A 226,816-nucleotide genomic window follows, 5' to 3' on the forward strand; every position below is an offset into this window, starting at 1 on the left:
ATTGTATGTGATCATATTATTTCTGCAAGTATTATGACAAAGCCACCTCTGTAAGGTAGGGAGTGAGTGCTTTCAGAGATCTAATCTTTCTTGAGCTATAAAGGAATAAAGAAGCTATTTCAACACCTGACTTGCAGAATGTTTTGTGTTGCTTCTTGCCTATTGAAATGCTGCTGCCATTGAAATGCTGTGATCCTATCAGGATGTAGAACTGGTTATTTTTTAGAGTGCTTTCAAGCTTATAAAAAAAATGAAATAAATCAAGACTGGCTGGCAATTCTAATCAGCATTCTAAAGCCATCAAATTACAAAACAGTTCAGTGCTTCATGGCCCCTGAACAGTACAGTTTCACAAAAATAAAAGAGAATTACAAGAGTGTTCCATTTAAAGATGCCGGGCACTTACAAAGCTTGCATCAGAAGGAAATTAAGATATAAATAAGTAACCTAAAAGGATATTTTTGCATTAAATTACTTGTGTCTCTGGACACTTCATTAAACAGTCTGGATATGATGGTAGCTGGGGACCTGGGAGCCATTTTAACACATGCAGCACATACAAGGAACATTCTGATTATAAGTGATGGAGTATAAAACGTTGCAGCCAGAAACCGATGACAAATATCAAATGGAATGAGTTCAGCTTACAAATGAGAGCAGTGTCTTCCCACTGGTGCGATGCGACACGAGACCGGGACTTTGTTTTGCCCTTGACATTGCTGCCACTGCTCTCAATCCTGCAGTTAAGGATTTGCATCGTGATTTATTGTTTGACAGGACAGTGGGGAGTGCCCCAGCTGGTCCCCCGAGTCCTGGGTTGCAGCCGAGTGGGCCCGAAGGCGACGGGTGGGTGAAGGCTGAGCAGCTCCAGCAGCTCGCAGTTGCTAAGCAGCTGCACAGCCTCTGCCTGTGCTGGGCGAGGGGAGAAGCACGGCTCCCCCTTGATCGCTGCAGAGGAGCCGGCAGCATGGAAACGGGAGCCGTGGCCATGGCAAAACTGCTCCGTTCCTGGCTGGCAAAAACGCTGGAGAGAAGGGACACTCGGTGGAGCAGGGGGTGGCAGGAGGGTTGGGAAGAGGCAGCATATGTGCACAGCAGAGGTTACAAAGGCAGCAGATCCTGGCAGAGTGGGGGGCACACACCGAGGAGAAAGGAATGGGAGAGAGGCCAAAGGCACAGTTCAGAATAAAAATTAAAAAAAAACCCCAAAAAAACAGGAGGAGAGTGTGGCATATGGAGAGGGGAAATAAAGCAGAACTTGCACAGCCTGCAAATAATTGAATAGAAAATACAGGAAGAGGGAAGGAGCTTGATTCAGTACTGCCCTTCATCTTGTGGAGACAGCTACACCCAGGAAGAGGAGGTGTGGAATACAACAGCATCCTTCATGTTTCACAGTGAACTGTGGGTTTTACATTTCAACCCCTGCCATTTGTGGTTTTCTCCTTTCGTAGCCCATGCCTTTTGTTCAGACTTGACTCCTGCAGGCTCTGTTCTTATCTTTGTCTACTTTCTGAGTTATTTCTGAACTTGTTTTAGCTTTTTTTTTTCTTTCTTTTTTTTAGGTAAGTTTTAAATTAAAATACCTTTTCCAGATACTTTAGTTGGTCTAACCTTCAAGAGGGCAGGCCATTGCTACTTCCTAACTGAAGTTAGTTTCCACTAAACCCTCGCAGTTGTTGCTGCATTTCTGCCTGTCTCTCTCCTGGGAGTTGCTGATCCAGGACAGGGCTCTCTTTGCTTCCTGACACCTTCCCCTGCACATTGTCTTTCCCTCTCCCTGGGCAGTGCCTGGCAGCAGTCCGGAAGGACTCGCAGTTAGCAGCGTGCAGGAAGAGGCTCCTGTGGCAGTGAATTATCACAAGCGCCTGGCGCGTTGCGTAAAGGGGAGTGAAAAAAGTGTCAGGAACATTTGCAGGGGGTTCTGGCCACAAGGGACCCTTAGTTCCACCAGCACTGCCCACATGAAAAAGCACTTCATGTTGTCAGTGCCTAACCTGCAATTGGCTGTGGGATAGGAAATGCCAGTGGAGCTGGCAGGGAAGCAGGAAAGCTGGACATTCCTCTCCTCCAGGCCCAGGACTGAGGGGCACGGCTTGTACAGCAGGGTGGGGAGAGGAATTTAAGCTTGTGCAGCTGTTGCTCTGCTGTGACCAGCCCAGGCTTGCTTGGAGGCCTTTCGACTGAGAACACTTTTTCCCAGGTCCAAAATTGAGTCCTAAAAGGAAAATGGAGGTGCCCACTCATACTTACAGTGGAAATTATTTGCTGTGGGTGCTGTGTGTGTAGTTTAAGCCAAGAACATACTTGACAAATACACAGCCAGATGTGTTCTGTACTTAGAAATTTTTTGTCTAAGATGTCTGATTCCTGGGTACGCTGTATTTGCTTCCTTCTTCCATTTGCCTGGATCCCTTATCTTTGAGCAGGCACTGTCTGTACTATTGTTAGACTCCCAAGACCATTAAAGGTCTTGGGGCACTGACATTTTACAAGCAGATCCAGCTGCCATTCACACAGGGGCGTTTTTAGCCTTATGAGAGATCTAAGTTTAATTAGAACAGTTTTAACCAGGAAATCTCCCCAACTCAAGAAATCAGAACTACTATGTTAATCCCAGTAAGCAATGAGAAACTTGACAATGTTCCTGTTGTTACAGGAGATTCAGGAAGGGTGAGATGTGTGTAGGAAGGGTGAAACACACAGGAAATGTGCCATCAAGGACAGAGGTGTGGAGCAGGGCAGGGCAGTGGTGTGGAGCAGGGCAGGGCAGTGTGCCAGACCCAGCACTGAGACCTTGTTGCTCTCTGTTCCTGCCCTCACCACCCCACAGCACTGCTTGAACACCTTCCTGACCTGCTCTGGTGACTCTCAGCGAGGACATCCAGCCAGGCCACTCTGCACTGTCAGCCCAACCAGCTCCCACAAACCAGGCACAGGCCAAGAATCACAACTCTAAAGCAAACATCACTCGATTACAACCCGGTTTTATTTCCAGCGCCTCAAGTTATTAATTAACCTGCTTGGAGCATCACTGTTCCTGTCAGGGTTTGCTCTGGCCAGGTTATGGCTGCTCTCAGGTCTGAGAAATGTTCAGTCTGGGCCTGTGCTCTGCCTGGCCATGCTCTGACAAGCCACAAGCTCCTCTGGCTCCTGCCAAACCTCCACCTCTATGAATGAGCATCTTGCCAGCCAGACAATGACAGAGCAAGTGCTTCCTGCTTAGCTTTACCCATACATCCAGCACTCCACAAGAAACAGGCAGAAATTTTTGTGTCCCCCGTATAAATAGAAGATTTTATCATTTCTTCAGTCTGCCATTGCTGCCTTCCTGTGGGAAGTTTGCACAGATATCAGAAGGGAGGATGCAAACTTCATGGTAATGTCAGTGCTATGCATTACTCAGCAGAAACATGGCCCTATTTCACCCACAGCCCATTCTCTTATAGCCTACTTCACCATCTTTTATTCTCCCTCTATGAACATTCCCAGTTTCCCCACATCCTTGTCCAAAAGGTTTGAGAGCTTCCTGCCTGGGTCAGGTGCGAGAGTGCAGGAATGAGGTGTTGATCAAGGCCTGACTCATGGCTCTGTAAAACACACACTTGTTCAGGACACACTGTAGCTCACATAGTGAAAAGCATATTTAGGAAGCCAAACCTGGGTTCATTTAAACTTGATATTCTGTACAGCCACACAAAAAAAGTACTACTCCACATATTTCAGGTTTAGAGAAGTCTTCCAACAGAATTTTGGGGAGTGTAACCCAGATTTGGTAATCCACAGTTGACTCACCCACTCCATATTAATCCCTCCTGTGTAAGCTAAAGCAGCTGAATGCAACTCCTCCCCTGGTGCTGTGGTCATCTTAATTAACACACACTCCTCTTGAGTTCTGAACTAGCAAGTACATTAAAAGAAAATATCTCTATCCACAAGGAAATTACATAATTTGGGAATGAGAGAAGGGAAAAGAGATCTGAAGGAAGCAGATACTGCAGAGAGTGCTCCAATTTTGAAAAAAATAATATCTTCATGCTTTCTGGGTTAGGTGGAATGTTGGGTAATGAAAACACAGGAAGGCCTAAGCCAAAGGGATTTTAGAGGTTATACTAAAGGGATTGGTTGGATACTGGCTAAGAACACATTGTGTTGCAAGCAAAGCTGTTTGTAGCCCTTTTCCCTAAATTTCCCCAAATTACTTCCTGATGGGATGTGCTCTCTGCCGCAGATCTGGATGTAGAAGATCATCAGATGGTGACTAATTTCACACAGATCTGTAGCAGAGCCCTGATCTCTGTCAGCCATGAGCAAGGCTGTGCCTCACTCCTGAACCCTCTGCTTCTGCCTGTTCCCATGGCAAACACAACTGCAGATCTCACCTGAAAGGAGGTGTTCTGGATCCCTCTCTCTACACCAAACCCCCAGAATGCCTTCCCAGCACAGAGACAGGGGATGAGATCCAGCATTGCTGGGGTGACAAATTCCTGCCCGTGGCTCAGCACATCTGGAGACATCCCCAGATCCATGGGGGCAGAGCTGTGGAGGTGTTGGCAGACACTCACCGGTTCATTTCATGTTTTTCAGAGATCACTCATTGTGTTTGATGTTCCAGAAAAGCATAGGATGATCCTAACCTTTTGCTACCCATTTTTCACAACAGAATTTGGCTTGAGAGTTCACGCTTTAGTGAGCAACAGAAACTTGAAACTGCCTCTAAGCACCTACTGTATCAGGATGAGATGTCACCACGTTGATTTACTTCAGGTTTGTAAAATGGGGTGGTTTTCCTCCACAGCTGCAAAGCCAAGAACTCAATTTCTAATGAAAGATGAAATTCAAAACACAGCACGTTGGCCATGCATGTATCAGGGTGGCCATATTTGGCCCACACAGTTGGCACCCCTGATTTAAAGAATACCAGAGAAAAGAGCCAAGATATAGTTTGTGTTTCCTATAAATAGCTGCTCACCAGGTAGTCATGAGTGTGTGGTTTATGAATAAAGTTTGTCCAAACTACATTAGATTGACTGAATATTCTCTGCCTGATTTTGATGAGTTGTGTGTCTTAATTTGTCTCACACCTCCCCTTGCAGACCCTTGTCCTGATTTCTTTCCCAACCCTCTGAACTCCCTGGTAGCATTTGGACAGATTTTACTTAAGAGTTTATCCAAAGATTTCTGCACTGATTTAGTGCAGGGGCTACTTGAGCCAAGTGAAACAGGAACTATTTCTAAGGCATGAAAAGGCAGAAAGGAAATTTTCTTACTGAAATATAATTTTTCCATATTACTTAATAGTCTGGAAAGTTAATGCCTTTCTGGCAGCACTTCCCACTGGGAAAAAAAATATGGTTCCTACTCAGCCAAACAACAATGTAATAATGTTTTAGGCTGGGTTAAACGTCTCAGAGATTGGCAGGTGTTACAGCCACCTTGCCTTCAGTGAAAAGGGCAATTGAGAGCCCTTATGGAACAAGGGATTGACATCAGTAGGAGCTACCACACAAAAAACCAGGCACATGGCAAGGTTTGAATAGATGGTGAATCATGTGGCCCAAGGGATTTTTCAGGGTGGGGGCATGTGTGTAAAATATCAGGCCATGAGGAGCAGATGGTTGAGCTCTGCATGTGTGAGAGGAACAGCGAGAAACACTGCAGAAATGGAGACTGAGAAGCAGCTGAAAGTCAAGGACACTGGGGAGCTTTGATTCTGGAAATTGTGTGGAGGGTTTAGTGAGGGTCAGAGCAGTGTTGGCACTGTGAGCAAAAGCACAACTGAAAAACAATTTTGTTCATTTGTTCTGTAAACAGGAGGAATCACCTTGAGCAGTATACACCTGCTTTGTCATAGGCTTCTCCTCTCACAATGATTCTGTCACCAGAACTTTGTGCTGTGTGCAGGGATAGTTCCGCTCTCCCCCATCATAATTCCCCCTTCCTTCTGTGCCCTGCCCATAATAAATTCCATGGGACAGAGACTCCCTCAGTAAGAATCTGTGTGCACATGACAAGCAATTGCTGGCCTTGTACAACATCTGAAATTTATCAGAGATTCACTTGACTTACTTGGTAAATCCCATTTCTTAGGGTCTGTCTTTTGTATAGTGAATTTTTCAAGGCATTGCTCTTGCTCAGTACATGCTGGAGTGGGACTTCATAGCTGAAAGCACAAATAATTAATGTCACTGGTAATGTTAAAAAATAAATATTTAAGGCTCTGTCTTGTTATGCACTTTCTTAACTAAGTTTATGAATATTCCCTTGGACATAAAGGGGGTTTGTTATTATGTTGAAGTCTTTGTAAACTGGGAAGGAAAAAATGAAGTGTATTTCAGGAACATAGTTCTGATGACAATAAGGAAGAACAGGTCCCCATTCTTGTCCAGTGTGTGTTACCAAATAAACTAACAATAGGAGTATGCAGCAGATGGTGTGTGCAAACAATATTGAACCTAATCTGTGAGTCTTTTTGGGGGTGTTTTCATAACTAACCTGAATTACCCATCAATACCATCCAGAGTGTTAAAGCATCTTTTAAAAATCACAAAGTCCCAGCAGTTTTCCTAAGCAGTGTGCCAACCTTTCACTCCTTCCTAACTTTTTCCTTGGTGATCATGAAGCAACAAATTGGCACTAGGATTGGAGCACAGATATTTTCCATACCCCACAAATGCCCTGGCTTGGTTGTGCTCACTGAGAATCTCCACAAACACACATTGACCCCTGAGCTGCAGATGTGTAAGCTTTTGATGAAAGAACTTGTGCCAAAATCAATGTACGGGCCAAAACTGAACTAGAGAAGGACACTTGCAATTAGTAATGATCATATTTGAATTTCAGTAATAGAGGGTTGAATCTTCTTCCATTTAAATCAGTGGCACAATTCCATTTTAGATGTTGCTTTTTTTGGAGTCAGCAAAATAGGCTCAGCTTTTGCCCAAACCCAAATGATATGTCTAAAGCACTGCATAGCTGCTAATTAAAATTAAGTACCTGAGACACTGAAATGTTGTATTTCATCCATAATAAGTTGACTCATTACAAGTAGAACATCCATTACTGTAAACACTTTGGAGTGTTTACAGTTGTATTTGTAATCTGCTTATTTTTTGTTGTTTCATGCCAAATCTAAAGGTGTACAAATCTAGAAGTTTCTTTAAGTATAGAATGTACAAGGAGACAGAGCTGTGAGAAATGTAAAGATTGTTTTGTGAAACTTGGAAAAAAAACCCCAAAAACAAAAAGAAAAAGCAAAACTTCACAAATTAATAATGAACGACAAAATACTTTTATCCCCCCGAAAATCACCTTTTTATGGAAATAATTGACTTGAAAAAATCCCCCTGAATTCTTCAGTTACAGGATGACTGTTAACTCTAGCTGCTGATTGTGTCATACATAGTGTGATACTGGGTTTGAGCCAGGTCCAAATAAACCACTTCAGGATAAAACAAATTCTTTCCTGGCCCATCCATTCCTGTGCCATTGGAACGCTCTCAGCCATTACACTGGACAGGAGCTGATGGCTTTTCCTGTATTCCAGATAAGATTTATAAGCCTATGGCTCATAAAGCATTTTTTGTCAAATTCTATGTGCTTGCATCAACTTTTTCCATAGGAAAATGGTGAATTTTAAATAGATGTGAATTTGAACGCTTTTTTATTGTTGTAATTTGAGTTATATGATACTGTGTTAAGTATTACAGATCCTTCTTCTTGTCTATTGCAGAAATATCCTTTCCTAGCTTTTTGTTTGCCCTGTGCACAAAGCACGATCCTCCTTGCCCGAGTGCAGCGGTGTTTGTATCGGGTCTGGAAGGCCATCTAGTGACACAACTGCGCAGGGGAAAATGAAAAGCCTTGCTCGAATTGTGGTTTGGGTTTTTTTTTTTTTTCCTACTTGAATTAAACGGTCTTGCTACACCCTAGCGTGTCCTTAGGGGTTTGTTGCTATTTCCACAAGTGGTATTTAAAAAAAAAAAAAGTTGAGGGAATTTTTATTTCTTATAAACAAACTTACTTAAGATAGAGTACACTGCTAATTCCTGCCAGGAAAGAAACGTGGGGTTTTTTTGTGCTGAATGGTGATGGATTTGCACCTGAGCAGGTCTGTCCAAAACTCAGTGTCACTCCCCTGACCTGTGCATTGGAACCAAACATAATTTAGCAGTTATGATCCCCATCATAAGAGCCAAACATACCCAGTGGTTGTGATCCCCTGCGATCCATGGTACCAAAAACGCCACATGGAAGCCTGGGGCCATCGCATCCCTGCAATTAAAATGAGAAATTCCAGTTATTTTCATTGCAGCTCACCTTGGATGGTGAGCAGATGACGAGCAGAGCTGTCGGTTCTTTCCCAAGCAATAAATCGGTGGCAAACAAGCCGTGAGTCACTGGCAGTGCCAGCACCAAGGTGCCTTTCGGGGGTGCCTCGGGGGTCTCTCGCTGCCCTCGCCGCGCCTGGCCCCACTCGGCCCTCAGGACTGGTCACACACGGGCGCTGAGCTGCAGCGTTCCCTCAGCGCCGGCCGCTTGGCGGGACCCAGCGCGGCGCTGGAGGGGCTCCCTGTGGGAACAAATGGAACGGGAATTAATAAATAAATGGGGATAGCGTGTGCGGGTGGAAAGGCAAAGGGATGGTCCCGGGGATGGAGCCTCGAGGGCTGCCCGGCGGGACGGGCGGGCAGAGCAGCCCCGGCGGGGCTGAGGGGCCTTCGCGCCGTGACCCCGAGCAGCCGCAGCCTGCGGGCGGCCGCGGGCCGGCGATGAGGCCGCGGCTCCGGGAGAGGCTCCCCCAGAGTCCGGGGGGGCCCGGGCGGGGCCCTGCGGCACCTGAGGCGGCGGCGCGGCCAATCCGCGGCGGGGCGCGGGCGGCTCTGCCCGCCCCGGGCGCGCAGGGCGAGCGGAGGCGCGTCCCGGCCGCGCTGCGCCCTCAGCGGGCCCGCTCCGCTCCCGCTCCATGGAGGCGGCCAACGGGGCCGTGCCCGAGGGTGCGGCGGAGCAGCCCCGCGGCCCCGCGGCCGCCCCGTCGGGCAGGAAGGAGGTGAAGGTGGTGATCGTGGGCGACGGAGGCTGTGGGAAGACGTCGCTGCTGATGGTGTACGCCAAGGGCTCCTTCCCCGAGGTGAGGGGCTGCCACCCCCGCGGGGCTGGGGGCCGCAGCCGGGGCCGGCCCCAGCGCTTGGGCCCCGCCAACGCCGCTTCTCACAATCACTGAGTCCATTGAGGCTGGAAAAGGCTCTGAGATCATCGGGATCCTTCTCCCTTTGCAGCAATACGCGCCCTCTGTTTTTGAGAAGTACACAACGAGTGTGACGGTGGGGAAGAAGGAGGTCACCCTGAACCTGTACGACACCGCAGGTAAGGGGCTCCACTTTCCTGCGAGGGCGGCTGCGTGTGCGGCCACTGCCAGGGCAGCACTTGGGGACATTGGCCTGGGACTGAGCCCAAACCCGGCCCAGCCTTTCGTAACTTCAGGCAAATAAGCAGAAACTGTAAAGTGTTTCTCCTGTGAGCGCACGCACCCCCAGTTTCTGTTCCAGCAGATTTTTCAGTGTCAGCTTAAATCAGCCCAGTATTTGAAGGCTGTAAAGTTGGACAGGTTTTCAAATTTCTTCTCTACCAGCATAGTTTAACCATAGCATTGCAGGTAAGACTGCCAGAGAGGAAAGTACAAACAAACCAACCACCACGACCTGTTGCATATCAACGTGCCTTCCAGAAAAAAAAGAATTGATCGTCTAATGGCAGTTCTGGTCATCAACTCGTTCATTATCTTAACAACCTAATTAATTCAGAAACATCAAATAGCAACCATATCTGGAAGTATTAAAACCCAATTCCCAGATGCAAAGCATAATACAATCAGCCAGGAAAACATTTTAATCTGCTGCCATGTGTGATTGAATAGGGAAGGAGAAAAAGGCTGGTTTGTGCTCAAAATCAAAAGGCCGTGGCAGTAAAAGTTATTTGAAAATGCTGATAGGTGTTCAGGTTCATTTGAAGAACTTGTGAAATGGTTTGTGTTCAACTTCACTCAAAGTTCCCAGACTGTTATCCAGCTGCTTTCCTAAATGAACCCTAAAATTGACACGTGCTGGGTTTCAGCTCAGTGTAAATCATCTGTTTCAGTTCAAGCCTGTGGAGTTGTTCCAAATTTACACCAAGACAAATAAGAACCAAATGCAGTCCAGTCATTTTTAATAGTAATAAAACACACTTACCTTCTTGTATACTGCAAGTGATAGCTGAAAACATAATTTAAAAGGCTTTTAATCTAAAAGTGAATTTCACTGCTAATTTTTATTACAGTGTACTAAGATCCTGGGCACCCAATTTGTCGATGTGTCTTCTTGAGTCAGTGTTACTGCTCTAAGTCCATTTAGTTGGGATAACATACCTTTTACTGGATGGCAAGGGGTTTGGGTCTAAGCCTTAGAGGAAAAGAGAAGGACTGGAATCTGCTGTGAGCAACCAAAGGGGAATTTCCTTAATACAGGGTGTTGGCACCAAGAACCTGCCACTGCACTCATGATTTTTATATTTGTTTGCTGTCAGTGTGGATTTTTTGCCTGCCACATAGTTCTGGGCTCTCATTTAAAATCCCCGTGCCACACATTCCAGCATTTGCCTTTGGAGTCTGTTCCAGGCTGTAAGGAGCAGGGGCTGGCTCCAGAGGTGGCAGTGGGCTGGGCAGGTGCAGCCTTGCAACACTGAGCTCTCCTGAGCCTGGCAGGGGTGCACAGCTCCTCGTGTCTCAGAGCTCAGCTCTGCACCAGCCCTGCAGCCCCCAGCAGCCCAGGGACTGCTCACTGAGCTCATGGCTCATTGCAGCATCAGGACACTTTGGGTGGGAAGGGACCTTTAAAATTAGCAAGGACATCTTTAACTAGATCAGGTTGCTCAGGGCCTTTTCCAAGCTGACCTTGGATGTTCTCGTGGATAGAGCAGCCACAGCTTCTCTGGTCAGCCTGTGCCTCATTGTGAAAAAATTTCTCCTTTGTCTCTATTGCAAATGTGCCCTCTGATAGTTTAAAACCATTACCCCATGTCCTGTAATTTCCCTGTTTATGCATATAACTCCTAGTGTGTCCCTTCCACATTGAATTCACAGCTGTAAAAACTGTTTTGGACTAAAGCACTGCTCCACTGGAGAACAGTGGGTGTTGTATTTTATGTCTTGTGGGACACTTTGGGAAGTGGAGCTGCCATGGTTGGTGTGAAAGAACAACTGCTTTCCATGTCTCATCTGGAAACCTTGAAACCCAACATTTTTCACCTCCCAAAACAGCACCATGGCCACAAGGCTACAAGTTTCTTGAATCTATTGACACTTGTCTCCTCCCTTCCCGTTAAATTTCTTCTGCTTTCCATAAGACACAGCAAGAAAGAAAGCAGGGAGATTGTCACCTGGATGAAGACATTTAATTGGGAGGAGGAAAAACCTTAATTTTGGTTCTGGTTCAAAGCTGCTTACATAGTTTTATGTTACATATCTATAAACTCTGTCAAACTAATTCAAGCAGCTTTTCAGCCTCTTTCTGTAACTGGAAGTTTTGCTAGCGGAAGGACTCACTAGAAGTTTTGCTAGAGGAAGGACTCACTTGAGTACACATTTTAGTCTCATCCTGTTTTTAATATTACAAAACTGATTTTGAGTTCCTTAAGGGCTAGACTAGCACCAAGAGTTGTGTATTTTTAGGATCTTGCTTGGAGCAACGGTAAATAGAGCTGGGTGTACTTCAGCATCATGGAAAGGTAAAGGACAGGTTCAGCTCCATGGGCTGTTTGAAGTTGGAAGGATTCTTTGTATTGTCAAGTCCTGTGCTGCTCAAACATTTGATCTTGTCCTACTTACTGAGGGAGGAGGACACAAACAAAAAGCTTAAGAAACAAATGTTTCAAGATATAAAAGGTATTCTTTTCTTGACAAGAATTTTGGTAAGAAATTAACTTAATGGATTAATCTAACATGTACCAGAAAAATAATTTCTGGTGAGCGTTTTGTACTGTGGTACTGTGTCTTCCTCCTCAAACACTTCTTGCTGTTGCAGGAAGTTGGTGGTACACATACGCAATGTGTAAAGGCTTTGTCACGTCACTTGTCTGGTCTGCAAGCTGCCTTTGCAGCTGCTTTTTCAATTAAAAGTTTCCACTTCCAGCTGTGCTTGGCAGAGGCAAAGGCACTGAGAGGTAAATGAACTCTGTAGTTTTTCCATGCCAAGGGGGCAGTGTTGATGCCCGAGGTGCAGTTACACGAGGCTCAATTCCTGGTGCAGGAGTTTCTCAGAGCAGAGAGCAGAGCACTGCTGGGCTGGGCTGGGGAGGAAGTAATGCCTCATCATTGTGGGTACTTGCTCTGCCTGACAGGAAGCACATGCAAGGCCTCCAGAGAGGTTTTTCAGGTCTCTGATGACAGAAGCACAAGGTCTTCAGAGAAATTTTAAAAGCCAGAATTCTTGAATGCAAGAATAATTTCTCATAACTTTGACAGGAAGTCATACCTGAGTAAGACAAAAATCCCAATTTTTTAATTGATGTGTGCCCCTCCTCTTGCCCCAAGTGTCCTCTCCTACCAGTTTTCTTCCTGCCAAGAATGTCCATTTCCCAATTTGTTTTAAACTGACTGGGGAAAAAACATAACTGGCAAGCAGCTCACAGGCTGGCACTTCTTTGGTGGTGCATGGGCAAAAGGGCGAGGAAGAGCAGACAGATGTGAACATGCACATGACACTGAGACCTGTGGTTTCACTTCTCCTGTTCACCCTCAGCCACCACCAGAGCTCCCTCCCCAGCACAGGGCTTGACTGCAGTCATGTGGTTACACAGCATCTCCCAGAGGCACACAGGACTGCGAGCTTGGCAGAGAATTAGCAAATTTTAGGTGAATTCAGTTGGGTGGAGCTTTTTCTTTAAAAGAACCCAAAATCTCTGTCGGTGCAATGAATCAAGGAAGACAGAGGGGTCACAGATGGGCTCACACGCAGGCAGATACTTAACCAACTCCTCCACAGCATGTTAACTGGGGAAAGAAAAGAGCTACCTGTATTTGAGGAAGCACACACAGGGCTTTGCATAGACATTCAGTTACTGCTTAGGTTCACCTCTGTTCCTCCTTTTTAAAACTCTTATTAAAAAGACCTAAATCTCCGCCAAATTAGCTCTGACCACAGACTGAGCAGCTTTACAGAGAAAAAAAAGTCTCCCAGGCCCTTTCTTGCATTTCAGCAGCAGCACTTGAGGACAGGGGGTGAAAGGGATTGTTTTCAGAGAGGGGGATGTCTGTGTTTAGATACAGCTTGGTCTGGGTCCCGTTACATCCTCAGCAGCTGAGGAGCTGCATCTGAGCTTCTGAAGAGCAGCTTCCTCCTCCTTCCCCGGGAGTGCTGCAACCACCCAGCTGTAACACAGGTTAAGCAATTGCCATCTCACCTTCCCCTTCTGCTCCCTGCACCCCACCCTGTTCTGCACTCTGTATCCAACATTCCAAATGCACACAGAGCCGTGTTTTACACAGCATTTTCTCATGCATTTTTTGTTTGCTTTAAAACCCATAACATAAAATGGATTTGAAGATGAAGGAGCAGTTCACCAGGGCATATCTGTAGTTTTTGACCTGCAACACAACACATTGTGTCACATAATTACAGACACTTTTTCTGTTATCCCATCCAGGAGAGTGTGAATTTAGAGGTTTGTTCAGATTCCAAGTAAATAAACATGTTTCTCACAAAGGGACAGCCCTGTCTGCCTCACCAATTGCCAACAACAACTCAGAGGACCTTTTAATTTTACAAGTTATGTTGTTAGAAACTCCGAGGCCTGAACTTCAACAAGGAAAACTTTACACAGCACTAGAGGAAGTTAGGAGGGAAAAAAAAAGTTTGGCACCTGATGTATTTAATGCATTTAAGGGATTATCTCAGCAACAAAATGGCAAATCAGTTACAAACAAGTAGATGGTTTGGGAGAATAAGAAGGGATAAGCAGTACAATCTTTGCTCTGAATGTTTATACAACATGCATAATTTTGTCAATTGTGTATTATTTCTGGATTAAACCCTGAGATATCAATCCCTCTTTGTTCTGCACCTCCCCACAGAGCCCATGGATGTTGTGGAAGCTAAAATAAAAAATGGTCCAAGTCCAAGATTCCCATTGTGCAAACATCTCAGGCAAACTGAGTAATAGCTTATCCAGCAGGATTGCCTTGGAATAAAATGTATATGAACCAATCATTTAAATTAAGGAAGGGAGAAAAATATTGCAGTATTATTGGCCTTCTAGTATCTGCAGTTCTTCAGGCTGGAGACAAAAATGTTGGCAAGTGATGAGTACGTGACTTTGACCTGAGAGCAGGAATCATTGCTGTAAAGTTGGGGCACACTGAAATTTTCTGCATTTCTTCATTTGAAATATCAACATGAAGATTTGAGTTGTGGAACTTCCCCGTAGGGCAGTTTCTGGTTTGTGTGTGGATTGTGGTGATGGTGGGAAGGAACAGGATTCCCAGTTCTCCTTGTGGAAATTCAGTACATCACAGACACGTGCCTGATTCCAGCATTCAGATGCACCTTCTAAAGACTGCTTGAATCATGCTTCCTTCCTTATTAAATGAAAAAGATTGGGTTTTTTTCCTGAGCTGCCAGCTGTATCTGGGAATTACTGCTTTCTTGAACTTAATCTCTCAGAGCAAGACACCTTCAGACCTGGCACGGTGATTACTGTAAGGGGAAGAGTACAAGTCTGAAGCAAATCAGCTTCCTCTTGTCACATCACATGCTAGAATATCCCTAATCAGAAATATGACAAATCCCCTGCTTTTCCAGAATTCATCAGAATTCCCTCAGATCTGCTGGGGAGTCCTGCTTCAAAGGCCAGTTAAGCCTGGCTCATGCTGCAGCATGGCTTGTACAATCCTGTGTGTAATCACTGCTTCCTCTCAGCTCACCAGGCTGGGAAAAGCAGGTTTGCCACTAAGGTTTCTACTTCACCATTCCTGTCCAACTTGGCAGTTAGTGTTTAGAACTGCTTCTAAACCCTCAGCAAGTAGACAAAGCAGGCTTTTTGTTAAAACCTGACAAGGATGATTTCTGTATTCTAAACCATCAGTTTTGTCAGTGAGGGGGAATCTCCTGTACTCAAGGGAAGGAATTTTACAAGTGTGAAATTATAGTACAATTGTTTTTGATCTCCAGTATGTGTCTGTACATATCCCCATTGTTCTGCTTGCTCAGGACAGAGATTTCTTCATCCAAACCATCGTGTGTGTTTCAGGGCAGGAGGACTACGATCGGCTGCGGCCCCTTTCTTACCAGAACACCAACGTGGTGTTAATTTGTTACGATGTCATGAACCCCACTAGCTATGATAATGTAGCAGCCAAGGTAAGAGGCTTCTAAATGAATTACACATGCCTGATATGTGACAAGATGTCAGATTAGAAATGCTGGTGCTTTTAGGATCGTGTACCCTGGGTGTGTGGATGCCCAGATCACTCATCCTGCACTGAGCTGCAGGGAACAGACCTTAGACCTGGGGCTCACCTCTCCATGGCTCCTAAGTGCTCGGGACCAGGGCTGACTCTCACTAAAAAGACCAAACACCAGCAATTAAATCACTGCTTTGTCTGTAGCAATATCACACAACCAACATTGCCTTCTTAGAGTCAAGACTACTTCCATCACGTGTGTATTTATTTTCAGGGGAGAGATGAGAGCAACCACTTCTCTGTGCTGGGATTTCTGTAACATTCCAAAGCATTCTTGGACATAGCACCAGGAAAACAAAGCAAGACTTAGTCCAAATTCTGTTTTGAAATGTGCCTTTAGAAGAGCTCCTCAGAATTTAAACAGATGGTAAATAAACATTTTGGCATAGAGACAGATGCCACTATGTTTTTATAAAGCAGCTGACTTTGGGTAGGACTTTCAAACATTTCTGGGATGTAAATAGTGCATGTTGAGCTCCCCCCACTAGACCAACTCCAAAACTCTAAAATTGCAACTTACATTAAATGCTGCTTGGCTGTATTGTTTTGATTTCAGGAAACAAACAACAAAATAAAAACCAGATGTAAAAGTTTTGTTTTCCTGCCCCCAGTGGTACCCTGAAGTGAATCACTTCTGCCGGGGTGTCCCGCTCGTGCTGATCGGCTGCAAGACAGACCTTCGGAAGGACAAGGAGCAGCTGCGCAGGCTCAGGGCTGCCAGGCAGGAGCCCATCACCTACAACCAGGTAAACCTCAGTGTTTCTACAGTGGTGGCCTCTTGGCAGGAGATAAAGCACGTGATGGCATTGCTCCTCACAGGTACGATCACAGACGCTGCAAAATTAGGTGATCCAGATGAAGAAATGGTTGACAGCACTAACAGAGCTTTCTGTAAGTTGTTTTTGGAAGTGGTCAAATCACCACCCATTTTTAGTGCCAAAGTAAAGAGAAATCTGAGCAGTTTTAAAGGACACAACTATCCGCCTTCTATGCTAATGGCATCTCATTCTTCTTTCACAGCTGGGTTATTACTGTTACAAGTTTGTAAGCCTTAACAAGTTTGCTGGACTTCCTTCATAATTGTTATTATCCTACACTGCAGCCATCACTGGTGCTTCGATCAGTACTGTGACAAAGGCTGGAGATGTTAGGAAACCCATTCCAGTATGACCATTCTGGAATAAATGTGTTTTGCAAATCCCGCTTAAAAATAAATCCTTTCAAGGCCAATAGCAAGAACATCTGCAAGGTTTCTCTGACATGAGAGACTGTTCTTTGAAGTCTCTAAAGTAATCTTAGGAAAACTACATATTATCAGTATCTCTAAGTATTATGAGGCAGTTAGATTTATGAGTAGTGTTATGTCACTGGCATAGCTGTCCTAGGTACAGGAGAAACAGTGATGGAACAGCTTGTTCCATGTCACACAAGGCCTTTCTGCTCTGGTCCTCCAATTTTTCTTTTTCCTTTTTCTAAACTACAAAGCCATCCTTCTCCTCTCACCTCAGAGCAAGAACAGCAGCTTTCAAACTGAGACACATGTCCAGGGAACAGGGTCAAGTGCACTGCGACCTTGAGTGAATCACCACTTCTTCTAAACAGCAGGAAAATAAACTGCCACTGCATCACCACAAAACCATGCTGGGCCTTTTAGTTTGTCTCCCTTGCACACAAGATGAGGTCCCAGCCTGTCACTGTGAACAGTTGCAGATTGTCCCTTGTTTGCATGAATAACTCCCTTCATCATCCTCACGTGAGAGGTTCCAGACAAGCAACAGACACTTCTGGCCAATCTGTTGAGGCCTCTTGCAGTTAACTCAAGGATCCACATGTTATACAAACTTTGTCTCCTGTGTGAGCCCTCCCAGTTGGTTTTTCCTCCCTGAAATATGCTCTACCTCAGTTTTTTACAGCTGATGGCACCTTGAGCCACATGACACGATGCTTCCTATGCCAGGCCCAGAGGATCTGAACAGTATCTGCCACCACTGCAGCTTGCAAACAACTGGAAGGAGACAAACTGCTTAAATATGAAGAAATGTCCTCCCTCCCCCCCGATAAAAGCCCAAGTGACCCCACTCCCAGAGATTACAATGAATAATTGCAGAGTCTGTGAGCCATGGCTTGCAGACATGGAATTCACAGTAAAAGGCTCACAAGTCAAACCTGGGGGCTGGCTCTGCAGGGACAATAAAAGGATCACAAGTAAGAAATCACTGTGCTTTGCCTGTAGTGATTTCACACAACCAGCATTGCATGGAAATATTTTAGTTTCAAGCATGTTCCCATTGCATGGCTGAGAAATGCAGGCACCCGTTTGTTTTTATGAGGATTTTGGCTGAGCCCTTGTGATGCTTCAAAGCAAAAGTCAAGGTTCCTGCATGTGCACCAGCAAAACAAGGCAAGGCATCAGTGCAGATTCTGTCCTTGCATGTGACATTCATTACTAAAGGTGACAGCACAGAATAGTTAAGGTCAGGCCTGAAAAAAATACTACCATGAAGACATCTTATCCTCACTTAAGTACCTACCTCAGCATTTAGTGTAAAGAAATTCAATACTGAGAATATTTTTGTGCTATCAGGACTCTGCATCTCAAGAGTCTCTAATGCTCTGAACTCTTAGGCCAGGCTTTGGTTCAACAGAGTGGAAAAACACCAAGTTTATTTACAGTGCTTCAGTTTATTACCAATGCCACTCACACTCTAGCACTGCACTCAGAGGCAGCTGCTTTCTTCAAGATTGCAAAGATGTACAAATTAATTCCCTTTCTTCCCAATTCACCTTCCTTCACTCATCACCAAAATTACATCTTTTCTTACCTTTTTGTTCTTTCCAGGGTGAGGCAGCTTGCAAGGAGATTAATGCACAAATTTACCTGGAATGCTCAGCAAAATGTCGTGAGAACATAGAAAATGTTTTTAAAGAAGCCACAACCATTGCACTGAGTGCCATGAAGAAAGCCAAGGGCCACAGGAAACGGAAAGTGTGCTCAGTGTTATGATCTGGACTGCATGAGAGCCAAGTGATTCAGATTTTATAGAAGTTTCACTTTAAAAACTTTTTTTTAAACTTGTTTGTATTCCTAGGGCAATTTTTATTTTGAAATTTTAATTATTTTTAGTATTTTTGCACTTTTGTTATACTGTTCTCACGGAATTTTCAAAGCTGTTTATCACAGTTAACTCATGCTGTGTGCCTTCACCCATCTGGCTTTTGCTTCTAAGTGTGAACAACTCACTATTTAAACTGCAATGAACAGCAACTGCTACTATGTAACTTAGTGTTGGGGTTTTTGTTCCTCTGCAAAATAATTGTGGCATGTTAGAGCTACAATTTACTGCCTTTTTCCAGTAGAAAACTCACATCTTTCAGCAGCAATGTTAAAGCAACTTATCAGGCAGAAGAAGAGACAGAAGAAGTTTTGTCTTAACATTTTCAAGTTAATTTCTTGGTGGCAATGGCAGGAGTTGGCCTCAAGCTGCCCCCTGAATGCAGATGGAACATCCACCACCCCCTCTGCAGACCTGCACCTCAGAGTTCTTCAAGGCCTGCTGCTGGAATGGAAAGTGGCATTTATCAGTGGAAATATATCAGTTGCTCCAATTAGATAATGGAGTATCATGGGAAACAGTTAATTTACAGCGCTCAAATTTAGAAGTACTCCAAGCAGCTACTACATGTAATGTTAAGTCAGTCTTGTGATAAACATTTACAGCCTATTTAATACAAGACAGATGCAAATCATGGTGCACACTGGAGGAAAAATTCATTCACTTGTGAAATCATCTCTGCTGGTATAAATTAAAATTTTCCTTTTGTGATGAAAGTGTCAGTTGTCTAAGGATCAGGGAGGCTCCCACTGCACACCCTGGTCCATGTGCCTCCTATGTCCTGGTTCTTTTGCACATCCCCTGAGATCTCAGACTGCAGGAACAATCCTTAGTTTGTACTCATCAAAAACCAAACCTGAGAGGGAAAATGAGCTTTCTGTGTAAGGCAAACTGTTCATGACCAGCTGATGCAAAACTGTTTTGGAGCAAGCCACCATTATTATTTTACATGCAGGTAAACAGGTCTTGACCCTCGAAAAATATTTTTCTTTTTTTTCCTAACTTGTTTTGATTTAATTGAGATTTTTAAGCACTTATGAGCCTAAAATGGGAAATTAAATTAATTGGAAGTTTGTGCACATCCTTGACTATAGAAAAATCTTGAAGAATTGTGCAGCCTTTTCTCCACTTGTCACTAAAAGAACCGCTCCTCACCTCACTCAGTACGAAACTGAAACACCAACGTTCAGGAAGTGACCCATTCACCATCAGCTGCCCAGTGGAAATCACTCTGGCTTTTTTAATCTGAGTTTCTCAGGTTGCAGAACTCATGTTAATCACCCTTGCAGAACAAGCTTCCAGCATTGCTCTCAACAGACAATAATTTAGATCTCATAAACTGAGAGTTCAAGGAGTAAAACAAAAAACTTTACAGGGCGTGTAAAAGACAGCAAAACACAGCCCAGCTGGTGTGAAAACTGTTGAAATTCTGCAAATTGCAGTTTATTGTTCATGCCCACAGGACAGTGACACAGCAAAGGTAATTTTGCTAGCCTGAGCAACAGAAGTGATGAATCCATCTCAAGCCTGTGGTGCATTATCTGTCCCCTGGTGAGCACCCTCTGGGGAGGAGGGCAGTGTTTGTCACTCACACTGCCACAGGATGTGCCCAGTTTGGGCTTTGTGCTGGCTTTCACTGTTGGGAAAGACAGACCAAGGCAGCTCAGTGCTGCAGCTGCCTGAGGAGGTACAGAAGTTACAGCACCCAAAAAAAGGTGTTTCAATGAGTGAGTGTAAATTCAAGCAGCACAAGGACTTTAGCAGGGAAGCAGTCAGTGTTTGTCCCCTGCCATCCCCTTGACCCAGCATTTCCCTTCTCTTCATTATTGGTACAAGTGCAGCATCTAAAGAAAGTATTTCATATTTGAGCTGAGCCTGTCCTCCCCTTTCCAGAACCATGCCTCAAAAATCAACCCAAGGGCTTGTTACTAAACAAGGGCAGAGGCAGTTGCATATTGAATGGTTTATTTTAGGTTCTTTCAGGCCTGGACAAATGACCTGGTCTCCCTGGAAAAGGGCTAGCAGACTTCCCTGCCATTTAAAAACTGCTTTTACTTGCATGATTTTGTTTTCAAAGGAGGAATTCCTCTTCCTTAAATAGCTTTTCAGAAGTGTATATAGCAGCAGTATGGTACAAAGATGAGTATTTTCTTTTCACAGTACACACAGGTTAGTATTGCCACTGAGAATATGCCTTAAACAAATGCCTTGAAAAACAGCATTCATTCTATATTACTGATCCACCCAGAGTGTTCATAAACCCCATTAAATTCAATACCCAGAATTTAAATAATAAAACTGGAAAGTGTCAGGTATCATTCCAGAATTGGAATTACAGTAGATCCCACATTTCCCCCAACGCTGGTGCTTCGCCAGGCAGGTGCATGCTGCTCTATATACAGAACAAAAACCCCAGAAGCAAATACATTTTATATTAAATATACATAAATAGCAGGAGTGTGACTGGAGAGCCATGCTTGCATTAATACTGAGTCTGTGCTGGCAGAGTCCTTTACCAAACACGGGGACAGGCGAGTCCTTCCGAGCCCATCCATGGCCTGGCTGGGGCTGAGCAGGATCTGTCCCACACCCAGCCCTGCTGGGGGCACAGGCATGGATGCACACTGGGAACAGGGGCAGTCACAGCTTCTTCACCTTCTCTTTGTTCTTCTGCAGTTTAGCGTGCACCACCTTGAGAGTAGTGAGGAAGTTCCCAAGGAACAGCAGCAGGAATGTGAAAGCCAACACAAAAACCTGAAAGGGAAGAGGAAGCAGCATTTATTACCTTGTGATATTACAACATGGATTATAGTCAGCACTGCTGGGCTCTACCAGACACAGAATGGGCTCTGTGCTACATTTTCCTGAGATATTTAAATGGAGTCAGATGCCCAAATATCTTTCAGGATGTGGTCAGGCACCCCCTCTGCCCTGCTCTGTGCTTCTGAGCAGAGCCAACACACACCTGCCATTCTTTGCATTCCTTGTGCCTTGACAATCTGAAAAGAGTGATTGCATTGTATAGCTGCCAGAACTGCAAAGGGGAAAAGAAAAAAGGCAATTTAATTATGAGCAAAAAGAATTAAGCCTTGGAAACGTTTGTCATGGCTGTGTGTGATCCAAAGCCCCTTTGGGTGGTGCAGCAGCAGACACTGCGCTGCAGAGGGAGGAGGGGATCACCCAACTTACATGCCCAAAGAACAAGAAGGGAAGGAGAAACGTCAGCCCTCGCCACATCCAGGACTGGAATCCTTCTGGAAAAGGTCGACAGAAGAGGCAGAGTGTGAGCATGGAAGAGCCAGGACTGAACCTGCAGTTCCTCCCCACCCAGATGACCCCATGAGGGCTATTCCTATGAAGTAAAAATATTTGTTTGAAATTATGATAGCTGGAGGAGGATAAAGTTAGGGATGACCAAAACCTCCATCTCAGTCTCCTCAAACGCTGACAAAAATCAGATTCCTCTGCTCCTGACCTACAGGACCTGAGGAGGGGGATAAAAGTCTCACTGCCCTTCCAGCCTTGGGACACAGGCAGCCAGGGAGGGGACAGCTCTGCAATGGGGGGGCACACAGCCCTCTCCCTCCCTATCACTGCACCCAAAACCTGTGCAAAGAAAGCATAGCAGGAGATCTCACCTACTGTAAGGTCCAAGTGGTTTCTCTCCCCCAAAGCCCGGAGCCTATAGAGGCAGCCCCTTTGGTAATAATACTGTAAGAACTGAACACAGCCTGGAGAAGGAGAGAGAAAACATCACTCCATTGGTTATTCAGAAATATGGTAAGTATCAAAATACTTTAATAATATTTAATCCAACAGCATTTAATTATTGCTTATATTTGTAGATTGCATATTTGTACACAATCTTTATATTCTTACAGTTTAATATTCCAGTATTTACCAAATGAAAGTGTTTTATTCTAAGCACATATAACACAAAATGACTTTACCCCCTGAATTAGCAAGGTAAGATATACTCACTCTGAAATATTGAAAATGCTAAAAATTGACTGCGAAACATCTGATACATGAGTCCATCCGGCCTGGAAGCAGAACATGGGGAGTTCCATTAATCTGCTAAAAGCATCCAATGCATCCACCCCTTCCCCTTCACCACCAGGCCTGATGCCATTAGCAAACGAACCAGCAGCTGGTGCCCAGCCCATTCCACCCACTGGGAGTCCTGGTAGGTGCTACAGCCACAGGAAGTGCTCTCATTGATTAGGTTTCCCCTCTCTAACAAGGATAAGTGCTGTCCCCTCTCATCCTTTATCACAGTTTTCTCCAGGCAGCAAAGTCATTCAGCATCATCTGCATCAAGAATCCCAGCACTGCAACAGGGGGTGGCTGTGCTGCTTATCCTGAGGGCAGCTCAGGATGGATGGAGGGCAAGGACTGCCTGCCCCAGCCACTGTCAGCCCCTTACAGATTCAGGGCAGAAGCTTCTGTTGTTTTAAAACAATTCTTAGTAATTAACTCATCAGTTCATGCCCAAATTGAGACAGGCTGCACAGGGAGTGCATCATGGGTTGTCTGACCACCACCACCATCCTCTGCAAGGGGGTAGCTTGAATTTTTTGCTTTAAACTCTCTAATCAAGGCTCAGTAAAGGCACCAAATATCCATTTTGTGGTGTCCTTCCTCTAAGCAAAGTGCTGCTTGTTTCCTTCAGTACAGAGACAGAAACTGGGAGACTTGCAGAGATTTTGCCATCACCAGCCCAACTACAGCCACAGGGTTTGCATTTCTTTCTCTTTTTTTAACCAGCAATGTAAATACAAACTTACAGTGTTGTATTTATCATTGAAAACATCTGTAACATCAAACAACTATTAAGGTTGACACGCTGCCATACGTCCTGTGGCCACAGCTTCATGGTCACACTGGATTTAAATGCTCAGATGATGTAAACACCATGAAACAGGCTTGAAGCACCTCAAGCAGGCAGGAGCAGACTCACCACGTTAACATCACTCCAGACAGGAACGTGGAAACGTAGTGATGAGACACCCACCAGCCTTTGATCCTGAGCAGTAAAAAACATGGCAGTTAGACAAGAAACATGGATTTCAGCACTGAAGTCCAGCCTTACAGGCAAAAAATGATCCAAAAATGGGAACAAAGCAGATGTCCCAAGTCAATTCCCCACAAGGAATGCTGTGGCATTTCCAACCAAAGATGTGTGACCTCTAACACAAGGCAGGACACACATCCCAGACACATCTACAACCTACAGCTACCAAACCCAGCCAACACCTTGGACCAGAAACTTGGGGACTCTCAGGAACTGCAGCTGCTCTCTCTCCAAACCTCAGGTGGCCATACATGCCTTTGGAAGTGACCAGGGAGGAGGAGAGTGACAAGAGAGGCCATCAGCATCTCGGGTTTGCTGGGTTTCAGCGCCAGGCTGAATCCCTTTTTGTTGCCTGGTTTTCCTTAAGGACATTTCATGTTTTCATGGTTTGTGCAGGTGGCACTGTACCTTGAGCCATTGCTAATGAGAATGCTCTCCCGTATCGTCAGCGTGCAGTAATACCACACCAACAGAAAGTTAAACACTTCATCTGTCACCCTGTTAAACACAAAAAAACACAGAGTAAAAAACCCTCTTGTTAATTATAAAGAGGCATTTTAAAAATCCCTGTTTTTCCTAGATGAAAACCTGCCCAAGTGAGGCTACGGACACAAAGTCCCATCCTGAACGTCTGTAACCCACATGCAGCACTGCACACACGGGCAGCACTGCCAGGCTCCAGCCCCTTTTACCCTGGGATCCAACACTGCAGATCCTGAGCTGATAAGCAGGTATGCAGGGATGACATTAAGTGCTGCTCAAGGAGAGAAAGCACCACAGAAGCAGCAGATGATCCAATTTAGAGAGGCCTTTCCAGGCTAATTCAATGAGGAGATTCCATGAGATCTATATAAATCCAATCAACTAAAATAATGGAAGAGCATTATGCTTTGGAGCAAAACACCAAAACTTTATTTTGCCATTTGCAAACTCCTGAAGCCAAGAGGACTTGGGGCAGCCTCTTTACAGGGCAGCATCACCCCTGGTACAATCCTGCATTCACTCAGACACACAGAGACTGTGGTGGAAGTGCGTGGCTCCAACATCTTCCTGGTTTTTAAGCAAAACTGAATAATAGAAGCTTGTTGGCGCTCACACACTTTATCACAACCTAGAGGTAATGTTTCAAGTCTGATTATTTCACACAAATTCTCTTTTGTTGCTTTTGTTACCCCAGAGCTGCAGCACAGTGTTGGTCCCTGCCTGGGACAACCCACAAGTACAACCAGCTGTTTGTTCCCAACGACAGCATGATGCCAGAATAACAACATCCATTTTTAGCATCATCAGGAAATGTGATGTTGGACTTTCCTTTTAAAAAGGAAAAACAATTAGCTAAAATACAGCTCCTGCCAGAGTTGAAGAAGTGCAGGTGTCCTGCTGCCCAATTGCTCAAAGCCTAAACAGCACCTGAGCTGTCTAACTGTCCTTAACAGTGCATAAGATAACTCAAACTCAGCACAATTTTATGCAAAACACTTGATAAGAAATAAAAATGCAGCTTACCTGTAGTGGAGAAAACACCTGCAGGCAACAGCCCCCAGTAACAAGATTATTGTCAGATAAAGTTTGAACTTCTCATACTCGTCCTTGTAGGCAAACCTGGAAGGAAACAGTGTTTGTGGACACAAACAAATGTTTGACTGGAATGTGGCTTCACCTTTTCAAACTACATACAAAGCCAAATATGAAGCCCAGATACAAGGGTTTTGCTGAAACTCTGAGAAAAGCAGTGGACAGTGGGGAAAGGCAGTGTTCTGCCTGCAGGGAGGGTCTGTGCCAGCTGCAACACAATGCCCTAAGTCCATCAGAGCTGGTTTCTGGGTTGGCATGACAAGATTTTAAAAATATATATATATATATATCTCCATTTTCTGGAGCACTGTATGCCTAGAAGTCACAGCACCATTTTTCAGCACAAAAAAACTCCAAACACTTTTACAATGAAGGCCACAGGCTGAGCTGGGCTTAAAAGCAAGCAATAAAGGGAATTAATTGGAGCTACATAAGATGTCAGCTTATCCCCATGTCATAGTCCAGTCACCCACCCTCAACATTTCACTTCTCAGGTCTAAGAGAAACCCATTCCCTCTCTGGGCTTCAGTCCACACCCACAGTTGGCCCCAGAGAAACCCAAACTCACACATGTGGGAGGCTCACTCACTTTGCCTGGTTGCTCAGGAGAGTGACATTCACATTTCCCAGCACCAGATTTAAGTACAGGCTGGAAGACAAAAGCCAAGAGCAGACCCAAGTTAATTGTTTTATTTGAACACCACAGAATGATCTATAGCAAGGTGATGAGACAGTGGCTCTGCCAAAGCCACGTTTGCTGAAGGTTTTTAGTTAATACAAACTGGAGGGAAAGACCACAGAAGAGGCTTTACACATGGAAATATTGGTCAGCATTTCTAGGAAGTTACTGAAAAGCCTTATTTTCCTGGTCCCTTTTTTGCACTACAGTCTAAGGGCAATATACGTAGGGTGCACTGGCCAAACCCAAACACAGGGAGGATTTCGAAGAAAAGTTTCTGTTAGAAACTTCTGAGGGGTTGCAGCATCACACAGCCCTTGACACTCATATAACTCTGTCCTAGCAACCCTGCTTGAAGCAAAAGATAAAGCTGGTTAAAAATATTATTAAAAAAAAGATAAAAGTCTTGTTCTGATTCAGCCCTCAAAAAACTTATCCCAGGAAAACATCAGTGTGGAACAGTGAACTGCGCAATCCCTTGCCAGTGCAGGTTACTGTCATTTTAACAGAAAACCTGCACTGCCCACACACATTTACATCCACTCACAGCTAATGAATTCTGTGTACAACTGACACAGCAGCTCAGCAAGAGATTTATGACTAATCCAATTTTACATGTCTTTCTTCAACCTTTTCCTTCAGGAACAAAGAGCATTGCTGTGAACATTTAAAAATCCAAAATTCCTGGAGCACACAAGCCTCCCTGGTGGAGCACATACCCATTCCTCTTGGGCAGGTAGGCTTCCATGTCAAAGAAGGCATTCTGCCTCTCCTTGATCTGGCTGCTGATCTCCTGAATGAGAGCAAACTCCTCAGGACTTGCTCTGGGCTTGCACCTGCAAGAACACAGAAACAAGATATTCCTGTTCATGTTTTCACCTCCTTTTTATTTGAAGGAAAATAATGTTGTCATAAAATCCAGGCTGTTAAAAAGCTGGCTCTGGGAGCTGATGCTTTGCTCCTGTATTTCTGAGGAACCATTTGGCTTATCACGACTTTATTTCACTGCCAGGTTTATGCTGCTGTAGGTTGCTTTAACCAGTTGGTTTATAAATCAGCTTCCCTTTCCATCAGCTCCGTGACAGGATTGCATGGGAATATTGTATTTTTCTGCAGGAACTCCCTCCACCCTGGGAATTCTGTGTATGGTTTCAGGCATTGCCCTTGCAGAGGCTGCAGCTTTTCAGGTATGAAGTATTTCAGGATCTAACAGGACACAGAGCTGATGATTTCCTGACAAACTGTGGTTTTAGTAATTAATGTTAACCAGAGAGCAGTGAGCAGCAGAGCCAGCAGCCTGTGGTGTCAGAGGTGCTGTACTCAGGCCTGCACACAAGGAATTCAGCCCGTGGCTCCTGGGATCAGCCAAGCAGCCAGAGACAGTTCCCTCCTGTAAATCCACCCAGGAGCAAGTTACACCTTCAGGTTCAATGACTGATGTTGCTCTTCCAGTGCAGTTTACAGAGCAAAGCATTGCTCACCTGGCACAGCCAGAAGCTGCACAGCCCTGCAATGCACAGCACACACTGTAAGGAAGAAACCCACACCAGCTCCCTTAAATGTCTTTATTTACAGGACTCCCTTTCTCATGCACTAATGAACACTTTACTTGGCTGTAATATGGAACAACTTTAGCACTGCAACATAGATTGTCTAGTAAAAGTACTAAAAATCCAAACATTTCAGCCCTTGGGAAGGAGAACTATCCCATCCCATCCCATCCCTGCCTCCTCCACCCTCCAGACTCCTGTTACCGTTGCAGGCTGTGCTTCAGATCCCTCAGTGTCTTCTTCTGCCGCTGTATGGAGCTGCTGCAGGCTGTCTGCAAGCTGGTGACTTCTTCCAGTTTCTGCCTGTAAACTTTGTGTGTTTCCTGCAGGAGAAAAGGAGATGGTTGGTAGGAAGAGCCCTCCTAGGTTATTCATAGCATTTGGTCCTCACCTCCAAGGGAAACCAGGAAAATCCTGGTTTTATGGGATACAACAGGCACCTCTTTAACAAGCAAGGAGGGGAAGATGCCAAACCAGTACAATAGGGCTTAAATGGACACTGATGAAATTCCTGCAGGAGGAAAAGCATCCTCTACACTCATCTCATTGCCTCTTTGAAGAGCTTTCCCACTCAGGAGCTCCTCACTCCCATCCCACCCTGCAATGAAGCCCCTAATCCTTGAATCCCCTAATCCTCCATTTGATCCTGATCCATGCCCATCAAATGGTGGCTAAATCACAGAGCAGGCACTCCGATTTCACAGCCAGATTAAATCTTGGAGAAAATAAGTGAGGACCTAACAGAGTGGGGGAGGGAAGGGAAAGACACAGCCCCAGGCATAAATCCATGGCTGAGGGTTTAGGCACCTCCTGGCCATCACTGCCATCCAAACCCTACAGATATTCAAGCAACCTACTGCCCCATATTCTGGTTTAAAGAGCTGAGCTGATGTCCCTGCCTCTGGCCTCAGATGCTCCCTGGGAGGAACTGCTTTATCACAGCTCATTGGTCCCCTGAAGCCCCCAATTAGTGCTCAGCCATAACGAGGACAACCAACTGCAAACCCATTGAGAGGAGCCTCTGCTCTCCCCCCTCCCTGCACTCGGGGATACCCAGGCTCTGCTTTTCCACCTTTTGCAAGGATTTTGCCCCCTCCTCATGAGAGAGGTCTCAGGAAGGGCTCTCCAAGCACCAAGCAATGACCTCTGAGCCAATTTTAAGACCTATAATAAGTTGGAAAACAGAGTTTGCAGAGTTAGTGCCAAGAGAGTGTGGGTTACACAGCTGCTTCACCTACCAGCACACCAAGAACCACAGGAAATTCCCAGTGCTCTTCCCAGAGCATAAACATGGTGGTGAAACCACACAAACCAAATCCTTGCTCTCCTCCTTGCCAGGACCCACCTGCTAGCTGTTCTTTATTTACAAGAACAATCCAAAACAAGCTCCAGTGTCTGATTTAAAGACCTTAATAACCAAACTAACCCCATACAGGCACTGCAGCTCTCACCGTTTCAGTCTCACTTTGGTTTTGCTGAGCACACCTCTACAGCACTAATCCTGACACCTCGACCACCAGCAGCTGCCACCCCACCAAAAAGTGTTTCTACTTTCTTTTTCCAGGTGGGGAAACTGAGGCAGGGACAATCACTGACATTTACTGTGGTTTAGGTCAGACTAAGGCAGGGAGTTTGTCGAGAAGGTGCACACAGCAAACAAGTGACCAACAAAACCACGCCAGCTGGTCTCCCCCAGCACCCAACCCTTGTTTCTGCTAACAGGAGTACAACCTGAACTGAGTTTTAATTAAGAAACAAGCTAAATGTGGAGATCACACTTTTTTTTCGCATGCACGTTCTGTTTAACAGTCTAAAAGAGGCTAAAACAGCCTCCAGAGTGAGAAAAGCCAGTCGTACTCTAAAACTGGCTTTAAGATTTTAAGCACGTGTATAGGTGCAGCACTGATGACAAGCAGGGAAGGAAGGGAAGGTTTATGGAGGTAAAAGCATCTTGTAGAACAGCTCTTGGCCCCCACTCCGAGGCCTTTCTGTCCCTCAATGCACTTTTGCAAGATGGAAAAACAGCACTTGGACCCGTGGATCCCACCACGGGAAATCAGACTCGGCCAGGAGATGCTTGCGGGACAGGCGCTGCCCGCACTGCTCTTTGCGGCACGACCGCGCCGCGTCCCCTTTTTCCATCCTTTCTCCAGCAACGGGAACCGCGGCACCACATCTTGGTGCATCCTCAGAGGGACCGGGAGCACGGCCAGGGCTCGGTCTGGGCTGTCCCGTGCGGGTAGCGGGGCACGGGCTGTGTGCGGGGGCCGTGCAGGGAGGGATGCACGGGATCCCCGCTCCGTGCGGGCACCCGCGGCCGCAGCGAGGGCAGCGAGCACGCTCGGGGCTGGGGGGAGCCCTCCCGCACCTCCGGCTGCTCCCGCCGAGCCGCCCCGGGGATGTGGCCGGCGGTGGGGACCCCCGGTCCCGCTCCTGCCGGGCGGGGCGAGTCGGGGCCGGCCCCGCATCGCGATGCGAAGCAGAACCGGCAAGGGCAGCGCGGGGGAAGCCGCGTCCGCGCAGGCGGGGGAGGCACCGCGATGCCCCGCGAGGCCCCGCAGCCCCCCGCTCACCTGGAGCTGCCGGAACTCCTCCTCCAGCTCCCGCCACTCGCCGAGGCTCCGCTCCAGCTGCTGCTCCCGCATGGCCGCGGGGCCGCGCCACCTCCCCGGGCCGCGGCGCGCGCCCGCCGCCCGCACCCCCGGGCCCGCGCGCCGCGTGCGCCGCTGACGTCATCGCGCGCGGTCACGGGCGCGGCCCCGCCCCCCGCCCGCCTCAGGGGAGGGACCCGTCAGGTGAGGGAGCGCTCCGGTCTGGGCTCGCCTCGGGCCAGAGAGACCCTAAGGCCGGAGATTCCCCTCAGGTCAAGGCTCCCCTCAGGTGCGGGATCCCCTCCTGTGACGGCCCTGCTCAGGCCCGGGATTCCCTCCCGTGATGGTCCCCTCGGGCGCGACCCCCGTCAGGCCTATGCTCTCCTCAGGCCAGAGCGCTCCTCAGATGGCGGGATCCCCTCGGCTGCTGTCACCCGCCCTGCCCCGGTCACCTCCTGGAGGCCGTGCACCTCTCCTGAGCCCCCTTGTGTTGTGGCAGCACCTGAAGTGCTCCGCGGTGTGAGACGGAAGCATCTTCCTGCCCTTTCAGGGTGGTTCATCACACATGGAGCTGAGAGTGGAGATAAAACCCTCCACTGCACAAGGCCAGCCCCCTCAGAGAGACCTGGGGGCTGAATCTGTGGCAGCTCAGCCCCGCAGCTGCCTCGACCTTGGTCACAGGTCTTTGGTGTCACAGAAGATGACAAGAGGATTCCTGATGTCTTTATTTTTACAATAATTACCCATTCAGCAGATGGACTGGCCAGTTGTGAGCTGGGCCTGCTGTTCTGGGGCAGGGTGGGAAGAGTTGTAAATGTTGACACCACATGCTGTGAGTTGGGAGTTTCTTATGATGCAAGGGTAGAAATTGGCAAAGATGAAGAAAAAGGGAAGGGGAAAGAAGCAATTAAAAAAAAAAGGTACGAGGGAGAGGAGAGGGGAGGAGTGAAGCCAGAGTAAAAACACAAATGCAATGCTGTCTTGTCTTTTCATGAGGAGTGTATGTAGGATCTCGTTTCCTTGAATTTCACGTAAACAACCAAAAACATTGGGTGTAGAGACACTCCTCAGTGTTCTTGCTGTCCCTGGTCTTTCTCTAGGTCCACTGCTTGCTTTTGTATCTTTTTTTCATACATTTGTGGGTGGACACCTGAAATGCCGTTGATGAGCTGCATTCAGTTTCCAGCGAAACCCTCTCAGAACTTGCAGTGGTTTGGGATTTCTGCTGGTTTAAGAACCACCAACCCCAGGGATGTTGCATTGTCCCTGCTGGTTCTCCAGTGAGGCCATGATTGTCCAGAGATCGAACATGTCTTGTGGCAGGTCTTGGTAACCCTGAAGTAGAAAAATAAATGAATCAACATAATAGAAATGTCACAGCAATTTGTTATGTCTGTATTCAATTTTTCCTGGATTCTAGCATTTGTCCACGATCCTATGTAACAGGACTGTATGTTGCAGGAGGCCTGGATTTTGGATTACAGACTTTGGAGGAAGGAGGATCACATCTCGGATCGGAGCATTAACTCTGCGCTGGATACGTGCCAAAACTTTCCAGTTCACCACAAGGTTGGAATATTCCCTGGCAGCAAAGTTATTTTTCCTTCCCACATGAAAACATTCCCTCCACCTTTGCAGTTCTCTGTCAGCTCAGTTTATCACCACCCCTGAGATGTAGCTGCATCTTACCCCTTGCTGGTGAGGCTGGGGTGCTAACACCCTCCTACAGATCTAGGGGAATCCAGAAAGTAAAAACATTTCAACATTTGTAGGATTGCTTGTGTCAGTTTGGGAGAAGGTGCTTTTAGAAGACATCATAAATTGTCAATAGCCCTTAAAAGTATTCCTTTCACTGCTGGTCTGTAAGCCTCAAAAGAGCAGAAGGAAACTCTTATCAGACATGAGTATTTGTCCTGGGCTGGAATTCTGCAGGCTGATGACATTTAGTTAGGGCTGTGGTGTGAGTTTCACATACAAAGGCAGGAAATGTTGTGCATTTCCCACTCAGAGCCCTGCTGGGCTGGCCACAGCTCTCCCAGAACACCAAGGGATTTATCCCAAACTTTCCTACCTCTCCCCTACACCTCTGGACAAGGAACAATTCTTACACATGTTGTGGCTGTGCATGATGATTACCCCAAAAGATTTCTTTCAACTTTTTAACTACGCCATGCTAATTAATATCCATTCAAGAGATCTGTGTTTTCTTTCAAACAGAAACCACAAAAACATTTAGTTAAGCCCAAACATTGTGAGTGTAGCAGGGCTGGCCTTACAGCTGGCTCTGCATTATTTAACTTTGCACCATTACAAAATAGTTCAGAATTACCTGTAAGCTCTCCCCACCTCCTGGGTGGCTGTAGCTGTTGGTATAATCTCATTATTTCAATCACATCTTTGTGAATGAAACCAAAGCAAGCTGAGGTAGCAGTGATCCCCTCAGCCCTGGATGGGGAGCTGGGCTCTGTGCAGCTGATGCTCAGGGCTCCCACACCTCACCTGTCTTTCACTTGTGGCAATAGATGAGGATTGGTGCTTTTCCTCTGAATTTCAATATTTTATGATCATTTCTCATGGTATCTTGCAAGTTTTAAGGCTGTCTTCTGCTGCCAGAGATCACCTAAGGCCATTGCACAGCAAATTTACAAACATGCAGTATCTGGTTTGCCTTTACCTTAATTAATCCCCAACTCACCAACCTTTCACTGCCAGAAGAAGTGTCTAAGAAATGGAGTTCATAAATCAAGTTAAGGATCACAGAGAAATTGTGGCTATTTGTTCTCTGGGTGTTAGATTTTGTTTGAGTACACATAGTTATATATATGTGTAATCACATGTGAGCTCCTTTCCTTCACCCTCCAGACTATTCCTGAATGCAAATTCCATTCATTCTTTCCTCTTAAGATAATTGAGGCTGTTTCCTTTGATGCTCTTCCCCTGTCTTAGAAATGCAGATTCTTTCCAGCACAGCAAAGGAGAAAGGACAAATTATAAATGTAGATGAGTCCCTATTCTGACATCAGGTGACAATAAGCCATGATAAATAAAATACTTGGCACATGTTTCAGGTGGAGATTCATACTGCTGATTCATCTTGTATTCATCTGGATTTATCCCTCAATTAAGGAATAAATAAAGGATTTTAAGTAAGGCATTAGCTCAAGTATGGCCAAATTTATCTGCCCCCAATGATATTAAGAGTCTTGCAAAGCACTCCATGGTCAGTAAATAATTCTCAGCTTTGGGTGACTTCAGGAATTAACACCATAACTTCACCTTTAAACCTCTGCCTTGTTGCAGGTAGTTAAGCAGAGACCAAGAGCTGTAAATCTGCAGCAACAGGAGCTCATGGGGAGAGGGTATCTGGTGTCAGCTCCCAGGGCTTCAGCCTTTCAGTTTGCATGACTATCTAAGTGCCTGAACATTCCAGATAACCCAGGGGTTTAACTTTAGGTTGTTTTGATGAAAAACCAACATGGTTTTTATCTTGAAAGAACTGCTCCCAGCAAAAAGGAGGGAAGAATTTTAAATGCTTTCCCACAAGGCTGCCTCTTAAGCCAGAGGCACCAGGTGAAGTTTACACTTCAAACCTTTCACTTCAATCCCTCCTGAATCCTGCTAATGACAATTCTTTAGAGCAGAGTGGTGGGGATGCTCCTTCAGCTCACCAAAACAGGCTTGGTTGGAGTCCAAGACCCTCCCACCTCTTCCGTGGCTTTTCTTTTGAATATAGCAGCAATAAAACACACATCTGAGCATCCCACTTCCACAGTATGTTGTTGTCACACTCTTCACCTTTAAAGAATTCCAACATATGTTTCCCTAAATGCTTTTTCTCTATTTATTCTACGAAGTTCCCAGAATAAATTTAATTTATTGATTCTGACAGTTTTCAGTTGGTTTGGACATTTCACTTGGGTGATTCCCCAAGCTTAGTGCAAGCAAACTCAGCTTGGAGCAGCTGTCTCCTTTCAGTGCAAAAATGATTGGTTTCACATGTAGAATACTGAGGGCCTTGGGCTATATATTTTTTTTTTAATTAATTTTTTAAAATCCTGCCCTTAAAAGTGAAAAAAATGAAAGTGCATAATCTGTCAGAGGACCTTGCTGCAGAAAGGTGTTTCTGGGCATGTTTCCATGCACAAACTCCCAATGCTTGGTTTGCTCCTCAGTGTTTCCAGGCTGGAAGTGGAGTTCATTGCAGTGAACTGTGTTGGCAGAATAATGGGTTGAATTACAGCATAATTTACATGGACAGATTTAAAAGCTTCCTTTCAGTCTTAATAAATGTAAGGTTTAATCAACTGCCAGCCAACCAAAGCAGCAACAGTGCAAGCAGCAGCAGAACTGGAGCCCTGGCACTGCCTGGTGAAGGTTTTGCTCTTGTTCCTTGGTGTCAGTGGCCAATGCCTGTCAGAGTGAGACAAGGAAAAGAAAACAGCCAAGAAGGGTATTTGGAGCCGAATTTTGGCTGGCAAGGCTGGAACAAGGGGAATTGTGTCAAGGAAAACCCAAATTCTCCTCCTAGCACATCATGGCTTGAGTTTTTGACCCTACTTTGCATAGTGGCCTCAATGTTGTGCCTGGAAACAACTGCCCTTGGGAAAGGAAGAGAGTTTGGTTAGGACATTTCAGGGTCAGTTTGAGTTTATATCTCACCCTTTGACTGAGTTATATATTCTAGAATATATCTGACACCCTTTACAAAAAATTTCCCCACTTCCTACTTACTAAGGAGATTCCTTCTCTCAAGATGGAATTACATTTTCTAAATAAAATTTCATTTGAGTGAGTGAAAAGAACTTTCTGATAAAACTTCAAATATCACCCCCTTCTCTTCAAGCTAGTCTAATTTTGTCTTTTTTGTAAGAAGAATATGCTTATATTTACCCACTCTGTACCCTTGTAATACAAAAAGGTAGAGAATGATATTATGAAGTGACAAAATAATTAAGTATGCCTCAAATGTTTATATCTGAACTAAGAAAACTGTAGATGGGAATCACACAAGCCTCTTCCTAGATAAATAATCTGTGAAACCTCCTTGGAAGGGGCAGGAGTGTCTGTGAGGGTGCTGATAACCCACTCTGGGACCACAGAAGTAAAATAACAAACACACAAAACCAGGAGCAGAAGAATTTAAAATAAGCAACCAAGAAATGGAGGCAGCACCCTCCATCATATCCACTACAGAGGTTTTTGCAGAGGCAGTTTTTGATCCCAATTTGTGAATTTTAATTTGTTGCTAAAATATTTTAACTCTTTAAAGTTGTTATTGTTTTCAAATGTATGTTACTTTTCAAATATGTGTGTAACTTCTGGTTAGCAGAAGCTGTGGTTAGGTGTGACATAGTTTGGACTTGAATTTCAAAAACCTCAGGCAGCCCATGCCCTTTAAAAATAGACAAGTAAAATGGTCTGAATTAGGTAATTATTTTAATTGCCAATCTCTCAATTAAGTGCAGTACTATATGGGGGCTGAAATAATAGTTAATACTTTTCCAGAGAGGGCTATTTCTGGTTGTAATTTCAAGCTGTAGATTTTGGGCTGCAGTAAGCATTTTTTTTCTTCTCCCTCATGGGTTTCTTTATTTCCTCCCCAAACCTCTGTCCTCCCTCCAGCCCTTACAACTGGCCATGGTGAAACACAGGAGTGATTGTCTTCAGTCATTCTTAGGCTCTGCCCCAAACCAGAACACATTAACATGAGTGACTGTGAATAAATTCTTCCTGGATATCTTCATCTCATTTTTAATAACAGGAGACATTTTCTCTTGTATAAGTATTTCCTAACTTGGTCAGCTTCCATGGTTTTCTCTCTCTTTTTTTTTTTTCCTGCTTAAAGAAGTCTTTAAGTTCTGCCTCTCCTACATCCCTGGAAATGCTTGCCAGCAGCTGCCATTTTCCAGTTCATCTAATCTAACACAAGAAATTCCACGTGTGTATTTTCCCTTGGTACAGATCTCCCTCCATCATTTCCACACCAGCTCACGTTGTCTGTGGAGCAGCTCTTCCTCCCCTCCACTTCATTTTCCTCCACCTGATTTCCCAGGCAGTGGCACGGTCTCCTTTGGCTCCATGGCCCTTACATGTGCCAGGGGAAATGGAATATTTGCCTTTAGTCACACTCACACTTGGAATAAATCCATTTTCTGTCCCACCTGAGCATGGACACAACGTTTAAGCCACATTCAATGCCTCAGATATTTCAGATTACAAAGGAACACCCGTCAGGGAAGGCTGAGCTGTATCTCATCTTTACACAGGCAGCTGCTTTGTTTCATCACAAGATTTCCCACCTGCCTCAACATTTTTACCTCACAGCCTGCAGAGTTGTACACAAAAAATGTGGTGAAAGGATGAGAATCAAATGCATTTGGCTCATGGGAGTCATACAAGAGCTGTGGTGTGATACTAGAAATGTGCACAGTCAATTACCCATTAGGGAAGATGATTACAGACATCCATAAGGCCAGAGTGGCAATCCCTGCTCACCATGGCTGTGGAAGAAATGTAATGGATGAGGGAATTAGTGTCAGGTTTATTCAGATTTCTCCTTTAAGACCGCTGATGTGCATTTTCAAGGGCTTTCTCCTATTTCTCCTGACATTTGCAAGGCTGATTTATTTGTTACTCATCGGCGCTGTAATCAGCGCTTTCATTTCCAGCCTTCTGCTGCTGGGCGTATGAAAAACCAAGCAGAGGTGAAACGCTCGTTGTTTATTAGCACTTTATATTCTGCCGGAGCATCCTGAGCTCAGGGCACGTAGCTGCACAGCGCTGTGTGTGGCTCCGGCTCCATCCCCGGCGCTCAGCGAGGGGAGCAGCGTGCGGTGCCGTGTCCCAGCCCATCCCCGTCCGCCCGGGGCCTCTGCCGCGGCCCTCAGCGCCGGAGTTTGGCTCGTTGCTATGGCGACCCCGCCGCCGCAGGCAGCACCGAGCCGCCGCCAGCACAGGTCGGTGTCCGGTCCGGCCCTCGGCATCGGGGGCGGAGGGAGAGCGGCGGCCGCGCTCCGGGCTGCTCTGCAAACCGAGCTGGGGGCCTTCCGCTCGCAGCGCTGCCCTCCTGCCCGGCTCCCGCTGGGGAGGGGCAGCAACAGGCGCCCTGAGCATTCCGCTCGCTGACAGCGCCCTGGGAGGGGAGGGGGTGACTCCGCTCCGCTGGTGGGTGCTGGCAGAGGGACCCCGCTGCAGGGCAGTGCCGTGTGCTGGGTCACGGCAGGGGCTGAGCTCAGCCGGGGCATCCTCGGGGCCGGGGCAGTCAGGCTGGGTGCACAGGGGTGCGGTGCCAGGCAGGGTTCTGCCAGGGACGGGCAGCAGCCGCTTGTCTGCAGCCAGGTGTGTTTCCCTCCTTGCTCTTCATTAAGTTAAGATGTAAGATGGAGAGAAGTGGCTGCACCTCATTGCTCTGAAGTTCCGAAAAGAGCCGGGGAAAAAAAATAGGCTTCCAGTAGGGCCGTGCAGACTAAAGCTGCATTTTACCGGAGACTCGACAAAAATCGCAGAGCAGCGGCTGGAGGGGGACGCGGGGGTCTGTGCGAGCCTCATCCCCAAGCGCCGCGGCAGAGGCGCACGGGAGCAGCAGCGCCTCGCCCTCCGCACCGGGAGCTGCGACCGGAACGACTGCACCGCCCGCCTCTCGCTGCCAGCCTCCCCGCGCCCTGGGAGTGGGCGGCTGAAAACATCCACGGAGGCGAACACCGACTGCGTTATCACTTACGCAAACCTGGCATCGCTGACGTAAATTTAGAAGGGGATTCGGCAAATAAAGGCGGCTCCCGGCAGCCCGCATTACCTCGGGTGCTCTGCGCGGGCTGTGCCTCGCAGGACATGGCGAGCAGATGGGGCTGCCCCCGCAGCTGGGAATCCTCCCTGGGGTTTGTAAATCCTAAGCTTTGAGTTAAAGAAGTGGTGGGATGTGTTGGTGGGAAAGCGATGCTCCCATCTGGCAGGGGTAGTGAAGAGCCTTCTTGTCACAGGCATGGGCTGCTCAGAGGTCATGGCCGGTGCCAGGGCGGGTACAGATTGCTGTAGCTCGGCTCTTCTGCTTCTCCAGCGAGGGCAGGACAGGCTCAATCCAGCAAAGAGTGGCACAGCATCTTGAAAAAACCCAGCCATTGGCAAATATTGGCAAGACTCCCTTCTCCAGGAGCTGCAGCACTCAAAAGTGAGGGAGGAACTCAGCAGTTCTAGTGTATTCTGCATTTGCATTGCTGGAGAAACATCCTCTGTGGTGGGCTGTGACTCCACCATACCGAGGGACAGATCCTGTCCTCGGTGTCCTCTAACCAAGACTCGTTCTGGACACATAAGTACTTGTATTCAGCTCTGCTATCCTTCCAAATAGTTGTTGACGATTTCCCACAGCTGGAAAATGCAGAACTGAGGTTGAACTCTAACAGTATTTTCTTAATTAGAATTTCTAGCTTTTATTTCCTAGCAAGGATCTAAAGCACCTTTCTTTCTCCCTCTCCTCCCAAGGCCCAGGTTTTTTCCCCTGCCGGGCTCCCTCGCACCCGCAGCACAGACGCAGCAAAATCATTCGAAATGGCTCAGTCCAGCGCATCGGGACAGAAGGGGGAGCCCAGGAGACAAAGTCGGAGAGCATCCCACCCGCCGGGCTCCAGCCGAGCTCTGGATGTTGAACGGCGTTCATTGAAATTTGCCTTTGTTTCTACAGCCACCTTTTGGCTTTTGTTTATGGTTTATAGGAGACCACTCTCACCTCCGAGTCTGTGCCGAATTCCCACTGTGCTGAGCAGCAGCTCCATTGGCAGTGCTCAGAAGTCACCACTATGCTGCTCCACCATTGTCCTCTGTATCTATGAGGCAAAACATCTCCTTTTCCCTCCTCTTCCCCCACACTGACCCTTTCCCTCCAGGCGTCCAATGCCTGAACCACCCCCACTGTGCTCACCATGCCCTGCCTGCTGTTCCTGCTTTAAACCCACCTCACCTATGAAGTCACCTCAGAAATCGCCTCCTTGGCAGCTTGGTGTGGTGGGCAGCACTTGGCCTGCCCTGGGCAAGCCCACAGCCTCCTGGGAGAGGGAAATGTTGTGGTTTCAACCCTTTTTAATGAGGAAGCTGGAGGACTGATATTTTTAGCAGTAAGGGAGCCTGAGCTGCATTACTGCTGGGGTATGAAAAGCTCCAGGTGGGCCTCAGGGACACTGGACAACTCCCTGACCCATTCCACCAGCTGTATGGAGGAGATGCCTTTCCCTGCACTCCCCAAGATATCTGGTAGATGCAGAGATCAATGCCTGCCACAAACCTTGACCTGCTGAGATTTATTTAACATTTCCTAACGGGCTGGGCTATGCTATGAGCCCATTTTCACAAAGTGCTGGTTTGTACTTCAGTATCTTTAGTTGCCTCCTGTTTGTTGTATCTCTGTGCATGGCTCATAAATACTGTTCTGCCTGTACCTGCCTCAGTACTTTCAAATTTATTGCTGATAATAATTTGTTTTCTTCTCCAGATACCAGCAATATGCCTGTCATAAAGTACCCAAGGCTTAGAGACCCTCTCTTTTATGAATGGGACAGGAAAGCCCAGAAAAGTGGATTAAGACACACAATTTATGCTGTAAATGGGGATCAGTATACTGGAGAATGGCTGGACAACTTGAAACATGGTAAGATAGATAATTTTGAGAAAAAATAGCAACTTAGATGTTCTTACAAAGGTTTCTAGGGGTAGGAAGTGGTCAGTGGTTCTGTGTGCTCTAATATGCTCCTGGAAGAGCATTCATGTAGGACTATATGTACACACACACATATATATTTGATATATGTAATGCAAAAATGCAGAAGCATTTCTAATAGGTAACTTGAAGAGCTTCTGCATGCACTCAGGGGCAACTACCCAAAATATCTCTATTACAGATGTTTAAAAATCCTTTCCAAATTATAGCAAACTGCAGTCAGCTCCATGCACTGGGATGTGCCCTGGCTGCACAGTCCCTGGAGCTCTCTTAGCTCCTGACTTGGTTCCAGGAATCTTAATTTATTCCCAAGATGTGGCAGGGGCTGCAGGGGACAGAGCAGGAGGAGACCCTGTCCAAGGCAGGAGCAGCCAGAGCAGGACAGACTTGTTTACAAGCAGTAAACTGAGGTTTGGAAAGATTTCAGTGCATTCAGCAGAGGCCACACAGGAAGCCCCTGATCAAGATTAACGATGGTTCCAACTTGGGAAACTAAACTGAATCCCAGACATAAGCCTGACTTTGTGCAGGGAGCGCTGCCCTGCCTGGGATGGAGCAGCAAGGGCAGCCCTGTGCACCCTTCTCCTAACCATGATGGTCTCCCTGTCATTCCTGTTGTTGTTAAACAGGCAAAGGCACCCAGATTTGGAAAAGCACAGGAGCTATTTACAGCGGTGACTGGAAGTTTGGGAAGAGGGACGGTTATGGCTCATACAGCGTTCTTGACCCAGCGACCAAGGAATACAAGAGGGTGTACACAGGCTGGTGGGAAAATGACAGAAGAAGTGTAAGTGAGATTTTCTGCCAGCATTGAGGCAGTGGGACCCAAAACACAGGGAAGAATTGGGTGCACGTGTGCAAGATTACCTAAAATATTAACTTTCACAATACTGAGGCTGAATTGAATGGTCAAGACTAAAAATCCAAGATTTGTATGGGAATGCCATCTCCTTCCTGGAGAGGGAGTCATCCCCAGCCATCTGCTGGCTACCAGGCTACAGCCCTGAGCTCCCACCAGCTGCCACAGAGCAGTGGTTACTGCTCAGACTCACCTGCAGCTCGGCCAAACACCATGGGAGGTTTCACATCCTGTCTCTTAATCCTCCCCACCCATCCCTTTCACTACTCTTGTCCTTGAACAAGTCAGAGGAACCTGTATCATAAGCAGTGCCAGAAAATGCACCTTCTTCTGGGAGTTTTACAGATAATAGGCAAATAACTTGAGTTCTTTTGGAAATTAAGCCTGTTGCATTAATCAGTTTTTCCTAAAAGGAACATAATGAGAAAGTCATCTGGTAGAAGTCACTGCAATGTAACGTGCAAAATCCTTGTAGGAACGTTTTTGGATCTGCCAATGGAAACCTTGTGTTTGTCTTTGTGTCTGCTCTTAAATTAAACTCATCTCCACCAACACTTTTAATGGGTGTGTGGCTCCATGTCTCCTGTCTCTTGGAGGGAGCTTCCCTTTCTCTTCTTTAAGGTTAGATTGTCCATAATTGAGCTTTGGTGAAAGATTTAATGACATCCAAATATCACTAGGGTTGGGTTTTCTTCTAAAAATTGTCTCCCTTACATCCATGCAGTTTAATAAAATCAATACTCAGAAAAATCAGTTGTTTCTAGAACTGGTTTTATTATTTGTTCAGAGAAAAAAGAACACTTTATTCCAATGGGAAAATGTGTTAGTGATATGGAAATATTTCTTATTGGTATCACTCCCTGGCGTAGGGGGTACCTCTGGACTTTCCTTACTGGCAAACATACATGTAAAACCAACAAGGGGTGGAGCTGCCCAGCCTGGGACACACTGAGCTGGAAACGTCATCAGGGTTGAAAGACATGAAATCCCCTGTTGAGAGACACATCCTTTAATGCTGCTTTTCCCCAGGCAGGTTTATACACTTGTAAAATCCACTTTTAGCTAAATATTAGCAGCAATCATGCCAATAATAACACACTGAGATATAAACCCAAGGTTTTGTCAAGGGAATAAAACTGTTTGCCAAAAAAAAAATCCCATACTACCACATCTCATTTCCTTCAACACGAGGACAGCCCCGGAGCTGGGCTGCCAGCAGCCATGTGTAAGGATAATAAACAAAGGAATATTCTATCTAAGTGATGTCCCAAAATTGAACACTGACTCCTTTCAATAGAGCAGCTCCTAACCAGCCATGTCTGTGCTGCTGTCCAGGGCCGGGGGACGTTCTTTTACCCCAACGGGGAGCTCTACGAGGGCGAGTGGAGCAATGGCGTGCGGAGCGGCTGGGGAAAGATGCACTACAAGGATGGCTCCACCTACGAGGGACAGTGGCTGATGGATCAGCCCAACGGGCAGGGCCTGCTGCAGCTCCGTGAGTACCGACCACCCTCACTCACCCTGCCCCCGCCGAGCTGTTTGGTGTCGTGCTGCTCTCCACGTGTCTCTGCCATCCAGGTTTCTGTGCTACTCTGCAGCCTTGCAGCAGGACTCACACTGCCCCGTGTCATCCCTCCCTCCTGGGCTGGAGCGGGAGGCAGCACGGGCTGAGCAAGGGCCGGCACTGCTCTGCTCAAGCCCGTAAGCCCACACACATGAAAGCTTACTTTTGCTGTGATTTACATTTAAATGACTGGGATGGTTCGGGTTAGAGATAATATACTGTTGGGTCAGAGAAGAGCAAATCTCTCTTTTCAAGGCAGGCACTTTGCCAGACAGGCTTTCTAGCTCTGAATACCAAAGAAGAGTTCAGTTTCCAGCACAGGAAAAAAAACCCACAACAACATAGTTTTCTTCTTGAGTTCACTTCATCCCTTCTGTCTACTTCCGACAGTGGCTTGTGTTGAGTGAACACAGGGGTTTCATTAGTACACAATCCTTTTCCATAAATAACCCCAAGTACATCATGGATTGGGAATGTTAGGGCCAATCTCAGCATAAATACAGAAATTTAATTTTTTTTCCTTATTTTCCTTGGAGTTTAACACATTTTCCCCCAAAGCAAACAATCCCAACAATCTCTGCAATACCAGGCATGGCATTCCAACAACATCTGAATAAATATTATCTCCATATTATTATTCATCTATTCTATCTTTTTTTTTTGCTTGAAAGTGATCTCAAGGCTAGTAATTAGCTAAGCAAAGCAGCTGAGAGGAATGAGCCTGACCTTCTCTGCACACCACATGCATGACTGTGCTCCCTGCACTGCCTGTAAAGTCGCTTTGGACCGATGGCTCATCTGGATGAAATCAGCACCTGCTTCCAGGGGGAATCTTGCACTGATCTGCTGTGTTCCTGTCAAAGGCCCTGTTAGTTCTAAACTAACAGCCCCTGCAGGCTGAGCTGTGGCTGATACACCATTTCAGATCTCAGTTGCCTCCAGCCTAGCCTGCAACTGATTATTAGCTGGATTCCTTTTGGTTAAAATTAGCCAGAGCAATTATTTCATACCCACAAGCTTAATGCATTCAGCTCAGCTGCTGGAAGTGCGCCCACGTGCCGGCAGCTTTGCCATGTGAAAGAAAAGGAGTTCTTCAGCGGAGGTCACGATGAGCTGCAGCTCAAGATTAAATTGCTTGTAGTGGCAGCATGCCCAGTGAGGGTGAGCTTGGCTGAGAGCACTGCACTGATCTGCTGCCTCTGCTACATCCATTCCCCAACAGCTTTGTACCAGAGCACTTCACATCCACAGGGATTGTGGTTCTGAGCAACACAGCCTCGGGTGCTCTGGGAGGAGAGCAGATGGGAGCAGCCAGGCACCACAGTGCACTCAGGGTGTTCATTGTCCCCTCCTTGCAACCAGGACTGTGGTTTTGGTGGTTTCTGACTTGGCTGGAGTGCAGAAGCTGAGCTGCTGCCAGCCTGGACAAGGCAGCTTGGTGTTGCAGATAAGCACAAAAGCAGATCAAAGTTGCAGATAACCATCACCACAGCTCCAGCCTGTAAACCAGACCCTGCCTGAGCAGCCCAGCAGCCACATTCTCCAGAAGCCTTTTGAGTTTTCCCCTCTTCCCATACAGCATCCTGGCAGGCCCCATTTATCTCTGCAGCACTGTGTGTGGTATTTCAGCCACTTCTTGTGATGAAGAACGGCAGAGTTCAGCTGAGACTCAAAGGTATTTTCACTAACATGATTAGAAATCCCCATGGGTTTGGGCTGAGAAACACTGTATGTAGGAAAAGGGGTGAGCAGAGGACTCTCCTAGTGACAGCAGGGTGGTCTGGATTTGTCCCAGCCCCCAGCATCACCATGGGTATGATGCCTTTTCTCAACCAGCATCCATAGATGAGGCTGCTCTCTTCCCCTTGCAGCTCTGCTTTCCCTGTTAGTGATGGATGGGTGGATTCCTGGAGAGCAGCAGAGAGCCCAAAAAAAGCCTCTCTCAACTTGCAGAAAAATGCCAAGAGAAGCAGTACAGCTGGAAAAACAGCCTGTAACTGGCTGCCAGAACTGTTCAGACTCTTGCAGCAATTCTCACCCCGTAACTCATTGAGGGAAAACTTAACTAAAAGTATTCTTTGAAATCAAGATTATTTTGACTGGACAGCAATCAGTGCTCTGTTCCTTGCCCAGACAAGCAAACCTCTTCAAGCCAGAGATCCTGTGTTGCAGTGACAAATCTGAAACTTGTGTCCTGTAATTTTTCATGTTGTGAAGAGTGACTCAGGGACCAGTCCCTTACCTTGAGCATACTGGCTCCTTGTGTCAGCAAAAAATGAGTATCACTGTGAGAACAAAGCAGGTGAGCAGAGTTCTGGTTCCAAGTGAGCAAGGGTGGGCTCCTTCTGCAGCATTTTCTCCCTCTGTGGAACAGCAAGTGAAACACTGCAAAATCAAAATGACACACAGTACCACAGCCACCTTGAAATTACTAAGAGGAGCCAAACACATGATCTTCTCCTCTGCTGGTTTGCTCTGTTGATTGATTTAATTTGTAACCCCTTAACACCATGGTGCGAATTTCAAGGTCTGTTCATGTATTTAATTGCAGCAAATGGAAATCGGTATAATGGAGGTTGGAAAGATGGCAAGAAGCACGGCCCAGGGAAATACTTCTACCCAGATAAGGGACAGCTGTTAGAAGGCATCTGGGTAGCAGATATACCAAAGTGTGCAGTTCTGGTTGAATTCGGCAGAGAAGACGCTCCAGCCCCTCCTGAGCTTCCACTCCCAGAGGTAATTGCTTGGAAATGTTAGTGTTTGTATTCATCAGTGCTCGGGTCAGCTCTCCAGGTAGCATTTCACTTCCTAAGAGATTTCCCCCATGGGGTGTGTGCTCAGAGTCTTTTGGCCAGCAGCAGCATCCTAAATGGCCCCATAGGGACTAACAGCTCATGCAGCCTCTGCTGGAGCCTCCCACCTGCCTACATCTGAAAAAACACAGTTCTCATGCACCAGAACTGCTCAGAGACCTGATGCAGCACAAGGGAAATGGGGACAATAGAGGCACAGACAATAGTGGGATTTGTGTCAAGACCAAATGATTTCGCCAAGCCCAGCTGCTGAGGCTGAGCAGACCCTGCAGGGCCAACAGCAGCTCTTTCCCCAAGTCAGGGGCTCAGCACTGTGCCCAGCAGCCCCGGGGGCACAGGGGTGTGTGCAGCTTCCCACCTGGGCCCAAGGGGGGCAGATGGTGTCCTAGAGCCCACACCCTCTGCTCCTCTTTTCCCTCAATTGACACACACAGCAGAGGAAGAGACAGGCCCTATCCCCATCCCAAAGATTTGGTGAGACACAAAGACACTCTGGGCCATCAGCCTGGCAGCCACTGGATCCTTGCACGACACTTTGGTGGACAGGAGAGCCTGTCCCCAGCTCTGAGCCCTTGGAGGAAGAGGAAATGGGAATCAGCAGTGAACAGATGTGAGTCCAAGGGAGAGCTGGCCCTAAGAGTCTCAGCTTGAACCCTCATGGTCTGCAAACCACAGATGTGAAACAAAATGGTCAGTGCAGGATGGGCTGGGGCAGCTCCCCTTGAGTTAGAGCCAAGCAGAGCCACCCTGGATAATCACAGCTCAGCACTGCTCCAGTAACTCAGGAATAGCACAGCCCCATGGCAGGTAAAGCCACCCACCTTCCTCTGGAACAGGAACAGGGCTGTTCAAAGTGACACCAGGCACATGCAGCCTTCCGAAGCTCACAGCTGTTACATCTTCATTGCCTCTATCTTTTCAATTCTGCTTTCTATAGCCAAAGGCCCTTTGAGCACAGTTTTGATGAACCAGTTAATCCTGTAAGTACCAGGCACACCCACAGCAGTGCAGAATAATAAACTCCAAATACCCACCAGAGAAAAACAATCTCTATTTTGCAAAAAGAGTGAAAGGAGCAGCACTTCTGTGGCTAAAAATATTTACTATATGTGGTTTGTCAAAGGTCACTGAGAAGAGCCTCAACAATCCAATAGCCTGGGGTGAACTACTGGTACACTAAGGATGTGCAAGTCTGGCTGCTTATTTAACTCCCTGAAGACCAAGTGATGATCCAAATCTCTTCTGCTCTATAAGCAAAAACAAAGCATCAACTTTCACTGCTGTTATTGTGCTTTCAATGGGTAGAGATCTGTTGATCTTATAATATGAAGTAATTGATAAAAGGAGAAAAACTGAATTCAGGTTTTCATAAACTTTTGTCACCACCACCCCCTTTATTAAAATTATGGGCGAGGCCTAACAGGCTGCAAATCAAAGCCACTTTTGCCCAAGAGTGTGTTTTGTTAGTCACTCACACAGAGCTATTTCAAGGAGATAAAGTGATGTTCAGCACACTAATAAAATTAGGGGAGTGTAGTTGTTTCTAAATAATTGAAAGGCTGCAATATGAGCTGAAGTCCTGATATGTGGGAGACTCTCAATAATGCTCAAGAAATTAAGATCTATAAAACCTTAAGCTTCTTCAATTACACTGCATAACTGATTTGTATTCTTTTTATTTAGATTAAACTACAAGATCCAGCTGGTGTTTTAGCAGAGGCCCAGGCAATGTTTGATGACAGCCATAATGAATAACCAGATGCTGAAGAAAAAAAAAGAAAAATTCAAGAACATGATCCTGGGTTATTTATTCCTTGGAGTGTCAAACCCACCCCGTGGTTTTGGTGTTGCAGGCTGCCTCACCCTTCCTTCCAGGCTGTTCAGGTATACTTCCCTCTGCAGGTGGCTTTGCCCAGTAGCCTCCTCCCACCCCCATTATTTTGGAAAAGAAAGGGAAAAAAATTAATGGGGAAAAAATCCAAAAGACAAGCACCAAAAGGATGGAAGAGAGGCAGAGTGACTCTTTGCTCAGTGCCTCTTATTCTTCCTGCTAAGAAATCACATTCCTGGTGGTTTCAAGGCCTTGGCTTGAGAGAAGGAGGGTTTCTAGTATGTGTTTTAAAAGCATATTGAAAAGTACAATCAAGTAATTGTGTCCTCCAGGCCCCCAAACATAGCCCAATACATACCTGTGACCCCAAATGCCTTTTGCAGTTACAACAGATCATGTTTCAGTTAATAAGTCTATTTAAGGCCTCTAGATAAAAAATAATCCACAACAATTGAGTATATTTTATTTCATGAAAGTATTTTATACCCAAATAAGTGATATACAATAACCAATGTTTAAAATGATTGAGGTAAATGCCTAACACCATAGTTAGTATAAATAAGGGATAAAAAATTTTAAGTGCACTCAATGTTTAGATCCATGTGTTTGTGTCTGGTTACTGCCTGGGTACACAGTGACAAAGGTACCCAAGGTGTAACTTTCATGACCATTTCCACAGGTAGAAAACGACAAAAACATACTTGATATCATGGCTTAAAGTGCAGAAAATAGTCAGAAAATTAGCAGTAATAACAGTGCCATTAGCTCAGAGCCTACCAGCTTGAGAAAACTAAAAATAACCATGTCTCACTAGCTTCTAATTCTGTGTGTCTTAAACAACAAGAAAATCCCACACTTCTTAGTCACTTTGTAAAAGATCCACAAATCAAAGAAAAATTCAGCTACTTATCCAGAATAGCACGGAATTTTACAAAATAAATTCAGAAAACTGATTTTCTGGACTTCCATTCAGAACCATGTAAGTTCTAAATACAAAATTTACAGACAGAAGTAAAATTTTTACACCTGACCACCCCCTTCCAATCAGTTGCTCTGGTGTGAATACCAGGTCAGGTTTTCTTCCTTTAGTGGGGGATTTTAGGGGCCTGCTTCCCCAAGACAGAACTGGTAAAGTTCTGTCTTGGATGGGAAAATACATTTTGTGCCTACTACCAGCATTTTGTGGTTTGGAATGCTGCTTCCTTATTGCCTTTACTAAAGCAATGCTTCCAGTGCTCCATGAACAAACACCTGTGAGTCTGCAGTTACAATCCTCACCATCAGATTTACATCAGGAATAGAATATAATTGAAGCATTTAATGGCAGAGCTGAGAAAATCCAGTTTGGCCTCTGTATGCCAGGACGTTCACTTCACAGGTGAAAACACCAAGTGGAAAGCTGTTTGCTGCTTGTGAACCACAATTGCTGCTGAAAAAAACAAAAGAGACCAGCAGGTTGTTTTGCTTTTTTTTTTTTTGTTATGTTTTTAGAATACAAAGGCACCACAGGTGACCTTGTCAACACTTTGCACTGCAGTGCTGCTGACAGGAGAGATCAGCTCCCATCTGCTTCAGTAGTAATCACACTCTGCACCTGAACTGCACAGGCACTTGGTGCAGATTGCAAATATGTTGGAATAACCTGAGCTGGAGGTTGGTGTGAGAGACCACATTCAGCCCAGGCTGTCAGGCACAGTTCCACTGGACTGTCACAGTCCCTCCTGTCTCATGGCAAAATCCCAGGTTTCTATTCCACAGGGACAGCTATGACTAGTGATAGCTAGTTTTTTGGGTTTTTTTTCCCTTTGGCTTGAAACTTGTCTCAGTTTGTGTTCAAAAAACAGCTTTTACCTATTAGAGCCCAAAGCCACTCTACAGAAGAACTGTGCTCCAAAAAATTCAACTCCTAGACATAGCCAGAATTACTGAAGCAGCCCAGGATAACTGCTGGAATCTTTCCTGGGCAAACCTTTTATCTAGGAGACCAAATGGAGGGTTTTGCTTAGAGGAAATGAACAACACAGTAGCCTTGCTGTCACAGAGATGTCTGAAAGAAAGCAGCAGTATTAATTACAAATAACCTACTTTCATAAATAAATATACATCAAGTTGTCTTCCAGATCCTTTGGAAACAAAAATGTATAATGAGTTATTAAATACAACACTTCAGCGAGGAGAACACTTTTCTAAACAAGGAAGACCAAGGCATAGCTAATTACTTGGGAATCCAACACAGAGAAAGCACCTTTTGCTGCTTGCTTCTGAGGATTTATTAAAAATGTATTTTCAATATAAAAGTATAAAATAATTACCACTTTGGCTTGGAAAAGAAACAGCAGTGGTTCTGATTTTCAAGCAAAAAAATTATCCAGTGATAATTTCCATCTAGTTCGTTCTTTTTAAAAAAGGATTCTTAAAAGAGAAACAGGCAAATCTATCTCTCCAGATAATATGTGCCAGCTCATGAGAACTTTAAAAAACAGTTATTGCTTTTATTTTCTTCCATGGAAGAGAAGAGTTGAGTCTCATTCCTACTCATGTGGCCACACCACATTGCAGTAAGTCTAGTCCTGGGTGTTTAGCAAGTTACAAAATGTGTAAGTGCCACGGGGAAAAAGGCACTGGAGAAATCGGCAAAGTAATAATTACTTGGCAGCAAAACATACTGGGGAAAGTGCTGGGAAAGCTTTCACTCCTACCATCTGTCAGGCTTTCCAGGGAGAGCAGCGCTAGCACTGAAACCCAGCGCTAATTGCTGCATGTCCCAAGTAATTTGTATCATGCCATGCAATATGGATAGGACAAGCAGTATCTTCTAGTAAATGCCAACATCAGATAAACAGAGAAAAAAAATCCACAACTTCTCTATCCATTCCTAACAAATACCCAAATGTACAATGTTATTTTCCATGTATTTATACAGCCACCATTCAGCATTAACGAGAAAGATGCGAGACAGTGTTCACAGGAGGAGGGCTGCACATGCAGTGCAATCACACCCCACCATCCATTCCTTCAGATAGCAAAACTTGTACGAAGGGAACATTTTTTCCCTCTCTAAAGGGTTAGAACAATATTTATAATTATTCTTTAAACAGTAATCAGCAGTTCAACCAGTTCATCCACAGGGAGTCACCATAAGGCAGAAGCAGAAGAGTGGGTTTATTTTCTTAAGCACAGGTTTACACAAAATTGGTGACAGCTGAGGTGACAGCATCACCTCTGTGATCCAGTTGATCCTGGAGCCGTGCAAATTCAGCAAGTTCATTGAGTTCCTGAAATTGCCTGTCTGTTTTGTGGCTCACCAGTGACCGGTAGAAGTGGACTGCAAACACAATGAAAATCAATCCAAAGGGCACCATGATGGACGTCGATGCAATGGCTGCTGCCTGCCCTGATGTGATGGTAGAACTGTTGCTCTGTGGGGTGTTGTCAGTTTTCTTCTTTAAAGGAAGGAACTTGACCCAGCACAGTAACACCACTTCTGCAAGAAAGAGCAAAGTCCCAATGACAGTGGAGAACGCCCAGGCGAGCTCAATGTGCCGGTGCATGCGCTCGTGAGGAGATTCCTTGACAGAGTTGAGGTTATGCACATTGCTAACAGCCTCTATGTTTGGAAGGATGCAGGTACTTATCATGAGTGCAAAAAGGTGAACTGCAACAAGCACAGTAGTGCAGGCACTGAAGGCTATCAAGAGCCCCTGAGGATAGTCGTGGTCTGGGTCAAGCTGAACTTCCACCATAGCCACCTGAAAAGGAGGGGGAGAGAGATGCAGTTACCTACAGTTTATATTATTTCACTATAGGTTATGCAAAGTTCACACTGTGTTTCTGGAAGATCATCTGATAAAAACAAAGTAAGTCTGTATTTACATTTCCTTCATGTCAATCTGCACCCTCTTCATTAGGTCCAAATTTAGGTCTGAGCTATCAAGCAAAGACCACTGTTCATACTTACTGTTCTGTTGTAGAGCAAACCCACAACCACCTTGCCACCTCCAGCACATGCCAGCAAAACAGCTGACCCTTATGAACAGCATCCTTGGACTCCTTAAGTGAAATATTTCTTCTTTTGTGTTATATTGAAGACACAGCTTTTGATCTTTACTTATGAAGTCTTTTGAAGCATCTGTGAAAGGCTGTGAAAGCAGGGCACTGCCTGAAACAACCTCGGTGGTCCTTTCTCCTTGGATATTTGGGTTTAAGTTCTCTCTTTCAAGAGAAAGATCACCTTTTCATGGGTCTCTCAGCTATATCTTTCAGTCAAGTATTTAAATGGACTCTGGAACACAGATTCAAAATGTGAGTCTCCAAATGCCCATGGCAGCTAAGCAAACCTGCTGGAGGCTGGAGGAAAGACTATGTCTCCAGAAAAGATAACACAGTGCTCCCAGGCATCACTGCTTCCCCAAAGATGAGGCTACTCATGAAGATGTTCCAGCCCTCCACTACCACATGCAGCCATGACCTTCTTGTAACCTTAGATCATTAAACATGCCTGTGCCTAAGGAGTAAAAAAATCAGATTAAATAACTGCCCTAGGAAACTCATAAAACCAGCTGGAATAATTCTGACAAATAAAATTAATTAGAATGCCTTTTAGCTGGTTTTAAAACTGCCAGGTGGTTTTGTGCATATGTGCAATTGATGAGTGACATTAATCCCAACAGCTCTCCTGAAATGATCTTTCCTGATAAATTTGCCTTTCAGACAAAAGATAGTTCCAAAGAGGGAATAATGCACAAAGATCTCTACGTTCAGTGCTCTTTCTCAAAAAAACCTCATTAAACAGACAAAACACAGGTAAAATGCAGAGGAAAAAACCTGACAGTAATCTGAAATATAAGCACATCAATCTGATAGGAAGAAAGATCTATGGGTAATACAGGTGCAGGGAGGCATGGAAACCAGGGCCCAAAGAGAGCTGCAAAAGCAGCAGGAACATTCAACCCTCACTATTTTGCAAGAGCTGAGCCAAGCTAACCTGGTCCTGGATCCCATCTCACGCATGTTCCAGGACACCAGAACTCTGAATCACTAATGCTCCCAATACATCAAGGCAACCCAGGGTTTTGCTCAGACATGTTCCAACAGGCATTCGAGGCCATTTGCCAATTGTTTAATTCCTTTATTGAAAGCTTTTATTGTCATAAGCCTAACAACCCAGCCAACCAACAAGCAGTTTCCAAGTGTTCTGAAATTATATTAATGCATATACAGTCCTTGCTCGAGGATTTAAAAAATACCATTTTTCAGCTGTGGGAAACTTCATGATTGAGAGGATAAACATTTGCTTGTCAGGTCTCTGTTCTGCAGGATTGCTTGTTAAGTCTCACTGTACTCGTGGGATGTTGGGCTTCCTGTGTATTCCACAGAACAATTGCAATCCTTCACCACTGAGGATTCATTTTCATACTTAAAGTTTTTCTTTTAAGTCTTCTGCTGTGCCTAGACTTGAAGCCATCCAGCATGACAAGACACTTTAATCCTTTATCCTAGTTCTTAGAATGATAACATAAACATGGCACTAAAGAGCTTCACAAGATGAAATTTTATTTTATTTTAAGAACTGATTGTTTTTAGTTTGCCAAACATGCAAGACATTTTATATTTCCATTTATCAATGCCTCCATACTAATGATATCAAGCATCTGATTTTGAGCTCCTTGTGTTCATGTCTGGCAGAGTAACCCCAGCCTGACCCATAAGTGAAAAATCAGTTCATGTTTTCTGTCTCCTCAAACTCTCAGCAAAGCTAATTTGGGAACTCTTTCAATGTAAACTAGCACAAAAACTGCCAACTCTTCAACTCCGAGTTTCCTTCCTGAGCCAAGCTTGAGCCAGGCACCTAAACCAAAAAGTTTCATCCTGTGCCTGTTTTCTAAAAGAGACACAAAGTGTAAGAAGTTCTTCTCTCCTTTGCTCATGCTGCAATTTCAAAATAAACAGATCACAACGGCTCTTGTAAAGTAATAGCTGCAGGAACAGGGCCCTGATGAGGTCACCTGATATGATCCAAATTCACACAAAGCCTGAACTCACAGGTACATGCCAACGTTGCAGGCAGGATATGTTCCTGCTCTACTTGTTCAGAGGAGCTGCTCAGGGCAGGAACTGTCGTCAGTGGCTGCACACTTTCCAATACAACACTTAGCACTTTATCCTTCACCACTTTCAAAGCTTCTCTGAACACTTGCTGCAGGATTTGACCGTGCAGCTGCTGTGCTGCAAGTGCCCTGCCTTGCTGCGTAATCACAGTGTAACGTGGGCTGGAAGACACCTCAAGAGGTCATCTGGGCTAATCCCTGGTTCAAAGAAGAGCTAACTTTAACTCCAGATCATCCTACAGATATGACTGACAGATTTACTACAGCTCTTGACTAAGCTGTACATCTTAAGCACAGCTTCTTGACAAAACTAAAGGACTCATAACGTTAGAACACAAGACTGAAGCTCTCATAAGCCTAAAAATGGTGGGCATTCAGATGTTTTTAGAAGATAACTGAATTTTGGCACATAACTGTGTTAAGCCTTTAACAGTCCTGGATTTCAGAGTCACAGCAGCCTGATTACAACCATATTGCAGGAAAATTAACAACCTGCCCTCTAGAAAAATCTGCACTTCTTTTTAAGTTCAGTATACTGACCAAGTTCATTTCACTTACTTATTCATAAGGCTCCCATATCTTATTAGACCAGAGGGGCTTAAATAAAGCCCCTGCTCTTAAATTAAAATCACAGGCTCACATCTTTTTCAGATCTATTTATTATTTACTTCCTCTCCTCCCCTTCCCCACAAAGATGCCTCTGAGCTCGGGTTGGTGGGAATATAACCCTAACTGGCACTGCATCTTGTACAGTCTAGCAAGAAAGCTGTGTTGATCAAACATCACAACTGCATTTTTGAGGGCCCATCCATCATTGCTTGTCTATGGGTGGGACCACAGAGGAAACTCAATAATGAGCCGAGTGTCAGAGCATCACTGGGAATCAGCTCCTCTGGCTGGCTCCCTGTTTTCCTGACAGCAAAATTCACTCCAGAGACAGAGGCACAGAGCCAGGCTCTCACAGACTGTCTGCACCATTCATAAAGAGTTATAAACAACTCATACAGAGGCTCTGTATGAGCCAGAAGAACTCACCGGAAATTAAAAGCAGATAAGTCAAAATAATGATCTTATTTACTGGTTTCATACAGAAGGGAAACTAAGCATCATTCATCCATTAGTCCGGGATTTTGACTCTGCAGATTGTTTCCTGCAGAATGGCAAAACACATTAATATTTGCTGATGCTGACACTGGAATACAAATTCAGGATCTCATTTTATTTTGCTAGCAAACATGAAAAGGCAATACCCGTGTGATTGGAGCAAATGCATCTTGAGGAGGTAATTCTTCTACACAGTGTAACTTACAGCAAATCCATTCAGTAAGTACAAATTCAGATTATCCAGAGGCTCAGTATCCTCTTTACATCCTCCAAACTACAGCAGCCACCCACAGCTGCTCCAAGGCAGAACAGCAGGAGCCCAAACACTCCACACTGCCTGCCTTGCTCGTCTATAAACTCACAGGGATGTTAAAGCAGGCACAAAACTTTCCTTTTGTGACTGGAACAGAAGAAACTTTTTGCATGGGGAAGATTCTCCAGCACAGCTGTAACCTGTAAGTGCAGCAGTGTCACAGAAGGCTAAGTGGAAGCAGAAGCCACAAAACTGGGCCTGTAACTCTTCCCTGCAGGTTACAAAATGCCACTGTTTCATGCTATTCTACCAGCAACCCAGCTAAATGCCACTTAATAACCTCTATAGAGACTGTTTTAGTATTTAGAACAGCCAAGTGACCTTTACTAGACAAAGACACCTGTACAGATGACACCAGTGGCCCCAGGTCCCACCTAACCTTACTTGAGCACCAACTGTTATTATGGAAATCAATTTCATAAATATTTATCTCTGCAGTCGGTCTTCTGCAGAACATGACTGAAGCTGTCTTCAGGAGACCATACTGGCCATATTTCAAAGGCAAGAGTTGACAGTTCTTTGATGATATTCAATATTTGAAGCATATATACCCCATCTAGACAAAGCCCAGCCAGCTTGGACCACTAGAGGTATTTAAAAGAAAACAGCTGGCTGGTAAATATCAACCTCTGAATCCTACATATAAGGAAGCCAACCACAGTGTATAACTCAGACCCATAGTTCTGACTCAGTTATTTCCACAAAGCTGTTAATTGGTGGCAGGAGGAGATGTTGAGTCTTCTGGTTTTATAACTAGTGCATTTAACAACTTTCGTATGGTTTCTGACTCCCATATTGTAAAATTGTCATGCTACTGTGTTATGCATCCTTGGTGACGAAATGATGCCAACAAGTCAGAATAATTGTTCAGACAAAAATAAAAATAACCTGCCAGCAGCCTATTCACTGTAAAAAATAAAAACAGATAAAGCCAAGCACGCAAGGGAAGATCATGCAACAATATCTGGGCTATAATACAGAAGTGAGAAATATCTGATGCCCTCACCAGTGTATGGAACGAATCCTCCATTCTTTAATGCACTACTCATCCCCTAATTTAAAATTTCTTCCTCTGCTTCTAACAATTTGGGGAATTGATACTACTAGCTGGGTCCATAAACTGGAAAAATGTACTAAATGAGGTTATAAACTTCATGGATTTTCCCTCAGACATATGGCACTGGATGATAGCATCCATGGAAACCTGAGTGAAGGAAATGCTCAATTTACTGGGGGAGCTCAGCTCTCACATCAGTTGCCATCACCAGCCCCTGCCACTGTTTCTGAAGCTCACACACGGTAGCAAATCCTGATGTGAACCTCCGAAGTAAAACTTATTGTAAAACAGGTTTTTAATCTTTTTTGAGGAAACATAACACTTCAGGGTTTGAAACCTGCTGAGTGTTTCCTACTCCACTTCAGTGACCTGAGCAATGCCTTTGGCATGCCTCATTCCACCAGGGCACATCACCAATCCTAAGGGAATCAGCTTTGCAAAATGGCTGCAGCTAGACATAAAAATTGTCCATGGAAAGGGAGCAGTTCAACGGGGATAAACTTAGCTTCTACTAGAGGATGCAAGCACTCTTTAATCAAAGAGCAAGGATCAATGGGGCTGGCATGGAAACCAGCACATTCCTCTCCTGACAATTCCCATCAATTCACTGGGTGGTCCTGGATGTGTCACTTAAGCTCTTTCTTCCTTGCCTGATAAGGAAAGGAGACGAACAATGACCCTTCATTGCTGTTGCCAGCTTTGATCCAAGCCTAGAATGTATTTCAGCAGTATTTAGTTCGAGTATCATGTGCCAAAGAACTGCAGTCAGTAAAAAATGCACAGGTGTGACAGAACAGCCCAGCTTTTCAAGGCAGAGAAACAACTCTAAAAGATCAGCAAAGTTTTTAAAAGACATCTAAAAATACTCAAAAATTAACTCAGCTCTTCTGAATCAATATTAGGAAGTCTTAACTAGAAGACTGGGACTAAGTCTGTCAGCGCAAAAGCAAAGACACTACGGGTGGATTTCCATGCTGAACTTGTTAAAGGAAGAAAAAAAAAAGTGGATTTTTTTTCTTTGGGAAAACTTAAATATGAACTTTCATATGTAACATTCCTAGCACTTAGAGATTTTCTTAATTGGAATGAAGCCGCTTTTTCCAGAAATACCCTAAGCAACAAATTCAAAAGCAGTGGTTTTCAACAGCAGGTGACTGAACCCCTAGAATTCTAGAGAACTGAATTAAGAAAAAAGTAGAAGCCTCACCTCGTACCTCCGCGGATTTTGAGTCCATGTACCATATACTTAGAGAAAAACCAAAGAATTCAAGACGCTAAGTGTGACCTTAAAACAACAGCATTTACACTGAAATGCAACCTCCCTTAGAAAGAAAATTTATAAACCCCAACCAACAAATTTTTCCCCACGTTCTCTGTCAATGTAAAGAGCTGACTCAAGCAGCCACAAACTCCTCTGAGAGGCAGAACGGGAGTTCAACAAGGAAACCCCATGATCAGAAGCGGCGTGTGAGCTCCAGCCGGATGCGTTACCCAAGGAGAAGCGGCTCAAACGCACGACCAGAGCCGCCTGTCAGTCACCGGGCAGCGCTCCGCCACCTCCCCGAGAGCTGAGGGCTGTTTTTAGCCATTGAAGGAGGACAGTGACATTTACTTGACCGTCAGGACGCTGCTGTGTTTTCCAACAGCATCACTGGAACAATGGCTCTGGAAAGGAGCAGATTCAACGGCTGAAAATACTCGGTTTGTTAAAAGCGGGGCAAAAAAAATCAAAATAAAGCAAGTCAGAGGAGCGAAATTGCGAATTTATGAACGCTGAAGCATTTTTAACAGCTGCATAAAGGGGCTGAAAGCAGTTTGCAGCTCTGCATGTCAGATGTCTGGGCAGATGAGGAAGTCTGTGAGTTACTGTATTTCAAATTATTCGGAACTTTCGCATATGACATAATTCGGGTAACTAGACTGCGCTTCCCATCAAACTCGAAAGAAAACACATACGAATAAAAAAGCGTTTCTAAACCAGGCACAAAATTCCAAACCAAGTAACAATCAAGTTTTCCTTAAATAAAAACTAGAAACCTCGCAACTGCAAAGGACTGATGATGGATGAGCCTGAGCGGCACCACAAACTTTAATCGGCTGTTATTTCTTGGTTTATTTAAAAGCAGCTGCAGCGCAACAGCTGCCCCTGCCCTCCGTGAGAGAGGAGCGGGATGGAAACCCCGCAACCCGGGCAGCGTGCGGGGCTCCGTGCGCGGCCTCGGCTCCCAGCACCGGAGCACGACACGGTGACCGCGCACCCAGCGGAGCTGCCCACGGCACACGCGGCAGGCACCGCGGCGTGTGCGCTCCCGAGCATCCTCCACGGGGAAAATACATAACAATCAAACAAATCTTGCACTATCTGGCGGAGATAAAAGCCAAGAGGCGGCTCTGAACTCGTGCCAGGACGCGCTCCAAAACAAACCGAGCTACCGAAGCGAGCTGCCGGGAGCGCTGCCCGGGGCGAGCCGGGCGCTCCGGGGCGGCGGCAGCAGCGCCCGCCCCGCTCCCCGCCGCCCCGGTGCCGCACGCCGGGCCCGGGCCCCCGGTGCTCACCGCAGCAGGCTCCGGCGGGACAAGCAGAAGCGGCGGCAGCGCTCCCGGGCCCGTGGCACCCCCGCCCGCCGCGCCAGGCCGGGCGCTCACCATGGCGAAGCCGGAGAGCAGCGCGGAGGTGCGGCTGGAGGCTTTCAGCTTGGCTCGGCTCAGGTAGAGCTTCCGCCAGGACAGCGCCTGCATCGAGTGCTCGTTCAGGCTCATGGGCTCGGGGCGGAGGAGCGGAGCAGAGTGAGGCGAGGCGGAGCGGGGCCGGCGGGCGGTGGCGGCTCTTTCCGGCGGAGCGGGCCCGGCCGCGCTAACACCCCATGGCGGCAGCGCGGCTCTGCCGCCCCGGGGCCGCGCCCGCCGCGCGCCCCGCGAGCCTGCGCGCCCCGCCTCGGCCCCGCCCCGCCGCGTCCCATTGGTCCGCGCCGCCAGGCCCCGCCCTCAGCCCCGCCCCGCCGCCCGCCGCCGCTTCCCGGCAGCCTCGAGCCTCAGGCCGGGCGGGCGCCGTGCCCCCGTGCGCCGCCCGCCGCCAGGGGGCGCCACGCCGGGAGAGCCGCGGGCCCTGAGGGCGCTGAGGGCCCGGCGGGGCTGTGGGGCCGAGTCCCGCCCGAGTCCCCGAGCCCCCCCGAGCCCCTCCCCGAGCGCCCGCCGGAGCCCCCGCCTCGTTCTCCGGGTGAGCAGCTCGGCCCGAGTGCCGCTGACGGGAAGCTGCAGTTTCCGGTGGGTTTGTGCCCCTCAGCCCAGTGCGTGAGCCCCTGCGCTCCCCAGGGCGGACAGGATCCCTCAGAACGCCCCTCAGAACAAAACACAAAGCTGTGCCTCAGCCTCTTCCTTCTGTAGTCCCCCGTCCTAAAATGCTTAAATATCCAACCTACACCTGTCCAGACCGGACAGAACATGTGGATCCAGACCGGTTAGAACATCCACCCTCTATTCTAATTAAAACTGACCCAGCTAACCCTTTGTCACGTAGTTCGGGGTTTTCACAACATCTCGTAGGCCCAGAGCCCTTGATAAACCTGCCTTTATCAGCAAGCACTTGATAAGGTTGATTAAGCAGAACATTTCAACATCTAGACATGCCAGTGTTGAAAGATTTTTTTTATTACCAGGTTCACATACACCCTGTAAACCATAATTCATTTTTTCTGTGTTTTACAGAGGGAAAATTGAGGTGTAGAGCAGAACTCCCTGGTGAATACTTGGCAGAGTTCTGAAGGTGATTTCTGAAAAGTAATACACTGCTTGTGCCACATCAAATTTGTGCATCAGGAGACTTAAGGGATGTGTAAGAAACAAACCTGTTGCTATCAATTTGTAGTTAAGAAAAATAGGATTTTAACAATATAAATAATACTCGACAAGGATACTTTTACTATTAACAGGCACATGGATGGTCACCTAGGAGATGAATCCACGCTAGTTCCATTAGCAATCAAAAGCATCATTAGTTTGTATTGTTTTGACATTTTCCACCTTATTTACAAGTAGGAAAATCACGGCAGATTGTCTTTAACATTTTTGCTTTGTTCTTCACACCTTTCTGATTTGCAAGATCCTTCACTTCCTAAGCACAACAAAGGGAACAACAATCGATACCAACAAGGTCACTTGATGCTTTTCATGTACAAGGCATTCTTTTTAAAAAGATGTAGTGAAAACATCCAAGAAAAATAATCGTAAGGATTTGAAGTCTTCAGAGGCATTGCCTGTACCACGTAGATTTGATCTCATTCTCTTCTCAGGAAATAAACACAGCCCTCTTGTTATAAACAACTTCGAGTGAGATTTTTATCTACAGGGGCATTAAAACACCTCAGTAGAAGAATGAGTTTGACTTAGTCTTTCCATAAAAGACTCTGCTTTTAGCACCAACTCCACGGAATTTTGGCCACAATCTTTCTCTTCTTTGGGTGACAGTACTGCTGTGTAGGATCCATTTGAGTGGAAGTCCAGCATAAGTTAAAATTTGGTAGTGTTAGATTTGTGGTTAGACTTGATCATCCTAAAATTTTTCCCAACTTAAATGAGTCTGTTACTATAAAACACTTCTCTTTCTTTGGTGTGCTTTAATTATTAATTGCCCCCCACCCAAAAAAAAAAACCAGAACAGAACACCACCCCACAATCAACATTCTCTGTGTCTCCCACTGGCGCCTGAGGCTAAGAGCAAACCAATTGTGGTTTATCACTTTTTTTATCACTTTTTTTCTTGGAAGATATGATAACCCTCAAAACCAGTAACTAGAACTTCCTCTGCATCTCAGAAAAACATTTAAGTCTCTATCCTGTGGAATTATACACTTAAAATATTTTGCATTGCTGCTCATAAGCTATGACCAATGTTTATGTACGTGTACATAACCAACGTGGATTGTTCACTAATTCTTCTTGTTTCTGTGCAAAATTAAGGTTGAACTGTAACATCACGAGGGAGTACTACTGCACTAGGTCTTGACCTGTTCCCTAAAATCAGATTTCTCTAAAAAAAAAAGAACCACCTGCAAGAGACATACATCTGGCAAGGACTTCAAGTGTCTTTCTAAATAATTGTATTAAAATAGACTCTTTGAACTCACTGTTCCTCTATTTTCCTGTCCATCACTCTTATTCCTGCTAATTGGAATGGGCTTTGAAAGATACAACAACATTAAACACTGAGTTTCTGCTGAGTTTGTATTTCATTCAGAGAAACAGTATGAAGAAGGACCTGAAAAATCAGCAAAGGCATTTCATCTCATGCCCTTTTCCAAACCAGACCCATGTGTCATTTTGAGATTCCAAGCCTCAGTGAAATAAACATTCCTTTCCTGTAAGAAAGAAAAGAAATATCAGTTTGTTAAACAGAAAAAATACATTAAGGATCAACACGAGGACCCCAGCAGTGCACCCTTTTCCCTTTCTGTCCATTTTACAGCTCCATCTGAGGTACAAACTAAACAGGATAAATTATTTCCAACTCTATTACTCATTATGACACACCTCTACACTGCCACTCTGGAGTGAGCTGAAACTAAAAGAGTCAGCCATGCTTAATTAACTCTTAGAAATGCTTCAGGGAGTTCTTCTGAAGTCACGCTGGGGCTCAGGGCCGGGGTTTGCTGTCACCTGTGACCCGTGCAATTGCAGAAGGCCACCAAAAGGGTGTATCCTGCCCTCTCCCTTCATCTCAGCCCTCTCCAGCCTGTGCATAGCTCTGATCAAATGGCTGCAGAACTTCACTGGATTGACCTAATGAAATAATTTTTTTTTTCTTAATGGCTGAGTTTTCTGCCAGATCGGGTCACTGAACTGACTGTCCCCGTGGCTGCAGCACCACCAGACCTAAAGCAGGAAAAGTGAGGGATGTACATGCAAGAGAAAGGGAACGGGCCCTTTCAGCAGCAGGCTGTTATTACCCCTAATTAGAGGTAATGTCAACCCGTTCTCTGGATCATTTATGCATGAACACAATCGGAGCAGGTGGCAGAAGTCCAAGTTTCTTTCCAGAAAGCCCTGAGAAATCTGTACACTGTCATAAGGATACTCACAGTTCTTTTTTTCTGCTAAAAATGTACTTCTGTATTTTCTGTAGGAGGCTGAATAGGTTGGCTGAGTACCCTGTGATTAATGTGATCCGGTGCTGAGCACACCGAGGTGCTGCCCTGGCACAGCAGCTTGGCTAGAACGGATCTCCAGCTTCTCATGCAAATCAGCACTTCCATTTGTTCCTGTTACTGCACCCAACCCCAATCAAGCCACCACAAAGTGGAAGTCATGGTAGATCTGCATTAAAAACAACACATTTGAACTTGCAAAGGCAAATACAGCTTTGCCAGGGAGGTTAAGGGAAACATCTTTGCAAATCTCATCTACAGCAGAGCTTAACATTTAGTTGATGGAATTTCTGCAGGGGAAAGATTTTGATCTACCATGTCTAGAAAAAATGTATTTCAGCTTCCTTCATAAAACAGAGAAATACTTAAATATCTCATCTTCCATCCTAACCCAAGGTAAAGAAAGTATAGAATGGTAGATCTTACAGGATAAACAGTATTTGAAAAAATGCTTTAAGATTAGTCCAGTCCATTCTGTGCAATGGGAACTAACTGTTTTAAAGCTCAGTGGGGTGAAATGATCCTGTGTCTTCCTAGAGCCTTCCCCAGCAGAGAACTTCAGCTCTGGTTTCACCATGAGCCCTGCAGTACAACATTAATTAAATGACAGCTCCCAGTTCCGAGCTAACGAGGTCAGGATCCAGCGCCTTGGCATGATTAGATCTTAAATAATTTAAGCTACATTAACATCCAGCAAAAAAAAAGTTTTAGTGTTTTTTTCAGAGTTCAGCCCAGCCACTTTCCCAATGACCACCACTCCTTTCTACAGTTGATGCTATGGTTTTGACACTATAGCACAGTGTCAAAAAAGCACAGCATTTTGATGTGTTTTTCCCATATTTTTGGCTGTGAAGAAGGCCAGTCTTGTGTCAGCCCTGGGATGTCCCATCCAGGCCCTGCCTGATGGGGCCCAGCTCTGGGCACTGTTGGAAAACAGTGCCACGATCTGCTCAGAGGGAAAACCAGCCCCAACCCTCATCAGCCAGCACTAAATATGGGAATTTAATATTGCTTCTAAATGTTTTTATCCCGTCTAATGCAGCTGTGGTTATGGATATTCTCATAATCCACAACCTACACATTTCCCCTCCCCTTTTTTCCCCCCCAGTTCGTTTAAGTTTGGGATAGGTTTTTTTTTATTGACACACAGATTATTTCCATGGTATAATGAACTGTAGTTGAATAGGTATAATTTCTGTCTTAAAACAAGCTTTAAAAAGTGTCTTCTATTTTTGGAGATCTATAGATAGAAACTGTGTTGTTTCTGAAACATTTACTTCCACACTTCCATAATGTGCTCTGATGTTGCCAGGTGTATGTGATGGATACAGTCCTGGTAGGTTTGCTTGATACACCAAGAGTTTCAGATTGTCCATGTCCAAAAAAAAAAATTTAGAAAAATGAGTTTATTTTCTTTTATGTCTCTGTTCTGTCTCTTTTGGTAGACTTTTGCAGCATGGATGGATGATGTGTTTTTTGTCTGATGATTCTCTAGTAACATCCATTTATCTTGTATTCTGACCTCAATCCTACAGATGTACACATGTATTTAATTTTAAGATTGAGTAATCTTGGCTGAAAGGTCGAGATATGTATATATCTCCTCAGGATTATGGATTAATAATGCACTTGCTCCAACAGACATCTGGAATCCACACTTCAATATATAGCCTATAAAACACTTCCATACCATAATAAAGTTCAATCATCTGCAAACAGGGAGATGTTAGAGAAAGACTACATGATTTTTCAAGATTCTGCAAACAGTTCTTGGCAGAATCAGAAGGAGAAGCTCGCTGCCTTAAATCCTGTTAGAACTCCATCCTCTCCAGCCTTTATCCATGGATCATTAAAGTAGGGATTGTTCCAAAGAGATCAACGCAAGGCCTGAAAAGTTGAATTTTAATGTGTTTTATATTTCACATTAACACTTAATATATTTCATATAATACCTAGGATGCTTAACTGATTGCAAAAAGCTAACCAGAGGAGCACTGCCAAAGCCATCAGCCCCCACCCTGGTTTGGGTATCCTTTGATGTTCCCTTTCTTGGGGGATGTGGAGGGGAAGTAAAGGATGTCACTTCAGAGAGGAGCCACACTGTGGAACCTGGGGGCTGTTCAAAACCTGCACTCTGACCCTGCTATTGCAATCAGATGGTCCCAATACTTGGTCAGCATCAATTTAGAGTAGATGTTATAGGGTGTTGTAGAAATGAGACCCGCCGATAGTTTTAGGAACTGCAGGATCTCCATCCTGCAGATTCTTTGTATCAGCAGCTACTTTATAGCATTTTTTCTTCTTTTTCATGCGATTTCTAACTACCTGTTGTACATGCATATTGCAAGAGCAATTTCGGTTTATTTAACACCTGTTTAGCACTATTTACAATCCATTCTGGATTTTATGGCCGGTTCTCACAGGACACGTGGGTGCAGTGCCGGGAGCGGTGCCGGCACCAGCCGGGGTGCGCGTTCCGCGCCGAGCTGCACCGCACGTGTGCCAGAGGCACGGAGCGAAGCCACCACCACAATTAACCCCAAGTCCGTGTATTATAAGATTATTTTCAAGTGTTTGCTGCATTAATTCGCCACTCCTCATCCCGGCTTTACGCTGTTGGGGTCGGGCATACTCGCGGAGCTCAAATTACCCCCGGTTAAGCAGAACCACTCAACTCTTCGGGCACATCCCCGGGGCTCCGGTACCAACCCAGGGACCGTCCGCGCCTTTGTGGGGCCCCGTCCCCGTCCCCCCGCTGCCGCTCAGCGCCTGCGTGCCGCGCACTCGTGACCGAAGACCGCACGGCGGGGCCGGCGGCCAGCACAGCGCCGGTACCGCCCCGGTACCCCGGCCAGCAGAGCGCCGGTACCGCTCCGGTATCCCACCCAGCTTCCCATCCCGGCCAGCCCAGCGCCGGTGCTGCCCCGGTGCCCCGGCGAGCCCCCCATCCCGACCAGCACAGCGCCGGTACCGCCCCGGTATCCCACCCAGCCCCCATCCCGGCCAGCCCAGCGCCGGTACCGCCTCGGTACCCCGGGCGTTCCCCCATCCTGGCCAGCCCAGCCCCGCTCCTGTGCCGTGCCCCCGGACATCAACCCCGCCCGCCCCGGCCAGCCCAGCCGGTACCGCGCCGTGTCCCCGGTCCGCCCCCCCGCCATCCCCCCGGCCCCGCCGCTGTTTACGTTCCGGGCACTGCGACGCCTGCGCCCCGCTCCGCACGCAGCGCCTGAACATGGTTCCTTAGGACTTTGCAAAAGGCATCGCCGCCGCCCCCCTCCCCTTCCCTCCCCCTTTCTCTCCCCAACCCCCCCCCCAAAAAAAAAGTCCTGGTGCAAAATTGCAAAACTTTAGCGAGCCCTGGATGGCTTTTGTTTTGCCTCCTCCCCATTTGGGCCAAATATGCAGGACAGGAACTGTTGACAAATAAGTGATGAAACTCTCAAAAAAAATGGAGGCAAAGAAAGACTCTGGAAGAAGATTGGTGTGTAGCTGGCTTCGGTCTCTTTCCTATTCGTGCCTTTTAATTGATTTTGCTTAATTGTTTGCAAAGGGAGAAATGCATGTGGGACGTAGGCAGCGGAGCGACTTAGTTTGCAAGAGCGCGGCTGAGGCAGCGGGGAAGGGGCGGAATGGAACCGAGGGACGGGCAGGGTGGGACGATCATGGATCATTATTTTTTCCGGTGCGTGCGGGTTTGCGCTGATCCACCGCGCGTGTCCGCGGGGCTGCGGGGCGGGTTCGCAGGGCGAGAACTGCCGGGAGAAGGGCAAAGCCGCCGGCGGCAACCGGTGCACCGGGCTCCCCCCGCTCCTCCGGGGACCTACCTTGTGCCGGTCCCCGCCGCCTCCAGCCCCATCTCTGCGCCCGCCGCAGCTTCCCCGGGGCAGCGTCACCGGCCTCGGCCGGGCCTGGCCTACATCCCCCCGCACTGGGCTCGGTGCTGCCCCTCGGCCGCGGACCCCCGCGCTTTCGGCGTTGTCGAGCGTGCGGGGCGGCGGGGGGAGCGCGCGGGGGCTGCGCATCCATCGCGGCGTTACATAAAGCGATCTGGTTTTTAAATCGCCGCTTCCGGTGTGACTATGGAAACACTCGGATTATGTAAATACCGAAACCTGGATGCTGGGCATCAGATGCGAAGATTCGCCCCCCTTCCCTTCACCGGGGAATTAGCTCGTGTTCACGTACAATAATAATAATAATAATAATTAAAAGAATGATCCGGTCGTTAACGAGCGTTTACCGCCGTTCAAGGGTTTTTACGGGATTGCAAAACGCTTCGGTGCTGTAGCTTGTGAATTGTCGGCGAGTTACGTGTCCCCCGCTCGCCTTCCAGCGCCAGCCCCTGCTCAGCAGCCCAAGTTTGAGTTTTCCTGAAGCCAAGCACCTGTTATTCCTGCCGAGTTCCGTGTCACGGGATGGAAAAGGTGCATACAGCGGGGTTGGAGCTTGTTTGGGTTCAGGTTTTGTTCAGTTTGTGCCTTGCCATCTTAATTATTTCCCACAGAATGTGTTTATCAAACTGTTGTGCACGATCCATGTGCTTTCCTCGATTTTTTCTTTTCCGGACAATGTGTTTTATTTTGTTTTTGTGTCTTTTCTAGCGCTGCATCGGCCGAAGGCGGTACGATGAAAACGAGGACCTCTCGGACGTGGAGGAAATTGTCAGCATCAGGAGTTTCAATTTGGAAGAGAAATTAAAGAGTAAAATGTACCACGGGGATTTCGTGCATGCCATGGACGGCAAAGGTAACACAGCCGGGCCGGGGCTGTCCGGCCGCGTTCGCCGCCGCCTCCACGTGCGGCTCCGCTCCGGCTTCGGATTTCGCGCCCGCGCCCCTGCCCGGGGATCCGGTGACGCTGCCGGCCCGAGGGGAACCGGGGGCGGCTGCTGGTGGGGCCCTGCAGCCCGTCCTGTCCCGTCCCGAGGGATGCCCGGCCCGTCCCCCGCAGCCCGAAGGAGCTTTTGGTCCGGCGCGGTGCGGGATGAGCGCGGTGATCCCTGGCAGCTCCCCCCGCCGTGCCCCCCAGCGTGACCCCAGCGCAGCACCGGGCTGGGCAGGCATCAGCTCCTGGCACGGGAGAGGCCGAAACCCCAGCCCCCACTTAGCCAGAGGTGATTCCTGCTTCCCCTCCGCCCCCGCTTGAATGCAGGACCCCTTTTGCGAAAGGGTGCGATTGATGAGCCCGTTCGCCAGGCTCGGAGACTTTAAAGTCAATAACTTCTTTGTGTGTCTATCATATATTAAATTACAGCGCTCCCCTCCCCAAAGTTCCTCGCTTTGCTGAGGTGACTGGAATTCCGGAGCGGTAAGCAGAGCCAGACTGCCCCGCTCTGCCGCACGGGGAAACGGGAGAGCTCTGCCCGGGAATCCAGCGGGCCGGGGGGGCTGCAGGTCACCTTTATTTACCGCTGTGCTGCTGACGCGGATCCCTAATCCCAGATGGCTATCACCAAAACTCGGCCTGACTGACGAGCCTGTTTAGGATGGCTGTCTCAGGAAAGAAGTTTTGGCTGTAATCTTCCTGAAATTGCTCTAGCTGTGTGGAACCACTAATCGAGTTTAGATATTTCCTTTTCTCCCCTAGGCTTAGTTTTGCATGAGCATTTTAAGCTCCTTTTAGAAAAGTTGATGTGGTGGAGAAATTAAATACCTATCTTACTTAGGAAGGTATTTGTTTAGGAGATAAGCTCAACCCTGACCCCCCTTCCTCCAAACAAAACACAAGCAACTATTTTTTAGCTGGAAAATGTTAATTAATTTTCCAGAAAAATGATTGCATTCTACCCTCAGCTTCCAAACACTCCAATGGTTGCCACTGCTTCATGCTAAGGATAGTACAATCCACATCTTCCCTGGCTTGGCAGCTCCAAAATCTCTGTGCAGCTCTCTCCTTTCTAGGGAACTTGAAAATAAATGAGTGTCTTTTGTTATTTTGTTGTGGTCTGTGTCGGCTTTGTTCAACCCCACAAGGGATTTAAATGCTTTGTTGGGGCATTAGGAAGAAAGGATCTGCCTTGCTATTTGCTCTGGTTTTATTTTTACTATTGGTTCACTTTTTTTCTCTATAAACCTAGAGTTGAATTGAATCTGGTCGAAACAATGACAGTAGTATGTAAGAATAAAACAAGTTATATGAACACATGGAATTAGTTGAGCAATATTTTTTTTTCTTTCCCATGTCCTTGTTTTTCTTTTTAATGATATCTCATCTTGAAGTGGTGTGAATTTTGGCTTGAATGCAGTTTGTTAGAGCTATTTGTTCTCTAGTCTGCAAGGTTACATAGGTGCCTCTGCTTCTTCCAATATTACTCCTGATGTTTGTTGACTTTCTGACTTGGATCAGTGTCTGTAAAAAGTCTCTGTAGTTTATTTACTTGCTTACCAAAAGGCAATAGCTTTAATGGGGATGCCTATGGGCAAGGATGACTTATTTAGCACAGAAATATTTACTGGGTAACCTTAGCTAAATGGAGGGTTCATTACACTTACTTTGACACTAGTGGCAATAAAGTTTCTGTAGTTTTAATGTTCCTGTAAATGGATAATTACAGTGCTCTGATTTGGTAACTCTTAAGTAGGAACATTACATCCCTACTTGTCATAATTACTAACTGAATACAGCAAAGGAAAAGTAAAAATAGAGGGCAGTACATGTGCAGGCATGGGAGTTTGGCCTCTGGCTCCCTTCTTGCTTTCAGTATGGGTTTTAGAGCAGAGAAATGTCACGAATAGAGGCTCCGGCTGAGGTGCTTGTGCTGGCTCAGGGAGCGTGGACAGCTGGAAGAATCTTGGAGTTAAACTGTTTGTGTGTGCCTGAATAAACTGCAGGGAGTGGGCTCTGGGTTTGGCAGGGCACTTTGTAGTGCTGGACAGTCAAGCAGTGCTTTCCATTCCAAGGCAGTGTATGGAAAGGCTTTATAAAAGTCATTTTTTCCTGTAAAATGGGGGAATAGCAGAGCCATAGAAACAGTCCATGGCTGCTGCAGGAATTCCTCTGCTCTCTGTGGCTGAAGGCTCCAAACTGAGTGTGGGGTTTTGTAGCCATGGCTCACCCAAATCGCTGCCTTGTAACTTCCTCTCTAATCCCCAAATCGCTGCTATTGTGCCAGACCATGCATAGAGAAATCCCCAGGAAAGGCCAGTCCTGGGTAATCCTCAGAGAGGAGCAACAAGGTAATTCTGGCCAGTGTTAACATGACAAATTTATGTTTAATTTTCACTTTGATTGTGTATTATACTGTGACTCCCCACAATTCATTTTTCACAGACTTCCTAAGTGCTAGGAGCTGTGTAAAATCTGCCTATCAGCTCCTGGAGTTACATTGCTGATTAATTAAAAGAAAAGTTGTTCTGTTGAAACCAAGAGTAACCCCCACATAAAAAGAATTATGTATTCATGGAATTAGAGCTCTCTGGTAGAACCAGATAATGCTCACAAGAAAACATGTATTTATCTAAGTAGAAATGTGTAACTTAGAAAAGCTAAACTTACACATACATTTTAAACTACACATTTGCCCAAAAAATACCTGACTGATTTGCAGTATTTGGTCAGGATTATCTTTTAACTGCTAATTTGGTATTTCATTACAGCCTGGGTGTTTCAACACAGACCTTAATTGACAAACTGACTGGCTTCTATTTTATGTGCATCAGTGAACAGGAAAAATAGGGAGCAGCTGGGACAGCATTGTCTGTCACTGGGTTTCCGGTTTGGATCTAAAATATGCATTCTCTTTCTATTTCTCTTTAGGTGATAGGGAGTTCTTTGGTGAGAAAAGGGAAATGGGGAGAGTCTGAGAAAATGTAACTGTGAGGTGCCAACACCATTGTAATTGCTTTTGGATGTTGTTCTTATTCATTTCCACAGATTTCACTTTTGAGTATGTGCAAAGAGAAGCTCTCAGAGTTCCCCTCATCTTCAGAAATAAGGATGGTCTGGGAATAAAGTAAGTTACAACCAACTTTTGGTGATTAATAAATGCTTCTATAAAATAACCATTATGCTTTCTACTTGTATCTGATATTTCTTTTGATGATCTCAAAATGGATTGCAATTAGTAAGACTGTCAGCACCCTTGAGAGGAGGAATGATTATTTTCCACTTATAAACAAGCAGATAATGAAGTCTGTAAAAGTTAAGTGCATACAGCATGGTACTACACAGTCAAAAATATGTCAGCAGTGAAAATTAGGAATGAAATCCAAAGGTTTTTGCACCCAATCCATGCTGTAATGACAGAACAAACTCCCTTGTTTTTGACTTCTCAATTCTTTCATTCATTGCAGGTGGAATTCTAATGATGCCTGTCATTTTCCATTATAATTATGTCTCTTCAGAATGTTACAGCTTTGTAAATATTTAATAATGTCTAGTTAAAGATGAGATTACTGGAGCCTTTTTGAGGTGGCATTTTGTTAATATCCAGTATAAAGGATTTGGTATTTTAGTAAGAGAATCCTGGAACTTTGTTTGTGAAAGTGACAGTGTCTAAAAGAGAAGTATTAAAAGCATTAACATTATCAGTGTTTAATCCATAGTTTAGATGAATGTTCTTTGATACTTTTGGAAACTAGGATCATGTAACTGACTATTGCTGAAAGAAAGAAAATTAATTTTTTGAAAGCATCATTACTTTCCTCAGTTTCACTTTAGTTTCCGGATGTGGAACACCTCCCAGTTTAGGGGACAAAGGAGTCTCAATTGTTAATTAAAAGGAATCAAGCCACCCCAGTATAATTTAAAGAGAGAAATGACAAGCAGAGTTTGGGGTATTTGACAACCATGTGTCCTTTTACTGTAACAGCAAACAGGAGCTGCTGTGATGCTTCCGGTGATGTAGTGAAATAGTTTTATATGTTAAACTCTGAACAAGAAGTGCTCAGTGGGCTCTCTCTGTATGCATTGGTTTAAAACTGCTGCTTCTAAGGGACAAGTGGTAAAAGCTTCAAGAATTTCTTCCTGAAGAAGCCATGAGCTGTTCAGTGAGGCTGGGGAGTGTTTGGGAGCCAGAGCAGCACCTTCCCAGCACCCAGATCCTCCTCCTGTGGTTGGGGAAGTTCACATGAGATTCCCCTCAGTTCAAGAAGAAAAGTGGGAAGATGTTTCAGTTCCCACTGCTGTGCCAACGGTACCAGTTCAGCTCATGCTCCAGAGTGAAGATGTATAGAAATAAGAGCTCGTCCTGCAGACACAAACATTCCTAGGCTTCAATCACAGGAGGCTGTGAACATCATCATGTGGTGGATTGGGTGATCCAGATCTGTAGGGTGACTTTTGAGATACAATGGTCCACAAAATAATATAAGATGATTTTTTGACTTTTGACATTTTGAATATCTGCTGATGCACGCTTCCACTTCTGCTTGTGCTGAGCACTCAGCCTGCATGTCTGTGCCTGGCAGGGGTACAGAGCTGAACAGTTTGGTTACTGTGCTTCGAGGTACTCTGAAACGGCAAGGAATGACAGGAATGAGGAAAAATCCTTACAATGAAACTCTGCAAATTGCTTCCCTCTGTACTTGTGACCATCATGAACTGCTACTTGTAGGTCTGAAAGCAGGAAAGCCCCGCTGTGATCTCTTAGCAGAGGAGAAGCTGTTTTTCTTGGAGGGCTGTTTCCAAGACTGTAACTCAGGAAGAGAATGCTCTTTGGAGAGGTGTTATCTCTTATCTGAACAGCAGATATCTTGCATTGTTTTGTAGTTAATCAGATACCTGTGCTGGCCAGAGCTCATCCTCATTAGGATTTGAATAGGTTCTCTAGCAAATCTTTAAACATTTGCAAAAATGCACCCAGTGCAGACTGAGGTGTTTGCATTTCTCTTCTGGCTGAGGAAACCGGCAACACAATTTGTTTATTACAGATTGCTGAACATCTCCAATGCAGTCAGTCATATTTTGGAGTTAAGTCACCCTGCTGTACTATTCTTCACCACCTTTTATGATATTTGAAATCTTTGGAAGCATTCATAGTGGTTTTACACAAGATACATTTGTCTGAAAATTGCATAACATCAAGGGAAAAACATTTCTGCACAGTTCTTGCATTGCTGCTGTTCTGGATTTATAAACAGAAAACCAAATGACTGGTGACATTCAAGAAAACAGTTGGTTTGGGGATTTTTGCTATCATAGTTTTGCAGCAAACCAGCCCTAATTGTGTAAGAGGGAGTGTGGCAGTTGATTTTTATTTTGATTTATATAAATATGAAAAAGATTGCCTATCTAATTGTTGGACATTTCTGACACCAAACACAAGCAATCATTTGTCATTGTCATTTGCAGACAAGCCTGGCATGTTCTTGTTGCCCACAAATGGTTCCTGTCTCTTTTCCCCTATTTCTGACTTTCTAGTGCTTGGAAAGAAAAGATGAGCTCTGAATGAACCCTGAAGGTCAGTAGATTCAGGCTGTTTCATTCCAGAGAGGGAGTGAATTCCAAAGCTGTGAGGCCCTCACAGCCAAATGCAAAGATGTGAGGGTTGGCAGAGAACTAACAAAAGATACTGTCCAGCCTCTGCATCCCACCAGAGGAAGGTGATAAGGGTAAAAGAAAGTGGACAAAGAGAATTTGGCAAATAGTTCTCAAGATATGTGCATGCCAGTAAATGCAGTTTTTAACTTTACCTTTCAGTGTTTTCCTAATAGTAAAAATTATTGTTCTGCATGTTTGCCCATGGGCTGGATTATTCTAATTTTCAACTAAATAATGTCAAAAGTCCAGAAGAAAATTGTTTATCTTCAACGTGGGGCAGTACAAGAGAGGCAGAGCACTGAGCTGGCACGTCCCACTGGGCTGTTTTTCATTACAATTCCTTAGTCAGCTTTTGTGCAATGTGAAGTGTGAAATATTGTCAGTAAAATGAAGTCAATCACCCTTAAAACCTCAGCACTGTGTTTGTTTTCTTTTTCCATCCAGTTTCTATGCTGCAGAATTTTACTCTCTCCCTGACATGCAGAACTCACTTCTGGAGCAGGCTACTCTCTAATTACATTATGCCCTAAAACATTGCCTGTGTTAGAAGTGATCCTGTAAATGCATCAACATCCCTGAACCAATTATGCTACCATTTAATTTAGCTCTGAATTAGCCCAAATTGAATTGAACAATTTCCCAACCCACCAAATACAGCCAGGATGTCTTCTGCCAGACAAGGAGGTTTGGAACAGTGATTAAAACAAAGGGGCTTTATTAAAAAAAATTAAATATTTACAAGCCATGATTCCAACCTGTGATGATGTGGCTTTGAGCAGGTCGTTTTACTGCTCTGTGCCTCAGTTTGGCAAGTGTGATAATGCTCACCTTGGGGAACAGACATGAGGCACCACGACTTGCTTAACAAGCTATCAACATTTAGGATTTTATTGAAATCACTTCCAGCCCCTTCCCTTCTCTCCCACTCTGGTGCTGATAAAAAGTGCCCTAAAGGACACCTCTTCTCTTTCATTGGGAGTAGAAAAACTGTTGCACACTTGCCAATGCAAAGATGTCATGTGTGTCATTAAAACTTGCACTGTCCACACTTCAGAGGGGCCTTGCTTGATTCCACCTCCTGCACTATGGACAAAGAGCACCATACATTTATTTCTCCTTTGTTATGGTAACGAGAGTGTACCCATGCTTATCTTGACAGTATTTAACTTTGCTTTCTTTGCTAATTACAGAATGCCTGACCCGGATTTCACCGTTCGAGATGTGAAGCTATTAGTGGGTGAGTTATTTTGAATGCACTGGATTAACTCTATACAGAACAGAATTGCTTTTAAATACTTGTCCAGTTGTGTTTGTAGACATTTGTGATAACTCTCAGAATCTGGGAGAAGGCATGGAGAAGCAATTTGTAAATTAAAAAGGCTGGGAGAACCCTAATTAGTAGTTGTGCTGACCGGACTCCGATCTCATGCTGGATAATTGGCATTTGGAAGGGAGGGAATGCTTTTGCTCTTAACAGGTGTCCTACAAACACTTTTGTGATCCTGGAAAGCAGCAGCTCTATTGATCGAGTTCCTATTTTTTTTTAATCTGTTGTAGATCATCTGTTTGTAAAAGGTGTGTCTGGAGCTGTATCACCTTTTGCCTGTCTTCTCCCCTCAGTATTTATCAGTGTCAGGCCAGGTTGGTGCTTTGAGGGAAGGTTGTAAAGAGAGGCTGAGCACAAAGCCTTGCAAACTGCCTGGCTTTTGATGAGACACAAACCAGAGAACTGGTGACTGTCATCAAAGGTTTCCTAGCAATCTTTGCAGAATTAATGTTTTTTAACTCCAAGAAAAGCTATATCTTGACTAGGAGATTATACTGTATGTTTCTTTGAAATCTGTTTTTACTGAAGATGGGTGTGTTATTTATTGTTACCTGAAGTTGTTACTGAATAGTTATCCTGCACTCCATGAAGTTGTCACTGTGGAGCAAGCTGGATGTTGGATGTGTTGGCTGCAGTTCTTCTTGGAGATTTTTAACTGCATTCCTGCTAGTTAGAATTAACTCAGTTTATTTACCTGTCTTGTGGCAGCAGTTTATCTTTAAAATTAGGTCAAATGCTGCATTCTGAAACACAAGTGTTTTTAAAAATTACTCTTTGAGTTTTATTGTCAATAGGAATATCAAGTCTGGAAAAGATGTAGCTAAGAAAAACAAAGGAGAGGAACTTGTGCCTCGTTTCTGCTCACTTGGGGTTATCAGTGAGAGAGGGGTTATCTCTGATAACCTTCCTTCACAAACAACTCAGCAATGTTGCTTAATTTATGACCATTTATAAGCTCAGGAAAAATATCTGGCAGAAAATGTTTGGGAAGTAGGGTGGGAAGTGTTATTTGATGGTCAATCTGAATTAAATTAGAAAATAAACTCCTAAATTTTATGGATTTCCTAAATACCTGCATGTGCACATTTGCAGATACAGAAAAAAGCCTTTTTGCTGTGGAGGAGCTTTGTATAAACTCTGTAATTATCTGGACCCTGTTGCAGTTTTCTGAACTTGTTCCATGGCTGATAAACTGCAATTCTGTCTCTGAGGCTGGAGCTGAGGGTCTGACGTTGAGATGTTTTGGAGCAGTGTAGTGTTGCATAACAACAGTGTTTTTCCTGTGTAACAGTCAAAGTGTGGGAGTTGCATTTCCTCAAGATTGATGTCCTTTGAAGTATTAGGGGGTGGAGATTCCTGTGTACACGGCCAGCAAAGCGAGAGGATATTTATAAATAAAATTGCATTTATGAAACAATAGAGCAGAAATAACATTTATAATTAACTTTGACATTAAGTTTAATGTAAGAGCGTGCCTGCTCACAGCTGGATCAGCAATCCCTGGACCTGCTCTTGGCCAGATATCACATCATGGATCCTTTTACATCATGTTTGGGCAAACTCCCTTTGGAGTCATTGTGCTGAACCCATAATGTGGTCCAGAACATTGTCACCTGCCCTTTTTGTAATACAGCTGATGACTTTTGGCATCACAGGTGGAAACTCTGAATCAAAAGATCTAAAATATCTGGGAAATGGACTGTGAGTTGTACCTGAAAAATCAGAGTTCTTGTGGCAAATCGTTTTTCTAGCTGTGGAATTTGGGCTGGGTGGAACAGCCACATTGACACTGAGAGCACATGGGGGAATTCCTGTCTCCATGCCAAATTTTAAAATTATCTACTCATTATTCCTGGAAACACTAGTGAGCATCTTCCTATAGCATATCATTGCTGATATTTTTTCTAGTTTTATGTTACGTGTGTTGCACTCACTATCTAACGTTCAAATAAAGATCATAAAATTCTTGTTTTATTAACATCTGCTGTCACTGGAGATGTTGAGATGTCATGGCAGATCCCTCAGATCTTCCTGAACCTCCAGGTTTGCATTTCCAATGTGTGGTATTTTGAGAACTTATTCAATCCTTTGCTGAACCTGGGGAGGGAAGGATGTTTGGTGAATGTGAGATGGAATGATCATAACTCTGCATCTGATTGTGTGTGGGAGTCAATAGAGAGAGAACACAGTCTGGAAAATGTTGTTGGCTTTTTAAATGCTCATCATCATGGTTTGCTGGTGCTTTTTAAACCTCTCATTTCTTCTCTTTTCTTCTTCGAATCAGGGGAAGCTCATTTGTTACAGAACCCTTTAAGGACATGGTGCTGGCTTTTTCCAAAGCACATAAATTCCATGGGAAGTTAATGAGCCTTTGGTCCCAAACTCTGCTGAAATCTTACTTTCTAAATCTTACTTTCTATTTCTAATGTGACTGTTGTACCATCTTCACAGGGGAGAACCTAAAAGTCACATGGAAATAACAACAAGCTTTTAAATCTCCCTTTGAAAACTCTGCTCTGTGGCAATAATAATGAGAATAAAAAAAGCATGGGTTGATTCCTGGTTTTGGTTACTTGAGCTTAGGGGTGTCTTTTTTAATCTTTTGTCAGACTTCCAAAGAAACATTGACATTGCTTGAAGGATTCTTCTGTTTTCCTGGCTTAAAAAATGCAGCAAGCAGCTGTAATTCAGTTTGGTGATGTTCATGACCTCCTGTTTCTGACACGAGTGCCTGACTGTGCACCCATGTGCAATGTGTGTGTGAAACTCTGCCCTACAGTAGCTTTCCTTTCCAGAGCCAGACTCCCACCTCCACACAAACCATCTCCTGGATGCTCTGTAAAACCTGAGCTGATGGATTAATTTCAGCAGTTGGAAATGTCTCATCTGTGAAATGGCTGTGAGCCAAGAATACAAATGGAGAAGTGGAAAGGAATTCCTGGCCTGCTCAGGAACTCGAGACAACTCTTGAAAGATGTAAAGCTCTGTTGTAATTTAATAACTTTTAGGCATTGTAATTTCATTGCATAAGGTAGATTTGATTGCTAATTCTGAAGGGCAGAATGTCACTGTCATCTCTTCATAAGCTGATTTAAAATCTGATTGAGGGTCATTGGCCCTCTTAGAGTGTCCTTAAACATCTGCCACATCTGCAGAAAATCTTTGGTGTAATTTCTGCAGGGGTGCCTGTCATAGATAGGCAGAACAGCAAAAGTGTATTTTCCCAGATTGTCAGCTCCACTCTCTGCACACAAGTACCTGTGTGAGAGTTTTATGCCAGGTACTCTGCAGTAAAGGGGAATTGCTTGCCTGGGGCTGAGCAAGGAGCAAGGTGTCTGCCTTGCTCAGCAAGCTGCTGAAAGCCAGGGCTTCCCTGGTCACTGTGGACCCTCTCCAGCCTTTGCCACTCCTGAATTCAAGGACTGAATGCAGTCATTTGTTTCAGTCTTTGATGTCACAAAACCAAAGCATTCCATTTTGTAATTTGTTTGAATTTTGTCTTTATATTGTCCTTCATGGACGTCACACAACCTGAAGCTGGCAGCCCTGAACACTTTTGGAAGCTGTGAACCATGTAAGGGAGAGAGAGAAAGGAGGTGCTCATGGATGTGTGCCTCAGTCTACCACTCTGAGCTCCTTGCTCTTTCTCTGATTACTTCTTTTTATTGGGACTTTTTTAGAGGTTTTCTTGGGTCACCATGGGTTGAATTTAGAGGAGTATCTGATTTTCTGTGGCACCTGCAGTGCCTCCCCCTGTGACTCTGCACTGCCTTTGTCTCCCTGGGCTGTCCCAGTCTGCCCAGGAGCTCTGTGGGTAGGGATGCAGGCCCTGCACGAGCACAGTGTCTCTCTCTAAACAGCAGTGGCCAGTCTGGATGTATTTGCATTTATTTCTAATTTTTAGCTGGAATCCCAGCTTTTACACTCACACTTAAGTAAAGTAAATAAAAAACGAAATGAATGGGAGTGGTGCTGGCTCTGTGATGTGCATCAGCTCTTCCCTCTCTGGGCTGGTGCAGCTTTGTGTGCCAGGGTAGGTATTTGTTGTGCACCCCCGAAGTGGAGCTTGCAATCCCAGCAGGTGGCAAAAGGGGAGATTTCAAACATGCTGAGGATTGTAAGAAAGAAAAGAGACTTTGGGTTATTGTGATCTCTGGGCTGAAGAGGTTAAAGTTGTGACCACAGCGGTCACTTCTGTAGGATCAGCAGCATTGTCCTATGGAATTCACCGTGCCCAGCCAGGCATTGTATCAGTGGGAACAGTGCAAGTACAGGACTTAGACTATTCATGGGGTGGTCTAACAACTGACATCAACTCACTGATTGATTTTATTTAACTAACTCACTACGGGTTTATTTATAGAATTAAAAGAAAAAAAACGAGTAGGAGCAGCAGAGGATGTGTCATCAGTCATGCAATTTGCTATTAAAATCTGATGCTGTAGACTGGACTGGGCCCTGATGCTCATAAGTGTAGGAAATGTTTGGTTGCTGTGTTCACAAACTGCCCTGAAAGACTTTGGTGAATAAAGAATCCAAGCAAAGTTGAAAGCAGCAAAGCTTTTAATTGTGATACAATTTGTGCATTGAGGTATTGCAGTGAAGAGCAAGTATAAGCAAGCTCCAGTAACTGTTGCAAAGGCCAGTCTTCATCTGCCCAAGGAGATGATGCACAAGATGTGACCTAATAGATCATTTCAATATTTGGTTCCTGTGGTTCTGTCAAATCCCTAAAGACCTGGCAGCAGGCTTTGATCTCAAGACAAAGGGTGAAAGGAAAACCAAGGCTCTACATATCCTGTTGCTTTCTTTGGTGGGGGTAGCTTAAGAAATACTTGATTATTGCTGGGATTTGCCTTCTCATTAGAAAGACCAAAAGAACAGAAGCTGAGCCAAAAATTTCAGTTGTAAATTGACTGTTTAAAGAAATATGTGTGAAGGTCTCTGCCTCAACTATGAGTTTATAATCATGATGTCAGCGGAGCAATATAATAGAATAAGTTACATCATTTAAATCCCTGATATTTTCAAGGGAAAAGTCCTATAAGTAGTGGGGGATTGGCACTCCTAGTGCAGGTCAGCCTTCCCTCATCCTACTGACAATTTCTGGAGGAGATGCTGTGTGCTGTTCCACATCTGCTCATGGTTTATTCACTAAGTGCACCACAGTGCACTGAAGTGAGGATCTGAGCTTTCATTAACATCAGTGGGTGAAATCAGACCTGCAAAGGAGTATTTCCCTGCTGTTTAGATTTATTTTTTCCCCACAGAGGAGAGCCCTAAGTAAGGTTTGTGAAGTTTGGTGTTGCAACATTTTCCTCATTGAAGGAGGAACTGCAATTCTGCAGTGTGGTGGTGCACAGTAAAAAGTGTGGCCTTGTTTTCCCAGGTGAGAACCAGGCAGAAAAGTGAAATGATCTGCTAAAATCAGAATTTGGGGAGTCTCAGTTTCTAGTTTTCCTGTAAACTGTAAATGATGAAGTGAATGTAGGAAGCCATGGCCTCTTTGTGCAGGGACTGTGGTGGGGAGGAACAAGTTCCCTGAGTAGTTAATGTCAGCAGGCTGATGTAAATAATTTAAATTCAGTTGGGACAGAAAGAATTTCTGCCCATCAAATGTACCTAACAGCCATAAGCTATGTGAGGCTCTGCATCTTTCATCCAGCCATTTTTGTTCTCTTAAATACGCACACTGCTGTGGTCCCCAGGAATTCCAGTTAAAATGGGAATATGCATGCCAGGTACTTCACAGAGAGACAAGAGCCCCCCTAACCCATGCTTCTGGAAGCAGGTGATATTGAAAAAGGAACAGAAAGCGATATAAACGTTGTAGGTAATAATTATCCTGGCTCTATAAAATGTTTTATATACGTATTAAAAACTGTACATACCTTTATAGATGTGTATACACAGACCTGTATAAATTTCATTCAACACTGAATCCAGAATCATAAGCAGTGTTTCCATGGAAGAGAAAATTGTGGTGCTGGTGGTGACTGCAGGTCAGGTGGGTAAAGGCAGGAGGGAGGGCAGAGAGGTGTAAACCACTCCTTTGACATTAGCATACATTTCTTGTGCTGTGTCTGCACAATGGTCCCCCAGCTGGCTGTGCAAACCTTCAGCTTTTTGTTAGCAGCTGCTCAAAAAAGCTGAAAGCAAATCACAGAAGTGTCCCTGAGTAGCTGCTTCCTAGTGATTTTTTGGTTCATTCCTCCTGCGTGTTTGCTGCTCCTCTCAAATTGATCTGTTCTGAAAATTGTATCATGGTTGAATTCACATCCAACTACAAAGCGTCGAGAGGCTCGTAGTGTGGTCTGCAGGCAAGTAGGGGAAATTTTGTCTTAATCAATGTACAGTTCTCCATCCTGTGAAAGAAAATTAGCTGTGTAGATACAAAAGAAGGACAAAGCAGCCACACACTGCAGCTCAGAAAACTTTCCATCATTTCTGCTGAATAGGGACTCAGTGTTGCCTTTTCTATAGAGAAACGCTCCATTTGTTTCAAGGAAGTTGTGAAATTGGAGACCCAGAGGAGTTAGGAGGGAGGCTCATTAGAGAGGCTCTGTTGTAAGGAGCACTTCCCAAAATTAAACTGGCTGCTCAAAGGAAGTGCAAAAGTCTGCCCCCAGACTTGCATCTAAGTCTTGATTAAGATGTATGGGTCTCCCCTGGTGTGGGGATTTGTCCTGTCAATGGGAATGGCACGTTGGGAGAGCAGAGAGCTGAGTCAGGAGTCAGTAACTGCTGTGTCTCCAGCTCCCCTCCTTGTGTGGAGGCACAAGGAGGAAGCAAGGTCTGTGCTCTGCTCCTGGGACCCAAATAATGCATTTTTCAAAACACACTGGGCCAGGCTCTCCTAGGGGAGAGGAATCATCACTGATCTCATGGGAGGGGAGGTACTTGGATGAAATATTTCCAATCATTGTAAGATCTCTCCTCTTATTTCTCATGGGGTTTTTGTGCCTCACTGGGTGATCTGTGCCTGGCCTGCTCTCTGGGTTCTGCTTTTTCTGCTTTTCATGTAAGTGGGACCATTGAATATTAAGAAAACTGAGTTAAAGAAACATCCACAGTTTGGAAGGCCAATGTCTGTGTAGTTTTATACCAACTTGTGAACATGTTCCTCAGGCTGTGAGAATTCCAACTGAGGGTACCTCAGCCTCTGGACCCTACAGGTCACACCCTGAGTTCATCAAGGGACTCAGATCCACAAGAGACAGCTGAGAGGAGCAGGGGATCCAAGAGCACCTTGAAGCAGGAGATAAGGATGGCTCCCTGCAGGAGGAGGCTGAACTTGGATGTTCCTCACAAGTGACTGTAAAATAATTACATGTCACTGCTATTCCCATTGATCTGAGGCTACCAGCCCAAACCCTGTGTTTTTAGGGAGCTGGGTTATGTACCTGCCTGCAAACTTTCCAAAGGGAAAAATGGAGAATCAGAAAGCAGCTTTCATCAGGGCCCCACTGATTTGTCTCAGATGTTATTCAGAAACATGTGTTTGACATCCAGTCCATAAAAAGAAATTGTTTCCTCTGTCATATTGCTTTGTGACCAAAGCTTGTTTTAAAAACTTGCACAATGTTTTTTTTAAATGCTCTGTTTTTAAAGTCAAGGTCTAAATTGCTCACAGTCATGCTGTTGGGCCTGTCAACATGCTTCATGCTCTAAACTGAGAAATGTCCTAAGTCAGGCCTAAAATCAGCAAATAAATATTACCACTGAAAATGACAATTTCCCAATGTCTTTAAGCTCAGATGGAGTCAAACTAATGGTCTGTCAGCAAAGGGCTTTGTAAGTACTATTGGTATGAACTAGACAGACTCCTAGCTGCTGCATTTATTTTTAAATTTAAGTACTGCAAAGAGGAAACATATGGACAATAAAAGTAAAATAAAATAAAATATAATGTGCTATTTCATTGAAATGATTGATTCAAATTCTATCTAGCAGATTTCTCTTCCCAAAGTACAGCACTGGAGGTTTATTGGCTCATCCTTTTGTCTTTGTGCTTTTTTCTTTCTTTTCCCTTGAGCGACCTCTCCTGTTTTCTCTGTTATCCCTCTTTCCTTGAGGAGGCTGCTGTACTGCACAGAACTTGTTTTACCCCCTAATTCCATAGAAGTGTGTGAGGAAGTACAGGTAAATCCTTCCAGACTCCAGCAAGTGTTCTTAGGATACTCTTTCCAGCCATGAGCCAACAGTGATAGAGAGAGCAGCACACTTTGCTGTGAGCAGGGCCAGTAGGACTTGGCAGGTGGGGTTTTTTGTTTCCCATGGAATCTCTCCCCCCTTTGTGGGACACCAGCAGTCCCATATGTCAATCAGACAGCCTAATGTGATTTCTGACCTCCTCCACCTTAGCCAGGGCTAGGAAGAATTACAAAGCTGTGGAGCTGCACTGTGTTCTCTCCTGGGCAGAATTAAAATTAGTAACTAGACAGCAAAGTTTCTGAATGGATTTTTTTCAAGTGAAGGTTCCATTAGTGATTTTCCTACAGTCTGAGGGCTCTAATTTGTTGAAAATTGAAGTGGTTTGTGGCAGCTCTGAAGGAACCCTTAGGGACTTTGGCATCCACCAGTGTTAAGGTGGAGAAGTGCATAAAGAAAGTGGAAATCTCTGTCTATTAAGTGTTGTATTGCAGACTTTCCGAGGATGTTGCTTCATTTAACACTCACTGGTTTTGTGCCTCTTAAACAGCTCATTGTTTAAGAAGAAAAGCTGCAGTCAGTAATAGCAGGAGGGAGCTGGGCTGTGGTTGGTGTCACTGTGGGATTTCCCCAGTGCTGGTGCTGGCTGCACATCCTTCCCCTGATGTTTGTGGAACTGGCTGGGAAGAAGCAGGGAGCTGACCCCGCTTAAAAAAAATTATTTAAGCCTCATCAGTTTCTTGAGTATTGGTGAACAGTTTGTATCATGAAACCAGGACCTAGGGCAGACAGAGGTTAAAACTTACCCAGTGTTCCCGATAGACTGGAAATAGAAACTTCTCCCTCTAATACCAATACCAGCTCTGGTGCCAGACCATCTCTCTGTCATCTAAACTGGCTCCAGCTTTGCTGCTGCTGCTGCCTGTTATGTGACCAGGGGAAGTGTCTCTGCTCCTTGTGCTCCCTATCACAGCCAACAATTTGTTTTTTTTTGCCATACCAATTAAGCAACTCCAAATTGGCATCCTGCTCATTCTCTTCCTTCTCTCCTCACTTCTGGCATTGCTCTCCCATCCCCTCCTGTGTGCTGGCACAGGCTTTCCTCCTTCTCATAGTGAGGTGGTTCAGGAAGTTGAACCAGCAGAAAACTCACACTGTCTTTGTCCCTTGCAGAAAGGTGGAGGAATTTATATACATTTATTATTTTTATATTATTTTGGTGCTTGTTTAACTCTCAGCAGTACCCAGTGCTGGGCTAAGCTTTAATGGAAATAGCCTTCCCCCTCTGTCATTGGTTTCCACTGAGGCTCTGTGCACCAGAAGTGCCAGGTGAGTGAACTCTGAGCCATGATTAGGGTTTCTGTGTAATAAAATAAATAAAAAGAAGGCATTTGATGCTCTCTCATTATGACTTTTTGTTTTTCCCCTAGAAGTAAAAATGAAATATTATAACACTCACTTGCCTATGTTTAGCACGTCCGCTGACTTGCCATTTTGGAAGAAGAACCAGTTCTATTTTTAGAGCTGAACTTCCTGTTTGAGCTCTCTTTAAGTTTGTCCTTTGCCTAACACAGGCAAACTCTTTAAAAAAATCTTAGTTAAACTGGGACAGTTTTGCTAAAAACAGTCATGTTCATGTCCAGATATAAACAGCAATAAATCTGCTTGGAATGAACATTACAACAAAAATACAATCTGCAAGAGAATGTATTTCCATGATGTCAGGACATGAAAGTGAAATTGAAGTGATGTGTTGGTGTGGTCGGCCATCTCAAAGCTTCTGTCTACAGGTGGATTTAAAGATGAATTGTCCATGTGGAAAAACCAAGCAGAGCAGCTGTTTTAGGGTAACTCCCCACAGTCACACTGTGTTTCTGCAATAAGCATCCCCTGCTTTAGCTCATCCAGACTAGAAATGAGCTGTCTTATTTGGGAGTGATCCCGCCCAAAATCCTAAATATTTTATGGTAGTTGTTGTGCTTTACTGCAATAATATACCTTCGTTCAAAACTACCTTCAAGTGTTGTGCCTTTACCTAAAAATATATATAAATACCAGCATGTTTGGAGGTTTGGTGTTACCATAGCTATGTATTTCTTCAGATGTTCTCATAAGTGTGGGTACAAGATGTGTGGGAGTGTTGCAACCCTTCTGACACCTTCAGATACCCCTCTAGGCCAGAGGGAGCTGCAGGATTGCTGCTATAGTGCACATGTTGATGGGTAATGTGAGTGTAGTTGAAAGTCTTCTTCCATTTCCTAATTGCAAAGTATGAGGGAAACCAAGTTTTCCTCATTATGGGCTGATGATGAGGCTTCAGAGGGCTGAAAGGTTATAATTTTTATATTATTTTTCTATATTTTGCTGTTAAATATACTTTATGTTGAGACATTTTAGGAAACTATTAATTTAAATAATTTAAATTATTTTTAATCTTAAAAGAAATTTGATAAGATAAATAAACCATAAGATTTTCACCAAAGTTATACCCCATCCCATTTTTTCTTGGACCTTGTATTATTTCCTTTCTATAATTGTTATTTTTGTGCTCTGTGTTTTCAGCCACCTGGAGTATGCTTATACTACAGGTTAATGCATTGGGATATAAAAAGTTATATAAAAAAGTAAAATGCGTCTTTGTATAAGGAATTATATATATATATGATATAATATTATATGATATATGATACATGATATATGATATATTATAATTATATAAAAGAGTAAAATATTTCTTTGTTTAAGGAATTTTTTCTATGAGCTTTTCAATGTCTGAAGCTTCTAAGAATCACTAAAAATGATAGTTTGGGTAGGTGTAAGGATACTGATTAATTCCATATCATGCCACTAAAACACATGATCTGCCTGAGCCCCTTTCCCCAGCCCAGCCTGCAGCATTAAGGCTGAAGGGGTTGCCCAGGCTGTCCCCGCACACATTTTGCTGTGGGCACACAGCTCCTCCCGCGCCTTATCACAATTCGGCATTTGCTATCAAACGATGAAGCTGCAGGGCCGCCGGGGAAGGTTCGTGTTTTACCCCACGGCAGTTTTACCCCTCGGTGAGGAGGGGATGCTGTGACCCCGCTGGGAGGGCTCCTGCTGCACGGCCAGACTGGCGCTGGGGACAGACAGACAGACACGGCCGAGGGGAGAGGGAAGGCAGAGCTCGGCACAGGGGATGCCCCCATTGCAGCACAGGGCACAGGGGGTGCCCCTATGGCAGGACAGGGGGTGCCCCCATTGCAGCACAGGGCACAGGGGGTGCCTCTATTGCAGGACAGGGGATGCTCTCATTGCAGCACAGGGCACAGAGGGTGCCTCTATTGCAGGACAGGGGGTGCCTCCATTGCAGCACAGGGCACAGGGGGTGCCTCTATTGCAGGACAGGGGATGCTCCCATTGCAGCACAGGGCACAGGGGATGCCCCCATTGCAGTACAGGGCACGGGGGATGCCCTGCGGTTCCCTGGGCCCGGCGGGGCAGGGAAGGCGCTGGGCGAGGATCTGTGGGGAGAGCCGTGCGCGATGGTCGGGCTCGCTTCCCTTTGTTCTTCTGTGCCCTCTGGTGGCACTGAGAGCGATGGGATCGGGACGCGCCTCTTAATTTGCTCCTACCCTGGCTCTGAAATGCAGGGGATGTCGGGAACAGCTCCACTTGAGTACGGAGTTTCTGCTCGGATTCACATCCCTCCCCGTTAGCAGGGGATATCATAATGGTCTCCCGTGGGCAGCTGAAGAATACGTGCTCGCAGCTCCGGGAGCTCCGGGGGGATTAACTGGGATGCAAGTCAAAGCCTCAGTCTTTAGGTACAATTAACCTGCTAGCGAGGCTGGCAGATTTCCTGAGGCTCTGCCAAAAATGCTGCTTTACAAACCAAGGATTTTTTCCTCATAAGAAGCATAAAGATTAGGCAGAGCAGCGGGCTGGTCCCTCGGCGTTGGAGGTTGCTTTCTGGTTGTCAACACTGTATTGTACCTTCAGCACAGATCTCAATTCAGCCAGAGAGGGGTAAAATAATTCCCCAAGGTAGCTTTATCCTCTTAATGGACAGGCTTGATAATCATTCTTACAGAAAGGACATTTCCTCTTTGCTGTGGGGGAGTTGCACCTTTTCCTGCTGGTGCTGTGCTGGAGAAGAGACCACAGCCTAGAAAACTCTGGTGTCGTTTGCAGCTCTGATTCACACCTCCTGTGCATTTCTCATACTCTGCTGTGTGGTTCATGTTTGCATTGCTTCCACTGCTCCAAATATCCATGCTAAAATCACATCATGGAAAAGGATGGGCCATGCTGAAGGCTGGAGTCTGGCAGCTTGGATAACCTGAAGCTCAGGCAGGGGAACAGTGCTTCATTTGTTAGAAATAAAAAATGGCAGTTGCTGGACAACAGAGGATATGATTATAGTCCCAGCATTTCCCATTCCCTGTTCCCTCTCTGGAAAATTGTTAAAATATTTTATATGTGAAGGGAAGTGTGGGTGCAAACTATGCAGGGGAGATCAACAGGAGCTTTGCTGAATGACTTCAGAGCTGGAGCCCATCATTCCATCATCCCAGAAGTGTCTGGGATGGCCTTGGTGAGCTGTGATTTGGGAAATCATTTGCTGGTGCAGGGAAGATGCCTGTGTAGCCTTCATTCCTGGAGGGCAGTTCTCTCTCTGACAAGGGGACAAGGTTTGCTTCCCTGCTGCTCTTGTTTTACCAAGAAGCCCAGAAGACCCACTCTCTGTGCCAAATCAGCTTGTCCAGGGTGGGCAGTGGGAGGCAGGGACCCTGCATAAGTCATTTTTCCTCCAAAAGTTCATTTCTATGTGAAAAAAAATGTATTACAGCGTATAGAAATGCTGTACAATTCAATCTATGAGAATCTTTACAGTGTCTTGGCCATTAGACCTCTAAATAAAGGGAACTGATTTTATATATGCTATTGTCACCTTAATTCTAATGGGGATTTTACTAATACATGAGCTGGAGTAACTTGATATGTTTTTAAGATTTTAAGCAAAGCATAGTTCTCCTGTAGCTCATACTGATGGATTTTTTTTTCAACTTACATCCCTGCAATTGATTCTTCTGTCTCCTTCTTGCTGTTGTCTGTTCCTCTTGTCAGAGATGGCACTAGCTTGTTTCTTAGTTACTGTCTCTGTCATCCTTTGGGGATTCACTTGTGCTCCACGAGCAAGCAGCAGGAGAGGAAGATGTTTCTTTAGGCTGTAAATTCCCCCAGCACCACCACTCTGCCTCTGAGTCACATCTGCTGCCAGAGAGGAAGCAGTGCCTCCTAATCCCACATTGCCCAGTCCAGAGCTCCCCTGGAAAAGCATCCCGGGAAGTCAAGGGTGAAGTGGTGCACAGTGCACTGAATCTTCCCCTGTCAGCAGGGAGAGACTCTGCCAGGCTCCAGGGGTCTGTTAATCCATGTCCAGGGGTGATGAGCTGAAGTGAGGGACAGGGGAAAATAGGGTGAGAGGCTGCCAGGGTGACTGAGGCCCTGCTGGGACCTGCTGGGCTGCCCCAGGCTTGGTTGAGGGGTCCCTTCTTGGAGAACACAGTGATAGTGTGATAAGGGGATGCCTAGGAAGTGGTTAACAGAAATGGATTGTGGTGAAATGTGTGTGGAGCTGCTCAGAAATCCATCCTGACCTGAGATCTCTCAGCCTGCCATCACTTTTTAGGCCTCTGTGTGCTTCTTTCCCTTGCTCTTTACTCTCCTAGATGATATTTTTTCACCTTGTACAAAGAACAGGAGATAGAAGAAAGAGCTGAATCTTTTCAGGACAGAAGAGATAAAGCTGGCAGTGAGCCAGAGCTGCTGTGCAGTGGCCAGTGAACACCAGGATGTGAACCTGTAATTATACATCTCAAATTCTGTGAGCAGTACTCCAAGAATCATTATGTATAGGCTTGTTTGACAGTACTGTGGCTTAAGAGAAAAACATCCCCTCAAATTACTCTTTAATTTGCAAGTCAAGAGATTATCAATTCAAATCTTAAGCTCTTCTGCCTGTAATTGATAATCGTGTTCATTTAACAAACCTGCTATTGAACTGCTCCTCATACTCTTAATTCATCAGGTAACTGCTGATTTTTCTTTTGGAAAGGATAATTGAGAGGCCCTACGAGGTTGCTTCCAACAAAGCTGAGATCAGACCTAGACTAAAATATGGCAGAACCTAGGCTCAGCCTCGCAGCCCTTCAAATGCAATCTTTCAGTATCTGTGTCCTCTGCCCCTCTGGGATGGAGCCATTGCTTTGATCCCAGGCCCTGGAAGCAGAGATCAGGATGACTTTCATTAGGGGCCTGTTTAACAGGACTCCACCCCAAGCTGCTAACCTGTGGAACTGAAAAAAGACCATTCCCCTAGTTTAAAAACAAACACAACAAAACCCTCCAACCCATAACTAGATTTTATGTATGCTGTTTCAACCATTTAAGGACTCTTGTGCTTCTTCACACATAACTAAGCTCTCCCCATCCCGCCTCAAGGTGGCAACACTCCAGACAGTCCCAAGCCCAGTCCGAGGATGGGCTCCTGTTCCTTGGCCTTGGAATGAGGAGTTTGACTGACAGGCTGGTGGGACTATTCCAGATTTACACTATATAAATTTTTCTTTTTGATTTCAAGGCTTTACGGTCTTGAGTTCCTTTGCAGAGTCATTATCACATCTGTCACTGTCATTGCTATCAGGGGCTAAGGATGTTTGTAATGGAGAGCAGCAATGCAAGCGATTACTCTTGCTGAAATACTGCTCCCAAGCACATGATAGACCAGGTGCTGTAATTATTAATAATTCCCTCTGATGGTGCATCACAGCCCTACATTTTGTATTAATGCAATTTATTTTGAGTTATTTCTTTGGCGGTGAAAATTGTTTTGGAGAGATTTTTTGGAAGCATTGCGAGTTTGTTTGCTGGAATCCTCTCCTGGAAATGAGGCATGTCTCTCATGGGCTCCTGTTCACTCACACACAAATGAACTGCTAATTAGGATGATGAAATTGCTGGGAGAGGTGAAACCTTCCAGTTGGCCGAAGAGAAGATTGTGGATTAATCTGTGTAAAGCTGAAGGCTCGACTAAAACTGCTGCTCAACATTCTGGTGCTAATGAGACTTGTATGTCTGCCACTTGAGGAGCTGAAAGTAAGGCTTGTGGTTTTTGTTGAGAGATCCAAAGTGGGGGCTCACTCCTCTGTGGCATTTAGTGCTTTCATCCACTGGAGTTGGGAATGTTCAGCAGTTTACAGTATCCAGCGATGCAAGGCAGTTTTTGCTCTTTGTGGATAGTTTTTGTACATGAGCAAAAGCATCTTGAGAGACATATGGATGTTTAGAAAATTGCAGTATGATTTGGAGAGCAATTTGTCTTGCCTGCCCCCTGCTACCATATTGTATTACTTCTTCATAGTTTTTAATGTACTTCTGCTCACATCAATTCTCACAAAGGACGAAACTGCTCTCTCCATCTCTGTGAAGAACCAGGTGACCTGTTCAGTGTCACATTGGGCAAAAAGTCTATTCCAAGTTAGTTCCTTGCTCACTGTTTGAGCTTCTTAGGAGCCATGGAAGGTACTGGTCTCATCCCCTTTTCCTGCAGTTTCCCTGCAGTCACTGAGAACCGATATATATATAGATATATAAAATAACACATATGTGTGTGTATGTATACATTAATGAAGGCAAGGCAGATGCTCTGAAGCTGCTGCTGTGTTGCAGGAAGCCGCCGGATCGTGGATGTGATGGATGTGAACACGCAGAGGGGGGTGGAGATGAGCATGTCTCAGTTTGTCAGGTACTACGAGACCCCAGAGGCCCAGCGGGAGAAGCTCTACAACGTCATCAGCCTGGAGTTCAGCCACACCAAGCTGGAGAACATTGTCAAGCGCCCCAACGTGGTAAGGGAGCCCCTGGTGATGGGCTTTATTGCAGCTTCTTCCCAGAAATAAATCAGGAATTTAAACAAGGTGATGGGAAGTGCCCGGAACTCCTGCTCGTTTAGTGTCAGGATCTCATTTTTAGCCGAGTAGAAAGCTGGTCTCCTTGACAGTGGAACTTAATTTACAGGAATTAGGTACCTGATGAGCTGTTAATCATGCAATTTGCACTGATACACAGTTCCTCTCAAGGTATTTAGGGGAAACTTCATCCAAAATAAAATACCTATCTAGTATTTTTCCTCCTCTAAAGAAGCTTAAACTATCAGGAAGCTTGGACTCATTATATATGAACACTCCTTTTACCCAAAAAAATGTTCAGGGGGTTCCAAAGCAAAAAAAAGTTGGGAACATAATTGTTAAATGTAGAAATGTTTACATAATTAAATCAGCATAATCACTGCTATGTCAGAATTAGCAGTAGTGGAAGGGGGGAGATTTGTGCATACTTTTTAAAGGTACAGGGCTCTTGTGATTTTATTCCCGATGGAATCACTGGCATGAAACTGTGACCTTCTTAGTAAAGATGATTTAATTTATCTCTGAAATGTAGCCATGTGTGTTGTGCTAGCATATAGCTGGGGGTAAAACTACGGCTCTATGATGTTTTGTTTTCAGACACTTCTTACCTGATTTCTAAGTCCTTCTCTAGTTACAGCGGCAGTTTTTTCTGCTGGGGACATCTCTTACCCAAGCCAATAGAAACACCACACTTCTGCTTGAACAGGTCACAAATAGATGGCAGCTCTAATTGCTGATTTGTAGAAGTAATTCTTAACTAGACTCCTTTGTTCTTTTACACACAGATCACAAATTTGAATATTAAACACTTATTTAGAAGTTCATTCAGATTTTTGCTGTCATTCAGACACTTAGCGGGCAATTTGAAGGTGCTCTGGGGAATTTCTTGTGTTCAATTGATCCCGGTTTTCCCAAACACATTGTGCTCAGCGAGCTTTTAAAACATCTGTGCAAATTTCCTGGGTGCTTAGAAATGAAATACGCAGTTAGGTACCTGTTATCACGTGTAAATGGTTATTTCATAGCTGTATTAAATAGCCTGAGTGCGCAGTTGTTTGTAAAACTAGGAATATTTAGATCTCACTGAAAGAGAGATCTGCATTCCCATGGGAGTAGAAGAGGGTGTTATGGAAGTCCAGTACCTAAAGTCAGCTCCCATATATTTGTATAAGATATTCCCTTGAATCCTGCAGAGTTTTGAGTCTAGAATAGGGCAGAAATACCTGATTTAGGTTTCCTGCTGTGTAAACTCTGGGTAGCAATATCAGAAGGTGGGAATTATTTTGGAATCAGGGCAGCAAGAAGTTTGGTTTTCACATACAGTTGTGATATTGATGGAATCAGTCCTATTTCCTCCTTGAAATGGAAATATTAGCATAGTATAATCCCTTTTATGTTTGCATTTTAATGTTCATAAATGCAATTTCTAGGCTGTTGGCTACAAAAATGCCACAGACAGTACAAGAGAAGGGGCCCACATGTGCTCATGAGACAGAATTTGCACTCGGGTAAACTGACTGTAAAACTCTCCTTCCCCTGTGTTTTTAGGGGTTGAATCGTGGTGATGAAATTCTGCACCTCAACAAGTTGAGTGCACAAGTCTTTTGCTGAACAGCAAGGTTCTCCTTGTGAGCATCTGCTGCTGTCACTGGAGGAGTTTCAGCCAACAAGAATATGTCCTACCATGTGTTCAGGAGCTAACAGTTGATTTTGGTGGCCTTTCAGGTGGACTTAGTCGACTGGGTGGACAATATGTGGCCACAGCACTTGAAGGAAAGACAGACGGATGCTACCAATGCAATTTCAGAGATGAAATACCCCAAAGTGAAAAAGTAAGTCTTTAAAAAGCTCTGCTCTTGACTGCCTTAAATCATTTTAACTTTGCTGAATACAGTCTTTAATCAAGCCTCTTTGAAAAGTGCATTTTTATTTTTCAGTTTTGAGCAACTCTTTTTTTGAAAATGGCAGACTGACCTTAAGTAGTAAATTCTCTGAAAGGGCTGCCCAAGGAAATCACATCACATGGATATGTCACACAGATATGTCACACGGTACAGTCAGAGTCCTGCTGTAGGCTGGGCTCAGATCCTGCCCAGGTTCTAAACTGCTAATGACAGACATTATTAGCTGAGAAATGTTTTATGAAATGAGCTTGAAGTCCATTTTTAATGGGTGTGTGTGACTTCCTAGAAACTCTGTCACTGCCCTTCCTGCCAGTTTGCCTTTCCATTCACTTTTTCAAGAGCAAGGTCAAAGATTGGACTGACTGTCCAGGCTCAGGACCTGCTCAGGGCAGGTTTGAGACTGAACACAAGAGCAGTTTGTCCTGGTTCTATTTCAGCTCTAGGTTTTGGGCAAGCATAGGCTCACCTTGCTTTTTCTTCTGCTTTAACGTCTTCCTTGAAACTTTTTATGTGGTGATGGGGAAAAGGAACTATTTGGGGGCCTCAAAATGTACACTGCAAGTTTCATGGGAATGAGTAGAGCCGAGATAGGGGTTCCTTTAATGATGTAATGACCTGTATGGCTGATGAACACCAGGTAATCCTGGAAGCCCTTCACTGCTGTTTCTGTTTTATTGGCCAGACTGAATGCTGGCAGCATCCCAGGTTCTGCTGTTGAACCGACCTCTGATGTTCTGCAAATCACTCAGAACTCCTTCCAAACTGTAAAATAGATTGGTACTAACAGATACAAAGGAGTGTGCAGTCAGGAAGTGATATGTAGCATTTACTCTTGTTCTGTAAAAATAAACATTTTGGAAGGTAAAGGTCTCCATAAAAGAAGAGACTCTGTGACAGGCATTGGGGATTATGCTCAGCATCACTGATTTCAGTGGAAGTTAAAGATACTCCTACATTTTGAAAAGATCAAACTGCTCATTAGGGTAACTGGGTGTGGATTGGAGTCTCCAAGCATTTGGAAATGTCCTAAGTGACTTGCCTGAGGTCACACAATAAACCAGCAGCAGAGCAGCACTTGCTTCTCAAGTGGTTAGTCAGCTAAATAACATTATTTATAATTTGCCAGAGTTAAGAAACTGATTCATGAATCAGGGCCTAAGGATTCATGGATGGTACAAGGTAAGAAGCAAAGGAAACGATTCCTCTCCTAGAGCAGGCACACTCCAGATGCTGAAAAAGATGTAGCAAGTAAACAGAGTAAGGCAGAGATGGTTTGAAGGATAAGGTAGCAACATGACTAACAGAATTTAGCAGAAAAAGCAGAGTATATGCTTGCAGTTCACTACTTGCATCATGAAATGCCAGATGGTAGGTTTCAAAGGGATTTTAGAGATGTACCAAATCAACAGATTTTGACATGGAGTTTTTCCCATTTGTGGAGCGTGGCCTGGTAGGAAAGCAGGAGATGCCTGATGCCGTGGAGGTTGCTGTCACTGGCAAAGGGAAGGTGGAGGTTGACAGCTTGATAAACTAGTCGATGTGATAGGTACAGGGAAGCTAAACACTGAAAGACTGTGAATGCTTGAAATGTGACAATAGGGTTTGATGTTGGAAAAAGGAGTTACCAGGCATGAGTGTTAAAGGCGAGGGTGATGCAGCTGGAGAGATGAGGATGTTGCTACTGAGTGTCATCTCACAGAAAGACTAGAGAAGGATGATTTACAGCACTCCTGGCACAAACTCCTCATCAGTCTGAAGAAGGCACAAAGACAAAACCAGTAACAAACAGTGACAGTCTGTGAGCACAAGAGAAGCTGTATCAGATCAGGATGAAGATCTGTAGCTCTCAGTAACCTGTCTGCTGTTGAGTGCTGGCATTGATGCCCTGGCAGGAGTGTAGGAATGGTGTGAGTGTAAAATGATGCCACTCCTAAAAATTAGCTTCTGAACTTTGACTGTCTGCAGTTCAGGCAGGGCTGTCCTGAGGTAGAAGTGGTTTCTGTGCACTCAGTGACTCTCAAAGAGATTGCTCTTCCATGAGCGTGTCTGATTTAAAGATGAACTCCTCAAGAGATTGGCTTTCTCCATCTTTGGGAATTCAACTTGATCCTTTCCTGTAGAGATACTGGTCCCAGCTACCGCTGTGAGCATCCAGAAGGTTTGAGCCCTTATTAAGGAAATCGTGTTCGGTTGTGGAGCCGCAAGTCAGTGCTGTCACTTGCTTCACACTGCCCATTCTTTTCTGTGAATCATCTATATTCATATGCTTTATTAATGACTGTTGCTCAGAAATGGGATCGATTCATTCCTTTCTCGTTCTGAGCATTCCCATAATGCTGAGAGTTTGCAGTATGCCATCCCCACCATTAACGTGTTCCCTACAAACAAAAAGCACTCCAGCGAGAGCGCCGCAGTTTCGCAGACACAGATGGCATTACCAGACACAAATGTCTGTCTTGGCTCCTGCACGTCGAGTTCCGTGCTGGGAGTGAAGTTAGAGAACGCTCCATCTGCTGCTTCGGGTACCAGAGCACCCTGCCCTGCGCCTGGACCTGCACCATTCACTTCTTCCAAAAATTCTGGGTAATGAAGTTATGTTTCTGCCTGTAGGTAAATGGCTGCTTACCTCACAGGAGCCTTAGAGGACTGAATTAAGTGGGGCAATAGTTTGTGTCCCCTTCTTCACGTCCCAGGGTGCAAGTTCCTGAGAAAAGTTCCTGCAGACATGGAATCCTGGATGAGAGTGGGAAGATGCTGTGTAACCAAGAGCCAGCAGAAAAAGGCAATGATATTTTAATATCAGCTTTTAGGGGCAGAAGCTTGTTATATCACCAACACCATTTTCAGGTAGCTCAAAACAAGCCGAGATTTGTTTTTCTGTTTAAATTCATCCAGAACTGAAGCAATCTGGATACAGCTGAGTCAACTTCCCCCCCAAAAAGTACTAATTTGATTTTTCATTTATCAAAAGAGAGAGCCCTGCTGAAATTATTATCCTCTTTACTAGGTTTTCTGTTTGTAGCCTTGCAAGATTATTTGCAATGCAGCAGCAGTGAATAGCTACAGTTCAGGACATGAAACAGTACCAGGAATTTCTAAGAACTTGGTAATATATTTGTGCTGTGGAACAAATGAAAATGAAAGCTTTGGTCAATGCAACATCCTTTTTACCTTCAAAATTCTTTCTATTACTTTAAATATCTAAGCACTGCTGTAATAGGTCTCTATAATGATGCTGGCCTTCAGTTAAGGATGGGGTATGTTGTGTGAAACATCTACCTGTTCACAAAGGAATGCTGCTCTGTTAGCATGTCCTCAGCCCCATTCTCCCTCTCCCAGGCTGTTGTTCAGCCATCCGTTCCTTTCTATTCATTCCTTTACTAAGTAGGGATGGATTTAAACAGATGCTAAAATGCTCTGCTGAGCTGTGGTCTAATTAGAAGCTGAGGGTGCCCCTGGAGACAGGGAATCGAGGGAGCTCGCAGGTCCCACAAGGCAACCTGGCACTGGTTTATACATGTGAGAGACTTGTCTGCACTTTGTATGCCATTTGTGGATTGCTTTTGATACAAAACCTCTATAAGTAGAATTCAGCAAAAAAATTTACACCAATAAGTGTGTGTTCGTTAAGACTTTCCAAGCTAGCAAAGTAAATAAAATGTGATATCTTCAGATCAGCGCATGAGTCTCAAATCCTCCTTCAGGTAGAACTTGGAGGAGCAGCATCACACATGTAACTCAAATAACCACCAGTGTTTACAACAGTTTGTGGTGGCCCTGGAGCTGAACAGCCTTGTCACAGGATGAAGAAATGAGTTGTGCTCTCACAGACACCAAACTGCTATTCCAGGGGCAGACAGGCCTGGCTCGCAGTGAGTTGTTGGCTTGGTTCAGTTCACTGTGATGGGAAAAAAAATAAAAAATCCGAGCCCACCCCTCATACCCTTCGTGTTCCACGGGGGCTGGGACCGGGCAAGGGTGCGACGAGGGAAGTGTTGTCGCTTGCTTTGGTGCCAGTGTGGTCTGAGAATGTGATTTGCAGGCACTTCACAAACTCTGCGGTGCATGGCAGAAAACTGGCTTCTGTTATCTCGGTGTTGTTTGTGTGTGTGACTGACTCGGACCGTAACCCCCTCGGGGCAGGAGCCGGGCCTTTCATGTGCGTTTGAAGTGCGCGGGGTGCGGTGAGCACGGTGTGTGACGATTTGGTTCGTTCCCCCGGGCTGGGAGTGCTCGGTACCGCTCCCCAGGACGGGCACGGGGCGAAGGTTGGTCCCGGCAGGGCACGGGCACAGGGCCCGCTCCGGCCGGCTGCGAGCGGCCTTCCACGGGCAGGGCTGCTCCGGTACTGGGGTTCTGCGGGAGCAGGGGCTCGCATCCCTAACGGGGGAGCGGGGTCATCCTTGAAGGAAGCCGGGTTCATCCCCGCAGGAGCAGCCAGGGCTCGCCCCTAGGGAAGCCGGGGCCCTCCGTGAGGAGATGCTGGGGCTCGTCCCTCATGCCCGCGGGGCAGCCGGGCCCTCCCCCAGCGGTGGGGCCGGTCGCTGCCCGGTGAGGCGAGGGTGGGGGCGGCAGCCGGGCCGGTGCCTGCCGGGTGACAATGGTTTCTTTTGTCTTGCGGCGCAATTCGTGGCTGCCAGTTGCAGGGCCCCAGTGTGGGAGCGCTGTCGGTGGCGGGCCGAGGCGCCCCGAGGTAGCCTTTGTTCCCCGCTCGCAGGCCCGGCAGAAGGGCCCCCGCGGGGCCGGGATGCTGCCGGGGGCCGCTCGCCCCCGACACCCGGAGCGGCGCTCCCGCCCGGGGATGGGGAGCCAGGCCCGCGCCTTTCCCCGCGCTGGCACTTGCAGTTGGCTCATGGGTCTGTGGTATTCGGTTTCAGGCTCGGGGATTTCAACCAGCCGGCGCTGCTCCTGGGAGGAAGGAAGAGTGAGCTATACTTTTCTCATTGGCCCGAACAAAAAACAGAAGCCTCTGCTGGGGTTTGGGAGTGGTTTATGGGCTGAGCTCAGTGGCAGGGGAGCCCTCGCAATGCCAGAGGGAATAGAGCCGTGTGGTGCGCGGTGCCTATTGCGGGGGAGAAGGAGCTGAGCTCAGGGTAACGCTGCTGCCGCTGCCGCCCGTGCGTCCGCTCGCGTCTCGCCGGGCCCATGTGCATGAACGCTGCCGCTGCCTGCCCTGCCCGCCGCTGCCTTCGCATCCCGGCGCGGCTCTCGCTGTCTTTGTTTCTCTGTTTGCTTGCGGGTTTGTAGCGATGCGTGGCGAGTGCATTGTGGGTTTGCCTGGGAGTGTGGGCTCTGCGCTGGTTTATGGAGCGGTGTCTGTGTTGTTCCTGTGTTCCCAGCTCGCTGTGTTTGCTTAGTGGTTTAGCTTCATTTGTATCATCTCCCTCTCTTTTTTTGGATCTCTGTGTTTGTTCTTCCTCGTGAGTTTGCAGGTTACTCCATATTTCTTCGCATCATTTCTCTAAGAAATTTCCCCAGATGTTTGTGAGGTTATTTTGTTGGGTTTTTTTCTTTTTCTTTTTTTTGGGGGTGGAGGGTGGTGGGAGGGGGAAGTTCCCCTTTTTTCCACATCATAAATCCTTCCTCCAAAATAACAATACATTAACTGGACAAATTTCAGGCTTGTGGAGAACACAAACCAAACTCTTCAGTCGGGAAGGGAAGCTCCCCCCAAACCGATTACAAGCAGCTGCGTGTTTTAAAACCCTGACTGAGGCTGTGCAGGGAGATAAAGTGGACTGTGCAGGGGTTGGATGTGGTAGCAGTTGTGAAAATATTCAACTTGGGGCATCTTTTGGGTTGCTTGTGTTTTCAGGGTGTAACTCTGGTCAGGCTGTCTCCCCATGCCTGATGTGGGATTGTGTTCCTGGAACCTCTGTACCTGTCCTGGCCCAGAGCGCTGTGGCCACAGCACACAGTGGGATGGATGTATTTCCTAGATTTCTTTCAACGTGGATGCTGTATTAGGGCTTTCCCCCCTTTTTTTTCCATTTATTTATTTTTTCCCACCGTTGTTATGGAAAACCCTGAAAAGTTGAGTGGTTCCCCAAATTAGCAGCTGTTGGTGATGAGAAGCCGCTGGCTGGGGCTGGAGCTGAGCGGTGCCTGAGATTAGCAGTGGCATGGAGTGTGCTGGGACCATGTGACTGCGGTGTACATTGGAAGAGGAAGCTGTAGAGGTCAATGCAAAGGCATTGTGCCAGACTCTGGCAACCAGGGAGAGAGCTGGATGGCGGAAGATCCTCCCGCAGGCTCCTCAGCCGGCCGGGAGCTGTTGGGCTTGGACAAAAGCAGGCCTGGGAGATTAACAGCATAAATTAAGGCATGGCTTGTTTGTGGATGGAAAGAAAAACACTTTATTTTTCCAAATGCTTTGCAGGTTTTTATTAATCGCCATAAGTGACTCTTTCACTAAAATCACCTTTATTGGAGTGGAAATTGTGTTTAGAGTTTGAAGAAAACAGAGGGGAAAATGAGGAAAAACAAGGAAAAGAAAGAGTTGCGTGTTCACAGTTATACCTGCTTTGGTGTTTTCTCACAAAACTAAATTTTAAGTGCTTTGATTTGACAGGATTCAATCCTGTTATTACCTCTCTGAACGTAAACAGTTTGCCTGCTTCAGGTTTAGATTATTGACTACTGAGGAACAGGTAAAACCAGCTAATGCCCAGGCCATGTTTGCTCTTCCAGAATATCTTAATTCAGGGGGTGATTGTTGATAGGTTGCACTGTCTACAAATTTTTTGTTGTTAGTGTGATGTATTTTATATCTGGCCTTCTGGAAACTGAAAATAATTGACTCCATAAGGATTTGAATTTTTTACTTTAAAACAACATGAACCTCTAACACTCAGCACTGCTTACAAGCGGAGAATTTCTATGCTGATTTTTTTTTCCTAATGAGCAATAATTATTCAATCTGTGACTTTTTGCAATTTGGCTGGAAGAAAGGCAACTTCCTTTCTGGGCTTCTTTTATTGTTTTTAAATTCTATCTGACTTGTAATCAACAACATCTTGGTAGAGAAAACATAAAAGGAGATTTTTTTTAAAAAAAGTGTTTGGGAGGGAAGGACTCATATTTTGAAATGGAGCATATTGAGAGTGTAGACAGCTTCTTGGCTAGCTGTGATTTTTGAAGCATCTGAAATACCCCAGGGGCAGCAAAAGCTTCTTCCTGCTTCTGAAGGATTAAAAAAAAAATTTAAAAAATTCCAGAGTGGGCAAGAGGAGAGACATGTAATTGCACAAGGAGAGGTTTTAATTGTGAGATGAAGGCGCAGGACCTTTTTTGAAGCCCACAAATTGACTGTCTTCATGACAGCATTGCGTATCATTCTGTCAACTCCGGCTCGGGATGTGGTTGCTAGGCAGCGGCTCTTATGGACCCAGAGTGGCTGTGATTTGCCAGCCTTCTGCAGACACATGGTAAGGTCCTTCCCAGCCTATCATCTACAGGGACTTCTGCACGCCGGCTGCATACTGCTGAGCTTCTCCTACCTGAATGTGAGCAGAAAAAGACACACTTAAATCAAACCTTTTTTTTTTTTTTCTTCCTTTCCTTTCCCTTTTTTTTTTTTTTTCTTTTAACAAATCCCCTTCCGGTAGTGTTTCCATAACTCCCCTTAAAAAAACCAAACCAAAAAAAAAAAAAAAAGCCATGAAACGGAGACCGGAACAAGGAAAAGAGGTTAGTGGGTTAAGTGGTGTGTGTTTCCTGCGTTTGCAAAGGTGCCTACAGTGAGGAGGGCGGCTGTGATTCGGCCATTAGTTACAGATGGTGGCTGCAGGCTGGAGATTCCTGCAGCCAGACCACAGCTCTCGTGTCTTTTCCAGCAATGCAGACTTTAAACTGCTCAAATCCTGTATCAAGACGGCGTAAAAAATAGTGGATTTGATAGTTAGTGTGGCTGCCAGCTGGGTCCTTTATGTGTTTTGATGCCGAATGCCTAGAAATGTGAACAAAAAGGAGTTAGTTTGCCAAATGAGGTTTCTGTCCCCTAATCCTTGCAAAAATGGCATGAGTGGCAAGTAGGTAAAGAACATTCAGGAGGATTTATAAGCAAATTAGATTTTTCAAAACTTTGCAGCAATTTGTGTACAACTTCTGGTGAAGGTTGTGTCTCTGAAGCGATGAAGGAGAGCATTAAACAGATCACCCCAAGGACTGGCAGTGCCATAGGAAATATTTCTGAACAGCCTAACTTTTAATGTTTTTCTATTCCCTAACTCTGGAAGCTTTAATTCCTCTTGTATGAACAGCAAACTCAGACATGGAGAGACGTGTTTTTCAGCAGAAACCTCATTACCTTCATGAGACAAACTCCTGTACTGTAAATGCAGAAACTTAATTGGTGGAAGCAGCATTGCACAGGCAGTTAACCTCTGCAAATTAAGATGTGAAAAATACTGTTTCAGACTGATTCATTTTTGTCCTTCACTCTACTTGCAGGTACTGTTTGATGAGTGTGAAAGGATGCTTCACTGATTTTCATATTGATTTTGGTGGCACTTCAGTGTGGTATCACGTTTTCCGTGGGGGGAAGGTAGGTGAACCTTTTCTGATATTTGGTTTTATTTCTCTGTGCCTCTTACAGAGTGGAGGGGTTGCTTTCTTTTCTTTTTTTCCCTTTTCTTTTTCTCTTATTCTTTTTTTTCCTTGAGGGGATCAGCCAGTGATGAGACTGTTTCAGCAGCTTTGTTGATATACACAGAGTTTACTGAACTAGAAGGACACCAGTCACCGTTATGAAACAAACAAGTGATTTATTTGAAATACCAAATGTGTTATTTGCTGGTGGTGCTGCTTTTAGGCTCATTGTTGCTGTGGTCCAGAAGCATCTTGCAGAGAGATGTGGCTGTGTGGCTGACCCCTGGTTGGGTCAGAGTGCCCTCACAAGTCTCTGTAGCTAAAGCTTCTGTTCCTTTTAGAGATTCCACGTTTCTTTGCTGTGTACAGCACAATAAGCCAGAACTGAAACATTAAAGGATACAGAAGCCTTAAAATACACAGCATGTGGAGCTGTGTTGCCATCTTTCCTGGTTTAGGATGTTTTTCCCAGTTGTGGTGTGGCCAGTGTATGGTGGGAGCTGAAGTCAGTCAGTGGTGCAGCTCCTGTTCCTCTCTGTACCAACACACTGCTCTGAAGTGCAGGTAAAGCACAGGCAGCTTCTGAGTAAGATATTTCTGGAAGAGAGATGACAAGTGACAGTTACCCAGGCACTTCCAGCACGTGGGCTAATTGCTGCTGCTGTCTGTGTGTGCCTCTGTGTACAACACCTGGAAAACAAGTGTTTCATGCAGAAAGCAGCTCATTTGCCTGACACACTGTAGCCTTGGTGGAGTCTCTCAGCTGTTTCTTTTCGTTGACTGCTGGTAATAATTAAATCTTCATTTTGTTTTTAGATCTTCTGGCTGATTCCACCTACTCTGCAGAATCTAGAACTTTATGAAGAATGGGTTCTCTCAGGAAAGCAAAGTGATATCTTTCTGGGAGACAGGGTGGAACGATGCCAAAGAATTGAGCTGAAACAAGGCTACACGTTCTTCATTCCTTCAGGTATCCCTGTTAACTAACCTGGAATGACTGGGATTGTGTTTTACTAACAGTTCTGTGTAAAACAATTCTTCACACCTAAACGCCATACTGACCTCCTTATTTGCTGTGGCAGAAGGAAGGCCAGGGACTAAATGTGCTTCATTCTCCAGAAATTACGACTGATGGAAAATGTACTGTGAGGAAGTGTGTGCAGTGATCATGTGTGTACTGGGAGAGAGAGGAGTTGGGCCTCTGGAGCTGTCAGTGCACCACTCCTCATCAGAGCTGTACTGACTGCTGCTGTTAGCTTTCTGGGAAAGACAGTTTTCTCTGTTTGTGGTCTCTTCTGGCATGTTTCACCTGCAGTTCAGTAACTTGCTTCTTTGCCTCTGTCTGTACCAGAGGTGGGTCTTGGTGGAACTCAGGAGAGATGGGAGAGCAGGTGCTGTGCTCCCTTGGGTTGCTTCTTGGGGAAACATCTTCATTGTTCTAACTGTTCAGATGATGCTGAATCTGGACATCTTCCAGCAGCCCAGGCACCCTCAGTTTTACACTGCTGCCCACCTCAGTAGCTGTGTTGCATGATCCAGGCTCATCTTGCAAAGCCAGCAAATAGTTATAGATTTGGAGGCTGATGCTTCAGCCCTGTCTGCTCCTGCCTAAATTGGATTAGGGATGGTGGAATGTGTAACAGCCCTCATTTAAGATTATATCAGACTTTGCTTTCTGTGACTATTATGGGACTATAAGTTTGTTTATAATGATTTAACACATTGCCTCTCTCTATTGGATCTTACCAGGGAAATAAATATAGGTAGACTTTCTACATGACAGAAAGGCAGGCTGGTAGTTTTTCAGCTCTGGAATTAATTACTCTGTGGAGATAGGATTATTATTTTTTAACCCTAGAAACAGAGAATGCAGGTCATACAGAGACAGGGACAATGTTCTTCTCATCTGGGGAGCGTTGTTAGGATCAATTGAAGGCCACAAATGTGCACATTTGTAAGTATTTGGTAAGAATCAGCCTGGGAGATGACAGGCAAAATGACTTAGAGGGTGGAGGAGTTAATCTGTTAGAGGAATTAGATCTTGCCTTGAAACAGGTCAGAATGTGCTGTTACTGTTTGAACTGGGTGTTTGAGTGTGGCTGTGCTGTTTGCTTACATCCCATTACTGCATCTTCTATTTATCTCCATCCTCCTGTGAAAAGCCTCCTACAAGTAAGACTTTCTGATGTCAGTTTAGTCATGTTCAGCAGCTGGAACACTGCAGGTTGTGGGAGCTTGGACAGGACACAGCTGTAACATGGTGGCTGACACAAAGTGATTCCAAATGGGTTTTTGACTGTAGTTTCTGTTTTCTTAGGAAAGCCCCAAGTACAGAAATGCCAATACCTCAGACATTTTAGGCTCCATGCCAGATTTGAAAAGCATTTATGAAAAATTTCTCTGTAAGCACCTCATAGATTCATGGATTTTTGCTCTGCTGTATGTTGTTTGGAAAACTTATTTGCAAATCTCTTATTTGTGTGAAAGGGCATTATTTCTGCCTTTGTTTTAAGAGTATGGAAATGCCTAATTAAAGGCTGTTCCAGGTCAGTGAATTGAGCACAGCTGTGTAAAACAGGTCAATTCCTGTGACCTCTTTGCTCTGGTTTGTGCACATATCATGTTAGTTAATGTTTGAAAGTGGTTTTTATGTGCTTTAGAAGTGTTCTTAGTGTTTAGATTCTGTTTATGGATGTCTGTAAAACCAGCGTGTCCTGTATTTTCAATTGAGCCTGATAAACCCTTGACCAGCCTCAACTCATCCATGAGGAAATACCTTCTAATTACAGGTTTGCTCACAGAAAGTGTAGAGGAATTAGTGCTCAGCTGGGCTGTGAATGGGAAACATTTCAGCAAGGGACCTTTCCCATAAAATATCCTGCTCTGCTTTTGCTTTCAAGTAATTTTTGGGAGTAGTCCTAGAAATGCTGTTATACCATAGCACTGTGAGGGTGAAGTAGGTAGAGAAGACTGTAAGAAGACAAGTGAGGGAGTGAAATCATGGTATGCTGGGAAATGGAAGGTTTGTCTGAAAATCTGGGATCAGCAGTAGATCCAGCAAATCCCCAAAAGTACAAACCACTTGGACAAGAATGGGGATCATTCTTAGGGAAGGCATAATTATAGTGCTCACCAGGGCCTCAGGGTATTTTCCTCTCCATCACTGCCATCATCCTTTCAGGATTAAGTTTAAACCAGAAGGCTTCTGCTGGTGTTTGTAACCCTGCAGAGCACTGAGAGCACGACCCCAGCTGTGGTATCAAGGAGGAATTGAGCCCAGTATTGTCAGCACAGTGAGTTGTTATGGGCCAAGGTGCATTTTCCAGCATTTTCTGCAGTGCTGATTTATTCAACATTCCTGTGATCAAACTGCAGACACGGTGACCTGCTGTCAACTGGGTGATGTTCCTTTCTGGTTCTTCTTCAAACTTCTCATGTTGCTGCATGCAATTTCATAGCAGTTGTGTTTCACCTGGGAGCTGGCAGTGTTCCACTGAGGAGTAAGCTGTTTGTTTTACTTTATTTTTCTTATGTTCTCTGTGCTGCACTTCAGGGCCTTTGGCATGGAAACATGCTGTTAGAGTCTCTCTTAATTATTGTGGTTACCTGAGAGTGCTCCAGAGTTCTTGTCTCCAGTCAAATGCAGAAATAATGACCTTTCTCAGATGAATGTTTTTGGGAAGGAGAGTGGACAGAAAGAGATGTTCTGTGTGGACTGCAGGCAGCTATTTGCAGGGATTCAGAGTGTTTCAGATGCTGTCTCAGTGGTTATCAGTGGCATTTTGCCTATTAGGCTTGTGTGGTCCTGGGTCACCTCTGCTGTGCCAGTGAGAGTTTGATGGATTATTGTGTGATGGGGCCAGAAGGTGGCACAGAGCCCTTCCAGCAGGAGAATGACAGGCTATTAAAATCTGGCTGGTACATTTTTTGCAGGGTGTTGTGCTAGGGCTGCAGAGCTGCCTGGCTGGTTTTGGTTGCTGTTTAGCTTTTCCCATTCTGGGAGCTTCCACTGACATTAATGGAATCTCCGTGCCTGGAGCCTCAGGGACCACATGAAGAAGATTGTGGAGGGGATCAAAGGGGAGAGGCTTTTTGCTCTGAGTGTCTGCTTTCAGATGGAAGGTGACAGCATGATGCTGGATTTTTGATTCTGTACCTAATGCCAAGCTCTGCCTCATTCTTAAAAAACAATTTTAGATTGAGAGTTGCTGTATTACTTGTACTACCGGGGCAGAATTAGTAAATACTTCACTTTGAAAATGTAAACATGATATTTCCTTCATAGATTTGGTTGTGGGCACTGTTATGAGGCAGTCATTCTTCTTTTGAGATTTGATTTGCTGGCAGTGCCCACTCTCTGGTTATGTCTTTAGTCACTTTTTATTTTTGAGATATATATATTTCATCTTTTCCACCCCAAATTGCTGTAGAATTGCAGGAAAATGTGTGGCAACTTGTGTATCACAAGGCAAAATATCAGTTCAGTTACTAATGGAAACAGATGCACCATGATTTTGGCTTGGAGCTTGTAGGCTGTTTGCCCCATAGCTTTATAAGTTAATATTCTTTTTCATTATTCTCAGATGGATGATTGCATCCTTGAGTAGGAATTTGCAGCCCACTGAAATCTTCTAACAAGTTTGCAATGTTTAATAATACTTGTTTTATAAAATTCAAAAGATAATGAGATCATATCTTTCTTTTAACTGTTGAGAAAAAGTGTTTGTTACTGTTAATTTTACCTTCTTGATTTACTAGAGATGATAACATCTAAATATTCAAGTGTATCTTAGGAGTGGTGGAATAATTCATAAGTGTAAATCAGCTGAGAGCATTTCTGAGTCTCCTGAAGAGAATTCCTGCTCAGTCTTGGCTTGGCTTCATACACTAGGATTGTTTTGGGAAGGAAAAAGCACTTATTGATCGCCAGGAGCTGAAATAAAAACCATCAACTTCAGAAAAACCTTAAGTGGATGGTCTCGTTATTGAGGCTTGACATGAGGGCTGTGAGCAGTGACTGCAGTGTCTGTGCTCCCAAATCCCTTTGTCCCACGTGGCTGAGCCTGTGCTGGGCAGGACTGGGCAGTGGCTGTGCAGGAGCTGCCCCGGGGCCGGGCTGGTTCCACCTCGTGTCACTGGCACTGCTTGGGAAGTGAATGGTCACCCACGGGCAAGAACCTTCCTGGTTCATGGCTGGTCCTCAAAGCCACACAGTCAATGTCCTCCTCTCATCTGTAGGATTTAGTTGTAGCTTGAGGTAATATTTAGCAGGTGCTTTTGTTTGTGGCTTTCAGACAAAAATTAACAATTTCTCATTCCTCTGGCTTTTGACTTTTTCAGTCCTTATTCCAGTTGTTCTGACATTATTCCAGTGCTTTTTTTTAGCATTAAGGATAAAATCAAATTTTTGGCATTCTTCTCAATTTTTGAGACAATTCCCAAGAGGTGAGGTGTTATCTCCTGGCTCACATGAAGCCATGGAACACAGAGGGTTGTGCAGCATAGCAGGGTTTGTGTGAGCAGCACAGAGCAGTCCCTGAGGAGAGAACTGATGAACTCGCTCCAGAGGTGCTGGTACTGAGGGCTGTGTGGGAAGTTTGTGCTGTGAGAGCTGGCAGTCAGACACACAGGAACAGACATGACAGGCTGTTCAGCACAGGTGACATGATCTGAAATGTCAACAGACCTTCAGTGCATCCAGGAAAACGTAACAGCACAGGTGAAGGTGAGGCAGGGGTTTGGTGGATGACATTAAAGCAAATCCCTTGGCTGTCCTTTTGTCTTCCCCATATGTGCATCACCTCCTGCTCTGGAGGTTTGTCTTCCCCTTTAAAAACTGTGGTAATTGGGGAGCTGACAAGATGGGTGTTTTTGTTTGCAAATGGTCACAATGAACATTCATCCTCCTCAGTTTATTTCTGAGTCGTGCTGTAGCTAAGCTGTGGGAATGGATTGAATGTGCCATCCAAGCTTCTCTTTCCTCAGAGCTCATTTCCACAATACATTACCCTGATGGAAAGTGTTTCCTGTTTTCTGCTCATCTCTCTTTCCTCCTACTTCTACTTTTCTGGTGCTGACCTCCAGTTTTTCTCCACACACAGCCTGGTCATTAGAACAAGAGATTTTCACGTTGGGTTTTTTTCCTCTGTAACATCTGTGCCAATCTTGCTGGGATTTTGTACCTTGTCAGTTTTCCCATCTTTTTTGTCTAACCTTGTCCTGTGTCCCTGGAATCCACCTCTTGGTGCTCGTGTCTCTGCAGTTCCAATTATGCACGTACATTCCTCAGGCAAGTGGAAGCTATTTTGGGATGCAATGTGACTGAAATGCTGCACAGCTGAGTGACCAAAATCTATTTTATGTGCAGGTGACTCCTCTGACAGGGCTGTGTCCTGCAGAGGGGCTGAGCTGGATGCTGCCTGTGGGAGCACAGGGACTGCAGGAAATCCGGGATTCCCCAGGACTGAGCTGTGTGAGGGGAGGGCACCCACAGGGATCATCTGTGCCCATCTCAGAGCTGTGCCTGGAATTCACCCCTGCCTTGGCAGGGGTAGGAGCTTGACTTCTCAGGACTTTATATGATGACTTTGTTGCTTGGTCTCTCATTTATTTTTCTTTTCCCAGTCCTGATGGATTTTATTGCTGTGTTTTAAAGGGTTTTGCTACTGACAACTGTGTCATTAACAGCAATATTTTCAGTCTTGTTATTAGAAATGCTTGCAGCTTGAAGGACCTAGTGTTCAGTTAATTCAGCAGCTGGGAGATGAAGGTACTAATTGCTTGTAAGATATTTAGTCCTGGATTATAAATGCAAGTAGGGAATTAAAGACCTTTTCCACAGAACCAGAGGTTGTTTCAAATACTTTACAGAAGATTTTCAGTTTGCACTGAACCAGCTCTGCAAGAATGGATGCTTGCAATGATATTTGTGTTCATTATTCTTTCTGTGCAGGGTTTGTCATGTCTGGAACACCATTTGTTAGAGCATTGGCTCAAGCCAGTGATAGATCTTTCCACATTTCTCCCAAAAATATTGGGACTACTACCAAGAAAGTCTAGCAGTTATTAACACAAAAACCCTTGGCATCTCATAGGGGTAGCATTGAGAAGTCAAGGAAGGTGTTTTGAGAGACCCAAAGACCAGGAAACAATGAAACCAGCTGCACTCCAATGTGAAATGTTCACTGAGGAAATACAGTTTGTGGGAGAAGGCTACTGTGTGGTTTCAGTGGAAGCACCCACTCAAAGAACAACTGCATTGATGGGATTTAATTTTATTGATTATTAAATGAAGGGATATCTCCTTTTAACCTTTCAAATAGGACAAGAATCAGCTCAGTTATTCCTTTTAATCAAATTGTAAATATTTGATAGCAAATTGTATTTTGAATGATGTTGATAATTTCACTAAAATAACAGCTGCACTAAGGTTGGACATTGACACCTGTGCTGAGAGAACTGCTGTGGAAAGTGGTGCTGAGGACTCCTCAGTGTTCTGCTGGTAACTGCCTGGTTCTGAGCTGTCTTCTGCCACCACTCACTTGTGGGGCCATGAAAGTCATTTCACTTTTTCAGGTTTCAGTTTATTTATCTCTAAACCTGACAATTCAAGTGGATTGTCACGCAAACCAACCCTATGTTTCAGCACCCAGCCAGTGAATTTGCTTTGGGGACCCAGATTTGCCTCAGCATTTGGATTCCACTCTTTCCCCCAACCACAGAAATCTTTGTTTACCCAGTGGAAGCAGTGGCCCCAACTTCCTTGACCTTGGATCTGTTTTCCTTCCCAAAGACTAGGATGAGGATCATGTATTTTTGTAGTAGTTTGCTCTTAGTACAGACTGATGTATTTCATGTGAGGTGCTGAACTACTTCAGCTGTGAAGTATTTATAGTGTTGAGGTGTGTAGTTGCCACCCTACCCTTACATGAAAAGAAAATCCTCTCTAGTTGATTGTTCTTGATTTGGAAGTAATAAACAGGCTGGATCTCTGTAACTGAAATTATGCTGACCAGAGAAGGAAAGATGGAATAATTCTGAGAGCTGCCAGAGCCACGAGTCACCTGCTGGTTTTATATACATCACATTTAATGTGTGGAGTCAGACCTGTAAACTGACTGAAACCTGGAGCAGGTTGCCCAGAGGGGCTGTGGAGTCTTCATCCCAGGAGATACCACGGAGCCATCTGGACACAGTTGTGTGCAGCTGCCTCTAGGTGGTCATGGGGGTTGGACCTCCAGAGGTCCCCTCCAGCCTCTACCACTCTGTGACTCTGAAATTCAGAAAAATGTATCCAGAGTGATGGGCTTGTGTTTCCAGGGAGAAAATTCTAGTGCTGATTTCTTTTCCTTCCTATCACTCTCCTACCAACCTGCCCTTAAATGAGAGCCCCAGTCCTGCCATCTGCTGTGGCTCAAGGACTTCCCAGATAGAGCTTTGCAGGCCTTTATGGTTGAAAAATTGTTGTGGAGGAGCACTTTTGTGGCTGCTGGCTGGAAAACCCTCTAGGCTGAATGGCATTTTCCTGCTCCCTCACTGATCTGGAAGTGAGGGAAAGCTGCCACAGCTTTAATGGAAAGTACTGCACAGTCAGGAGAAAATTGACTGCCCCCCATGTTGCTTTGCTGTCTGCTGGTTTATAAATTGTAATGCTTTTCATTAAAAAGAAGAGGAAGAAAAGTGTCAGGTCTCTGTGGGTCCCAGATCATTAGCAGGATCAATTCCTTTTTCACTGCAGAGATCAGAGGCTACAGTCTTGCATAGCCAGAGCTTCAGCTTCTGTCAGACCAAGCAAACAATGCAGAGGCAGAAGAGCTGGTGTGTGGCTGTCTGAATTGCTGTGCCTGGGTTTTCGTTGTGATAGAAGATTCTTTGGAGCCTGTGAAATTAACTCAGTCCCTTGTAGGATTGGGTCAGAACAGTCTCATCAGCTCCAGCACCAGAAATGTTAAATCCCTTCACTTGAGGCCTGCAGTGAAAACGATTTCTTGGTTACTTTTACTTCAGGAAGTTGATCGTAGGTGATGAAACTTTCACCCCTGAAGGAGGGCTGGTAATAATTTGAAATCTTTTACCTCTGAAGGTGTGTTGTGGTGCAGTGTGAAGGAAGTTTGGTGTGCCTCAGTCCAGTTCCACAACCCTTGGCCCACCACTGCTGCTGAGATGGTTTGCAGCCATGCTGGAAGTGCCAGTCTGAGAGCCAAGTGTATGGAACAGACTGAGTTTACTTCTTAGTCATGGACGTGGTTGAGTCACAAACTTGCGTGTGCTCAGTAAACACTGTAAGTGTTGGGGGAATAAATAGAACTGATTTACTGAGGGTTGTAAGACTGCACGTCACAAGGTGCCCTTCTGCTGTGACTAGTCCTGAAGTGTGGCTGTGAGCATCCCATTTAACCTTTCACTGCTTTAACCTCTCATCCCCAGCACAGTGGGATTCAGAGGGTTGTTAAAATTTGATTTGAAATTGCTCTGTAATGCTACATAGCACGAGGCATTCTCAGTTCTCTGCTTTCCCTCTCTAGGGTGGATACACGCGGTTTATACTCCAGTAGATTCTCTGGTGTTTGGTGGAAATATCCTGCATAGCTTTAATGTTCCCATGCAGCTTCGCATCTATGAAATTGAGGACAGAACAAGGGTAAGGATTCTTGATTCTCTTTTTAACTGAGCAGTTCTTTGTGACTGTGATCTGTCATAGTCTCTCCCTCGTATTCCTTCTGACAAACAACAACTGACGGGATCGCTGTGTCAGAGTCGTTGAAACAAGAGGTAAACATGGAGTAATGAGACGTTCAAATGTTGGTTATTTTTAGTGGGATTTACTCATGTGCTTCCCACAGATGTGTCCCTTCTGTGTCTTTTGTCTGCCTGTTAAACTTCCATGAAACACCTTCCCTTTTGCACAAAAACACATTGCACTTTACAGACCTTTGTACCAGTATTTCTGGTAACCCTCTGTTGTCACCTCTGTGCACACCTGGGGTGGATGATCCTGGAGAATGGCACTGGGCTGGTCCTGCTGCCCACAGCTGAGTTGACAAAGCTGTGCAGAAGTTGTGTATGAAATGACATCTTCTGTAATTGGCAGTCACTACAGGGACTTGATACCATACAAGAATTTCTTGGAAGAGAGAGGCTGGGCTGGGACATTGATCTGAACGTTGTGATGTTCATCTGCCTGTAGCACCTACCTGAGGGAAAGGCTGGGGAGTTACTGTGCCACCTCTTTCTTGGGGGTGACAGTTTTATCCTTGGTTGATAAACAGGGCACCTGCTCATCATATCCACTGAGTTTCAAAAAGCAGCAGGATCTGAAGGAAGTGATTCTGTTTTATTAGGCTGTTAAATAACCTGTGCAAGGCTGCTGTGGCATTCTGATATAAAAATGGACCAGAGGGATGTGCAATCCAGATGGGGACTGTTTTGGAGGCCTCATTCTGAGACAGTGCTGATAAACCACTGGCACAGGTGCCAGCTCTGGTTCTAGTGGAGATATGGGCTGGCAAAATGGCGGGAAATTGCAATTCTTCGCTAAAAAGTCTTAAAATAGTGTGTTGTGGACATCAGTGCAGTTCACTGTTGTTCACCCTACAAGAGGTCACAAATCTTGCTCCAAGTTGGCTTTTACCCCAAATTGCTTTCTTTGCAGTGAGAGTGCATAGGCCTGGAGCAGATACAAATTGTTTTAAGTACATCTCTGCCTCAGTGGGAGTGAGGTGTCCTCCCCCCAGCCTCCCTGGCTTCCCAGCTGCTACAAGGCCTGGTGATCTTCACGCTGAAAAACATTGGTGGGAGCAGTGGGTTTCCTGGAGTGCCTTTAATGAAGAGAAACAGAAAAATGAATTCTTAGTGGAGGAGAGATGAAGGCAAATGTTGAAATTCAGGGGGAGTTAGAGCAGAGGAGTGTGGCAGAGAGCAGAAGTAGAGAGCAGAGTGGATTCAGCCTGGCTTTGAACAGGTGAGAGTGTCAAGTGTCTTAAGAAAGTGCAGAGGGACTTGGACAGGAAAGTTTTGGTGACAGGAGCAGGAAGGGGCTCACCTGGCAGCGGTACAGGAAAGTTTCCAGAGTGACTGTAGATAAGAACCAGCAATACATGCTGGGAGTTCACTGCAGGTGTGTTGTTGCTGGGAATGATGTTTGCACAGGCAGCTCACTTGGAGAACGGAGAAGGGGAGACTGGGAGGGAGGATCAATGCCAGAAATGAGTGATTTCCATTGAAGTCTTTGGGGAAGATGGGCAGGAAATGCTCTTTTTTCCTTAAGTTGTATAAAAATGGACATTTTGTTCACACAGGACTTGAGCTACCCAAGATCACACAACTTGGGTTGTAGCTGCTCAGCTGTGCTTCAAGGCCCTTCTCCTTGGGAAGCTGGGTGCAGCTTTGATTTTCTAAGCTTTTTATGCCAGCAGGCAAAACTCCTTATAACAGTCAAATATTTTGGTAACTTCTATGAACTAACCAGCCAAGTTACACTGAAATGCCTCTTAAAATTTACTGGCACACTGATCCTGAGAGGAGGTCTTGGGAGTTGGGTATTTGCATCTTGAAAAATGTCCTGTCACCATTAATTGGGAAAGGGATGCTGCAACATTTGAAAATCCCAAATCAGACCTTTGTTCTTGTCATTTTTTGTTTAAATTTTCTTTGAAGTCTGTGTAGTTCTTTATCATTTTCCTTGCAAAAATATTGGAGTGCTTTATAAAAACCAGCAGCCCAGAATATCCAGGGCTTCAGAGAAGCAATTTCAGCACTTGGATGTTGCTGTGCTGGCAGCGTGTTACGCACAGGCTGTACCTGTGCTCACAAACTTGTGCTCGTGGGCAGATATATAAAACCAGAACTGTGTGAACAGTTGAAGAATAGCAAGAATTTCTGCACAGAAACAAAACAGAAGTCGTGCAGCTAAGGCATACAGAAGTTTGATAAAAGGCAGGAAAATCAATACGGTGATTTAGAAATAATAACACTCCCTCAACCCCCAGCTAAAAATATTGTGCAGGAATCTTGAAGGGGAAATGGTTTCAAAACAGGATTCTGGTGTGTACTACATTATTTGCTTTGTCAATCAAATTTTGTCATTTCTATGTTGAAATAATTCCATCCATACACTGGCTGGTCTGGCAGACTCAGTACAGTGTAGTTCACCCAAATTTGCCAGTCTGAGCATACTGCAAATGAGTTTCTCATCAGTATTGATCTTTCCATTGTGTATGGCACAGAAGTAAATTACATGATGTGATTGACAAAGTAATTTGCTACACTCAAATCAAAGTGTAATACAGGTGTGCTTCCTCTCTTCATTTTGCACAGAGCAATTTTATGGAGGTTTCACTGTGTTTAAACCTGCTATGTAATGTTTAATCATCTTTGATTGCTGATATTCAAAGTAATTTTTATGCTAGGTGTAGTTGTTATTGTCTTAGCTCAGACAAGAATAAATACAGGGTTGAAATGGTAATGCTGATTTACAGCCTGATAAAATTGCCTAGTTTATATACTTGTCGTGCTTATTCTAGCTTAATTCCTCATACCCCTGGGAGACTTTTTAAGAGGGTTGTAGCCATTTAAAAATAGTTTTAAGGAGTAATAAAAAACATGTCTATTGTTGGAAACAGCTCCTAATGTGCAATTGAGGTAAACAAATATTCTCCAGCCTTACAGTTCGTAGAGACTCTCATTTTGCAGCCTGGCTTTCCTGGAGGCCAATTAACAGCCAGTCAAACAGGCCAAGCTGTTTAGCTCTCTGCAAGCCCAGCTTGAGGAACTGCAGAGCAGGATGCCATGCAGGGATTCATCATTTGGCACAGGGGTGATACAGCTCTCAGTATTGAAGAGGAAGAATGTGTCAAACCTAACCCCAATTAATCTAAATTTAACTGCTTTAAAATACTGGAGCATGGTGGGAACAAGGGCACTGTGAATATACACGTAAGGTGGTCACTCACAGATGATGGTGTTTGCTATTCACTTGGTTTTCTGGAATGTAAGATAACATATTAAGTGGCTAGCTTAATTATTTTGTAAATAGTCATAAATTGCTTCTCAATATTGTGATTAGATTGATTAAACACAAGTGGAGTTTGTAATGATTTTAATGGGCATTGTGGAAGAGATTATGACTTTTTTCAGGAAAATGTGTGTCTTACTTGCTTAGGGTTTTTGTTTTGTTTTTGGAGGGGCATATAAATCTCTAAAATAATTTCACTTTGAACTGAAGAAATGGATCATATTCCAGAGAGGATTTTTTCTTGCTGTACAGGAATAATTAAATTTTTTTTCAGTGGATTGTAAATTATTAATCACAGAAGTTAGAGCTGGAAATGCCTATTAGATGATCCAGTGTATTTCCCTGCTGGTGGGGAATTCAGTCCTCTGGCAGTGTCTGTCTCAGATATTACACTTCGAACTCATCACAGAACATTTTTAATTTTTTTCCTTCTTTCTCTTATTCCTCCTCCCCTGCCCTTAAGAGTTCATTTGCCTGTGAGTGTACAATGGAAGGAGTATGGACATGCACATAATGCAGTTCACATCCATTATAATTAATAAATGTTCAGGGATATCACAAAGAGCATATTCCTCTATGCTTTTCCATAAGGCAAACTTTAAAAGTTTTTAAAGCACTGTTGGAGTCTCTTTACTGGCAGAAGGCCCTGTAGATCTCTGCACAGTATCTCTGTCTACAGATGGTGTAGAGAGCTCTTCTTTCTGAAGGTTTGTAAAAGCAAAGCCTTCTCAGGCAAACAGTGGATTACAGAGGCATGGAGGGATTTGCTGTGGGTTGGAACATTGATAGCGAGGCAATTAGGAACTCAAATTGAATATTAAAGATTGATATACATAATGGGAGCACTGCATGCATTACTGCCTTGTCTTTCACATTGAATTAACATTGGTAACAACTAAATTTGGTGAAGCTCAGAATCTGTCAACAAATGTTGAGCAATGATGTCTTTAATATTCCCAGGCATGTGGCTGAAAACCTTTTGAAGGCTGAGGGGTGGAAGGCGGCTTCCTGTTTGTAAGTCAATTCTTTGCAAATTTTGTTTCCTGCAGTGCTCTCTTGGAAAAATTTGAGTTCCTTTATTAGCATATATTTTAGCATGGATAATTTCCCCTGTGTTCCCTAATAGTCATAAGTGACTTGATCTCTTCTCTATGACAAATAACTAAACTAAAGGAAAAATTTTCTTCAATGCAAAAAGGCCCTGGGGTTAAATGTTCTCACATTTAGGAGGTTGTTGTTTGGCTGGTTGTTTTTTCCTTTTCTTTTTTCCCTTCCTTTTTCATATGTGTGCTTTGTAACAAATCACACAGGGAAAGATTTGGGAAGGTGCAGCAGTGTTGGATGCATGACCTGTAGCAACAAGCAGTTCAGATTTGCCAGCTGTATTTGTGTTGAGTTTAAGGGATTTTAACTTCTGAGAATTGCCATGGAGTATTTAATCCTACACTGTGATACATCTAGTGTGACAATACAGTATATTTTGCCTTTGTTACATTTTGTTTTACTGCTAAGAGTGTTTGCATTTCCTGTGCCTGGGAACAGAGGCAAGTTCTTTGGCTGTCCCCCTTGGGGCCAGGTTTCAAATCTGGGCATTCCATAAGTCACTGATGTGCTCAGGTGGATGCTTTGATCACCTGCAGGTGTTTGGACAGTGCCTGCTTTGCAGAGCTGAGGCTCAGTTTGCAGCTGCTGGGTTAGTGGTTCTCTTCAGACTTTGGGCTTTTGGCTGATCTGTGGTGGGTGGTGTTTTGGGTTTTTTCTCTGAGGTAATGCTCCTTTCTGGTGCAGTTCAGCTTTTCACTAAAGGTGGTGCCCACCTCTGGGCTTAGGGAGCAGTGAATATGCAGAGAATGTTTTAAAGCAGCTCCTGTAAATCCCACTGCAGTGCATGTGAGCCTGCAGAACACAGATTTCTGTGCCACCAGGAGAAAGAGGTGTACAGTGTAAGTACAAGTGCATGCAAGATGCATGGCATCCATTTTTAACAAATCACAACAATACACATATCTTCCTGCATTTTAGGAGCTTCCCAGATCCTTCTATGGTACAGTGACCTTCTACAGATAGAAAACTATGTTGGAAAGGAAGGAAACCCTCTTTGTTTTCTTTTGTATCTGAGATACTCTTACAAATAACTAGTGTTGGAGAATTCAGCTTTTTGTGTGAGAACAACAGGTCTGAGATGTAAGGAAAAGTACACAGCTTGACAGGATCTTTTGTCAAAATCCTGCTCTTCTATTCTTACTCTGTTTGTGACAAAAGCTAACTTGCTACCAAACGGTAAACCACATAAGGGATTTACTTTAATGTGTAGTTATCAAGAATTTGTGTGTTCATTTCTTTAATCAAATTGTTGAGACAACTACAAATGAAAAAGATTAATTTCCTGCTTGACTCATTTTAGGTAATGTTGCCATTTTGATAAAAATCCTGTGATAGTGTTCAGGAGATGAAAACCCACTCCTTTATTTTAAGTTTTAGTGACTAACATCTGTATGTGACCACCCTATGTTTATACAGCAGGTAAATAATTCTGTAGGGGCCATCCATCAGTTTCATGATTTCACAAGAACACAAACCCTCTCCTCTCCCAGCACCCCAAGAGGATACAAATTAGTGAACCAAGAAATGATGCTGTCGTGGCAGGCAGGCTGCTCCTCATTCCGTATGCTGGAGGCATTCAGCTCCCTGCTCCCACCCTCTCCCCTCCCCCTCCTCACACTGTTTGTGCTCTTGATAACACGATGGCAATGATGACTGGCCCTTGTGCTGCAAACTTCTCTGCCTTCCCCATGGGCTGACAGTGTTGATTTGTTTCCAGGTGCACGCCAAATTCCGCTATCCTTTCTACTATGAGATGTGCTGGTATGTGCTGGAGAGATACGTGTCCTGTGTGACCCAGCGCTGCCACCTCAGCAAGGAGTACCAGAGAGAATCAATGGTCGTTGGTGAGTGAATCCTTGGGGTGCACATTCACAACTGCTGCTGCCACCTCAGGCTGGCTGCTGCTTTGGTTTCTGCAAAGCACATTATAAACTGAACTAGAGGAATTCTAATGAACTGTTTCTTTATTTTGGGGTGGGGATGATTTTTGAATCTTAAGCGTTTCCATGAAGTACCAGCCTACTTTGAATTATATGCATTGAACATTCCCTTAGCCAGTGGATCCCAGAAAATAATTTTTGGATGTGTTTGTTCATTGGTTTCAGTAATGTTTGTGTTGGGATGATCTGCCAAACACTTGAGGATTTACTGCCATGTTCAGCACAGCACCTCAGTAGTCAGGAATGTGTGTATTGCAGGTGTGCTCTGGTGGGGTGGATATTTTGTCCTTTTGTAGAGCAGCTCCTGTACAGAACATGTTGTGGTCACTAAACCTGCCTTCTTTCTCTTCTCTTTTCCTTAAATTCTGTAATTGTCTGGTGACTTGATTCTAGTTCTGCAGAAAAGCAAACCCAAGAGAACACCTACACAAATCTTCCATGATCTGTAACCCAGGTTCAGGGAGGTCAAAGAAACCTTTACAACAAGAGCTGAAAATGGACCAGAGGAGAGACAGACAGATGTGCCTGAGGCATTTCCTTGGCACTGGAGCTTTTCATCAGTGTGTGCCAATCCAATTGTTGCTGTGCTGATCTGGCCTCTTTTTCCTCCTTTTGATGGAAGGTGGTGGTGGGCCATGTTCCCTCTGCTTTTAAGCACAGAATAGCTGAAAATAGCACAAGCACCAGCTAAATCTTAACTGATAAGTGTTAAGTGTGGAGGAGGACTAAAGTAATTCTGTGCCTCCTGCTCCCTGAGGTGCCACTTGGAGTGAACCTGGCATGGTTGGCAGTGCCCCAGGCTCTGGACAGAGAAGGGAAATGTTCACCTCTGAACACAGTTCTTAGTAGAAGGGATTGAAGAAGTTACAGGCAGGTGTCACTCTCCAGTGAGTTCTAGTGACCAAGAATAATTTAAGGGAGCTAATAATCTGTGTAGATAGGCCAGGGGGGATTCCTGGGGTCACTGGGCATTTGGGTGCTTCACATTTTAGCTCTGAGACTCTGGTCAGAAAGGTTAGTTAAGCAGAAATTCTGTGTCCAGAGGAATTTTTCTCCTAAGATTATCCTAGAGGAGGAAAGGATGAATTAGCCCTTTGGATCAGCTCTTCAGAAAGCAGTGACAAAACTGATAACTGCATTCTTTGGAAAATAAGGAGCAATCTCCTGTTGTCTAAAGCACTGGCATGGAAAGAGGCTGGTCCTGCAGGCAGGGCAGAGGTGCCAGATCAGCCACGTGTAATTTCAGAACAAATTAGCTGTGGAGAGTGGATGGTTCAGGATATTGAGATGGGACCTTTTCCAGCTAAATCGCCAATGTGAATTCCAGCCCAGCTCCATAATTACTGATAATAGTTTGGTGATCCCCACAAAATGTGTCTCAGTCCAGTTAGCTGGGAGATTTTCCAGTCATATTAAAGCTCGCTGGGAGCTGCAGATGTCCACTGTCTAGAGGGAGCAGGATTGTTTTGCATGACCATAGAGTGCCAGCTCTGAAGGCTTCAGGAAAAGGAGCCTGGTTAGTTGGAAAAGGGTTTGGTGGTGACTTCCTCAAAGTCCTGTGACCTGTGGTGGCTTCAGTTGCTGGCAGAGAGAGACATATGCTTTTGTCAGAAACTTGGGGTTTTGTTTTTATTTCCTGGCAGAAACTTAACCTTAAAATAATTATTTTAGTGGGGGTTGTGGTTCAAAAGACCAGGTCTGGTATACTGCTGGATCTTTCACTTTGGCATTTGCCAAATTCAAAGGAGTAAAGGTACATTATTTATCTTTACAAAGCTGCATTGCTTTGTTCTGTGTGAGTAATACTGTTTCAAATACTTGCTTTGCTTTTCTTTTAACTGGTCTGTGTGCAGCCTCTTGACTCGAATCTCTATGAACTGTAATCTTTGCGTTAAAACTGGTTTGTTGTGTGGAGCCTGTATCTTGATATTGTTCACTTGCTGAGGGATGGGATATCCTAAAGACATCAGTGTTCCAAACCCTATCTCTTTGTTTTTAAGCTTTTCTTCAGAGATGAAAAAGTCCTTAAATTGTCTCTTCCTTAGGGACTTCTCTATCTGCAAGCAATTTCTTGATTTCCCATGAGAGAGTATCCCTTGACAAAGAATTTCCCATTATTCTCCTTAAAGAGTAATGAAGCAAAGTACTTAACTTCTCCTCAAACCCCTCAGTAGATTTAATTGTCTTCTGTCCTTCTTGGTTTAAGGAAAAATCTTCATATCCTTGTATTCATTTTCAGAAATTTCTCTTGAATATTCTAAATGTTTTCTCCTACTTTTAAAAAACAATTTCCTTGACTGGAAATTTGTTCTAAATTTGTTCTAAATGTCTCTTTTCTGCCTTTCGTTTTGGGTGCTAGAATTGTCTATTTTTCACCCTCCAGTTGTGCTGCTTTCTTTCCTTACATAGCTTCTGGTACAATGATTGTAGTGGATCTTTGAAGTTAAGAAAGTGATTATCAGTAGAGGAGGACATTGACTAGAGATAGTGCAGGACACTGCCCACAGTCTCTGGGATTCACAAGGGAGTAGTTCTCATAACATTTGTGGGGATTCTGTTCTCCTGTGTAAAGAAAAAAAATTACTGTCTTGGTAATGAACATTGTTGAGAACAGAAAACTGAGTTAATCAGCAGTTGGATTTTAAGGATATCTTTCGACTTTTAATACTGTGTTTTTATAACATAGTATTTATTTGCTTTGACATGAAGGTTGTTAAATTCAGAATGACTTTCAAGACATGGCCTGTTCATGAAAGTGTATTTGTGTGATTGTGTTGTGATACCTCTGTCCTGATACTTGTATGCTGCTGTAGCATTTGTATTGTTCTTTGTATTTCTGTTTTCTGAATGTCTCCACTCACAAAACTTCAGACAGGAAAAAGCCCCACCTCTGTGGAGGCACTGCTGAAACCTGGAGTCTTCCACTCCCTAAATAAAAACGTGAGTGCAGCTCTAAATGAGGTGGAAGATGATGGCCGTGCCTTCCTCCCCCATTCCTCAGGCCAGGATGAATTTCCAGGCTGTGTCCTCCAGGCAGTGTGTGAGGCTGTTCTGTCTCAGATCTCTCCCAGGAGGGCAAACACTCAGGGGATGACGACATGACAGCAATCACAGGCTGCTGTAAAAGCACACAATCGCTTTTTCTCTTTTCTTTTGCTTGTCTCTCTCAACCGGGACATTTGTCCTGCCAGCTGAAATCAGAAGGGAGCCTATTTGGGTTTCCTACCAGATTTGAATGTGTGCTGTTTTTCAGGGTGGATATGTCTTCATTATTTTTACTCTTATCATGAATGAGTCTGTACTGGATGTTTTCAACCACAGTTGACCTTCAGTGAGATATGGATGTTGAGAGTGAGCTGACAAAGAGTAATTGGGAGAAGATCCTGGGCTATCAGAGACGTGCTTTCTCTGTAGCCTGCAGCTTTGAAGATTCCCATTGCTAAAATTTTAACAGGATGGCTCTAACTGTATGTTAAGCCTGATGGATATAGAAAAGATGCCCTCTGGCACAGTGAAGGAGCCATGTCTCTTTTTTTTCCCCTCTTCCTCAGGGGATAGAATAGATTTGCTTATGATAGACAGGTACCTGAGTATATTGAGTGGCTCCTGTATGGGGTGCTCCATGCAGTGGAGCAATGGGATACATTTCCAGTATGCTCAGGGTTTTTCTGCTAATGAAAATGTCATTGCTGTCTTTAGCAGACTGATAGCAGCTGCTGCTCCCAAGTCACAGTGGCAGGGTTTGGAGCTGGGAATGGCAAGGTAGACACTGGACTGTTCTAAATAGTTCAGAAAGGTTTCATGATTATGCCTGACCCCCATCCCTTTCTTTTAAGTTCTGTAATACAGCAAGTTGCTTTTCAGCAAGGAAAGAAACTGTGTATAATTATTCTTGCAAAAGTGGATAACTGTGAGGAAAGTTAAGTGGTCTGCCCAGAACCACAGGCAAGTGAACTGCTATAGAAAAGATTTCTAATGCTCTGTCCTGTGGTCGAGTCTGTGCTGCTCCACCTCTTCACTGAGCCAGATCACAGACTGGTCTGTATGAGCTGGTTTTGTTTGCTTTGAGATGAGGGGGTGAAGGTATTTTTGCACTGAGTTGTGTGGGAGCCCAGACTGGATAACCCCTCTGAAACTGGGGTTCAGACCTGGGGCATTGACTCAGGAGAAGAAACAGCTGAGCTGAGCAGGTGCTGTTCCCCACAGAGAGACTTAATAAACCAGAAACCTCCAAGTCAGTGGAGCCCTGGTAATACAGGGCTTAAAATGCACTTCTCAACAAAGTAAATGCAGATTATGCTTATGTAGGGCCTCAGCTCACAGCACAGTAACTCTGTCAGACAGTGTTTTCATTGAAATGAATAAATAAAAATCATGGCATGTTGCATTACAACAAAACACTTGAAAACACAAAATTGAATCTCCCTCACCTTGAAGTTATCCTTCCATTATTGATTCCCTTGGTGCTTTTTTTTTTAGATTAGCAGCAGCAGCAGACAGTTGTTGTGTTTGGAGAGCAGCCTGCTCTTAATCCGGCTGAGCAGCAGCGCTGTAATCCCCTGGTGCTCCAGAATAGCCTGGTACACTCCAGGTTAGCAGCAAGCCCTGTGCCCAGGGGAAAGTTAGGCAAGGCATGAAGTGCCTGCCAGGCATGCAGAGAGCAGGGCACTGCTGTGGTGGTTTGTTTAGGGTTACATGGGAGTTGGTTTTGCCTGTCCCTGCCCAGGTGTGGCTGCCTGGTGCCGGTGGCAGGGACGCGGTGGCAGCTGGCAGAGCAGAACTGCCACCCCCCTCCGTGTGCTGCCTCCTCCTGGGAACAGGCCCCCAGTATGCTCTGGTGCTCCACTCCTCTCCTGCCTTTTGTTTCCACAGATTAGAGCAAGAGACAAAAAGTGGAGATCTCTCTTGGAAGCTTTTTCTCCTCGCACCAGAGCGTTACTTGGAGTAAATTATTCACACCTCCATAACCTGATCTCCCTCGTTTTCTTTAGGCCTTATTTACACTTGTGCTTTGCCCCAGTTACAGCCATTAGTTCCTGTTCAGCACAGCTACAGCACAGGAGGACAGAAACACAAGTTTCTTTGTGCAGATTTACACCACTTTCTGTTGATGACACCATCCTGGCAGTGTAGGGATGTGGATCTGCTTCCACCCTGGCCTGTTCGATGCCAGAACTCTGGCATTTTCTCCCATTGAGGCTGGGCTTTGTGCTTGAGTCAGTTGTAAAACAGCTCACCAAGGCTGTGTAGCTCAGAGGAGGGGGCTCCAGCCCTGGATCCAGCAGCCTGGATTCTGACTCCTGGTTTTTCCCTAGATTTGATGTGTGACAATGAGCAAACCGTGCTTTCTCCCAAGCATCTGTTTCCTCAGTTGTAAAATGGGAGAATGACATAAGCTGATTATGTAGCCTTTGAGGTGGGTACGTGTGCTTGCTACTGTGGACAAAGGAAAAACAGTGGGAAATAAAAGTTGGATAACTGAGTGGGTTTTAAATGTTCTAGTTAAGATATTTTCTAATCCTGTTTATTTTTCTAAGAGAAGCATGGGGGTGTATTAGCACAGAGCAGAGAGGAGGAGCTGCTTTGGAGTGCTGATGCCACCACCTCAGCACACAAAATAATCCGTGAGGCTTTTTTGGAGGCTTGCAGGGAGGAAGTTACCCTGCCCTGTGGATGGAGCTGGATTTAGCTGCACCCTGCCTTGCTGATAGCTGGTGTTTTCTGTGGCTGCCATCTTTGCAAAGGCATTTCAGCTTAAACTTGCCTTTCAGGAGTCATTTTATGGCCACTTTGGTTTTGAGGAAAAATGCAAGCCTGTCTGAAGGAGTAGATTGGACAGAGATGCTGGGTTTTTGCAGACCCTGTAGTAGCAGCACTCTTGCCCTGGGTAGTGTGAGGTGACCAACTCATATCTCTGGGGCAGTGACACACAGAGCTGAGCTGGCCCTGCAGGGCTTTTATTGGGAGCTGCAAAGCTGAGCAGCCAGGCAGGCTGAGCAGTGACACTGCCACTGCCTGTGGCACCTCTGACCAGTGTGCTTGTGACAAGATGGTGCAGACTGAGCACAGACAAGGAGTGGCTCTGTGACCAGGAGGAATTCTCCAGCTTGGAACTGGGCTCCAGCATTTTAACCTTGCTGTTAAACAGCCGGATGCTGAGCTTTCTCATTAATGTCCATTTAATCCTTCCTTAAGCATGGTTCACATTGTCCTAATCCAAAGCTACTGCACTGCAAAGCATGGAAGCCGTGAAAGGAACTTTTCATTAATTGTTCTCTCACTTTTTCTGTGTGACTTCTGTTTCCTTTGCAGTGTGTTTTTGTTTGCAGCTTGATCTCATACCCATTTCAGCCAGTAATAAAATTCACATTGATTTAACTGGGTGTTGCCAGTGTTAACTGTATTTTCCACAGAAATTCCTGCTGTTGCTAGCCTGCATTCAATGTTGTTCATTTAGTCAGGGAAATTGTGTCTAATAAATAAGAAAAGATGTGTGCTTGAGGGAACCATGGCCACTGGTTTCCTACATTGCTTTCACTGCTTGATTGCATGGAGTTGGGTAACATTGGGGCTCTTAGGGGAAAATCAAGATTAATAGATCTTTAGACTCAGAAACTTGCCTTTAAATTTTCCTGAGAAGTACCTAAAATGTGTTGGGAATGGCATTAAGAAAACCAGTAGCATGTAGCTGTGACAGTCCCTGTGTTTCTCAGTGTGTTTTGTCTTGTTGTCGTAAAATAAGCACAGTTGAAATCCTGTGTCTCAGAAGAGCAATGAGTATTCATGCACTAACAACTGGGGGTTCTTGTTTTATCAACAGTTTGTTGCTTGCAGAGAGGAAAAGTAGTGAGGAGTTGATTTTGTGCTGTGCAGGGTTCCTGGAAGAATGATGATGTACAGCATTTTAACGTGCCTTCTGCCATCATTTCCCCCTCCTCCTTCTGTGCTAACTCTCCTCTTAAAGCTGTAAAGCTGCCGAATCTGGTCTTTTTCGGATTTGTGGGAAAATTAATTGTGTGTGACTTAAGAGCTCTGCCTCCTTCTAATTGAAGACATAGAGGACTGAAGCTTTGAAGAAAGCATAATTTTTCCCTAAATGTTCCCCAGTCATTTGAACTGAGTAGATGTTAATGAAAACCAGCATTAAAACAGACAAACAAGCGCCCCCCTCAAAGAAAAAAAAAATTAAAAATCAGCTGAATAAAGCCCATTCCTGTCACATACTCACTAAACCATTCTCCAGTGCCCTTTGAAATAGGCAGCACCTGGCCCCAGTGGTACAGAAGTGCCTCAGCTGTGAGGTTACACTGGCTAAAAATTCAGCATTCTTTTTCTAACTTTCAGATGCAAAGAGAAAACGCAGCACAGACAGCTACTCATCAGATTCGTGGTTAGACATGGATGAAGAATCTTGTGATGCCCATCTCCAGGAGGAGAAAGATGACAGCTTGGATAAGAACTCCAAATCCTTGGTGGATGGCTCCTCCTCACCCAACAGCACACACTCAGAAGGGAAGGAGGCTGCAGGGAGGAAACAAAAAGCCACAGTAATGAGGTACCTGAAAAGAACTTTGTCTAATGAATCAGACGACAGCATCAAATCAACGACCCCCACGGACTATCCCAAAACACCCACGGGGTCTCCCGCTACAGAAGTTTCAACCAAATGGACTCACCTCACAGAATTTGAACTGAAGGGTTTAAAAGCCCTGGTGGAAAAGCTTGAATCCCTCCCAGAGAACAAGAAGTGTGTTCCAGAAGGCATTGAGGACCCTCAGGCTCTCCTGGAGGACATGAAGGTGGGTGTGATAACTTGGTGATCCACACAAACTCTGCTCACACAGACTCTTTTGCAGAAGGCAGAGTTCTGCTGCAGTGGGGTGGCAGCTGTGTGTGGTGACCAGCTCAGGTCAGGCTGCTCTGGCTGACAGGCAAATGATTCCTTGAACCAAAGCTGTCGCTGGCTCCTGTTTGCAGCCAGGTTTGAGTGACAATGTCCTTTCTGACTGTCACAATAGTGGCCAAAAGTTTATATCCTCTCATAATTCAGCACTTGTTATGTTCCACATGTAAATATTATACCTCAAAAAGTCTGTTTATATTTACAGTTTTAATCAGCCCTTTTTGGTCTCGTGTCTCCCTGGTGTACACCTCATTAGCTGACACATACAAAATGTAAATACTTGATTGCAGCTCAGAAGATAGATTGTCTAACGCTTCCAGCTGCTTTTTTTTCCTTTCACCTTTTTCATTTTCCTTTCCTCCATTGCCCTCTATAGGTTGATAATTATTCTCCACTGGTACAATATATTGGTTTTGGAGTTGGTGTGAGGAGTGAGTACTCACTAGTGACACAACTTCTCTGTGGATTTTCAGTCTGTGAACAGTATGGATCTTTAGTTACATATTTTTTATACACAAGAGCTCTGTAAGGCACAATCTGAGGGGGAAAATACGTGTTTATGTGGTAAATGGGGAGGGAGCCTGTACTATTTTAGTGCAAGTGGTGTAACAGCTGCTTAGAAAGGCTTCAAAGCCATTAGAGAAGGCTGAACATGTGCAGTGTGCAGTGGAACCATATTCCCTGATCTTGGAGCTTGGCAGTGTGATACACTGCTCTCGTTCTGGTAAACCACAAGAGCTCAGGAATTCTCTTCTTGCAAAATCAGCCACTTTGTACATGAAAGTGGACACACCTGCTCAAAGCTTGCAGATGTGGATTCACAAGCTTGCTCTGGGATCAGTCATCTTTTAATCAGAAATCAAAATGAAGACCAGAAGTTGAATTTGTGGTGAAGCAGAAAGAATGGTCATGTTACTTCTCAAGCTTGATGCCCAGGATAATTTTCACTTCAAAATCCAGAAAGGGGTGCAACATATAATGGCTGGTGCAGATGTTCTGAGTGGGATCCTCTCCCTCTCTGGATGCCAGACTCCAGAGTGCTGTGAGACATCTCCCCAGAACACAGCAAGGTACCATATGTGAATCTGGCTTAAAGCACTGTGTGGGAGTATCTGTTTTCCTATTCCTCTCCAGAGCAGTGGATTCACTGACTACAGAGATGGAGAGCTACAAATGGACTGTTAAAAAAAAGGCCAATATCACATTTTTGGTGATACTGTGCTGTAACTGGTATTAAGTGAGCACCTGCCAGTTATGGTGTACAGCTTGATGTTCCATCTCCTTTGATAACTGGTTGTGGCTTCTAAACTTTCTGTCCTTGCCAGCACATGCTGTAACCATCAGGATGTAGCCCAACATCTGGATACTGATGGTTCCCTGCTGGTGAAAGAGCCCATGACCACATCTAAACATCAGACACGCTGCAGGATTGTTTCCCCTGGAATCACCTCTGGATGTTTGGCCAGTCTGTGACTGATTAGCCAGAGTGAGACTTTTAAAAAACCATGTAAACTCAAACATCTTCTTGAACAGTGTCTAAAGAACTGCTAAAGAACTTTCTCACCCATCTTTGTTACAGTGTTGACCCACATATAAGCCAGCCCTCAGTCTTCAGAGAGTGGAACTCAGTATGGCAGAGTAAATTAATTAAAGCCCATGCAATCAGCTTCCTCCATAACTCCCTGTGGTTGCACAATCCCCTTCCCAGGTGCTCTGAAGGAATGGGGGCAGTCAGGGGCACTTGTGTACATTGCCTCCCAGGCCAGGGGGGAGTCCAGGATTCCCAGCAAGGCCTTCTCTTTGCTCATCATCAGATTGTCACAGGCAGCCAGTGACAAGGTGTGACCCATTCCCATCTACTGGGACCTTGGGTGCAGCAGCCATCCCTCCTTCCTGCCACTGTTGATGTGGCAGAGAGCAGTGCAGTGGAGCCAAAGCATCCCATCTCCTCAGAGCATGAGGTTTGTTTTATTCGGTTTATTCACTTAAAAAAAAAAATCAAACCCAAGTGTGTGAGTGTGTTTAGAGCTTTTACCTTCAAAGGATGGGGCGTGCTGAGGGAGGAGTTGCCAAGTGACAGATTTTAGTCCTCTGAGCATGCTCCAGCACAATGGTCCTTGCAGGATCTGGGGTTCCTTGATGTGAGCTGCAGCTGTTCCACCCTTGCTGTTCCATCAGGTTCTGATGTTCAGCCCCTTAGCTGGACAGGGTGAATCAATGTTCCCTTGGGGTTCCCAGGGATCCCCACCCTCTGCTCCACACATAATGGATGAGCTGTTGTTATCACTGGGAACTGGGGGAGATTAAGATAAAAGTAATTTTGGGTACTGGCTTTACATGCCACAGGACAGTTAGAGTATTTAACAATGATATGTGCAAAAGATGATTTTAATTATATTGAAACAGTCGTGCTTTAACATTTCTGCAGAGCAGGAGGTCTGATCTTTAGCATCCAAGCCAGGCATGAGGAAAAGCAGGAGCACACAACTCATGACGCCCTGTGGAAACTTAACTTAAAAGATTTGCCCTTTACCACATAAAAACCTAATGGCAGAGGAAGAAATACAGTCCATTTTCCAGAATGGTATTTATCTCCTTGACCACTGAATCATTTTCTCTATTTTGCTGCTAGTTTTCCCACCTGTACAGATAATAACGTGGGGTTTGCTGATGGCATCAGCAGTGGAGTGAGCGGAGGCCTGGCCCCTTTGCCTCACCCTGGTGAACACCCAGAGCAGCAGTCAGCTGTGTGACTGAATGGAGGCAGGAATCCTGCAGGAGCTGTGCTAATGACCCGTGCTGTGACTGGGCTTGGCTGTATTAACAAAGTTTATTTCATGGACAACCCAACTTTCAGCCATGTGATGTATTAATAATGCTTCCTATTAGAAGTACCCTTTTAGTGCACCCATTTGAGAGTTATTTTTAACAAATGCATAGCAAGAACATGCTCTGACAAAGTCTGAAAGCTCTTGCTCTGCTGGGAAAGTCTTAAACAAGTTTCTTCCTGAAGCAAATAAATCAGTGTTTATTCTAGCACTTTTATTTCTTAATGAAATACACTCAGGAACTTTTTTTGTATGACATTCAAGTCTGTCTTTGTGCTTTAGGAAGATAATTAATGTTTTCAGAAAACAGGATATGGATAGTTAAACTGGAGAAAGGAAACCATTTTATTCAGTGATGCGAAGTTTCACAGAACTAATCGGGGTAGCTCACAAAGAATCCGTGCTTTGCCAGCTGAGCAAGAGCACAGTAAAGGATGGGTGACTGGATTACTGCTCTTAGTGGTAAACACAACCACAGCTATTTACAGCTATTTAATGTCAAGCAGGTGAGACTTTCTGAAGTAAAGTAATTTATTTTCCTTACCAGAAGGGAGACTGAAAACTAAACTAAGCCTGTGTAAATTCCTTACACATCATCTGAGCTCCAAACTAAGTGTGCCTGTGTGGTGGGGACACAGCAATCCAGAAGTGCCAAGTGCTGCCTCTGCAGATTGAGCACCCATTTATCACCATGATCGATGGAGTGCAGCAGCACAAGGGAGGCTTATTTGCAGAGTGGAACAGGCCTCACTTGGAGAGCAGGTCAGTTCTTCCCTCAGCCCAAACAGGGAATTCAGTCCCTGGTGGTTGCAGCAGTGCTGGGGTGGGCTTATGCATGAAGAAGAGGTCACTGTGATATATCATCATTGTCCTCCTCGGTGTAGTTTGCACGCCACGTCACAGGACAGGTAAAGCTGAGCAGACCTTGGATGGTGGCACACATGAAACCCACTGCCAGGGATTCTCACCTGTGTGCAGCCTCTGATTTCTGCACAAAACATTTCTGTATGGTACCAGAGGATGGTAATTCCTCTGCTGCTGTTGGGGAACAGGATTGTGAGATCTGCCTCTTACTAATGCCACAGACCTTGGCCACTTCCGAGCAAAAACACTGCTGTTCTTCAGAAGGGCCTGTGGAAGCCCATTAGAGCAGAAGAAACTCGGTTTGAAGAACAGAGGTTGTCAAATATCTGCAACTCCTTGGCAGCAGCAGAAGATTCTTGTGCAAGACAGATGATATCTACTGAAATATGTTCTTACTTTTTCTTGCCAAGAAATCTTACCCCCTTCCCATTCTGATGACAGAAAAAAACCTCCCTCTACTGAATGCATTTCAGAGGAGTCATTCCTTGCTGTGCTTTTGAAATTAATGGCTAAGCTGAATTCTTCTACAGTTAATCAGCTTCTTCCCTTCATACCTGCTGTTGTCACCACAGCCCTCAAGTGTAATGAATCGAGCCACCTTGTGCTGGAAGAGCATCACGTTGTTCCTCTAACTGGAGCCCTATGGCTTTTCTTTATCTTCTTTTTTCTTGTTTTTAAGCAGGTGAACAAAACCCTGCCTCCCCCAGCCTGTTGTGAGCTGACACTTGACGCTGCAGTCAGCCCAAGTGTGGCTGTGCTGTGCTCTGTGCTGTGCTCTGTGCAGACAGCCCTTGTTTTCAGCTGCCTCACATGAGAAGCTGCCATCGTTTTGCATTTCTCCTTGGATAATATTTTCACGTGATACATATGATAACAAGAAACCTTCATTACCTTGCCAAGTTCTTGGAATATACTGTGCTTTCCATTGAACTCCGAGTCTCTGACAGTCGTTAGTGGAAATGTTAAGATTTTCTGTCTTACAGGCTTTCAGACCTAAGAGTAGCAAAGTAAAAAGGGATTAATTTGTCCTTTGTTTATGGCTCTCAAGCTGCCTCCTTGTTCTGGAGAATTTTGGCTTTGCAATGAGAATACAAAAGAGCTCTCAGTTTTAGGATTGAACTTTCAGAATGTGGTCACAGCTCAGTTAATGCAGTGATCTCTCTCCAAATAAAAAGGACATGAGAAAAGAGGTGCTCACTTCATCTCAGCATGGCCAAGAGTTAATTTGCCAATGATTAAAAGTTGTTGGGTGTTGCACTGGAAGAGCAGGTACAATACAGACTCTGCATCACAGCCAGGCTGGGACAAGCTGGGTTTTACTCCTCAGCTTTGCAACCCCCTGAGTGCAGCCACAGCACCAGGCTGATGAAACTGGGCTTGTTCTGGATCTCTTATTTTGCTTCCAGCCTGACCAGCATCCCCAACAGCCTTGCTGGGGTGCTGCTGTCTGCAGGGGCAGCTCTGTGCTGGGGCTGTGCTGGCTGCTGTAACACAACTCTCATGTAAGCACAGGCTGGGGAATTGGGCTGAGTGGGACAGGTTGTCTGAGCTCCAGGGAGAGAGTCAGCCCCAGGGACACTGATCCAAACTCAGGCTCCTGGGGACTGGAACATGCTATCACACTCTGGGCTTTAGTTGGAGGATTACAGATGAATTCCAAGTGCACTCCCTATTAAAACAATTACTGTATTTTAAGCTCTTTTGTATAGTGTGTGAAATTACTAATTACTAGAGTGCTGCACTGGGGACTGACAGAGCCTGCTGCCTGTTGTTGGCTAATTAAGCTTTTTTCATATACTTGGGAACAGCACCACTGAACTTCATTGTCTGGGGTCATCTCCTAAATATTCTGTTGAAGTAATTTCCAACCTGCAGTTCTCATTTGTTCTATTGGAGCTTTTTTTTGGTCTTTAACCCATTGGTGCTGATTTTGGCCTTCAGTTTTCAGCAGCACAGGAGAATCCTCCTTCTGACTCCTATTTTTTTTTGTTTTCATTTCTTCCTTTTCAGCCACCTGAAGTCCAAAATGAAGAGTTTTGTAGCTAAATTAGTGAGCATGTAGGGAGTCACGGGAGGGGAGCGTGGACTGCTCCCAGCTGCACCATGGAGTGTTTTACCAGCTCTGGGTTGAGTTACTGGTCATGGGAGTGATTCACAGTGGTGGAAGCTGTGTCAGCCTGTGCAACCCACTCACGAAATTTCTAGAACAGTGCATCAAAGAAAAGGGTTTGGTGGGGGTGGAAGGGAGGGGAGACCAATCTTTTTCCCTTAATGCTGTCCATAGTCAGATCCTTTCCTGGTGATCTCTCAGGAACCTGAATGCCTCAGCTGGTCACATAAAGGAACTGGATTCCAGCAGCTCTGTCCTGCCCATCATGGGGGGAGGAAGGGCAGTGGGAATGATGATGCTCTTGGATTGCCATGTGCAAAAAGATGAAAGGCTCCAGGGTACATTTTTATTCTTGGCTTACCTGAATGATCAGGCATCTGAGGATTGCTCCAGACTACACACCTGATGCCTGTGATGGCTGAAATAACAGGGGCAGAGCCTCACTGCTTCTCAGGCCTTCTGTAGCCTTGATTAGGAGAGAAGGGTCAGAGGTGGGGTCAGTTGGGATTTAATGACCTGGATTTGAGGGAGAGAGGTGACAGTGGTAAAACACCAGTCTTGGACACACCAATATTAAAGAATTCTGTAACATTTGAGGTGATTGATGGCTGGTTTTGCTGCCTGTTTTGCAAGAAGTTTCACATCTTGGATGTTAATGAGAGGGTGCTAGAGTTTCAGTGGCAATTGGAAGTTTGGAAGCAAAAGTAACTTGCAGAGATCTTGTCCCTCTGCCATGAGAGCAGAGGCCTCTGCACTCTTGAGTTGGAGAAATGTTTCTCTGGTTAATAAAGGCCTTTTCATTTACAACAGAACATACTAAAGGAGCATGCTGATGATGACCAAAATCTTGCCATTTCGGGTGTCCCTGTGGTCAGCTGGCCCAAGAAGACCACAAAGGTAATGAGACACAATTACTTACTAACCATTGTTGTGCCTGGTCTGCTGTTTATTTATCTATCATCTGACAAAGTGCTGTGTATTATCTGTTGGCAGCTGCTAGCATTTTTAACACAAAATGTTTCTTTTAATGGTTTTATGATTAAGACTTGAAGCAAAACAAGAAAGTGCCTTAGCAGGAAGAAATCAGAGTTTCCATTTAAAAAGAATTTGAGCCTTACTTACCAGTATAAAACTTTGATATGTCTTGATCGTTTACTAATTATGGTTAAATCTAAAAATTTTGATGCATTTTGTGTAAAATTAAATGATGTGTAAATGCTACAAATCAGTCACTTAGGGAACACTCTCGTCTGAACAAGAAGATGTTTTTTTTCTCTTACACTGTGAGACTTCCTGAGTGCTCTGTACATGTGCCACTGTAGCTTTGAAGCATTGTTTTCTGTCCTTATAGCCTAATTTTTCCTCCTTTACATGGGAGTGATTCTTTTCACTCTGCAGGAGAACCATGAGGTTTGCTTCGTTAAGGCTGATAGAGAATTTGAAATAATTAACGAAAGAACAATGTCAAAAGGCTGGTTGTTATTTATAACAGTGGTATGTTTACCACACTGCAGTTATTCAGCACGCTGTAAAAGCAGCTTTGCTTATTTAGAAGATGTCTCATCGCTTCTATTTTTACTTTCATTTTTCACTGAATTAGTTTTATAATCCATTATTTCTTTAGAAATGCTGAAGGGGTCGGTCAGCTTAAATCAGGCTTCGATCTGAAAATCTGTCATTATCCCTGTAGATACATTTCAACTAATTATTAGGGAAGATAATTCACTCACTTCTCACTTTTTGTGCTGGTGAACTTGGTATGGCACATGTAGCCATGAGAATTTGCTGTTTGCAGGTGGGAGGTAGGAGACCATAAACATGGAACTGCCAGAGGAGAGTGGGGCAGGATTCATCACTTTCCTTCTTGGTCTCTTTTTGGGTTTTAGCTCAGCATATTTCAGAGGAATTGGGTCTTGTTAAATACATATTTCCCTTTTAGCTTGTAATAAATCCATGGGAATATGCTCTGTGTTTAAAACATTGGTTTAGAAACAACAGTGGAAAACCTTGAGAAACAGGTGTGGGATTCTCCACTCCAGCTGGTTTATGGCTGTGCTCATGCCATGGTCAAGTATATTTTAGGCATTGGATAAAGCAAAATCTCTGTGACCAGAGAAAAGGTGGTGTGGGAAACATGTAAGATAAAACTGAGAAACAACTGACTCCCTTTTGAGCTTGTGAGAGAAGGGAGGATCTGAGTGCTTTGAGGCTTTTATAAGCTTTGGCATTTGTTAATGTTCTTGTTCACTTTATTTTGGAACCTTGATAAATCCTTCATTTCTTCTATTTTATTTCTGTGTATTGGCAATGTAACTGCAACTGTAAAGGATTTGTAATTTTTGTGACTTAAATCTTACCCTTTTTTGCAAAATCCATCTTGCTGGCTGCAAGGGATTTTTTTTCAGGTGTTTATTTTCCTTCTGCCTTTCTGAAAGCAAAAACATTCAGGAGGTATCATTCCCACTGGTATGACAATATCAAACATAGCAGTTAATAACAAATACAAGGAAAACTTTCACAGATAGTCAGACTTTAGTTTGGAAATAAACAAAAATTGATAGGAGAAAAATGCTTTCACTATTCTCTTAATATTTGCTTTGCTTAATCTGTGATCAGTTTCTGTTATGTCTTATGTTTTAGTTCAAAGGTACACTTGCAGATAGGGCTGCACATTTCCCAAGAGAAATTTGTTGTGGTGCTTCTAATTGGCAAATGTCCTTGTCATCTTCCATGTTGCAGCTATTTCTCTTCCTGGGAACAGAGGCCAAGTGAACAGGCTGGGAAGAGGCATCTTAGAGCTGAGCCTTTGAGTTCCAAATTAAAATCTGTGGGAAAGACAATATAGGGGAGATTTGTCTAAAAGCAGTTTTAGTAGTTAAGCTTGGTTATTTCTCCTTTGTTCCCTGTAAGCCCTGATAATGAAATAGATGATTTTACAGAGAAGAAAAACCCTTAGGGACGGGGAAACTCCCTTGGAAAATGGATTGTAGCTGGTGGAGCAAGTCTCCATAGCCAGAAGATTCCACAAATGTTGAGCACAAGGCAGGGGAGTAAAATCTACCAGTAATTTTGCTTTCTGCAGTCTTGTAGTTTTTATAGGAGAAATGGCAGCTATTTCCCAGTGCTCTCCTGAGATCCTCGTGTTCAAAGGGAGCAGGAGATCCAGTACAGCACAGTACCTGCTAATGTGGAGCTGCAAGGAGACATTTTAGTTGGTATCAGCTTCCAGGGACAGGAGGATTGTCTGATTCCAAGGCATGAAGGAAAAGAATGGAACTGAAATCCAGAAAGACGAAGCAGTACATGGAACAGAGTACATCTCTCTTGCTTTCTCCCGAGAGAAGGCTCCAGAAGAGATTTAGAAAGACAAGAGCGGCAGATGGAGAAGGAAGAATAAAGCCAGCATTAAATGCCAAAACATTTCAAAGAAAATGGAAATTACTGTAAAGAAAGGAGGGGAAGAGACTAGAAATGGCAAGAGAGCAGGATTAGGAGAGAAGCAAGGACTGAAAAGGGATGGAATGGGAAAAAGCAAAGAGCAGAGGGAGAGAACCCTGATTAAAGTCAGGGAATAGGGACAGGGAGTGTCTGTGTAAGTAACCCAAGTTGGGGGAGGTCGAGCTTGGTTCCATTGACTTGTTTTGAAGGAATGTGCCTTTGGTAACCTGAATGATTTTCGAAGCAGCAAATAATGTTTCCCTTTACACCCAAGTCAGTTTCTTTCACGTGTTGTGAGTGTGACATGAGCAGCGTGCACAGAGCTGCAGAAAGGCTCCTGAAGCCTGTGACATACTGGGGTTTAAGGAAGAAAATATGTTCATTCACCTCAGACCCCACTCCAGAGGGGAGGAGGTGTCATGGGCAGGACATTTCACCAAGTACAGGGCAGACCTGTCCGTGTGTCCTGGCCCTGCTCTGTCCACCTTTCCCAAAGCATTTGGGGCTGCCAGTCACACTGCAGCTCCCTGACAGAGAGAGTGGTTCTCTGGGCAAAGAAACAGAAGCAATGATCAGCAATGGTTTAGTGAGTAGATGGAATAACTGGGTGACATTTGATGATCTTGTGGTTCATGGACAAAATGGGAGGTCGGGGTCTGTGCCTGTTCCCAGCTCTGCTGCAGCACCTTGTGTCGTGTGAGGTGAATGGCACATTCCTGCTCCCTGAGCTTTTCCTGGTGGAGATGGGGCTTCCCAACTGAGAGGCTGGGAGGTGAAATTAATGGTTATAAAGATCTCTTGCATCTTCAGTGAAAAGTTCTGTAGTAAAATGTAGGAACCATTATTGTTTTGTGGTAATAAGAGAGATGGAGTGTGATTCATAGACACCTCTTCAGATTATATTTACTCATCTTTATGGAGCTATTTTGAGTTGCTTGTACTTCATATAATTTATTGATAATTATTTAGCACAATAATTACTCTCCTTTAGGCACCTTTTTCCCCCCCTTTGGAAACTCTATTTCAGTAGAAGCAAGAACCTGTCTTTTTCTTTTAGCTGTGCAGTAAGAGACAACAGTCCAGTGCCAGTGGTCTTAGGATATGTACAACAATCCTAATTTAGGCCTGTTGAAGGAATCAGGAATGTGGGGCTGAGTGGATCTGTGAAACCTGCTTGTCCTGCTGGCTGACAGTTCCTGCACCTCCAGGCAGGACATTTCCCAGCGCTGCCGGCGCGGATGCAGCTGTGGATGTGCAGCCCCCATCCTGTTCCTGTGCTGGGGGCTGTGCAGCACTGGCCTCTCCTCACTTGGTGCAGGGCTCAGTGTTATCTGGGGGGTTGCAGTCATGGCTTATTAAGGTTGCAAAAACCTCCAGGATCATCAAGTCCACCCTTTGTCCAAATCCTGCTGTGCCATGCTGTCCAAAGGGAAGAGCTCCATAGGGCACACTGCCTTCAAACACTGGGTTCTTCAGCAACTAAAGAGGAGCAAGGAATCATCCCAACTAACTTCCACCCCATCCCTGGGACATGAACTTTTGGGTGGTGTGAGCAGAGCCTAAACCTGATTTTCCACTGTGGCAACTCACAGCTGGTCACTGGAGCAGGAAGCTGGTGCCTGCCAAGCCCAGCCTCCAAACCCATTCCCATGAGTTACTCAGCCCTGCAGTACCAGAGTTCCCATTTATCTGCACAGGAATTAGGGATAGTATTTTATTTAAGGAACTCAGAATATGGCTTAAGCAGAAACCACGTTTTTCAAACCATTTCCTATTTCTGGAAGAAAACAGTCAACTCCAGCAGCATGTAATTACACTCTGTGGCAGTGCCTTCTGTTTTTATCGTGATAAAGATCTTTAGTTGTCTATGAAGAGCAGCTATAAAGAACTAAAATATGTTTGGACTCTCCTGTTCTGTGAAGAGTTAGAAATGCAGACTGGGAGCTGGATTCTCATCTCCTTACCTGGCACAAAACTAAAGCCACTGCATTTGCAATGAGAGTGAGTGTCCAAATATATTTAGGACTGGCTGTGAGCAGGAGATGGAGCTGTAATTTTCAGGAGCTGGTTAACAGAGCTGCCATATGTGGCTGTTTCTCTGATGCCTGTTCATACTCTTTCTCCATGTAATTTTTACCTGTTGATTTTAAAAGAAGATAGCTGAGAAGTCTAATAAGGAAATGGTAATATTCGTATTTAATGGCATACTATTAATTAGTAAAGGCCACGAACTGAAACTTTGATTGGATTATTGTTTTTTTTAAATACCAGTTTCCCTGCAATTGGCAGTGCAAATAATGTTCATAGTTCTGTATCAGGGCCTGAGAAGCAGGAAGAAAAAGTGATCATTGAAAAAAAAAAGGAAGTCATCTCTCAGGCTGTTTTTTTTGGGTTGGGGTGGTCGCAGGAGGGCATCATATTGAAGGGACCCTTCTGGGATGGCAGCATCTGATTTCTGTCATTAGTAAGTTCTGTCCTACAGCAGTTCAGTCTGTACCCCATTATTTTTACTAGAAGTCTTTTTGGAGAATTCTGCAGACACATCCATGGATCTGAAAAAGAAGGATTAACTCATATGAGCTGATCTGTGAGAGGCAGAGCAAAAGGCTGATTCCTGAGGCTGAGGAAAGTCATGTTCCACCAGCCCAAGTCCTTGTGGCACTGTCCTGTTCCTGGTGCTGCTGTCACAGCTGCTAAAGGAGTCCTAGGGACAAAGCAGTAATACAGAGATTCCCTTTGCTTATCTGCCCTGTTAAGATGGAAGATGATATCTTCATCTTTTCTGCTTAGTTTTCCCTAGTAGAATTTTTTTCTCTCTGTGAATTTACCTAATAATTTGTGGAACCTGTTGATCTTTTTGATCTCCTCAGCATCCTCTACCAGTGTCCCCTGCGGTTTAATAAAGCTCTGTGTAGATAAGTACTTCCTTATGTTGTTTCAGATCTGTCCTTCAATATCATAAACACACTTCATGCCCTCTGTATTATGCATTCTGAGAAATTTGAATGAGGTCTGTGTTCATCTCTCTGCTGTCAATGATTTTTTTATGCCCCATTACTGTGTTTCAGTTATTCCCAAACTAAAAATCACAAGTCAGTTCAGTCTTTTCTGGTACATAACCCATACATTTGAGCTTTTTTTTTTTTTTACTCTATTCTAGTTCCATTATAGGTAATTTTGAGGTGAGGGTGAATGTGGGACTCCACAACCACATACATTCAAGATGTGATGTTGGAGAGCAGAGACTGGCAGCACATGCCTGGTTCAGCATGGCCCAGCAGAATTGAAGGGGAGATGATTGTTGTGTGGACTTCAGGGAGTATAATCATCAGGGCAGGAAAAGAGTTATTTAAGCTAATGGACAATGTTGGCATGGGAAGAAGTGAATATAAACATACCAGAAATAGATTTAGGCTGGAAGTAAGATTTCAGATCATTGTTCACAGTCTGAACCAAAGAGCACACAAGAAGAACAGTGGACAGCTGTGGTGAAAAGGGTGGTAGATTTTTAGAATGAACCTGTATTTTAAATAATAAAATTCAGCAGGATTGGCCACCATCTCCAGATCTGGACCCCATAGATGTCCCTATGTACTTGCATATGTCTGCCACCATTTCCAGCAAGGAAGCTTTTTCCCTCTTTTTGGTGTTTCACCTTAAAAGTGCTGGGAAGATAAGAAAATCTACCAGTTTTTAATCACAGAGCTCCTTTATTTATGGATTCAATTTTGTGTGACATTATCCATTGGATCAAAGCTAAGAAATAATAAGGAAATGGACTAAGAATCAGTGGACACAATAAATTCAATTATATGCAAAAATTAGGGGGTAAAGCATAAAATGGAGTGTTTTGATTAACTTGAAACCAATGTGATTTTCCAGAAGAGTTGAGCATTGTTTTATATCAGGAATTCTTTCAGTTCAGGGGGAGAGGTGTGAGGTGGACAAAGAACATTCCTGAAAACCTTTGAATAAGTGCTTCCAGTTTTTACTTGCTTGCTTACTAAGAATTCCTGCCATAGCTATCGTTGGGCCAGCTCCACCCAGAGAAGCAGGAGCAGTGAGGGACTCGTTACAGCAATTAGTGTTTTAACCAGAGTGGTGTCTGAAACAGATCTGAGCACGTAGAAATGGCACAACATCAAACCAGCATCAGCTTCAGGAGCCTGCCCGGGGCTACCACCAGGAAAGCAACATTCCATGTAGCAGCAGTGGGAAAACTCTGCCGGATTCCCTAAGACAGGCCAGTTCCATGGAGATCTACTCAGGGAACTTCCTGTGGGAATACAAATGTATTAGAAAGCACATACTGATAATTAAAAACAAGCGCTTCAGAATTAAAGTAAAATTCGAGTCTATCTGGTGTTAGAAAAAGCTTGGAAAGGATAAAAAAGATAAAGGTAGATAAGACAGCAAAACAATCCTGTGTAAATTGTTGTATGATGTATTTACTGGTTGAGAGTCTGGGTAAGTTGTTGTATGGTGTATTTTTCTGGTTGAGATTCAAATAAGTTTTCCATCAGTCATTCCAAGTGGTGCAGGAGCAAAAAGGAGATTTAAACTGTCACATTTCATTCTTGCCAGGCACCAGCTTAAAGGTGTTTGAAATGATCCCACACAGCAGAGCCTGAACTCTGTTTGGTGTCAACAACAATTTTAAATGCCAGTAGTCTACAAGGAGATTTGCATATACAAATATGTGTGTATTGTGAATCCTTTTTGTTGATAAAAAGTCCTGATTATAAAGTTCATAATCTACTGCAAATCAGGCATTTCTTCATAGTTATCAGATGCTAATAATTACTTTTCTCCCAGAAAATAACACAAGTACAAAAGAAAACGAGGATTTAAATCAATTTAAATTTGTTTTTCTCTTTACTGATTTAAATTGTGATTGGAATCAGTGATTTAAATAATTTTGAATAATTCGTGTTCTTTTGCACTGTAGGATAGTAGATGCCATGTGGTAGGAGACAGCTGAAATATATTCAAGAAAAATACCCCAGTTCTGGCTCCAGACAGATCTATTAAGACACAAAACCACATAGTTGATGTTTGGGGGATATTTTTTTAGGGGACTTCCCATAGTAGCTGTACACATATGAAACGAAGGCCTTTCCCTGCTAAGTACACTTGGAGGCAGGAAAAAAACCTGATGCACCAGAACCAAAGGTTTCTCGGGGTACAGTGCAAAGCAGTGAAAGCTGTTGAAGCTACTGGGAGTTCCTGTCAAGCCTCTGCTTTCCCAGGGCAGCACTGCCCAGGAAGGCAGCAGCTCCTTGCCTGACCTGTTTATTTTTCTGAGTGCTCTTTCAGTCTCTTACACACATTAGTCCTCCAGACAGATTCATTTGTGCAGTAACTCGGTGCAGACCCGAGCAGTTCCAGGGTCTGGTGGATGTGGATCCACCTGAACGTGCCAAGGGAGGCTGGAACAAGATGGTCTTGAAGGTCCCTTCCAGCCCACTCCACTCCGTGACTCTACAAAAGAGCTTCACTGCCTTTTGCCTCAGTATTTTTCTAACACCTTTGCCTGGTGACTTGACAGATTATTTCTCACCTCAAGAGGCTGTACTTGAAATATTGTGTCCCTTCAGGGAGTAATTATAAATAGCAAGGACTTGAATGAGCACCTTCTTAATCTTCCATCTTTGACTTAATATTTTCACTTCTTATCAACTCTCAGCCACTTGCTTTGAAATCTGACCAATGCCTTTATGTGATTAATACATCAAACAGGTAAATTAGAGCCATTTTGACTCTGACTAGAAATCTAAATGGATTGGGAAAAAAAATGAACAGACATCTCTGTTTTCCAACTGTTGTGCTCCAGGTATGATACAAGAAGATTTATGTATTCCTCCCCACTGTCATTCTTCTACCACAGGCACGAATATTCAGTTATATGAATTTTCCCCAACTACTCCCTGACTACCATTTTTCAAGACAGAAGCTTTCTCTTTATTTCATGACAGTCTAAGTGCTGATGAAAACTACTGTAGTCTTAAGACCTTTTCCTTAGATAGTCTGTGTGAAATGAGTTGACAGATCTCAGATTTTATCACCAGGAGCCTGGCCTGCGTTTATTGCTGAGCTGGCCAACAGGGGCTAAGGTTTGAACCTGGTTTAAGACTTCCAGCATCCTTTTGCTCTCCACCACCTCGACATCAAAGCAATCCAAGCTTTGAGTATGTATCTGAAAAGTGAATAGTTTTGTTTCTGGACCAAGCACATTGGCAGAGCAGTGGGAAAGGCGTTTGTCATTGCACAGTACAGGCCGTGCAATTATGGACATTAATCCTGCGTGCACTTTTCAGAACAAAATTGAATTGTATGTTCTGTCCCCAAGAAGATGGCTTCCCCTTAGTTCCACAGCACATTGAAATTAAAGTCTGCTGAGAATATAAATGAGGGCTTGTTTCGACTTCAGGACTTTCTGCAGGCACCAGTGGACCAGAGAGAAGAGGGACAGCAATGCTCTCCTTTTTGAAAATAACAAATACAACAAAATATATAGGTACATTCCAATAAAAGCAAAGCAGCTGTGAGTCTTAGCCTGGTGTGCTTTAGTTGTTAGTCCTGGATGTTACCCCACAAATCCAAGTCAAGTTTGTAGGTGAGAACAATGAGCAATGAGCCCTCATAAGCAAACTGCACTTGAGCTTTTCCTTTGCTCACCATGTGTTTGGGTTTGGTCTCTGGATTTTCAGGCTGCTGCCCACACGTTGGACACAGCTGACTCTCCCAGCGTTCTGTGCTGTGTGTCAGAGCACTCTGAGCCTCTTGCAGGAAAGCAGGTTTCCTATTCCGGTTAATCCACTCTTTCACATCTATTTGCATGTTCCTCCACAGCATGGCACTCACTGCTTATCTTCTTAGGAACCTCCTTCTCTAGTTTTTGCATTTGCTGACAGAACATGGCTCTTGGAGACACAAACTGTGCTGTGGAAACGCTTTGTGCCATAAGGCTCTGTGGAAGAAGGAAGCATGGCAGGATTTCCCTCATTTCCTAGGGGATAGTCCCAGTCATGTCATGGCTCTTCCTGCAGAGAAGAGTCTCTTTTGTGTGATAGATGAAGTCCCTGTTCCATCATTCTGCAGTCTTACTTATTACTTTTTTAAGGTGTCAGGGTGTTGGGGTTTGGGGAGGGTTGTTTGGGTTTTAAGGTTTATGAGTGAGGAGTTCCTGTCAGCAGGGTTTGCTGGGCTCTTGTTTGGGTGCTGCTCCTCTGCTGCAGTGGCCCAGGCTGTGTCCTCCAGGAGGGTTTGTACAGCCCTTGCTGCCTTGGGTTCTCCTGGAACAGTGCTGGACACTAGTTAGGGAAGTATGAGCAGTAGCATTGCATGGAGGGAGCAGTCAATATTATTTCATCTTGCTTCACTTTATTTGATTTAAAGTTGATCAATCAGATTCTATTGAAAAGATTGTGACAGATACTCAGTGCATCTGATGACAACTCTTATGTCATAGTTCAGATGAAGTAGATGGGAACTAGTGAGATTGTGGATATTTAGGCTGTCAGACTGTCACTGCTAGTGTTGAGAATACAACTGAAATATTGGTTAAAACTCTTGAGAAAAGTGTCATGAAATTTGCCCAGGCCCAACAGTTAAGATCGTATTTCATGTGAATGGACACTTACACCAAAACAATGAACCTTAGAAAGCTACTAGGTAACTCTCTTATTCTGATACAGGTCAATAATTGTGATTCATAAACATCTCAGTGGGTTTCCTTTTCAAAAACATATGTGCTGGCCTACAGAAAGCAGCAGCAGCTCAAATCACATCTTTTTTCAAAGACTTGCATATCAACCAACTTGAGATCTAACTGTTTCTATATAAATATTTTTTCCAATACCAGCTAAATATAATACACTGTAAAGATGCATAAAAAGTTTCAAGGGAAGGTTAAATCAAAAGTGTGTTTGTGCCACATAAAAAACTTTATTTCACTTCATTATTGAGCATCATAAACTCTAGTGTGTAATAGGAAAACACAGATCCTGTTCAGGGCTGGCAGCAGCAGCTGCAATCTGTTGGTAGAGGAGATGCTCAGGAGTGAGTGAGTACAGCACAGGGGTTGTAGTCGTCCTCCCCCAGCTTGGTTTTACTACTTAAGGATATTTGCATGAGAATAAAATCTGGTTCTTTGGCACTCATCTGCTCCTGCTGTTTATTCTTCGCTTGAGGTTATTGTCTCAGTTTGTGACAACATAATTGGTTTCTGTGGAGAAGATTATGATATTGATGAGACTTATATATGACTTCAGGTGAGGTGCAATCAAAGCAACAGTTCAAAATAGAAGGTGCTGTCTGTTTTCATGCAGTTTTCACTATGGCTCATTCAGCAGTGTAATTAAGGATGTTATTTATTCCTGAACTGTATCACACTAAGCTGAAGTAGGGACACAGTTCTGACACTGCAGGCAGGACTGGGGTCACTGCTGCTTATTTTGTGTTCTAAACTGTTGTAAACTCCACCAGGCTGGGCAACTAGATGCTGTTCACACAAGGGTTGCTCACTATTTGTTGTAATTTAGTGTTCTCTAGTGCAGACAAGCTGAAAGAATTGAGCTGGAAAATGCTCTCTTAATAGTTCCTTCTGTGTATTAAATATTCCTTTGAATGGTTAGCTGCTCTTGTACAGGATAAGTTTTCTTGAGAGCAATTATAATCAGAAGCAATTATTTTATTGTGTTGTTTCCCCCTTGCCGATTCCCAATTTGCTATTTTATATCATACCCTCTCCCATTTTTTTAAACAGTATCTCGGCAAAGTTTACCTAGGGTTTGGAAATCATTCCCAAGATCTGGGCATGTGTGAGCTGTCTGTCCTAACTCGGGCTCTGTAATTAGAGCTCACTTGTCACTTGTGGTGCTGTTGCAAGGGCAGCGTGGCCGTGCTGTGGGTTACACTGGGAAGGAACCTGCTGCAGCCAGGAGAGGCCAATGCCAGCATCAGGAGTGCTGGAATGTGTTGCAGATTGAGAGGAGTAGGATGATCTCTGTCATGATTTAATTTGCTGTGAGTGACATTTTGCCGTGGTGTGACTGGTGGATTGTCCTTGGGGGATGTCACAAGTTATTTTTTTCTCCTGTCTGGATTACGGAGCCAAAAGGCCGGAGGGACAGACGGGTGTGAGCCAGGTTAGAGGGAGCCTTGCAAGGAGCTGAGCTAGTGGAGACTTGGTCTGCCCAGGGGCAGGTGTGGGACCAGGCATTTTCCTTCGGGATGTCATCTGTCCTCCTGCTGCTGCTGCTGCTGCAGGCCAGGTGTATTAGGGCACCACTAGCACGGCTGGAGCCACGTTCTTGCTCGTGCTTGAAAACACTGTAGGCCTGTCATGAGATGCATCCCCCCCTTCCTCTCTCCTGCAGAAAACATTGGATTCTGATACTACCTTGTGATTCTGAAAGCCAAGGCCTTAGGCACATGCCTTTCGTGCCTCAGCTTTCGTCTGCTCCTGCTCCCAGTTGTGTAGGAGCACAATGGGGGAAGAGAGAAACCTGAGGAGAGACAGGCTGAGCACATCCCATCGCCTTCTGGGAGCCCCTTCATGGGTTGTGAGTAAATGCTTCGCTCCCAGCGTGGTGGATGAGCAGGATGGGGAGAACACCATCACCTACCCATCATTTGAGTTTGAGTTGGCAAGAGGACAGGAGTACAGCACTGAATGGATATTTAATGTACTGAAAATAAGGAAGGGGCATAATTACACGACTCACATGGCTTTATCAGCAATTGCCTGTAAATATGTGTTTAAAGTTTGACTGCGTTTTCTTATTTAAACTTGAGGAACCAGGCTCGGTGTGGATCCTGGTCACAAGGGCTGTGTTGCTGCTTGCTCCCATGCCAGCTCTTGCCTGTTGCTGCCTCTTCTGAACTACCCAAAGTGGTTGTGCCATGTGGTAATTCAGACCAGGGAACCGAGCTGAAACTAGTTTGGCAAAAATCCTGATGCAAGGACCATTAGATGCGCTTCTTTATGGCTTCTTGGTTGCTCAGCACATGCAAATATTTAATCTCATGTTTAATTCTGTGTTGTGGGCGTAGGAGCCGGAGGCAAAATCCCAACAACTTGAGTGGAATCGGGATTTCCCCTGAAAGCAGGCCCATAAATCCAATGGGAAATTTAAATCTCCAGCACTCAAATACAGGCCTGTGACCCTCAAGTTGTGGAGGGCCAAGGCAGTGTCCATGTGGAGGTGCTGGCCCCGGGACCTTTGGATCCAGAACAGGTCCCCAGGTGACCGATGTGTACCATGTCACACTGCGGGGAGGGTGTTTCATTGTGAAACCCCAGCAGCGGGGCAGGATGATCAGAGCACGGCTAGAAATGGTTCCTTGGGAACAAGTCAAAGAGGGGGTGCCTGCACAAGGAGCAGCAGCGTGAGGCCAGATGCGAGCAGCTCCACCAGCCGGGTCGCCTCATCTTATCCCAGCGCTGGTTCTGCCGCTTGCAATCTGGAAGTTTGCTCGGTGCCTTCCTGCTGCCGAGGGATGGAGGTTCCGCGCCGCGGGAGGGGAGCGGGCAGGTAGCGCGGTGCAGGGTGTGTGTCTGTGTGTGCGGTGTCTGTGTGTCTGTGTCTGTGCGCGTCTCCTTTGTCTGAGCAGCCCGAGCAGCGCCGAGCGCCCCGCGGGCGGCCGCGCATCCTCCCCGCCCAGCGCCGCTCGGCACACCCGAGCCTCGGCCCGCCCCCGCCGGCCCTCGGCACATCGCGGGGCTCGTTACCGCCGGGGGACTGATTGCCGCCGGGCAGCCGAGCCCCCCGAACCCGGCCGCGCCGTGTGCGGGGGGCGGCCGCGGTGCCCCGGCCGCGCGGTGCCCGCTGTCCCCGCAGGCCGGCGGTGTGGAAGCGGCCCGCGATTGGCCGTGCCGGCAGGGCCAGCCCCTTCCTGGCTGCCTGGCATGAATATGCACGGCCCCCCTTCCTCCTCCTCCTCCTCCTGCATGTGTGTGTGTGTGTGCGGGGAGCGGGGCTCCGCCAGCAGCGCCGCTCCAGCCATGTCAGCTCGGCTCCGCCTGGGCCCACCATGAGCCATGGCCATGTCTGCGAGCGCCGACGAGGAGGACTACGAGTCGGAGCCGGAGCCCGAGCCGGGGCCGGGGCCCGAGCTGGGGCCGGAGCAGGTCCGGGGCGGGCGGCGAAGTTTGCAGCGGGAAGGGAGGGGAGGAGGCCGGGCCGGGCAGCGCCGCGCCGGCCGCGGGGACGGGAACAATGTGGGGTCGGGAGCGGCCCCGGGGCAGCGCCGCCCGCCCAGGGACCGCGCCGGGCGGGGCCGCGGAGCCTCCGCGGGGCCGGCCCGGGGCGCTCGGCCTCGCCCGCCGCGGGCGCCCCGGGCACCGCGAGTTCGGCACCTCCCAGGGCCCCGAACGCGCCGCGAGCGGGTGGTTGTTGCCTCTCGGGGGCTGCCCTGTCCGCGGCAGAATTGTTATTTTTTTTCCTATTAAGATTCCTCAAATAGCTGAGAGGGCTGCGGGACTTGGGGGAGAGTCTGATGCTGAGCCTGGCTACCTTGTCTTCGTTTGATTTATAGCCAAAGCCTCCTTTCCATTCCCAGGGACGAGGGATGTAGAAGAAAGAGAAGGATGTGTGCCGGAAATGAAAAGAGAACTTTTATTAATACTTGCAGGGTTTATTCTCTGAAGGCTTTTCTTTTTTTTTTTTTCTGTGGGGGAAGGAGAATAAACTTCTTAAATTTATGAAGTAATCTGTGAAAAATAATCCAGAACATATGTTCTAGATTGCGTATTTTACTCTCTAAGAACTGCCTAAGCAATTAAAAATGCACCAGGAATAGTATTAAACATGTGTATGCAATTTAAACATAAACTTGATAGTTTTGTTCTTAAGTCGAGGTGTTTCGCTCTTTAAAATAGCCTGATATTTTCTTTTTAGAGACAAGTTTCTACGTAGTCCAGGTGTTGAGACTATCTTCCAAAACCCGTCTTGTTTTGAACAACTTTACCTTGTTTTGGTTCAAAATTGCACGTAGAAATCAGGGTTGGAAAGGAGTTTGGGGTGGTGGTGAGCCTTGGGTGCTCCCCAGGGATGCAGAGCTGATGCAGAAACCTTGGGGGGCACAACGTGCTGCCCTGGCCTGGTCAGTGTCAGTCCAAGAACCTAAGCTGAGGTTTGCATGAGTAACTTTATTAAGCCTCTACCTAATTCTGAGGATTGTGTGAATGTGCTGTTTTTGAGTTCACTGCTGTGCTCTCAGATGTAGCAGTTAAATGTCCCAGTCCTCTTCTTTTCTTAAATTTTTTCTCATGCCAGGCCTTTTCCATTTGTGTCTGTGTCTTGGTGCAATCACTGCACACTTTTTAAAAAGAGCTAATGGTTGGGAGAGCAGATTGGTCTCAGCTGTATTGTACCAGCTGTGAAATTGTTGCTTGGAGGTGCTGGTTCTTGCTGGATGAATCTGGAAAGTTGGTTGTGTTCTGGGATTCTTCAACTCTTCTAAAACCTGAGGCTTTCATAGCATTTTTGTGTCTTAGAAGTTTAAAACAAAAATTAATGCAAGACGGGGGAAATCTTTTTTTTGGAGTTTCTTAAGAAACTTGGTCGGGTCCTAAACTATAACGCAGTGACCTATGTACCAATGAGCTGTGGAATGTTTTCCTTTCTGTTCAGAACTGTTCCAGTGGTAAAACACCTCATGTAGTTCCAGCTGTATTTTCATACAGGCCTGCTTTAATATCTGCTTACCCTCTTTTTCTACGCAGGACATGTCAAATCAATATTATGTTGCTTTTTCTACTGCGATAGCCCTTATGTGTAACAGGTGCTTCACATCTAAGGGTGCAGTTGAACAGCACAATTTCAATGTTCTGGTAGAAGCCACAGGTTTTGTCACTTTTTATGCTGACTTCCATTCCTCTTTCCCTGGTCTGTGTCTCACCTAAGAAGGCAAAAAGACTATGGAGTTTGATATCACAGAGCACACAGGATTTACTGCACTTGCGGCAGTTGCCAGCAGTGCTGGGGTGTGTGGGTGCTGGGGCTGTGTCCTGTGTCACGGGCAGCACCTGCCCCAGCCCACCAGGCTGCTGGGTTGCTCCTGGTGTGAAGAAATTTGATTTCTGACTGTATGTAAACAGAGAAAACTGTGCCTGTTTGGGGCAGGGGGATTTGTCCCAAAGCAGCAGTAAAAAAAGCTGTGTTGTGCCCCGAGTCTGGAACTTACCGGGGTCTTTGTTTTAAGAGCTCCTAGTTTTGCTGAAGCTTATCTCCCAAAGCATGTTTTTGCCAATATATCTTATTCCACCCTCCAGGCCTAACTTCTGCCTCCTCATCACCAGAGGAAAATAAACAGGGGCACTGACATTGGCACTAATGTGCCAGTTTATCACACCCTAAACAACATTGCTATGTTGGCAGAAAAGCTGCTGGAGTGTCATTAACACCCAGATGAACCTGCAAAGTATAAACTTTTATTTTCTTTCTATTTTCTTGTGGGAAATAAGTCTGATTCAGTAGTGGAGTTCTGTGTGGTCACCTGGAAGGGTCACGAGGAGCTACTTTGGTTGTGGTAGGAGAGGATTTCGTAGGTATGAAGTGGAGGAGATGGTGGCAGTAAACATCTGGAGAGGATTAATGCCGATTTGGGATAGCTGGGATTGAAAAAGTTCCAGTGCCTTCCCTTTCCCTTCGATGCTGCTGCTAATGAGGGACCTTGGACTTGAAGGACACCTCCACCCCAGCAGGAGTGTATTCTGAAGGAGGGTGATGTAACTGTAAACACGCACTGTGAGAGGAAAACAGCTCTCCTGGAGTTTGCATGTGCAGATTTTTGGGTAGATAGGCTTTAGTCAGACATGGTCCATGGTGTTGGCATGTGCTCTTCAGTTAATACAGCTTTTAAGGATGTTATTGGCGTCAGTGGGATTTTTTGCTCCCTTAATCTAGATTCTTCCTTGGCCCCACTGCATTCCTGCAGTTACATCATCCTGTCCTTCCTTCTTCCTCTGAGTTCTTCCTTTGAGAAGGGTTTCTGTTAATTGCTAAACAGATGTAAAGGTTTATTACAGAAGAACTGTTGACTTGGTTGTGATTATTCCCAGGCTTCTCAGGGAAGTGGTGGGATCTATGGAAAAGTTAGAAGTATGTGAGGATGTGGCACTTGGGGACATGGTTTGGTGGTGAACATGGCAGAGCTGTGTTAATGGTTGCACTCGATGATCTCTGAGGTCTTTCCAACCTGAGCAGTTCTGTGACTGTGCAGTGCCTGCAGTGTGAGTGTAACAGGCTGAGGCAGCCAAGGCCAGTACCCATATTTTGGGGTAAAGTTACCTGGTGTGCACCACTGCTGGGAATTGTCAGTTTGGGTTTCTAGTGGGAACACCAGAACTCCCTGCACAAGGAGGCTGGGAGAGGGATGTGGCACTGGAGCAGGAGGGGACAGTGCTGCTCACTGCCTCGGGCAGCACACAGTAGTTGTCCTCCAGAACTTGCACCCTGTTTGGATGGAAAAATGCGCCTCTGGTGCAGTGGGAAAAGATGGAGACCTAACTGACCAGAAGCCTTTGCTGTGCCACCCTGTGGTGTCTCCAGTGCCCAGTGTTGTCCCTGACCCAGCCCCTTTAGGGTGGTGTTTTAGGTGACAGCAGTTAGGAATTGTGGGTTAATGCATGTAGCTTCTGTAAAAAATATTTTCCCCTTAATGTTTATTTATCAGACCTTCTAAAGAAACGAGTGGTTGTTAGATTTGACTATCCTAATTCTGTTAAAACAATTGCATTGGGATGCAATGCCACATAAAGCTCTAAGCTCAGGACTGGCACCTGGCAAGGCTTGGATTCTCATCTTTGGGTGCTGTTGTGGTTGTGTGGATGTGGTCAAACTACAGTAAATGAGAATAATCAGAATTTGTCTGTGTGTTACAGAAGGAAATCACTGCTGCCTTGCAAATGCAAGGGATGTATTTGTGTGGCACAGCACCTGAAGCAGTGAACACTGCACACATAAAAGGTGTTGTCTAGGAGAGGTGTACATTGTGGATACTGCACGAGCTGTTCAGGTTGTACTTGGTTGAAGTGAAGTGCTTCAGGGTCTCGCTGACCTGCCCCCTGAGGAGCCCTTCAGAACAGCCCCACGCATCTCTGGGTTTTTTGTGGAGATGTTGAGTCTGAAATAATGGTTTGGTGCTGCTGGCAGCAGTTTAAAGCAGGTCACTGAAGCTGAGTGGTGGAATAAGAGCTGTGCCCAGGTAAAGGCCACTTGCAGAAGAGCTTGTTTCTAGGCTGCAGGCTTAGTCAGCCTTGCTTTGAGAACCAGGACCTCCCTCCTGCTGAACTTGGTCACAGGGTCAGCTGATCTTCCTCTCTAGGGTGGAGGAGTTTGTATGTGAAGTTGCCTGGTGACATCTCTGGCAGACCCCAGTTGGTGTTGGGGCAGCAGCTGGGGAACATCACCTATTTAATGATGCATTTAATGGCTGATGACTCTTGCAGTGTTTTCTCCAAAGTTTGGTGTTCATGGTATTTTTTTGTTTGCCCGAGGTCTTTTGAGTTGTTCTTTGTAATTGTGAAGGTTAGAAATTTGCTGCTGTAAACATCAGGGTTATGTTCCTGTTGCAGTCAGGGTTGTGCTCAGGGCAGAGGCCATTCCTTAGTGCCTCTCGTCCTTCTGACCCTGGTTGTGGTTTTTTAGTGACAGCTGGGCAGGGCTGGGACATGTGGAAGTGTTCTGAGGTACTGTAAGAAGGCAGTGGAAACTGCCCAGCAGCCAAATGTTTGTCCATAACCAGGATAAACTCTTGTTCTGAGCAGAGGCTTCCAGGTAGCTCATTTCCTAGGGTTGGTTTAGAATTGTGAGTGTTGTACCTGAGTGTATTCCCAGATCTGCACAGCCCTGTTGAGAGACTCTTTAATTACTGGTGACTACCCCACCAAGTCCCCTAATTGTGCTGAATTTGGTGGGATCTGTAGGAGGCCAACACTTCAGAAAATCGCTGCATTTCCTGTTGGAGGGGTGGGCACGTTCAGGCACTGTGGTGTGGGAGGGTGAGCCCAGCTTCATGACTTGTAAATGGTTTTGTAGTGCATAGGACAGTACGTGTGATGGCCCATGTTCACCCCCAGGTGCTGCGTCTGCTTTGGGAACAAGAGAAAGTTACCTTTGTGTGTCATAGCGGTAATACGGACAGCCCCAAAAAAATCCCACAAAAGAAACAAAAAACCAAACAAAAAAAAAAAAAAAAAAAAACAAAAAAAAAAAAAACAAAAAAAAAAAAAACAAAGCAAACAACCCAGCATGGTGTCCTGTGCAAGTCCACCAGCTTCCTAGGTTTCAGTGTAATAGAGATGTGAATTTAAGATATTAATCCTAATACATTTCAGCAGCTGCTTGCTCTGCCTTTGTTGAGAGCTTGGCAGAGTGGCTGTCAGCATTCCAGCATCCCCTGCCTCTCTTTTGGAGACTTGCTGTGGCCATAGGAGTTACGAGCACAGTTCTTGTGGAGATGTTGGAACATGGTGGCTGGTGATGGTATTCCAGGCAGGATCTGTCTCAGCTCCCTGGCTTCTTAGTAAGGTTTAAGAGAGGAAAAAATCTTCAAGTTTGGTACAATCTTTGTTTCCTTGACAGTTCTCAGAGACAGCTGTGGGGGGCTACAGAGTCATCAGGTCCAGGCTGTGCTTGAGAGTTGCATCTCTCTGGGAAAGGAGATGGTGGCGTCCCCTCTAGAGGAGTGAGATTGTGTCACCCCAGTGGGTGTGACAGCCAGTCCTGAGCCTCAGGCCCTGGAGCTGCTGTTTGCGGGGTACCCAGCACAAGGAGTGCTGCCATCCCCTGCCATGTGCTCATTATTTGCAAGACAAATCCATGGAGTTGTGCTGAGAGGGTGGCAAGTGGCAGTACAGAGATGGGGACAGGAACTTTGAAGGAGATTTTACCTAGTCTCATTACCAGGCCTGGTATGTTGTAAAACTGCAGTCTGAGCTGGAAATCCTGCAGCATCTCCTCACTAACATCGACCTGGAATTTATCTGGCTGTCTGCCATGTGCTAAATAAACCCCAAGCCATGTTGGAGGCTCCTTCTACCCCCTTGAATCCCAGGCCAGATTTTCTTCTGTGGAGGTTTTTAAGCGACCACTTTTGGAGCCCCTTGAAACCAGATACGAATGGGAATTCCTGCAAGGCCTCTCCAGCCTTGCTGGCTGCGACATCCTGGAGTGAAAATGTGGCTTGGATTGAGGATTGGTTGGTTGGTAAATTAGTACAAACCCAGCTAGGACAATTTACTAATGAGCAGTGAAGAGGTTTGGGTAGGCAAGAATGTTCCATACAATGAGATGGAGTTCTGCACCTCTGCTGTGTTCTGGTGGTGTCTGGAAGAAAATCTGAGTTGTGTGGTGTGGTCTGACTTCAGGCTTGTTCTTGTACTTTCACCTTCCTGCTTTTGTGGGTTTTTGAGGATTCTCAAATTCTGTATTCAAGTGATGCCTTTTATCACTTGTGTCTTTGCAGTGTCCTGGCACTTAAACTGTTGTCCTCAGAATTAGGACTTAGCTCGTATCACTGTGGCAGAAGCAGGAGTTGTCTTTCAGCTGGAAAAGTACAGAGTTTGATTTTTCCTTGAAAGCATTTAAAAACAGCATTCTCACGGTGTCATAGCTGTTGTTTGCCTCAAACTTAATCATGTTGCTTCCCAGTAGGAAGGAGTCAGGTGCTCACACAGAATCTTCCATGTGCTGTTGTCCAAGGGGAGCTGCCAAGGTTGTTGTGGATGTTTTGGTTTAACTTGTTCCCGCTGCTGTCCAGCCTTTGGTTTGTGTCTCGCCTCCCTTCCTAGCTGAAGGAGACTCTAATAGAATGGAGGAGTGATTCATGCTGAGGAAGAAAATTATCTCTTATCTAGGTTGCCTCTAAGCCAGTCCTGCCAGAGCCGACTTTATCCTTGAGAGGCTGGAAAGTTGGTCTAGAAGGTAAATATTTATCCTTTGGAGTGTCTGACATTGATCTGCAATCCAGGCGGCCGCTGCGGTTGCCGACGGGAAGGAAGCTCTGCTCGTCCGTGTTCACACAGCACAGAGAGGTTCAGCCTGCACATGGAACAAAATCTGTTCCGGAGGAGTGGAATTAAAAACTTTGCAGAAATTTCTGCAACCTCGTGGACTAAGTAGTGTTTTCTCCCACCTCAGTAATGACAGTAAGTCTGTAGGAGAGAAGACTTAAGGGGTCTGGCTGCTGACTTCTTCGTTCTTCCAGCGCTGAGATTGCTGGGATGGAGGCTGTTAAAATATCAGCACTTCTCTGCAGCTTAGAGAAAGTCACTGGAGCTTTGCTAAGTCAGCTGGGAGGAAGATCAAATACACTGCAGTGTGGCTTCTCTTCAGGGTTGTACAGCAGGACACTTGGGGAAGCTTTTGTACAACCAAGTGTACAAGAGATGTTTGCACATCTCTTCTTTTAAAAACTCTGGTGGAATTTCTGCATGGCTCCTTACGGCCAAGCTGCCCCTGCCTTGGTGGTTGCCCAGAATTCAACAGAAACAGAAAGTGAAACTGGGTGGTCTGTTGGTCATATGCTGAGATGTGCAGAAAATGGAAGAGTTGTATAAATGCTAAACCAAATGAACTTTGCAGTCCTGTTATTTTCATCTTTATGGAGAAAGTTGTCAGGGGTCAGTATGAGCCAAGCCAATCCTTGCATAATTAGCTCCATACAATTACATGGTATTTAGTGATGTCTGGCTTGAGCTGTAAGTTCTTGTGTATAACAGGGAGTTTCTGATGAGAACACGAAATTTGGATGTGCAGAGTGAATATGTTGCAGTTAACCTAATCATTTCAAATCTTTTCATGCTCCTTTAGTTTCTGTCTTAAAGGTCATTGAAATCTAGACCTGGGATGCCCTTTTTAGCCTTTGCACATCATCAGTTGGTGTTCTATTTTTGAGCACTTGCTGGTGTTGGATAGGAGGGGAGCTACCTTGGAAGGGTTTTGTAGCATTTGTGTTTTATTTCCTACTTTATTGCTTGGCAGTAGTTCATTCTCTGATGATTTTTTAGGGATACGACTGGAGGCTTGAGCCATTGGCTGAATGTTTCTCTGCTGTACCTAACCACCAAATCACTTTTGCTGCTTCTTGGACTCAGCAGAGGAAGTCATTCTGGTTTAACCTGAGCACAAATCTAAGATATCTCTAGCCCAGAGCTCAGCACTGGCACAGATCATCTATTGACCCAAGCCAAGAACCTCACTTGGGACTCGATCTGGTGTTGAGCTGTGCTTAAAAGTCTTTTCCCTGCCCTCCTGTTGACATGGGCTTGTCCTGGCTTCTGTGTCATTTTACAGCCCATCCTTTCTTGGAAAGGCAGTGGAGCTCCTTTATGTCTAAGAGTGACCGTACACATTTGCTGAGTGTTACCTGTGTGTGCATAATTCACTAACGGGGTCAGTTTAGCCCAGAGATCAGCAGGGAGCTGGATGTGTGGCTCACCCTGTGTGTGTGTGTCTGTCTCTTGCAGCTCACTCTGTGTGTGTGTCTCTCACAGCTGACCGTGTGTGTGTCTCTTGCAGAACAGGGCGGTTGGCCGGCCCAAGGGGAAGCTGGGCGCTGCCTCTGCGGTGAAGCTCGCTGCCAACCGGAGCACGGCAGGCGCGCGGCGGCGGAGGACGCGATGCCGCAAGTGCGAGGCGTGCCTGCGGACAGAGTGCGGCGAGTGCCACTTCTGCAAGGACATGAAGAAGTTCGGGGGGCCCGGCAGGATGAAGCAGTCCTGCATCATGAGGCAGTGCATAGCTGTAAGTGTGCCTGGGCCTGCAGCTCGCCTGCAGAGTCCTTTTCCTGCTGCGTCTCCTGGCTGACCAGGTGTGGGGCTGGGAGCCGTCCCTGCCCTCCCAGCTCGGATCTCTCTTTCCCAGTGCTTCCTATCCTTCCCAAATCCTAAACCAGAATGCTACTAAAACTTAGCAGGATATCTTCCATTTTAGCAGTACAGAAGTGGAGATTGTCAGTACATCAAAAGTCAGTGCTCAGATCACCCTCAAACTCTGGGATGTGGGGGAAAATGGGAAGAGTAGGAAGTTCTGATTTTAAGGATGAAGAGATGTGTTTGGTTTGGATGTTGGGATTTCCTGAGAAAAGCTGCCCTGCAGTCATCTATGCCGTGTTATCCACACAAATTAGGATGAGAGAAATCCTTGACTGACAGCCTCCAAGATTTTGGTATTGATGACCCCAGCCCCAGGCTCCCAGAGATCTGAATTTCAATTTGTTTGCTGTTACTTAGGCATAGAGCAGAGGGTCTGATCTGGATGAGGCAGAGAGCCATCATTCCAGGGTCTTGTCTTCCTCAGGGACTGGAAATGGCTGTCAGGGAAAGAGCATCAGAGCAGGGCAAGCAGGCAGTCAGTTTCCTGGGCTCCTGTGATACATTACTTAGGAGCTTCTTGAGTCACAAGCAGTAGCTGTCTGTTTAACAAATATTGACAGATTAATCTTCCATTAAGTTGTTCAAGCAGCTTTTGAATCTGTAGCTGCCATGCTGACTTGTGGAGCTTCTTCTCAGGTCTCATGTCTGCAGTGACTGTGTTCAAGGCTAAAAATCAGCTTTAGTTTTACTTGAATTCTTCAGAAGGTCTTGTTTATGCTGTTGTTATGGGTTTGGTTTTCTTTTGTTGTTGTTTTTTTAAGGAAAGGAATGCTGTTTATTCATAACTGAAATATCACCCTATCTATACTGATTTCTCTCATTGCAGTTCCCTTCACTTAGTATTTGGGGGTTTTTCTTTTAATTCTTAGGAGATGACCAAAGTGGAGGGATTAAATGACTTCACCTAACAGTGATAAAAAACTGATAAGCACTTAAGGTTTCCAGTAGTTGCTCCTGGTAGCTCACTCCGTGTTCTGTGCCAGGCTCTGCTCTGTTCCTGACACAGAGGATTGGGTTCAGCACTGCTGGATCTTTCAGTAAAGTACACAGAATATCCACCTTTCTGCAGAGTGCTTTTGCAGCTCAAGTGTCTTTTCTTTGAACACTTGATTTCCTGGAGTGTGGCATGAATTGAACAGCATGGATGAAGAATTTATTATTCTCCAGGGGCAAGAAATAGTGAAATCATGCTGCCTTTTTAGTGGAAGGATTAAATTAGGGCTGCAGTGTGCTTTCTCATCCTCACTGATGAAGGAAACTTTCATACTAAGCTGTTTCACTCTCAGTAACGCAGGCTGAGCCTTTTGGAGATAATCTGGGCTCTCTTCTAGCTGAGTGTGGTCATCCTCTGTCTTCCAATGAGGATTTATTTCTCTTCTTGTGCCTAGAGTTTTACTTTCAGTTAGAGCAGAGGTAGCCAGGGGTCTCTGATTACTTGTCCCACCCTCACATGCAGTGACAGTGACTTCTTTGCACTTTCTAGGTTGGTGCAAATATCAGGGAGATTATTACAAATTCTTAAAGCAGCAAAGGCCCAGAAAATTAAGGAATTGGAGTGTTGTACCTTTCAAGGTGCTTTACATTTCTGTAAGCAATCCTGTTGGCTTTGCTCTTGTTCTCTTAACAATTCAGCAGTAATAATATCCAGCAGCTTCCAGCCAAAAAGACCCTGCAAGATGCTGAAGCTGTATGGAAGTAATGATCCCTACAGTTCTGGGACTGTGCTTGCCTTGGTTAATAACACTGACAGTATTAACTAGACAGACTTTCATTAAGCTCAGAAGCCTTCAGAGAGCCTGTGGTACTGCTGTTCAGAGAGCAGGAACCTCCTCTGCATCACCAGTTCCATCAGGAAGGGAAGCAGGAGTGCCTGGGACACTGCTGCATGGAGTGGGGCTGGGAGGACACGTTGTGACAGCCCAGCTGCTGTTCCAGCCCATCCAGGGGCAGAGGACATTGCCTGGACACCCTTGCTCCCAGCAAGAAAGATTGTACTGCTGTTTGCAAAATGCTCTGTGCTCCAATGGCTCACACAGCTGGGCTTCCCCCTGCCTGAACCTTGCTGAAGGATGCACTGTTGATGCTGAAATTTGGGTTGGTGTGCAGGTATTCTCTTAGAGATTGATTCACTCCATCCACAAGAGATCCTTGCTGGGAAAAGCCCCATCTCTACTTCTGGCTGTGGGGTAGTTAAGGACTGGCAGCCCAATCAATGGCACTTCCCTTTGTGGGCAGCTTAGGTTCTTCCTTTTCTTTTTTGTAATGAGGTTTATACCTTATTGTTGCAGACCAGAATTTTGTTAATCATTAGCAAAAAGGTGGCTTTTTAATTAGAGTGGCATTCAGTGCTTTGACATGGGTGACAGGTATGTGAGATGCTGCAGTTCCCTTTCTGCCTCAAAGAGAAAAAAAATCTGTGTGATCTCACTTGTGACACTTGCAGGAGAGAATCCTCTTTCTAAGTGAGCAGAGCTTTTTGCAGTGCTCAGGCTGGGAGCAAGGCCCTGGATAATGGACTGCCAGTCAGGAAAAGGGCTGTTCTTGGTTCTGTTGTGGGTTTGCTGTGAGACCTGGATCAGGTCCCATAACATCTGTCTGCCCTGCCTGTAAAATACGGGAGCTGCCAAATTGCTCCTCGGATTGTGAAACCTAATGGATGTGAATAGTGCTGTTCTAGGGTGATTCTTTCCCCTCCCATTGTACACTGGTGAAGTGACTTGCATGCCAATGTCTGTGTCAGCTCACAGATTCAAGGAACCCACCAAAAATGCATTTTCATCCATCCCAGTAATGTTCCCTGAGCCTGTATTGCTACAGGGTGAAACGTGTCCTATGGAGCTTGACCTGGTACCCAGCCCTAATTTGTTACAATTTTTTTTTTGCCTTCATGTCAGTTTGCACAATAATTTATCCATAATAAATTATGGATACTGTAAATGCACATTGAGCTCTTGTGTTTCCCTGTCTGCCATATCTTGATCAGTTCTTTCTGATCCGTGAACAGCCGGTGCTGCCTCATACTGCTGTGTGTCTGGTGTGTGGAGAAGCTGGGAAAGAGGACACTGTGGAAGAGGAGGAGAGCAAGTTTAATCTCATGCTAATGGAATGCTCCATTTGTAATGAAATCATACACCCAGGATGCCTTAAGGTGAGTACAAGGATGTGATACGTGTTGGAAACAAAAGCTGAATTAGTTATCACCTTAATGTAAAAGTGGTGCACAGAAATTGGGAAGATGTTAGGTTTTCATCTTTGGACAATGAGTAAGGCAGCAGAGAGCTGGTGTGGGGAGCAGGGTGAGCGCTGTGGCACGCACAGCCCTGACCAGCAGGCGGGGTCCTTGATGTAACAGCATTCCCTGGGACCCTGGCTTTGGACACGCCCTGAGTGTGTGAAGATCTTGCTGATTTGTTTCTTTCTTTTTGCTCCTTGTTTAAGAAAGTGAGATGTTTGAGTTGGGATGGGGAAGGCAGAGCAATCTGCCCGTACTTCAGGGTGAGATATTCCCAAATCCATGTCAGTAGCTTCTTCCTGAGTCCCACAAAGCACAGATGAACAATTGGCTGGTTGTGTAGGTCCAGGCACAGATGTGCTTTAGGGTGGCAGCTGGCTCTGAAGATGTTGGGAGCAACTGTTGGAGCAGGAGTGCAGCTCTGGAGAACAGCCTGAGCCAGTGGCAGGCTGCAGGAGCGCTCACCCTTGGCTGGCTCGAGTCCTGTGAGCAGCTGGATTCTTTGCTGGTAACAAAAGTGTCATTTTGGGCATATTTTCCTGCATTAGCATTGAGAAGCTGCCTTTCTCCAGAGCTGGTTTCTTTCAGCTGATCAGCCATTTCCTGTTGCTGATTTGTTTATGGTTAAAGTGATTTGCCAAAGCAAATGTGTTCTGACACAGCGTGCCCCAAAAGCAATGTTTGGGCCCTTCTGGGCTGTCTGGGAGGAGAGGTGTGTGTGTTCTGTGCAGGCCTGGGGTGAAGCTCTCCTGGCCTTTCATTTCTCCTGAGCTCTACGTGGTGCTGCTCCAAGCTCTGTGCTGTCATTTATTAGAGCAGGATGTGGGGAGCTGGCAAACCAGAGCTGTGCCTTCTCCCTGATTCATGGAGCTGGTGCTCAGTTCCTGCCACAGATGGGCTCTGAAAAGGAGCTTTGCTTGTTTGGCTCTGCTTAAAACAAAACTTTGGGGACTGATGAAGCAGAGGAAGGAGCTGCTCATTTTCAGAGGTACCTTAATTTTGCTTTGCTGTTCCAACCCTTGCTGGAAGTGCCCTGTGCACCCCCATCTCTGCCTTTGTAGTGTCAGTGGCACCTCAGGGCTGAGTTAGAGGACAGTTGTTGTCTAGTGGCAGCTCAGGTATGACTTCCCCTCCCCATTCTACATTTGGGACTAGTACAGGATGTGGGTCAGGTCTGTGAAGTCAGGCAAGGGCTGTTTGTTGTCTGACACGTGCGTGGTGTTCTGAGTGTGCTTTTGGTAACTAGGAACAGCGCTGCTTTGGCTGTTCCTGACAATTAAGCACTGGGAGATTTACTGTGTGCCTTGTGTGCCTTTTATTTTGATTTCTTATTGCTTCTGCTGAGCTGAAATGGTGGGTAACTGGTAACTGGTGCTGTTGATTTCCTGAGGCAAAAGAGCACTGGTAGAATTTCAGAATCATCTTGGAAGGTGAGATGAGACTGCTCAGGAGAGCAGCAAAAGGAAAATGGAGCCTCTTCCTTAGATCCTTCCTTGCTCTTTATTCCCAGGTTCCATGACTTCCTGCAAGGCAGAAATCTCTAGCCATGTTTACATGTTGCTCCAGCCCTTGAGCCCTGAGGATGGAGCCCATAAATAGCCTTTGATGCAGCCCCAGCCCCAGGGCAGCTGCCTTCCTGTCCCACTGGGGAAACAGCACCATGGGAACTGCTGGTCATCTCCAGCTAAATGTCTGGCAGATGTACTGCTGGGGGAGACTGGAATAAGCTGGATCAGTGCAGATGTCCTTTCCTGGCCTGTTCCCCTGTGCAGTGAGTTCCCTCCAAGATGCATCTCCCAGAGCTTGTGCAGTGGTTTGGTACGTGCAGGGGGTGCTTTATTCTCCAGGCAGGTTGGTTGTGGTTTGAAGTCCATCTTCCAGCTCCCTGATTAGGCTGTTGATGTTCTGGGGGTTTTTCTCCATGAAGCAGCAGTGCCAGAGGACCTCTCAGAGGAGTTAAATGAAGGGTGGCTCAGGTGTACCTGAGCCCTGGCACACTGAGCCTTGTGGGGCTTCTGTGGGGGCCCTGGGTACCAGAGCACCTGCAGTGCTGGGGACAGCAGGGTGTTCCATGTCCTCAGAAGAGTCACAGGAGCTTCCTGACATCCTTCTTTCCTTGAAAATACCACACCAACACAAAAGCTTGTTTTGCTGAACGGGTTTCTTATGAAAATGATCTTGATGAGAGTTTCGCAAGCACAGCGCTGCTTCCAGAGGGAACTCATGAGATTTTGGGATGAACACTGCCCTGCATTGTTCCTCAGTGTTTGAGTTGAACCAAGAGTGGTGAATTTTTTTTGCTTCATCTCAAATTGCTGGCATTGCTGGCTAGCATGTCTGAGTGCAGCATCTGATGCTGTTTCCTTAGGGGGAAGGGGTTCTTTTCTGCACTAGGAGCCTGTTCTTTTCCATCTCAGCTGAACGTGGTGATAACAATGGAAGTCAATATTTGGGTGCCTTGTCAGAGCAGCAGGGATACAGAGACCTTTTCCAGCACAGCTTCAGCCCAGGTGTGTCTCACTGCCTGTTTCAGTCTGGGCACTGCCAGAATTCATGGCTCTCCCTCAGGGATGCCAGATCAGCATCCTGGGGTCTCCATATCCCTACAAGAGGAGTCCCCAGCACGAGGTGTGCTGCTGAGATCTGAGCTGCTGCCCTGGTGCTGCAGGTAGGTTTCAGTGACGCCTCACGCTGTGCCTCAGACACCCACCTGCTGTTTGCAGCAAACACTCTGAACTGGCTCCCACCCAGCCTGAAAGGCTTGGGACAGATTCAGTGGCAGGTTTGTGTGTGTCTAATTAGTTTGCTTACAGTTCCTCACATCTGTTCAGTTCCTTAAACTTCACAGAAGGGACAGAGCTGTAATGCTCTCCCTTCAGCAGCACTTGTTCTATATTCAGTGCGGGAAATAACTTGTTCCCAACTTGGGCTTGGGCCAGGAATTGTTCCCTTGAGGCAGAGATGTATACAACAACTCCTGGAGTATCTTACACCTACCATGGGAAAGAAGGTTCAAAGGCACACAGTTGTGATAAAACCAGTATTTAAATTCTGCCCACTTCATTTACTTATTTATTAACTCCCGGAGTCTTGCTGAGAGACTGACATGTCATCACTCTCACTGGATGGTGAAACTAGAATGGCTGCTGTCTGGCTCAGGGACTGGAGGAAGCAGTTCCTAAATCCAAGGGCTTGCTCCTGCACAGCCAGTTCCTTTTCCCTGCACTGGGAGGAGAGGAGGAAATGTTTCAGAAACATGAAAAATCTGCAGATCCCTGCCCGTGCTTGTTCCTGTCTCCTGCAGCCACACTGTTGCTGCCAGTGCCCAGCTGTTAGTCTGGACAGCAGCAGGTTTTTGTTGTCTACAATAGTAATAAATGAATATTTTTCTTTTTTTTTTCCCAAGTTATTTATTTCTGGGTTTTTTCCAAGTTATTTATTTCTGAGTATGTAATGAAACCCTTAAGTGGGAATGTGCCATCAGTGAGTTTGTGTGTGTTTGTGGAGGGTGTATCTTAGCTCTGCTTTTCATTCACAGAAATGTCTTTCTGAAATGTCTGTTCCCTGTTTGGAAAGCACTCCAGGCTCCTGTGTGAAAATCCAGACAAGAGGAGCATTCCAGCTGTGTAGGGCAGGACTGTGCTTTTGCTGGAGTGTAACAACCCTGAACATAAGTTTGTTTCAGACAGCAAAAGACGGTGTTGGAGGTGGTGAAGTTGTCAGCCTCTCTCTCCCTTACCCTGACTGAGGATCTGGGCTGTGAGAAGGCCTGGCAATGCTCTGTGTGTCCATCTGAATGAACGTGCCTGTTCTGAGCTGCCTTGGCAGCACCGTCCCCACTGGCACATGGGCTGCAGGGCTGCAGCCTGGCACTGCTGGTTCTGATCCTGGAAGAAAAGTATTTTAAGGAACACTTGATTACAGTGCAGGGTGCTGTGCTGCTAAAAATGCCCATGGGGTTAATGTAAGGGAGAGCATGGATGGGACAGTGGGGATCAGGCTGTGCCTCTCCGGGGGACACAGGGCTGGGCTCTGCAAACCCGAGGTGTGGGAGGGCATTTGGAGGTGGTGCAGTCACAGCCCTGGGTTTGGGGGTTTGCCTGGGCTCTCGGGGACTTCTCTGTTGTTGTTCCAAGAGCAGAGTGTGTGGTTTGGGACCGTCACTGACCTTATGGAAGGCTCAGAGCTGAGCCCTTTGCCAGATGTGTTTGGCCAGCGTCCCTCCCTCCCACGTCATCGAGGGGTGGCTGTGCAGCACCCAGGGCTTGCTCAGCGCCAGCAGGATGGTGCCTCTGCTCCCTGGGAGGGCTGCAGTCCCTCCCAGAAAACAAGGAGCTGTACAGTGTGCCTTGGAATGATCATCACCTTCCTGCAGCTTGTGCAGCTCAGCTGTGAGTGTTGTGTCTCCCTCAGGTGAAGGAATCGGATGGTGTGGTGAACGATGAGCTGCCGAACTGCTGGGAGTGTCCAAAGTGCAACCACGCAGGGAAAACTGGAAAAGTGAGTTTAATGGGAAGAAGTGGTGCTGGAATGAGATACAAAATCTTAAGCATTCCCTCTGGCTTATAGATAGACTTTAGCCCAATACCAGCTTTTGATTTTGTGCTTAATTCAGGTTTTGTTCTTAATGAATAAGGTGATCTTTAGGGACCCTACCAACCCAAACCATTCCAGGGTTATGTGGTTCATTCCATGATGATTCTGTGAGTTGAAGGAGACAAGCTCACAGCTTTCTGTTCTTCAGTAATTTTTGTATACTTGTACCAACACTTCACCCAGCACCTGGGCAATATTTAGGTTAGTTCTGTGCACTGCTGCATGTTAATTTTGACAATGAAAATTCCTGAAATTAAAAATTCACAAGCAATTATGCAAAACCTGGAGTGTCTGTTGGAATTAGTGAAACACTCTTTCTTTGCAGACTGAGACAGACACTTGCAAGTGCGTAGTTAGAAAAATAACCTCAGGAAAATTAAAACTTTTAACTCCTTACTAATAATTTTGAGTTAAAAAGTGGCCAACCCAGCAATGTTGGAGTGCTGGTGGCAGCGTGAAGAGCTGGGAGATGCATAAGGTATAAAGTTGGGTTTGTGTTTTGTGTCTCTTTGGCGTACAAGCAAAAGCGCGGACCAGGATTTAAATACGCGTCAAATCTCCCGGGCTCGCTGCTGAAGGAGCAGAAAATCAACAGAGACAACAAGGAAGTGCCAGATGCTGCCAAACGGAAAGGGGACTGCGAGGAGACCCCCAGGAGGAAATCAGAGGAACATTCCAAGAAGGCTCCAGTTGACTCCATCCTGAGGAGAAAGTCTGACGAGGTGCATCTGTGGAGGAAACGGAAATTCGAGAAGTCCCAGGAACCCACGATGAGGAAGCGGGTAAGGGACAGCCCCTGCTGAGGGCTCTGCACAGGGCCTGGCCTGGCTGGGGCTGCTGCTCTGCTCTCCTGGCTTAGAGCTCATCCCCACATCCCAGACTGTTCCCAGAGGAACTGGGATTTTTTACCATTCTGGTAAAAGCTGCTGGTCTGACAGGACAGTGGCTTGAACAGGGACACTCAGGTTGATGTTCAGAGGCTGAGAACACTGGGCTATGGCTGTTGTTTTATTCAAGATACTGGAAAACCCACTTTAACTGAAAAGTCTTTACAGGGTGCTCAGAGCAGGAACAAGGTGAAAATGAATTTTTCATGGAAGCCTTTTCAGGTCTCTCCACGTGGTGGCGCCTGGCAGCTGTTTTGGGGCTGGTTTGGGGCTGTGCCACCCTGGGAAGCCTCTGGAAAGGACACCTTGGGGTGCCTGCAGAGAGTAGGAGCTGCTCCCAGCAGTTGTGGAGACAACTTGGCCCTGAACATGACAGTCAGGACTCTCAGGCCAGGCAGGGACACTGAATTTTCATGTAGATTCCAAAATGTGGTACTTGGGATCTGCAGAAGTGCTGGTTTGCAGAGGCAGAAATGAGGGCTCCAGTTTTCTGTGTCTCAGGACTTAAGGGGCTGATGGCTGTAAAATCAGAATCAGTGGCTGGACTGTGTTGCCCGTGAAGCTCCCAGGGGTGGGAGTCAGTCAGTCCTGCAAGGCTGGACAGTGGGGATGCTGCAGGATGGCAAATGTGGGGATTTGGGGTGCTTTGGTGGAGAGAGAGCAAAATTTACAGTAGCAGGGATTCACAGGAGTGCTGGGAGCTGCACTGGCCTGGTGCAGTAATGTTTTATTCTAACCTGTCATTAACTTACTGGGACTTTTGCCTTTTTCTAATATGTTAATTTAAAGGCAGGGTGATCAGCTTTCTCCACCATGCACTGTGACCTGAAACTTGGGAACACAGCCACTGCCTTGATCCAATTTGTTTATTGGGAAAGCGAAAGCAGGAGCCCTCTGACACAACAAGTGTGCTCACAGCAATTCCCTCTCCTTGCCGGTCCAGATCTCCTTTTTGGAGCTGTTTCATTTTAACAGCTGCTGACTTCTTTCTTGCTTGTGCTGATCAGATTAGGCTTGAAGCCTTCCCGGGCCTCAGTTTGTGTCTCTCACGCAGCCTGGTGAATCAGAGGGGGTGGATGAGGGGGGAAGAGTGCAGAGCAGTTTGCTGGGAGCAGGAACTGGGGCAGGAGGAAGGTCCTGTCACATTCCCTGTTCTGCAGGGATTGGAGGGGATAGCCAGGGTTTGGTTGGGTGTGAAGGAGAATCTAAAGTCTCTAAAGGAGGCTGTGGGTGTCCAGCTGCTGGGATGGCAACTGTGACTCCAGAGGTTTTGGGAATGGCCCTTCTGACCATGGCCTGAGGGCACTTGGGCTGTGTTTGATGTGGGTGCCCAGTGGATGTGGCCCAAGCCTGGGTTCTTGTGGCCTGCCGGGGACAAAGCTGTCCATGGTGTGCTGCTGATCATCTGTGTGTAAATGATCCCCTCAGAGATAGGCAAGGCCCTGGAGTGAGCAGGAACCTGCTCGGTGAATCAGGGCGTTTGTCACTCCTGGAGTCCAGTGAGCCAATAGCTGAGCTCCTCATCCCTGCTGCCTCTTGAACTCGATACCTTTGGCCGGTGCTGGGATGGGGCTGGGCTGGGTGGGGCCCAGCGCTGGCAGGGGGCCCAGCCCCGGGCAGGGCTCCTGTGTGGAGCATCCACATGGAAGCGCTGCTGGGAGCGCTGTGGAGCTCCCACAGTCAGCCCTGGTCTGTCCTTGCAGCGGCGATCGTGGAAGGCCCCGGATGAGCGAACTGCCATGATCAAACCCCTGCGGCGCCTCAAGCAGGAGCCCGAGGACGAGCTGCCAGAAGCACCCCCCAGGTCCAAGGACAGCGACCAGTCCCGCTCCAGCTCGCCCACAGCCGGGCCCAGCACGGAGGGCGCCGAGCCCAGGGACAAGAAGAAGTTCAAGATGAGGAGGAAAAGGCGGCTTCCCAATAAAGAACTGAGCAAGGAGCTCAGCAAAGAGCTTAACCAGGAGATCCAAAAAACCGAGAACAGCCTTGCCAATGAGAACCACCAACCCATCAAATCTGAACCGGAGAGCGAGAACGAGGAACCCAAGCGTGCGTTGAACAACAGCGAGAGACTCCACAGGTTCAGCAAAGGGTTGAACGGGACTCCCCGGGAGCTGAGGCACCACCAGCTCATGCCCAGCCTGCGCAGCACGCCCCGGGGCATCGCCCGGCCCCCGCCCTCGCTGTCGCCCCCCAAGTGCATCCAGATGGAGCGGCACGTCATCCGGCCTCCTCCCATCAGCCCCCCTCCGGACTCGCTGCCCCTGGATGACGGGGCAGCCCACGTGATGCAGAGGGAAGTCTGGATGGCTGTCTTTAGCTACCTCAGTCATAGAGACTTGTGCATCTGTATGAGAGTTTGCAAGACCTGGAACAGATGGTAAGGAGGGCGGGACACGAGGTGTGGTGGGATGGGCACGGAAGGACAGCAGGTGGTGGAGGCACTGGTGTCTCCTGGGGAGGGCTGTGGGCTGTCCCTGGAGCTCTGGGGAGCCCAGGCAGAAGGGGTGACCATCAGAAGTGGCAGTGGTCTCATGTTGCTTTCTCAGAAACAGCAGCTCCCAGCATTTCTGGTGGAGCTGTGTGTGTCAGACTTGGCGTCAGCCTGCCAGGCTCCAGAGCAGCCTGTGCTGGAGTCAGACACTGCAGTGTTCCTGCTGCTGGAACAGCCAGGCTGGCTCAGTCTTGGTGTCATTCTGCCCCAGGACTTCCTGACTGCCAGCATTTGTGCAGTTCAGTTATTAAATACCCACTGAGATAGTGAGGATCCCACCGTGTGCTCCTCACAAGGGCTGTGCTGATTGTCTCCCTGTGGAGGGTACGTGGAGAGGCAGCCTGTTCCCTGTCCCTGTGCCAGCAGAGCACGTTCTGCAGGAATCCTTTGTTGGTGCTGTTTGCTCACAGCGTGTCCCTTGTGCTCGGGCGCTGTGTGGCCCTGACACAGCTGAGGCTGCACAGCAGCAGCAGAAGCTTCAGTGCAGATTTACAGGTTTCAGTGACCCCTCAGAGCAGCTTTGTGGCTCTGCTGACTCCTGTCCCACGTTCCTGCTGTGCAGAAGGACAGACAGACTGGAACGGGCTCCTTTCCAGCACAGCCTGCTAACAGAACACACAAAGTAGAGAGGCTGATAATTCAGTGTGAGGTGATGTGTGTGGAGTCTTCTCCGTGGGCTGCTTGGTGTCACTGAAACCTGAAAATGTATTTTCTACTTAAATACAATATTTGCTAATTAAAAAAAATGCAGACTCCTGCACACTCATCAGGACTTGGTGTTGTTGCCCTTAGAAACCCATAAAGAGCAAAAAGATACATAATCCACATGGACAGGGAAAACACAAACACACAACAGGAGAGGGAGGATCTGTTTTCCCAAATCTACTCATTTTGAGTAAGGAAAACACAGAGGAAATGGGGATATTATTTAAATCAGACTTCATAGTCAAAACATAAGGAAAAAGCGGTGACTTGTCTTCAGGCTATAAAATGGATTTTAGTAAGTGCTGGGATGACTTAAAATGGGATCCAGAGTTGTTGACACTTGTGACTCTGTGGAAATAATTCCATGCTTTATTTCAGGATATATTTGGTGGAGAAACTTATGTAACATTGTGTGGGGTTGTGAATACTTGGCCTTATTTTTGCAATTTTCAGTTAAATGCTGCAGTTTTTCCTACTGTTTAATGACACCTTTTAAAGCCTTACCAAAATCCAACCAAGTGCCAAATTAAGTGCTGTTGGCTTTTTTTCTTTTTGGGTAGGTGCTGTGACAAAAGATTATGGACCAAAATAGATTTAAACCATTGTAAATCCATCACTCCACTTATGCTTAGTGGCATTATTAGGAGACAGCCTGTAACCCTTGATCTTAGCTGGACAAATATATCTAAAAAGCAGCTGAGTTGGCTTATCAACAGACTGCCAGGTAAGTGATGTGTTTTCATCACCAAATCACAAACCAGTTTGTCTAACAAACCAGTCTGTATCTAAACTGCAACTTCTGGGGAAAATCTCCAGGGACTGGGGACTAGAAGAGGAGTAGACTCTCTAGGAGGGCTGGAGATGTGTAAAAATTAAGCATCAGTGGGTTAAAATGAGCCAAAAATATTTTTTTCTGACTGCTTGATTTGGTCAGTTAAGATAATTTGAGGCAGGTCTTGCCTAGCAAGTAATGAATGCTGCTGTGGAAAGGGCTGAGGGGACTGGGGGAAGGAGCGAAGTTCCAAGTGGTGGGACAGATGGAGAGCTGGGATGGAGGAGGGGACTGTGGGGGTGCCAGTGGAGGTCACTGGGATGTGCCTGGGAAGGTCCCAGTGCTCCAACCTGTTCTGTGTCTGCAGGTCTGCGGGACCTGCTGTTATCAGGGTGCTCATGGATTGCAGTGTCGGCACTTTGTAGCTCCAGTTGTCCCTTGCTGCGAACCCTGGACGTGCAGTGGGCGGAAGGACTGAAAGACGCACAAATGAGAGACCTCCTGTCCCCGCCCACGGACAACCGGCCAGGTAAGGGCGGGAGGAGCCGGGAGCCCCGTCCCAGCCCCGGGGCCTGTTCTGTGCTTAGTCGCCCTTGGAGCAAACGGGCAGGAGCCCCCACAGGCAGGGCTGGGGCCGTGCAGCCCCTGGGGAGTTCGAGGTAGTGACTGGCAACACTCCTGGCTGGAGCCCCGGGGTGCCAGGGATGTTCTGTGGCTGCTGAACCATCATCTGAGCCACTGTGCTGGTTTTCTGTCTGACTTTCTTCTCTTCAGGCTGCAACGGGTGTACTTTAGAGAGTATGGAAACACTTTCTTCCAGTTCAGGGAAGGAGCAGTTCTGTGGGTCATGCCACATTCACCCGGATTTCAGCTCAGGTGAAATTTTGAGCAAATCAGATCTGCTTTCTGGCATGCACTGCACAGCCTACTGCTTATTCCCGACTCGTAATTCTGCTGGGCCCCTGCAGTTACTTTCATCCCTTTTGTTTTGAAATCAGGAGGTGGCTTTGTCCACATGCCTGTTCCAAAAATAGACAAAGTGTTCCTGCTGATGTTCCCTCCAAAGCTCCAGACAGGCAAAAGCGTCTGAAGTTGACCCAGGGCAGCAGTGTTGTGTGTCACGGTGCATTTCATAGAGGCTGCAGATGTTGGCAGCAGGGGTGGGGCTCATGGCAGTGACCATTGCCTCTGCTCCGCAGGTCAGATCGACAACCGCAGCAAGCTACGGAACATCGTGGAGCTGCGCCTGGCCGGGCTGGACATCACGGACGCTTCGCTGCGGCTGATCATCAGGCACATGCCCCTGCTCTCCAAACTCAATCTCAGTTACTGTAACCACGTGACAGATCAGTCTATTAACCTGCTGACCGCCGTCGGAACCACCACGCGGGATTCATTAACGGAAATTAATTTATCAGGTAAGGGATGTGAGGGAGGGAACTGCCAGGGCCCCAGAGCTGCGAGGGGGGTGTGACCCAGCCCTGCCCCGCTCCTGCTGTAACTCCCTGGCAGCAGCTGCTGCCTCCATGTGCTGCTGGTGGCAATGGCCCTGCAGCTGCCAGGAGCTGTTGTATCCACACTCATCCTCCCCGGGGATTTTCTGCACATCTGGGCTGCCTGGCATGATCCCACGGGTTACACAACAGCTGGGGGATGGGGATGGAGCTGGTGGGGATTCCTCGTGCTGCAGGAAAAAATCAGTGCTGAATTCCTGCCCTCTGCTCTCCCCAGACTGCAATAAGGTCACTGACCAGTGCCTGTCTTACTTCAAACGTTGTGGGAACATCTGCCAGATCGACCTGAGGTACTGCAAGCAGGTGACGAAGGAGGGCTGTGAGCAGTTCATAGCAGAGATGTCCGTGAGCGTCCAGTTCGGGCAGGTGGAAGAAAAACTTCTGCAAAAACTGAGTTAGTTAAAGGACTCGTGTAAATACTGGGGCGAGGGGGGGAAGGGACTAAGAACACGTAGGGATTTTATTTTCAATTGGGAACTTGGAATATCAGAAAATGCCGCGATTGGATTTTACAACTCTTGTTGAGGAGAGAACAACGTGAAACTACCCATGTTAAGAATTTCAACTTGTGCCACTAATTCAGTCCACCTGGGATGACCTGCACTGGCTCTTATGCAAATTCATAAGGCGACTGTTACCGATGATAATTGTTCACACCTGGAAGAAGACTGAGCTCCAAGAAATACTGTTATTTAAAGTACCACAGCATGTGCTTGGTAGTGTAAATTTGATTTCTGCTTTTCATTTCTTAAAACAAGAAAAAAAAAGTTGGTGTCATTTAAGTGGACCACGCACTGCATTTCTGCCTTCTTAACACGTTTTGTTTTGTTACATCTTACATTATGCAGAACTATTTTTGTACAAAAATTGTTTAAAAATTATTTATGCAATGTTTGAATGCATTACCAGTGTTTCGGTTTTGATTGCCAATTTTTATCTTTACTTATGGTAGGCGAGAACTTAACCTATACTTCGTAGGCAGTATCTATCTACAAACGTGCCCAGGTCAGGAAAAGTAGGTTCATACTTTCAACTTAAAGCATGTTTTAATGGAAGTTTATATCCTGCTTTGTATACTTCAGAAGTGACATAAGCATGTTGTGGAAATAAGGTGTAAATTATAGTTGAAGTAAAACACTTTTATCTGTATAGAAATCACCTTTTTCTCAAAATTTTAAAAAAATTCCAATTTCAGCTTTTGCACATAGGAGGGTTTCACTCTGTAGCATGAGCTCTTGTACTCAATATAAAATTAATTTATACAGTGAGTCCAGCAGTAGAATAAATGGTCAAACGTAGTCTCTCTTTCTTTGAAGTGTGAGTTGAGTTCTCATTTAAGGTTTATAACATGGTTATTTCCTGATTGTAAAATTCTGCATTCATAAGTGCCATTGTTGTACGGTGTTGTTTTCGTAGACCTTCCTGATGCAGTTTTACCTTTGTTGAATTTGTATAAACAATTGTACAAAAACAGTCGCTGGCTCTGCGCGTTTCTGTCAGGGCTGGGGGGGTGGCTGCAGGGAGCTCTGGCCCAGGGCTCTGAGCATTTTCCAGGGCATTGTTACATCCAGGGATCTGCCCAGATCAGGCTCCAGGAGCACTGACAGCTTGAGAACGTTAAAACTGGAGCTGAGTAAGCCCCAGCACTGCCAGGGCTGGGTAAGAAAAGAGACAGAGGCTGAGAGAGCCCATCACCCATCTTTATTGAGTTCGAGTGGCCAATGAGCAGCATGGAAATGACACCAAGGGCATGTCTGTCTTCATTAGCCTCCCCTCTGGACAGACTCCAGGAATTAAGTACCTTTAAAAAGTTACTTCTAAAAAATAAAGCCATTGAGAGGTTTGCTCCCTTCTGAAAAATACCCAGTAGAGCTTGGAGCTGTGTTTTGTGTGAGGAGGAGCTGCTTTCTCTCTTTGAAGCCAGCTTAAGGATTCACAAAAATAAGAGCAGGTGCCAGTGCAGCACAGGTCCAGTTCTCAGGTCCTGCACCCTCAGCCAGCACAGCCTTGGCTCTGGAACTTTGCTGCCACATGGGAAATCAAAGGAGAAACTGTACATTTTTAAACCAACTCTGCTTAAATAACTGGACACACATGGTCCTTCCTCACCTCTTTTTTACAGTGAGCTTCACCAATGCTTGGTCACAGGTGTCCTGTTCTCACCTCCAGCAGGAGTTCTCTTGCTGCTCCCTTCCCCAGGTCACTGCTCACAGACATCCCACAGGGACCCTACAATTCCTGCTCCAGGAGGATCTGGACCCCAGCTCATGGCACAAAGCTCAGCCTGACCCTGGGCCAAAGACTGGTAGCAAAACAGGGAAGCTGGTTTGGGTGACTTGGCTTTGGGTGAAAGTCCATGAACAGGAGATTTTAAACAAAAACTGTCCCTGCTCCTGCCTCCCCTCCCCAGTTAAGGTTAGTAACGCTGTACATTCCACGTTAGCAGCAAGGAGCTGGTGCCCCTGGTCAGGATTCACAGTAACATCAGGCTGTCGGCACATGGAGTACAATCATCACAGGTTAATAGTCACAACAGGCATGAGCGGATTAAGGACCACGCTAACATGGTTTACTATAGTACCCCTTCTTAAAAAAATAGTTTATTCCTAAACTAAAAACCACTTAGGAACTGGTTTTTGGAGCCCACCAGGCAGAGCCCAGTGCAGCCCCTGAGCCCTGCAGAGTGATGGAGTGTTTTGTACACTGACAGAGAACAGCCAAGACAGCACACGTGTCATGACAGACATTCAGAGGGAGCAATCAGCATAAGGCAAGATTGCTTAAGGGCTTCAGTGCGGGAACAGTTCATGGCAGTGCTTCCTAAGCTGTGTCCGACCCCGGCGCCGGGCTGTCGGAACAGATACATTCTATCATTAGGGAAAAGCTGAATAATCAACTGATATATTCATTGCTTCTAATGCACTAGACAACACCACAGGCTAACAGGCTCAAGCAGAGGTGTTTGCTGACCACTTGCCGAGTGCTGAATGCGTAAGGACAGGTGAGATTCTTCAGAAGAGAGCAAGAACTGCTGTAAACAGTTTGACTCCAACAATCTGTGGGGCTGTAAGGTCAGTGGGGCAGCACCTGGGCCTGCCCAGCCCTGCGCTGCAGGAGCTGCTTGAAAAACCTTTCACCAACTTCTTGACGTTGAAAAGGCCGAGTTTAACCAAAACGACAAAGCTGCCGCGTGCCCAGGGCGCAGCACTCCTGCCCACAGGAACCCTGCCCACAGGAACCCTGCCCGGGGCACTGGGGGCAGGGCTGGGTTAGGATTTGAAGACGTGCACGGCCCGCACGACGTACTGCCGGCAGATGGGGCACTCGCTCATCCTCTTGCCGCACTTGGTGCAGGTGACCATGTGGCCGCACTCCAGCAGCACGCAGTCGATCACGGCGTCCATGCAGATGCGGCACAGGCTGTCGTCGTCCTCGTTCAGCTGCATCCTCTCCCCCTCTGCAAACCAACAGAGAGGGAGGTCACGGCTCTGGGCCCTGCACAGCCAGGGCAGCTCCAGCCCAGCCATGCTCCGTCCCCTCACATGAACTTTTTTAACCCCCAGTATGAATTAATCTATATTCCTCCACAAAGAAGCAAAGAAATAAGAACTAGAAAGCCCCTCCAGTGAACATCCAATATTTGGCTTCATTCTTTAAACTCAAGAAACTGTTCTCAACTCAGAATATAATGACTGCAAAATAACGTGCTGGATTAAAATTCAGAGCATGCTGGTTTTCCGTGTCAGAGCTCACTGCTTGGCAGAACACTTTCCTCAGAAGATTAAACACAATAATAATAAAGCAGACTAAGAAGGAGAAGCCTTAAGTAGGCCATAAAGGTGGCAGAAGTGAACAAAACCTGTCAAGTTTCATTGCATATAGTCACCATCCCCATCATAACTCAACACTCCATCAGATTGTGGCGAAAAAAAGAAACCTTAAGTTTACAGGTTTTTCCCCAAGTTTTGTGTAAGCAAGAATTGGTCTGAGGACAAATTACACAAGTGAAAGACTCCAACTGCTGTGTGGAGCAGAGGGCAGAACAGCAGCCACTGGGCTGCAGCCACAGAACCACCTTATGAAAATGTGGCCTGAGAGCAAAGCCCTTGGACTTCTGTCACTGTAGATTTTAATTCTGCAGTACCAGACCTGAAGTGCCCTGATCTGCACAGCTACACAGCAGCTCTGGCTAATGCCCTGTGAAACCCAGCAAAGCACAGGGAGGTGCCAAGTTCCAGTTCTCTGAGGAACCAGTTCTCAGTTGTGCAATTTTACCTTCACTGTGAAAGCTGAGCTGTCCGAGCTTTGGAAGAAAGTCTCAAAAAACCAGCACAATCCTGGACAGCTTTGTTTAATCACTACAGCCACGTTCAGCTACTCTAGGGGCACCCTGCATTGTTAAAACACATTTTCCAGGTGTTCCAGCAGAGCAGACAGAGGTCAGATACCAAGTTCTTCCACTGGCAGAACCAAACCAGAAACCAGAACCTCAGTAGTCCTAAGAAAGCAGAAATAAAGATAAACCTACGTGTCTTGTGGTTCTCCTCGCTCTCTCTGTACAGTCTGCTCACTTTTTCCACAAGTTCCCATTTTTCACAGCATCCTGAGTAGTTGACAAAATTGCAGGCCAGGATTTCCTTCAGCTGCCGAACACTCATCCCTTCGATGTCCTCCAGACTGGAGATGTCAGACAGGGAGGCCCTGGCTCTCTTCCTGCCCAGCCCTGGGGTCTGAAACACATCAGTTGTGTGGTTTTAACTGCCCTGGCTACTTCAGAGCACTTGAAGCTGCAGCAGCTTGGCTAAAGTTTAATTTTTTTTAAGCCAGTGTGTGCAGACATTCATTGCTAGACACAGCAAACTCTGGAAGAATCAGAGCAAGAGGCCAAACGGTGGCAGAGATATAAAACACTTTATGGTGTCACATGCCAAACATCTATTTTTTGGATATCTCACCTGCTCTTCTGCACTTTCTTCTTCTTCATTATTTACAGATGTTTCAGTTTGTCCCTGTGCACAAAATGAAACTCATCAGGATAAAAACCCATGTTATTCCCTTATAAAACACTTTCCTTCCTTCCAAGGTGATCTCAGGTGACAATGAAGTGACATTTTGAAGTTCCAGTTGCTACTAATCATTCCAGGTTTAAGTCACTTCTGACATTAACTAGCAACCTTTGCTAATTATCTCCAGCTTTCAGGTGCAAGGTACAAAAGGCATTTTTCCTGCCCCTCCAATTGTATCAATTGGTGTTTTATTTTAAATTGATACATAACTATTAAAGAAAATATATAAAATAAAGCAGTGCTATTGCATAAAACACGTTAACCACTGTACCCGTGAAGGTGTTCCACTCCCTGTGCTCCCCCTTCTGCTGGCAACTTCTCCTGGGTTGGACATGGACACAGAGGTGGAGAAGGGATGGGTGAAGAAGGCTGAGCTCTGTGACCGTGCCGGGCGCAGGCTGCCAGCGTCCGTGTCCTGCTCTGTCCCCAGGCCATGGTGGCACAGCACCAGCTCCACCAGGTCCTCCTTCTCCCTGCAGGTGTCCGTGGGGATGTTCCTGAGGATCAGGTACTGCCGCAGATCCTTCACTTTCAGTCTCATGAGCTGAGGCCGCTGGAAGGCCGTTTCTTGCAGCAGGTGACAGGTGGAACATCTTCTGAGATTCTCTTGTAGGACTGAACAAACTGAGCAAAAATCCTTTTTGCAGTCACAACACACGTGCTGAGGGGAAAGGAGGGAACCATTCAGCTCTGGCTTCTCCAGGCTACAGCATTTCCTATTAGCTCTTCCACTGGCAGTTGGGACAGACATAATTTTTAAGATTTAAACACAGACAACTGCCCTGTCAGTTTTGCAAGTGTTCCAAGGGAGTCCCTCACTCTTCTGGCAGTACTGAAGCTGATTTGAGGTTTCAGTGAAAAATATTATGAATAAACTAATAAAGTACTCAAGTTGTAGTTTAGACGACAAACAAAACTAAAACCAATTTTATGGTCTGTTAAAATACTTCTGAATATACTGTCACTGCTCCTTTTGTGTGTGTAAAACAACAGTAAAACCCCAAACTTTAGAGATCCTCCTGCTTCCTCAACTGATTGCAAGAAGTCAAAGTCTCTTCACATGTGATGAATCACATGGGAGGGAAATACTCCCAAAGCCCAGATGTCACTTCTGAAGAGAGCTTTGTTCAAAGGACTCACAATACACAAAAGCTGGAATAGGCAAGGCTGTCAGCTCCCAGCTGCTGTGAGCAAACCCAAACTCCTCAAGGTTTTCAGGATTATAAATTAATATTGGCTTCAGAAATGTCTCCACACAACGCTTCATTCAATGAAGCCTTGCCATGTGAACGGGACACATAAAGGGAAAACAACACAGAAACTGAGGGAAGAGGCTTCATCTGAAAGAGCTGCAGAGGATTAGGTCACTGAGGGGGCAAAAATAACAATCCCAGACAGTTGTGATACACAGAAATAATAAAATAATCTCAGTTTTATTTATCTGCATTAACCCACCAACCTGCCTCCCAAAGAAGGAAGAGGCTGCGGGAGCACAACAGCCTTGAGCAGAACTAAAGCTGGTCAGGAAACAACCAGAACTGCATGAGAACTTCCAGAAAGAAACTCTAATACTGTTTTGTGAGTTTTTAACTTTTCCATCACCCAGTTTGTTCAGTACTCAGCCACTGTTTGGAGCCATCTTCAAAGCCTTATTGGCTTTTTGTTCAAGATTCTGAAGGTAACACATTTATCTTACAAATCAGAGCCCACTAATTTCCAGGCCAGCCCAGATCCAACGTGTTGCTGACTAATGAACATCAGACTTACTAACTCCTAATCGTGGTGACAATAATTTCTTGTGACCTCAGAATAAAGCACTTCCTCCCTTCCTGAAGTTTGTATCTGCCTCGGGTTTCTGAGAAAACACTCATCTCCCAGTATGCCACACATGAGTTCAGAGGTGTAAAACTCCAATGCAATAGGAAATGTACTCACTTTTTTCCTGAAAACTGAGAAGGAAAGTCCACAGGCCTTGCAGACGATGTTGGTGCTGGCTGCAGCAGGAGCTGGGTATGCTGAGAAGCCCGTGCTTGGTGTGAACCTGAAGGGGCCAGCACCTCCCCCAAAGCCAGCCTGCTGGCCACGCACTGCCCCCGTGCCCATGACTTCATTCAGCAAGCCGCAGCAGGAAGCCCACATGGAAGTAGCTCCCGCCTGAAAACATCACAGAGCAGATGCACAAGATCAGGATCTGGAAGCCCCCACCAGATGGGAGCTGCTGCTGAGGAGCTGCTTCACTCCATCTGTCACCAGCCCAGGAGCATGGGGTGCCAATCCCAGAGCCAGGGATCCCGGCACGCTCGGGCTGTGCCAGAGCAGCTCCAGACCAGCTGAAATCCAGAGTGGGAAAGGTTTGCCCTGGCAGGACAGGGAGCCCCCAGTGGGAAAGGTTTGCCCTGGCAGGAGAGGGAGCTCACACTCCCCACTCCTCTGCTGGAGAATCCCCACAGACAGAGGCAGCAGTTTGAGCAGTGATGCAACAGCAGAGCAAGGAAGGAGTGGCTGACAGCCCATTGCAGGTGAGGGGCAAACCCCCAACGGGGACAGGCAGAAACAGCAGAAAACTTCTCATGATTAATGCACAACTGTCCCTGCAGGATCTGCTCCAGAGCTCACCGAGCTCTGCATGACTCACAACAAAACTCTCTCTAAAATAACATTCCTGGCTTTCAAACTTGAAGATAATTACAGTCTGGTTTCACTGAGAAGGAAACACTTTTCAAGATCTCCTTGAACCTCCCTGCTTTGTTGCTTTACAGACTGTCTAACAGTTAAAATAAATCTAAATAAACTTACTTTCTACTGATTGTATTTCAGTTTTAAGTCACATAATCTTAAAGCAGTGGAAATTCTGAACACATAAACAAAGTGCTACTTTTTATCCCTGGAAGCCTTAGGCACTTGATTCCCTATCAAAAGCTCATATTCTACTAAAAGGTGGAATTTGGAATCCAAGCTGGGCAGGTCACAAGTTTAATCACTGTCAGGTGGCCCCCTGAGACCTGCTAGAAAAAACACGAGGGGCAAACAGAATCACATCAGGTTCTCCCTGAAAGGAAACTGAGCAGTACAACTTCCTTTAAACACAATTATTTTTTCCTACTTTTTTCTTTAACAGCTGTTCTCTTTTTCGAATAATTGCTTTTGAGACTTTTAAATCTTGCTGTAAAACCCCAACCAACCAGAAGACACACTTCAGCTCTGTAACGTGGTGCTTTAATTCCTGGTGTAACTACACTAATTTCTAGATGAAGCTGCACATTTGCCCTGAACTGAACACAATCCTCTTACATTTGTGGGAACTTAATGCCAGAATAATGGGGATGGGCCAGAACGTCTCCTTTCAAACCACAGAGCACAAAAGGTGAGAACAGGAGCTTCAGTTACAACATCAAATATACATTCTAATTAAATTCCTCTCATCTGTTAAACCCACTCATCATTATGGGTATTTCAAGAGCAGAATCCACCCTGGTGAAGCAAGAACCCTCTGTGCCCTGGGCACCCCAGGAGAGCTTCCTCAGCTTCCTGCAGGGTATGAGCTCCAGCAGCCCTTCCCTGACCTCCAGGGAGCTCACACTGCTCACTCCAGCCTGGAGCTCCCATCCCAGCCCCAAACTAAAGCTTGTTTTATACTTCTCCATTGTAAGCACTGTGGAAATGCATTAATATTAATTTTCCCTGGGCAAAACATTATTATCCTGGTTTATTAGGCAAGAGGAATTAACTTTCCAGAAATACATCCTGAAAACCAGTGACAGTCCAGCAGAGCTCTGAGTTTAAAACTTGGAACTTCTGAAAAATACCTCCTCTCATCATAAGGGAAAGCTGTAACACAACCATTCCTCTCATTCATCACCTCTTCTTCAAAACTGAGGAGCTTATTATGTATCTAAAACATTTTAAAGCAACCACATATAAAGAACAGAAAAATAAAATAACGAACCAAAAGGATCTGTCAGAATTCAACTTCTATTTTACACAACTCAGGGGGTCACAGCAGCAGCATCAGGACACACAATGACCAAAAGGACATGAGACATCTGATACCACAACCCTGGCCTGAGTTTAACACCTGCTTCTTGGACTTATTTAATTCCAGAGCCTGTAACAACTGTTCAGACATCACTGTCAACACCAAACATATATATATATTTTTAGGAACTTTTTGTTACTCATTTTGGACACACTGAAGTTGTTGGTATCAAACAAAAAATCTCTTTATCTTGCTGCCAACCACCCACTTAAGGTGAAAGGCAGGGCTGCGTGGGCAATAATTTCCTTAACCCACGTCACCTGTGGATTCCTTCTGTGCCCTCAGGTCATTAACTGATAATTGAATTACGGTGTCTAGACTCTCCATATTGCTCTGCAGAAGAAATGGCACCGTGCAGAAAAGCACCAACACAACACACAAATTAAACACGCTAAAAAAAAATCCCTCCCTTGAGAAATGATCAAAACATTCCCAATTTTTGCACCAAAACCATCAGTCTGCACTTGGACAAGCTGCCATCGGTATCGTCCCTCTCCATACCTTATGTGCATCTCATAGGAGCAAAATCCTGCGTTCAACTTCTCTGCTGTTCTTTTCAGCTTTAAGGGTGTTTAGTTACCTGGAGGGATTTCACCTGCTGCTCCTGACACACCTGTGCAACCTGGGTGTGCTACCAAAGCCTCAGAACGACACGAGAACGATGGGAGGGATTTATTTTTAATCATTTTAACTGAAACTTCCTCTTTACACCCACCTTTGGACCGAGCAGAGCTTTTCCGGGACGGCCCAACAGCCCCGGGCGCGACGCGGCGCCTCCGGGGAGGGACCGGGGCTCCGGGAGCCGCCGCTGAGCCCCTCACGGGCCCGGCCCGGGCCCTGCCCGGCCGCTGACTCAGCGCGGGCCCCTCGGCCCGGCCTCCGGCCCGCGCTCCCCTCACAGCGGGCCGGGACAGCGGCCGCGGCCTGAGGCGAGCCGGGAGGGGCGGCCCGGCCCGGACATCCCGCCGGGCTCCCGGCCCCGTTACCCTCCCCGCTTCGCCCCCTCCTCCTCCGTCCCTTGCTGGCAGAGGCAGAGGCGCTGTCCCGGCCGGCCGCTCCCCTCACCTTCACGGGCCCCCCTCACCTTCATGGCCGCTCCCGCCGCTCCAGCGCCGCGCCGCCCCCGCCCCCGACCCCGCCGGGCCGCCGCTCGGAGGGCGGGCCCTGCCGCCGCGCCGCACGCCATTGGCTGCCGCGCCACCGCGCCGCGCGCCTATTGGCTGCTGCGCCCCGACGGCGAGCGGGAGCGACCAATGGGAGCAGAGGACACGGCGGGGCCGAGGGGGCGCGGAAATGCCCCGAGCGGGGCCGGGACACGCGGGGGCACCGAGGGTGGCACTGATGGGACCCGAGGGTGGCACCGAGGGTGGCACTGATGGAGCACCGAGGATGACGCTGATGGGACCCGAGGCCGTGGGAGCTGTGTGCAGCACGGGAGACTGAGAGGGGATCTCATCCATCCGTACCAACACCTCCAAGGGGTGCCAGGAGGATGGTGGCAGGCTCTTTTTGGTGGTGCCCAGTGACAGGATGAAGAGGAATGGCCATAAATGAAAACACAGAAGTTTCACCTTGCCATGAGGAAGAGCTGTTTTCCATGGAGGGTGGCAGAGCACGGGAGCTGCCCAGGCAGGCCGTGGATTGTCCCTCTGTGGAGCCCTCCAGTGCCACCCCTGCCATGGCAGGGACACTCCCACCGTCCCAGGCTGTTCCAGGCCTTGTCCTGCCCTTGGGCACTGCCAGGGATCAGGGGCCAGCCACAGCTGCTCTGGGCACCTATGCCAGGGCCTGCCCACCTGTGAGTAAAGAATTTCCCCCTAACACCAAAACCAAATCCACCCTCTTTCCGTTTTATTCTACCAAACCCTTTGGTGAGAACCATTAAAACTTGACAAAAGATTTATTCTTTAAAAATCCACTTCCAGTGAGCTCCTAGATGCCATTATTATTTTCTCTAGGCTGTGAGTGGGATATATATATATATATATATAAAATAATAATCCAAGATTGCAAGAACTGAAAGCTTTTAACCAGAAGATCACATTAAAGAAAACCCAGCAGTACAAACCTGACCAAGGCTTCAGGAGAGCTTTATGTAAGAGCACAGAGGGCCAAGAACCAGGCAGGGCTTTGCCAAAAAGAGGAACAGACAAAAGTGGCTGAAAATAAACACAGAGCACAAACCAAATTTACCCCTACAAAGGGCTGGATGCAATCTGCTAATTTCTGCAGGAAGGATCTATTTTTGGAGCAAATGAGATACAAGAAGTGGGTAAAAAAAGAGAAAAAAAAAGGTGTGTAATTGCCATGTGAATGCACAGTCCTGGCACCTTCAGGAGTAAGAGCAGATAGTGCACACAGCCCAACTTCTGGATTTGCCCTGACACCACATTTTAATTCAAAATCAGGTCACCTTTTTTCAGAAATGCTTATGCTCCTTGACAAGCTTTAAATATGCTCTGAACTTGTACACATGACTTAATAAAAAAGTAATTTTTTTCCCCAATAATAGCTTGCCATTTTAGTCAAAGTGACAGAAAAAATAGAAAAGCCTTGTGAATACAACGTTGGAGTTTGCAATGGCACATTCCTCACATTTCTCATGCAAGGGACTGCTTTAAGACACCTTAAAAATAGCAGTACAGCTTGGTTTTTAAGAAGTTCTAAATCATCTAAACTCTCTCAACTCAGTGTCACCCTTGCAGTACCAAGTTATACACATATTTTTGTTAATAATATCACATTAAAACATGAGAACTCCCCATGCAGTCGCTGCAATGGGGTAAAAGCTGTCCCAAACCAAGCAGAACCCAACATTTTCCCTTTTCCTCTGTTAAGGATTTGCTAACAAGAAATCCTCCCAAACACAGATGTTTCAGGGAGTAACGTGGGCCTGACAGAGCTGAGATCTGGTGACAGTGCTGGCAGCTGCACTTGCCACTCCTGCCTTCACTTGGGCAGATCTGGATGAATCATGTCCTCAACTTGTGACTGGAGATGACTTTTCCTGCAGCAGCGTGCCCAGACTGAAACCACAGCGAGGCTTTGAACTGTGCCAGCTCCTCCGTGGGTGAAAAGGAGCATTTCAAGAGGTTCTATTAATAAAAGCTTTGCCCTCACTGAGCCTCCAGGACTGTGCCAAAGCAGCATTAAAAGATTTAAATCTATTACTGAGAGATGTCCCATTTCCTTCTGCCACCAAATAACAAGTGACAATGAGCTCTGTAATTCCCCAAGGTTTTACACAGCAGCAGAGCCAGAGGGAGGGAAGGGATTCTTCCCAGGAATATTCATTTGGTTTTAATTTAACCATCTGCAACATTTAATTGTAAAGTTAAAAAGACAAATTTAATTGCTGGGCTTTATCTGGGGATTCCAGGTTGGATATTAATGGCTGTGGGAAGGATCAGGGAATCACAGAACTGGAATGGTTTGGGTTGGAAGGGACCCTAAAGATCATTTATTTCCAATCCCCTACCATTGGCAGGGACACCTTCCCCTATCCTAGATTACTCCAAGCTCTGGCCCTGGACACTTCCAGGGATCCAGGGGCAGCCACAGCTGCTCTGGGCACCCTGTGCCAGGGCCTGCCCACCCTCACAGGGAGGAATTTCTCCCCAGAATCCCATCCAACCCTGCCTCTGCCAGTGGGATCCATTCCCTGTGTCCTGTCACTCCAGGCCCTTGTGAACAGTCTCTCTCCATCTTTCTTGTTGGCCCCTTCAGGCACTGCAAGGCCACAATGAGGTCACCCCAAAAGTTCTGCACAGCCCCAGTTCTCTCAGCCTTTCCTCACAGGATGCTCCATCCCTCAGATCACCCTGCTGCCCCCTCTGGCCTCGCTGTTGGGCTCAGCCTATTTCAGGTGAGATAAAAGATGACTTTTTCAACTGGGTTATCTAATCCTGGATTTAATACAACCAAATTCAGCTCTCACTGCTGGGTTTCAGGCATGATTGCTGATTTAAATATCCTTTAAAAGTGCATTCTAAATGTTCTCCCTGCACCACGCACTGAAGGATTGTCAGCAGAGCATTGCACAGAAACATCAGAACCAGATGTTTGTCATTTCCTCTTCCCTCCCAGCCCTTGCACAGCCCGGCCTTTATCTCATCCCCTCCCTGCCCTGCCACGCCACCAGCTCCGCGTTTCCGCCCAGGCCACCGGGCTTTACTTTCAGGAAATGTCAGCAAATTGACCTTTAAAAGATAATAGCTGCTGTCACTGCCTGGCATGTGTGCTCAGACACAGCTCAATGAGTTCATTGAGGGCGAGGAAACGATCATTAATTATGCCAGAAGCAGCAGCAAGCTACAATGTTAAGTTTCTTAAATGCAAATGTATCCTAGAAAATTACCCCCCGCTTGATTTGCCTCCTCCTCCTCCTCTCACCACCCCCAGGCATGAATCAGGAGCAGCGCAATGGAAACCCCCAGGGACATGCAGATGTATAATAATATTGAGTTTTGTTTTGCTCTCACTTACAAAAATGAGAACTATTATAATAATTGGAGTATTTTCTTTGGGAATATGATGCCTTAATGAAGTACTTTAACAAGTTATTGAGAAAATAAAAACTTACATGTGGAAACATCTTTATGGCATCACAATTAACTTGCAGGAAATCCAGAGGGGAGTGAATTCACTCTGTGGTCTTCTCTGTAACGTAGAAATGCTTGTGTCAGAGACAATGTATGAGATAGGTGGGTTCATCTAAATTTTACTGTATAAAAGATGTAACTTTTTACCCCTTGGGCTGCTTGATTTGTGGAAACCTCCACCTTGCAGCCTGTGCAGAATAAACACCATCTCCTTTTAAAACCAGACTCCGTCTGTTTAGAGAGCTCCCAAAATCAGTAACACCACCAAGCCACTGCCCGTGGTCACCTGTGCCTCCCCTGGTACAGCTCTGTTAGTCACAGGATCGTTAAATTAGAAAAGAATTCCAAGATCATCGAGTCCAGCCTGTGACCAATCACCAAACCCCATTGCAAAGAGCCGTGTTGGCTCGGTTTTTGGACACTTCCAGGCACGATGACTCCACCACTTCCCTGGTCAGGCCCTTCCAATGCTTCACCACTCTTTCAGTGAAGAAATCTGTCCTGATGTCAGCCCTGCCCCTGCCCTGGCCCAGCCTGGGGCCGTTCCCTCTGCTCCTGTCCCTGTTCCCTGGAGCACAGCCCGACCCCCGGCTGTCCCCTCCTGGCAGGAGTTGTGCAGAGCCAAACGCCCCTCTGAGCCTCCTTTTCTCCAGGCTGAACCCCTTCCCAGCTCCCTCAGCCCCTCCTGGGGCTCCAGCCCCTTCCCAGCTCCGTTCCCTGCCCCGGACCCGCTCCAGCCCCTCAGGGTCCTGCTCGGCGTGAGGGGCCCAGAACTGACCCTGGGGTTTGCGGTGCCTCAGCAGTGCCAGCACCCAGAGAAAGTGTCTGTTCCCTTATCTAGCAGATAACTCGTCAGGGCCGCAGCGGCCCAAGTGCAGCCCATCCCCTCGCTGTCCGCAGCCGCGGCCTGGCTGCCATGCAGGGCAGCGCGGGGGAGCAGCCCCGCCACAGCGCGGACCCTTCTCTCCCCGGAACGTCTCTCTCGCGCCCGGCCCGTCGCGGCGGCCCCGCTATGGCGGCGCACACCCCCTCCTCCGATTGGCTTCGGCGCTGAGCGCGCGCCGGCGGCGGGGCCGGCGATTGGCCGGCGGGGCGGGGGCGCGCGCGGTTTCCCGGGCGACGGGCGGGCCCCGGCGCCGCCATGGCGAGCGTGCACGAGAGCCTGTACTTCAACCCGATGCTGACGAACGGCGTCGTGCACGCGAACGTGTTCGGCGTCCGCGACTGGGTCACCCCGCACAAGATGGCCCTGCTGGTGCTGCTCAGCGAGCTGGGCCGCGCCGGCCCGCAGCTCGGCCTGCTCGAGCGCCGCCGCCTCAACCGCTTGCTGCTGCCGCTGCTGCAGGTCGGGGCCGGGGCTGGGGCTGGGCCGGGGGGAAGGGCGGCCCCGGTGTGTCGCGGCCTGTCGCGACATGTCGCTGTCCTCCGCAGGGTCCCGATATGGCGCTGTCGCGGCTGCGCAAGGCCATCGAGGAGTGCTGCCCGCACCTGGCCGGCTCCGTCCACATCAGGTGCGGGACGAGGGATCCCCTGCGCTGTTCGTGTCCGCGGCAGCGCGGGAAGGTGCCCTGAAAGCTGCAAATGTCAGGCTCTAAAAGCACCGTTTGGGCCAAAACTCTACTTGGACAAGTTTCATACTTGTCATAACTAAGTTCTGAAAGGCACCAACATCGAAGTCATCAGATTGAAAGTTTCTGTGGGACAGAAGATCTGTTGTCACATCAAATAACTCACTAAACAGCAAACTCACATTTCCAAAAATGCAAGCAGTACAAAAATTTAAAAATTTTGAAAAAAAATTCAAAATTGTAAAATTTTTAAAATTCCAAAATAAAAAGAAAATAAAGAGTTCCCATTTGTTTTACGAACAACCATCTCATTTAATTATTCTCTTAATAAAGACCTATTTAAAAAGAAAAACATGCCCAAACATTATTATTATTATTATTATTATTATTAGGCTTACCACTATTTATTATGATCTTATTTATCTCAGTATGAAACCTCCTGGGATCCAAAAAATTAGTTATCACTTATTTGTGTTTACTCATTTATGCAGGAAGCTGGGGAATATTTTATTTGATGTCTATATTAATGCCCTAAAACATGTAATTTTCCCCCTGTTGTCTGTATTAATACCCTAAGAAAATGACATTTTCTTCCCCTGTTTAGGTTAAAACTTATGGCAGAAGGAGAACTGAAAGACATGGAACAATTTTTTGATGATCTTTCAGATTCATTCTCAGGGACAGAGCCAGAAGTTCATAAAACAAGTGTTGTAGGTAAATAATTGTTATCAATAATATTTAAGTAATAATTGTTATCCATATTTTTGTTGTGATATCTGTCATGGATGTGATTCCCTCAGGACACAGCTTTGTTTTTCTGGGGAGGTGTCAAATTGCTGAATGTAATTTTTCTCTTGCTCAAATGTTGCCTATGAACTGATAGTTTTGCACATTGTGAGGTTGTTACTGATTTTAACAATTTATCATTTATCTTCAGTGAGATTTGCAGGGTGATTTACACCCTGCAACACTGAGTTGTATCATCGAGACGAGACTCAGTAATTTCTGTTTAATTTCTCATTGATTTCTGTTTCATGAGGAGCTGAATGATGTTTTTGAAGCTGCTGGCCATGGATTTGTCTCCTGTGTGCAGCAGCAGCTGCCAGCCCTGCTCACAGCAGGAATTTCCCTCTCCAGGTCTGTTCCTGCGCCACATGATCCTGGCATACAACAAACTTTCCTTCAGCCAGGTCTACAAACTTTACACAGCACTCCAGCAGTACTTCCAGAAGGATGAGAAAAAGGATGGAGCTGATGAGAATGAGATGGAGCTGACAAATCCAGAGGAGCTGGATGGGAAAATGGAGAAAGAAGAACTTGATGGGCCTTTAAGGTGATCAATTCGTGTTAAAGCCTTTTAAACCTTTTAAGAAAATGAATCTTTGATTTGTTTAAAGTCTCCTGCAGCCGAGCTGAGCTTTGTGGCCGCTCGTTTCCTTGGTGCCACCGTGTGGTGACATTTGTCAGTGGCTCGGGAAGGTGGCACTGCCCCATCCTCATCCTCCCCTGGGGAAGCACAGCCCAAAGGCAGCTGCTGCCCACAATTTCCCTCTGCTGGGTGACTCCTCTGGTTGTCACGTGCTAAAATTGTTGGAGAGGTCACTTCTGCTGCCAGCAAGGAAAGATTGCTCAATAAGATGTTAAGTTGGTTTTGTTTTGCTTTTCACTGTTCTCCAAATAAAAGAACTTGTGTCTATTTACCTCAAAAAGGAGAAGCAAATTCTGAGAGTTTTCACCTGCTGAAGAGATGCTCCATTGTAAGAATAACCCTGAAAGTATTTGTGTGTCCATGTATTTAAAATGTACTTTGCAAAGTGTATTTGTGTAAACTTGTGCAGGAGTTGTGAGTCAGACAGCAGCTTTTGGGGTCTGGCTGTGTGCTGGGCTTGCTGGCTTTCCACAGAGTAAATGTCTTGCAGAACAGCTGCTTGCAGCTGTTCCAGCTGTGATGGATGTGGCCAAAGTGCCAATTAATCTCCTTGGGATTCTCTTCAGAAGACAGAGAAAACAGAGCAGAGCCATTTGAATATGTCAGCTCCAAATCTTCTCTCTGCTGTATTTCTTTAGGGTTTTTTAGGGTGTATTTAGGGTAATGTTGCTCTCAGCTACAGTCTCTGCAGGTTGAAGCTAAACTGTGTGAAATAATTTGGATTGCTGACTTTGATAGAGTAGGTTTTGTTCTTTATTAAGTTTTCACAGTGTTCCTTCATGCTTTGAGCTGTAATATCTCACAAAACTTTCTAAAGCAGAAGTGTGGGGTGTGTGATGCAATGTGTTTCTGTGTTGTCTCTCCTTGCCCCTGTTTCTAACTGGAGTGTTTCCTACCAGGGAAGAAGAGATAGCCTGCAGTGGGCCTCTTTCCCAGAAACAAGCAGAGTATTTTCTTTCTCAGCAGGTATGTTACTTCTCATTAAAGTGGAGGAAATGTTCCATAACACAAATTTCACCTTGAATTTTACCCACAGTGTCAGCTGAGATGTTTGCTCTGCTCTGGTAGAGGCTTGTTGATATCCTGCTTGTTGTTGCTCAGTGTGAGCACTTGGGGCTATGAGTGTTTCATCCAGACATGTCACCATATGCTGATATTTGGTTCTCAGAAGGTCCTTCTGCTCTGCTTGCCTCACATTTCTGTGAAATGTGCAGTTTTGTTGGTTATTCCAGCTGGTAAATAAAAAAGGGAACAGAAATACACACGGACACAAATGTCAGTAATTCAATAGTCAGTAGTGCTAATTTTAGTAACTACATTTTTGTGATTTTTTTTATTAATTGAACTGCTTGCCAAAGCAAACTGGATTTATCAATTTGTTTTCCTGAGGTTTTTTTTTTGTATGAGAAGATATATTCAATTCCAGTGACCAATGTGTGGCAATAGTTCTTCAGAGAGAAACTTAACCAAAATTCTTTAAATGCCTTTAAACAGTCCTTTGAATAAGGTTTTATTTGACTTGGTCTCTGTGATCTCTGGAAATTGAACACTGTAATGTAATATAGAACTGCCACTGTCATAATAGACAGAGCTGCCACAAAATCTACTTTAATGTCCTCTCCAAGCAGATAACAACCTGACAATCCTGCACCACAATATATTTTTATAACCCTCCTTATGGAGTTACATTTCTTACTTGTACTGTTCAAATTTTATTCCAGGCTTCTTTGCTAAAGAATGATGAGACAAAGGCTCTTGCTCCAGCATCCTTACAAAAGGAATTGAACAACTTGTTAAAATTTAATCCAGACTTTGCTGAAGCAGTAAGTATCTTTTTCTTCATCCAGAATGGTTGTAAAAGGATTTCTTATCTCAAGGATAGGATTATTTGGAAGTAATTTATTCTCTATTGAAACATAAGTAGATGATTAAACTGTGAGCAAGCTGCATGTAAATGTTTAGTAATTCAGACTAAAACTCCTGAAGGTACAGAAACCTTAATTAAGCAAAGTATTCCCCTTCATACACAGATATAAACCTCTTAATTTTGGTGGGACTGAGTGCATTCTTGTTCAACTAAATCTAAAACTTATATAATTTGCCCACATTTTCCTAAGTAATTTCAGGCCTCATTCTCCTGTAGTTTAAAAATCATTACTAAGTGCAATATCTGTTAATTTTGCTGGTAGTTGTTCACTTTGCTTCTGGTCCTTAATAGCAATTTATACTGAAAGCCACAGACAGTTTGTGCTGAGGGGCCAGACCTGTGGTGTGAGCTCTTGCTTTGTCCGTCAACAGCTTCTTCTTGAGCAGCTTCCAAAGTTCAGCTCCTTCCTGTCTTGTTTTCTACCTCTGCCTCCCAGCAGCCCTGGGCTGAGCAGACAAGATTTTCCTTGCTGCTGTTTGGAAGGGTATCCTTGAAAGGGCTGCCATAGTCCCTGCCTGGACATCTGAGCATAAAGGATTATCCTGGCCAGGTCTCAATGCCAAAGAGAAAATACATAATTTTAACATCTCCTTTCTATCTGCACAGCATTTGGAAGCAGTGCTGGTGTTTCTTAGTATCTTCCTGAGTGCAGATGTTGTGGGAGTCCTGCCTTCATTCCCACTCTCAGATAAATACAGAAATTCCATTTCTGCAGAGATCGCAGACTCTCTGGGATATTTCTGACAGCCAGATCTTGTAATCTTCGCCATTTGGCAGATCCTGTTAGGGCAAACAGCCAGTATTGTCCAAGAAATTATCCAGTTTTATCCAGAAATTCTACCTAGGTAGTATCAGTATTGCAACTTCTGATCAGTATTTCACAGTTACACAGAAACACCTAGTAATTACAAACAAAACCTCTGGTTTAGTATCTGTACAATTAAAGCTGATCTTGTTTCTCATTTCCAGCATTATTTAAGCTACTTAAACAGCCTCAGGGTGCAGGATGTCTTCAGTTCCACACACAGCCTCCTGCACTACTTCGACCGGCTGATCCTCACGGGGGCGGAGAGCAAAAGCAACGGGGACGAGGGCTACGGGCGGAGCCTGCGCTACGCCGCGCTCAACCTGGCGGCGCTGCACTGCCGCTTCGGCCACTAGTAGGGAACTCCCTGACCCGGGGCATCGCAGGGGGCTGACAGACCTCCCCTTCCTTCTAAAAACCCCTGCAGGGGCTTTCTCTCACTTGACAGCAGCTGTGGTTGGGTTGGGATCTTCTTGCGATCTTGGTTTGTTTGGGTTTGTTTTTGTTTTGATGTTTATTCGGTTTCCATAATAACTGAGCCATCTAAGAGTTGACATTTGTCTGTGTCCTGGGTATTTTAAGTGTTCAATTGCATTTCCATGACCTCAGAAGGGTCCGTGGGCATGAATGCCTGTTTTCATCCATATTTTCAGGAAAGTGTGGTTGGTTTTCTGCAAGTCAACACAAAGCTGATGATCTGGCAAAAGAATAATGAAACCAAAAAAGCCATCCGAGCTTTTAAAATTTCAAATGCCACATGGGTTGGGGTTTATTTTGTTGATAAAGCTGGCCTACCCATCTTCATTTATGGTTTCCATTTATTGATTGCTGCCTGGAGGCATGATGTGAAAGGACTGGAGAGGGGAAGGACACTGCAAAGTTGAGAGTAACAATTTCTACACAGGCAGATTCTAAATGTTGCCCCTGTTCAAACAATAACTTGGCACCGTGGCCTGTACAGGGTTTGAAAGGCCATGTAGGGGTTACAGCTGCATTTTGGTTTGCAGATGCTGTCAGACTTTCTGTCCTGAAAACCAGAATGCACTGCTGAGTGCTGGGAGGAGAACACAGGCTGTTAAATCAGGGTTCTGAGTGCATTATGCATAATTCAGATCAATATTCCTCTGGATCAGGATGCTGTATCTTAAGCACTGCAGGAATAGTAATTGTTCTCCCTCTGTCTGTCTGTCTGCTCATAGCCAGCAGGCTGAACTGGCCCTTCAGGAAGCCATCAGGATTGCCCAGGAGTCCAACGACCACGTGTGCCTGCAGCACTGCCTGGTAAGAGCTCTGTTCAAATGGGCCTTGAGCTGTTCTGCTCAGGGAGCTGCTGCAGAGCTCCTCTCACAGCAGCATTTCCCCCAGAGCATCTGACTGCCCAGCAGTGGGGTGGCATCACTCCTGGCACACAGGGCAACAAACTGCAGGATCATGGGATGCTTTGTTGCAGCTCAGGGTTAATTCCTTAAGCAGGAATTGTTATCCCAGTGGAGAGCTCAGTAGTAAGCTCAAAGTTGAGTCTTAGATGTTGTAAAAAGAAGAAGTATTTCAGAAGATTCCTCCTTCCTGTCTGTTGAATTCTCAGAGCCACCTTTAGAGCAAGCAAAGTGCAAGGGAAGGTCTTGGATTTCTCTCTATTTTTTCCCTGTAATTAACATTATAATGAGTTTACATCAGTGGTATCAGACTCCTGAGGTGCTGCATTCCACAGTTCCCTGTATTTTTGTGCATCACTGAACCTCCATCGTTGGCTGGTGCCACACCAGCATCCCCAGCCTAGATGCACTTCTGATATGTTTTGCTGTGCAGCATTTAGTAGAAGTTTCCTTAGAATCAATCCTCAAGTGGTTTGCATTTCCAGTGAGTTTTTGTGCATTCTGTAACAGCAAGCCAAGTTAAAAGTGCTGCAGCCATCAGTTATTTGCAATGAGATTTTGATCTTTTTCCTTGCTAGAGTTGGTTGTACATCCTGGAGCAGAAGATATTTGACAGCTGTGTTCTGCTGGAGCACTCTGTGAACAAGTCCTTACATTTTGGATTGCCAGTGAGTCCATTTCATCAATCCTTAACTTTATTCTAGGACAAACCCATGTGGCAATGGGCATGTGTGTGATCAGAGTTTGGGGTTTTGTGGCTTCCCTGTTCAAAATACGGGACTGGATTTAAACGAACATGTTTTACCACTCCAAAATCTAGCTGTTTCTATGACTTTTATGCTTCATATTAACAAGGCAGAGTTCACTTGCTTTAATGCCAGAGCATTATTGCAAGGCTCACTGGTTTTCCTTCTAACTTGCTTGATTTTCAGGCAGAAAATCTCTCCGTGGCTACTGGCCCAGGCACATTTTGCCACAATCTGGTGCTCAGGGGGGGTTCTTAGGGCTCCACCTTCCCTGAAGCTCAGTGCTGATGCCTCTGGCAGGGCTTTGAACACATGTTTACTTGTACAGCTCTCTGAAATCTTGCAGGGCAGCCCTCCCCTTTGATAGATCTGTTGTCTGTTAATGTTTAGTTCTGTCTTCCCCAAATCCACAATTCCTTTGTTAAGAAAATTGTTCTAAAATGGACTAAAACTGCTGAGAGATGGGAGCAGACATGGTCTCTGTGGAGAAGGGAAGGGAAGCCAAGTCTCTGTTTTTACAGCAGTTCTGGAGAAATCCAGGTACTGCTCCTGTCCTCCTCCATAAGATTTCTGTGTGGGGGAGTGGAAATTACCTTTCACATCCAACAAAATGACATTCACATATGTGTGGGTGTGCATAAGTGAGTATTTAAAGAAATGCCTGGAGCAGTGTTCCTTTGTCTGTGCTGTCTTTTTGGGATTCTTTTTTAGTGGTTTAGAACTCTGCTCCTGTGTAATTTGCAAGCCTGGGGTACTCTGTTGTCTTCCATCACTGGAGGTATGTTTTTTTTCCTTCTTCCCAGTATCTTGCTTCCTTGGGAATACAGTCCTTGGTTCAGCAAAGAGCTTTTGCAGGAAAGGCTGCCAACAAACTAATGGATGCCTTAAAAGATTCTGATCTGTTGCATTGGAAGCACAGCCTGTCAGAGCTCATAGACATCAGCATAGCACAGAAAACAGCCATTTGGAGATTGTACGGCCGCAGGTATTTGCTTTGTTTGGAACTCCTGGATTAGCTGCTGCACTTGTTAGCACATAATGCTTTTATACAGGTGTAACAAGTGACTGTGTCTCTCCAGTGCACTAAAATAAAGCAATCAGACTGTGATTCAGTACAAGCTGAGTGCAATTATTTCCATTCTCTTGTGTTCCTTTAAAACTCATACTGAAGAAGAGATAGAGTTTCCATTTAGTAGTGGTAAATAGATCATAAATTGTTCCTGTGCCCCCACTTTCAGCATCTCTGTGCTTTGGCTGTGTGCAGCTTTCAGTCTGTAGTACTTGCTGTGCCTGCACAGTGCAGAGTCTCTGGACAGCAGTTATTTTACAAGTTTTCCTTCTCCCCAGGCCCCTGGCTTAACCAATATAGACTATTGTCATATCAAGACCATAGATTAAAAATGGTTGTTGTTTGCGGCTTGAAAACTAACAGATATTTCTCTTGCACAAGCACCATGGCACTTCAGCAAGCCCAGACCTTGCTGAGCATGAACAGTCTGGAAGCTGTGAACGTGGGCGTTCAGCAGAACAACACCGAGTCCTTTGCCGTGGTGTTGTGTCACCTGGCAGAGCTGCACGCCGAGCAGGTGAGCTCCAGGGCCGCTTGCACCAAGTGCCATTTGCTGAGGGGACCTGTGGGTGGTGCTGACAGAGGGTGCAAGACTTGACTTGTGGTTTTTTCCGCCTTTAATGCCCGCTCTGGGGGCAGAGACAATGCAGGGTGTTTGCTTGGCAAATCCCTTCCCCGAGGGTTGTGCTGAAAGGGAGGGGAGCAGGGTGCATTAATCAGTGTCCTTCTGTGTTCCAGGGGTACTTTGCAGCTGCTTCTGAAATACTGAAACACCTAAAGGAGAGATTCCCTCCCAACAGTCAGCATGCACAGGTAGAATACTTGCATTCAGCCTGTAAGTTATGTAACTATTGTACAGTAGGATCTGAATCCCACTGCTCCTGAATTCTCCTCTGGATGCCATGGGCTGTACATTTTCTCATTTCCCTTGGCTTGTCCTCATGGGAAGCTGTGCAGCAGCAGCTTTTTTACAAAAGCATGGAAAAGCTGCCTGTGTTGTTTTCAGACTGGTGGGACATTTCTCAATCTCCTAAGATGAAGCTGTTCAAGTAGAAATTTCATTAAGAGAGGAATATACATCTGCTTCATGAGCACATAGAGCAATTAAGTGCTCTGCATTGATTTGAAGCTTCAAAGTTCTCTTTAATTAGTGCTGCTTATTTTGATATATTACAATCCAGAAATAACTGAGATAATAGGCTAATAACCTGATTTTTGTGTGACTCTGGGAAACATTGCCACAGGAGTCTGTAAGATAGTATTTACATTGAAGTGGTTGAGATCCCATTAGATATAGTGTGAGTCTTCTCTTTTCACTACAGAACAAGTCTACTTGTCTACAAGTCTGAAATCATTAGTAATGATTTAAAAGAGCCTTTTCACATAAAATGCAGTCAAGTAGGTGAGCTTCAATATTGAAACATTAATCCAGACCTGAGCATTTCTGTTGAGGACAGTAATTCAGTAAATCCAATAATTGGACAGTGGAGTTAGTGTGTCTGGAGATAAATACCCCTGGGGGAAAATAAAAAGTAAATTCTAATTTGGGATTAGAAAATGAGCAGGCACAACTTCTAAAGCTTGTTTCTGGATGTTCCTTGTTTAGCTTTGGATGCTGTTTGATCAGAAAATACAGTTTGAGCGAGCCATGAACGACGGCAGATACCACGTAGCAGATTCTCTTGTAGCAGGAATTACAGCACTTAATAGCATTGAAGGTGTATACAGGTAAGAAATCGTGGGTCTTCCTGCACTTGCAGGTTTGTTCCATGCAGATAATGAAACACTTAGCACAATGATCACTGGCAGTCACGTGCTTACTTTTTTTTCCGTTTCCAGAACTAGTTAAGGTCATGTTATCTAACCTCTAGGGCTATTCCCTTAGAGCATGTCCTGCAATAATAATTTGTAGTTGTTTCTCTGGGCATTTAAAGAACTGGAATAGCTGAAGTTGGTGTTATTCCAGGGCTGTGAATCTGTCGTGGTAAGGTCTTCAAAATCTGCTATACTCAAACCTGAGCACAAAGCAGATTTTTATGTCAAATAGCTGGGGAGGGAGCTCAGGCCTTGAGTGAATTCCTCTGTGGCCTGGTTTCTACATCTCCAAAATGGAACAATGTGATTTTTTTTTCACTCACCTTAATGGGGTCTTGTTCCTAAATGAGAATGACATGTTAAAAATAGTTACAGTTAAAACTTGGTATTTGGTGAATATGAAAACCAAGGTAGTGTTCAAAGAATTTCTCATCGGTTTTCAAAGGCAGAACACCTAAAAGCAGCCAGTGTCAGTCAGCCAGAAGAGCAGTATTCAAGCTGTGGGACCTGATGCTTGTCCTTCTGGAATTGGACCGATCATTAATTCCCTGATCTTTAAATACTCTGCTCAGTCTCTGGTTCAGGGCGTTTGTACCCATCCCCTGCTGCTGTGCATTTGGTCCTGACTTCCCTGCTCTCCATTTTCCTGTTGCTCCATATCCTTGTTAGCTCAGGCCAATTTTAGCTGCTTTACCTCATACCTGTTTTTCTCACAGATAATTACTTATGCTGTCTAGCTTGCATGTCCTCCCACTTCTGCTGCCTGTTTGGCCTTTGGTTTTGGCAATCCCTGGTTTCTATCTAAAGCTGTTTTATGAGTTTGATCCTTTCTGCCTGGGAGTTGTCCAGTTGGCACCAGGGAGATCTGTTTTTCCTCCTGTCTGTGTGTGCAGCATGTGTACACTTTGTCAGGCTGCCAGTCTGCAGTTACAAGAAACACAGGTCACAAAATAGAGACCTGTTTTACTGTGTTCTGAAGAGCAGAATTCTATACAAAGTACAAAAATACAGTGATGTTTTCTTTCTACCACAACAGAAAAGCCATTGTATTGAAAGCCCAAAATCAAATGTCAGAGGCACACAAACTTCTGCAGAAATTGTTGGTCCACTGCCAGAAAATCAAGAACACCGAGATGGTGATTAGGTAAGAATGTTTCATTTGCAGAGTATTAAAGCCACTTTGCAGTGATTAGAATCAGCCATTTCAATTTGTCTGTGTTCAGACTTCACTAGTCTTCAGATTACCTGCTGTGATTCTGAGATTACAGAGTCATTTCAATTATTAATCACAGTATGGAGGAATCCTCAAAATATTGTGTCATTTAAACCTAGTTATTAATATGTAAACTAAAAGGTGGTAAAGTTCCATGACGGTTCATGGAAGAAGGAAATGCTGCATCTAAAATAAATAGGAAATGGGTGTGTGTGTGTGTGTAGTTTTACCTTGGTGTAAATCTTGAGAGAGCTATTTATCTTTAAATAAAGATATTATATCTTATATCTTATATATTATTAATCTTATTTAATCTTTTTTATGCCTGTGGCATCTCCTCTTAAGGGTATAATTGAAATGTATTGTATATGCAGCAGTGTAATTCGTAATAAAACCAATCCCACTGTGGATGGAATAATTCCCTGGGAACAAGTGGACATTTTTCACACAGAGTGAAGGTTTGTAAGTGCTGCTCCCTGTTTGTCAGGGTGCTGCTGTGCATGGCAGAGCTGTACTGGAGGTCCTCGTGCCACACCATCGCGCTGCCCGTGCTGCTGCAGGCTCTGGCCCTGGCTCGCGAGTACAGCCTGCAGTACTTGGCCTCTGAAACCGTGCTCAACTTGGCTTTCTCCCAGGTAGGGCTGATTTGTGTTTTCACAGGGCTGCAGGGCAACATTTATTCTGGGGATCTGGATGCTGTTTTTACTCTTGTGAGATTTAAGAACACAACCTTGTTGGAATTAAATTATTGATTGTGAAGAAGCAAACTCTGAATGTAAAAGCTTTCGAGGAAGTTAATAAAGGTTGAATTTCATGTGTATCACTAAAATGTATAGTTATTGTATATAATTAAGTAGCATAAATTTCCCCTGTCTTGATGTCTTCAGTTATCTTTTTATGCTGGTATTTTGGCTTTCTAGCAGCACAGGTTGGCTTGTATATTAAAAATAATGCTGATAATGAGTTCAGTTATGTTGTTTATTCTGAGAGGCGTGGCTGTCAGCACTGACTGAGTGGAGAAGCCTTTCCCAATCATTTCAGAGAGCAGCTCATTTCTACTAACAAGTTTTGATTTAAAAGAAGATTGTTGGCAAAAAGTTGAAAAAAAAAAAATTGTGTGTTACATCATGTTATTAGAAACAGACATGGCTTGTGTTGGTGTTCCCTGAAGAAGCTGCTCCTATCAGTGGATTCCAGTGTGAGACTGACAAGTATTTCTCTTTCAGCTGATCCTTGGCATTCCCGAACAAGCCCTGAATATCCTGCACATGGCAATAGAACCTGTCTTGGCCCACGGAGCTGTCCTGGACAAAGGCTGTGCCATGTTCTTGGTGGCCAAATGTCAGGTGGCTTCTGCAGCTTCCTACACTCCACAAAAGAAGATTGAAGGTAGTGTGAAGAGTAATTCTCTCTGACATTGCTCAGAAGTGCAAACCAGTGTCTGTACTGGAGTCCTGCTACACCAGAGTGTCTTACCTGGTTATTGTATACAAATTTCATTTGGAATTAGTTGTTGCACTGATGTTTATAATGGAACATTGTTTATCTGCATACTTTCACAGACATATTTTGCAGCAAAAGCTGAATAATAGAAACTAGCTGAGAGACCACGTTGCTAAGACACAAATGGTTTTGAAAAGCTGAGGAATTTGTAATTGGCCTCCTTAGACTTGAGCTGCCTTGGAGTTGTTACTGTGATATTTTCTTAAATATGAATGTCCCCCTTTTTCCCACAGCTTTGGAATCTGCTATCTTGAATCTAAACGAAGCCAAGGCTTACTTTGCCAAAGTGGACTGCAAAGAGCAGCTCAGAGACGTTCTCTACTTCCAAGCCCGGCTGTTCCACACCCTCGGCAGGACCCAGGAAAGGAACAAATGTGCCATGTTGTTCCGTCAGCTGCACCAGGAGCTGCCAGCACACGGTGTCCCCTTGATCAATGCCTTCAAATGATGCATTTAAAGATGAGATTTGTTTGTTTTCTTTTTTTACGAGCATCTTTTTATTGTATTCAGTCATCCGGGTTTCAGAATAACTGTGAATAAATCATGGTCTGCTCTTGAACAAATTTGTGTTTTGTAACACAAATGTCATTTTCCACCCATTTCACTTTTATTCTCTGCTTAAAACTAAGAAATTAGCGGGAAAAAAGAGAAAAGGCCCTCTTGACTGTGTTGTAAACACACTGAGGGGAGCAGTGCAGTCACGAAGTAGTGTTCTGTTCTTAGGAGTGACATTTCCCAAATCCATGCAGGCTTTATGAACACAGGGGTACAAAAAATAGTGGAAAATGTAGGCAAAGCTCCTTTGTGCTCTTTTTAAGTGGTATGGAAGGAGGAGTCTAATTTAAAAAGTGTCCTTGCTTTTAACCTGTCTGCAGTTGCTGTTTACGCTGCAGAAACAGATGGTGCTGGCAGAAAGGGAAAAAACAGGGTTCAGTCAGAAAGGTGTAACAGTGCAAAGTCCTGGCACTGTTGTTTCATGTGTCCTTGTGCTGGGGGGATGAGGAGGGTGAGGAGTGGGTGGGAAACAGCCCCAGCTCAGCTGAGATGTTTTTCTTGGGTGTGTTCTCCCCTCAGCACTGTGTGTCATTCACCTGGTCTGCTTTTATGGGTGAATAGATGGAGATCACAACTGACTGAAGTATCTGGAGGGGCCAAGAAATCTCCAAGAAATCTGGAGAGGGACTTTGGACAAGGGCCTGGAGTGACAGGACATGGGGAATGGCTTCCCACTGGCAGAGGGCAGGGTTGGATGGGGTATTGGAGAGAAATTCTCCCCTGTGAGGGTGGGGAGGGAGGCCCTGGCACAGGGTGCCCAGAGCAGCTGTGGCTGTCTCATCCCTGGAAGTGTCCAAGGCCCAATTGGACAGGGCTTGGAGTAACCCGGGATAGTGGAAGGTGTCCCTGCCCATGAGTGGACTTTGAGATCCCTTCTATCCCAAACAATTCTGTAACTGAGTATGTGATGTGCTGGCATTGACTGCCAGCAATGAGATCCTAATTTTGGAATAAAATTTCATTTAGACTGTAGTGTGCAGTTTGAGGGCAGATGGGATTGCACTCCTGTGAGTGTAAACCTTTGGTGGGTGCCACTCACCTGGTGACTGTAGGAAAGTTGAGCATCATTAAAGCCCCGGAGCTACCCTGCTTGGAAGCAGCAGATTTAACTGTGGTATTGCCACACCATACCTAAACCTGGTTCTGCTGGAGCTGGGCCAGGTAAGGAGGAAGAGAGAAGCACTAAGGTGTGGTTGAGACAAGGATGGTCTGGTGTTAGTTTACACATTCCATTAATTAGTGCTGCATCGGGGCTGTTAGCAGATCATCAGGGCCTTGATTTTAAAAAGAGGTTTCCAACGGCAAGAGGAAACCCAGCTTTGCGGAAAGCTGGTGATGCCTCATTCCCTCTCTGCTGCATTTTAACCAACATCGAGGAGTTCAATCCTTAAAATGTTCGGAGCACCTACTGCGTTTCGGTAAGTGTGTAACCCTGATTTTTAGAGTGGCTTTCAAGATCCTGTCAGAAATACAATGTTTGTCGACAAAGCTGGCATGGAAGCCTGGCTCTGCTTTGGGGAGCTCTACAGTGTCAAGGTGGTGCCCACAAACGAGCCTTGAAGCAAAATGAGGAAGAGGGTTTGGCCAGCTGTGGCATTTGCATCTGCTCAAGGCTGAAGCTGTTGCTTCATGTAGAGAAAACCGGGGGTGAGCTTGGTGCAGAAATGGTGCTGGATGGAAATGAAAACAAACCCCAAATACCGGACAAAGCAAGGGGTATGTTTGCTGAGGGCTGATGTCAGCCGGGTGTTAAAGGCCGTGCCCGGGAGCTCTGTCTCAGTGCTACAGAGCTGTAACTTGTGTGGGAACTCTTTGGTGGTGGCCTCTGTGACATTTCCAAACGACTATTTTCCAAACCGCCCCTTTAGGTGATGCTTTGGGCAATCACTGAGTGCGGGGGAACTGGTGCAGGTAACCCGCTTTGTCCCCAGCCGACCTGCCGCTGGCAGCCCAGGGTTTGCAGGGGACAGGGGGAGAAAGCGGCGCCGGGAGACGCCGGGGTTCGGGTCCCTCCGAGGCGGGGACCCCGCAGCGGGGTCGGCGGCAGCGGGACCGGCCGGGGCTCCGCGCTGCATCCCGTGGGGAGGTGACGCGCGGCCCGGGGGGGAATAAAACACTGGGGGGAAAATTCATAAATAAACAAAAGAACAAAAAACACCGCAACAGCGGCTTACGGGGGCGGGCGGGCAGGATGCGGCTGCCCGGGGGGAAACCTGCCCTTCCCCGGGGCGGAGCGGGGCCTCCCTCTCTCCCTCCCTCCCTCCCTCCTTCCATCGCTCCCTCCCTCCTTCCCTCCCTCCTTCCCGCTGCCGCCGCCGGAGCGGAACCGAAAGCGAAGGCGGCGCCGGGCAGCGGCGCTCCGGCCCAGCGCGGCGGGGGCTGCGGGGTCCCGGGGTCGCTCCCCGCCAGGTCGGTGCTGCGGGAACGGGCGGGGAGGCCGGGCGGGCCCGGCCGGGGGATGCGCCCGCGGTGGCGGAGACAAAGCCGCACCCGGAGGGACCGGGCGGGCGGGGGCGGCCGAGCCGGGGATGGAGCGGGGATGGAGCGGGGCTGGGGCTGCTCTGCGGGCGGCGAACGGCATCGCCCCCGGACGGGGCTCTCTCGCGGCGGCCTGTGCGGACACCCCCGCGGTGCGGGCTCGGTGCTGTCATTTCCCCATCCCGCGCCGTGGCCGCCGGGCCCCGCGGACATCCCGGCCCCCACACGTGCCGCGGTACCGGCGGGCGGCGGCGCCCCGGGCGCGGCCGTGGGACCGGGGGGCCACACCGCGTGTGCCACAGACCCCACAGGGCTCCTGTCCGAGGGTTGAGGGCCGGGATCGGGGGTGCCGGGGAAAGATAGGCCATGGGGTTGGGGAAAGGAGGGGTTTTTAAGGTCAAGGGACGAGTGAGAGGGGATGGAGCTGGCGGAGCGACTGTGTACAGGGCACGGGTCTCATTAGAAGCCACAGGTTGGATTGCTGCGAGTGGCAGAGCGTGGTTCGGAGGTGGGATGGAGCCCTGCAGCCACGTGCACGGCACAGAGCATCAGGAGCATGAAGGTAACAGTCGAGACCAGGAGCAGAAGTGAGATAACCACGGGAAGCTGGTGTGATGGAGCTGTGGGCTGACTGCAATGCTGCAGGGGCAGAAACCACCCCTGGGGACAGGACCACGTTGTCCTCAGGGCCAGGGGGACCGTGCTGGGGAGAGTATGTGTGGGCGCCAGAGCTGCCTTCAATGGCCCACACCCACAGAGACAGGCCCTCCCCTGAGGCAGAGACAAACCCCAAAAGCTCATACCTGAGTGTTCTGTGAGGGAGGGTCTGTTCCGGGGAGGTAATTTGGAGGAGCCTTTGCTTTTCAACTCTGCCTTAATGTCTTTTAAGTGGTGTTCACAAAGTGGAGAGCTGCTCTAGTTTCCTCTCTTGTGGGCATCGTGGGCTGGAGCTGATGTTTCCAGGAAAGCTGGGAGTCGCTTGGCAGTGCTGGACAAGGTGATGGAGGTGCCCTGAGCTTATCCTGTTCCATGCTCAACACCATCTCTGAAGCTTAGGCTCTTTTGGGATGCTCATTATATATTGCTTCAGCAGTATTAGGCAGTATCCTCATAATTATAAAAAACCTTGGTAAAGATGTTTTCGTGATTCCTATTGAAACCTGCTGCTGGGTGTTGTGACACTACAATGCTACCAGCCTGGCTTTGCATTTTTCCCCCCCAGTTCTTTCCACTCTGTGTTGGCTGGGCCAGGCAGTGCAGGAGGCTCTTCCATTCACCCTGGAGATGATGAAAAGCTTTGCTGCTTGGGCACAGCTGTCAGCTGTACCTGTCCTAGATGGGGCATGGGCACCTGTTTCCAGTATCTCATAAATTTCGGTGTCCTCTGACTTCTAGAAAAGCTGCTGAGAGATTTTTTTTCCATTAGAAGTCAGGTAGGGCACGCATATGGTCTTTGTATACTACAGTGACTAATATATTTCTGGCAAGGTCTGTGCTCACCCGTAGGAAGGGAAACTGTGATCGATGCCCCCGTTGCTGCAGATGACACCACTCTTGGCACAGGCACTTCCACCGCTGACCGTGACCGGGGAAAGCAAAATAGCCACTGGACTGTGCCCAGGGAGACCAATAACTGCCCCAGGCTGGCCCTGCTTGGCTTTTAACCAACCTCCAGCAGTAGCAGGGGAGGATCTCTGCGAGTAAAATCAGCCCTGGTTTTGGTGGTTTGAGTTCAGTTTTGTTCTAAACAGCTGAAGTTGTGATTTGTGAGCTGACCCCCATGGAAGGATGGACGGAGGGGTCACTGCTGAGCTGCCACCAAGTCTTATTCCCCTGGGAGGGTCTGATCCTGTCTGGCCTTGCCACAGTGACAGGTGTGGGGAAGGCGAGTGTGCAGCCCCTGCAGCTGGGTAGAGAAACAGCTCCGGGGAGGGAAGGGCAGGCAGATGCTGACTGAAATCCCTGCAGGCAGTGCTGGCTGCCAGGTGTCACCCTCTGCACTCACCTGGAATGGGTCAGCGTGTTCCCCTCCCGAGGTGGCCGCATCCAGCAGGGCCCAGGCAGGGCCCAGAAGCTCTCGGCAGAGCTGGGGATGTCCGAGGGGCTGCGAAAATCCCTCACCCTCGCGGGGGCTGGTTCCACTCCCATTCGCTTCTGCTCAAGCCACGTGGACGCTGAGCGAGAGGGAGAGCTGCTGCCAGGGTTTCACAGACCTCTTTTCATTTTAATATCCCTCTCCTTGCTGAATTAGATGCGAGACTGATTGCTTCGATAATCCTGCTGCAGCCGCTATGGGTTATATATGGATTGCAGCCAAAAGCTGTGCCGATAAATCATTCCTATACACCAGGCTGTTATATTTCCTGAGGATTTTGTGGGCATGTGCTGCTCCCTTTTACATAAGGATCTGCTGGAGTTCAGACCAGAATGTGCTGCTTTTCCCCAGGCAAGGGCCTGGATGGGTTGGTGAAGCCAAAGCCCCCAGGCTGTATTTTGTCTCTTTGAGATTACTGCCCTCGTTTCAGCTATTTTACTTTTCTCTCTGGCTGGGAATACAGCTATTCTCCACCTCCTCCTCCTCATGTGCTTATTAAGGATAACAGGGCTGTGTTCAACAGCGTGACCCCACTTTTGGGTTTCTCTCAGGCAAGGCGTCATCTCGGCAATTTCTTAAAATCCCCATCCTCTGACCCTTTGCACACATGCAGAGGGAAAACCCCTCTGATTTCCCACTTCAGACGATGTTACGATGGGGCTTGGATGACTTTTAGTTTATAGAGCCTGGGGAAGCCTGCTTGAATTAATCAGACTTGATATGTTTATCCTGGTCAAGCCAATTAACTCCCGCCAGCCAGGACAGCTCAGCTCTCAAGTGTGACTGAGGCTTCATAACTCAATTTTGCTCAAGCCTGGCAAAGTTTATCAGGAACCCTTGGAAATCAGGATGCAGGTGATGCTCTGGGGGCAGGATGGGATGCCCAGCCGTGCTGTGGCACTGCTGGGGACTGGTGTTGCTACCAGTGATGTTCCTGGGGTGGTTTCATCCCAAGGCTGCCCTGATGAGCTGCCTTTTTTGGTGCGGCCGCAGAGCACGGTGAGGGTAGAGGGCACAGCATTCCGGATCAGCTCCGGCTTCAGGGCAGCTATTTATATGTGCCCACTGGAGGGGTGCCCAAAGCAGGCCAGGCAAATGGCCTCGAGATGCATCCCTGTGAATTCAGGATGAATGGGGGGGGCTGCCTGTTTGTTTTAATCCATTTGGGAGTGCATTAAAACACGCTGCCGAGGGCTGCCAGCAGCACTGCGGGGGGAATTTGACTTGGCTGGTGGCTCCTGGCTCTCTCATCCAGCAAAGCCCCATCCAGGAGTGGATTCAGCCCCATGAAACTCAGTGTTTCTGGAATAGTTTGTCCTTGTTGCTGTTCGTTGGCTTATTTATAGCCTCCCCATCCCTGTGCTTCTCTGTGCCTCGGAGCAGCAAGCGGTGCCGCGTTGGCTTCAGCTCCAGGCCGATCCCACTTGGGCACAAAAGCTCTGGTTTATAGATCAGTGTTGAAAACAGCAATTAGGCCATTGTGAAGCCTCGAGGACGGGGGAGACGATTTGATTTCTGTACTTGACCCATAATTTCTGCTGGGCTGATTCAGAGTGGTTGTGCTGCGGGTGCAGCATGGAAACTTCAATGGAGATGAGTGGAGCTAATTTTAACCGGCCGCCTCGTCGAGGTGTGGGAACCAGGCAGAAAAACGCCTCAAACTCTGTTCCTGCTCCTGGGCTGGTTGGTTCAGGATATTTTTTTCACTTCCTTCTGTGGCAACTTGTTAACCTAGAAATTAAAAACAGCACCAGTGTTGGGGCAGGGAAGAGCGATGGTTTACAGCCAACCAACCACTGAACAGCCCCAGGTGCTGTGGAGTGCCTGGCATGTGTGAATTAACATAATTTTCTCCTCTTTTTTAATTATCACTTAATTATTTGAATTTTTAATTTTTTTTTTTGTTGCTAACAGTTTTCTCATTTATCTCAAGGTTTGGGTACCTGAGTTCTGCACAAAAAGCCACAGGGCAAGGAACAGAAATCGCCAGCAATGATGGGCTGTGGGAGGAAGCAGTAAGCCAGGGGGCTGGTCCTGCACCCCATGCTTGGTAAGTGGGTCCTTGTGCCCCTGAACTGCTTTGTCTGGGGAGACTTGGCAGAGATGTGCCCACTTTGAGTGGGCAGTAAAGTAGGCAGTAATGTGCCCACTTTGAGTGGGCAGTAAAGTAGGGAACTCAGTGGTATTTATGCTGATATAGTGCAATTCTTTATCCTGCACCTTTAAAATAACCCCTTGGGGTATTTCCATAGTGGAGATGACAGAGTTATTACTCCCTGGAGGTGTTTAGATAAAAAGGGTGGAAGGAGCAGAGGTGGCAGCCTTGGGGTTGAGGCTGGCTCTGGCCTGGGGCCTGTCCCATGGCAGGGTGATTGTGCATCCTGGTGCCATCCTGCACTGCTGCCCTTGGCTTCACCATTCCCTATGGAATGAATAAATCAATCTGTAGCACAATGGCCAGCAGGAAATCCCGCTTTCCAGAGAGTCTGGCTGACTCTCTCTCCTGTGTTTGCAGGCACATCTCCCCACCACAGCATGGCCAGGATGAGGCCATCGGTCCCTCCACGCCGCCACGTGTCCCCAGCAGCTCACCCGCCCCACAGCCCCTGTGCAGCGCCGGAGGCTGCGGCCGCCGAGCCCCCGCGGCCCTGCGGGACCCCCCGGCGCTGAGCCCCGGCCACAACAGCATGGCCTCGCTCATCGTGGTGACCGAGCACGAGGCCGCGGGGAGCGCGAGCGAGGAGGAGATGGACGTGCCCGGCACCGAGGCCTTTGGGGACGGCCGCAAGCTGCACCTCTCCGGCCGCAAGCTGTCCCTGCAGGAGCGGCCGCAGCCCGTCCGCTCGCCCGGGCACGGGGACGGTGCCAAGGAACGCTTCATCTACCCCTCCCTCCCCTACTCCCCCGTGACGTCCCCGCACTCCTCCCCACGGCTGCCGCGGCGGCCAACGGTGGAGTCCAACCGTGTGTCCATCACAGGATTGCAGGTGAGGGTGATGAACATTACAGGTGAGAGGGATGAATGTTGCAGGTGAGGGGAAAGAATGTTGCAGGTGAGGGGAAAGAATGTTGCAGGTGAGGGGGGTGAGTGTTACAGGAGAGGGGGATGAACGCAGCTCCTGCAGTTCTCCTGCCCCCATCTGCCTGGATTTTCCCACTGTGGCATTTCTTCTCGCTTGTTTTTTTTGGGATAAACCCCCACAGCACGTCTGCAGGTGTGTGGCAGGGGGCCCTGGGATATCCTGGGCCATGGGGACAGCCCTCAGGGAGGTGAGACCCCAACTCACCGGTTTCTGTGCCTTTTGCTGATGCTGCAGCTCTCACGGCTGTGTTTGATGGAAGCCAGGAGTGTAGCACAAGTTTCTTTCTTTACTCCTTAAAAATAAAAAAACAGAGAAGTTCACTGAGATCTAAAGAGATAACAGGCCTGACAGAAAACAGGCACCAAGTGGCTGCTTTGCCCAGAAGAAATAAAATTACTTGGCGCCAGGTCGCCAGCATTAAACCCCTCAGGGCTCTCCCTGTCCCTCGCTCTCGTTCCACACGAGTGGACAGGACAGGATCCCTGCCCAGCCATTAACGTTTGCAATTAGCCCTCTATAAACACACCAAAGTGTGGCTTGGTGGGTGGTTTTGTGGCTCATGAATCAAAGCTGCCCAGCCCCACGTGAGTGCTTGGGCAGAGCAGGATGGGGTGTGAGTTTGCAGAGAAAGTTTTGCAGGAGATTTAAAAGGACAAGAGCAAATGTGAGGAGTTTGTGGCTCATGCCAAACTTCCCCACTCTCTCCCCACAGGACTGTGTGCAGCTCAACCAGTACAAGCTGAAGGATGAGATTGGGAAGGTGAATATTGGGTTTGGGGTGGGATGAGGGGTTTTGGGTTGGGAGGGTGTCAGGCTTGCTTTCACTTTCCAGTCATGGGAATGCTCCAGAATAGGAACAAGTCCAGCCACTCACCACGGCAGCTCTTTGTTGCTCGCTGTTCTGAGTGGTGCCAATTGAATTGTATATTTTTAAAATCATTACTAATTTTCCCCCTTCCCCCTCCCTCCCACACAGAGGGGCATTTGAAGCTTTTCTTTGTTGTCAGTGTGATGTCAGACTGTACACCCCCTGCTCATCCCAGCATCGCCCACCAGTTCTGTGATCCCTGTGGGGTGGGTTTGTGGAGGAGCCCGGGTTGGTGATGTGGGTTTTCTGGATTGTCACTAACATGTCCCTCTCCAGGGCTCCTATGGAGTGGTGAAGCTGGCCTACAACGAGGATGATAACACCTACTATGTGAGTAGCACACAGCCCCAGAGCCTGCAGCGGGGCAAGTGGGAGGGGGATGGATCCCCTCTGCTGACTCCCTGCCCCATCCCACCAGCCACATTTTATCCTTGACTTGCCCCAAATTCCACATTTATTCTCCTTTTGCAGGCAATGAAGGTTCTCTCAAAAAAGAAGCTGATGAGACAGGCAGGCTTCCCCCGTAAGTGGCAGAAAGCCTTTTGGCTGGGGGCTGTTCTGGGGATCCTGGGGGATTGTTCCCATCTGGACCCATCTTTGCCTTTCCTCAGGCCGCCCGACGCCCCGCGGGGCCAAGGCTGCTCCCGAGGGCTGCCTGCAGCCCAGAGGGCCCATCGAGCAGGTCTACCAGGAGATTGCCATCCTGAAGAAGCTGGACCACCCCAACGTGGTGAAGCTGGTGGAGGTAAAGGCTGGCCTCCTTCCAAAACTCATCCTTGAGCGTGACAGAGCCTGAATGCTGCAGGGATGGGCTGGGTGAAGGGGAGTGACCCCAGAAAAGAGCAAGGGCAGGTCCTGCCTTTGGAAGAATTTTGTGTTTTCCTTGGTTTAGAAGGTTTTTTATTCTCACCTACCAAAATATTTTTTTTCTTTCCTGCTCAGAAAGGGAAATGCAGAAAAATGTTTCTTCTGTGGAGGAAACAAGTGCTGAAAGAGGTTTTGGGGAAGAACTGATGTTTCTGTGAGTTCAACAGTGCAGCTGCCTTGCCCTACACCCACTGCCTGTATGAAACAGTCCAAAAATCAAGAATTAAGGATGTGCAGGCTGGAGTTTATTTGGCTCATGAGTCAGATGATGCTTCCTGTGTGTTTTAAATATTTGCTTCCTTGAAGTACAGCTACATCTCTGTCCTCTTTTTTCCACTACTCTTGTGGGTAGAAGCTCAGAGATGAGCAGACCGTGCTGATGGTGCAGATGGTGCAGAACTGAGATGGCTGCTAAATAAAATATCACAATGCTTAATTTGCAAGGCTTTCTTGGCACTGTTTAATTGCCTTTTTTCTTCTTTTGGCAGGTCCTGGATGACCCCAGTGAGGATCACCTGTACATGGGTAACTGCCCACTGCCCTGGGGTGTCAGAGGGAGGGGGCAAAAGGTTCCCACTGTGTTTTGGAGCAGCTCTCTGTGCAGGGCTGGGTCTCTCCTCCACTGTGGGTATAGCCTGATGTGCTGGAGGAGGAAATGAGATGCAGTCTGGGTTGTGAACAGAGATAAGAGTGCTTTATAGCACTTTATTGGCATTAATTCGACACCAGGGCATGCTTTGCCATGAGAGGCACCAGCACTGATGTTCTCAGCTTTGAAGCTGGAATGACAGAAAGCAGCTCTATTTCTCTGGCTTTGGGAAAAGGCATGAGTTAATTATCCAAGGTACAAATGAGCCACATCCCAGCCTGCCTGGCAGACTGCAGTTGTTGCTTCAGGTAATTCACAACTTTTGAAGAAGGCTTTTTTCCCCCATCATTTATGATCAGCCTGTACTAGTGGAGGATCATGTGATGCCTTCATGGCCAAGCACTGAGGTTTGCCCAGGGGGTGAGCTCAGCCTTTTTTGGTGGCAAACAAAAACAAGAGGTTTTGTGTGCCATGGAGGGCACTTCATGATGCTGAAGCTGCAGCACTGAGAAGATAGTTGGCAGCATCCCCTTAACTGAAAACGGGAGCAACCCAAATGCCATGTGCCTTGCATAAGACAGCATCTCCTTTTTAAAAATAACATATTATTTTTAGAATTTTTGTCATTAAAATAATTGCTTTTGTGCTGAGGTTGTGCTTGCAGGAGCCATACCCTGTAAGCAACCTGTAATCACCTTCTCTTTTGTGTTGCAGTGTTTGAGCTGGTGAAGCAGGGGTGAGTACTGAATTCCAGATTTAATCCTACTAACACTTGAACACCCAATGGGTCTGTGGGTGGCAGAGCTTGGCCACCCAAGGTGGGAATGGGGTGCACAGGTGATGGGGAGGCTCATGGCTGGGGCTTGAGCTTTGAGTAGCATTTCCCTGGCCTGGTTACAGCTGAGTACATCCTGTGTACTGTGTGCCTGTGTTTGGGGTTGTGTGCTGTCACCAGCCAGTGACAAATACTCCAGGCCCTGTTTCAGCACATCCAGGTGGGGAATGAACTCCATTCTCTGTTGCCTTCACAGCCCTGTGATGGAAATCCCAACCTTGAAACCTCTCAGTGAGGACCAGGCTCGGTTCTACTTCCAGGATCTGATCAAAGGCATTGAATACTGTAAGTGTCTCTGCAAAAAGGATGGGATTTCTTATTTTGGGTTTTTTTCTGAACACCTGAAGCTGGCCTTTCTGCTGGTGTATGGTGCCATTTCTGGTGGCTCATGCTGCACAGGGGCTTTTAAAGCTGGGACTGGTGGTGGTGTTATCAGAAGGAGCCCCACGGAGCCCTTGTGGCTCCTTTGCTGCAAACCAGGGCTGCTGCTGCACAGTCATTGTCCCTCTGCTGCAGTGCACTATCAGAAGATAATCCATCGGGATATTAAACCTTCCAACCTCCTCGTGGGGGAAGATGGGCACGTCAAGATCGCCGACTTCGGGGTGAGCAATGAGTTCAAGGGAGCTGACGCCCTCTTAACCAACACAGTGGGCACTCCTGCCTTCATGGCCCCAGAAACCCTCTCAGAAACCAGGAAAATCTTCTCTGGAAAGGTATTTAATAGCAATTTGAATGGTCTTGGGCTAACCTTGCACAAACTAATCTTGTTGTAGATTTGACTGTGCTTTCTTCACTCTGCAGGCTTTGGATGTCTGGGCCATGGGGATCACACTGTACTGCTTCGTGTTTGGGCAGGTAATGAGCTGGATTTTTCAGTGCTCTTGGCGTCTGGGGGGTTGGTTGGTGCCTCCCATGTTCCAGGTAAGCAGTGGGATTGGCACCTTGTGTCCCTTTTGAGCTGAGTGGAGGTGAGGATGTGTGGATGGAAATGGGAAGCCTTTGCCTGTCCATGGGATGGGTGCAGCCAAAGGGGTTGGGCTTCTCTTCTTCCTCAGTGGAAAAAATTCTGGTTTGGGGCAGATTTTTTAGGAAAGGAGTTCTTTTAGTAATTGGTAATTTTTGGTTAAACGTTCTTTTCATTGAGTTTAAAAGTAGACATTGATATAATTGGAAATCTTCTGGAATTTCCCTGTAACTGGATCTTTGCTCTCCTTCATACCCTATGAGATCCTGACAGAAGTTGTTGCTTTCCTCATTGCTCCTTTTCTTTGTGGTAGTGCCCTTTTATGGATGAAAGGATCTTGAGTTTACACAATAAAATCAAGACCCAAACGTTGGAGTTCCCAGACCAGTAAGTACTCAAAAACAAAAACAACCCATCAATCCTTATTTTACAACTCATTTGAGTTGTTTCTCAAGCACAGCTTGGGTAGGGCTGGCCTTACTCTTCTGTGGTTTTGCAAAATTCAGGCTTTGAGTTGGTCTCTCTCTGCCCTGTAAATGTGGGATCACACTTCACATTGTCTCAAAAGGGAATATTTTGCTTTTTCTGGGGGTTTGGAGAGGAGAGGGTGTACAAGAATCCATCACTGCCTTCCTCTGCCCAGAAGGTCCATAGTAACTGGCACTGGGGTGAAGAACAGAGGCGGCATCCACCCTTTTCCCCATCTCATCTCTCCCTTCTTCCTTCCACAGGCCAGAAATTACAGACTTCTTGAAGGACTTGATTACACGGATGTTGGATAAAAATCCTGAATCTAGGATTTCAGTCCCAGAAATCAAGGTACTGACCCAGCTTCCTAGTGCTGGCTGTGCCTTCACTTCTGTTGGGTTCTCCTTGCTTGGCTTTTTTTGGGAGTCAGTTTGATCGCGCCAGGCTAGGTCCTCCCCCTGTGCCCAGAGCCCCTGGGCAGGTAAGTCCCAGTTCCTTCCCCTGCTGTGGGACCTGCTCTGGGACCTGCTCAGCTTTGGGACCTTTGGTGCCTATAGAAGTGGCAGGCAAAAGGAAATCCCCTGAGTACAGTATTTCCTCTGCTACCAGGAAAGTACTGTGCAACAGCCTTTCGCAGGAGATTTCTGGTCCTTCGCCCCTGCGAGAGCCTGGAAGGGGCGAGAAGCTGAGAGAATGGAGAGCAAGGTAGGGGGAAAGGATTGCGGGGGAATTCTGGAACCTTTTGTGCTCCTCCTGCAGTCAACCAAGGCACCAGGTGTGTGGGCCAGGAGAAACAGGGGTTCTGCCTGCAGGCATGGATTAAACCAGCTCCAGGAAGAGGGCTCAGTGAATCTCCCCATCACTGCTGCTCGTATGTGTGGACTGGAATAAATCTCTCCTGCCTCCTGGTGCTGCCTCATCCATAAGATGAGAGTGAAGACAGGTCTCCTTCCCTAAAGCCCAGAGATGCCCAGTGCTGCAGGTCACCCAGGTTATGGCTTGGTTGTGTAGCTGGCTCTGGACGAGCCACACCACGGCATTTTCTGCTCTGAGCTGTGCAGTTCCTGCTGGCACCCAGGTGAGCTGGCTCACCAGTGACATGGCACAGCCCTGCCCTGCTCCCTGGCATTTCAGGAGCACGTAAGGGCCATAGCTTGGACAAGGAGATGCGTTTGCCAGGCTTGTGTTGTTTGAGTTATGAAAAAAGGGAAATCGTTCCTGACAGGCTGTGTTATTAATTGAAGTTGCACCCTTGGGTCACCAAGAACGGAGCGGAGCTGCTGCCCACGGAGGATGAGAACTGCACGCTTGTCGAGGTGACGGAGGAGGAAGTGGAGAATTCAGTCAAGCACATCCCCAGCCTGGCCACCGTGGTGAGTACAAAGGAGCTGACGGTCTGTGGATGCACGGTGGGGTGGCCCTGAGCAGCTGGACTTCACTGCTGAAGGGCAAAAGCATTGGGAAGGATTAGAGCAAAGACCTTCCCTCTCTTGCAAACAAGTGCTGCAAGACACTTGGGTGTCTCAGGGTCGCAGCAGCTCACTGGACACGGCCGTGCCCCACAGTGCAGGGGAATATTTTAGAGCAGCTTCAAAGGTAACTGTCAGTGGGTTGATGGTCTTCATGCTTGAGCTGGTTGCCTAAATATCACTGTATTTGCTCAGGGAAAAAGAGCATCTGGTCCAGAACCTGCCTGTGGCCAGGAACAGATGTTTTGGCCAGGCACAAAGAACTCCTGCCCTGTTCTGCCTGTCCAGCCAGAGGGGCTGTGGGAGGTTCCTGGGATGGAGATTTTTTATCTGGGCCACGATGTGCATCAGCCCCCGCCTGGAGTTATTCTTGGTGACTTCATCTCATCTCTTTTCAAGCTCATATTTTTATTCTCTGCAACCCACTGTGGTGGTGAGAACCACAATGTAACCCTGTCCTGTGTAGAAAGTGAAATCCTTTGTGGTTTTGAACCTAATGATTTCTTTGGGTGCCGCCAGCCCTTGTGTTAGCAGAGACAGCAAGCGACCATTCACAGTTCCTGGCCTGGTGTTATCTGCCTGTAGGCACCCAGGCTGGGATTTTTTTGAAGAACATATTTGCCTTTGAGAAGCTCCTTTTCCATCTCATGGCTGTGCCCACATGTGGCCTCATTTCTGGAGCTCTCTCCCTTTTGGATGCCCTGCAGAAATCTCACTGACCACAGCTGTATGAACATGCAAATGCACCTTGTGCTGCTCAGGCTGAAAAAGCAGATGTTGTCTAAAGAGGTCACCATTGATGAGGGGTTTACCCCCTTTCTCCTGTTCAGAGGGGACTTGATCAGTAGGCTCAGTGCTCCCAGCCCTGTTGAATTCCAGGTGTGTTCAGCACAAGTCAAGGCAAATCAGATTTTACTGCACCTCTTTGACTCTTAGATAACACACTGCCTCCAGGCAAATGTGGTAATTTCACATTTGCATTTGATCTTCAGAATTACCCTCTGGTGCTGATCTTTGTGCAGCCAAGTGCAGGCGTTGACACTCCAGTATGAGATGCACTCACGTGGCTTTGACTCTTAGAACATCCTCGCCTTCAGACACAGAACAGCTCCCTGTGCGCCCTGGTGAGCAGATAAACGAGGCACAGAGGGATGAGAAGCAACATCAAATGAAGTCAAGGGCTCTCAGGGATGTCCCTGCTGAGGCAGGGTCCAATGCTGCTCACCTTGTTGTCTGCTCCCACCAACAAAACAAGCTGGGGGATGCCAGGGAAGAATCCTGACACATGTCTGTTCCCACCAGTCTCTGATTGGTCACTTTGTGTTCGGCAGCCAAAGCTGGACAAATGGCCAGCTTTCAGTTTGGTTTCAGGTGAACATTAAGGTAAAATTGTGCCAGTTCCTTCCCCTCTTCCTTTCCAGTGAATTATTTTGCCAGGTAATAATGGAGGACTGGGAATTTACAGGTACTGGATGCAGCAATCAGTAAAATCTACTTCTGGAGAGGAAGGAAACCTTCCAGACTTGGCTTTGCTCTCCTTTCCAGCCTCTTACACCTGGTCTGGCTCTCACCTCCAAGGGTTTCAGATGAGGATACAGTCCCTGTATTAAGCAGCAGGAGACTTGCAAAGATGCTTCCTTCTGATTTCTATTTTTAGAGAACTTTGACTTGTTTTCACTAGTTTTTTCATTACTTGGGCATGCAAGTTGGATGTTCCTGTTGCTCTTGAATGAAGGAAAAGCACCCCAGTGAACTGCATTCTGGTTTTGCAGATCTTGGTTAAAACAATGATCCGGAAGCGATCCTTTGGGAACCCGTTTGAGGGGAGCAAGAGGGAGGAGAGGTCATTGTCTTCCTCTGGGAACCTGCTGCCGTAAGTGTCATCACCTCACCTCCACCCCAAAAGACATTTGCAGCTTTTTCTGATGCTCTGGGGGAGAAATTCAATAGCTGGGTTTTGAAACTTTCATGGGGGCCATGACTGTGACATTCACACCCCACCTGTCTGATCTGTAACTGCGTTATGGGATTTTTGTGACATGGAATATCCTGCTGTTCTGATGGGATGAAAAACATCTTTTTATGGCACTTCCAGCCTGTTACATGGGGAGAGATGACACATGCTCATCATCCCAAAGATCCGATAGCAGGGAAGGGGCAGAAATTGGTGTCTCACGGCCTCTTTTCCCTTTTTCTGAGTCACTCAGCAGCTGTTTTATTTCCTTTGAAAACAGGAAACAAGGCAGTGAAGATAACCTGAAATGCAACGACTTGCCCAACGTGGGAGAGGAGGAACTTCTTTCTTGAACGTGGACTTTACGGTTCTGCTGAGCAGCTCAATCCAGGGCACGTCACCAAGCGTGCGCTGGGGACGAGGTGACCAGAGCCCAGAGCAAACACAGCATGACACGGCGCTATCTCAGTACAATGCTGGATGTAGAGCTCACATAGCAGCATGTTATCACACCTTGTCAGACATCTGATTATTTGCCATAAACATGGAGCATCTCCGAGCACTTGGACTGCTGACTTCTGGTGGGAGAGGCGCTGGCGGACAGCGGAGAGGTGAGCGGTGGTGGTGAGCAGCAATGGGGCTTTGCAAAACAAAACCCACAGCAGCCAAAGGAAAATGCATTTGGAACTGCTTTTAGCTGGTTTTAATGCCAAATGATTTGCAGGGACTGATGCCAGCGTCCCAGGGGCACGATGCCCATGGTGTGGCTATGGGCACGTGCAGAAGGGTGAAGCTTTTGCCAAGTGGCATACACAGCAGTAAAACCAAGCACACGTGTGCACTTTGAGAGTTCACGACCTACCAGGAATGTTGTTGCATCTATTTCTTGTAGTTCTGGTTTGTTTTTAATTGACACCTTTTTAACTGCATGGGAACAAAGCAAAAACCCACCTGTTCAGCTTTTTAAAGAATGCCTACCTTTGTGAGCCAAGTTGTATGAAACAGCATCTTCAGGACGTTCAAAAAGTGAGGTTAATTACCTCCTCAGGTAATTAACACCTTTCCAGAGGCCTTGGTGTGACCAGGACTTGGTAGGTTAGGTGTTCAGTGTATGAAAGGAAAAGGTATTTAAGGGCTTAAGTTCAGTTTGAACTATTTTTGCTGCAGACATATGAGTGAAAGGTGGTGTTTAGAATGTTTTAAACAACAGAAGAAGCACTAACAGTTTGTTTCTAAATATTTTACTTGATCTAGGTAGATATACTATAAAATATAAAATTCAGGGTAAAATCCTTCACTTCCATGTACATTACATGGTTTACTACAATTAAAAATAATACAACTTATGCTGGTTTTTAAGTATAGACTTAGGGCTTGCTTAGAATTTAAGATCTTAATGATTAGCTAGTAATTTTCAAAGAAACATTTGTTTTCCAAACTCTTAATCTGGATTCTGGGGCCAATGCTATGTATTTTTTGCAAGTTTGTTACCAGTAATTTGTGAATGCCTGTGGATCAGAGGCTTGTTAGTAAATTAAGTGTATATCTAGTTAATGAATTGTTTCTTATGAAGAGCTCTTTCACCTTCAGTCAGATTACTCTGATTATTTGTGGTGCTTGTACAAAATAATAATCTGCCATGTGGTGGGAGAGACTCTGGTGTCCAGACTCACTTTCCCAAGTTCTCTGTGCTTGGACAAAGCTGGAGAATGAGGAGCCACGGTTTGCCTGAGGAAAGGGGTCACGGTAAGTACAGTTGTTTTGTGGCTGGAGCGTGGGACTAGGGGGGAAAAGGTCTGATTTTTTTCCTTTCTCAGTCTGATGTGGTTGTGTGACCTTGAATGAGGCATTTGAGGTACCTGACAGAGAAGGAGGATTTGAGTCTCCCAAGCTTGTGAGGGACTGATAAGGTATAATTCTTTGCCCTCAGGAAGAAGGCACTAGGAGACTGCCAAGTGTCTTGTTTAATGATAAGGTCTCTGCCTGTTAACCCTGGCCTTGGATGCCCTGCCTTTAGAAAGTGACCGTTCCCTTGTCTTCCTTTATTTTATCCTGGACAGCACAAGTAGCAGTGTGCCAAGGTCCTTGGCCCCACTGCAGTCAGACTTGGCCTGGTAATTCCTGGTTAAGACTGGTTTTTGTTAAAGCCAGGACAGCATTAACAAGGGTGCAGATGCCTACCCAAACTGTCCCTAACACCTTTTGATCGCCTGAAGCGATGTTCCCCCTAAATTGCAATTTATTGTGGAAGCATTGTGCTGCTGGCCTCTTTCCAAAGCCAGTGAGGACAGTTGGTGGTTTAGGAGCAATACTGTGGAGTTTGGAGCCATAAGACATGCACTGTTTTCCTCCCATTTTAGTCCGAGGCTATGCCAAAGCCCCGCAGCTTCAGCTATGGGAAAACCAAACAGGTAACTTAGGGGCCAGCACTATTGCAGCTGCCTGCTCCCCCTACACAGGACTTTTCATTGTGGAAATGTGTGTGAATGGGCAGCCTGGTTCTCTAACCCTGCAAATGGACTTGATCTGCCAAAAAAAATGTAAAAAGCTAGGGGATCCAATTCTTTGTAGGTAGTGCATAGTAGTGTGTGTGTGGTGTGTTTGCTAGAGGTGTGTTGTAGAGATCTCTGTGCTGCCCATCCCTGGTTGTGATTTGTCAGCTGAGACAGTTTACATTGACCCAGCAGGTCTGCCAGGTTTAACGCAGCTTCTCAACAGCTGTACCAGCTCCCCAATGCCCAGCCAGTCTCTGGGCCTCAGATACTCCTACTGCTCAGTGTCTGACTGCCTGCATGGGCTTGGTTCTAAAGGATGCTAAACTCAGCACTTCCCCAAGGTGCTCTCCAAATCGAGTGTCCCTCAGTGCAACCTCTGCTGGGGCTGCAGCCAAAGGCACATTTGGAAAGAAATGCAGTGTGGATTTTTCTGGTTGGTCAGCTCTGTTGAAAGCATAACGTGTGGCCGTATGAGGGAGATCTCTCTAAATGCATGACCTGTTAGAGAAGCTGTACTGTGTATATAAACCTGCCCAGTTCCCCAGCTGCTGTTCCTTAGTAGTAATGCTGGCTTTCTCCTTATAGTGAAGTGAACATTTTGCTTGTGCCTTGGAACTGGGCGATAGCTTGATTTCCCCAACTCCCTTCCTTCCAAGCAAGCCCGGTGCTGACTGTGGGCTTATTGCTGGGTACTAAGCCTTTTTGGCTCTGAAAGCACACAGGAAAGTGCTAAGGGGAAACCAGGCCTCTTATCTGAGTAGTTTTCCATGGTGGTCCCCTCTTACCTATCAGGCAATTGATCTGTTTCTTTTCTAAGGTCCTGAACTATTCCTGATTTTTATACTGTTTGTTTAATGACCAAGGCTTGTGTTTCACTCCTACCCCTTTATTATGCATTTAACTTTATCAGGTGTATCAAGTTTAAATACTGTGTATTTACCACTTTTAAATTATATTACCTAAGAAGAAAGAATAAACCAACAACTAAGTGTTTTTCCACACAGGTGTTCAAGCTTCACTGTACAAGTTGAAATAAATGACATGCAACCAAACCCAGAGTTAGTTGATCAAGTGGAACCATTATTCTGTTTGAGTGGTCTTTATCAAGCTGCGAGAGTTTGGCTGTTGGAAGAGGAATCTGAAAGCACTCTCCTATGAGTGAAGTCTGGTGCTAGGATGGGACCACAGCAGCTCAAGCACTGTATAATTCAAACAGCATTCACATGCACAGACTGGAGTGCCCTTGGAAGGGCACTCTTTGAGCTGGGGCACAACTTAGTGCTCAGCAGCAGGCACATAAAGAATAAAACAAAATGATAATGCTGTGGTTTACCCACTGTGCTGCTGGAGAAAGGCAGCCAGGATGCTGGGGGTATGGAATAGATCCTAGGGTTCAGTAATGCCAGAAAAGGTTCAGAGAAAGGGAAGACCTGGACTTTGTGAGTCAATGTGATCACTAGAGGTGCTCAAAGCCAGGTGAATATAAAAGCCAACAAATCCACTTCAGTCGAATTGTGTAAACTGCATTAAATGCAGCAGCTCAGACACAGGGTTGGTGTGGTGGTGAAAAGCATGGGAGGTGTGCCAGGGAATAACAGATCTGTTCTTCCAAGCAGTTGGGACCAGCACTCAGATAAAGACCCTAAGATCTTGGCCTCTGACTTACAAGTCTTTTCCCTTGGAGAGGGTTTAAGGCAACAGACATGGACAAGGTGTCAGGAGAATCAAGGCAGAGCAGCTGTAGTTGCAGCAGCACTTCTGCTGGGAGAATGAAGAGGCAAAACCCACAGAGCCCTGGCTTTGATAGCCCTCCACTAACACTTGGTATGTGGGGAGAAATGAACAATCAAAACCCAGCCTGCAGAACTTCAAGAGGACTGAGGGAAGGTAGTATTTTATTAAAGTAAATTTTAAGGTAATAGCATAAAAATTAGACAAAACAGAAGAAGAAAATGTAACCATTAAGCCATTTATCACAGCACAATGGAACCAGACTCTGCTTTATCTTGGTCCGTGGCCACTGGAGCTTGAAGACCCCAATGAAATAGTAGGTACTGGCTCAGCTAATGTTCACAATCCTTCAGGGAAAGAAAAGTGACAAAAGCAAGGAGCTGCTGTCCCAAGGTTAGGCACCTCCTGGCAGTGGCCATGTTCAATCTAAGGAAGAATCTGTGCCTATTGTCCTGTGCCCTCTGCTATCAGTGAGCTCAGGGACAGAAGGATTGGCAAAATGATGATGCTAGAGCTGTCTCTGTCCCAGGCTCAGCCAGTGTAGAGGTCTGGCATAAAATACAATTTTCCTTCTGTGTTTAGTGCAAATAACCTGGAAAGACAGCAGACAAGGAGCACACCCAGTTGTTCACCCTGGGACTGGCTCCCAAGTAGTAAAGAATAGTGAAGATTGTCCCTTTCTCAGTTTGGTTCCCCACTTCCTTCCAGCAAGAAGGGGGTGGTCTCATGGCAGGGTCAAGAAATGTTCCCAGCAGCGGTTTAGAGCAGCAGTTGGTCCTGCAGCACCAGGAGTTCAGGAGTCTGTTCCATATGTCTCACCAACTCCCTGCAAGGATCAGAGATTACAGTTCTCTGCCAGAAGCTCTTCTTTCTTCCCCTTCCAATCACATAAAATCCTTTGCCCAGGCAAGCTACTTCCTGTTACTCAGACTTTACTCTTCCAATGGCATGAGGTGTTTTGATTGAGAAATCTGCCCTCTGCAGCCACAATTCCCACCAAGCACAGGCCTGTAGGGCCAAGCTCTGTCCTCAGCACCAGTCAAGCAACCGACTAAATCCTACTGACCAACCAGATCATTTGATCCCTGGAGGGAGCTGTAACTGTGGCTGTCAGCACATTGGTCTCAGAAAATACCAACCATTGAATAGGTTTTCTCACAACTGCAGGAACCCCAAAACACAAGAAGGAAGGATTTGATGGGAACAGGGCTGTTCCCTACAGCTCTTAGAAGGAAAATGCCAATGACTGCAACCCAAAAAGGAGGTGCAGTAGGAGCATGACAAGTTCTTGAACATATATTTTCCTCTCCAAGACTGGTTACCCAGGAAACATGACAATATTTGTTTCTAGTGCTCTTCCCTGCAGCAGCTTTGAGTTAAAAATTAGCTTCTCTGATGAAGACAAAGTTTCCTTAGAACTGTGGTTCCAAATCCCCATTTGATGTGGACTTTCTACATCCTGTTTCAGAATCTCTGCGGAGTCAGAGGAGGAAGCAATTCTGCCTTTACCCTGCCTTTGTTGATGCTTACCAGTTCATAATCCTCCACATATTTGTACTTCTTCTCCCGATAGTAGTATCTCTTCTTCATGCAATACAGAACAACAATGTCACACAGCACTGTTGCCTAGTGAAAATTGAAAGAGTTTAAGACAGGGATCCTCAGAACTGAGGCACTAATCCAGAATCAAGTCCAAGTGCAGACAGTATCACTTACCACACCAAACAGCGCTAAGCCAGAGCCAATGTTAATCATGGTAGGAATGACATCAAATTTTCCTGCCTAGAAGACAGTTACAAGCCTGAGCATGCTTGTCAGCATCTCTGAAAGTTCTGAAAGTTCTCAGTTCACTACAAGACCTCTAGGAACTGTCACCCTACCTTTCCAAACACTATGATATCAAAGCGGATGCCATAAGCTTTGACGAGCGTCCGTGATTCAGTGCCATCACTATTCCTGTAGTATTTTGCAAACCTGCAGAAAAGACAGGTCAGAGCTTAACTGGAAATTTTGAGGTTGCTTATGTGATCATGCAACATCCAGGTGTGTTCCCCATCCCAAGAGGATGGGCTGAACATTGGTACTTCCAGACACAAGCCCCGAGTGATGGAGATTTCATGCTGGCAAGCTCATATAGGAGAAAAGTCCAAAGCAGGTGAATTCAAGACAACAGTGAGCACCATAAAATGAGGAAACTTGCAAGGCATAGGAAGGGGAGAAAGCAGCTTTAGCAGGGGAGCAGAAGGACTAACAGGAAGAAAGTCAGCTACACCAGAGAGGCAGGCAGGGGCTGCAGGGGACGAGGCAGCCACGAGAGGGCAGGGCCGGGAGCACCGCGCGGCTCGGCCCGGCACACAAAAGCTGCTCCGGCACTGGGTGACAGCCTGCAAACCACAGGGAAAAGGGATGAGAACAAATAAGTGAGATCACACTTACTCCGCCACGTGGTTGACTAAGCCAGGAGGAAGCAAAGAGTGTGGAAGAGAAAAGGAAGGATTGGTAAGGGGCTGTACCAGAGTTTGAAATTAGCAAGAGCATTTCAGATCCAGCTGTGATATCCTCCAGACGGTCCAGACACCCCGATACCTTCCGGCCTGGCACCTCCCAAACACACAGTTGTGCTCTGCACAGCTCGTCAGCAAATTCATCCAAGTTCCACCCAAAGATCCTCTGTTCTTAGCGAGATTTTCTGATCTAGAAATATCAGGGCTGAGCCGTGTTTCCTCACAAGCAGGAATCTTGCAAGGACCTTGGCAAGGTGGCTAATATGTATTTAATATTTAACTGTATTTAATTCCAGTCTGAGTCTGGATGCAACCAGCTGCCAGCTCTGTGCTGGTGTTTTACTGGAAGCGCTGGACTTCCATAATGTGGATGTGGTGGTGTATGCCAGGATACTCCTGGTACAGATATGGTCTTCAACTGACAGAGACACTTTTACAGGTGAGTTTTTCCCCCAGGCAGAGTGAAGGACATGCTTCAGTCTCCCAACCGCACCTCAGTACCCTCAAATTCTGCCCCATCAGCACACCCTGAGACAGTCAGTTGTCTCATTGCCACCCCATTAATCAGCCACCAAAAAGCTGATAGAAACATGACCCAGGCACTCCGATGCAATCACTGGAGCTTCACTGACCTCCCCCCTCTGCTGTGGTTTGCACACAGTGAGGATCCCACCTGCTCTGTCTTACAGCACCAAAAAAGCTCTCCAGGTTTTCTTCTGTTGCTCTCCAAGCACCATCAAAAGCCCCAAACTACCACAAGTGCCAGTGGCAGATGGAGCTGAGGCACCAGGAGCCCTCCACAGCCACATTACCTGAAGTTGTAGCCAGGTGAGACGGTGTGGGTAGAGTCCTTGTTGTCGAGGCGCCGGAAGGAATATTTTGGCACACAGTGGGAAGCGGCTCTGTCCAGGTTGCAGTCCCAGTTGATCTGCAGTGCCATGACTCCACCCTGCCAAGTGGAGGAAAGGCGGTGATGGGCAGCCCAAAGTGCACGGTCAGCCCAGCACCAGGCTCTCTGCTGACCAGGCTCTGATTTACTGGCTCTAATCCCAAGCTCAGTCTAACAATTTTCTGCTGCTACAGAACCTTGCACATAACCCCACCCAAACAAAGCAAGGGCAATTATTGGTTAAGTAGAATTCACTCCAGTCCCTCTGGCCAGAGCACTCTCCATCCTGCAGCTCATCTGTGTTCTGTGGCTCATGCCATGAGGCAGAGGAGACAACCCCCTACCACTCCTTTTCTTAAAACAGCTGAAGCTCAAGAGAAGGGTCTGCCAAATACCTCCACTGCCATTTCCTGGAAGTCCTGCCCTGCAGCTTCAACTATTTTCCCTAAACGGAAAATAGGGCAGAAGGGATCAGTCTGGGCATCATAGATGCAGTTCTTGAGGTAGGTGGAGTTGATAGTGGGAAGGATGTTTCGCCTACAGGAGAACAGAAAGAGAAGAGTTTTTGCATCCCCTTTACTGCTCAGGAGACCAGACAGTGTGATCACCCTCTCCCTATTTACTTGCTGAAGTTGAACTTGCGGTACCAAATGTTGTTCTTCACCAGAAGGGTGAAGTTCTCAGCTTCTCGCAGGAACGCTGGCCTACAAAACAAAAGGGAAACATAAACAGGACTCTGCAGAGTTCTTGGTGCTCATCTCTTCAGCTTCTCCCAAGAGCATTTCAGTGGCAGAAGCATCAGCTGTGTACCACGAGCCTGCTCTCAGGAGGGGCACTGTGGAGTAGGAAGACAGAGCACTCACTTGGGTACGTGATAGTCATCCTCCACGGGGCACCACGCAAACACTTCACAGGTCTTAATGCTGTTGTTGTATGGAACACACTCCCCAGTCTGGATGCCTGGAAACACATGTGCATGGAGGTACTACTGAGCAAAACTAGGCAGTATTTGGCCTGTGACACTCCATATGGTAAAAGCAATTTTCTCAGAGGTGAACTACCAAAACCCACATATCTTCCACTGCAAGTGTAATTTCAGAGAAAGAAGCATCAGGTGCTTTTCCTGAGTCAAATCTTCATCCATGTGAAATACTGCTTCAGGGACTGAAGGCCATGAAAAAGCTTCACACTGTTTGCTAACTCACCAAAGCCCACATCTACCCAACATCCACCCAACACAGTCTAAGTTCATTTGGTCTAAGTCCACCAGAAGAAAAATCTGAGCTTCTGCTTCAGTTCTCTTACATGTGAGAGAAAGAGAACAAGGAGACTGAAGTGAAATGGTGCTTCCTTCACAGCAGGGAAGGCACAGCACAGAGGCACCACAGCCCAGACTGAAAGGAGCTTTTGCAGCAGGTTTCTTACCACTGCTGTGGGTGCTCACATATCCTGGAACACAGTTGCTCTTCACCTCGCACTTTGTTTGATCGTCTGGGAGCTGGAGAGGAACAATAGTTACATAAAACTCTCAGAACCCTCTCCCCCACTCTCCCACCCACACAAGGCAGGATTAAAGCAGATTCTGCACCTACCTCCGGGCAGCGGCCTTGGCTCTGGTTCAGTGTGAGGATCACATTGGTCATGACAAACACAGTGTTCTCACCCTGAGCATGCAAAACAAGAAGGAAACTAAGGAGTGACAGTCTGCAAAGAGCATCCAAGGCACTGCAGCAAACATCTTTGCTGACAGAGCCCAGGTGGCCCAGCAGAGGGGACTTGCCCTGGACGCTGCTGGTGCAGCACTAAAGGAGCAGATTCCTATGTGTATCGCCTGGTGCTGCTGTGTTTAGCCACAGGAAGGACTGTGGGACTGGCAGCTCCTTCTGTCCTCCCACTCGGACCAAAGTTCCTCATTCACATTACAAAAACAGAGCTCACACAGCTCCTCAGGGGAGTTGTAAGGCAGGTGCAGAAATAGAGCTCCAGCTGCAAGTCCGAGCCAGCTCCCACTCTTTCTTTTTGCAATCTATCAGTCAGGAATTTGCCTGGTCCTGTTCCTTCAGGGAGCACTATTTCCATTACTTTACTTTCACTACTTTCAGATCTGTATGACTCCAGATCTGTCATCCACTTCCGCTCCGCTGATAGCAAATATGACCACTCAGCCAAAATCTGGCTAAATCTGTCTTTTTTTCTGCACCACGTCATGCACACAGAGGGACCCACGGCCAGCAGCCTGGCTGTGCCTGCCCAGCCCGAAGGCCACCACATATGGCCCACACAGCACAGATTCCCACAGATACAGGCAATCAGTAACTACAGCAATGCTTCCTGTTCAGTTCTGCATCAGGTGACTTGCTGGCTGTTCCTGTGGCTTCTGCCAACAACTTAACTTGGGGTTGTTTGCTTTAGAAAGCAATAAGAAAGATGACAGGTCATTATTGTTGCAGCTTCTTCCTGACGCCTGCAAAGTCCTCCTCTGGCAGGACCGGTGCTGTTGCAAGTCTTTGTGGGCACCATGGACAGTGGGATCAGTGCACCCTCAGAGAAGGAAAGGCTCAAGAAGAACTTAGAGCCCATCTGAGTACCCAAAGGGGGTTTATAAAAAGGAGGTAGGAGGACTTTTTACACAGTCAGATAGTGATAGGGTAAAGGGGAACAGCTTTAAACTAAAACAGAAGATATTTAGATTAGATATTAGGAATTCTTCCTTGTGAGGGTGGAGAGGCCCTGGCACAGGTTGCCCAGATAAGCTGTGGCTACCCCACGATCCCTGGAAGTGTTCAAGGCCAGGTTGGGCAGGGCTTGGAGTAATGTGGGATAGTGGCCCTGCCCACAGCAGAAGAGTGGAACAAGATTATCTTGGTTGCTTCCAAACCCAAACCATTCTACGATTCTACACAAGCACACACACAGACACACTTTTCCTGGAACAAGCTGCCCCAGGACAGGTGCTCAGCATGATCTGCAAAGCAAAGCAAAGCTGCTCCAGCTCTCAATGAACTTTTGCAAAGCAGTAGCTGCTTGTTAGAAAACCTTTCTGTATGTGAAAGTGATTAATACCTGAGGAGGGATGACATAATCAGCAACATCCCAGATCCGGGCCCCTAAGGTGGATGTGTTTGTCAGTGTTACACCCTTGACCTTCGTGGTTACAGAACTGACCACAGAGTCTGTTTCCTGGTAACCCTTTTCCCACAGAAAAACCCACCTGAAAGAGAATGATTGCAAGAAACAATAAATAAACACTGTAAATAAATTCAGGTTGGAATTTCTCCTTTTTCCATATTACCTGAAAGGGCCATTCCAGACAGTTTCAAAGCTTTTCCTTACAAGATGATCACAAGATTGGCAATCTCCTGTCCGATTTTTGGGGTGATATTTTTTTACTTTCAGACTGATTTGCAGGGCCTAACTTGCTTTTGACAATCACCTCCTGAAATGGTCCCACTCCTGAGCGGCCCTTGCGCCATTCGCTTAAAAGTTGGACCTAATCCTTGTGGGGTCCTTTCCAACTCAGAATACTCTGTGATTCTGTCCACAGTCCCAGTTAAGGCCGTTCGGTGAGCGCCGGGCTCCGCTCAGCCCGCGCTGCCCTCACAGGATCGGCCCCTGAGGGAGGGGCGGCTCCCGCCCTCAGCCGCGGGGCTCCCAGCGCGGAGCCCCCCGCAGCCCCTCAGGGCGGCCGGCCGGACCCCGCTGCCCTCCGCCCGCTCACCCGATGACGTAGGCGAGGATGCCGAGCTGCACGGCGCGGTTGATGAGCCCCACTTTGCGGCTCCGGATCAGCACGATGCGCGGGGTGTCGTACTCGAAGAGGAAGCTGTGGAGAGCCCCGCACAGCGCCATGGCGGCGGCCGGGACGGGAAGGCGGCGGGGACGGAGCCGTCCCGGGCCGGGCCGCGGCTGCCGCAGCCCCACAGCGCCCCGAGCCGCCCGCCGGGCGCTCCCGCAGCCCCGGGGCCCGGAGCAAACTGCCCGAGGCCAGCGGAGGCAGCGGCAGCCGCGGACTTTTCACGGCTGTTTTCACAGAATCATAGAACCCATTAGGTTGGAAAACCCCTCTGAGATCATCGAGGCCAGCCTGTGACGGAACACCACGTTGTCAAATAGAGCAGAGCACCGAGCGCCACGCCAGTCTTTACTTAAACACTTCCAGGCTCGGTGACTCCAACACCTCTCTGGGCAGCCCGTTGCAATGTTTAATCACTTTCTGGGAATAAATTCTTCCTAATTCTTCCTAATGTCCAACCTAAACCTACCCTGGCACAGTTTAAATCAGTGCAAGGACCAAACAACTGCCTGCAAAAGAGAGCAGAGCATATTGAAGACTGCCACCTTTCCATCCACAGTGACCAAATTCTTTATTTATCCTCTTGCAGAACTAATCTTTGCTATAAAAGCAAAGTTCATGTACCCTCTATTTTATTCTGAGATACCCAAAACAGTCCTTATTGTAGAAACATGACTATAATCCTCATAAGAGCAGGTAAATCATCAGGAAGATGTGAACTGATGAAAGTGGCAGTGGGAATTTTAGGCACTACAAAACTATCAAGACCCTTTAGTTCAGCTATATATTAGTAAAATGCTTAATTTTTTATAAAACCAGCCAAAACAGAAAGGACCAAAAGAAGTGGGGAAAGGATAGGAATATGAGTGAATATTCAGTGTAAGTTTCAAAAGGAGAATTGGTTCATATGCTAGAATAGAAATGCATAAATGCCCACAGTAGTGTTTTCCCACTCTAGATATATAAGATGCTGCCATATGAATATTAACACAATTAATGCATTTTTCAAATGGAGATATAAATACAAGTGGCACAATCTGCCAGCAATATATCTTAAAATGTATGTGGGAAATGGAAATGGCAAACTGCTGGGTTAGCTCAGAAAGAACAAAGCTTCGTTGAAAGGAATGCAGAACACACCTGTTACAATCCTTCTCACCTTGTTTCTACAAAAATAGAACATGTCTAAATAGAATAAAAATAGAGAACAGAAAAGATGTTGGAGCACAGATTAATTTACCCTGAATTTGCTGCTCCTTGGATGTACTCTGGCCTTACACATCATAGCACAAAGCTACTCACACAAGTTCAGGGGAGGAGGTAGAGGAGGCAAGGCCTGCTTGAAGCTCAGAGCAAACAGAAGGGCAAAGCCCGACATTTTAATTTCAATAAGTGTGAAAGAAATACCTGAAAATATTACAAAAAAATGGTAAAAGTACTTTTCATTGTAATTCCTTGGTTCAAGCTAAAAAGAACAATACAAAGAGAACCCACTGGGCTTTTCAGAAAATGCTTTGTGTCACTGGAATCATCTAAAATGAGCATGTTTGATCTGGTTGGACCATAAGGTCTTCAATGGTGAGTTATGAAACTCACTCAGTGGTCTCTTTCTAGACCCTCGCAATCCAGAGCTTCAGAAAGCTGACAAGGCTGGGGCAGAAAAATGCTCAGCACATTTTTTAGGTGATACATCTTTTGGGCTTCCTCTCTTCAGGGGCATGCATTGAGGTGACTTCTGGCTTTCTTCAGGGTGCAATCAGACAGCAGCAGGTGCTGAAACCAGTTCAGGTTGTGATGTGCTGCCCTTTTTTTCCTTCAGCAAGAGCTGCTCATGGTGCTTCTGAGTTGGTTGGCATTTGCCACAGCAGCACCACTTTTGGCAGTCTGGGGAAGAGGCTCCTTGTCTAAGGGTTAGCCTCAGCTCAGATTCTTCATTCTGATGGTTCTCATGGGACTCACCAGTACACATCAGCTCAGATTCTTCATTTTCATTGTTCTCATTGGACTGGCTGGTGCAGCAGCTTGCCAGCAGCACAAAATTTCACAGGGTGGCTCTGCAACAATTCCCAACATAAAGCAAACAGCATTTGCTGCTTCATCCAACCACTGAGAGAATTTTCAGCAGAGATCCTCTGCATTGGGTTCTGCACTTGACACAGCACAACAGGGATAATGATGATGGATCAGCAGCTCTGGAGGAGGATTGTTTTTGTGTGTTGCCATCACCCACTCCAGCGAAGCCAAATCGACACCTCACGAGTTGTTTCAACACCGACGCACTCCCGCGGGCACGCACCCACCACAGCAAAGCAGCAATTTTTAGTTGACTCAAGAAAATACATCCTCTGGTGACAGAGTGCCCAGGCTCTGATAGCTTTAAAATCATGTTATTCCAGACCAGCTCTGAACTCCTGAGCACACTTCAGCATTCTGGACATCAGCATCTTCCATTCTCTGATCAGCAGAGAGTGGCAAGAACCATGGGAGCCTTAACCAACTTCCAGTTTCTTATTCTATCAAAACCCTGACTTTCCTAGTGCACAGCTCATATCAGCTTATGGATCAATAGGCAGTCATGGAGCACGGAGCAAAGAGAGCCTTTAAATGTGACAATGAAAATCTGGCAGTGCAGACAAAAATCATTATATGAAACTAAAAGACCTTCTACACCATACAATGACACCAATATCCAAGCTCTGATAACAACACCCATATGCCTTCTGTCTCAGACATGCTGGCAGGACTCAAAGTGCTGTATTGTTCTTGACTGATATACTTGACTGATCTCTAAGCCCTGTTCACCTTCATTTAAATAAATAATTTGAATAGGAATTTGCTTAGCTGAAGGGTCAGTTCCAAGAGTGGCAGATAGTCACAGATCCCTCTGTCACTGCTATTCAAAATTTGTTCTACAGTTGGTTGCCTGTTCAAGTATCAAAAGAGGAAATTGTTAGAGAGGATATGTCTGGTATAAAAGCCAGCAGCTCAGCCTTCTGTTTGCTACCATCTCCAGGTATTCCAAAGATAGAGACGCCTAAAGAAAAATTAATTTTCCTCCTTTCTTTTTGGGTTCAGTCCCTGCTGCTCTGCTTTGCCATCTTGATGCCAACAAACCAGTGCAGAGCAAGCTTTTAATTGATTCCACTCTCTCCTGCACATCCTACTGCAAGCTAAGTTTGGGAGACTCCGAGTGGTTTAATCAGAGTTCCTGAGATCATTTGCTTCCCATTCACCAGTATATAATTTGTATTCTCTGAAGGCAGTGACTCACTCCATACACCACACTGTGACATGTTCTTCTATCTTCTTGCTTGCACAGACATGAAATGCCCTTTTTTTCTGTGTTCAGTGGTTCCAGAGATATTTTTAATGGGCCAGCTTTTAGCCTGCAGGTCAGTCAGGTTTTATTTGAGAGTTTTCCTAACTCTTTCCAGGATCAGAGGTTTCTTCTAGCCCTCAGGGTAGAGGTTATTTCCCATCTGCTCTTGGTGCTATAGAAAGAAGCCTCCTCTGTAGCAGCTCTGTGCTCAGAGCTGACCTGTTCAGAGCTGTCTTATCTCTGTCTAGAACCTGTGTTACATCTGCTCACTTTGTAAACATATGAATTTTTTTTGTTTGTAGCTTCCAGATATATGTGCCCCTAACTGGGATCTGGGAATTAAGATGAATTCTTTACTCTTTGGATATTGCCACCAGCAAAATTTTACCTGTGTAAACAAAACCCTTTCACCTTACTTGAATCACACATCTGTCGTGCTATAGTGATTTTACCCTAATATCAACCAGGATAGCTGAATAAGCAATTCTATTGACCAGTGCATGGGAGAAATGGTTTTGCTGAGAGGCTGTGTTCCCAAGCTTTCCTTATTTCCCTTGGTTCCTGGAGGATTAATAAGACTAAAACAATATAGAAAATTTCCATTTGTCACTCAGGCAGATACAGTCCTGAATGCACAGCCTTTTTGAGTAAAGAATGCCAATTTACACAATTTTTTCAGAGTACTACTACTTACTCTTCAGAAGGCATTGAGGAATGTTTGCACTTACATGGTGTAATTAAATTTTGGGAAGTGAATGTTGTGCTTATTGGCACAGTGAAATCTTCAGAACTCCTCAGAACCGCAGGCCAAAAAAGAAACTCAAATTAACAAACTTCTTTTACTTAAATACATCAATGTTATGCCACTATACTATTACCTGGGAAGCTGTCAGTGGGAGGAATGTGTTGCTAAGAATAACAGGGAGTTAGGTGGCTCAGGAGAGCAAGAAAGATAAGGGTGGTTTTCTTAGTTTTGGGTATCAGTTGCTCTCTCTTTATTGCACTTATTTGTATGGGCCAAGCCTAAACCAAGTCTCTAATGACAGCTGAAATATGAACAGGAGGCTTCTGATATAAATCTTGCTATAGAATAGTAGTGAGAATTTACACCATTTGACAGCTGCTGATCTCTGCCCCATGAATTGACAGTTTCACTGCTGGTCCCCACAGCCGTGTGCTCACTTACACCAGAGCTGCACAGCTACTAAAGGGGTGAGGATCAGGAGTATTTGAATTTCCATCAAGACACCCATTCCACGGGGGAAACCCAATCTTCCAAGCAGTCATCTTTGTAAAGGACAGTGCTCCTAAGCAGGAAATATTTTTCCTATCATTGCATTTCAAGCAATGCCTTGCACCAGAGATGTGATGACAAGCAGCACATTAGCTGGATGATGTGTAGCTTCCATGAGGGACTTCTCATGTCTTCTAAACAAGTTAAT

The 226,816-nt window shown here is 46.1% G+C and overlaps 9 protein-coding genes across 22 annotated transcripts; 5 read left to right on the forward strand and 4 right to left on the reverse strand.

Moving 5' to 3' along the window:
• The first annotated feature begins 8,965 nt into the window (after positions 1–8,965).
• RHOF (ras homolog family member F, filopodia associated) lies at positions 8,966–19,289 on the forward strand. The gene is made up of 5 exons (XM_030958802.1): positions 8,966–9,130; positions 9,279–9,366; positions 15,283–15,392; positions 16,108–16,242; positions 18,336–19,289. Exons 1-5 carry the CDS (start codon positions 8,966–8,968, stop codon positions 18,498–18,500), a joined length of 663 nt encoding a protein of 220 aa, XP_030814662.1. The 3' UTR covers positions 18,501–19,289.
• Positions 19,290–20,557: 1,268 nt separating this feature from the next.
• On the reverse strand, positions 20,558–30,185 carry TMEM120B (transmembrane protein 120B). The gene is made up of 12 exons (XM_030958801.1): positions 30,061–30,185; positions 27,692–27,810; positions 26,657–26,773; positions 25,848–25,907; positions 25,190–25,285; positions 24,092–24,181; positions 23,570–23,635; positions 22,591–22,652; positions 22,248–22,340; positions 21,799–21,863; positions 21,575–21,643; positions 20,558–21,363 (listed from the first exon to the last, which is right to left on the reverse strand). Exons 1-12 carry the CDS (start codon positions 30,130–30,132, stop codon positions 21,250–21,252), a joined length of 1,023 nt encoding a protein of 340 aa, XP_030814661.1. The 5' UTR covers positions 30,133–30,185; the 3' UTR covers positions 20,558–21,249.
• Positions 30,186–30,263: 78 nt separating this feature from the next.
• Positions 30,264–46,849, forward strand: MORN3 (MORN repeat containing 3). Its single transcript, XM_030959080.1, has 7 exons — positions 30,264–30,282; positions 31,540–31,647; positions 39,563–39,718; positions 40,417–40,574; positions 41,982–42,141; positions 44,762–44,946; positions 46,707–46,849. The coding sequence occupies exons 3-7, from the start codon at positions 39,574–39,576 to the stop codon at positions 46,776–46,778; spliced, it is 720 nt and encodes a 239-aa protein (XP_030814940.1). The 5' UTR covers positions 30,264–30,282; positions 31,540–31,647; positions 39,563–39,573; the 3' UTR covers positions 46,779–46,849.
• A 3,146-nt stretch (positions 46,850–49,995) lies between these two features.
• ORAI1 (ORAI calcium release-activated calcium modulator 1) lies at positions 49,996–58,321 on the reverse strand. Its single transcript, XM_030959251.1, has 2 exons — positions 58,082–58,321; positions 49,996–50,603 (listed from the first exon to the last, which is right to left on the reverse strand). Exons 1-2 carry the CDS (start codon positions 58,193–58,195, stop codon positions 50,037–50,039), a joined length of 681 nt encoding a protein of 226 aa, XP_030815111.1. The 5' UTR covers positions 58,196–58,321; the 3' UTR covers positions 49,996–50,036.
• A 6,657-nt stretch (positions 58,322–64,978) lies between these two features.
• On the forward strand, positions 64,979–168,732 carry KDM2B (lysine demethylase 2B). Of its 8 annotated transcripts, none has more exons than XM_030958583.1 (21): positions 64,979–65,056; positions 66,177–66,321; positions 69,448–69,526; positions 73,245–73,291; positions 89,246–89,424; positions 91,210–91,316; positions 99,840–99,933; positions 100,794–100,947; positions 109,502–109,617; positions 115,811–115,937; positions 123,378–123,832; positions 130,549–130,635; positions 152,706–152,930; positions 156,066–156,209; positions 160,707–160,793; positions 161,411–161,671; positions 163,480–164,156; positions 165,536–165,699; positions 166,115–166,276; positions 166,947–167,165; positions 167,479–168,732. In XM_030958583.1, exons 1-21 carry the CDS (start codon positions 65,006–65,008, stop codon positions 167,658–167,660), a joined length of 3,762 nt encoding a protein of 1,253 aa, XP_030814443.1. In that variant the 5' UTR covers positions 64,979–65,005; the 3' UTR covers positions 167,661–168,732. The 8 variants fall into 8 exon arrangements, with proteins under 8 accessions (XP_030814443.1, XP_030814444.1, XP_030814449.1 ...); XM_030958584.1 differs by lacking the exon at positions 64,979–65,056 and adding an exon at positions 65,976–65,999 and having other exon boundaries at positions 161,402–161,671; XM_030958589.1 differs by lacking the exons at positions 64,979–65,056; positions 66,177–66,321; positions 69,448–69,526; ... (1 more) ...; positions 89,246–89,424; positions 91,210–91,316 and adding an exon at positions 95,613–95,656 and having other exon boundaries at positions 161,402–161,671.
• Positions 168,733–168,947: 215 nt separating this feature from the next.
• Positions 168,948–180,952, reverse strand: RNF34 (ring finger protein 34). Of its 5 annotated transcripts, none has more exons than XM_030958593.1 (6): positions 180,946–180,952; positions 174,263–174,481; positions 172,599–172,988; positions 172,217–172,270; positions 171,790–171,991; positions 168,948–170,718 (listed from the first exon to the last, which is right to left on the reverse strand). In XM_030958593.1, the coding sequence occupies exons 2-6, from the start codon at positions 174,464–174,466 to the stop codon at positions 170,531–170,533; spliced, it is 1,038 nt and encodes a 345-aa protein (XP_030814453.1). In that variant the 5' UTR covers positions 174,467–174,481; positions 180,946–180,952; the 3' UTR covers positions 168,948–170,530. The 5 variants fall into 5 exon arrangements, with proteins under 5 accessions (XP_030814453.1, XP_030814451.1, XP_030814452.1 ...); XM_030958591.1 differs by lacking the exon at positions 180,946–180,952 and adding an exon at positions 177,448–177,502; XM_030958592.1 differs by lacking the exon at positions 180,946–180,952 and adding an exon at positions 177,429–177,478.
• A 1,112-nt stretch (positions 180,953–182,064) lies between these two features.
• Positions 182,065–194,978, forward strand: ANAPC5 (anaphase promoting complex subunit 5). The gene is made up of 17 exons (XM_030958720.1): positions 182,065–182,309; positions 182,396–182,475; positions 183,137–183,246; positions 183,670–183,865; positions 184,861–184,927; positions 185,683–185,784; positions 186,858–187,048; positions 187,893–187,974; positions 188,648–188,737; positions 189,619–189,800; positions 190,266–190,401; positions 190,623–190,697; positions 191,491–191,612; positions 192,736–192,843; positions 193,400–193,547; positions 194,139–194,301; positions 194,649–194,978. Exons 1-17 carry the CDS (start codon positions 182,106–182,108, stop codon positions 194,861–194,863), a joined length of 2,271 nt encoding a protein of 756 aa, XP_030814580.1. The 5' UTR covers positions 182,065–182,105; the 3' UTR covers positions 194,864–194,978.
• Positions 194,979–197,260: 2,282 nt separating this feature from the next.
• CAMKK2 (calcium/calmodulin dependent protein kinase kinase 2) lies at positions 197,261–214,196 on the forward strand. 2 transcript variants are annotated; one of them, XM_030958753.1, is made up of 18 exons: positions 197,261–197,379; positions 201,477–201,593; positions 202,059–202,530; positions 203,339–203,386; positions 203,771–203,824; positions 203,966–204,017; positions 204,106–204,239; positions 204,850–204,886; positions 205,665–205,686; positions 205,982–206,070; positions 206,302–206,501; positions 206,590–206,643; positions 207,066–207,139; positions 207,484–207,571; positions 207,830–207,925; positions 208,465–208,593; positions 210,462–210,562; positions 210,924–214,196. In XM_030958753.1, exons 3-18 carry the CDS (start codon positions 202,231–202,233, stop codon positions 210,994–210,996), a joined length of 1,551 nt encoding a protein of 516 aa, XP_030814613.1. In that variant the 5' UTR covers positions 197,261–197,379; positions 201,477–201,593; positions 202,059–202,230; the 3' UTR covers positions 210,997–214,196. The 2 variants fall into 2 exon arrangements, with proteins under 2 accessions (XP_030814613.1, XP_030814614.1); XM_030958754.1 differs by lacking the exon at positions 197,261–197,379 and adding an exon at positions 197,910–198,010.
• An 801-nt stretch (positions 214,197–214,997) lies between these two features.
• P2RX4 (purinergic receptor P2X 4) lies at positions 214,998–222,163 on the reverse strand. 2 transcript variants are annotated; one of them, XM_030958756.1, is made up of 12 exons: positions 221,981–222,163; positions 221,326–221,473; positions 219,855–219,926; positions 219,688–219,760; positions 219,126–219,222; positions 218,886–218,966; positions 218,658–218,799; positions 218,186–218,322; positions 216,750–216,843; positions 216,586–216,651; positions 216,400–216,495; positions 214,998–215,695 (listed from the first exon to the last, which is right to left on the reverse strand). In XM_030958756.1, exons 1-12 carry the CDS (start codon positions 222,109–222,111, stop codon positions 215,663–215,665), a joined length of 1,170 nt encoding a protein of 389 aa, XP_030814616.1. In that variant the 5' UTR covers positions 222,112–222,163; the 3' UTR covers positions 214,998–215,662. The 2 variants fall into 2 exon arrangements, with proteins under 2 accessions (XP_030814616.1, XP_030814615.1); XM_030958755.1 differs by lacking the exon at positions 214,998–215,695 and having other exon boundaries at positions 216,087–216,495.
• Between the last annotated feature and the right edge of the window lie 4,653 nt (positions 222,164–226,816).

Source organism: Camarhynchus parvulus, chromosome 15 (assembly GCF_901933205.1).
Source record: "Camarhynchus parvulus chromosome 15, STF_HiC, whole genome shotgun sequence".
Classification (NCBI taxonomy): domain Eukaryota; kingdom Metazoa; phylum Chordata; class Aves; order Passeriformes; family Thraupidae; genus Camarhynchus; species Camarhynchus parvulus.

Bases quoted from the DNA above. Each gene is read 5' to 3' on its own strand.
- RHOF (XM_030958802.1), top strand. From the start codon at position 8,966: ATGGAGGCGGCCAACGGGGCCGTGCCCGAGGGTGCGGCGGAGCAGCCC. The intron at 9,131-9,278 runs GTGAGGGGCTGC...CTCCCTTTGCAG, and splicing joins CCAAGGGCTCCTTCCCCGAG to CAATACGCGCCCTCTGTTTT. The intron at 9,367-15,282 runs GTAAGGGGCTCC...TGTGTGTTTCAG, and splicing joins GAACCTGTACGACACCGCAG to GGCAGGAGGACTACGATCGG.
- TMEM120B (XM_030958801.1), bottom strand. From the start codon at position 30,132: ATGCGGGAGCAGCAGCTGGAGCGGAGCCTCGGCGAGTGGCGGGAGCTG. The intron at 26,774-27,691 runs GTAACAGGAGTC...GTGTTCTTGCAG, and splicing joins CTGAAGCACAGCCTGCAACG to GTGCAAGCCCAGAGCAAGTC. The intron at 24,182-25,189 runs GTAAGCTGCATT...TGTGTTTAACAG, and splicing joins AGGTGTTTTCTCCACTACAG to GGTGACAGATGAAGTGTTTA.
- MORN3 (XM_030959080.1), top strand. From the start codon at position 39,574: ATGCCTGTCATAAAGTACCCAAGGCTTAGAGACCCTCTCTTTTATGAA. The intron at 39,719-40,416 runs GTAAGATAGATA...GTTGTTAAACAG, and splicing joins GCTGGACAACTTGAAACATG to GCAAAGGCACCCAGATTTGG. The intron at 44,947-46,706 runs GTAATTGCTTGG...CTTTTTATTTAG, and splicing joins CTGAGCTTCCACTCCCAGAG to ATTAAACTACAAGATCCAGC.
- ORAI1 (XM_030959251.1), bottom strand. From the start codon at position 58,195: ATGAGCCTGAACGAGCACTCGATGCAGGCGCTGTCCTGGCGGAAGCTC. The intron at 50,604-58,081 runs GTGAGCGCCCGG...CCTCCTTTTCAG, and splicing joins TGCTCTCCGGCTTCGCCATG to GTGGCTATGGTGGAAGTTCA.
- KDM2B (XM_030958583.1), top strand. From the start codon at position 65,006: ATGAAACTCTCAAAAAAAATGGAGGCAAAGAAAGACTCTGGAAGAAGA. The intron at 66,322-69,447 runs GTAACACAGCCG...TCATTTCCACAG, and splicing joins GCATGCCATGGACGGCAAAG to ATTTCACTTTTGAGTATGTG. The intron at 165,700-166,114 runs GTAAGTGATGTG...CTGTGTCTGCAG, and splicing joins GCTTATCAACAGACTGCCAG to GTCTGCGGGACCTGCTGTTA.
- RNF34 (XM_030958591.1), bottom strand. The intron at 172,271-172,598 runs GTACAGTGGTTA...TTTTGTGCACAG, and splicing joins GGAGTGGAACACCTTCACGG to GGACAAACTGAAACATCTGT. The intron at 171,992-172,216 runs GTGAGATATCCA...GATGTGTTTCAG, and splicing joins AAGAAAGTGCAGAAGAGCAG to ACCCCAGGGCTGGGCAGGAA.
- ANAPC5 (XM_030958720.1), top strand. From the start codon at position 182,106: ATGGCGAGCGTGCACGAGAGCCTGTACTTCAACCCGATGCTGACGAAC. The intron at 187,049-187,892 runs GTAGGGAACTCC...GTCTGCTCATAG, and splicing joins CACTGCCGCTTCGGCCACTA to CCAGCAGGCTGAACTGGCCC. The intron at 190,698-191,490 runs GTAGAATACTTG...TTCCTTGTTTAG, and splicing joins CCAACAGTCAGCATGCACAG to CTTTGGATGCTGTTTGATCA.
- CAMKK2 (XM_030958753.1), top strand. From the start codon at position 202,231: ATGGCCTCGCTCATCGTGGTGACCGAGCACGAGGCCGCGGGGAGCGCG. The intron at 204,018-204,105 runs GTAAGTGGCAGA...GCCTTTCCTCAG, and splicing joins GAGACAGGCAGGCTTCCCCC to GCCGCCCGACGCCCCGCGGG. The intron at 206,644-207,065 runs GTAATGAGCTGG...TCTTTGTGGTAG, and splicing joins ACTGCTTCGTGTTTGGGCAG to TGCCCTTTTATGGATGAAAG.
- P2RX4 (XM_030958755.1), bottom strand. From the start codon at position 222,111: ATGGCGCTGTGCGGGGCTCTCCACAGCTTCCTCTTCGAGTACGACACC. The intron at 219,927-221,325 runs GTATTAATCACT...TTGCATGCTCAG, and splicing joins ATTATGTCATCCCTCCTCAG to GGTGAGAACACTGTGTTTGT. The intron at 216,844-218,185 runs GTAATGTGGCTG...TCTTTTCTGCAG, and splicing joins TCACCTGGCTACAACTTCAG to GTTTGCAAAATACTACAGGA.